The 250,740-nt window shown below is 36.8% G+C and overlaps 17 protein-coding genes and 1 non-coding gene across 58 annotated transcripts; 8 read left to right on the top strand and 10 right to left on the bottom strand.

Moving 5' to 3' along the window:
• Positions 1-2,665: 2,665 nt before the first annotated feature.
• LOC126772937 (WD40 repeat-containing protein SMU1) lies at positions 2,666-7,744 on the bottom strand. The gene is made up of 10 exons (XM_050493546.1): positions 7,538-7,744; positions 7,376-7,442; positions 6,823-7,081; positions 4,809-5,012; positions 4,323-4,443; positions 3,788-3,992; positions 3,594-3,721; positions 3,348-3,474; positions 2,960-3,277; positions 2,666-2,892 (listed from the first exon to the last, which is right to left on the bottom strand). The coding sequence occupies exons 1-10, from the start codon at positions 7,561-7,563 to the stop codon at positions 2,794-2,796; spliced, it is 1,554 nt and encodes a 517-aa protein (XP_050349503.1). The 5' UTR covers positions 7,564-7,744; the 3' UTR covers positions 2,666-2,793.
• Positions 7,745-8,920: 1,176 nt separating this feature from the next.
• LOC126772929 (cyclin-dependent kinase 2-like) lies at positions 8,921-11,629 on the bottom strand. The gene is made up of 4 exons (XM_050493531.1): positions 11,404-11,629; positions 10,900-11,095; positions 9,968-10,240; positions 8,921-9,657 (listed from the first exon to the last, which is right to left on the bottom strand). Exons 1-4 carry the CDS (start codon positions 11,517-11,519, stop codon positions 9,298-9,300), a joined length of 945 nt encoding a protein of 314 aa, XP_050349488.1. The 5' UTR covers positions 11,520-11,629; the 3' UTR covers positions 8,921-9,297.
• A 969-nt stretch (positions 11,630-12,598) lies between these two features.
• Positions 12,599-13,831, top strand: LOC126772930 (ATP synthase mitochondrial F1 complex assembly factor 1). The gene is made up of 4 exons (XM_050493532.1): positions 12,599-12,946; positions 13,039-13,360; positions 13,434-13,529; positions 13,608-13,831. Exons 1-4 carry the CDS (start codon positions 12,690-12,692, stop codon positions 13,773-13,775), a joined length of 843 nt encoding a protein of 280 aa, XP_050349489.1. The 5' UTR covers positions 12,599-12,689; the 3' UTR covers positions 13,776-13,831.
• Positions 13,832-18,941: 5,110 nt separating this feature from the next.
• On the top strand, positions 18,942-30,475 carry LOC126772988 (unconventional myosin-Ia-like). The gene is made up of 21 exons (XM_050493588.1): positions 18,942-19,038; positions 21,118-21,306; positions 21,449-21,564; positions 21,650-21,720; positions 21,790-21,947; positions 22,244-22,307; positions 22,429-22,442; positions 22,529-22,613; positions 22,681-22,917; positions 23,067-23,225; positions 23,297-23,401; positions 23,480-23,640; positions 23,708-23,941; positions 24,008-24,135; positions 25,960-26,118; positions 26,197-26,373; positions 26,456-26,690; positions 26,851-26,997; positions 27,299-27,943; positions 28,012-28,226; positions 28,289-30,475. The coding sequence occupies exons 2-21, from the start codon at positions 21,190-21,192 to the stop codon at positions 28,407-28,409; spliced, it is 3,348 nt and encodes a 1,115-aa protein (XP_050349545.1). The 5' UTR covers positions 18,942-19,038; positions 21,118-21,189; the 3' UTR covers positions 28,410-30,475.
• Positions 30,476-30,669: 194 nt separating this feature from the next.
• On the bottom strand, positions 30,670-41,754 carry LOC126772933 (uncharacterized). 4 transcript variants are annotated; one of them, XM_050493541.1, is made up of 8 exons: positions 40,194-40,642; positions 37,510-37,620; positions 36,981-37,428; positions 36,441-36,588; positions 36,297-36,373; positions 35,983-36,145; positions 35,831-35,908; positions 30,670-34,606 (listed from the first exon to the last, which is right to left on the bottom strand). In XM_050493541.1, exons 1-8 carry the CDS (start codon positions 40,391-40,393, stop codon positions 34,557-34,559), a joined length of 1,275 nt encoding a protein of 424 aa, XP_050349498.1. In that variant the 5' UTR covers positions 40,394-40,642; the 3' UTR covers positions 30,670-34,556. The 4 variants fall into 4 exon arrangements, with proteins under 4 accessions (XP_050349498.1, XP_050349499.1, XP_050349496.1 ...); XM_050493542.1 differs by lacking the exons at positions 30,670-34,606; positions 40,194-40,642 and adding an exon at positions 41,662-41,754 and having other exon boundaries at positions 34,614-35,908; XM_050493539.1 differs by lacking the exon at positions 30,670-34,606 and having other exon boundaries at positions 34,614-35,908.
• A 2,117-nt stretch (positions 41,755-43,871) lies between these two features.
• Positions 43,872-49,398, top strand: LOC126772650 (programmed cell death 6-interacting protein). Its single transcript, XM_050493051.1, has 14 exons — positions 43,872-44,131; positions 44,279-44,397; positions 44,515-44,642; positions 45,081-45,234; positions 45,339-45,463; positions 45,538-45,850; positions 45,928-46,051; positions 46,561-46,738; positions 46,809-47,003; positions 47,075-47,197; positions 47,380-47,742; positions 47,819-47,968; positions 48,046-48,163; positions 48,257-49,398. The coding sequence occupies exons 1-14, from the start codon at positions 43,932-43,934 to the stop codon at positions 48,463-48,465; spliced, it is 2,499 nt and encodes an 832-aa protein (XP_050349008.1). The 5' UTR covers positions 43,872-43,931; the 3' UTR covers positions 48,466-49,398.
• Positions 49,399-49,480: 82 nt separating this feature from the next.
• On the bottom strand, positions 49,481-52,380 carry LOC126772657 (cytochrome c oxidase subunit NDUFA4). The gene is made up of 3 exons (XM_050493065.1): positions 52,193-52,380; positions 51,664-51,810; positions 49,481-49,614 (listed from the first exon to the last, which is right to left on the bottom strand). The coding sequence occupies exons 1-3, from the start codon at positions 52,232-52,234 to the stop codon at positions 49,558-49,560; spliced, it is 246 nt and encodes an 81-aa protein (XP_050349022.1). The 5' UTR covers positions 52,235-52,380; the 3' UTR covers positions 49,481-49,557.
• Positions 52,381-52,660: 280 nt separating this feature from the next.
• Positions 52,661-56,182, top strand: LOC126772655 (MOB kinase activator-like 1). 2 transcript variants are annotated; one of them, XM_050493063.1, is made up of 5 exons: positions 52,661-52,851; positions 53,176-53,342; positions 54,376-54,603; positions 54,690-54,853; positions 55,045-56,182. In XM_050493063.1, the coding sequence occupies exons 1-5, from the start codon at positions 52,838-52,840 to the stop codon at positions 55,123-55,125; spliced, it is 654 nt and encodes a 217-aa protein (XP_050349020.1). In that variant the 5' UTR covers positions 52,661-52,837; the 3' UTR covers positions 55,126-56,182. The 2 variants fall into 2 exon arrangements, with proteins under 2 accessions (XP_050349020.1, XP_050349019.1); XM_050493062.1 differs by lacking the exon at positions 52,661-52,851 and adding an exon at positions 52,942-53,090.
• Positions 56,183-58,293: 2,111 nt separating this feature from the next.
• LOC126772651 (splicing factor 1) lies at positions 58,294-65,392 on the bottom strand. 4 transcript variants are annotated; one of them, XM_050493053.1, is made up of 16 exons: positions 65,248-65,392; positions 64,369-64,636; positions 64,158-64,262; positions 63,799-63,931; positions 63,109-63,310; positions 62,879-63,025; positions 62,340-62,415; positions 61,074-61,226; positions 60,894-61,000; positions 60,486-60,652; positions 60,257-60,415; positions 60,069-60,191; positions 59,712-59,997; positions 59,557-59,645; positions 59,416-59,482; positions 58,294-58,541 (listed from the first exon to the last, which is right to left on the bottom strand). In XM_050493053.1, the coding sequence occupies exons 2-16, from the start codon at positions 64,596-64,598 to the stop codon at positions 58,432-58,434; spliced, it is 2,154 nt and encodes a 717-aa protein (XP_050349010.1). In that variant the 5' UTR covers positions 64,599-64,636; positions 65,248-65,392; the 3' UTR covers positions 58,294-58,431. The 4 variants fall into 4 exon arrangements, with proteins under 4 accessions (XP_050349010.1, XP_050349009.1, XP_050349012.1 ...); XM_050493052.1 differs by having other exon boundaries at positions 65,237-65,381; XM_050493055.1 differs by lacking the exon at positions 65,248-65,392 and having other exon boundaries at positions 59,712-59,789; positions 59,856-59,997; positions 64,369-64,840.
• A 3,188-nt stretch (positions 65,393-68,580) lies between these two features.
• On the bottom strand, positions 68,581-70,612 carry LOC126772656 (histone H2A.V). The gene is made up of 5 exons (XM_050493064.1): positions 70,465-70,612; positions 70,244-70,321; positions 69,948-70,061; positions 69,279-69,479; positions 68,581-69,147 (listed from the first exon to the last, which is right to left on the bottom strand). The coding sequence occupies exons 1-4, from the start codon at positions 70,465-70,467 to the stop codon at positions 69,285-69,287; spliced, it is 390 nt and encodes a 129-aa protein (XP_050349021.1). The 5' UTR covers positions 70,468-70,612; the 3' UTR covers positions 68,581-69,147; positions 69,279-69,284.
• Positions 70,613-72,240: 1,628 nt separating this feature from the next.
• On the bottom strand, positions 72,241-82,551 carry LOC126772654 (SPARC). 2 transcript variants are annotated; one of them, XM_050493061.1, is made up of 9 exons: positions 82,424-82,551; positions 74,644-74,721; positions 74,223-74,384; positions 73,991-74,072; positions 73,498-73,613; positions 73,211-73,357; positions 72,935-73,137; positions 72,712-72,859; positions 72,241-72,635 (listed from the first exon to the last, which is right to left on the bottom strand). In XM_050493061.1, the coding sequence occupies exons 2-9, from the start codon at positions 74,707-74,709 to the stop codon at positions 72,588-72,590; spliced, it is 972 nt and encodes a 323-aa protein (XP_050349018.1). In that variant the 5' UTR covers positions 74,710-74,721; positions 82,424-82,551; the 3' UTR covers positions 72,241-72,587. The 2 variants fall into 2 exon arrangements, with proteins under 2 accessions (XP_050349018.1, XP_050349016.1); XM_050493059.1 differs by lacking the exon at positions 82,424-82,551 and adding an exon at positions 81,072-81,198.
• A 1,267-nt stretch (positions 82,552-83,818) lies between these two features.
• On the bottom strand, positions 83,819-95,870 carry LOC126772653 (ras GTPase-activating protein-binding protein 2). Of its 3 annotated transcripts, none has more exons than XM_050493056.1 (10): positions 95,740-95,870; positions 93,527-93,671; positions 91,416-91,557; positions 91,190-91,348; positions 89,385-89,664; positions 89,015-89,158; positions 88,192-88,359; positions 87,789-88,021; positions 87,559-87,710; positions 83,819-87,191 (listed from the first exon to the last, which is right to left on the bottom strand). In XM_050493056.1, coding segments are annotated over exons 2-10 (1,377 nt in total). In that variant the 5' UTR covers positions 93,625-93,671; positions 95,740-95,870; the 3' UTR covers positions 83,819-87,190. The 3 variants fall into 3 exon arrangements, with proteins under 3 accessions (XP_050349013.1, XP_050349014.1, XP_050349015.1); XM_050493057.1 differs by having other exon boundaries at positions 93,527-93,666; positions 95,740-95,858; XM_050493058.1 differs by lacking the exon at positions 83,819-87,191 and having other exon boundaries at positions 87,558-87,710; positions 95,740-95,851.
• Positions 95,871-96,443: 573 nt separating this feature from the next.
• LOC126772762 (RNA-binding protein squid) lies at positions 96,444-103,041 on the top strand. 22 transcript variants are annotated; one of them, XM_050493309.1, is made up of 10 exons: positions 96,483-96,704; positions 97,305-97,350; positions 97,728-97,768; positions 97,966-98,240; positions 98,434-98,565; positions 98,651-98,918; positions 100,309-100,371; positions 101,076-101,111; positions 101,944-102,059; positions 102,384-103,041. In XM_050493309.1, the coding sequence occupies exons 4-9, from the start codon at positions 98,097-98,099 to the stop codon at positions 102,012-102,014; spliced, it is 714 nt and encodes a 237-aa protein (XP_050349266.1). In that variant the 5' UTR covers positions 96,483-96,704; positions 97,305-97,350; positions 97,728-97,768; positions 97,966-98,096; the 3' UTR covers positions 102,015-102,059; positions 102,384-103,041. The 22 variants fall into 22 exon arrangements, with proteins under 22 accessions (XP_050349248.1, XP_050349247.1, XP_050349246.1 ...); XM_050493291.1 differs by lacking the exon at positions 97,305-97,350 and having other exon boundaries at positions 96,444-96,704; positions 101,082-101,111; positions 101,947-102,059; XM_050493290.1 differs by lacking the exon at positions 97,305-97,350 and having other exon boundaries at positions 96,444-96,704; positions 101,082-101,111.
• LOC126773095 (small nucleolar RNA snR61/Z1/Z11) lies at positions 97,828-97,898 on the top strand. The gene has a single exon (XR_007669716.1). It is a non-coding gene; the product is annotated as a small nucleolar RNA snR61/Z1/Z11 (small nucleolar RNA).
• Positions 103,042-103,371: 330 nt separating the features above from the next.
• Positions 103,372-119,583, bottom strand: LOC126772761 (uncharacterized). Its single transcript, XM_050493286.1, has 14 exons — positions 119,488-119,583; positions 117,657-117,780; positions 117,145-117,291; positions 116,321-116,493; positions 115,991-116,185; positions 115,681-115,896; positions 115,202-115,373; positions 114,405-114,594; positions 113,885-114,029; positions 113,569-113,694; positions 113,234-113,382; positions 112,554-112,791; positions 103,692-103,838; positions 103,372-103,510 (listed from the first exon to the last, which is right to left on the bottom strand). Exons 1-14 carry the CDS (start codon positions 119,497-119,499, stop codon positions 103,442-103,444), a joined length of 2,103 nt encoding a protein of 700 aa, XP_050349243.1. The 5' UTR covers positions 119,500-119,583; the 3' UTR covers positions 103,372-103,441.
• Positions 119,584-120,545: 962 nt separating this feature from the next.
• Positions 120,546-228,149, top strand: LOC126773000 (high-affinity choline transporter 1). Of its 2 annotated transcripts, XR_007669706.1 has the most exons (11): positions 120,546-120,940; positions 121,287-121,462; positions 122,388-122,495; positions 123,570-123,725; positions 130,863-131,161; positions 131,263-131,392; positions 131,764-131,962; positions 132,217-132,351; positions 135,011-135,283; positions 137,097-137,595; positions 228,135-228,149. XR_007669706.1 is itself a non-coding variant. In XM_050493606.1 (10 exons), the coding sequence occupies exons 2-10, from the start codon at positions 121,297-121,299 to the stop codon at positions 137,413-137,415; spliced, it is 1,785 nt and encodes a 594-aa protein (XP_050349563.1). In that variant the 5' UTR covers positions 120,546-120,940; positions 121,287-121,296; the 3' UTR covers positions 137,416-139,740. The 2 variants fall into 2 exon arrangements, 1 of the variants encoding a protein (XP_050349563.1); XM_050493606.1 differs by lacking the exon at positions 228,135-228,149 and having other exon boundaries at positions 137,097-139,740.
• Positions 140,460-152,530, bottom strand: LOC126773002 (pro-resilin). 9 transcript variants are annotated; one of them, XM_050493609.1, is made up of 8 exons: positions 152,361-152,470; positions 152,065-152,103; positions 142,849-142,915; positions 141,734-142,618; positions 141,515-141,619; positions 141,035-141,457; positions 140,912-140,995; positions 140,460-140,857 (listed from the first exon to the last, which is right to left on the bottom strand). In XM_050493609.1, exons 2-8 carry the CDS (start codon positions 152,083-152,085, stop codon positions 140,775-140,777), a joined length of 1,668 nt encoding a protein of 555 aa, XP_050349566.1. In that variant the 5' UTR covers positions 152,086-152,103; positions 152,361-152,470; the 3' UTR covers positions 140,460-140,774. The 9 variants fall into 9 exon arrangements, with proteins under 9 accessions (XP_050349566.1, XP_050349569.1, XP_050349564.1 ...); XM_050493612.1 differs by having other exon boundaries at positions 140,460-140,899; positions 140,969-140,995; XM_050493607.1 differs by having other exon boundaries at positions 140,460-140,995; positions 152,361-152,530.
• LOC126772999 (vesicular acetylcholine transporter) lies at positions 202,187-232,710 on the top strand. The gene is made up of 3 exons (XM_050493605.1): positions 202,187-202,229; positions 204,002-204,382; positions 227,563-232,710. Exon 3 carries the CDS (start codon positions 227,714-227,716, stop codon positions 229,520-229,522), a length of 1,809 nt encoding a protein of 602 aa, XP_050349562.1. The 5' UTR covers positions 202,187-202,229; positions 204,002-204,382; positions 227,563-227,713; the 3' UTR covers positions 229,523-232,710.
• Positions 232,711-250,740: the final 18,030 nt, after the last annotated feature.

The raw sequence follows: 250,740 nt of genomic DNA, 5'->3' as shown, positions 1-250,740 counted from the left end.
CCTAACCTAACCTAACCTAACCTAACCTAACCTAACCTAACCTAACCTAACCTAACCTAACCTAACCTAACCTAACCTAACCTAACCTAACCTAACCTAACCTAACCTAACCTAACCTAACCTAACCTAACCTAACTAACCTACCTAACCTAACCTAACCTAACCTAACCTAACCTAACCTAACCTAACCTAACCTAACCTAACCTAACCTAACCTAACCTAACCTAACCTAACCTAACCTAACCTAACCTAACCTAACCTAACCTAACCTAACCTAACCTAACCTAACCTAACCTAACCTAACCTAACCTAACCTAACCTAACCTAACCTAACCTAACCTAACCTAACCTAACCTAACCTAACCTAACCTAACCTAACCTAACCTAACCTAACCTAACCTAACCTAACCTAACCTACCTAACCTAACCTAACCTAACCTAACCTAACCTAACCTAACCTAACCTAACCTAACCTAACCTAACCTAACCTAACCTAACCTAACCTAACCTAACCTAACCTAACTAACCTAACCTAACCTAACCTAACCTAACCTAACCTAAACCTAACCTAACCTAACCTAACCTAACCTAACCTAACCTAACCTAACCTAACCTAACCTAACCTAACCTAACCTAACCTAACCTAACCTAACCTAACCTAACCTAACCTAACCTAACCTAACCTAACCTAACCTAACCTAACCTAACCTAACCTAACCTAACCGAACCGAACCGAACCGAACCGAACCGAACCGAACCGAACCGAACCGAACCGAACCGAACCGAACCGAACCGAACCGAACCGAACCGAACCGAACCGAACCGAACCGAACCGAACCGAACCGAACCGAACCCAACCGAACCGAACCGAACCCACCCTACCTACCTACCTACCTACCTACCTACCTACCTACCTACCTACCTACCTACCTACCTACCTACCTACCTACCTACCTACCTACCTACCTACCTACCTACCTACCTACCTACCTACCTACCTACCTACCTACCTACCTACCTACCTACCTACCTACCTACCTACCTACTTACCTACCTACCTACCTACCTACCTACCTTCCTACCCACCCACCTACCTACCTACCTACCTACCTACCTACCTACCCACCTACCTACCTACCAATATAACTTAAAATGAATTTCTGATGACTCTGTCATAAGAAATTCATTTTTAAGTTCATGTCGGTTTAAACAGTAAGATAAGGTCAGTAATTTACTTTATAAATATAACAAATAATTAATTAGTTACTAGGTTAACTTGTGTCCCGACTTCGTACGGGTAAAATAAGTATTATGCCCCGTGCAATTTTTAATCAGTGACACACACATTCGCCAATCGAACTATTCGCTTTTGTATATACAACACAGTGCTAATGGCATATAATAATCGACATAAAGCAAAGTACAACATGCCCCCCGTAATATACGGGGGGCATGTTCATTCTTTGATATGATGTATTTATTTAAATATCTCAAAATATTTTTAAAATTACTGGTTTCAATTGCAAAATATTAATGTTAACAATATTTATCAAATGAAGCGCTTAAAATTAATATGTTATTATTTTCATAAGGATTTATATTTTGTGACATTTATAACACTAAACTACAGGTGTCATTATTATTTACTTTTTTTAAAAAAAAAAAAAAAATGTAGTCGTTACAGTTATTCAGTCTATAAAGGTAATGAAAGGTACACGCATATCTTACATCATTTTTTGTAGACATTTCCACAAATCTCTTAACCCTAAAACGACAAAAATAAATAATAATTCAACCGTATTATAAACTTCTAAAATGACCTTCGCATTGTTAGCAAATACAAGTCTATATTTGTATTTTATTTATTTTATATATCAATATATGTCTTGGATCGGTTGCAACGACGTGCGATCCACATTATTGGCGACGTAAAGGTCACAAACACCCTCGAGCCTTTACAATTGCGTCGAGAGATAACAGCGCTGAGCGCTTTCTATCGACTGTATCACGGCGAGTGCCCTGAGGAATTATTCTAATTCCTGCTTCCCCCTTCCTTCTTAAAAAAAAAAAAAATGGAATTCCTTACCAGCTCACGTGTTCCCCTCCTCTTACAAACGAGGTGTGAATAGGCATCTTGCGGGCCGGCAAGGTGGGGGCGGCTAGTGCAGAACATTCTTCCCGACTGTACTAGCCGTTGTCGCGTTTGGACTCTACTACCACTTACCATCAGGTGGAGTAGAGTCATTTGCCATCCCAGAAATATTAAAAAAAAAAAAAAAGCCATTCATTATTTTATTTACCTTATTGAATCTAGATTATGAGTTACAGATTTTTTTAATAAAAAACCTTTTATATTTTGTTTTGTCGTAGCGTCCATAGCTTCGAATCGGAACCGAATCGTAAAGCATGCAGACGAAATACATTTATTAATTTATTTGTCAACACCAACAAATATATACAATAAGCCACCACCTTTCCTTGGCAGTCGGGTAAAATCAACAGAATATTTAAGTAGTTGCCTACATTTTACAAACATTACATTTTTTTTAAAACACCTGTAGTTATAAAATAACTGTTTACGGACGGATTCAGTGGAAGCGAATGAAATATTTAACTCATAATAGCATAGTTATACAAGGTTTGGGAGTCAAATGAAGGAACATGATCCGTTTTAAAGTCATTTACTTTCTTTAAACGAACACTTAACATTTAAGCTTTTTACAATATTAATGAGTCACTTACAACAGTCACCACTCGGAAACAGAGCGAGTTCCGAACCGAACGCCGCAACGTCTACGGTTTCCACAACTTGAGCAGCCCGTCCTCGCCGTAGGTGGCCAGCAGGTTCTGATGCGGGTGATGGCTCATCCCGATGACGGCCTTCTCGTGCACCTGAACAGACACGACTCGTGAACACGAGGGGGGGCGCGGGCGGGGCGCGGCCGGCGGGCGTACTCACGTTGATGGTGCGCTCCAGCTTGCCGCTGGCGGCGCAGAAGGCGTACAGCACGAGGTCCTCGCCGGCGCAGTACACCAGGCGGCCGCGCGCGCCCAGCGCCGCGCACACCAGCGCGCCGCCCTCCTCCTCGCGCCGCCCCGACGAGAACGAGCGCACGATCTGCCCCTGCATGTTCATGATGACCACGGTGTTGGTGCGGTTGCACACCACGAAGTGGTCCGGGTTCTTGGGCGTCAGTAGCAGCGAGTTGACGGGCGGCTCGCCGGAGCCCAGCGGCTTCAGCGTCGCCGAGCACTCGCCCGTGCGCACCGACCACACCTGCGACGACACTCGCGTTAGAAACCGCCCACTTTGGCCGCGGTTAGACGGTTACGGTTACCATAATGACCTTGACGGTTCCGTCGGACGAAGCGCTGAGCACGCTGTGACCGTCCGGCGTAAACACGGCCTCGTTGACAAAGGAGGTGTGCCCACGGAATTCTTTCAGAATCTTGCCCGACTTCAGACCGTGGATTCTGGACAGAAATGTTATCGAAGATGAAGGTGAAACGACTCTCGCAAGTATACGGAAAGACTCCGCTCCTCATCTAACAACACGACGAAAATCATAAGAGGATAAGACGGAGCGACCCACCTGATAGATCGATCAAAAGAAGCGGAGAGGATCTGCGTATTGTCACGAGTAAACTGCAAGCACGTGACGCCCTTGGAGTGGGCGTGATCCAGCTTGCGCTGTACCTGCCCTGTCGACACCTTCCACACCTGCGGACATGCAGCGCATCAGTAAATAGGCCAGACGAAGACGAGGCCAGGGGGGGCGAGACGGACCTTGATCTTGCCGTCGTTGGAGCCCGCCGCCAGCGTGTCGCTGTCTCGCGCGAAGGCCAGGCTGAGCACGGCCTCCTCCATGCTCATGTACTCGTCGTGCGCCTGGTAGCGCAGGTCCTTACGGATCTTACCCGTCGTGAAGTTCCACACCTCGACCAGCCCATCCACGGAGCCCGTCACCAGGTACTGGCCATCTGGGGAAAACCTAAAAACATATTTGAGCGTAGGTCTCATTACGTCACATCCTTGTAATCTCGATTTCGATCGGGTTACACTAATTGAAATAAATATTTAAAAAATCTACTCTAAAAAATCTTTCGGTGTCCTGCTTATTCCAGATGATGCCACCGCAGCAGGTCATGATTATACCATGTTTTTGTAATGTCATTAAAATCACTAGATACTTGAATCGATCGATTAAAAAACTAATATGAATAGGTCTATCCGTTAAGGAGCTACGAAGCCACAGACACGGGTAGTCACGTTATAACGTTTTTGCGTCGAGAGTTAAAAATAATAAGTTTGATACAAATACCTAGCGCATTCGACGTGCGACTTTTGACCGAACTTTATAATTTTCGATAGTTGCGTGGGGCACTGATCGTCCTCTTCGTCCCTTATAGCCGCCTTGCCTCGGAAAAGATCGATCGTAGTTCCTGTGACACATAATTTTTACGAGTTGAAAACTTTAATTGCTTCATCGGTAGATCCCAGGAGGTTTGTTACAAATGGTGGGTTGGGTCAATCAAGTTATTGATTTCTGTTTCAAGAAGAATGATTTAAGAAGTCCGCAATGTTTACATTCCCGTACCTCGTAAAGTTTTTATTATTATTAATATGATAAAGGTGAATTCTGAGCTTGTTCTATTAGATTGTCGTCCCTCTATACTAATCGTAAGAGAATGAGAAAATGGAGAGTTCCCTGTCTCCTGCTCCCTGGTATCTCCTGCACGGCTAGCACCGGATATCGGGCATCATATTATAATTTCGATCGTCCCAAAAGAACAGAAATGAGTCAGACCGGGAGGCAGAAGGCCCTGGTGCTGCTGCCACTTGAGCGCCTGCCCCAGCAGCGCCAGCAGACGCGACGACGGCACGACGGACACCTCGCCCGCCAGCGCCGCCGCCAGCGCCGCGCGCCGCCACTCCTTGCCGCCGCCCGCCGCGCCGCGCGCGCCGCCGTACGCCTCGCGCGGGTCGAAGTACGAGCGCGCCAGCATGTTCTCTGCGCCAGAACGACACTATGAGTTACAGCGTGCATACAGACATACTGAATCTATAATTAGGGAAGGATTTACGAATTCTCATTGACTATTTAAAAAAAAGGTCATACATACATCCACGGTGGTATTATAATACATTATACATAATACATTCGAAAGATTTGTCTGCACACTAGACAAATCTACAAGTACAAGTCTTATAGTGATTATAATTATAAAATTGTTATGTATTAATATAACATATTATTATAAGAGCCTAATCCTTGTATATAACAATAAAAAAATTTTAATATTTAAAAGTACTGATAAGTAAATTTTTTTTTTTATATTATATTAGGTCCTTACATATGAAATTAGCGTTTTGTCGTACTGACCACATTGATCTGAAATATCTCCTCTTTGGTTATGAATTCCAAATTCAAATTTATAAATTCATTTGAGTTTTGAAAACAGTCATTCATTTGTTTTTTGCTCATTATTTTTTTCTTTGGCGTCGCTTATTACCGCACAGTGGAAAACGTGAAATATCAATTTATTTACGAGTACGAGTTCAACAGCTCGAAGGATTAATTATGTGTACGGCGCTGGTGTCGCAAAACGGTACGTTTTTGGTTTCAACGTTTTCGTTCTGGAAATTTCGACCTTCAGAACCAACCCCGTAGACGGCCGGAGACTAAAGTGGAAAATGAAGAATTAAAGGCTATTGTGGAAGCGGATCCATTACAAAGCACTTCAGAGATAGCTGCAGGCTTCAGGGTAAGTGATAAAACTGTATAAATCCACTTGGAGCGAATCGAGAAAGTAAAAAAACTTGAACGATGGGTACCCCATGAATTGAGTGAATCTAACTTGCAAACACGCGTCGACTGCTGTGTTACTTTGCTCAACCGACACAATAATTAAAGGATTTTAAATCGAATCATTACTTGTGATAATAAGTGGATACAGTACGATAATCGGAAGCGCTCGTCGCAATGGCTGAATTCTGGAGACCCAGCCAAATCCTGCCCTAAATGAAAATTGACTTAGAAAAAGTTACTTTTGAGTGTTTGGTGGACTAGTGCCGGTGTCGTTCACTACAGCTTTCTAAAATCTGGCCTAACGATTACGGTAGATATCTATTGTCAGCAACTGTAAACCATGAAGGAAGAACTAGCTGCTAAACAACCGAGATTGTTCTCTCTCTAGGCCACTGCCGCTTCACGACAACGCAAGACCACACAATGCACAACAAACATCCACTAAGTTAGATAAGCTACAATTTGAATGTCTGCGATATCCACCATACTCCCCGGACCTTGCTCCAACAGATTACCATTTTTTCCGGAATTTGGACCACTTATTACAAGGAAAAAAATTCAACTCCGATGCGGCAGTCCAAACCGCCTTCAAAGAGTTTATTGATTCTCGCCCCCATGTTTTTTTAGTAAAGGGATCAATGAACTACCTATGAGATTACAAAAGTGCATAGATAACAACAATACATACTTTGATTAATTAAATATATATTACAAGAAAAAAATTGACTTTATATTCCTCCCGTACAAAACGCTAATTTCATATGTAAGGACCTAATATTTGCTTGCAAATATTAATAAGATATTGCATTACAATTTGAATAAGAGATGGAATTGTTACAGAAATGAAATCCTCTTCTACATGCACTATTAGCACACCTACATTATGATTATGTCAAAAACTAAAAATTATACAAATATATTTTAGTAATTTCATTTACTATTATTTGGATTATTAATAAATGGAGAGTTACCATGATCCTTTAAAAATAAAACCACTATAAGAATCACTCACCAAGATGCATATATCTGTCTGTCTCCTGTTGCTTCATGAGTAAGCAAGGATGAGTCTGTCGCAGCAGTGTCCGAGCAGCTCCCAGTTCACGCAACTCTATAAGTTCGAGTACAACTTGCTCATAGAGATCCATCAGTTTCTTGTCAGGCAGTTTAAGAGATGCTGTTGCTTTCAAAACTGTATCCCAGTGCCCATTGTTAATGTCTGCACAAAATCCATCGACACTATCAACAGTATTGAGAGAGACCCCTGTCTCTTCCTGTAAATTGTCAATTATAATATTTAGATAAGTTCTGTAATGTAGAGATAAATTTATATTTCAAACACTGACATTTATTACAATTAAATATCATGTCAGATTAATCCTTTATTTATTTTATAATGACAGTAAAAATATAAATTTTATACACAGTTATTAATATGAAATGATCATAACTTAGATACCTTAGAATCCACAATTAATATTATTTAATTATTTACACCAATAATGAAATATATGTATAGGTTACGTGCATACAGAGTTAGACTGAATAATTATTAAATAAATTATCACCTGTAGTGTCTGCAATGTTTTCGTGAGGTTAGATTCCTTTAAATATTGTTGTATAAGACGGATCACACTAGAATAAAAGTTAAAAATAACCATTAAAACGTAATTTTACAGGCCAAACAACTATATTTTACAAACTTTGAAAAAAAAATCTTTTAAACTCACTCCGCAGATTCTATTTCTATGGACATTGTTTTTTAATACTTTAATAATAAGGTTCACGCAATAAGTTGAACTCGCGGAGCATGTATTAATTTACTTTCATTTATTATCATATAATATACAGACAACGTATACTATTATTATAATTTGATTCTAATGTAATGGTTTCAACACACTCGTATCTACCCTAAAACACAAACAAACCGTATATTTTAGGTCATTTTGACAGTTTCAGTTTGACACTTGGTCGTTGTTTCAAATACTTCATTTAGGATAGGCTAGGGTCTGAGACTATACAACCGAAAGATTACCGAATAATTTTATTAATACACAATTTATTGGAATTACAATAAATTAAAGTATTATATCTAATAGTCTATAGTAATATTATAAATGTGAAAGTAACACTGTTTTATTTTGCTTACACGGCTAAAACACTAGCGATTAACAACTACATGACAATATAATAAATATTAATGAATGCCATTGAACAAAAATCTATTCTTATAAAAAAACATACTATGTTAGCTATTAAAGTCAAATGTTTATTCTATCAACATTCAATTATTTTTACTAAATGACAAATTAAAAATAATATGTCCAGCGCAGTTGGCTAGTCTCCTTCGAGTATTGGCCGCCACTGCCAAATTCGTCGAGGAGTCCTCGTCATCAAACAGCGGCCGCTACTCTTATGTTTAAATTAATTCATCATTTATATACTGCTGATGTAATAAAAAAATATTTTACGAGTAAAAATCCCGACTGTCTGCCAGAAAAATATCAGTTTGAGGTTCAGGCTCCTCTAGGTTCTTTGAACCACCGACCACAGTCGGATATCTATTAAAGTGTCACAGGCCAAGATGTCGCTACCAGCGGTATACAATCGTCGCGTTTGGCACTATAAGTCAGCAGACTAAGACGGTATGCACAATTACTATATATATAAATAATAATAATACTAAGGTGTCACTGCTTGAAAAAGAATTTGGTAAGAGACGCCTTGTAATTAGAAAGGTACGACAATAAAAGAATAGACACCGAAGGATTTGCCAACATAGTAATTGCAAACATCCGTCGATGTCCAAAAACGTGCGCTGAGTAATGCGAGTAAAATCTTGACAACGTATTAACAGTGAGCGAATGGACAGACTTGGGTAAAATGTAATCAGATTAATGACTATGATTACTATCACGATTACATAATAACGAAAGTAATCAAAAAAGTAAAATGAATGAGTGAGTCAAGTAAATACCCCAGAACATCCACATATGTCCTGTGATTGATTCTTAACCAGTTTTACCCATACGAAGGAACACAAATTTACCCGTAGGAAGTCGAGACAGGCAGCTAGTTTATAATAAAAAGGTAAATGTTAATCAACAATATCAATTAAAATTTATTTATTAAATATATTTTTAGGAATTCATTACAAGCCAATGCCTTATACATCATGTACAAACATACTTCCTATTTATATTATTAATAATAAATAGCTCTGGTGTCTTAATCAAATTTAGTATACATATCAATGGTTTTGCTAAAACACACCTGTATTAAAAATATAAAAATAGTATATTTTTGCTACATGCGCATGTAGATGATATTTTGTAGGTAAACCTGGGCAGCTGTTATCTGTGAGGACAATTAAAAAAATTGGGATAAAAATCTTAAGCTAATTTGATTCATATTTATTATAATCACTTCACACACTAAATATAAACGCATAATAAATAAGCTAAAGTGTTTTCAACACAGTTCGTCGTCACAGTTCGTCGTCGTCGACGGCGGGCGCGGAGGGCGCGGAGGACGCGGGCAGCACGGGCGGCACGAGGGGCGCGCCCGCCACGTGCGGGTGCAGCAGCGCCGCGCGCGCAGACACGCGCTCGCTGGGCTCATAGCGCAGCATGGCCTCGAACAGCGCGGCACCGGGTGCGTCGGCGCGCGCGGCGGGCGGCAGCAGCGAGCGAGCGTCGCGCGCCGGCCAGCGCGGAAAGGCGGCGCGGTAGTCGGGCAGCAAGCGCGCGCCCGGCCACAGCTCGTCACCCGGCGTGCCCAGCGCGCGGAACACGCGGAACAGCTGGTCGATCTCGCTGTCGCCCGGGAACAGTGTCGCGCCACTGGCCTACGATAATTGTGCAGTCAATGTGGGCCTCTAACTCCTTTTTTTTAATAGAAGATATGTTGTACTTTTGTCCATTACTATAAAATAAAAGTTTCACACTTAAAATTAGAGATGAAATGGATATAATCCAGTAGGTAACACAATATCTGCGCGGATGCTGGATATTTAAAATAATAGAATTTTCTTACTCGTAAAAATACTATATTGAATTGTAAATCAATCAACTTAATTAAAATATGAAAATACCATGATGTCCGCAATCCGACTAAACAATTACCCATTTGACCTCTTCTTAGTATGATAGATTTACCATTTCTGCATATATACACGCTAGACTCCAAACATCCACAGCAGTCGAGTAAAATTTGGCACCAAGTAAGATTTCTGGTGCTCGGTACCACAGTGTGACGACCTCGTGCGTGTAGGCGCGCACGGGAATTCCGAATGCACGTGCTAACCCAAAGTCAGCTAACTTTATGTGCCCCTCTGCATCTACTAGCAAATTTTGTGGTTTGAGATCTCGGTGCAACACACGGTGTGCATGACAATATGCTATGCCCTCTAACAGCTGTCGTAGATAACTCTGCAAAAACAGAAACACCTCCCTCGTAACAATATTCATTAAAAAAAAAAATATGCACTCTAGAACTAAAGAACTTATTATATCCTAAAAATTTTAATAATTACTTAGCAACTCAAAACTCCCAACATCCGGCTGAGTTCAACTCGCCCATCCCGCCCGGTGACGCTGTAGAGGCCAAGAAGGCCAACAGTATTACACATTTCGAAAAAAAAAAAAACAACTCAAAAGACTGAATATGATAACATGTGCCAACTTAAACATTAGATATACTTAAATTGGTAAACAAACTTATGGTCAGAATTTGGGATTATTATTTACAAGTTTTTTTTAAATGTTGAATTGAGACCCAAATATTGTTATTTTCAATCGGAATACCTTGTTGCTTCATACTTGTGTCCGACACCTACTATAAAACAATTCAACACTCTGAAACTCAATGCATTCCATAAATCAAACACCCTGCATTCTATTCACTTGACAAGTTGTATGCTGGCTGTTTGGCTGTTATGCTATACCCATCATTTCCTATTTTAGCTAACCTTTATGGCTAAAGCTGAACTAGAACAGTTTAGCCAGCTTTAGCCAAATTGTGGCTCAATCATTTATTAGCTGACATAGAAAAAGCATTTCGTTACATTAAATAGAACAAATTTGAATACCTTGACCAGTTCAAGTTTAAGAGGACCCTTTGTTAGATCCATAAGCCTCTTTAAGTCCATATGAAGAAACTCAAACACCAGGAACAGTTTAGTATCTGCAAGTAAGACATCAAGAAGGCGCACAACAGCTGGATGCTTTAACTCCCGCAGTACTGAGATTTCACGTAGAGCTGTCGATGGCACTCCTTCGGGCTCACTGGAAAATATTTACAACTGTTTTTAAAATATTTTAGATATGTTATCATACCATCTAGTCACTGTAATGTTCCATTACATCGGTTTCCATCTGCCTCAAACTGTGACAAACTTTGAAGTTAATTTGTATATATGTATTTAATAGGAACCAATATACAAGTTCAATGTTCGCAATAACATTTCTTCTAAATTGACTCTTTAAAATATAATCATAATTATAAATGAAAATATTATCTGTTTAATTTAATTTGCTACTTGAATTATTTTTCTAAGAATGTTAAATCTGTCAATTTTCGCGCCAAAACTTACTTTTCAAGTTTAATTTTCTTCAATGCAATTTCTTTCCCAGTTGTTCTGTCTCTAGCTTTATAAACAACACCATATGTTCCTTCACCGATCTTTTCAACCCTTGAAAAGTTTTCCATTTGTATTATTATTTTAATTAGAAATCATAACTCAATGTAATCATTTACCAAAATTTATTTATTAATCCATTTGCTTGATGTCTAGTATACCTAGCGAATTAGTAATTGTATACTCTTTGGATGTCTTGACCACAGAGTACCTACATAATCATTATTATATAAATTTACATTTTGGTCTTTGGTCTCTTGCCATAACTACATATTTATTTTTTTACAGTGTTTTATTAAATAATCATCCGGTAAATGTATGTATCTCTCTAAAAATTGGTATTTCAAATAAAACGTTGGTACTCATACTAAAACGTATGGAAATCATAGATGACCTTTTATTTTGGCTTCATAATAACGGATGGACTAAATTTTATTCAATATAAATTAGGCATATTTAGAGAGAGTACGATCTCACTAAGGAGGACGCTTTAGATCGGGCAAAGTGGAGGCATAGATGCAGGAAAGCGGACCCTGGCGTTACTAGGCCGGGAAAACGCTAGGCAGAAGAGAAGAGAGAGATAAAATGGGTATATTTTGTGTTCTGCGGGTGTTCGTTTACACTTAATTAAGCTATTTATTTATTATTCTTTCCTGGTGTAACAATTTTAATGTAATATAAATATATATATATATATATTATAGTTTTGGAGACTATAGCGGAAATGCTATGGATAAAGTTGATTTGATTATGCAGAACATAAGTATAGAAAAAATATTTGAAATATATTTTATAATAATATTTTTATAAATTATCTGCATTTAACAATAATTAAAGGTTTTAAGAAGATATTAAGAAGTTTAAAGAAGATATTAATTTAATTTTTATTTCGGATTTCCATTAATTGAACTAAACTTGATAACAGGTATCGATTTATCTTACCTGTGGAAGGGCTTTGTGTAGGTCCGTCTGATATTTTGAATATTTTGATGAATAAATTTATAATTTCGTAAATGAAAATAAAATATTTAAATCAGGCAGGTTTGAAAAATACCTATTTCGTGTTTATCGATTTTTATCACTTTTCTCGTCATACTCAACTCCGTTGTCAGTCTGAAATCTGATAAATGTCGTTTTGACAATATTAACTTATTAAGTAACAAATGAAAAGATCAAAGGTGTCAAAGGTGATCAAAGGCTCAAATTAATATTCTCTGTTAACTATTGATATTGGGCTTGTTATGGCAGTTGGTATAAAACATCTATTTTCCACTTTCAAATACCCTAAATATATATATTTTCGTAACATAATGACGACAAGTTCAAAATCTGAAAAAGCAATGGAAATTTTGCAAAATAATCCTTATTATGAAAAGTATGCAGATAGAATAGCTGAGATGCAAAAAACTTCACCTGAAGAGTTTCTAAAAAGAGTAGAAGAACAAGGCAAAAATAAAAACACTGAAAATAAGAAGAAATTTGCTTCAGTTGACACTAGGTTAGATTTTTGTACAGTTCAAATGCAATTCCTTAAAGTCAAATATTTAATTTTCTGTCTAACTTTTTTTAATATAACATTTATTTTTATAGACAATATTCATCAGTGCTTAACCCGAAACATGCACTCAATGAGGAACCGATCTTGGAGGACAAAAAATTAAATGATATATTTAAATTAGAACTCGTAGCAGACAAAGATGCTGAAGAAATACAAATCATCTGGGAGGAATATCACAAGCACAAAGAAGTTATTTCTGCAACAATACCAAAAGAAATATATGAAACAATTCAGTTTAATATGAAGCAATTTCCTACTTTTCTATTTCCACTTCCAAGATCACAAGGATATGAATTCATTATGTCTCAAATATCAGGACACACTGTACATTTTACACCACTGCTTGCATTCCAGGTATATAATTCTTTTTTTTATGATAACCTTGACTTTTATTCATAAAGTTAATTAATTTTTAACTTTGGCTCAGGTTCATAAAGAGAATGCACCGGAATGTTTAACTATTGTACATTATACAGAGCTTGTGAAGAAAGGAATTGTTTTAATGCGTGGAGAATATGACAAGGTATAGTGTGCTATTAAGTGCTGTGACTAAAAAGAAGAATATCAAAATTTAACTTGCCTGCCTTCTACTCTTTTTCAGAATGTACTGAATGGAAAAGAAGCTCAATGTTTGGCAAATCAATTCCAGTTGTACTACTACGGAAGAAATGAAAATAAGATAAAACTTTTAGAATTGTTTAATAAAACCCCTGACATATTCAAGCACATGGACTTGATAGCAGAATTAGAAAATATTGAAGTAGTGTGAAAGTCACAAATTGAAAATAGAAATCATAAAATATGTGAATAAAATAAATAACTGTTTTTTTTTTTTTAATAAACATTTTTCACTTACTGATTTAGCCTATGTGGATAATATTTGTATTCTGGAGAATCAGAAACGACCATAGACAGTGATGAACTAGAAAATCTCATATTTGAGTTAGATGTGATGCTATATAAAGGACTTGATATTGAGTCTGGTTTTGAAACCTGATGGTATGAATATTCTATATAGTCTGTTGGATTTTGAAGAATGCTTTCTTGACTTGAGTACTTGGATAAAAAACTATTCCATGAAGTTGAATAATCTTTAATATTCAAATGATCATTTTCCATATACAGATTTCTAAGAGACATTTTGCACTTATGTACAAAGTCAGCTTTTAACAACATAGGTGCTGTTCTTTTGAGATAGTTTGGTATTTTATTCATAAAATCGTTATAAAATTTGTTTTCACTGTATGAATTATTTATTGAAGATGGATCAGTTAACACATGATCAGATTGATATCTATTAAATTGAAATGTTTTTGAAATATCTGAATCGTCAGTTTGATAAGCTGGGCTAAATAAAACCATGCTACTTCGTGTTTTACAGCTTAATTCACCATTATTGCACTTTTCAGTAAAACATGGAACACCGTCTCCCTTCCGATTGTCGTAATTTGTAGTAAGTACATTAGTAACTTGTCTGTTTAGTGGTGACATCAATTTTGCAACAATATTTACGTAATCTTTTTTGTAATCTTTACTGTATATTTTATTTTTAAATTCAGATATATTTGTTCTCGACACAGTATCAGAAGTGACTGCTTTATTAAATAATGTTAAACGTTTACCTGTGATACATATGGAAGCTTTGTGTGTACAAAAAATGTTTTTATTATTTGTATTAACATTACAATCTTTATGAAAATCATTAACGATAAAATTTTGGAGGGCCTTTTTTCTTATCGCATTAAGGCGCTTTCGAGATTTTCGTTTTTTCCGTTTTTGATTGTTTATTATTAATGATTCCATTCTTTAGGATTAGTTCTAAACTGCGTTAGCATTCAAGTAACGAAATTGCTAGCAACAATAATTTTAAATACAGTTGAACCTATTAACGTTAAAAACATATAAAACAACTTTTATTTAATTTCAGATTTATCAATTATTATCATTGAAATTCAAAATATCGCGGCGGACATTAGTTAGGTATCACTTATCGCCGTTGCCAACTTGCCACAACTACAAGACCAAAGAGAATAATACAGAGTATCGTTGAATCGTAGACAGAGAAAAAAAATAGACCAAGGGGCCGTGAAACCGCGATTGAGACAGAGATAGTTTGTTAATGTTTGCGTATAATGTTGCCATAGTAACTGCATTCCCTGTTTTGGGAGATAAATAAATTTCAGGATTTCATTAAAACCAAATAAGTTTATTAAATTTTACTTTTTAAAATTTATTATACTTTTTTTTAATTAAAATATTTTTTCGTTTTCCAACTACACCCAAAAACTGTTGCATTGATTGTTTTTGTTTCCGTTATCAATAGTACTTCAGCATCTTTATATGGTACTGGATTAGCATTCTCCTCAGAAGTTGAAATCTAAAATACTCAATTAAATTATTACTAAAGAATGGTTGCCACATAGATTTCTATGTTAACCTCGGAATGTAATAATATTATAAATTCATGAAGAATGCTCAATAATATTGTCGTTAGGAAATTATAAAAATGAGAACGAATAAATAAAAATTACGTATTTACATATAACGAAGCACTTTAGGTTATTATTGGACTACATATTTATTTGTTTGCATTGTCTGCAAGTCGATATTTTTTATCGAAAATCGGGACATTTGACATCGGGACATTGACGCTGTCAGCACTTACATGCATAAATAATTTTAGATTATGAATGATAAAAACTGGAAAATCCTATTATCTTCAGGGTTTTAATGCAATATAAGGTTCCGTCATGCTATGGCATAAATAAATAAACCATTTGTAACGTCATTTTCGTTCTCTTTCTTGTGTAAGTGAAAAAGAAATTGTCATTGCGTCTATTAGTTTCTCTGTCTACGCGTTGAATCTTATCGTTAACCAAATCGTAATGTTTTTAGGATAAGGCAAAATTTAATCAAATTAATTATAATGTGTATTTATCAGAGATATGACGTATAAACTGGAACAGGTTTTACAACTAGGTATCTATCGACTTGTTCGTCTCCGTGCTAAGTCTTGTAACAGAGTATAAACGCGTATCGAGTATTTAGAAGTATCGCTAAGTCGCGACGCCAAGACTACTAATACTCATAGAAACATACTAATTTGTTGAACTCGCATGACTCATAACTTTGCAATATGTGAATTCATACGCCATAGGTAAAAATGTACTTTACTTTGTTTTTTAAACGTTATTTTTAATAAGTGGATAACTGCCTACATTTTGTTTTTAATTTTCGTTTAAAATGTTATAATAAACAATCCATTACTTAAATTAATAGTTACTACATAATTAACACTAATTTAGTTTTTTCAAAACGAAACACCTAGATTTTCAGACCAATTAGGGGGAAGAAAATAAAAAAAATGTTATTTTTTTAAAATACTTGTAATTTTTTTAAAGTACTAAAATAATCTTTAAATGATTATAATAACATGTGTGAAAAAATTATGATTATATCATGTAAACTTCTTCTTTTATAAGCAAATCAATTTGGTATAATTTTTGCTCCGATGATAATTTCGTATTTATTTTATCCCTCTTTGTGATTTGACGCCCCACATACGTTCTCTCACTTATAGTAATATTAAAACGATTATCAATATATTATTTTATGTTAAAATAAGAGTAGTATTTTCACGTTTTCTAACAAATAATCTTAAAAAAAAAAAACAATAATAATAAAGTTTCGGTAGAAGATAATATCGATATAAAATATAATATAAATTTCCTATATTTTAATTTTGCATACACAATTCGGGGTGCGATAGTTACGATATAGAGCCACGGCATATTATTGTAAATTTGCTTGTGATGAAAGTGCAAATAAAATTAACAATCTCGAATGTGAAGGATGCAAACATACTATGGCATTGGTCACATAGCGATGTGAGGAGCCTACTTATAATTAAATAAACTGTTACTGGAAGAAATCTTTTCTATGTAAAAGGGGGGCAAACAAGCAGGATGCTCACTTGATGGAAAGTGATTACCACTGTTCAAGGGCACCTGAAATACCGGAGTGCTTGCAGGTGCATTGTCGGCCTTTAAGGAATGAGTAGGCGTAATCTTTTCTTGAAAGTTTCTATGTCATAACGGTTCGGAAAAGTCGCCGGGTTATATGGTTTCATAGAGTGGTTGTGCGAAGCAGGAAATGCTTTAAAAATGGCGCTGTAGTCGTAGATTTTCAGACATCGAGATGGTATGGATGGAATTTAGAATTTAGACGTGAGGTCCGGTGGTGAAATTCAGCGCATAGGATTAATCTAAGCCGTCACTCAGAGCATTCCCCGTAAAAGATGCGATAGAAGATGCAGTGTGATAACATCTCTCCCGCCCAGAGATAAGAGCATGTGGGGCTGAAGTTTCGCCTCGTAGCCTTTTAGACGAAGAGCTGACGTGAACTACTGACTTACCTTGTTGAGCACACAAAGCTTTTAGAGGCTAATTTAGCTTCACCTTTCAATAGACCGTGGAACCTAACGTCCCGAGTCATCGCGTAAACTTGTGTCGTATTGGGGTTGAGTTGTACCATGTTTTATTGTGAAGAACTTGTGATTTCAGGCACAAGTTTATACTCATCGACATGTTCCCGGCAAATATTAGCGCGGCCGGTATGTAAGGTGTCTACAGTCTCGTACAGTGCTGTCGTCTGCCAACATTGAATGTTACTAACTTGCACATGTCATTAATATGTGGAAGAAGCAGAGTAGGTGATAACACAAAGCATTGTTGAACACCAGAATTGACGAATTTTAAGTAAGAGCATGCACCGTCGACAATGATCTTGATGGTTCGATTTGGCAAAATTGGTGATCCAGTTGCATTATTTCCAGGGAAGCCCAATCCAAGGCTTTTTTTATGTCCAGACTAACCGCTAATTTTGTTTTAGTTGAGTCCAAGAGGTGGCCTCTTAGACTCACTCACTGAGGCTCACTCACCCTTCAGACCAGAATACAACAATATCATAATATTATATTTGTACGATTATTATAATAATATATATATTAATAATAATATATTGAGTCGAACTACTGTGATTCACAGTAAGTTCACTGATGATTATTAAAAGAATAATCATCAATCTAAAATTTAAAAAAAGCCACTTAATATACTTTTTTCTAACTATATTGACATTTCATGCTTCTTACTTTAACATCACACACCACAAAACACTCATTTATTCTTTACTTATACTTAAGCGCTAAAGCTACAGCTAGTTTTATATAGATTTCCTATTTATTTTACAATGATAAAAACTTTAGTGTGTGTGTGCTTAAGCAAACAAATTAACAAACTTACTTTCGCGTTTATAATATAAGTTCGGTTAGTGACTGCCCCGTTCGTCTATTGGCTACATGTAAGGCCGTAGACCCGGAGGTCCTGGGTTCAAATCGTAGGTCATTAGAAGTTATAGTTTTTCTGTCGAAAATGCTCAGTAGCAGCCCGGAGTCTAGAAGTGTGTACGACCGGTCGTGTCGGATTGCCATCCCATCGGGATCGGATTATGAGACTTAGGTTAGGTTAGTAGAGTAGTAGAGTGTACCTGTGTTTGCGCATACACTTGTGCACTATAATACGTCCGGCGCAGTTGGCTAATCTATCTTGAGATTGGCCGCCGTGAACGAAATCAGTCTAGAGGACGTTTTTATTATAAGTTAGGTTAATTTGTAATATCAAATACGCTTTGTTTTTGTTTATCATAATTTATATTATATATGTTGTGTGAAGATAGAATAATTCATCAATATTTAAAGCACAAGTAACACAAATTATAACTTTCATGTACATTAAACTACATATTATAAATGATCATTGTTGCTAATTTTTTTTGTTGCTGCTTAGTTCATCTGGTAAAGCGTTACGTGTATGGTTAGCTTATAATATTTTTTTTGCAATCTGTAAATCTGAAACGCTCAGCTCTCAGCTCATCAGCTGTCAAATCAAAAGTGTACTTGATGTAGATCACATTGCTGGGATATTTGTTAAAAAATGATAAGAAAATACGAATTTACATCGTAATTTTATGCAAATGTAAGTACTAAATATCAATTTAATATGACCGTAAGTAACAATACTATTTTAAGTAATGTAAATACTAGCAAGAGCAAAATATTTGTAGCTAATTAAATTTTTTTAGAAAATCTTGTAGTAAATTAATAAATATTTTTGGTTCACAAAAATTGTAAGACTTGTAAATATATGTTATATGAATAAGTTTTGAATTAATAGATTCAAAGTTTGTATTGTAAATCTTTCTTCATAAAAATAATTTGTTTTTTACTATTCCACTTAAAAATATGTTATTAAAAAAAGTTGTGATAAATTAATTTAAAAACAACGATTTGGTCAAGCATAATTTACTTTATATTTTGCATATCATTCATTTAGTAATAATTCCAAAATTATTGAATTTTATGAAAAAATGTATCTATTGATAAACTTAAAAAAGCAACATGGGGTATTTTATGGCCAATTTAAAATAATTAGGCCTCTCATCTTATACATTAAAAGAGTAAGCATCTTGTTCTTATTCCTCACAACCTATACAGTATCAGCCTGTGAATGTCCCACTGCTGGGCTAAGGCCTCCTCTCCTTTTTTGAGGAGAAGGTTTGGAGCTTATTCCACCACGCTGCTCCAATGCGGGTTGGTGGAATACACATGTGGCAGAAATTTCAGTGAAATTTAACACATGCAGTCAATACTGTCTGTCACAACCTATACATCTTGCTTTTACTATCAGAAAAGCATACATTTTATCTAAAAACTATATTTTCTTTTTGTAAAGCATTTTACTAAATGCAATGATAATTATTTGTATATAACTAGTTCGTGCACCCATCATATGAGTGGAGTCAGGGCAGCCATTAGGTACTCCTGACAATGTGTATGTAAAATTTCATAATGAATAGTTGAGTAGTTAAAATGTAAGTGTAACAAATAAATAAATCACATACATTTATAATATTAGTTAGGATAGTAAAATACCTTTATGGTACTTCATTCAACAAACTTGTTTTTATACAGACTTCCTACATTTGTGTAGAATTAATCTACATATAATTGTAATAGCTGTCACAAATTTACAAATTGAAAGCTTTGGTTTCAGAGTTTAGATTGCATGTTGTTGTGCCAAAACAGAGAAGCTTAGCAATGCAGTGTGACATCAAGGACTCTTGTTTTGGTTACCCCTTAAATAATTACTAACAACCACCAACCCGCATTGGAGCAGCGTGGTGGAATAAGCTCCAAACCTTCTCCTCAAAAAGAGGAGAGGAGGCCTTTAGCCCAGCAGTGGGACATTCACAGGCTGTTACGGTACGGTTAAATAATTACAAAACCTTAAAGAGCGGTCTAAGTATTCATACATTATTTATCATAGAGGCACTCATGAAAATATGTCAAATGTTACAAAGGCAAAGTCAAATATCTTTGTTCAATATAGAAAAATTACACTTACTTATTAATGGCCTAAATCTACCACCTGTTCAGAAATAAATATTTCAGACCTGAGATGAACCGGTGAAAAAAACTCAGTGGGTTTTTTTTTCTTTGTATCTTATCTTTTTTATCATAAGCAATTTACACAATAACAAAATAATATTTTTTATTTGAAATAGCCTGGAGGAGATAGTTTAATTGCCAAGTTGTGCAATCAGCTTAAATGTCATTGGTTGTGTAATATCCTTTAGCACACAAGCATTCCTAAACAATTCCTTTAAATTTCACAATTGTATACAATTCACAAGCGTATACATTATCCCATAAAAGACTTACTAACCCTGTGTTATCGGGTAATAGTGGTTGTAAGTTTATACTTATTCCTGGTGTTAACAGTATGTACGTCACAATTTCTGGGAAAATGTTTTATGTTTTTGCATACATACATTATATTATCCAGGGCCCATTAGGGCCCAGGTTATAAATTGCACGAACAGCCCTCTTCTGCGGTACAAAAATCGTATTAATGTCGGCTGCTTTACCCCAGAGTAGAATGCCATAAGACATTATACTGTGGTTTAGGGTACTAGATATACATACATAGTGTACGGTATGTGATTTATATATGCACGCAGCAGTGTCTTTCATGTGAATATTTAACTTTGGCTAGCTCATCGCGAAAAAGGCATGGCAGTGGTCGTGCGGCGAGCTACTCGGGCGCGGTGAGGAGCGGCGCGGGGCCATGGCGGAGCCCGAGCCCGCGCCCGCCGGCCTCGCCGACGCCGTGCTGCTGGCGCCCCTCACTGAGGACTCCTTCTTACACAACTTGCACGTCCGCTACAAACGGGACATCATTTATGTCAGTGGAGTTGCTTGTAATATGTTACAAATTAAGCTAATCGATAGACATGTCTGCGACTAAATGTACTCCGCGCTCTTAATATAGATCGTGACTCCTCATCCTCGAGTTTAATTTAAACCCGTTATTGTCGTTTCCGCAGACGTACGTGGGCAACGCTTTGGTGTCGGTGAACCCGTGCCGCGCACTGCCGCTATACTCGGCGGAACTTGTGCGCACGTACCTGGCGCGCCCGCCCTACCTGCTGCCACCACATTTGTCAGTATTCGACATTATCCCATCGCAAACGTTACCCAAACACGTGTTCTTGTACCAAAATTCACCATTCGCGTTTCGTTCACAGATACGCCATAACGGCCACCGCCTACCGCTGGGTTCGTGACAGAAATGAGAACCAGTGTATCGTGATAACAGGTACGCGCAGCGCTATCCCCTCGCGACGCGAAGGTTTCCGTGTGTCTGACCGCGAGTGTGTGTGTGCAGGGGAGAGCGGCGCCGGCAAGACGGAGGCGGCGCGCGTGTGCCTGCAGTGCGCGGTGGTGGCGGGCGGCGGCGGCGGCGGCGCGCTGGCGGCGGCCGGCACGCTGCTGGAGGCCTTCGGCAACGCGGCCACGGCGCGCAACCACAACGCCAGCAGATTCGTGCGTGCTCTGTCCTACCGCGCTCTTACGCGGCTCTATCGCGTCTCTCAGGGGGAGGAAATCTAGTCCTCCATGTACTGAAATTCGAAATGATTCGAAAGAGTCAGATACTCTTCGAACGTTAGACGTATTCAAAACCAGTAATTCGGTGTAAGTCGAACCGGCTAACATCGATCCCTTGCCTTACATTATCTCGAATGGAGCTTCATATTATTAATTCATAGGTTCAAAGAACTAATGAAATATATAATTGTTAAAATTTATTTCTAAAAAAAATAATTCAAATAAATTTTCAGGGCAAACTACTCGATATAGAATTCGACTTTAAAGGGGAACCTGTCGGCGGACACATCACCCACTGTAAGTATCGAGCTCATTATTGAAGTCTCACATACACACGATATACTCGTATATGGTCAGTTAGTGACGTAAAACTGTAACGGCGACCGATTCAAAGTCTTCTTCATTTTCACGCGCACAGACCTCCTGGAAAAGGTAAACGTCCATCCTTATCTATCGCGGACCATACGATATCGCGATTCCCGCGGACGCGCACATAACGTCCGCATGCTCTGTCGCAGGAGCGCGTGTGCCGAGCGGCGGAGGGCGAGCGCAACTTCCACGTGCTGTACCAGCTGCTCGCCGGCGCCGACGCGCACCTGCTCAGTGAGTGCCCCTGCCGGCCCCGCTCGGCGCCCCGCCCGCCACTCGCTCACGGACTCGCTTTCTGCAGAGAGACTGAAGCTGCAGCGCTCGTGGGAGCAGTACCGCGTGCTGCGCGGCGGCGCGGGCTGCGCGGAGGGCGCGGGCGCGGGGGCGGGCGCGTGCGCGGACTGCGCCGAGTGCGCGGGCGCCGGGGCGGGCGCGGGCGCGGGGGGCGGCGCGTCCCCCCGCCGCGCGCCCCCGCAGCCGCCGCCCGGCCCGCGCGCGCCGCAGGCCGACCGGGACCACTTCGCGTTCACTAAGGCGAGTGCGCTTTTATTTATTACAATACATCGCCAGTACAATACGAAACATATTCGAATTTATTTTTATACGAAAAGTTCCTGTCATCAGTTAAAATGATGATAGCGCGGTACAATGAACATGTGGCGCCGCGTGTACGTTGAACCGTTTCCCATATGGCACAGGCCGCTATGGGCGCGCTGGGGTTCAGCGCGGGGCAGTGCGGTGCCGTGCTGCGTCTGCTCGCTTTCCTGCTCAAACTGGGAAACGTGCAGTTCGAGCCACAACACAACATCGACGGCTCCATCGGCACGCGTCTCCAACACGAGTACGGTGAGTGCGCCTCTCGGCGTGGCGACCCGCTGGGCCCGCGCACTAGTTCACCGCCCCCCCCTCCTGTGCAGAGCTGCGCGAGGCGTGCGCGCTGGTGGGCGTGGAGGCAGACGCGCTGGTGTCGGCGCTTGGAGCCGCCCCGCCGCTCGCCACGCACGAAGACGGCGCGCCGCACGGTACTGACACGCTTTAGTGTGTGTTGATGCGATTTTATCATTCAGAAGTATTATTTTATCAGGTACTTTTCACTACAGAAGCGGCCTGCTCGGTGGAGGAGGAGTGCAGCTCGGAAGCCGGGTCCGAGACGGAGGGCGCGGGAGCGGAGTGGGCGCGGGCGCTGCGCGATCGCTTGCTGTGTGCGCTCTACTCGCGTCTCTTCACCTGGCTCGTCAACGCCGTCAACGACGCCATTAAGGTGCGGCCCGGACACCTGCCCTCGTCCCCCCTACGGCACCACACCAACCGCCCCTCGCTGTCCACAGCCGGCCGTGGTGGGCGCACGGCGCTCGCTGGGCATCCTCGACGTATACGGGCTGGAGTCGCTGGCGCACAACGGGCTGGAGCGGCTGCTGATCAACTACGCGGCCGAGCGCGTGCAGGCGGCGGTCACGGCGGCGACGCTGCGGCGCGAGCAGGAGGAGTACGCGCGCGAGGGGCTCGCCTGGACGCCGCTGCCCTACGCCGACCACGAGCTGTACGCCGACCTGCTGGACGCGGTGCGTGCCCGACCCCGCGCCGCGACCGCCTGACGCCGACGAGCTTGACGTGTCTGCTCTGTGCAGGGTCCGGAGAGCGTGCTGGGCGCGCTGCGCGAGTGCTCGGCGCGAGGGTCCAGCGACGCCGTGTTCCTGCAGCGCTTGCAGCGGCGTCGACACCCGCGCCTCCTGGTCCTGCCGCCTGACCGCTTTCAGTGAGATGCTTACGTCGTTATTGTAAATTAGGAAGATTGTAAATTTTAAAAAATGTATTTTTTTTGTACTAAAATAATCTTTAAGTGATTATAATAACATGTGTGAAAAAATTGTGATTATATCGACTGAACTTTTTTTTTGTAAATAAATCAATTTAGGCGCTCTCGTATAATTCTTGCTCCGTCCGAGTTTTGAGTGTGACGTCACTTCGCTCTATCGTTATTGCGGGCGACTCTTTTGCGATACGCGCGTTGATAATTTGTATTTATTTTATAGAACGATTATTAATATATTATTTTATGCTAAAAAATAAGAGCAGTATTTTCACTATCATCTTATTTTTTAACTTCCGAAAGTCGATCTTATGATTGCGGATTCTTTCACAAGTCACGCAAAATTTATTAGTGAGCTTATTATTATTGTTTATTTTAATCTTTTGTTATTGCAGAGTGATCATAACTATGTGCTATGCTATGATACTAGTGCTTTCCGCTTTTGCTAGAAGATAATATCGATATCATCATCATCCCAGCCGAAAGACGTCCACTGTTGGAAAAAGGCCTCCCCCAAGGATTTCCACGTTGGCCGGTCTTGCGCTGCCCGCATCCAACGGCTTCCCGCGACTCGTTCTAAGTCATCGGTCCACCTTGTAGGGGACCTGCCCACGCTGCGTCTTCTGGTGCGTGGTCGCCACTCGAAAACCTTTCTGCCCCAGCGGCTGTCGGTTCTGCGAGCCATGTGCCCCGCCCACTGCCACTTCAATTTAGCAATTTTTCGGGCTATGTCGGTTACTTTGGTTCGCCTGCGGATTTCATCATTTCTGATTCGATCTCGCAGAGAAACTCCGAGCATAGCTCTCTCCTGCCCTTTGAGTGACCTTGAGCCTTCTTATGAGGCCCATTGTGAGCGACCACGTCTCTGATCCATGTCATCTTGTAGAATTTTCACTTTGTAGAATTTTAGGCGAGGAGCTGACGTGAAGTACTGTCTTACCTTGTTGAACAAACAAAGCTCTTAGAGTCAGGTAAATTAGAAGATTAACGGTGGTAGCTTTACATTTAATTCAATATTGTAACATGGTGATTCAAAAGTGTTCTTATAAGCCATTTTGAATAAAGAATTAATTGTTTTAATTTGTATCATACGTACCATATTGTAAAAATTTATTTCAATGGATCACAGTCATTCAATTCATCAACATTCTGAATTATGTTCGTATTAAACGAATACCCATACCTAGCCTGTAAAAATTAAATGTTATCTTGAGTAACATCTTATATATACGACAAATTTTACTACTAGGGTACTTACTTACATTAAAATGCTCATCACGAAAATATCTACTTGTTTTTGTTGATAACATATACATATATGGATAAAGTATTTTTCCTGAGTTCTATTTGTTGAATTAGTATGGTATTGTATAATAAATATATGAAAGTTTTTAACGCATAACGCGAAAATACAGACGAAATTGTATGGACGATCGAGCGACGTTTGGCGATGTGACGTCACGCGTCGTTCGGTCGCTCCAGAAAAGCATATAAGAACTCGTAACTTTATAAAATTGTAAAAAAAAATTTTTGCAGATATCGTGCAAAATATTTCGCCAGTATTTTTTATATTTTAAATATGTTTTTTGAGATCATAAAACAATAAGCTCATCTTCCTAATTGTCGCAGCGATATACTCCTTAGTTCGATCCTAAATCATTTTTCAATCAGATCTTCAAAACGTGTCGGGTGTGAGCGTGTCTCGCACGGAGGAGACGTAGTGAGTCGTGACGAGAGACGAGTATGACACCGTGTCTCCACATCCGGCAGGGTGGTGCACTTCGGCGGCGCGGTGGCGTACAGCGCGCGCGGCGTCGTGCAGAAGAACCGCGACGCGCTGTGTCGGCGCTGCGCCGCGGTGCTGGCGGCGGCGCGCGAGCCGCTGCTGGCCGCGCTCTTCGCGCCCGGCGCCACCGCCTACGCCGGCAGGTCCGAACGCCTTCCGGCACACAGCCACCGTGACGCACGGCCTCCTGAGTAATCGACCCCCCCCGCTCGTGCCCCCAGCGCGGGTTCCCCGCGGAGGCCGTGTGCTCTGGCGTGTCGGCAGCGCGCCCTCGTCGGTGCGCTCGTGCGGCGCCTCCCCCCCGCGCCCCGCCTCGTGCGCTGCCTGCGCGCCGACGCCGCGCTTCGCCCGCACCGCTTCGACGGCACGCTCCTCCGTCACCAGATCCGCACGCAGGGGTACGCGTCGACCGCGGCCGCACTGCCGAACCTCCGATCCTCCGATTATTCGGTGCCTCCGTGACTTCACGATTCGTTCCAGAATCATGGACATGGCGCTACTGCGTCGGGCGGGCTGGTGCGAGTCGATGTGCGCGCGCAGCGTGGTGGCGCGGTACGGCGTGCTGCGAGCGCGCGCCGGGGCCGCCGCGCCGGGGTCGCCCGCGGAGCGCGACGAGCCAGTGCGCGCGGCGCGGGCGCTGCTGCGCTCGTTGCCCATACCCAGCGCGGAGTTCGCCTACGGTCGCACTAAAGTTTTCATCCGCAGCCCGAGAACGGTGAACGGTCGCATATTATTCTATTCAAGTCGCCTTTCGTAAATCGAGTCGGTCTCACGTCACGGCCGAGAGGAGTGATATATTCGCGATAATAAACAATTAATCGATCACTTCGGTCGGCGGCGGGACTACCAGACGTACTGACGCGACCCGCCGGCAGGTGTGGGAGCTGGAGGCGCTGCGCGCGGCGCGCGTGGAGGCGCTGGTGCGCGCGGCGCAGCGCGCGTGGCGCCGGCACCGCGCGCGCGCCCGCCTGCGCGCCGCCGCCCGCATCGCGCGCGCCTGGCGCCGCCACCGCCGCCGCGCCGCGCCGCCCGCCGCGCCGCTCGCCGCGCCGCCCGCCGCCCCGCCCGCGGTACGGCGGCGCTTGTTTATTGCATTATATATATTGTTGGAATATGGAGAATCCAGTGCAATCGTTACCTATTAAATTTACTGCAGTTTTGAGAAATCTCATTCGGAAAAGTAACTGAAAAGTGCTCGAGTGTAACATTTAGAATATTGATAATAATAATACTCCGAAAATATTTTTTTTTGTTCTCTAATGACCCGTTTAATTTGGTGTACAATATTTAGCGGGAGTACGTAACTATACGAAATTTATGCAGCGAAAAATGAGCAGCGAGGCCGAGCCGAGCGCCATGGGTGGCGCGGCGGCCGGAGCGGCGGGCGCCACGCGTGTGATCTGGCGCGCGTGGTGCGCGCACGCGCGGCGTGCCTACCTCGCGGGGCTGTGGGCGCGGCTGCCGGCGCGACACCGCTCGCCCGCCTGCGCCGCCTGGCCGCCCTGTCCGCAGCCGCGCCTGCTCGCCCGCACGGACGCGCTGCTGCGCCGACTCCACCACCGCTGGCGATGCCATCTCTATCGTCGTGCTTTCGACCAGACGGCGAGAAATCGAATGCGCGAGAAAGTTACCGCGAGCGTGCTCTTCAAGGATCGCAAGCTCAACTACGCACGGAGTGTGGGACATCCTTTCGTCGGAGATTACGTGAGATTGCGTGCCTCGGCCGCCTGGCGTCGCGGGCTCGGCGCCGCCGCCGCCGACCGCTACGTCGTGTTCGCGGACGTGGTGGGCAAGGTGGCGCGCTCCAGCGGCCGCGTGTCGCGCTGCCTGGCCGTCGTGTCCACCGGAGCGCTGCTGCTGCTCGAGGCGCGCTCGCTGCGACTCAAGCGCCGCGTGCCCGCGCACTGCGTGTACCGCCTGTCGCTGTCGCCCTACGCCGACGACCTGCTCGTTGTGCACGTGCGCGCGGTGAGTCTCGCCCGACGCGGCCGTCACGCGCTTGGCCCCGCCCCTCTGACCCCCCGGTGCGCCCGCAGTGCGGCGCGCTCGAGAGCTCCACGGAGGAGCTATCGCAGTGCTCGTCGCGCGAGCCGCTGGACGCGCCGGGCTGCCTGTTCGGCGGCGAGGGCGCGTGGCGGCGGCGCGGCGACTTGCTCGTGCGCACGTGCCACGTGCTCGAGCTGGCCACCAAGCTGTTCCTGGTGGTGCAGAACGCCGTGGGCGCGCCACCGCACGTGAACATCGCCACCGAGTGAGTGTCCCCGACGGCCGACCCGGCGGGCGGAGCCGCACCTGACCGAGAGCGTGTTGCAGGTTCGAAGCGAACTTCGGGCAGCAGATGGTGACGGTGTCGTTCCACGCGGTGGGCGGCGCGGCGGGCGACGGCGGCGCGCGCCTGCTGCGGCGCGGCAGCCGCATGGACGTGCTGCTGTGAGCAGACTGGAGCATTTATGGAAACGTGCCTGTGTCCGTCGACGACGTTATTCGTCGTTCTGTTACTCGACGAATGTGTGCTACGACCGCGCGAAGTGTTCACATAGAGAAGCGGTCGTGGACCGTTTCGTTACATGTAGTGTTTAGTTAGACAGTAGGAGCCGGACCGGCTACCGAACGTGGAGGTGGCGACTGGCGACTGGCGACTGATGAACTATACCCATCCGCTCCATTCGTCCGTTCGTGCGTGTCACCCTGACGTGTCGTGTTTGCCGCTTCTAACGTTAACGTTGACAGTAAACACAACAGATCGCAGTTTAAGTTTATTTTTAAATGTCGCTTGTTTTTTCTATTACCGAGATTGTGTAATAAAATCATTATAGTATCCGGCCACGTTACTGGGCGTGGCTGGGCAAATCCGAATTTACAAGAAATTGCAAAAAAATGCTCAAAGATATTTCAAGACCGCGCAACGTTGTATTAAAAAAGCTATGACTGAGTGGTCAAAACGACTTTTAAAGCAATACATGTAAGGGTGACGTTTACGGCTCTAGAGGATTTTGATCCATTTTGTTTGCATTGCCTCATTTACTGATACTTGATTTTCTCTAAAAATAGTAGACTATCTGTAATAAAATATTTTAACTTCAATATGAATGCTCTCTATATACTCGGATATTGTTCAACATCCGGTAACGCCGCGTGGCTCCGATCGTTGCTTTATGTGGTCGGGGCGAGCGGGACGTAGGCTTTTCCGTTTAGTCATAAACATTGTATGATGTGATCTCTCATCTAAACTAATTTCAAATGATCGGGTTTAAAATTATCATACCGATCGTTTATTCGAAGTGTGTAAATAAAGTACTGATGCTTATTGTAGACACCTAACGGCTTCCCCACCATCTACCAATATCTTTAGTTCGAGTCGCCACTTCGTCGGTGGCGTAGCTCTCCCGCAGACCTCGTGGTGCCAAACGTATCGCAGCGCCGGACGCTCCGACGCACGGCCTAAGTTAAGATTCGCCAATTTTAAAACAATATACTGATGTGTTATAATAATTTTACAGAATATTTGTGTGTCGTTTGTTTTAACGGTTTAAATGTAAGCAGGTTGTTGAGTAGCGTGCGAACGAGCGCGAGTGCGTCCCCCCGCTGGTGTTTTTTTTTTCTTGTCTTTTAGATTGTAACTCCGCTTTCGATAAGGTCGTACTATATAAATTTGGTTATATAATGTAAATAGTGGAGCTACAGTTGAGACGTATGTACGATCAGTGTGCTATCGCCCTCTTACTCGATGCAATAAGTGTATTGTTCAGCTCAAAAGCCGATACCGAATAAGAGTTGCGACGCGTGTTTCGGGACTACACAATATTAAACTTATCGCTCAAAATCCATAATGACAGTATTGTGTTTGAACGTTGGGAATTTTATTGATTTGGAGGCAGTTTATCGGAACGGAGCGCGCTCGTGGCTCTGTTAGAGTCTATTGCTGTTGCGTTCACCAGCACCGGCCGTCGTGGGCCGAGAAGGCTGCCTGGGCCACGTGACGCAGTTAGAGTGGTCCACGTGGGCCTCGCGGCGACGAGCAGGTATTAACGTAGTCCACGTGGGCCTCGCTCGGCGACGAGCGGGTATAAACGTAGTCCACGTGGGCCTCGCTCGGCGACGAGCTGGTATAAACTTAGTCCACGTGGGCCTCGCTCGGCGACGAGCTGGTATAAACTTAGTCCACGTGGGCCTCGCTCGGCGACGTGTGCGGTCCACGTGGGCCTCGCTCGGCGACGTGTGCGGTCCACGTGGGCCTCGCTCGGCGACGTGTGCGGTCCACGTGGGCCTCCCTCGGCGACGTGTGCGGTCCACGTGGGCCTCGCTCGGCGATGTGTGCGGTCCACGTGGGCCTCGCTCGGCGATGTGTGCGGTCCACGTGGGCCGCTCCGCAGCGGCCGGTGCGCGCGGTGGACAACCGACTTCTGTTAAGACGAACTATGTAATATGCATGTTACGTTTTCAACGATTACTTATTATGAAATGTTTTATCGTTTTTAATAAAATGTAAGAAAGTTTTTACAATAATTGTTTTATTGTCGCACCTCCGTATACACCAACTCGCATTGGAGCAGCGTGGTGGAATAAGCTCCAAGCCTTCTCCTCAGAAAGAGAGGAGGCCTTTAGCCCAGCAGTGAGACGTTCACAAGCTGTGACGGTACGGTACCTCCGTATACAATACTTACGCACCTTAGGACATAAAATAAAACTTCAAATACTATCACACCAAATTTATTGAGAGCTACTCACAAAGAGAACCTTTTATTATAAATTTATAACAAATACGAGGATGTCTCTTTCCTTCGCTGTAAAGAACATTGTATTAATACTACGTGTTCCTGTTATTTATTACCAGAACCTACTTCTACCAGATACAGTCAGTTGCGATAATACCTCGACGATGACGTGACCTGCACCCGCCACGTGTCACACCTATATATCTATAAATAACGTACAACACGTAGTATAATGTAGTCTTTATTTTGTAAAAACAAGATTATCTATTTATATAACTCGAAGAAGTTTTAACAGAATAAGGCATCGGCGAAGGTGCGCGACTCGAGACGATCGGAGGCAAAGTTTGAAGAGCCCGAGCCGCGCGTCCGCCGCCGGCGTCGTTACAGTTAGTTAGTTACACAAGTCAACACTTCATTCAGTCTTCTCGTTGCACTCAGCTCATATGGAACAACTAATGGCGCGTGTCGCCATCTAATACAAATAATACTCTCAAATTTATATAAGAAACTCTTTCTACTTTGCGAGGGTCACCACCTTCTATAAAACATTTTAATGGAAACTACAGACACTCGTATCAGGTATACCATGTATTCTGAGCTTGAGCACCCGTGACGGCATAGAGACTCCTCTCCACTCTTCGGCCTGCAGTGTGACATGAGGAGTATCACTGGGGTAGCTAACCCATGCTGTTCCGAATATAATCAATTCGTTCAACGCACCCATACTATTGGCCAGACATTGAACCGCATTGTCTCGTATTTTCGCTCAAAGATAATTTTGTATTATTTCTGATATCACTATTAAATATAAATACTATTTATACTTTGTAACAACTGTCGCTATGTGTTCCTTCACGCATGAGAGATACGGCATGTCTAGTACTGAGCATACACATACGTTAGGCCCGTAACACAACAATATATGGATGGGGGTGTAACAAAAAAAAATGACCGATATATCAAATTCAAGATTTAAAGGTCTGTAAATGTTTTAATCTTATTTTATACTTACCAATACTTAATAATCACTTTAGAGCATTCTCTAAGCTTGTTTATTTCCATTTGACTTTTTTTTTATTAAAAACCTGGTTTAGTTATTTGTTTCAGAGAAGAAATATGACTGTGCCCTACGAAATTCTCGTAATTTTTAGGCATTACTGGAAAAAAAAATTACAGCCGCTGAAGCAACTCGTGAATTAAATATGAAGGCGAAAGAGTCTTTGAACAGTGCACTGCGCAGCGTTGGTTTGAAAAATTAAGCAGTGGAGATACGACGTTGGAAAGGAAGAAGGGCTCCAGGCGACCATTAATGGATAATTATGAGGTTTTCCCAAAAGCTGTTGAGTCAAATTCTTCCACAATTATTCGCGAACTTGCCAGGGAGTGTGGTGTGTCGAAAAATACTGTAAGTCGCCATCTACGCTCCATGGGGAAGGTGAAAAAAGCAGTAAACTGGTCCCGCACGAACTTATTTATTATATTATTATTATTATCAGCAATCAGCTAAGAGGTTAGCAATTTGTAAAAAAAATATTGAAAAACCCTTCCGGTATGAGATTTTACCGGAAGGGTACCTCTGATGAAAAGTGGGTTTACGGGCGAAATCCGAATACCCGTGAGCAATGGCTAGGGCGACAACTGGATAAATTGTACGCCAAATTGTCAGAGCGTTATCCAAAGCAGGATAACCAACCGAAAAGGAGTTTTATTCCAACAAGATAATGCTCGTCCTGACACTTTACGTCGAACCAAAGAAAAGTTTGAAGAACTTCATGGGTTTGAACTCCTACCTCATCCAATATATAGTCACGACCTCGCACCATCAGATTACTACTTGTTTCGATCCATAAACCATTTTTTTCAAGGGCTGATAATTTTGCGTTAGTTGAAATATCGGTCCAAGAGTTGTTTGACAGCCATCCCAAGGAATGTTATCGATTCCACAATCGAGCAATTGGCTAGCAGATGGCAAATGACGGCTGATAACAATGGACTATACTTTCAGTATTAATTGAATTTTATATCAAAGAAATAATAATACAAATATTTAGTTAAAAAACGGTCCTTTTTTGATACACCTATTACATCATTTTGATTATGTTTATATTTGATAAAACATACCACTATCATTAATTAATTATAGTGTCAATTCCCTATTCACTTGAGTGTTCCAACAACGGGAACATAAATCGATTAATTTCTACGAAATAAGTAATAAGTTTTTCCAATTATTTAATTATTCTCTGCCTTTACTGTGGTCCACACGTCATCAGCATGAGACGTCTTCCTACCGGTCCTAACGTTAACTATATATAGCTGTGTCGCTCGCTCGTGACATTTTCGGCCAAGCAAAAAAACAAGTTGCAGAATTTATTTCTGAGCTTTTATATTAATTTAATTGCATTATTTTAAGTAAAAGTAATTTTCAAAACATTATGATTCGAACGTAATTTTTTTTTTTTGTAATTTCATGGCAGTATGTATATTTGCTATGTTGCAGCAAAATCATTTATTTAAGTAAAATTATATTGTAATAACATCTAGTCTAAATTTTTATTTTATTTTTTATAATTGAGGAAAAATAAAATTCAGAAAAAGTCGTTTGTAACATGTCAGAACCGCCACAACGAGTATCTATACCTTCCGCACTACTGTCTACTCTATAATGAACCATACATCAACAAATAATAAATAGTGTAATCGATGAGTCGCAGTTCTGAGTTTTGTAATCGCCATCTGTGGGCGAGGGCTAGCTCTGCTAAGAGCTGTAATGTGTGAAAAGGAACGGATGTATGACTGCGTGTAGACAACGCGTGTCGCGTTTTTCATTGGTTTAATACAATGTATTTACAGTGCACCTATATATAATGTGCAGTAGCAGACCTGAATCATTCGATTATTGACATTGTGAAAGACCACCGAAAAATGACAATTTGTAGCGCTACAAAAACCTTGTAAAAAAGATATGCTTTATAATATGCCCATGTCTGCCTCTGGGAGAGATACTTAAATTACTCATAAAAACGAACAAAATGGATGAGACAGCCATCCAGGCCTCTGATTTTATGTATGTATTAAGTAAACAAATTTAAGTCTAAAAATTATCAATTGAACTTTTGTTTTTATTTTAGTTTTACCAAGAGCTTATTTTTTACATTTTCAAAAGTACGTTTCTCGATAACTCAGAGCCTTGGATGTATCGCACATGGTTATTTTTGTGTCCAGGATGATTTTGATCATCAGACTCAGGTAGACAAGAGCAAATAGTTAAGTACACTTTTAAAATGTTAAGCTCTATTACTCAAAAACCCAGTGACGTCGGACGTTAACTGCACAAAATCGATTTGTATTAATCTGAACTTTAATCCTTATCGAAGCATGTACAAATCATGAAATGCTCGCCAGCTCCCTACCCAGAGAAATGAATAGGCCGCCAATAGTTTTGTAAAAAAATATATATCAATATATATTAAACGATATATATAAATTATTTCATTATGCGTTCTATTGTTAAAAATATTTTTATTCATATACAATTTAATAATTTAGTTTCGATTTAACTTAGGCACTATCGATATTATGTATCAGTGTTAGAATTTGTCGGAATTTTAACTACGAAATCCTCTAACATTAAAATCATATTTAATTACATTATGGTAGTCCGATGCGGACACATATGCCTGCATCTGGTTTCTAAATTTAGCTCAAGTTTAAAACGATTCAAAGTCGAAACTGCCGAAGCGAGTTCCGAGCCCCACTTTGGGCGCCATTTGCAGTGCAATATTACATATACATAAACACAAAATCTGTAAAGAAACCATGAACGTAACACGAGTCGCAGCGATCACGTGACGGCGGTCGCGACACTACGTGCGCGCCTGCGCGTTGTCGTTCTCGTCTTCCTCGGCCGCGCCCTCTGCGGGACCACACCGTAACACACATTGTAAAATGGCCACAAGCCAACAGGTCTAGCGTCTTAGATCTCAACGGCCGCCTCGCCTAGTGTCAGTGCAACAAGTTGTTTATACTGGTTGCAGTGCCAGTGGTATATGGACGAAGGTGACCGCTTACCATTGAAGTTATCAGAAAGATTATTATTAAACAATCGGTGAGTTCATGGATAATATCACAACTTAAATATTCACCGCCTAGCTTATTCTTTGTTCATTTAAAAATTGTACACAAATACAAATCCTGACAAAAAACCACGCTGATCCATTGGCCAGACCTTCTCAAGTTAGCGTGTCTTCTTTTCTGAGCCAACATGTTTACTTTTACAATTAAAAACCAGTGAATTCCGTTAACAGTAACTCGTCGAAACGAGTCCAATATTGAACATTGACTTGGAGATCTCTAACTTCAACAAGTTTGAAGTGTCAGAGTGTTTTCCTAGTTCAAAGCATGTTTTACCTGTGCTACCTTGAGACCGACCTCATCTACATTTTGCCTATATCGTAGCGCTTACGTTGCTTGGCTCTAACACTGTGGTTCCGCTGGCTTTCATATGTGTATGATCCTCAACCAACTTTTATGTATCCATAGATACCCAATGCTGTCTTTTCCTTAAAGTCTTCCAGTTGCGTATCAATGGCTAGGCACCTTAGCTCCTTAATGCATTTTTTGCGGAGTTTCGTCTAACCGAGTATTGTATTGCCATTTGGTTAAGAAGATTATATCAGGGACGCAGTCTCTAGCTGCTATTTTTAATAGGTATTGATTTATGTAACTTCAACCAATAACTTAGCACATACGTATACAATTTTATAAATAAATAAGTGCTATATATTGATTTTGACTGTTAGAAATATGCCCGCTTAGTAACTGTCCGAGATTATCTTAGTAAGGTAACAGGCGTGCTCTCTTTGTCGAGGAGAAGATTCGGGAAAGGAATAAGATACGTAGTTCATATAGTCCTAATAACATTTGCAAAATCGAATTAATATAAGATCATATATACATATATATATATATTATGTATCATCCATAAAAGGTCGGTCAAAGAGGTACCTCTTTGTGTTTTTTACTATTTGTCGTTGTTGTTTGGTGGGCACATTGAAATAAATGATTCAATTATTTTTATACTCTATTGGTCTTGAGAGATTGAAATTTGCATCAGTGAAATTCGCGAAAGTCATCTCACCGCTGTGCGTAGGCGGCGGGTTGCCGTTGTCGTCGCGCTCCGAGCGCTCGCCGCCGCTCTCCCAGCGCCACGACGCGCCTGCACAGAGCACACGCGTCATGCGAGAGCACAGAGCACAGGGCACACGGAGCACAGGCGGAGAGACTACTAACTATCAGACGGCTCGGTGCTGTCGGACGATCGCACGACGCCCGATGCGGACGAGTCCAGATCCAGCGAAGAGCACGCCGAGCCCGAGCCCTGCTCCATCTCTTCCGCCTCCGCCTCTGCCTCCGCTTCCACCTCTGCTTCTACCTCTGCTTCCATCTTACTTCTCTGCGGCGTATAGAAACCGTACGAAGTGAATTAAACAGAAATTTCTTTTCAATTCAATCATACTTGTATTATAGTCATAAGTTGTAACAACAAAACATTGCTAAGTTTATAATAGGAGTACGATAAAAAATTGAGAATTAAAATTTCAAACCATCGTGACCTGTTTGAATCGTGCTTCAAGAGATCCGCCACAACGAGAGCCAGTATCTTCGCTCGAGCTCGTCTCGTCTGAAACGAAAATGCTTTCGTGAGATCAGCGCCCTCGCGAGGCGCCCCGCGGACCGCCCGCCCCCACCTGCGGCGCGCGAGTGCAGCGCGGTCAGCTTGTGCTGCAGAAGCGGGTAGAACCCGCGAGCGGTGCTGTTGTGCGGCTCGTACTGCAGAATCAGCTGGCAGTACTTCAGTGCCTCCGCGTACTGTCGCCGCATTATCGCCGAAAGAAACTGAAAACGCATCGATTATCTTCATACTTGGTCGATTATGTCAACATTTCTTTGAATGAAACAAGTACTCGGTGGTAGGGCTTTGTGCCCGTCTGGATATGTAAGGTACCACTAACTCTTCACATATTCTACCACCAAAAAGTAATAATACTGACTATTGCTGTGTTCCGGTATGAACGGAAAATAAGCTGGTGTTGCTACAGGAATACAGGCCTTGAATTGCATCTGAGCTTCTAAGTTTGGTGGCACGTTGACTACGTAAAGGGATGTTATTATTACCTACAGTGCTAATATCTATGTGTGGTGAAGACCATTAACCATCAAGTGGGCTATTAGCCACTCTGTTGACCGATATTTTAAATACATAATGAAGTCCCTAACTATCCAAATACCTCGGCTAAAAACTCGCTAGGTGCGGACGATGCCTCGTTTCCGTCTGAGCAGTCCGGGCTCGTGGAGTATTTGCTGGCGGCCATTACGCCGGCTTCTACCCGTGTCGGAGACCGGTCGCGCAGCGTCGCCCGCCCGGAGGAGCCCGAGCCCAGCGGGGGACTCGTGCCCGGCGCGCGCCGGCGGCTCTGGGCCGCGTCCCCGGCCGCTCGCTGCGCACGCTCTCGGCGCAAGCGACGGGCGCGCAACACGTGCAGCGCTGCGCGGGAGGCCGTGTCCAGGGCAGGCGGGGGAGGCGCAGGCCAGGCGGCACGGGGCCTCAGGGGCGCCGGGGGAGGTCGAGTGGGGGGCGGTCGGTACAGGCGTGGATTGGGAACCGACTTCAGTTTACGGCGCCGCGAGCGTTCCTCGATCGGTCGAGTTTTCGATTTTTTTTTAATGCTTGGATATCTATTCGAGTATTTAAATATTAAGCCGACGAATTTATTTTTAAATAATATATTCACATGCGTTGGCAGATGTCTGACTTACAATCGAGGATTCGGCGTTAAAAAAAAAGGCGGCCGTAACGAGTGTGCGGTGCGGGGTAGGCGCGGGGCGCCGAGGTCGATCACGTCTTCCGCTTGTTTGTTCTTTTCACGGCTAAAATGTCAACAATTATGTTTATTAAAATTGCACAATATAATTGATTACACCTAATACTACTACGGTACCAACTTTGTTTAATCTATCCCATCTATATAACTCATTTTTATATATTAATTATTATATATTTTTCCCAATCGCTGTATAGTCCAGTCAGTGAGGATTTTTACCCTGCAAAAGGTGGGGTAGTAACAATTTTGAAATATGTCGTTTAGGTTTGTACTCTGGTGAAAAATCCAAGTTTGTGGCCTTGAAGACCTGCCGCTAAGGCCGCCGTCCTGGATGCGCCAAAATCTGTTTTGTTTTCAATATATACCTCAACCGTTGATCGTACAACTTAAAACACCCAATAAAAACTTAGAGAATTAAATTTTACATATTTTTTTGTTTTGACATTTTTTTGTAAGTTCCACAAGTACTGAGTTATGATAGATGCTTAAAGATAAAAAATTTGTATACAAAATAGTCAAATTAGTTTTTTCTTAGTAAATTTCGAAAGAACAACAATACATGGTCACCTCACGTGGTGCCGCACTTTCCCCTCGCGAAAAGTGGTAGGGCGCGTCTTCGTGTATTGAATGAGAATAGGTACGCAAAATCGCTTTCAATGCACTAGTTTTTGTTTCATTCAAAAATTGAGTAGTTATAATTTTACAGACATTTAAAATATCCCTAAATATCAAGTTCGTGGTTGTCCGTCGTTGTCAAATATTCTCTGTGTCCGCAATCTCGCTCGCATTAGTCGCCAGCGGTGGCAGTTGGTATCTTACACTATTAGTGGATAATATTTTTTTTTTCATCCGTGCATTATTTAACTGTTAAATTCATAGTGCATAGTGCATAGTGCATAGTAGTGCATTCCCTTAATAAAGCACTTAACAATGGATCTACCGAAATAAATAGACTAGTAGTAGAATAGTGATGTCGTTGCCACCGAAATGCGAAGACTAAAAATGCAAAAATAAGTTAATCTTCCTGTCTGCCTAATATACATAGGCGTAGTAAGGAGAAACCCTGATCCATACAACAGCGCTGTTAAAAAAAACTAATATAAAACCGCCATTTGTGTTAGTGGACAGGAAGGTAAATTAATTAATTATTGGCGCGACTTGTGATACGTTCAACGGGTTCAATTGTGTTATTTGGATTTTTAAGAGTAATTAAATGAATAATTTACATCAATGTATATGATTTGGTGTTTAATTTTAAAAATAGATCACGAATAGATCGGACTGGTGAGTTTTAAAGTTAGATACAGTTCTAATCAAGTCTTATAACAGTCACATAGGTATATTTAAACTCGTCTTAGAAAATTTAAATAGATAAATTGATTTATTACGAATGAAGTAAGTTAGACGTACAGTGTATTGGACCTTTTTTAATGTCTCGTAAGGTATCTTGTTATAAAAAAATTGTAACATATTTGAGATCGGTATGAGACAACTATGGTGATGATGCTATTGGTTATGTGCAAGTCAAATGAGTAGATGATATTTGTACAGTCGAAATATTATGTCGAATAACACCGGAACACCGCGCACGCGATCTTCACAACAATAAACGTTACTCTTATCTCCAAATGGACCGAACCTTTTCATAGCTGTTATCCATTTCTTTCGCATTTGGACATTCATTGGAACGAAAACATTTTTGGAAAATTGACATTCATTGGAAAAAAAACTACTACTTCGGTGCATAAGTGTGTGTATTTGTAGATATAGCGATATGAGAGATAACATAACGAGGTTTTAAAAGGCAAAACAATATAAACTAGGTACCCATATTATGAATATACAATTTAACTTTTATAGCCCGAGTAAAGTAAATTGTAGATTTTATCTAATAATAAATGACGATTTTTGTTTATATATTTCTTACTAGGTACGTAGTAATATCTGAGACGCTTAGCACTCGGTGCATGAGGAGAAATAAGTCTATTCGCTTATAATATTTGCTGCTTCGAAAATCAGTAGCAGTAATCGCGTAAGGGGTGAACGCTCGTAGTGTGATCGATGCGCGCCTGGTACAGTGCCCGGAGCTCAGCCGTTCACACAAATATTCAAAATTACTACATTCACTGCTACATATAAATAATATTAAATAGATAGATAATGTGACTTTATACCGTGGACCACTCAGGTATTCCGACGACGGAATACAAGACTTGTCATATGGACGAAAGAAGACTTTCGTCCATATGACAAGACGAATCCACTCTCATCCATCAGTGATTTTACTTTCCTCCTCTCGTTGACCAATTTTGTCACGTGTTCACGTCACAAACAGGCTCCCGAAATTTTTAAACATAGTATTATATAAACTAATTATTATTAAAACTATAACTCTCGGAACTCTTCATAAATTAGCACAAGCAGCTATTCAGATCGGTCCAAGAGCTCTCCACGACACTGCAATAACTTTGCATTTAAAAAAATGCAGTCCATGTCTATGGGGAATTATATTATTAACTATTCTGAAATTATTATATTTATTGAAAGGTAATTCTATTTGATGTGCTTACGACCGAGGCCACAATGTCACGCCACGGTCAGGACGTAGCGGTTACATACCTACAATATGGAATGTAATGTAAATAGCTGTTAAGCGCATTTGGCTCCGGTACTGCGGGAAGTGCAGCTCCTACCGTCGCACCAACGGTTTCACAAACACACCAGCGGCAAGATCGACGGAAAGGGTACCGCTGGTCTTTTAGTGCATATTCCGATGTTCGGGGCGCACTCGGCGCCTTGGACACCGGCGAGCCCCACATACCCTCCTCTGTTCTCTTGGGGGAAACGCGTAAGGTGTTTATCCAGCGTTTTAAAAAAAAAGAGGAACGTGAGTTGTATCGTTATTGGTAAAAATAAACCGAACGACGTAACAATGTAAGCAACGCGAAATTTTTTCACTTTCAGCCACGATTTAAAACTAAAGCAAAAAATTATTCTTGTTTTTTTTTTCTCTCGTATTAAACTTTATAGATTAAATTTATTTTGGTGACATTGCTTGATATCGCGTGTACTCGCTAGACGAAGAAAACCGAAACTAAAGCCTGTTTTCGTGAGACGGATTGCGGGTGTCGTGTCACGTGTGTGTGGAATGGTATTAACTTGCTTTTGAACAAATCAGTACCTGCACAAATTTTATTAAATTTAAATAAACTCTTTTATTAACGACAACGGCTTTCTTCGTATTATTTTACTACAAAAACATTTTATTTGTAATATTAATTTGATATAATATAAGTTAGCGTGGGTGTGAAAAAACAACTCGTTACAAATCAAGGTCATGGCAACGTTGTGGCCGTGGTGCTCGACTGATGCATTTTGGCATTGCCTAGTAAAGGTTATGACTGCCCTCTTATTAATAAATACTACACTAAACTTAGTACCAGTTGACCGAGCGAATGTAATATTTATTTATACACGAAACACACCCATAAATTTAAAAAGGTAAGGTAAGTCCAGAGATCTAGTGTATATCTCCAGAAGGTCTTGTGAATCAAATTAACGTTGAACTGACACGACCACGAACGTAATCAAAACAAAAGCACACTTATTGTATCGATCGGATAAGCAACAGTTTTCGCCGCTAATCGAGTTGACAGCGTTTTCTTCGACTCGGACGCTTCGTACTTTGGCCACGAGGCATGACGCTGTTTAACTGTGCCGATGACTGTGGTTTTCTATATTTTAGTTTTTCACACAAGGCGTTGTTACTCACCTGTCAGCTTCACAAGGGACACGCGTATAGCATCGGCTTTTGACGCGTGGCAGCCTCGCCCTCAAGTCTCACGACGCGCGACTAATACAAAAGATATCTTGCGCGCATGCCCACCACTAATTCACTTCATTGGCTATAAGTTTTAATGTATGTCTACAAGCTATCTTGTAAATTTAACATTTTAATTTTATTTTGACGTAATAAACGCGTTCTATAAATGGTAATATTATAGTTATAATAAACTTTATACTTACTACTACTGTTCAATATTATTATATACTTAGAATATAATTATTTCGCTAACGTTATACTCACACAACTTGTGCAGCTTCATTTTTGTTTAAAACCATTTTGTTTAACTACAATTGATATTTAAATTGAAATACGAAGTACACAATTAATTTAACATATTTTTTTGGACTTTCAAAAATAATAATTTGGAATATTTTTAATAATTATGAATATAGAACTCCTAATATTTTGTTCTTTGTCACTTTTACTGTCAAATTTAAAATCTACCGCCAAAGATAAAAAATGTAATAGTCTATGGTAAAATACGATTCGATATTTGTAACACATATATAAAGTTTAAAAATCACGAAAAAAATAAAAGGAAAGGCAAAAAATAGTAGCTATTATAACTAATTTTTGCTTAGCTACAAGAGTAAGTTACCTAGTCCGTGTGCATATATGTAATTGATACATATATCAGATATATGTTACTTTGTTTTATACTCACAAATTCTGTACATATGCATTTCCAAATAAACAAATATATAAATAATACCGAAAACATGTCTTATTATTCACTAAACAAATTGTAATTACAAAAAAAGCTGTATAAGGCTAAGCGACGCGCGTTGCATAAAAAATATTAAGAGCAAAAAATGTTTACACAATATTTATTGCCAGATATTTACGGAAAAACAAATTTCACGAACTTTGACCTTGAATATCTTAAGACGTGGATACGAGATTTTATGTAACTTTTAAAACAATGTTTAGAATAGTAAAACGAAATTTACAAACAATTCTTAACTTATTACCTTAATTCCGTGAGGAAACTCCTAATATGATTGGGCTGTCAAACGGATTTAGTAAAGGTAGGTATAGGTACCTAATAAAGACGCTACGGTAGGCCGTAGACAGAGAAACTAATGAACGCAATGACGATTTTCTTCTCACTTACACAAGAAAGAGAACGTAAATTACGTTAGATATGGTTTAGACAGAGATAGAATTATCAAATCTTTTGTCCCTTATCGCGTAACCAGCTTTAGTGATTGTTTAGCTACTCAAGTAACGAAACAAACTTGACAGTTGGTGCGTTCGCTGTTTTTATTAATATTTAATTTTTGCTTATTTTTATGTTAGAAAACTATTCTAATCCAGTGAAAATACAGAGAAACAATCCTTATATCATATCGAAGGTTATACAATGGTGCATTGTCGTATTATTTCATGTAAAAGCGATAGCAAGAAAAAAATTGCCGGCTTGTGTTTACATGTGTAAGTCAGACGGTTTTGTCCCTAAATATAGTTTCTCAGTGATGTTTATTTATGCCATAGCATGACGGAACCTTATATTGCATTAAAACCCTGAAGATAATAGGATTTTCATCATTCATAACCTATAATTATTTATCATGAATTTGCTGCCAGCGTCAGCTAAAAAAAATGTACCGATTTTCGATAAAAAATATAGACTCGTCGACAATGTAAGCAAATAAATACGGAGTCCAATAATAGCCTAACGTGCTTCGTTATATATAAATATGTTATTTTAATTTGTTCGTTCTCCTATTTATAATTTCCTAATGATAAAATTATTTAACATTCTTCATGAATTTATAATATTATTAGATTCCGAGTCACGAGGTTAACATAGAAATATATGTAGCAACCATTCTTTATTCATAATTTAATTGAGTGTTTTAGATTTCAATATCTGAGGAGAATGCTAATCCAATACTATATAAAGATGCTGAAGTACTATTGAGAATGGAAACCAAAACAAACAATGCCACGGTTATGGGGTATAGTTGGATAACAAAAAAATATTTTAATTAAAAAAATGTATTATAAATATTCAAAAGTAAAATTTATAACCTCTTTTGTTTTTATTAGGAAGATGAGCTTATTTTTTTATCTCAAAAAATCATATTTAAAATATAAAAAATACTGGCGAAATATTTTTACGGTGTCCACAAAAATATTTTTTTCTACAATTTCTAGAGTTCACGAGTTCTTAAATTCTTTTCTGGAGCGACCGAACGATGCGTGACGTCACATCGCCCAACGTCGCTCGCTCGCCCGTACAATTTCATAACAATAACTTAAAAGATTATTTTCACCTGAAAATTATTTATCTCCCAAAGCAGGGAATGCAGTTACTATGGCAACATTATACGCAACATTGACAAACTATCTCTGTCTCAATCGCGACTTCACGGCCCCTTGGTCTATTAGTTTCTCTGTCTACGGTACCTACCTACTTAATCTGTACTGTCAAGTTGACAAGCAAATGAACAAGAAGTCACAAACAAAATTAGTCAAGCTCGTACTTCGTTAAGTCATTTGTAGAAATGGCTGATCTCTTGTCTGTTCCGTTTAAGAAATCTTCTGATGTAGATATAGTAAAACCGTTAAAAAACTTAATCCAGTCTACATATAATACTAGTGAAACTAATGAAGACTATAGTGACGCTATCAATGAACTTAGTCGACTTAGATCAAACGCTATATGGAAAGTCTTCGAGAAATCGTCATTAGAAGTTATTTACAGGTATTAAAGTAGTATGAGTCATTTTCATGGATTTATACTATAACCAGAAACTCAACTTACAACATCGATTTAACTATTAAAGGTTAAATTACATTTAATTTATTTTTTGAAGTGACCAGACATTATTCATTGTTTGTATTGTTTTAGCTATTATGACCAACTCGTGTCTCTGGAAAGTAAGATTCCGCCGCAGGAGGTGCAGATTCCTTTTAAGTGGAAAGATGCATTTGATAAAGGATCTATATTTTTATTTCGGATGAGCCTTAGTAAGTTTATTTATATTATCGTATTATAAATGTGAAAATAAAAATATTTGCGATAATTAAATAAGACAAATTAAAAATAAAACTATTTATTGTGAATTGATAATTATTTTTTTGTAGCTATTAGTTCTTTAGCATTTGAGAGGATGTGTATTCTATTCAATATGGCTGCTATGCAGAGTGCAATTGCAGCCCAGCAACCACTCGACTCAGAAGAATCACTTAAACTGGCAGCAAAGTTACTACAGGTATATTTACTTGATACATTATTGAATCATTTATATCTAGTGCAAATCTCATTACATAGTTATTACAACATTATATTTAGATGCATAAAAAATAGAGAAATATCGGGTAACTATTTGGTATCTGGCCTTGTATTGATTTGGGGCCAGATAAGTGGACAAAATGCTGAAAGTTATGGTGGTTAAAGTTATATGGGCAATTTTTTTTACTTCACGATCGTAAGTCTTTCAATCAAGTAATCAGCGTATCCTACCAACACAGTGTAAGAAAGTCTTTGACTCTTGTGTGTAAGTAGAATGTATCTGTGTTACATATGTTAACAGTTAATTTATTTACTAGGGCTTAATTTATTCTTAATGATTAATTGAAATGGATGATTGTAAATAATTTTCAATGAAACTTTTTAAAACAATACATAATATATTAAGATGTTCTGACAGCAATCTGCCGGAATATTTGCATATCTGAAAGGCAACATCATGATGGCAGTGCATCAGGATACCACCCCTGACCTCAACCCTGAGACTCTTAACGCACTCTCACAATTGATGCTCGCTCAGGCGCAAGAAGTTATAGTTTACAAATGCATTAAAGGTTTGTTTGTTTGCATTAAACTTTTTAAATATATGAATATATGTAAGCAATGTATGAGTACTTCTCGTATTCCTATAATCTCCTACTGATTAACATGTCCGCAGATGACATGAAGGACAGCATGGTGGCCAAGGTGTGCGCGCAGTGCGACGATCTTTACTCGGACACGCTGCGCCTGCTGCAGAAGGACTCCTTGCGGTCGCTTTGGGACCGCGACTGGATCCCCAACGTGAGTATACCTCCGTCTACACCAGCGGATGCAAAAGAGTGCGTCTCCTCACTTCGATGTTTAATTCTTTTCAGATCCAATTAAAGCAGGCGAACTTCCGCGGGCTGACTCAGTACTTCCAGGCGCAGGTGTGTCGCGCTAACAAAGCCTTCGGGGAGGAGATCGCGCGCTTGACGCTGGCCGTGGAGCTGCTGCGTGGCGCGCGCGAGGGCAGCCCCGCCGCCGAGGCCGGCCTGCGCGCCGCGCGCCAGCTGGCGGCCGCTGTGCGCGACAACGACTTCATCTACCACGAGCGCGTGCCCGACGCGCGCGCGCTCGAGCCCGTGCCGCGCGCGCGCGTGGCCGCCGCGCTGCCGCCGCAGCCGCGCTGGGCCGCCGGCCACCGCGGTGAGCGCCGCCCGCCCTTGCAGCCCCGTCGCAGCCCCGTCGCCCGCTCGCCCGCTCACCGCCTTCTCTATCCGCAGACCTGTTCGAGAAGCTGGTGCCGATGTCGGTGCACCAGGCGCTGCAGGCGAGTGCGGCGCGGCGCTCCGACCTCGTCGGCGCCGAGATCAACAAGCTGCGCGAGGCCACGCAGCTGCTCAACAGGTATCTCAACATTGTCAGCAAGAACATTTCTTATTTTGTTTATTTTACGTTTATGTATGTAATTTATTTGATTACTAGTGAGCTTCCCCCGGTGGGGGAAAACAAGCCTATGTTCCTCCTGGGCATTTAAGCTTGCTTCATACAGATGATCCCCAAATTCGTTTCAGTGGCTTACCCGAGATTTATAATATTAGTATAGACTAGCACATAGCCCGCAGATTCGCCCGCATTTAAGAAATTTTAAGAATCTAGTTAAAAGAAGTAAAAAGGCCAAAATATGGTAATTATGGCATATTTTAACTGAGATAAAGCGTAAAGTAGTAAAAAATATTCACAACACACACAACATTTCGTCATTGGCATTATGGCATTGAGTCCGCCGTTACTCCTAACTACAATAATTTGGTGAATATTTTATTAAAACAAATAAATATCTATTGCAACACAGTAGGAGGTTCTCAGCTGGGTGCGCTGCAAATAACTAAAGTAACGTTTGAACTTGACCTCAGCATCCTGGCGTCGCTGAACCTGCCGGCATGCATCGAGGCGGCGGCCGGCGCGGGGCTGCCGGACTCCATCCGCGAGAAGGCGGCCACCGTGCGCGCCGCCGGCGGGCCAGCCGCGCTGCGGCGCCTCATGGCCGACCTGCCCGACCTGCTGCAGCGCAACCGCGAGATCCTCACCGAGGTGCGTCGCGCTCCGACGTGGCCTCGCTCCGTCCGAGTTCCGTTACGCTTACTTCCGGTCTCTCTCGCAGGCGGAGCGCATGCTGCGCGAAGAGGCGGAGGCGGACGCAGCGTTGCGCGCGCAGTTTGGAGCACGTTGGACCCGCACCGAATCGGAGAAGCTCACCGAGGCCTTCCGCGCGAATGCCTCCAAGTACGCGCTGATCATCGACAACGCCGTGCGCGCCGACGCCATCGTGCAGCAGAAGTTCCGCCAGCACGAGGAGGTGAGTGGGCCGGCGCGTTCGCCCCGCCGCTCGTGTGTCTCGAACGCGCTATGACTCGTGTGTGGTTGCAGAACATCGAGCTGCTGAGCCGCAGCGACGGCGAGATCGACGCCGGCGTGCCCGACGCGCCAGCCGCGCCCGACGCGCCCTCCGACGACGACGCGCTGCAGACGCTGCGCTCGCTCATGCACACGGTGAGCGGTTGCATATACATATATATACTAATATCCGTATCCTCGTAGCGCCGTGAGCAGTAGAACTAAACATGAATGCTCGAGAGAGTTCACCATCAGTAGATTTCGAAACAATTTATGTCTGTGTTACCGCACACTCGTGTGACGTCCAAGAGGTTTCACGAGGGGCACGTCACCCGCAGGTGGAGGAGGTGAAAGCGGAGCGCGACGCGATCGAGTCCGAGCTAAAAAGCGCAACGGTGGACCTCCGCGAGAAGTTCCTGGCGGCGCTGGCGGAGGACGGCGCTGTGGACGAGCCCGCGCTGTCGGCCGGCGCGCTGGGCGCTGCGCTGGCGCCGCTACAGCGCCGCGCGCAGGAGTCGCTGGCGCGCCAGGAGGCGCTGGCCGAAGCGCTGCAGCGCGCGCATGCCGCGCTCATGGCCACGCGTGGGGGCGCCAGCGGCCGCGACGAAGCGCTCGGCAAGCTGTGCGCCGCCTACGACGCCTATCAGGACCTCACCGGCAACCTCAAGGAAGGCGTCAAGTTCTACAACGATCTCACGCAGGTGACCCCCTTCGAGCGCTCTAATAAATCGATAGCTCCGACTTTACATAACGTTTCGACTTTTGCGTCCCTTCCAGTTGCTACTAGCGTTCCAGAACAAGGTGTCCGACTTCTGCTTCGCACGCAAGACGGAGAAGGACGAGCTGCTGAAGGACCTGACGCAAGAGGCGTCCCGCGCGCCGCCTCGCGCAGCTCCAGCGCCGCCGCAGCACCACGCCGTGGACGAGGTGCCTTCGCCTTCTATGGCCTTACTTATGCTAAGTCTAAAAAATTGTAACTTACGTTATTTATTATACATTTCAAGCCCGCCGCGGTTGCGAAGAAAGACCCTCCCCCCCGGCCTCCCCCTCCAGCGGCTTCCGGCTCGCCCGCCGCTTCGGCCGCGCAGCCGGCCGTACTACCGTATCCTTCACAGCCACAGGGTATTTAAAGCACTTAATTCTTAACGTATTCTATATTTTATTTTATTTACAAACAAAAGAAAACGTAATTTGAATAAGTCGCCTCGTCCTCAGGTATGCCGCTACCGTACGGCGCAGCCGCAGCTCCCTACCCGATGTACGCGCCGATGCCTGCGTTGTACAATCCGTATGCGACGCTGCCCTACCCCCATCATTCGCGCGCCCCCCCTGCCGCACCCTACCAGCCCTACCAGTACCCGCCACCGCCCGCCGGGTACCCACAGCCGCCGCCCGCCGGATACAACCCTTACCAGCAGCAGTAGAAGCTCCTATGAGGATGTTTGCATTTACATCACTCTTATTTACAAAAATCGTCTATGCTTAACTAAAGAATATTGCATATATCTCAAGTGTTACGGAAATTGGCATTATCTTACTTTTGACGTAAATGTAGTAATTAATATAAGCAATGTATGTGTGTACGCACACAATTATAATATTATGTAGACTTTCGTTGCACTTGTAGTTGCCAAAATTCTTAGCATACTTATTCTATAAAGTAAGAGAAAATAGACAAAGAGTGAGGAGTGATAAACCTTAAATGTATAAAGATCACATGGGTATATAGGTTTGTAACTGAGGCAGGGTGCTTGTGTGCTACAGATAAATATTGTTTTATGTACAAGATAAAAGTTTTTATTATTTTGTTAATCGTAAGCTTTCGGTACTGGTAATTTATAAACAGATATTACTAACAACATGCAAGACAAATACAATTTAATTTATTTTGTTGGTCAAGTTCCGTGGCTGCACGTGATGATATTGAAGATGTGTTGATACTGTTGGAGTTTACTTATTGTTAAAGCATTCAACAAAAAGCTTCAAAAGTTATCATGAAAATTTAAAATTGTTAAGTTTATACAAATAACTATTTGATAAATCATATATTATTCTAAAATTGGACCCAAAAAAGTATATTTTGTTAACACTCGAACAAGAAGACTCGCTTTATACATCCAATGGCAACAGAAGACTGATGAAGATTTGATATAACAAGTAATGAAATTAATACAAAGCATATGGCGATGAGTCACAAGTTTCCAGAGACTTTATTATGTTTGTAATTGAGGTGCATAATCTTGTGACTGTTGTTTCCGTTGTATTTTTAATATAAAATAAATTAATAATCTCCAAAGTATGAATTAGTATGTTAATTTTAATAATAAAATATTTAGATATAAATATATTTATTAATTAATTTGTTTTATACTTCCTGTTAAAATACAACTTTTAAAAGATGAAAAGTTTAACTTGACAATAAATAAAACACATATGAAATTAAATATCACATACCACTATTTATTAAATTAAATTTTCTAATTTATAACATGGCGTTTTTGTGGAAAAAAACGAGTTTAGTATTTGGGTGCAGGTGACTCCTCCTTTGAGTAGTCTCTGATGGGCGAATAGAACTGCAAACAAAAAATCATTTAAATTTTTGATATGATTTTACGTTTCACATAAAAAAAACATCACTGGAAAAAAAGAAGAAACATGTGAACATCCCAGGGCTGGGCTATGACCGCATCTACTTTTGAAAGGCAGGTTTGGAACTTACTCCATCATGCTGCTGCAATACTATAACACGACTAATTTATATTAAATGATGAACATATATTTTAAAATTTGTTTTTGTAAATCTTCTCTTTGGGGGGGAAAATGGGGCTTCTGACGGCGAATTGGTGGGAGATAGCGATGCTGTGTGATTCAGTATCAATATTTTACGCCGGTTTGCCGTTAGAAGCTCAATTCCGAGTCACACCTCCCAGTGGTCCCTCCCGATAACTGCTGCTCACCAGCTTCTGTCTTGGTGGAAGGAGCTGGTGAGGAACAGGCCAACGTGACAGGAAGATTCGCCCAGCCGCCTGGCCAGCGTGGCGTTTTAAGGCTAAAAACCCCTCAAAATGAATAGCGCACCAATACCACGGCCCTCAGTCCCCGGCAGCCCCGCTATTCCTAGTTACGGCAGCGGCTACGGTTCCGGCGGGGTGGAGGGTGCAAAGAATCTCCGGAAGAGACCCGGCTGCCATACAATGACCCTGGCTACTTACAATACTCGGACTTTGAATGCTGACGAAAGGCTTTATGAACTCCTAGAGAAAGTTCAATGTATAAAATGGGATGTGATCGGTTTATCTGAGGTAAGAAGACAAGGAGAGGATCTTATACGCTTATCTTGTGGTCATCTGCTTTACCACAGAGGCCACGACACATTGGATTAGGGTGGGCTGCTTTTGGAAAGCTCGAAGATACGTTGACATCCAAACTCCCACAATGCCTCAAGACCAAGGTGTTTAACTAATGTGTCTTGCCTATACTCTCCTACGGTGCCGAAAGTAGTTAGTAAACGTCCACTAAGCATAACATGCACAAAATAAAAGTGGCACAAAGGGCGATGGAGCGTGCTATGCTAGGCATCTCCCTCGTTGATCGTGTACCAAACGCAAAAATCCGACGAAAGACAAAAGTCGAAGATATTGGGAAGCGTATCACGAGGTTAAAGTGGAGATGGGCTGGACACTTGGCCAGACGAGAAGACGGAAGGTGGACTAAAGTCGTCACAGAGTGGTGGCCTAGAGAAGCAAAAAGGCCAGTGGGCAGACCACCCACCCGATGGTCAGACGATTTTAGGAAGATGGCGGGTGCTCAATGGATGCGACTAGCACAGGACCAGGAGAACTGGCGCGCCTGTGAGGAGGCCTATGTCCAGCAGTGGATTCATGTGGGCTGAATATGATGATGATGAAATCTTCTCTTGCTGACTATAAGGGTAACCTTATTATTTGTGGCATATACGTAATTTCTGTGACAATCAAATAGCATATGATTATGAGGCCTTAGTGAATGGGAAAGCTTTGGAAAACCCACTTAAAGCTGGAATGAATGATTATGAGATGAGTTTAACATAAGTTAAACAAATTAACTTTATAATTTATTAGCTTAAATATGCTTGTATTGAAATATTGTACAAGTATATTATTATAACAAGCATTGAGTCAAATATAATCCTTTTCATATATAGTAATTAAAGTAGAGACAGAATATGAACCTTAACCCACAGTTATAGGAAGAATTAAAAAGGAAGAAGTTTGGTAAACAATTATGGATTATTTAAATTCATCTCTATTCTTCTATTAACTTCCTAAAATGAATAATATTTTTTATATTATAAACGCTCTTGAAAAGTTCAAATGCTCGATCTTATAAATAAATGTTATACATTGTCTTATTGAAGGTAAACAAGAATATGTATAATGGTAATAAACTTCTCAATGATATTAATCAATATAATATTACATAATAGATACATTGCCAAGGCTAGTTATTTAATTCTTATAGATCTATGCTGTTGCTGCACATTTGATGTACCGTACATTATATAGGTTGATGTCTCAACTGAAATAAAGTACGTTCTTGCAATAGTTTGTGAGTGTATCCCAACAAAACTAAGTCAGTGTTACCTTGTATTGCTTGTTTCTATACTCCTGCCAGGGTTCGGGGTTAGTACGTTTGTTCCATGAAACGTCGGGTGAGCGCAGCGCCAGGCGTGCCAAATAGAACACCGAAGCACTACACCCCAGTCCCACGCAAACGTAAAGAGGAATCAACTAAAAAAAAATCATATATTACTTAAATGTAATCTTTCGAAAAATTGTTTGTTATGACAATTTATGTTTAATTTTATAATTGGTTCGAAAAATCTGTATTTAATAAAATAAACGTATTCAATAACAATTAAGTGATAATTCAAAACATAATTATTCACAACATTACCTATGTAAGCTGTTAATACATTTCATATTTTTTACGAATGATATATTAATAATTTATAAATATATATATATATATATATGTGACATTTTTTGAAAAACACAAAAAATACTGCCTAGAGATATAATTAAAGATTGCAGGTTAATTATGTAAGCAAAGGCGTAGTAAGCAAAGGCGTAGTAATAAAAGTAAAATTCAACATGATTGTATTCTACTTACAGCTTTGTGTTTCTTTAAGCTTTGAAAACTTAGGCCCTGCATTATGATTTTTTTACTATTCTTTGATCGTATTAGTTAATACTTGACTTGTCTAGCAGTATTTGCTAAATTTAAGTACGTAATTCGACTAAGCTTATCGATTCAAAGACTATAGAAAAAAGTGTTGCTACAAAAAAAAACTTTATAATATTAAATAAAATTAATTTTGAAAAAATATACGTATTAAAAGAAAAACAGACAATTATAATTTTTAAATAAAATTCTCATGCATTTTTGAGCATTTTATATATTATGGGTCAAAGAAGAATTATAACTATGAAAGACAGCGTTTATTCGAAGTTTCCCACTTTCAAAACCTTAGAAATCATTACCTAAATATTTTTTGTTTGCGACCCGCAACACCATGACCAACACGTGTTTATAGCCCCTATAAAGTTTGGGTATCGCTGCTCTAGAACATAGCAATTAGCAATATAGCTGCTGTTGTGTCTGTACTCTGTACTATCAAGTATCATGTCATATTAAAAATTATTTGACAGGCTGAGTTACTGATTGAAATTGCTAAATAAATAACCTATTTTAATGGTTTGGTGCTATTTTTCAGGAGGCTAGTGTGTAATTTGACGAAATATAACGATAAAAAAAATGAGTTTTCTATTGTGAGTATTGACATCAATCGTATTTGAATCTATTAATAAATGATGTCTTCCATTTAATTGCTATTTTGTTTATATTGCAAAAATGTTTTCTGCCTTATCAGTGAATTATCAAAATGTTATATTAGTGTAAATGTAATCGAAAAGAAAATGAAATTATTATTACATACTACATTAACACGGTCTACAGGCGAGGCTTTGTTTGATCGTATGACTAAGTTTGACATATCAATAGTTCGTAGGTATATATATGTCTGATAATATAAATTTATTTACACAAATTAACCTTTTCAGCAAGCGTAATTTATTTTCTTGTGAATTTTTCAGTGGCAGTCGATCTAATAAAACCTTTAAGCCAAAGAAAAATATTCCCGAAGGAACACATCAGTATGACCTAATGCGACATGCAGCCGCTACTTTGGGTTCCGGAAACCTCCGCCTCGCCGTCATGCTGCCTGAAGGCGAAGACCTCAACGAATGGGTTGCAGTAAACAGTAAGTACTATAAGGGTAAACAATAAATTGTATATATATAATCAATAAATTGACCTAAATTATATGGTGACTCAGAAGTTGTATGAAATCAACAGGAAGCCTGGTCGATATGTATTTTTGTTATGAATCTTGATAATATAATTGCAAAACTGTAATTGTTTTGTTTGTAGGTATTTGTACCGAATGTGCCCTGATTTTAGTTTTTTTTTTATTTAAATAAATTACCAACAATAGTGGATGGTTTTTGCACTAAATGTTGCTGTATTGAGATCATCAAAAATGTTATTGTTTTGCCATTAGGTTTTCAATTCAATAATAATTATAATCTGTATCCAATTTCAAGCATACTTATAACACTGAAAAAAAAGTTGAACTCTAGACCTATTCTAGTGCTTTTTGTTAGTAAGGCCACCTCCACACTAAACAGAATACTATCTAATATTTCTTCGTGAATTATTTACATGTTCATTAACCCAAAACTTTTTTTAAATTAATTTTGATCGTGGATTCAAACTCGGGCAAGCACCATTGAATTTTCATGAACTTAATTTGTGATTATAATTCATCTCGTGTTTTGCGGTGAAGGAAAACACCGTGGGGAAACCTGCATGTGTCTAATTTCACTGAAATTCTGCCACATGTGTATTCCACCGCATTGGAGCAGGGTGGTGGAATAAGCTCCAAACCTTCTCTTCAAATGGGGAGATGAGGCCTTTAGCCCAGCAGTGAGACATTCACAGGCTGTCACGGTCACGGTGTCAATACCTCAGCCTTTGAATCTCAGTCCAAGAGGATAAGGATGCAAAGGTTTCACTGCTGCATTACTGTAGTATTTAATCAATGTTAAGCCATTAATAATTTTTAGATGAACTGTCTGTTAGGTTATGATGAATGATGAAAACTCTTGAAACCAAATTTTTGCTAGTTAGTTTTGTTCTTTTTAATGTATAATTTGTGAGCTTAATTCTGTAATAATAAATTATGTTAAACATTAGTTAATTGATTTAACTTAAAATTATGTTCTGATTTCTAGCGGTAGACTTCTTCAATCAGATTAACATGTTGTATGGTACAATCACTGAGTTCTGTACGGAGGAATCATGCGCGGTGATGTCGGCGGGGCCCAAGTATGAGTACCACTGGGCCGACGGTCACACTGTCAAGAAGCCTATAAAGTGTTCGGCTCCCAAGTACATTGATTATCTCATGACATGGGCGCAGGACCAGCTAGACGATGAAACACTTTTCCCCTCAAAAATAGGTAATACAAAACCTCTTGTATGGTTTGCAAACATGTGTTGTAGTTTGGAAAATAATTTATAAGCAAAAATAAACAATTATTTTCAGGGGTGCCATTTCCTAAAAACTTCTTATCAATGGCGAAAACCATATTAAAGCGACTGTTCCGCGTCTACGCACACATCTACCACCAGCACTTCCCCGAGGTGGTGCAGCTCGGAGAGGAGGCACATCTTAACACCTCTTTCAAACACTTCATATTTTTTGTTCAGGTTTCTTCTTTTACTTTTTTATACTTATGAGTGCTGGCTCTTTGAGTAACTTCACCTAAGCGCGAGTGCTAACTCTCTGAGCTGGTCACATACAATACTCATACAGCATTATTTAAAGATTTTTTTTCTTATGCATATTAACTTCTATGACTTGCTCTAAAATAATATAATCTGTAATTTATTGCACGCAGGAGTTTAATTTAATCGAGCGGCGAGAGCTGGCGCCGCTGCAGGAACTCATTGAGAAGCTGACCGCCAAGGAGGCGCGATGAGGCCGTCCTCAAAAAGCCCCGCCCCTCCTGGCTACTGTCTCTAGCGAATTCAATTATGTAACTTATGTTAATGTATTATTTTTGCAAAACACAATAAGAATTAAGAGGTGTACTTAAACGTGGACATACCTGTTAATGTAACCAGGTTCAATCTCAAGTGTGCCCTACTCTCTATTATTGAAGCGACTCTCACTCTGACTCGACCTCTATTTACTATACTAATGTTTGATATTTTTGTGAATGAATTTGTGATATGGAGTATTCAGAGAGCGGTCCAGTACATGATTCGTGTCTGTACCTGCCACTCGGTGGAGTGAGCCAACTGCTACGAGAGAATTACATTCAACGTGACGTCACACGCGGCGGTTAGCATTTAGAACGAGATTAAAGTATATTACTTTATATAGATGATTTATACCTTCTTATGTAATGAGTAAGATTAGATACAAAATACAATAGTTAGTATACATTTGTAAAAGTGATTTTATATATAACAATGTAACAAGTCATCGGCTATTTACGTTTTGTTTCGAGTAAGCGATAACTCGATATAGGCAATATTTAAGAAACTTAAATTATTATTATTATTTTTAAACGTCTATGTAACATGATTTATAAAACCATTTACGTTGTAAAAAAACTGTCATTTTGTCAGGAAATAACAGTTTTATACGAAATCTTGTAATTTCCATACAGGGTTATATTTAAAAGAAAAAGGTTATAACTCTTAGATCTGATTCTGTTAATTGTAATAAATAGTCATCGTTCAGATATCATTTAAGGGTCCGTTCACACAGACCGGCTCGGAGAGGAGAGCAGATTTTTATCACGTTGGAAACAGTGTTTTGAGTGATTGTAGTAAAGTTTATTTTTGCATTTGCACCTTTTTTGTCATTAAAAATGCCTGAACGCGCTTCGTGTGAAGTAATAAAAGGAGCCGACCGGCTCCGCTTGCGTGCTCTTTCTCGCTCGCACCCGCTTTCAGATCTCTTCCAGCCGGTCGATGTGAAATAGTTGGCGGCTCCGCTCCGGCCAATTCCAAGCGTATACGACCCGGTCTGTGTGAAAAGAAAAAAGCAGGCCGATGCTCTCCGAGCCGGTCTGTGTGAACGGACCCTAAGTCGACGTTTGTCCTGTTAGTGGATGTGACAAGACCATTGCAAAATCTCTGTTAAAGTGCGGAGTGCTTATCGAGTCTCGGTAGCTCAGCCGTCCCTTTATAACTATAATTACAAAATTCTTCGAAAAAAATATGATAATAAACGTTAACAAACATCATCGTTTGGGCGTGAAATGCATATTTTTGTATTTTTGCAAGAAAAAGTCATGCAATTAGTATTAGTTAATAGTTTTAATATTGTAAATCCATTTATTACAAAAGTGTCCCGTGTCTCATAACGCTGTACCGGAGAGCTGTTGGGCGAAATGGTACGCAATGTAATTACTTAGGTTCCTTATTTATTTGTGTTGACGTGTAAACGATCGTGGCGTGTTTACTGTAACGCTATATATATATTATGTATAATGTATTAGTTAATTAAGTTAATAGATTTATTTTGCGCATTCTTCTACATTCTTTATTGTACCAGATATCGGCAATAGATCCGTACGTGATCTACGCGCGACTGATGTTATTTTATTTATAAAACTGTAATATGAAATTAATATACAAATTATAAAAAAAAACTATTTTGAGTCATTGATTTCGCTGTTTAACGCGCTTCTCTGTCGGAAACACATTCAAAACGCGTTGCTTGGTGAGTAGTTATGTACTCGGAGTCGATTTCGATAGCAATTAAAAAGGTGACCCGTGGGTGCTTATGGCCATTTTTTTTTCTTTATGGAATAAATAAGGGGCAAACCAACAAAACTGTTCTTTATCCTCTATTTGGATTTAACATAGTAATTAAAATAAACCTGATTTGAGTGTCGGCGACGCTTTTATAAGAAAACGTTGTTTTAAGTAGTTAAGTAGTCATTTACGTGTTGGGCGAATGTGCACAAGTCGTATTTGTCATTGGCCCTGTGTGAGGGTGCGCTGCTGGCCGACCAGCCGAATATTACCGAGAATTTCGGTATGTGGTTTGCTCATGTTTAACATTTGATAACTGATATAAGCTCACTATCTAAAGACCGCTACTCCTGCCTTACGTAGCCTCTTTCGACAAAATATCAAAATTATATTTACTTCATAGTTAGTAAAAAAATCGTGAAATGATTCTAAAGTGTTTTGTGAGTAAAATACTCGCTTAAGAACATATACATGTAATTAATTATGTATAACTCACACATTCCATAAAAGAAGATACTTTGCAAGTTTTTGTCTTTGGACTTTGCCCTAGTATATTTCGTGTGATTTGTGAAAGAGGACGAATTTCGGTCGATTATTTATTTGTCCTCTTGAAACCCTGCTCAAAATTTATCAAAAAATAATATAAAAATAATCGTTCTAAAATAATTATAAGTTTTCGTGGCGTCAAGTCTCAAAACGGGATAGAATAAATACAAAATTATCAACGCGCGTATCGCAAATGTCGCCCGCAATAACGAACTGGCGATGTGACGTCACAGTCATAACTGATCCGTCAGGGACCAAAAATTATACGAGAGCGCCTAAATTGACTACATTAAAAAAATAGTTTACATTATATAAACATATTTTTTTCATATATATGTTATGCATTGACAACTAATTTCTGTTTATAATTCATCTCGTGCTTTTCGGTGAAGGAAAACATCGTGAGGAAACCTGCATGTGTCTAATTTTATCGAAATTCTGCCACATGTGTATTCCCCCAACCCGCATTGGAGTAGCGTGGTGGAATAAGCTCCAAACCTTCTCCTCAAAAAGGGAGAGGAGGCCTTAGCTCAGCAGTGGGACATTTACAGGCTGCTACTTACTTACTTTACTTTTTATTGACAACTCTAAATACAATACGCCATCGACTGTATATTTTAAATATCACGTGGGTTGTAGGTTACCTTCGCCGTAGTAAATGTTCATCGTCAGCTCAAACTCATAGTGAGCATACACACTTTACGTTTAGTAAACCTGATTTTTTGTTTAAAGAAAAGACACTTTTTTCATTATCGTTTACTTATTACAACATTTTGTGGACATTTTAAAGGACGCCACCGAAGACATTTTGTGCAAGAGCAAAATATACTTATCCGTTTTCTCTTCGTTATAAACCACAACTCGCTAAAAATAAGTATTTGAATTCGGAAAAGTAAAACGCGATCGAGGTCGAGCCTCCGTCGGCCTCGAAGGGAAACGATTACGAGTCCGGCGTCGGGCGGCGGCGGCTAGGACGACGACACGGGCGGCGGCGGCGGCGGCGGCGCCAGGAAGGCGGCGGGCGGCGCGGCCCACGGCGGCCCGAACGCGCCGCGCCACGCGCCCATGCCCAGCATGCCTGCCGCCGCGACTTCATTTTATTTTTACGGATTATATGGATTTTATTTTTACGAAAATATTACTATAAAATTGCTCTTTTCCTAATCAGTGAGATATTAATTTTAAAAATATATAATTTATTTATATTTTACTCTTACTTATATCCAGTCATTATATCCATTTGAAAATGCACGTGAACCGAGGAAACTGATTTTTGGATATGTTGTAGGGGTCTCAGAAAAGCTTAACTTCAAATTGTCGACCAATATTTCTTATTATATATAGCTTTCACAGCTCGATGAAAAGACATCCTCGAGGACAAGAACACGTAGACACACGACTTTCTTTATTAACATAATGACCGCTGGTATAGACGTATTTATTTACGTGTTTACATCTTTACAACTTAGTAACCATCAGAAACGTCTTTTTTTTCTTAGTGCTTGATTAAATTATTGATAAAAAATTTTGATAAATTGATATCTCAACAACGACCAACGGTAGGTGAAAAAATTTACCTTAAATGCGGAGCTTAAAAATGCAACAAAAATGTATATGAGTATACTGTTAGTATCGCGACCGCGAGTTATTGAAGAAAAACCAAATTTAACCCTTTTTCAACAAGGCAGCGAAAGCTCATAGGAAATCTTGTTTGACAATTTGAAGATAAGCTTTACTAAGCCCCCCTCTGCAACATATCCGAAAATCATTTATATGCCTTTTTTTCGACGTAGTGGCTGGACTATTACTTGAATGATTATTATCCGAATTATACGGTTCTTAAAACTTTAGGTTCGAACAATTTTAGAGTCTTATAGAAAATAACAAAATATAGCTTAAATATTGTAGTCGTCTGTTACTCAACCGGAGAGGTCGAATCGACAGTCACTCACCCGGCGGAGGCGGAGGCATGTGCGGGCCGCCGGGACCGTTGGACGGAGGACCCATTGGATTGTCTCCCTGTAAACATGCGCAATATGAAAACGATTAACTGGCCGTACACGAGAGTCCCAGAAGTCGGTCGGAAGCGGTACCTGGTGCGGGGGCGGCGGCGGCGGGAAGGGCGGCGCGCTGCCGGGCGGCGGGGGCTGCGCCGCGCTCACGCTGGCGCCCGCGCTCGCGCCTGCACAGACAACGCGTCAGACGCGAACTCACTCACCACCTCACGCGCGGCACTCGCGGCGCTCACCCAGCCACGGCGCGTGCTGCGGCGCGTGCGGCATCGCGTGCGGGAACGGCGCCGGCGGCAGCGACGGCGGGCCGCCTCCTGCACGAACAGTCGGTAAAGTCTCCGCCCGCGAGGCCAGTCCCGCCGGCCCGGAGGCGCACTCACCCGGCGCCGGCATGATGGCGCGCGGCGCGTGCGCGGCCGCGAAGGGCGAGTGCGCGGGGCGCCGCAGCGGGCCCGCGCCCAGCCCCGGCGGCGCCTCGCCCAGCTCCGCCATCAGCGACATGTACTCCTCGTCGATCTTGGCCTGCACGCGAGAGTCCCTCGTTAAAGCGTCACCCACGTCGGTGCGAGTTCAGGGCGCGCCCGTTCCCGTACCTTGTCGTGCGCGGCGGGCGGCGCGTGTCCCGGGCGGCGCGCGCGACAGTCCCGCGCGATGTGTCCCGCGCCGCCGCACGACGAGCACACGATGCTGTTGGTCACGTTCGGCTTGTCGGGACACTGCACAGAGGGGAGCGGTCAGGGCGGGGCGGAGCGAGCGGGCGCGGTGGGGGCGCGCGACTCACGAGCCAGGTCTTGTGGTCGGCGGCGGAGCAGTTGGCGCAGCGGGGCGCGTCGCTCTCCCGCAGCGTGCCGTTGAGCTGCGCCAGCTCCCGCAGCTGCATGCGGCGCAGGTCGTTCTGTCCCTCGGGCACCTCTACGCCCTGGCGGATCACCTCCTTTATCTGCAACGACAACTCGTATAGTTCGCGCGGTCGAGTTCCCGAGTCGGCCGGCTCGAGCGAGGCATGGTACCTTCTCGACAGCCTTCTTGACGCAGTCCGCGTTGGTGGCGGTGATGTAGGCGTGCAGCGGCTCGTCCTCGCCGGGTAGCGGCTGGCCGTCCTTGCGCCCCACTTTCCCCTCTTTCACGGAGCCCTTGCCTCGTATAATTATTTTTGCGCCCGTCTCCTTCTCCATCGCTGCGAATACACAAACAACTTTGCTAGAGGTCGCTGTTGCAAATTCCATTTCAACGATACATTATAGACGTATTTTCTTTAAAAGTATCCATGTACCATCACCAATGTCACCTTGATATTGTTATAATGGTACAGCTTATTTAACTTTTGTGTCTGCGAGCGCAGGACAGTGAGAGTATGCCGCACAACTAACAGTAATATATGTGCAAATGGCACGAGAGGTTTGTAAAGGCCAGATTACCTTTAAGCGTATTCCCTCGAGGGCCGATGAGCAGCCCCACGAAGTTTATGTCGGGGTGCTCCTCCTGCGGAATCATCACCTTGTCGTGCACGCGGATGATGGGAGGCCTGCAACAACGCGGACATGTTCATTAGGGGGCGGCTGAGGGGGAGGGGGGTGCGGGCGGTGGTGTAGTCGTACTTGTAGTCGGGCGGCGGTTTGAACTCGGGGTTGATCTGCTGCATGCGCTGCACGAGGCGGTGGCGCTCCTCCTCCAGCTTGCGGCGCGTGCGGTACTCGCGCGTGTTGAGGCGCTTGCCGTCCGTGGAGTAGATGGGCTCCGGCGACGGAGACCTGCAACACGAGGGGCTTAGCCGAGCTCACCGCACTGCGCTCCTCGAGCGCTTCCATTTTGTTACTTTCTATGTCCTTTTGAAAACTGCACTTTTCTTACTTCGAATCGAACAAAGCAGAGCGCAAGCGCACACAATCGACCGACGTGGATCGATGTGCAGCCGTGTGTGTGTTGTGTAACATTTATTATTATTTTTGATACGCTACGCCTTCAGTTCAATAAGACTTCGACTATAAAGCCACGGGCTAATATTAGACGTCAGATATTATATGTTCGTATAAATGCTCCGTTATCGTCTATCAGCACCTACGCTACGGTACGGCCTGAGAAAAAACATTTCATTATTTAAATGGTTACACCTGAAATTGCAATAACATTAATCGCTGAAAATAATTAGGTCATAATTAAACCTGCGTCGCTGAAAAGAGTTTCGTTAATAGGAAATTAAAGTCATTAATTGCAATTAGTGCGGCTGTGCGCAACCTGCAAAATAGAAAATGACGCATTAGTGACGCTTTGCACAGGGAGCGGAGCGCATAGCACTACTGACTTTAGTTACGATACAGCTCTTCGATTTCTCGAGTGCCTGTCGGGAAACTTATAGGTTAATAACTTGTAGCCGATCGATTTGCAGCCAAAACACGAGCGACCCTAACACTAACTAAGCGTGACTGTACAATGGAGACGTGACGTGGCACCCGAGTCTAAGCTTACTGGTCTAATGGACTCGCTAGACTCAGTCTTGCAGTAAGACGTGAATACGCGATCGGCCAAAATGTACTCCTCAAATTAAACGATCTTATATAAAGAACAATAACATTACCTATTACATTTTTTTAATATTATCAAAAACCTACTACCTATGTAAACTAAATAATTTGTCGATGAATAAAAAGTACTTGTGTTTAGTAATGAAATAAACAATTGCTATCCACGGCGGAATGTCTTGATATTAGAGTAGCACGGCTTCTCGCGAGACTAGTTAACACGTTCTGGTACTGTCACACGTACACGTCACTCAGCGATACGTCTCATCTCTATATATACATCTCTAGGTATACAGTGAGAGAAACTTAAGCTAGGGATACCCAGAGTACCGTCAGCCGCAGTACCTCTCGTCCACGTTGGCGGGGATGCCCAGGTCGCCGGAGCGCAGCTTGCGGCTCACCTCTTCGATCTGCAGCTGCACTGCAAGGGAAGGGGTTAGCCACGCGCGGACACGTGCTCTCATTAGAACTTGCGCCCCTCCACCGTAGCGTAGCGTGACGTAGCGCTCCGAGCTACGGCGACTCGTTACACATTATATTAAACAAGCATTTTGCAATTTAATAGAACACGTTAATAGATTAACTTAAGTAAACAGATTGTCGTAATGTAATGTAATGATTCAAATGCTTAGGGAACCGATACGACGTCGAGTATTGTAGTACTCATCCATCGACTGTGCATTGCGGACATCAGAGGTCTAAGTGTAAACACATTCTGCAGGACGGCCGTATGGACACGTATACTAACATTTGTTACTTAATTCAGTGAGTCAAATAGAATATGATTTAAATATAACTTTACACATAACGATCGAGTTCAAATCAAGGAATAGAGAGAGAGAGAGAACACGATCGAGGTGGAGACAGGCAGAGTCGACACTCACGGAGGTACTGCTCCTCCTGCTCGCGCGTGAGGGTGGACGGCAGCACGGTGGGCAGGCCGGGGATGAAGGTCTTGTCGTGCTCCGAGCCCATCCAGCGCGTGCGGCGCCGGCGCGCGCGGCGCTCGGCCGCCGTCTCGCCGGGCGGGCCTGCGCAGCGGGCGGTCAGCGGCGGTCAGGGGCACTCACCACGGCACTCACCACGCGCGCGGCGAGCGCGGCGCCGCAGCTACCTTGGCCGTCGTCCTTGTCGTCGTCGGGGTGGTGGTCGAAGGGCGGCTTGTCGCGGTAGCGCGACTCGGTGCGCGCCTGCATCATCTCCAGCTTCTGCTGCACGGAGGTGGGCGGCGGGATGGCGGTGGCGGCCGACAGCGCGGCGGCGGCGGCGGCGGCGGGCTGCACGGGCGCCGCCATGCGCCGCTGCGCCACAAACGTCTGTTACGGCGCCGCGCAAGCGGAACATCATTACTCGAGATAATGCAACCCAACCAAATCAACGATGGAAGCATAACCAAACGTAACAGCCGAGACTGAGGCGGGGTGTTCCGAGTTGGACTCATGGACTGAACACTAATAATCTCTACCGTTTCTTGGAGAAGATCTCCGTCTAATCTATATATATATATCAAATAAAATGAGAACAAATTTTATATAATTTTCGTGAACATTTACTGAAATACAAATAATAATTATAAAAACATGTGATTGAAGTATGTTTTTATAATAAATACCTGACTCTCTTCAGCTTTGTGCTGCTAATGTTTAAGAAATTTAATTCACTATAAATGAAGATCTGATTAAATTTATATTTCCTATTGCACATTCCACTGCCACAATCAGAAACTTCTTATTATTTTGAAATCAATTATAATGTTAGCATGTTCAAGTAATTAAGTATTCATAAGTACTTCATGGTCCTGTACCTGTGCTACAGCAGCGGCTGCCAATATGGCTGCTTGTGTTGCAGGGTTGATGCTAGTGGGGGCTGCCACTTGACGAGCAGTAGCTTTGGTAGTAGTCCCCACCATCTGATCCAGAAGTGCAATGGTGCCATCCCTGAATATTATAAATAAGTTTTGGCTGAATAAAGCAGTAATTTTATATTATTGCGTTAACAGGGCAGAGCAAAGGTAGCTTGTTGTAACCATCAACTCATTAGTTTTTTGGCTACTGACCATAACTGGTCTTTGTATTTCTGTATTCTGATTTAAGGACCACTTGGCACACATACTATCAAATAGCGCACTAGGCAAGAATTTCTTGATACTCCTGAGTCTTATACCTGTCCTTAGACTTTCTTCCACGACTTCGACTACGACTGCGGGAGCGACTACGCCTTTTTTCTTTGTGGCGATCGCGGCTACGGCTGCGATCACGCTCCTTATCCCTAAAATATATTATTTTACTATATTCAAGACATTGAAACAGAACCTCTATGAGGTAAACCAAAGACAGTTCAAATATTATTTTAATTGATTTGTGTATAAATTCACCTTTTAGATCGGTGTCTTTCGCGATCACGGTCGCGATCCCGGTCTCTGTCCCTGTCTCTGTCCCGGTTACGGTCACGATCTCGATCGCGATCGCGATCCCGCTCACGATCACGATCACGGTCCCGATCTCTATCTTTGTCACGATCACGATCTCGTCCCTTGTCCCTTTCCTTGTGTCGATCACGATCTCGCGACCGTGATCGACTCCTATCCCTATGACGAGAGCTCATTGTTTAGTCACTGGCGAACACTTGTTTGATGTCTTCGGCTATACGGCAAGAAATATTTTATTTTAACTCATAAAGTGACACACTTGTTGAATGCAAAACCGTTTGTATAAAAAAACAAATGCAATAAATTGTTTAAAACTATGTTTGTGCCATCTCAAATTAAATTACAACACTTAATACTTTCTGAATTCAGCAATTAGCACAGTATTATGAGTAGAAAAACAAGATGGAGAATTTTTTTGTCATTATTGTCTATGTTGAATTGACGACAGATATTTTTTTTTACTAGTAACACACATTAGATTTATTTATAACATTAAAATATAATAAAATTCATATACTAATTGTTTTTATTAGACACATTTTTTACGTTCATTATTATATATATTATTAGTACGATTTTCACAAATGTATTTCCTTTACATACAATATATGTGTGCATTTTGATATTTTGACATTTTTTCTTATGAATAAAATAATGCCAACTCATCATAATAATTAAATTAATGATTAGGATACTTTTACTCAAAAAAACCTGATTAAAAATATATGTGATTTAAAGAAATGATATTGTATGGAGGTTGTTCTTTTGGTGAACAAATTGATAAGGAGTAAAGATAAAGAAACCATAGATTTACATATTCCTTGCCATTTGCTAATAGTTCTGCGGTTTTATGCACTGCAAACTGGTCTTGATTAATTTATAAATATATTTATAAGGCGACACCGTTTTATTTAATTACTTATGACCACTTTAATTAAACTTCCACAGTTGCGATTACAACTTCGCGGAAATTCGAAACGCCATTTGATCACGAATCCATACTGAATATAATAGATTATTCGACCAATGATATCAATTACGTCAACCAATGTCAATGTTGTTTATTTGTCTTTACTTTTGTGGTTGGAATTAGCCGTGTTTTATCATTTTATCGATTACAATTTTAATGCATTTGGGTACAATTTTACTAACATAATTATACAAAATATATAATGCATTTGTATATACGTGCAATTATATTACGCATATACGTAAAGTGCGTGTGACTTGGTGGATGGAAAGAAGTGTTTGTTGGTAAATGTCATTTGCCTCGCTGATTTGCTCGTTTTTTGGATCCAAATCAAAGGGGCTATAGGCACTTCGACAAAGATATTTTATGACCCAATGACATTTAAAGCGGGGTAAAGGGAGTAGTTTTAGTTTAAGGGTTAACAATTTCATTATTTTTAGGGAATACATCAATGTTTGAATTTCAAAATCAATCGATTATTCACGATGTATTGGATGAAAATAACGATAACGTCCCTGTTTTCAAAATAACCGAATATAATAAATGTTGCTTAAAAATGTAGATAATTTAATAAATATGATATTTAATTATGTAAATTATGGTCCATATCAAGAAAACCACAAAGTATATATCAGGTTTTATTACGATAAGTTATATTGACAATGTTCAATTATTACACATGGTATCATATATCTGTTGTCAAAATTTGACACAACAAGATGTTGATATTAATTCAGATTTTGATCACGCGTCAAAATATCCTTGTATAGCTTATTTGAGAAATATGTATGTTTTTTATTTACCTAGCAATTACGTTTAGCATCTTTAAATTGCGGTATAAGTGACACTGCAAAATATATAATTCAATTTATAGGATAACAGCACTAATTTGCTATGTAGCATTTCTCTTAGGCTTAGGCTTTTTCATCGTTTGTTTCAACCCGCGAGTCTAAAAGTATTTTGACACTGATATTTTTGGGTTGTTTACTCTTCGACGATTTTATTAGGTTAGGCCACTATTTTTTGTTAAAAATTCAACAAAATATTTTCGAAACAATTCTGCTTAGCAAGATGTCAACTAAAATGTTTACTTAATCAAATAAATGATTTTATAATCCATTTGACACAAGAAACAAATATTATGCTATGTAGACTTTTACGACTTACTCGAACCTACAACAAAGCTTATTACAATTTATTTGATATATTTAAAATAAAACTAAAAAAAAAGATAATAAAATTGTAACAATTAAAACGAAGATGACGAATATGTAGCAAAACCATAATTACAATCTCATTCTATTCACACACACACGCACACAAACAAACATGTTCTACTTATATATTTAATTCGCTTTAATATTATTAATTTAATATTATATAGTTAGGAGATTCCTCGATCCATACAACAGCGTTTCTAAAAAAACAAAAAAAGGTGCGCGCTAATTTGAAACCGCTATTTTGTTGGTGGTCAGAAAGGTAAGGTAATTAATTAATTATTGGCAAGACACTTTTTTGATTAATTATTGTTATACTTATGCACATATATTGTGTAATCTGATTAGCCTTACTTTATAACTATTCATAATTGTATCAAACTAAAATGTAGTGTTTTTGTATTTATTAAATATTTTTTAAGGATTGACAAGTTTTGCTTACCGGTTAACTACCTATGGTTCACAGAATGATTACCTCAACAATAAATCCTAATTCCACCTTTTTTTATCAATGTAGTTTAATATGTATTTAATGTGCATTATTTTCAATATATATTCTATGTTAATGTATAGGTAATACATAGTAATAGTAATAATAGGAAAACATCGTGAGAAAACCTGCATGTCTAATTTCACTGAAATTCTGTCACATGTGTATTCCACCAACCCGCATTGGAGCAGCGTGGTGGAATAAGCTCCAAACCTTCTCCTCAAAATGAGGAGAGGAGGCCTTTAGCCCAGCAGTGGGACATTTACAGGCTGTTTCGGTTTTCGGAATAGGTAATATTAAAAATTATATATAAATGGTTAAATTATTAGTTCCCTTTGGAATGTCTATTTAGTACTGTCCTGCTAGACATCTATTAACGAAAATCGAGCCTTTATCGTCACATTAAGTAGTAATCGAGCTTATCTGGGTTTTGTAAGCTATGTAATCGATGATTTAGATCAGTGATTCTCAACCACTGTGCCGAGAAATTCTTTAAGTGTGCGGCCAAATTTTAGGTATGTTAATATTATTAAATAATATGATTTAAAAAGAAAAATCCTTTTAACAGGAATAGATATTTAAATTCATAAAATTTGAAAGCTTTAAACATATTATTACAATTTTCCACATCTTATTTGTGTGAATTTGGATTTTCAGCATTAACCAACATTATAACTAAAAAACGATCAAGATTGTTAAATATAAAAGTCGGTATGAGAATAGCATTGTCTTTTTTACGAAGAAATATAAATGAAATTATCAAAAAACATCAAGCTCAAATTTGTCATATTTTTTTTTTATTAACTTTTAATCAATCTCTCAATAAACGTACTGTTATTAGTTAGAATATTTTTTTCATATATTTTGACTACTCAAATTGCCCAATAATTATTCGGTTTAATTTCCGGTTTTAAGTAATGATCAACTGTGACATTTCAGAAGCGATGAACCAGAACCAAAGTCGATAAATATTATTATTATTGTATTATAATGACATAAAATGTGCTTGTATATATGATACTATGAAATGAATTCTTAATATTTATACAAAATCTTCTGCATTACCTAACTGGTTTAAATAAATTTAATACAGCACTTGGAAACTGTCCTGGTTTAAATATTTACATCTAAATTTTAATATTGATAATTTTAGTAACGATATTACTTCAATAAGACATAACAATCTTTCAGTCATTTTGATCGATGAATAATAATAGTGTAAATATATTTCTTAACTTTAGACAAAGTATCCCCAAGCGCTCCGTCTGGTATTAAGACATTAATAGTAACAAATAAATAATTAGTTAGAAAAAAACTTACTATTTGTTATTTTATTTATAGAGAATTACAAGTTTAATACAACATTATTTTTAACAGTAATAATAATCCTTACTAAATAAAGCATTCATTTCTTAATATTCCATTCTGCATGAAATGTTAATGTATTCTAAATAAATGAAACTTTGGAGAATAAACAAATATTTAGTTTCTGCAATATATTTTAAAGATCAAAATACATTTCTTACAACTTGTAACAACAGTTTAATCATACCAAATTACAAATTAGAACAATATTATACCATTGCTTAATACAATTTGTCACTTAAAAAAATACAAAATGCTGCAAATTATACTACGACAGCTTACAGCTAAAACAATTGCAGTTACAGTCAAGTTGGTAAAATTAAACCACTGCAGCCTCCTAGTGGAAGTTCTACAACACCTTTGGTGTGGTAAAGCTAACAGTGAATTAATTTTAGTAGTTGCTGAAATAAATTGAACACAATGTCTAGCGAAATAAAGATGTCCCATCATTGAACCAAGAAAATAAATCTTAATTCTAATACAATCATATTTAAATCTCCTTATTTCTAAAATATTACTATTACTTAATAGCTACAAGTTTAGTCCGGATCCACAGTTCCATGAAGTCACTCCACTGTCCACATCACTACCTATATAGAAAACTATGTTTACTGATTGGCTGATGAATTTACAGGCTGATATTGTGTCCGGTTCAAATGCAGTGAGAATGTTGATGCAATAGCCTGGAAAAAATGTACAGCTTTTATACTCTATACTCTATCGAAAATTTGTACATAAAAAGCATTCATTCTTTCAAAACAACTGTCAATTTTAATTTTATAGAAAACAAGTATTATATATTTGCAGGCCATACCTTTAATTAAACTGGTGCTCCAGGTCCACCCTTTTTACCAATAAGAGATTTGTGAATGTGTGGTATAACACCTCCTCCTGCAATGGTGGCTTTTATCAGACTGTCCAGTTCCTCATCTCCTCTGATAGCTAGTTGTAAATGTCTTGGTGTGATACGTTTGACTTTGAGATCTTTGGACGCATTACCCGCTAACTCTAAAACCTAAATTATTTTTAAAAAGGTTAATCTTATTATCAGGTCAAAAATTCTACATTGCCTACTAAAATTATCCACCGGGTTACAATTATATAAATTATCTTTACATAGGTACATAGCAACTTAAGAAATTAATAATTATTTTACCCGCCAAAAAGTGATAACATAAATACAGTAACATTTTAATTATGAAAATTGTAGTTTTGCAATGTTAACATATTCAAATTAAAATAAATAATAATATTGTATGTAATTGTTATTATTGTTTACACATTAACTACTTAATTTCCCGCCAAAAACTTTTGTACTGTTATTTTCAAAGTAAATTAATAAAAATATAGATTATATTTTTATAGCAAAGTAAAACCGAAAATAATATTAATATCATAGTAAAAACAGCAATACCCTCTAGAAATTACCAACATTTTCAGTAATTACTCAAGCTAGCCGCCATATTGACGAGGCGTCACTTACCTCGGCTGTTAGATATTCGAGAATAGCAGCGGAATATACGGCCGCTGTGGCACCAACACGGCCATGGCTAGTGGTCCTATTTTTGAGATGTCTGTGAATTCTACCGACTGGAAACTGAAAAATGAATACAATCGTATTCAACGATTCATTGATTATTTTCTAGTACAAAGCTAGTCGCCGCCATACTAGAGGTCATGCGTATTATTCAATTTTATGAAATAATTTAACAATGACTTTTCATAAATGAAATTTGTATCTAAATTCATTAAATAAATTTAAAAAGTCAATAAGCTTACCTGCAAACCTGCTCTGGCCGAACGTGAGACAGCTTTTGCCTTAGCTTTGCCCGAATCTTTGCCCGCTTTACCACCAGCCTAAAAATTGTAAAAAATCCTATTAATTTAAATCGTACGAGGCTGAAACTTTGCCAGGATACACATTACACTATTATCCATCGAAATTCACATTGATATTGTCACAGCACTAATTATTTTTGACGAAATCTTGCAAAACTCACCATTTTGAAACGTGTAACACACTATCACCACTACTGAACAACCAACACAGGAAAGGCGCCAAGCTAAATCTACGAGACAAAGATGGCAGCGCCGCGCCACTTAATGCACTGTCAGGTTGGCCAACCAACTAGCGGAAGTGTCGCAAAAACAAACAACACTCTTAAATGGCAGCTGACCAATGAGCATTGTACAAAATGGCGGTCTGCAATGTGCTGCCAAGCCATGGTGTGGATAAAATTAAAACTATCTTCTTAAAGCAAAGATAGAAAATAGTACAGCCTACTACATTTAGCGTATTCGATAATATGTATTCGATTTAAGTTGTTAGTGTTGAATTACGATGGTTTACTTTGTTGAATAAAAATATTTTTACATCCTGAAATTAAAAAAAATATTTCCACATGATTGAACATTCGAAATTAAATGTTTATGTAGGTATTAATGTAAGGACATAATTTTGTAAAAGCATTGAACAAAATATTTATTAATAGTTATTTCAGAAATAAAACTAAACCTCAAATATAAACGTTTTCAAATTTAATTTTTTACTTAAAATCAAATTCTCTCATTAAATATGGCGTTTAAATTGATTGTTAAAAGTGATTCGGAATCTTAACACTACTGTACTTTATAAGAAACTTTTATATATTTCATCTGACATTATATATCATCATTAAAATCAGAGTGTAACGCATATAATACGCATTGAATCGACTTTCGATTTTTCTTCGATTTGAATTTGAAAACTCACATCGATCGGTCATACAGGTATGGGCTAAACGGAAATTTATCCCGAATATAATTTGTTACTTATGATATTGTTTCTCAATCTATTTATGATATTGGAGCTTGAGACGCTCTTCGGGATATTTTTAAAAATGTAGGTATACTTACAGTTGTGTCACAAAATGTTTACAACAATATTATGGACATTTAAAATAACTGATCATTTTGATAGAATCGAAATGAAAAGTATAATATTTTGATTGATTTCATAATTAAGTATGTAAAAAATGGACTTAAGGTAGGTTAATAATTTCACGGTAGCATGCGCAAGAATGGCGCTCCTCATTAAAACGGAAAGGGTACCGTTGGTTTTTTAGTGGGTATTACGATGTCCGAGGCGCACTCGGCGCATTGGAGACCAGCGAGTCCCACATACCCCAATGATCCTGTGAGGGAAACGCGTACGTAGGCGTAGGTGTAGGCGTGCATTACCCCTGCAACCACTACAATAACCCTGCAAGCCCTCCGGTGTTGCAGGTTTCCATGGTAGGTGGTAGTCACTTTCCATCGAGTGAGCCTCCTGACAGTTTGCCCACTCTTACATTAAAAAGAGTCCCCCTTGAGGATGGCCACCAAGACTGTAATTAGTCACGAGTACATCATCATTTTGATTTTGAAACTGGAGGAGTGACACCCGGGTTGAACTTTGCAATTCGTAGTATAGAAATGTGGGGGAGCTGACGAGAGACTCGACTTCAGAGGTATCGGGTCGTACCTGGCACCATCTTATACTCTGTATACAGGTCGAGTGGTCCATGGTTAGATGATCTTTCACTCTCGCTCCTATTGAAGATGGCTGGGGGCGTCGAATTATCCAATGAATGCCTCATTTGCAGTGTTTGCTAGGGTGTTACGGTAAAGCGTTTTCCAATGAAAAAAAGATCTGCTAAATAAATCTTATACAAAGCAAGTAGTTAACTACGGTAAATATAAGGACTAAGAACTTTTTTTTTAATTTAATTTCTGTAAATAAAACACTATATAGGTAATTGAGTTTCAAATACTTTATTGTATAGTTTATTGTTTGTTGAAAATCACAGTACGGCTTATCTGTAAAGTAGTCTGTTAGTTACCTAAGAGGGATGCAAGTCGCTGTGAATTAAAAATGCAACATTACTTCATACTGAAGTGTTACATGCACCATTGTATATTGTTAAGTAAATAGCTCAGTAACATTAGTCGTTGACATATATTTTTAATTAAATCTTTTATCGAAGTACATTTTGTGATATTATAATAAGTACTTATACACGAATTAAAATCTAAGTCTCCACTTTCACACGAGATGTGATAGTACCGAGTTTATGCTAGTAAAGTACGATGACGTCACGCAGGTCTACGCGGTCTCGTCCGTCAGCTCGTCGCAGCGGTCCTCAAGCTCGTACTGTAAGCACAAAGACGAGTAGCTCGCAACATGTCAATATCTAAAAGCAAACGATAGCGGCGGTTCAGTTCGTTACCTCATCGAGCTCCAGGCACTTGCCCCACTCGGCGAGTGTGATGCGGTGGTCGTCGTCCTCGTCGCAGCGGTCGAGGAAGGGCGCGATGCAGTGCTCCAGCGACATCAGCGGCGCTCGGATGGGGAATAGCTCGTGGCGCGATACGAACCTATCGGAGGGGGCAGATTATGTGACGTAGAAATAAGGTAAATTGTATTCGCCTGATTAATGAAAGATGTGGCACCTGTCGTTGTCGTGCGCGTCGAGGTCGCACCACTTCCAGATGGCGGCGTTGGTCCAGCGCCGCGTGAGGTTGGCCTCGGCCTCGCGCTCCATGTGCAGGTAGTGCGGCGACAGCTCGCGACGCTCCGCCATGTCACGCATGATGTTGAACAGCCAGTCGCGCATGCGCCGCGGGAAGTCAGACATCTCGCTCTCCAAACATTCCTGCGCACCGACCCATCCCGTCAATCATCTAAACGTTAATTGTCACCTCTGAGAATGGTCGCTTAAAGGTTACCGGCATCTCCCTGCAGGCGCCGTAGTACTCGATCTGAACGTGGTGATATTGCGGGCCGCGGCACAGCTCCGAGTTGTCGAGGCACAGGCAGCGCTGGCGGTACACGTCGCAGTCCGACGGCCATGTCTCATTGTGATGAGTGCACACCTGTCGCGAAGTGGTTACGGTCGATTATCTTTCATTTCTTTGCACATGAATAATACATTTTAAGGTGTTCAAATTAAATCCGATATCATAGGAATATTCCAGCTCGTTTATCGCAGGACCGGCCGGTGTCTTATGCTTACCTTTCGGCGGGAGTCGGTCTCGTAGGGGCATTCCTTGATGCAGTTGCAGACCGCGTCGCCGTGCTCGTCGATCTCGCACACGCGCCCTGCGCTGCAGTGCACCTTCAGACACGGATCTGAGACGAAATAGTCACTAAGACCAACACTAACACGTAAAAGACGAATTTTTCGTGAAACTGCCTTTTAGGAATATGTCGAAACTATAAAAAGTATTAAATATTGTCTTATGTTCTCATCTCGATATAATTATAAGATAGTATTAACAATAAAGTCCGCCTCAAGGCTGCGTGTGAGCAAGCCTATGCCAGTTAACTCAGTGACGATTAATACGTTATTAATATATTGGTGTATATATAAAGACTAAAGACCAATCATAACAAGAATATACTGCCAAAATCGGCGCCGCAAGCAGCGCAAAAATTTAGCGAATTATTCCTTGAGTTATTCTAATTTTTAAGGTTAACATGAGAAGTCAAAAACATTAATTACTCACCTTCCATGAAAACTTCGTTGCCTCCGTTGTTTTCGTCACCGACCTCATTCATGATTTCATTAACACGAGCTCTCTCAGACTCCTATGTGATGGAAAGGTGCTTTATTCAAAGATTTCTTCTACAAAAGTGAGTTGTGACTCGTGTTTTACAAGTGTCGTACACACTTGTACTACGTACTACGTGATAGTAATATCAAAATATTTTTATAATTGAATGAGTTGACGACTGTACCTGGAACCGTTTTTCGTCGAGGCGCTCCGCCATGCCCAGCTCGAGGTGCTCAGCTTCGTCCCCGCGGTGCGTGCCGGCCGCGGGCGGGAACAGGCGCGCCGCCGCCAGCATAGACGGCTCTGTGGTCGTCGTCGTACGCAACCTGCGGTGCTTCCGACGTTTCTAAACAGATGACGTTGCGGTTGCAGTCTACTCAAATGTATATTATTCTAGTCTGGCATGGTACAAATTTTTCTGTTGTATTTTGCTTGCACCGCGGCGTAAGTCACGTCGATTAGAACAAGGTACACAAATATATAATATGTGGTGCGAAATCAACACATTATTAATCAGAAATCATTAGTTATTTATATATTACATTTTTTTTACTTATCAATTAATATTTTTAATGATTGTGCTTTTAGATATACTAAGTGATTACCAATACAGCTTCCGTGGAGCATATCGTCACGGCCAACAAGGCCAGCACCAGCAGATAACACCTCATCCTGGCTCCTATCTGTAATTACAAGCTGTTATTAAACTAGGACAAATATTAGTACGTACTTAATTTTTACACATTAGTAATAGTATTGTTTAGAATCTTCTCTAATATACTCGTCGCTTTCACTCGTCATTTATTGCCTCCGAGATGTGAATCATCGCTAATATCATTACTTGGAATTTATAATTAATTAAATAGGTAAACATGAAATGCGTCACAGGCTACTTGAAGTATTCCATACCTACCGAAGACGAGTATGTTACTCGCTCAAGTATACGTATCTAGTCTTTACTATGTTTCAGCAAAGTCGAATAATGTGTTGAGATACTATTAATTAGGAAGATGAACTTATTATTTTTTTATGATCTCAAAAAATCATATTTAAAATATAAAAAGTACTGGCGAAAGTATTTTTACGGTATCTGCAAAAATGTTTTTTTTTTTACAATTTCTTAGAGTTACGAGTTATTAAATTCTTTTCTGGAGCGACCGATCGACGTGTGACGTCACATCGCCCAACGTCGCTCGCTCGCCCATACAATTTCGCCAGTATTTTCGCGTTATTCTTGATTTTATTTATATTTCGGTTAATATAAAAAAAAACTTTTATATATTTATTATACAGTACTATAGCACACTAATTCAACAAATAGAACTCAGAAAAAATATTTTTTTCATATATATTATCAAAAAAACGAGTAGATGTTTTCGTGATAAGTATTTTAATGTAAGTACCTTAGTAATAAAATTTGTCGTATTTATAAGTCAACATTTTCCCCTCTTCCCTCCCTCTGTGGTACTCCGCTGGTGATGCAAAGCAAAATCGCCATGCTGGGGATTGACGTTCGCTGCGACCTTAGTCCAAGGGATTACATCGAGGCTGTTATAAAAACTGCTTCACGGAAACTCGGAGTTCTGAACAAGGTGCGGCGCTTTTTCACGCCACAACAACTGTGCCTGCTGTACAAAACACAGGTTCGGTCTTGCGTGGAATATTGCTCGCACCTTTGGGATGGCTCCGCTAAGTACCTACTTGAGGCCTTGGACCGGTTGCAGCGACGTGCCGTACGCATTATTGGCGATGTAAAGGTCACAAACACCCTTCAACCTTTACAATTGCGTCGTGAGATAGCAGCACTGAGCGCTTTCTATCGACTGTATCACGGCGAGTGCTCTGAGGAATTATTCTCTCTAATTCCTGCTTCCCCCTTCCTTCTTAAGTCCACGCGAGCTGGTTCTCGATGTCACCGCCTAACTGTGACATCAATTCCATCGCGAACAAAGAAATTTGGCAACTCCTTTCTTTGTCGCACTTCCAAAAAATGGAATTCCTTACCAGCTCACGTGTTCCCCTCCTCTTACAACCCGGGTTCCTTCAAACGAGGCGTGAAGAGGCATCTTGCGGGCCGGCAAGGCGAAGGCGGCTAGTGCAGAACGTTTTTCCCGTCTGTACTGGCCGTCGTCGCGTTTGGACTCTACTACCACTTACCATCAGGTGGAGTAGAGTCATTTGCCCTCCCGGCGAATATAAAAAAAAAAGAAGTTTTTAGTTTAAGGATCAAACATTTAATTTTTACAGGATAGTTATAGGTAAAAAAAAAAATAAAAAAAAAAAAAAGCCGAGATGGCCCAGTGGTTAGAACGCGTGAATCTTATCCGATGATCGTGGGTTCAAACCCGGGCAAGCACCACTGTATTTTCATGTGCTTAATTTGTGATTATAATTCATCTCGTGCTTAACGGTGAAGGAAAACATCGTGAGGAAACCTGCATGTGTCTAATTTCATTGAAATTCTGCCACATGTGTATTCTACCAACCCGCATTGGAGCAGCGTGGTGGAATAAGCTCCACAACCTTCTCAAAAGGGAGAGGAGGCCTTAGCCCAGCAGTGGGGCATTAACAGGCTGTTACTGTATAGGTATTAGTTTAATATAACATAAGTCAGAATATTCGTAATACGGCCTTGTGACGTTGATTACCGACAGTGTTGTCATAAGAGTTTGTATCGATGAAAAATGCATTTCAATTTTAATCTAAGTTTATTGTTAATCTTGAAGATTATTTGTGAAAAACCCCGTATCGCTAATGGTGTAAGTTGAAAAAAACCTTAATGACTGTGACCCATTGAAATTGATTTTTACCATATTATGTTTCTTTGAAAGTCAAATACGTAGTCTAATATAGTAAATATGATACAAATGGAATCAAATAGTTTTTCATTCAAATAGGCTTTTAAGGGCACTTTTAAATCGCCATGTTACGGTATAGAATTAAACGTAAAGCTACTACTGGCGATCTTCTAGTTTACCTGACCGATGGGCTGAAGTAGTTAAGTCCAAGAGGTGGCCTCTTGGACTCAACTACAACAAAATTAGCAGTTAGTCTGGACATAGAAAGTATAAGTTTACTAATATATTTCGCATGATTTGTGAAACAATCCGCAATCATAAGATCGACTTTCGGTAGATTATTTGTTGGTCTACGTGAAAATACTGCTCTTATTTTAGCATAAAATAATTTATTAATAATCTTTCTAATATTACTATAAGTGAGAGAACGTATGTGGGGCGTCAAATCACAAAGAGGGATAAAATAAATACGAAATTATCATCAATAACGAATGGGCGAAGTGACGACACAATTAAAACTCAGACGGAGCACAAATGATACGAGAGCGCCCAAATTGATTTGCTTATAAAAAAAAGTTTACATGATACAAACATAATTTTTTACACATGTTATTATATAATCATTTAAAGTTTTTTTTTTTATAGAATAAGAAGGCGGACGAGCATATGGGCCACCTGATGGGAAGTGGTCACCAAACGCCCTTAGACATTGGCATTGTAAGAAATGTCAACCATCGCTTATACAGCCAATGCGCCACTAACCTTGGGAACTAAGATTTTATGTCCCTTGTGCCTGTAGTTACACTGGCTCACTCACCCTTCAAACCGTAACACAACAATAACAAGTACTGCTGTTTTGCGGTAGAATATCTGATGAGTGGGTGGTACCTACCCAGACGAGCTTGCACAAAGCTCTACCACCAGTAAATTATTTTAGTACAAAAATAAATATAAAAATAATAAGATTATTTTAGTACAAAAAAAATCATTTTTTTAATTTACATCTTCCTAATTGCAATAGAGGTAGTAGGTAAGTTAATAAAGCGCTGCTAAGTGTCGGGTGAAAACTGACTAATTTTCTTTTACTTGCTTATTTAAAGGTGAATAGTTTGAGTTGTTACTTTAAATTTATTCAATTTGCATTTTATAGTATAAACACAAACGTCGTCGGTATGACCAACGTCGTGTTAGTAAGTACCGACATAATAAATAACAACATACAAAGATCATTTTGTAAAATACAACAAGTGCTTTTAGTAGATATTTATATTCATTAGGTTGCTTTGGTGCTGCTGCTAGATGCCTACTTGCCTTCCCAGTTTAATTGAATAAGATTTGATATATACACAAATATATCTTACGTATTTCAAATCGACAGTAAAACTAAGTACAATGCGCAATAGCATAATATAAAACTGACTGTAACTTCAGATAAAAAAAAAAAACCACACATGATTTCAAAACGCGACCTGCGCGGGCGTCGCGCGGAGTGCATCGCACCCTCGAGCCCCGGCGGCTGCCGAGTGGCACATCGGCGCTGCTGAGTAAGCGCTGCTGAGTAAGCGACGCTTCGTTCATATTACCCTGTCAATGAATTAGGAATGTGAGCCGTGCCTGCGCTTCGACTCCGCATCGAATTCATATCTCATATTCAATATTAAATGACTACTTTTAAAAATACAATTTTGTAATATACAATATAACTGCATAGACGTTAAAAGAGAGGTAATTTATAAATACGGGCTATTCCTTTGTTATATAAAAAATTTGTAAACTATTACAAATTCTTTCTCAGTTTCTCTCGTCGGTTCTTCAGGTCAGGGTATTTTCTTTTCCGAACGGGTCACACATTTTTTATTTGAAAACCAATAAGTTGGTAAGTAAGTAACACTATCGTATGTTATTTCGAAAACATAATGTGGCGTATTTATGAGTTGACACAATCGTAATGTTGACATAGTAAGACTGAGTTTTGAAGAAGGCACGTTCCGTAAGTGCAGGTGCAAATAACTCAAATGCACGGCCGCTTCGCTCGCGCCGGTTCATGCGAAGTCCTGGGAGGTACCTACTTATGGTAGCAACTAAAACAAACCATAGCTACATATTTCGTGCTCCGTTTGGTGAGACAATTTAACAATCAATGACTTCATACACATCTGTTTAAGATATTGTGCTGAACATGGTGTCAGACTCCATTAGGTAACACTGTTAATGTAAGTAGGTACAATTCAGTCGACATTTTTAAGAATAAATAATGTGATGATCAGCCTAGTCCGGCTAGTTAGTTTTTGTAGAAACTACTCGACATTACTTATGTCAATATACATACAACAAGTTTGTTTATTAACATAGGTAATGTTGATGTACTTTTTTGTATTCTATGAATATATCGTAAGTATGGGATAAATATAATTCAAATGAGCACCGAGAATAAACGTTTGACTATATTTATGTTTGATAATTTTGTTGACTAAATACAAATTCTATGGCGTCACCGCTTAAGGCTAATGATTCGTGTCGTGACCGGGGGCAATGCAGCCAAATTTTTTTTAATTGAAAATGACATCAAGAAATAAGATATTAATGTAACAAACTAGCGTATTCAGCGTTAGTTAAATGTGAAGATATATAACATGTCGGAAGTTTTGGGAATAGTCTAAGCTTACACGTAGGTAAATGACGCAGTGACCTAAATAGAGAGCAACTACTCGTATCTACTTAATGTCATTCAATATATATTATTGCATATTTATTTTCGTATGTTTGTATTTATGTTTGTTTGTTTATTTGTATTAAAGGGTATCAGTGAATTGTTATTCTATTAAATTCGTTTATTTTGCGTTCATACACCTACATAAAAGTTATCCTTTCTTCTTTTTTCTTCCTGCACTTCCTGCGGTTGGCTGGTAGCGTATGCTTTTAGCATAAACACCGCCTTTCTTTCGTATATTTTCTAGTGTTCAATAAAGTATATAATATATTAATGATAATTGCTTACTACTAATAAATATACTAATAATACAATAACCACAGGATTATAATATTCTAAGTTATATTTAGTGCTTGCAACATTGATACCTTTAATATAAATAGTTGTGAGTTCAACAAAGTTAAAATTATGAAGCTATAATGTTAAACACTGGTCAATCTCAACGGATGGACCGCTGGAGCTCACCTAGTCTGTTGAGATTTAATAAAAATATATTCTTACTATTAATTTCTCCTCACGAGCTCTTAGCCCTTAGCCGACGAAGTGGTGCCCGCGACCTATTTGCCTACTTCACAATCCTGCCTATTGAAGGAGTTTGAAGAAAGAAACGATCTTCGTAATTGGCGTAACGACAGTGGGATCGCATCGCATCTATTTGTTTCCATTGACCTAGATATGCCACACGTTACATCAAAATTTAATTTCAGATGGTATGGATGGATGAATGGTAGATTAGTTTATTGAAGCAGCGTTGTTAACATCAAATCGTTTAATTTGATACATTATCCAATACCAGTATGTATCAAATCTCTCAAAAAAACATAATTAAATATAAACTTAATTAAATATAAGTTGTATAAAATTTAATTATTCGTTTACTTAATATTAATTATAGGTATTTTAAAATATGCAATAGTTAGTATACTTTTAAATACCAAGAACGCGTGAATCTTAACTGAAGATTCAAACCTGGGCAAGCACCACTGGATATTCATTCTTAATTTATGTTTATAATTCATCTCGTGCTTACGTGTCGTGTAAAAATCTGCTACATGTCCATGTATCCACCAACCAGCATTGGATCACCGTGGAGGAATAGGCTCAGTCTTTTTCGAACCCACTTCAATTTACCATAAGCGAAAGTAGTTAATTTTACGACGTGGAAATATATAATTTACGTTACGTTTTGACTTATTTAAAGCGGTGACTCCAAATTCCAATTACCAAGCGACAGATTTTTTTAAATATGTTCACTAGGTAGTCACATAATTATGAGCATACATAAAATAAATATTTTTAAACATTGGACATCACAGGCGATAACCTCCGACCGGTAACCTCGTTACCGAATCTACGATCTGTGTCGTCGAGATGTTTTATTGATAATATTTGAAAAATACTACCTATACGTTATTTTGTTGTTGTGAGCTGTAAAATATTTTACCGAGCGTAAAGAAAAATTGTCAGCGACCGTTAGGATTCGATTTCAGAATTTATAAAGTTATTTATATTATTGTACACTTACCATTTGCAAACCTGGTACAGTCACAAATACAAAATTGAAGGGTACCTCAAATTAATTAACTATCTTTAGGGTATCTTAGGACTGGTTGTAAGTTCCAATTCTTAATAATATTTTGTAATATATGTAGGTCATAATGACAATGATCCCACGAATAACATAAAACAATTTTTCGCGAGCGTGGACGGAAGTCAGGCTATCTGCGTGTCCGCCGCGCGATAGCCGCGACCCCGCCGCTTCGTTCGTCAGATAAAAAATAAAAATATAACTCTGCTATTGTGTCAAACCCAGTTTATGTTAATGTAAGCTTCATAAAGTTTATCCACAGTTTTGACCTATCAATATGTATAAGCAAACCGTCCACTTGGTTTGATTAAATTGTTCATTTGGATTGAAACATTACATACATGTATTTAGTATACATCATTCACTTTTATTATTATTTTTTTAAGAAATATTAGTAATGCAATGTTCGTCGCATTTCCAGTTTACGATTAATAAAAAACATAATATTGTATTAATGATTTTTAAACTATTAAAATATTATATTAAACATTGGTCGGAGATTGAAACGGACCATACAATAGTTTAGAATAAGGATAGTTACACGTATACCTACAGATGCATGATCTTAGTTCTATTCTGGTTAAAGAAACTATGTTTCCTAGTTTATTATTTTCACGATGACCTATATGTTTGTTACTGTTGCGAATTGGTGGACACAATAAAATGCCGATGCAATGATTTTATTGGTTGAGGAGTAACGATGAGTCCAAGAATGTGTCGCCGGCCAGCGCGAATATATTGTAGTTCAGTAACAAAATATCCTGACTTTCATCATCTTATTATATTTATGGGATTCGTTTTCATTTAATGGCAAATGCTATAATTTGTCTGACAATAAAGTAATTAGAATATTATTTACAGCATAGATTTTAAAAATAAATATTTCTTTCATTAAGGTTAATATTTTCTACTTTTCACCAAAAAAGAAAAATATATTATGTTCTAATTGTCTACAAGCTTGTTTTCGACCACGGCGACGAACAAGAAAGTATGAAAGGAAAGAAAGGATACGAAACATTTTTTGTACTAACATTAGACATATTAATAGAACCAATAGAGTCACTAAGAAATATTTATTACGTATCTAACGAAAAAAATTTATTAATCAAAAATATTCTACTCTTTACTGGTCAATAATTATCAAATTAAAATAATTAAATCGATTATTCATCTTCATATTTGAGTAGTTGGGCGTTAGAATTTAATATTGTAAAATAAAAATAAATTTTAATTATATATAGACTAAAAAAAAATTATCAATAGGTTTAAAAAAAAAATCCTTTACTCACCACGTCTTTCTTGCAAAGTACTTCAAGCCGAGGCTGCGTCACCGTCGAGTGCGGGCCGCCGACTGCTCGTGCGCACGGCACCGACTGTAGAGTACGGACTACGGAGGTGCTCCGCGCGCTTACAGGCTCGCTCCCGCAGCAGTTTGTCTCATTTAGTAAATATGCATTGAACTAGATGTCCAAAAGTATTACCACTGCGTATATTTGAAAAACTTCTTATCAATTCAATGAATCTGCATTATTTGTAAGAATCGTATTCCAAACGGAGGTCCTGGATTCAATTCTCAGGTCATTAAAAAGTTTTTGGTTTTTCTGTCAGAAAAATTCTCAGTAGTAGCCCGGAGTCTGGAAGTTTGTACATTCCCGTGCCTCGGAAAGCATGTAAAGCCGTTGGTCTTGCGCCTGAACTCTTTCCGGTCGTGTCGGATTATCGTCTCATCGGATTATGAGAGTGAGGGAAGAGAGAGTGCACCTGTAATATCTCCTGCGTAGTTGGCTAATCTCTCTTGAGATTGGCCGCCGTGGCCGAAATCGGTCTGGAGGACATTGATATTATTAAAAAAAATGTATCGCAGATTGTGAGTTTTTATTACAGTTGTGTGTGAAATCATCGTAATTCATTAGCTCTAATCCCATTTATTTGTAAGTTGCCTCCACATGAATGAACTGAAGGAAGGTCTGTATTAAAATTCCCCGAGTCATCATCAGCTGTAGTAAATTTAGTAGTTCGTAGTAAATTTTAATCTTTTTTTAGGGGAAATATTTAATTTTCACGCCCTTCCAACGCCATTTCTCAAAAACTTGTCACAAGCATTTCAAAATAAATCAATCAAAACTATTTTCCCGGTCCAAACAGAGCGACGTTTACGGGCTGTTAATTTACTTGAAACAAGATATGATTTTACTATGCTTCAAAGTCCTGAGAGTTTTACATATTTGGTTGAGTAAATTAAATCATGAAAATGTAAGCAACACCCCGGTTTTTTTTTACAGTAAGTAGCTTTTTTATTAAAACGTTAAAGCTAAATATGCTAGCTTATTCTTATCAAAGTTCATTCTATTTTTTGTGTTTTTGAAATGATGATTGTCATTGCATTATTTATTGCATAGTTTTAAATATATCATATCGATAGTTACAGAATACCTGGTCGGGGAATAAGTAATAATAATAATAAATTGGCCAAACAAAGCAAATAATAAACTATTTACTTCTATAGATAGGTAACAAGATAATGTACTAAGATTGTCTCCTTTGAAACAAATTGCAAAGTTCTTTATGTCAGAGTGGTAGCGGTACAGAACGAAGCAAACAAACAAACAAACAAGGCGTCGAGTTATCCTTATATTATTATTTGTGTGATAGATATGAATAGGTTTATAAATAAAACACATTGCTTGTTACAAAAAGTATGTCTCTATTAGAGAAGGCGGTACGTCTTCTTCAGAACAGATGATACGCACACACGCGTTACCTGCGCGTGCGCATGAGATTTGAAGAAAACGTGCACTGTTTGATAATTTTACCGAGAAGAAAAGACTATACAGCACAAAACTAGACCCCAGAAAAATTACAGGAAGAAATATCAAATAACTAATTTGGTAACAAGACTTTTAAGCGACTTTACTTTCCACTGTACGTGCTTTCGGGGTCTAAACTTTGCTCACTATGTCGAGACGATAAATATTCAGGATCTGGTCGCGCGAAAACAATCTTCGGTCGATCAGCACTGATACATTCACGTCACAAACTAGTCCTAGTATTTCTATGTAAAATAAGATTAATTTTAAAGTACACGTTATATACTTTTATACAGAAATACATTTTGCATTTAAGTTTGCGGTGGACTTTATATAATTCAATCGGCATTATTATGTATGCAAAAAGTATTTCTGTAAAAAGCTGACAATAATAATTATAAAATTACATTAAAATTAATTATTAACTTTAAATATTTAATAGTATGATGACGTCTGATGTATTTCCAGAATACGATCTTGAATATACAAATACGTAGTGTTGGCAGTGATGTCAAAGGCATGGCGTTTATGATTTCGAAGGTGAGTCTGCGAGTCGGCGACGCCGAGCGGATAACTTACCGCTTGCAACCCCCCCCCCCCAATCTCTGTAAGAGCTACTAAAATGACATTGGAAAATTTGAACACGGTAGATGTTATCTAGTTGACTTGAGTTTATTTTAATTGAACAGGTAAGTACTACAACAGCTGCACATCAACTATTTAATATACAAACATTTTACAATTATATTTATCCACCGACTGCTAATAAACTAACAAATTTTATAAAAGACAAAAACCGTAATTGTTATATTTTGATTTCAGTCATAGTAGGTATTTAATAAATGTAACTTTGTAGTAATGCCACCTCGTTAGATATGAGTCAGAGAATAAGGAATACTGTTACAAGGTGCAGGCCACTAGGCACGGCGGGGGGCGGCGACTACGGACCAACCCGTCGGCCTAGTGAATCTATAAAATGGAGCAGATGGACGCATACAATTATGTTCCAATCAGGCTGGTCGATAAATTAATTTAGAAGATGCAGCTGAAGGCGCCCGAGGCGACAGTTGCGGTAGGGGCACATGAGCGGCAGCAATGTTTGTGACGCAAGCAAAGCTAAATATAAACATCATTATTCGGGTGATGGATTTATAAAAGAAATGCAATTTTTTTAATCGGATGCTCTACTAGCCTACTAGTTAACAAGTTACAGGATATGCTTTGACCGTCGTCGCGTCGGCTTGTCCTCTTGTTGGGTGAAGTAATTGTACCGCTCGTGTGCCCTTACCCTTAATAGCTTCTACATCATAACATTACTTAATGTACACGTGAGACCTCCGCGCATTGTTATCGCGCCAGTACAGACAAACAAATAATCATAGCGATACCTCAAGCTGTGCTGCATCGCGTTTGTATAACGTTTACACATAATTATACAAATCGATCAACCAATACAACCAAATTGTCTTTAATTGTACTCGTTAAAGTATAATGTTATTAAAAACATATCGTGTGCGTTCTATTTATTGCCATTTTTATTAAACTCTTATAGTTTACAACGATAATATTTTCATGAGTAAAGCGAGCCTGCGGTAAACGACGGCAGCGCCTGCCGTCTAGTTCTAGTCTGCCTGGTGAAACGGGACAAGTAGGACTCGGATGAGACACTTTTCAAAGCATGCAGTGTAAATATAACAATAATCAGTTCTTGCAAAGAGTTGTCGGGGATCACGATAGTTGCTGTTAATAAAACAAATGGTTGTTGCATTATTATGTAATTTTGGTTAAAGTATATTACTTGTTACTGTTGTTGTGGAACGATTACAAGTGGACATCAATAATGGAAACATGAAACCATTTTACATGTTCGACTGCGGACCGACGAGTGCGATCCTGAGCGCGGAGTACGTAACGATTGTTATTGCTATGAACGTGACGTAACGTGGCCGGTCTCCTCCGACGAGCCGCTTCAATAATATTGCCAACCAGTGACAAAACAGTAAACCCTAAAGTATGGCGAGCCGATAATAACCTAGTATACAATTAAAATATACAAAAAGTTGAAAAATCACAAAATTTCCATGATCAGAAAAATTATAAAATCGCCATCGACTTCGAGGAGATCTGCGTCTGCGAAATGATACGTTGACATTTTTCGCATTACTTTCTTTTGAAATCGCGATTACCGATTTGTAGCAAACGAGAAGTAGAGCGCCGGTATTACTTACGACAAGCGCTCGATGCAGGTGCGGTGATGGACGGTGGTAGCAAGTCGTATTGACCTTTCGAGTCGGCGGATACACTCCTGGTGTTACATTAAATACCAACTTTTGTAACGACATTGTTTTAAAAAAAATATTTAACATAAAAGTTATTACACTACGAGCATTTTCCGCTGTTTCAAAAAGTTTCGTACGAACGGCGAACGAGATTAACGGCGAGGCCGTCCCAACGTCTCGTCTATGGAACTTGCGTGCTCTATTTAAATAAACAATTTATTCTTTGTCAAACATTGGTATACACCAACGTTAATTCGTATTGACTCAAGTGTCTGAATATAAAAAGCACCCCTATCTCTTGTTTAACACAAGTACTGCAATCGGATAACTTGATAATGTTTTGGAATTCCTACGACACAACCCAGTATGTCACCGCTTCAATTTGTACGTGGGACAAAACGTAATACACGAGTCTGGTACGAGTCGATATGCAGCCGTATACACCGTCGCCTGCAGCTGCAATACCGCGGACTTTATCAACACGCAAGATAAGTTACAGGATATTCGTTATTATTAACAAAAAAAATTAACTGCTTAATCATAAACTTATTTTAATAATTACAAACATATAATAATTTGTTGTTGAGTGGAGACTGCGTTCGGCGTCGCAGCGGACCAGCACGGACCAGCGCGGACCAGAACGGGCGAGCGATACGGGACAGGACTATAGCGAGCGATCGATCGCTTCGATCGGAAAATTCTATTGAACACTACGAAAGTAAAGTAAGAAACAAAACAGAACATGAAGTAAAAGATCATTCTAGATTTATCACAAAAAGTCCCGCCGGGCGCGAAAGGGCCGGCTGTCGAGGGGGCCTCGATTACGAAATTAATTTACTATCTAACTACTTAACGAAAGGAAGCGATATGCGAAGCGTGGTAGTCGACTCGTGCTCGACTGGAATTTAGTAGACGCGAAGTTACATCTAAGACTTGTAGAGGTTTGTCACACGACGAGCCGCCGGCGCCACCTGCGGACCGACGACCACCGTTAGTGTCACTCGACCGTCGCGACGGTCATTTCCTTTTTGCTTTAGTTGTTTCTAAATGTTTGTGCTCTTGTAGTCAGACAGAAAATAACTTAAAACTACAAAATTTGTAACGACATCAGGCATCGGGTGGAATGAGTTTTCGGAACATATATCCTTCGGAGATCTTCATGGCGAATTAATTGAATGTCAAATGTTTTGACAGCCAGATAAGTACTTTATAACTAAATTTTTGAAACACAAACGATTTAGTCAATTTATGGGGCCGGGGTATGAATGTAAATATGAATAACACGAGTATTATAGAAGGCGGTCAGAAGTCGAGTAGGAGTGCTGGCGGGCGACGTACTAGCGGCGGTAGGGCTGGCGCGGCTGGAAGGCGGCGCGGTGCGAGGACAGCGGGCGGCGGCGCGGCGCCTCGCGCGCGCGCGTCTTCTTCTCCTCCACGTTGAGCTTGACGCCGGCGCCGGCGCCCTCGCCCTCGGCCGGGAAGAACAGCGGCTGCGAACGACACGCGCACGTCACGTCAGTCTCTGCGCGCGGGGCGGCTCGGGTGGGGCGGGGTGGTCGGACACTCACGGCGGCGTTGAGGCACTCGGCGGCGGCCTGCGCGCTCTCGTACGTGATGAACCCGTAGTTGGGGTGGCGGGGCGCGCCGGGAGCGGCCGGCTTGCTGTGCACGCGCAGCTCGGCCACGGTCCCGAAGCGCGCGAACAGCGCTCGCAGCTCCTCCTCCGTCGCCGAGTGCGGCAGGTTGCCAAGGAACAGCTGCTGCGCGTCCGAGTACCGCCGACCGCTCTCCGACGGGTTGCCTGTCGTCGAGCGAGTGGTTAGTGTCCGTCGCATTTATAGTATAGTTCATTTTCAATTAAATATTAATTATATTGAAACTCTTAATTTCTCAATACAAAACAATCGAGAGCTCTATCTGTATAAGTTTCACCGGTTGTGATAATAGTTGTGTGTCGGGTTTCCGCTGTACCTGGCTGCTGCGGCTGCGCCACGCGTGGGGGCCGCGGTCGCGGCTCGTGCGGCGCGGGTGCGGACGCGGGAGCGGGAGCGGGAACGGGCGCGGGCGCAGGGGCGGGAGCGGGCGGCGAGCCACGTGACGCGCCCGACTTCAGCAGATTGGCATATGTCTTCGGCGTCGCTGTGATACAAGAGAGGTTAGGATTTGATAGACCAATGAGCGGTATACAAATAAATAAAAAAAAACAATGAACGAGTCTCATTTAATTAATTAATCGTATATAAAAATATAAAAAAGAGCCGAGATGGCCCAGTGGTAAGAACAAAGAGCCGAGATGGCCCAGTGGTAAGAACATGTGAATCTTAACCGATGATCGTGGGTTCAAACCCGGGCAAGCACCACTGAATTTTCATGTGCTTAATTTGTGATTACAATTCATCTCGTGCTTTACGGTGAAGGAAAACATCGTGAGGAAACCTGCATGTGTCTAATTTCACTGAAATTCTGCCACATGTGTATTCCACCAACCCGCAATGGAGCAGCGTGGTGGAATAAGCTCCAAAACCTTCTCTTCAAAAAGAGGAGAGGAGGCCTTTAGCCCAGCAGTGGGACATTCACAGGCTGTTACAGTACATATAAAAATATTAATGAAAATAAAGAGATTTTTTATTATATTATAAAATTTTCGTTTAAAAACAAAATCAATAGTAATTAATAAAGTCCTGTCTCCCGAGAGGCGTATAATCTATACTAATACTCTAATGTATTATGAAAATTAGTTGTTGTTTTATAGACATTGTTTGTTATAAACAGCAAATTGAGTATTAATATTTACAAGGTTGCGGCGGCGGCGAGGGCTCCCGCTCGGGCTCGGGCTGCGGCAGCGGCTCGGGCACGGCCTCCAGCTCCCGCTCCGGCGCCGGCGCCGCGCTCACTGCAGTCGGCGTCGCCGACGGAGCCCCGCCCGGTATAGCGTTCGCTGGATAAGTGAACGACCATTAAAGACCAAAACCGAATACGTTAACAATGTTTTCACTGCAACAGTGTTTAAAGCGTCGACGTTGTTACGATAAGGAAGTCCTCCTGGCCATTGATCCCATAGGCCTACGGGACGGCAAATCCGACACGATCGGAAAGAGATCAGGCGCAGGACCAAAGGCTAGCCGTGCTAAAAAGTTGTCATTGAGCCGAGGGCGCAGTTTTACCCTGCAGCGCGGCGACGAGGTGGCGAGGGGGCTCGTCGTGCGGCGGCGGGTGGCCGTTGAGGTGCGGCGCGGGCGGCGCGGGGGGCGCGAGCGGCGCGGAGGGCGCGGGGGGCGCGGGCGGCGACAGCAGCGGCGCGTGCGGCGGCGCGGGCGGCGCGGGGAAGGGCGCGGGCGGGAAGGCGGGCGCGGGCGGGAAGTAGCCGCCCGTCGCCGCGCCCTCCTCCTCCTCGCCCTCCGACCGCCCGGAGCCCTCGCCCTCCTCGTCGGAGAACACTATGTCCTGTGATGGAGATTTTGTTTTATACTATAGCAGTTCATATTTCTTTCTAAATACACCGATAACACAAAGCGTCATGTGGTTGACGACGTTATACACTGACCACCCCCACAAAAGACCGTTCCTACCAGAATATTACTCTACGCTGTCATTAGTCGATACTTATTACACAGTATCAAAACCAGCAGCACACCCGACAGGGAATCGCCAAACAACATATGTTTGTGTGGAGTCCCTATTCAAGGAATATTCATGTGATATATTTTTTGTTTTATTGCTATTGTTTCAGAATGTTATAAGCTTATGCCACATTAAAATGGACTTTGAAACCATTAAAAACAAATGAATGGAGAATATTTGCATTTAGTTTGTTGTTCGTTAGTACATAATATGTAAAATTCTTGTATTAATAATAATAATAAAACATATATATGATAATAACTATATATATTGTACTTTTTATAAATATATCTTTGTAATATATATTGTGTAAATTTATAAATGTGTATAATGCACTAGCCCCATGTGTCCTGCAGGCTTTTCTGGAAGAGATCACTACTTCAGTTATAAGGCCGCCCCTTGCATGATATTATTTTATATTCAGTATTAAGCTTTTTTAAACTTTTTTATATATTTTCTTTGTTAGATTGTGCCATAAAGATATTTATTATTATTATATAATTATATTAAACAATGTTTCTATGTCACATAACATAAAGTAATTCTACCTTATTTTTAATATTCCACCTCCAGTGTTCACATCAGTAAGTGGTCACCACCATCACCACATTGGCACCATAAGAAATATTACATAACCAATGCACCACCAACGGCACCTTTGTGCCTGTTTGGTGGTAGCATATGTGATGAGTGGTACCTACTCAGATGGGCTTGTACAAAGCCCTGCCCACCATGCGAGTCCTTTATGCTTTGTACTAACTTATCATTTATTTAAAGAATAAAACTAATTCTAACGAAACTTAATTGTAAGCATAATTAAAGTTATTTTTAATGATTCATGTTAATATTCTTTGAACTGACACGGCACGTTTTATAAAACACTATTAAGTATTCTTATGTGTCGGCGCGACGGCGGACCTTTCGTCCGCCGTGATGGGGAACTAACTAACTTTTCTTGTGAGCAATTTAAACGCAGGCACTGCAGATTTCTGCCGCCGCTTGTCACTTACTTGTTTTGAATCTCTAGATTACTTTATGTTAGTGGTGAAAAACGTCTTTTGAAATTCTCAGTTCTAATTTAAAAGTGTTCATGGAGTTAGTTGAATATTAAAGCATGGTGGCACATACCTGTTTAATGAATAATGTTATGCTTTTTCGCTAACTAGTAATTTATATAATACTGAAACTTCCACCAGCCCATGAAGCTCGTCATCTGATCCAGTCAATAGGCCTCGTTAGAGATTTACGTTTGCCTATCGAGAAATCTTAAGTCACTATAGCTGCCTTGTTTAAAGACCTGAAAGTCCATATAATTCTCGTCTGTGATCACACACACGCGTGCCGGTACCTGGTAGCGGAAGATGTCGTTGTGCACGTAGTACTTCTTGGGCGACTGCGCGGCCAGCACGAAGGTCTGCGTGAAGCGCCGCATGGGCGCGCCGCCGTTGGACAGCTCGCCCGTGACCTGCACCACCACGCCGTTGCCCAGCGTGGCCTGCGCGTCCACCTGCGGGCAGGGCACGCCTTACTGGCCGCTCTCGGGCTACCACACGAACGGATGGGATGGGCCGAACCTGGCTGATCTTGGCATGGCAGTCGCGGAAGTTGAGCTGCTGAATGCGGTTGTGGATCTGCTTCTGGCCGACGACTGGCAGCGTCTCGCGATTAGGCGCGTCCAGGCCGCCGTGCACGAACGACGAGTAGTTGTTGTAGAATCTGAACAAGATCGATCGCGTCGAACATTCACGTTATTACTTGCAAGCTATATTCCACATACCTCCTTTCGTCCTCAAAGAGCAAATACAAATATAAAAATGACTAAAATTAAATAACATTAGCTCCAGTCGTCTGATATTAAAAAAATTTATAAAAGATCTCTAAGAAACTAGTCCACCCTTCTGGTGACCTATCTCGCTTCTAGCTGGCGCTATTTAGTCTAGCCGAGTGCAGCGGTGCGGAAAGGTATAGCGGCAGCGTCGCGGGTACAGTGCCTCAGGACATATAGCGGCAGCGTCGCGGGTACAGTGCCTCAGGACATATAGCGGCAGCGTCGCGGGTACAGTGCCTCAGGACATATAGCGGCAGCGTCGCGGGTACAGTGCCTCAGGACATATAGCGGCAGCGTCGCGGGTACAGTGCCTCAGGACATATAGCGGCAGCGTCGCGGGTACAGTGCCTCAGGACATATAGTGGCAGCGTCGCGGGTACAGTGCCTCAGGACATATAGCGGCAGCGTCGCGGGTACAGTGCCTCAGGACATATAGCGGCAGCGTCGCGGGTACAGTGCCTCAGGACATATAGCGGCAGCGTCGCGGGTACAGTGCCTCAGGACATATAGTGGCAGCGTCGCGGGTACAGTGCCTCAGGACATATAGTGGCAGCGTCGCGGGTACAGTGCCTCAGGACATATAGCGGCAGCGTCGCGGGTACAGTGCCTCAGGACATATAGCGGCAGCGTCGCGGGTACAGTGCCTCAGGACATATAGCGGCAGCGTCGCGGGTACAGTGCCTCAGGACATATAGTGGCAGCGTCGCGGGTACAGTGCCTCAGGACATATAGTGGCAGCGTCGCGGGTACAGTGCCTCAGGACATATAGCGGCAGCGTCGCGGGTACAGTGCCTCAGGACATATAGTGGCAGCGTCGCGGGTACAGTGCCTCAGGACATATAGCGGCAGCGTCGCGGGTACAGTGCCTCAGGACATATAGTGGCAGCGTCGCGGGTACAGTGCCTCAGGACAATCTTTTAGATTATATATATATATATATATATAGCCAGAATATACGAACAAAAATTGTAAATTGCAATGTAACTTAAAAAAAATGTCATAAATGACAGACATCATTTTTGCTAAACATCTGCTTTCTATAATTACAGGCACAAGGGACATAAAATCTTAGTTGGTTGGTAACAAAGGTTGGTGGCGCACTGGCGATGTAAGCGTTGGTTTACATTTCTTACAATGCCAATGTCTATGGGCGTTGGTGACCACTTATATGGACGACCGTATGCGCCACCATCAGGTGGTCCGCCTACCTATACTATAAAAAAACATCATTCAATAAATATTTGCAATGCTTAATGTTTTGCATATTTGAAATGCTAAACAAATCTTTTATAAATTGAAAACAATGTCTGTTTTGTTTCCCCAAAGTAGAGCAGTTTGTATAATAATTAACATTATTTTGTAAAGATCACAGTGGAAAGAAATATTTGAATTCTATATGTTCCAAGAGGTATAACTTGGATCAAAAAGGTTATCTTCGTTAAATGTTTTTTTAAACATGTTAGTAAATAAAAAATATTAATATTGTATTAGAAGCATAAAAGTTTACTTAAATTTTATTAAAGTTGTTGAAAAAATTGAATGAACAAAATGAAACGAAAGAGAGCAAGCTATTTGATTCAGATCGATGAGATGTTACCTAATATTTTAATAAAATAAGAGAACAAACACGCACACCTGCAGATAGTTGATGGATACACGTGACTTGTAACTAGTCAGTGGGCAGGAACATCCTACTATGTTCCTATTGTTATGATTCCTATAATACTAAATTTAGTGGATGGCGGTTTTTACAATTATGCGAAAAGCTTGATGACATGACATGAGCCTAATGCAAGAAGCATTAGGCTTATGTGATGGTTTTTGTCTCCAGTGCAATAATATATTCTAAAGATTCACCTATGCAGATGTGCCGGCGCCTTGTTGAGCAGTGTGTAGTACTGGCGGACAAACTCGCGGCCGACGCTCTGCGGGGACGGGGACGCCTCCATTACCATCGCTGTTGTTATCACTGCGCCGATACAGCCCTCCGCTATACGCTGCCCTGAAACATTGCTCTTGTCATTCATTGTCTTTGTTCAATATCCGTTAGTAATATTTAGTTAGTCATTTTTATCTAATCAGCAGGATTCAAATGTAATTTTAAGTAAAAATATTATTGTTATAGAAATTGTTTGTCGAAACGCTCAAAAAATAAAGTAACCAATATATTATAATAAATGTATTATATTTGAAGCTACCTAAACAACAATACCTCTTACTTGATTGACATACAACTATCAAAGTTATCGTACGCATAGGAACAGTCATACCATGTTCTGGTTTAATTTATTAATTTAATAACATTTTCAAACTACCAAGAACTTACTAAATACATAATATTAATAAGGCAAAGATATGGCTGAAGATATTCAGTGCAGCTCATTATTTGTATCACAATTATTATTATTTTAATTACTTTAGAATAGTGTTATTGCATTGCATTCTTAGCATCGAGTGTTTACTTTCTTGGCTGCATGCATCATATGGCTAGCCCATAGTATCAGTGCAAAAGCTTTTATTCAGAGACAAGTCAACACAACCTTGAAATCACTTGTTTATTATTTCTAGTGAAAAGCCCAAGTTTTAGTTTTCACATTTCTGTCTTGACTGAGGCCTGACTATTTTTTCTCCTATGACTAAAACTAATTAAATAATCATGTTTTCAAAAACTTTTTAATATCATAATTTGTAAGTTTTTTACTACCTTCTCGCAACAAAATTTAATTATAATTGCTTTAATGGTGTAAATCTGAATGAATAACAGATATAGAGTTAGTTTATCATTTATAGTATAATATTAGTAAGGAATTAGATTGAGGTATAAGAACATGTGACAATGCATCAGAGATGATTCATTTTGAAATTATACTCTCATTGGGATCAAAGAAGTCCGAGATCATATTAAGACATAACTAACTACAGAAATAAAAAAATCAATACAAAGTAAATATAAGAATTAGTTAGTTTTTATTTATGTATTTTTAAAGTTGAAAAGCGGAGGACCAAATAGGTCTTCTCATGGTGAGTTGCCAAACAGCCCAGACAGTGGCACTGTAAGAAACATTATGTCTTCCTGACAGCTATTAATGCACTACTATGCTTGAGAACTACTATATTGCATACATAATTGTAATTATACTGGCTCATTTATCCCTCAAATTAAAATTAAATAGTCCCTTACCACTATAAAAATATAAAAGAAAATATTATCTTACACAGATTAGTCATTGTTACTACATTTGCAGTTTTTTTTTAAATCTACATGCAATTTAAAACCACAGGTGGTTTTAATTATTTTGTAACACAGTGAAAACAGCTTGATCTATAACTTTATTAATATTATAATATTTATATTTCATGTAAATAGTAAAGAAACAATTTTATATACTTCATTAAAATCACTCAAATAGTTAATTTAAACTTATTGTCACAAATTAATGAATGTGTAACATATCAAATACATTGTTTATTTTGTTATTCTTTCTCTCTAGTACCAGTCATTATTAAACTGTTAATTCAAAATTATATTTTAAAATTAAATTATTTAAAAATATATATGTATATATTTATCTACTACCACTAATGAGTGTTATTTTTTTAGTTAATTTACCTCATTTCGATTTATTTTCCTAAGACTTAGAAAAACTAGAAAGATTTAAGAGAATATTTGTTTTCATAAATTAATATCTTGTTTGATGCATCTATTAGCAAGCATCAACAAATATTATAATTACAGTGTAAGTTTAAGACTTATCGAACGAATAATCAACTGTTTCAGTCTACTCGATACACTTGATTATCCTGGGTTTTGTCAAACCACGCATGGCGATGTCGTCTAATATTTAACATGCCCGGCTTAACGCATCTTCTACTGCACAACTTTGTCTGGTTATTTTTATATTGAAAACCTAAATCTCTTCTATATATTGCTTATACGTACACAAAATTCGTTTAGTTGATATAATATAGAAACACCAGGGCTTTAACCTATCGAACGAAATCTTTCTGCCGACAACCAAAATATTGCACTGCCAGTGTTATTTTGTAAACAATAACAATTAAAAACGTACCTTAATAAATTATAGGCATCAAAGTGGTGTAATCTGCAACGAATCGTCACGAAAATCGCGTAATTTTCAGGATAAATAAGTACTGAAAACAGAAAAAGAGCCTACCTCACCGTTCGGTGTCAATTTAGTTATGGTGTTGCAACCCGTAAAAAGCTAATTACATTTGTTAATATCCAAAATAAGCATTATTACGAATTATGAAGAGACCAATCATCTATTGGTATTTTAATAAATTTTATTAAAGTAATGGTAAATACACAATATTTACTTTTTAGAAATTATATTTTTTGTACTTAGTTACAATTTATAACCATTGTCCACTCAAATAATTATCAAGAGTTGAAATTGATAACTTAAACTAAATATACTTATTTCAATTGTAATTATTAATAGTTCATCCAACCAAGAATACTTGTTTCTTTAACATTATTAAATAATAAAAAGTCATCTAATAATTTGTTCGTATATATTTCTGGACGATATTATTCATAGCTATAGGCGGCATTTTTATCTTAAGGTTGGTAAAACTATTGATTAATTGCCAAATGTATGCTTCTCACTTATACTTGGTATTATTTGTTATTGCATCCTTGTTGATACCAGTACGTGCCATTGACCTCATAGCTACTCCTCGTTTCTTATTGGCTGCAATCGTAGAAGGGATGAAAATATCCGCAAAAAAGCGCGTCTCTCTGCTATTAGCCAACATTACGGAATAGTTCGCGCCGACTCATCATACGCCCTCTTTCATTCTTCTGCATTTGGCATTCAGCGTTGAAGGTCGTATTTAGACCTTAGATTTAGTTTATTGTTACTTTAAGTCTAAATATAGTAATAATAATGGCAAATAACGATAATTTTGCACAAGACGTTACTGAAAATCAAGTGAATGGAAATGCGGAAAACGGTGGCGGTGATGGCCAAGAACATAACAGTGCAGATGCTCCAGGACGCGATGACGACAGGTAAAACCGTTGATTTTATATTACGATATTAGTAAAGTGTAATATAGTATAATCTAAGTAAAATATTAACTATTCAAACATAAAATCGCTTTTTGCGTTGTAAATTTATGTTCACAGTAATTAATATGCTTGCCGCAATGGCGGCGTCGGTCCGGCATATTATCAATATCGGCATTGTAATCGACTTTAATCCATGAGGTTTTTTCAAAATTCAATGTTTTTATTCCTGCAGTGGATTCTTCGCGTAATCAATTAAGTCGTCAATGTCATAGTTCTTATTTCAGCTAAATTCCAGGTTACAATATTATTAAAATTCATTTTGTAGCCGCTCGTCGTAAAATGGCGTCACTCGCGCGTCACTCTTACTTCCCGCCGGCGCGGTCCCGTTATCGATTTTCGCATCAGTTTTTATTTTCACATTCGATTAGTGGATTGAATGTTACGGTCAATTATCGGGCGTGGACTAATTATTTAGCAATTTGCAAGATTTTAAATCGGTGGTAGTGCGTACGGCGTTATGGCGCCGAGGAAGGCGTCGGGTGATCGGCCCTCGGCGCCGCGGTCAGTTTGGAGCGCTACTAACGCCCTGTCTCTCTGCAGGTGTGAGCCTGCGCCGCCGCCGCAGCTGCCGCCGGAGGACGTCATGGTATATATCCGCAAGGGCTCACACTAAAGTAAAACAACGACCAAACTGACTAGATTGTCTTGGCCACTTAACTTTGGGCCTCGTTCACACTTGCCAATTTCAAATCTTGCGATATCACTGTAACATTCTTGTTTTTCATTTCTCGTTGTCTTGATAATGTTAAATTTTGCAGTTTAATTTTTGTAACTTACAGGTTTCTGAATTTGTTTTGCCGCAGTGCTTGGAGTTTGTTTGTAACAAAATGTAGCTGTAAAGTACTGTAAACAAGTACTGCATAGTGTTAATGTTAAATTGTAATTTTTAAGTCAGTTTCTAAATTGAGGCAATTTTGTCCCTTTGTGCTTTCTCATTTTGATAATTTTGTTGTGTGCTTACAGAAAGCTTTTTGTGGGAGGCCTGAGCTGGGAAACCACAGATAGTAAGTGTTCTAGTGATTGACTTCATTATAATACTATACGTTTTTTATTATTGCACAATATTAAATGATGATCAATTTCAGTTCTGCTTCTGAAATAATTTGAAGAAACTTTTACCCACAATCCTGACAAAATATCTGAAATATTATTCTCGTGAGAAATTAGCTTTAGATATCTCATTTGGTACTGTCTCTTTCAGAGGAATTACGTGATCACTTCAGTGCTTATGGAGAGATTGAAAGTATCAATGTCAAGACAGACCCAAACACTGGCAGATCACGAGGCTTCGCTTTTATCGTATTCAAGGCTCCAGATTCTATTGATAAAGTGATGGCTGCCGGGGATCACACTATTAACAATAAGAAAGTAGACCCTAAGAAGGCAAAGGCGAGGCATGGCAAAATATTCGTTGGAGGTCTCAGCAGTGAAATTTCTGATGAGGAAATTAAAAGCTTCTTCAATAACTTTGGAACAGTAAGTGTTATTTAGGATGTAAAGATTAAATTAAGAATGTAATGAGTAAAATAAATGATGAAAACTCCGGATTTGGTGAGATTAAATGATATCTAGATTGTATGTGAAGATAAAACCGGGCCCCTGATAACATTTTAGATTCTTGAAAATAATAAGTCTTAACCCGAAACATTTATATATATATTTTTTTCAGGTTATAGATGTGGAGATGCCTTTTGATAAAACAAAGAACCAAAGGAAAGGTTTCTGTTTTATCACATTTGAGTCTGAGCAGGTGGTCAATGAACTTCTGAAGACTCCCAAACAAACTATTGGAGGCAAGGAGGTTCGTTGAGTTCTTTATACAATATAATCAAGTGATGTATTTGAAATTTAAAGTCATTTAATTTAATTTTTATTTCCGTGTTTAGGTTGACGTTAAGAGGGCGACACCGAAACCAGACGGACCCGGGGGAATGGGAGGGCGTGGCGGCCGAGGCGGAAGGGGTGCTCGTGGCGGGCGTGGGGGCCGTGGTGGCTACGGTGGCCAAGGGGCCTGGGGCAACCAGGGCTATGGCGGCTATGGCTACGGCCAGGGAGGATACGGCGGCGGATACGACGGTTACGGCTATGGTGGATACGGCTACGACGGCTACGGGGGCTACGGTGGATACGATTACTCCGGATACCCCAATTACGGTAAACGCGGCAAGCAGCACTAGTGAGCCGGCTGGGCCGGCCTGCTCTCCGACACATTACCTCGACTGATGTTACCTGATCCTAGAATGTAAACGTAGAGTAAGGTGGCGGGCGAGCGGCGTGTCGCGGTTCGCCCGCCGCGCTAGGTTAGCGTAGTGGGGCCGCCCTCCGTCCTTGAGATACCTCCTCGCTGATGTATAATTCGATCGATAAGGAGATATCGAGTCGCGTGAACCTTAGGTGTATGTCTTAGTGCGTAGAAAATATTTATTTTTCTATTATAACTGCGTATTTACATTGATATTCTATCGAGATAATGTGTAGTGAATGTCGTCGGGGCGACAGTTTATTCTGATAACGATCGTAGTTAGGAAACTTGCTCCTGTGTAATCTTAAAATAAAATCATTTCATAGTTATAACATTTCGAAAGATCATTTTAATTTGCATTCTTTAGTTTATTTCCACTAATTTGCATCACTGTTGCGAGCCGCCCGCGTGTATGTCAGCGGCAGTAGCGAGTGCCCACGCAGCTATCGATCACTCTTTATCATTGTTTCACTAGGTACTATGTTTGTACATATATGTTACCGCCTTACGTTTTATAAGTGTTCATTTGTAATACCACTTTTGACATATGTAGCAATGTCGCCCGAGTTTTATTTGTTTTGGTATTTTTATTTACCTATTAACGCTCTCGCCACATGCTACATTTGGGTAATTGGGGTAATATATGGAGAGACATTGTGAAAGTGATAAAGATATGATGAAGCTTTTGAATAAAGCACTGTTACCAAAAAATCAATGTGTTTCCATATATACCCCGCCCGCTCCCGCTCCCCCCGCGCCCCGCAACTAACACGCATGCTCGCAGCTGTCCACGACACTTCCCTCGACTGTCTCGACATTCGCGGCGTGAGCATCGATTTTAGAATAATAATTATTTTTAGAATTAATCAAATAAAATAAATTAGTCAAATTAATAATATTTTATATTATTCTTTTAAATAATTTAGTGCTCTTGAAGTTAACTGATAAACTTACATTTAGTTAAGAGATAAAAAGTTATACTGGACAAGTTAATAGTGAAAAAGTAAATGTCATATTCATGTCGCAACAACTTTTACTTGAAACAATAAGTTAAACGCAAATCTCGTGGTACTCATATAATAACTTGTTTAAGTAATAGTTCATGTAATTATTAAATACGTCGTGAGTTATTTAAAGTAGTTATATATAACTCATCTCTACATTAAGATAAAACATGACTCATACGAGAAATGATTATTCGTAAATACTCTGAAAACGAATACACAAGCCCATATAGAACGAAAAGTGGTGCGTGGAGATAACGCACTCTGCTGGAGACTAATGTCTTTATGTTGCGGGCAGACTATGGCGGGTACGGAGGGTACGAGGGCGGCTACGGCGCGCGCGCGGCTCCACGCGGGAAAGGTACTGCCGTCCTCACCCAACCCTAACCCTTAGCAACCGCCGCCGGTCACACTCTCGTACCGCCGACTGTGTAGACTTAGCTTGAGAGTGTGACCCTATGTGTTCTTGTAGTGTTGTCACGATCGTTTTGGCCCCGCTGCAATTACCTATCGTATTACTAATATATTGTATAGTTTTTTGGATCGTAGTTTGTTAGTTAAATGTTACAAAACGTTTAATTTGCATCTCAGTCGTTTAATATTTTAATCGTTTACATTAATCTCAAATTAGTGTTGACATAATATTGCATGGGTGAATGTAACTGAAAAATTATTTCAGCTTATTATATATTTTTAATGAATTCTAATAGATGTAAGAATTATATGACCAAGTCCTTAAGTGATATTTGTTCATTTCAAGGCAATGTCAAAATATCCAATAAATATTGGATATTTTGACATTTCTTTTTTATATTATTATTTATTAACATTATTATTTAAAATTGATCTTATTAGTGAGATTACTAAATAATTTCTTTATGTAGATAAATTATAAATTTTTGATAAAAAAACATTAATTGTTTATATACTAAAATGTGAATAACATTTTATTTTCAATTTGAAGTGTTAATTTTTCATGTCTTTTGATATCTAACAAATCTTGTTTTTTTGTTGTCTAAATGAATAGAAATGTAATAACATTTTTTTCTTTTTTTTTTATGGAAGAAACAGAAGGCAGACAAGCGGAGGGCCGATCTGATGGTAAGTGGTCACCTCTGCCGTTAACATTGATTATGCTAGTGACCTTAAATAAATTCCTGACATTACCAATGTGCCGGCACCAGTGTGACCTAAGATGTTACATCTCTTGTGTCTATTTATTATTGCACTGCCTCTTTCACTTTGGCTTCCGATGTAGATCCAATTTCTTTCAATAGTCAAGATTTAATTTAAATATTAAAATTTATTTGCCGAATGTATTTAATGAGCGTGTTCAATAGTAATGCATTTTAATATTATGAATTTTTGTCAAAATTAAAAAGCTCCTGGGGACTAAAATCTCACCGCTTTTTGTTATAAGCTTAAAGCTAAGCTTAAAACTTTTATTATAGTGTAGTTGAATTATAATATTGTAGCCTTTATTATCTAGTATCTTTCTTTAAATTTATATTTTAGGCACTATTTGTAAAAAAGTTGCTTATTTGCTTCAACCTAACTAGAAAGGAAATTACACTCACAGTATAAATCAATTTAAAATAGTTTTTACCTAACTTATTTGAGTATGTTAATAAATTTAACATATTTTAATTGAATTATTCAATTAAATTTATTCCTGAATTTGAATAAAGCTGACAAATAAGACAATTTGAAACTTCAGTCAGCAGTTTTATACATTTGAGTCTTAACGTAGCGAATTTTTACTGAGTATAAAACACAATGCACTGTCATTGTGGTTATACCGTTACTCGTGAGTGTACCGCTATTTAATAACTGGCATGACAAACGCGCCGCCGAACCTGTTTTATTCCATCGTTAAGTTGACTTATTGGTGGTGCTATGCTTTTCGAAGTTTCCTTATCGTTACATCTTGCAGCAGGCTATCAAGGCGGCAAGCAGCGCGGGGGCGGCGGCGGTCGCGCCAACCAGAGGCACCAGCCCTACTAAACACAAACCAGTACCTGCCGATAGTCATCTCAGTCCAATAGTAAGGTGAATATGTTGCATTAATATTGTATGCGCTCATTTTTTTAAATTCGCCTCTAGTCTTTGCATGCGGGTTGACATATCAATCATTGGAAGAGTGCTAGTGACGCTACATAATAAATTCCCTCAATATTCACCCTATTCACTAGGGGTCGGCGCGGTGTTTCCTCCAGTCATATTTATTTCCAACATTCGACAGATATCAACATACTTTAAGATCTTGTTAAAATGTAAAATATGAATAAATAAATATATATAACATTTAATTTAGCTCAGTCGCGCTTCACACATGCGTTGGTCGGCGAGGGAGTAACACTTGACTTGTTTCAGATTAAGTGATCGGTCGTGCGCGTCCCCCGCGCCGCAGCCGCCGCAGCCGCCGCCGCCGCCGCGCCGGGGACGCGACATTCCATTCCACATAATTAATATTTAAGAAATCTTTTTAAGAAAATTTTTAAGGATAAAAAGTACGTCGTATGTGACGTGACCGCATCCGGAGCGGTCGTTGCATTAAATTAATATAATATAGTATGGATTAATAGATTAACTTGAGTATTATTGCTGATTAGATTCAATTTTGACATTATAGTATCGAAATCTTACCTTTTGAACTGATTCTTAGAGTAATAATTATACAGAGCTTAAAGTTAGAGTTACGGTCTCCGACGGCGCGCCGGGTCCGTGTGTGCGTGCGTGCGTGCGTGCGTGTGTGTGTGCGTGCGTGCGTGTGAGCAGCCGCCCTCCACTCAGCGATGATTGTTCTGGATCTCATTGCAGAAAATGTTGTAGATTTTTTGTAATTTTTAATTTTGGTAATCGAACAAGAAAATAGAATCATGTATTTTATACAAACTAGTTGTTTCTTCCGATGAATAGGGATGAAATTAGCGTAAGTGATCGGACATGAACAAAACTTCTGGAGATATACGAGTTGTGTATGTCTAAATAAAACAAATATGTAAATAAAATGTTGACTTTTTTGTCTGTCTTAATTGATTTCAATTTCAATACTACAGAAGTAGGCACTTATTTATTATTAAGTACTGAATCTTTTTTACATTTTCTTATTTCTGTGTTTAGACTATATTCCAATTAAAGAAGATAGTTTTAAAACTTGTAATTCTAATATAAATTGTTTTGTCCAGTGATTGTCTAGAAGAAATCTAACATAATTGTAATTGTTGTAGGTATTTGTATGACTTCTTTTGAAACTTCATAGTTGATATACCTAAGTTAACATAGAATTACAAATATCAATAAATGTGGATACAACTGTCTTGTGCAATCTTGTCTTCTAAATTGATACCAAAAACCGTAAAAGAAATCAAAATCATTAGATCTTGCTCAGCTATAATTTTGACGTCAAATAATTAGTATTCAACTGTAGTTCAGCATGGCTGTGCACTGGACGTAGCGTGCAGGACATTAAGAGCGTTGCACAGGTCTCTGTAGTTAACCTGTCCCAATAAAAAAATTATGATAATTTTTTTTGTTTTGTTCATATTGCAATATAAATGAGCAAATTAGCTATTTTTAACCAGTGAATAGATTGGCATTACAAAAGTTATTTTTAATAATAATAATTTTCAATACAAACGATACATCTGTATTTTAGTTCTGCCTCTAATAGACACATACCTCATCCGTACAACCCCGACGGTAGCCGAAGCACTTGTAGATAACGTCCCGCTCCCGAGCCGACAGGCGCTCCAGCAGTCCGCGCCGCGACAGCGCCCGCTCGAGAGCCGAGCGCGGCAGCGAGCCGCAGCGCTGCGGGTCCGCGTCCTGACAAACCACGCCATTAGGGTCCGTTCACACAGACCGGCTCGGAGAGCATCGGCCTGCTTTTTTCTTTTCACACAGACCGGGTCGTATACGCTTGGAATTGGCCGGAGCGGAGCCGCCAACTATTTCACATCGACCGGCTGGAAGAGATCTGAAAGCGGGTGCGAGCGAGAAAGAGCACGCAAGCGGAGCCGGTCGGCTCCTTTTATTACTTCACACGAAGCGCGTTCAGGCATTTTTAATGACAAAAAAGGTGCAAATGCAAAAATAAACTTTACTACAATCACTCAAAACACTGTTTCCAACGTGATAAAAATCTGCTCTCCTCTCCGAGCCGGTCTGTGTGAACGGACCCTTAGTGAACATGTTTGATGTTTAATACAGCTCTGCAGATAAATACAGTTTATTGTCAGTGCCCGGTGCAATTTTCTTTGTCCAAAAAATATAATACTTTAATTTGGAACACCCACAAATACATTGAAAATCTGAAATTTCTATAAGGTTTTCACGTTATTGAATAGACTCAAACTAAATTACACAAGGCAAGGAAGGTCGCGAATCCGATAGATTGCAAATGCAATGCAAAAGACCGGAAACCTCGCGGTCGTATCACAGGACTAAACAGTTACAATACCTATGAACTAAATCTATCAATTGTATATAGTATGTACATATAATTATATATACAAATATTTTAAGAAATAATACATGCGAAGAAAACACTTATTCTTGTATCACAATGGCGTCAAATGTTTTCACTCTTATAGAGCAGCATACACTTTCCGAAAAAGCTTTCTTATTCCACATTTGCTAATATATAATTTAGGAAGAAATAATATAATAAAAAATAATATAATAGCTGAGGAATCCCGATGATCGTAGGTTTGAACCCGAGCAAGCCCCAGTGAATTTTCTTGTGCATAATTTGTGTTTGTAATTCATCTCGTGCTTGACGGTGAAGCTTTTCCATCGTGAGGAAACCTGCATGTGTGCAAATTTCATTGAAATTATATATCAATTACCGTAAAACGGGGTGGATAGAAATTGCACGGTGAATAGAACAAAATTCAAGAAAGTTTTCAAGGTTAACATTTGACTATTTTTCGATAAAGGATTTTGGTAGAATTTTAAATTATTACACATTAACATGTTTACTTTGCGTTGGCAACATATTTTAAGTGTTTGAAAAATTGACATTTATTCTTCAAAATGTACTTCAAAGACTAACCTTTGTTAACGCGCTTAATTTAACTGTCGCAACTCTTGATTTTAGGTGTGAAAAATTAGTGAGTAGTGCTGTTTTGTGTGTTTATCTCATTATATGTGTGATAAATTATAAAAATTCAGTGAAGGTAAGCGACAATCTGTTAATAAACTTTAACAATTGGTTAAAATCACAGTATGTGGGAATTTATTGTATAAAAGGGGTTAATAGAATCTATTGAAGTATAGAATAGTAGTATGGGTCTAATAGAAACTTCGAAAGAGTGCGCCAAGTTCTTCTTCGGATGACGCGATTAGAGTGATATCACCTGCATAACGAAGGTTGCTAATCTTCGTCCCGCCAATCGAGATGTCACCCTGCCAGTCATCTAAAGCTGTTCTCATGATGAACTCCCCGTAGATGTTGAAAAGAATGCACTCTTGCCGTACCCCTTTCTCCGTCATTATCATATCGCGTCATTGACTCTCACAACAGTTTCAGCATCTTTGTACAGGTTAGCAATTAATACTTGCCAGGTGCTCAAGAACTCCCATCTTTTGTAAGACTTTCCAGAGACAGTCCCAGCGTACGCAGTCAAAAGCCTTGGAGTAGTCAATGAAACACATCAGTGTTGGCTTGCAAAATTCGCGGCTTTTCTCTATTAGTTGCCTAACGTTGACGATTTGCTCCCTGGTACCTCGACCTCTTACAAAACTAGCCTGTTCCTGAGGTATTTGCCACTGTAGGAATGCCTAATCTCTCGTTAATGACGTAGAGCATTATCTTGCTGGCGTGAGATGTGTCACTGTGCGGTAGTTGCTGTACGAACGAGTACAGCAACTCGTCCCTTTTTGTGGAGAGGGATAAGCATTGACTCTTTCCAGTCATTTGGCCATTGACCTGTTCTCCATACCTGATTACACAGGTCTAGTAGTATGTTAATACCTTTATACCCAATTTGCTTTAGTTCTTCGGCGTAAACTTTGTCTTTACCGGCTGATTTATTGTTCTTTAGTTTAGTTAATAGATTGCCCGCACCGTCTTCTACAGCCCATGTTTTCGGCTTTAATTCCCGGCTAATATTCTTGACTTTCAGGAACAGATCGCTTGTGTGCAGTGTTTTTGAGTGCCATTCTATGTACTCACATATGTTGTTAAGGTAACCATTGTAGTCCCTGCGGCAGAGATATTGTATTCTCGCTGATAGTCTTCTGTATTGCGTACGGTCAGTATCAGTGTTGCTTTTAAGTAGGTCTTTCCTCTGCTTTATTTCCTTCCAAGTTTCCTCGGTAATCCATTCCTTATTCGGCTTATCTGCTTTATCCCTTTTTTTTTTTTTTATAGAATAGGAAGGCGGACGAGCATATGGGCCACCTGATGGTAAGTGGTCACCAACGCTCTTAGACATTAGCATTGTAAGAAATGTCAACCATCGCTTACATATCCAATGCGCCACCAACCTTGGGAACTAAGATTTTATGTCCCTTGTGCCTGTAATTACACTGGCTCACTCACCCTTCAAACCGGAACACAACAATACCAAGTATTGCTGTTTTGCGGTAGAATATCTGATGAGTGGGTGGTACCTACCCAGACGAGCTTGCACAAAGCCCTACCACCAGTAAACCTTACCCTTGTACGGATTTCATCTCTAGTTGTTAAAAGAAGGTTCTTCACAATAGTCCAGCTGGTGTTAATATCTGCATTAGTGTCTACAGTGAAGTCTAATATATTGATGTTCAAACATGTTCTGAAAGCAGATTGTCTGTTGATTGTGGTTTGTATAAAGTTCTCAGACACTTCTTCAGTTTTATCCTCATTATTGCCACAAGTAGTCTGTGGTCACTTCCACAATCTGCTCCAGGGTAGGTCTTCACACTTCTTATGGAGGATCTCCATCTTTTCGAGATAGCTATGTAGTCTATTTCGTTTCTCGCCCGATCTCCTGGCATAACCCATGTATAGAGCCTTCTCGGATGTTGTTGGAAGCATGTATTAGTTTTCGTGAGGGAGTTCTCAGTACAAAATTTTAGCCACATTTCACCGCGCTCATTCCGCTCCCCCAGACTATACCTTCCAACTATTTCTCTTAGATGGTCGTCATTTTCTGTTGATCCTATCGTAGCATTGTTCTCCTAGGAGTCACCTAGCAGTACCATACTCCGTTGGGTACTAGTTTTATCGTGTCCTCAAGCAATCTGTAAAACGCCTCTTTATTCGCCTCTGACGACGATGTTGGTGCATATACAATTAGATGTATACGGCATGGCTTGGTGTTAAGCTTCACTGTCATTATTCCTGTCGCTCAATGGGTTGTATCCTATGACTGCCTTATTTACTTTATCGGAAAAGTTTCCGACAATATAAGTATATTGTATGACCACAAGTTGTTTCGTAAAACCCGGATCCCCTCAGATGTGTCCGTAAGTGCCATAATGTCTAGTCCGTTGTTCTTGGTCTATTATATCCTTTTTGCCCTTCGTAATCATGCCTCGGACGTTCCATGTGCCCAGTTTTATATTATTGTAGACTTTGAGATGGTAGTTTAGCTGGTGATTGGTGGCATTAATAAATAGTAAGTCCATAATATATGTGGTTTTCTTTTTATTGAGTTGGTAGGTGGACGATCAAATGGACCACCTGATGGTAAGTGCTCACCAACGCTTATAGACATTGGCATTGCAAGAAATGTTAACCATCGCTTACATCGCCAATGTACCGCCAACCTTCAAACCGGAATACAACAATACCAAGTACTGATGTTTTGCGGTAGAATATCTGATGAGTGGGTACCTATCCAGACGAGCTTGCACAAAGCCCTACCACCAGTAAGGTATCTGAGAGCAGAAGAGTTAATGATTGAAAAAATAGAAAAAGACAATTACAATAATGATAATAATAAAGAACAGGAAAAATTCGATAACAACGCAGGACAAGAAAAATGCGGAAATACAAGAAAAGAAAATTACGATAACGTTACGGCTTACGAAAATTATGATATTAATATGCGACAGCAAAATTGCATCAGTAACATAGGACAGGAAAACTACGATAATAGCATTGAAGAATTACATACTGATATAAACATTGAAACTCTGCCCATTTTTTTTGGATAGCTTATGTGAAGAGGTTACGATCAGTACTGAAAAAACTGCTGATGATAATAATATCATAGAGAATAAAATAAAAATAGTATCCAATGAAATAGTTAATGATGGTCATTATAATAAAATATACAAATAACCTATTTATAAAAAAGCAAGAATGTAGTGGTACAAAATGTGATTAAATTGCTAAGGACAAACCAAATAAATATTTACTACAATAATAGTGACGAAATATTAAAAGTTCTAGAAGAGGATGATGTGAACTAGAAGATCCAGATAATTATGTTTATGTAATCTTTAAACATGTTGATTATTTTTACATAGTAGTACTGTTTCTATAGCGTAGGCTGAAGTTAATTACCTGTGAGAACTTTGTTATGTTAATTGTTTAATTCAGAAGTTTTATAATTGTTTTTTTTTGCATTGTAGGTGTCGTCATATGCGGGTTTTAATTCAAAACATTATTTATTTTGTTTTATTTCATTCGAATAAAAGTACTGATAAACTGTTACCTAACATTGTGTTTTATTGAATCTTGTTTGATTTATTGAATAGAGATCATTAACATTCCGTAAAAACGAAATTACAAGATTTTAATCTCAATAAGCATTTACAAACCTAAAAAATTAAACACGTAACCTTACATTTTTCATGTTGGATAAAAGTAATTTCTGGCAGCCCTAACAGTTTTTCCATTCACCCCTTAACGCGTTTCTATTGGCCCCATTCGTTGGGTAAATAGAAATTGTAAATATTTTATAAATTTTCTGAAAAACCTATCCTTATAGTAAAAAAATATTGTTATAGCTCTTTCTATATGGCACCGGACATTATATAAAATCACCTGAGGTAAAAAAACAGTCGAAAATCATTGCTATTCACCCCATTTTACGGTATTTATTACCTACAAGGTTTATTATTTGCTACAAAAAAGTCCCTGAAACACTTGCAATTAGTTTATATTTAGGTCATGTGTTCTTGATATTTTGATCCCAAAAAATAGAATGAATGGTTTACTACCACAAGATCAGTCAGATCCCAATATTTGCTTATTGACAGATTTTACAATGTAAAAAACAACAATTATTTAGTTATTGTGCAAACGAGATTAAAATGCAAAGAAAAAAATTGCATTGAAAGTTGTTACAGCATTAGCTTGAGAAGAATTTAGTGAAGACGGACGCTGGTTGGTGTTTAAAAATTGTACAAATGTACAGTTTTTAAATAACGATAGGTTGTGAAATGTATGCCTTGCCGATAGTTTTAGCTACTGTAAACACAAAATGTGTGCCTGTTGGCCTTGCACTCGGCATAAAGGGCGCCTTCAAGTGCTACGCGGAGGCAGTGCTTTCGGTGTGAGTTGTTTCACGGTGGACTCTATCAAAGATGCACTGCAATTGGTGTTATTTAAAATGTTATTTTTTAATTTATAGTACTTGTCGGATCATGAATACCATATGACTAGATGACACTCAGCCTCATCAATTAATTCTTCAAGTTGAGATTAATTCATATTTGAACTTTCGATCGATGAATTGATGCGTGATCGCAGCGTGGGTTGTCAAGCTACAGTCGCGTTGTTTTTATTTATGTGTATACAATTTTGGAAGATCTCTCTCCTCGTTTTTTATTATACGGAATTGAAGTAAATGAACATTCTCTCAATCTTTGTCTGTCAGCCACTCCGCTCACTAGTAGTTATCATAGCAATAACATTAGAAAAGCGATTGCCAATTATTTTGCTAGTAACGACTAAAAACATTACATCACAATTATATTATAAATACCTACAATAATAGTTCTGTCAGTTTCTTACCTCGTCCGGATTAAAGAGCTGATCTGACGGTAATGAAATTAGACACAAGTAGTACTTATGTAGGTATTCTTGCAAAAAGATAATATTTAATTTTATATCAGAAATGTATTAAGGTTGCTTCAACAAAGGATACACTAACAAGCTTATTACATCGTGGAATAATGTTTTAAGATATGAGTGTTCCTTCCACCACACAGAAATACCACAGCACAGAAATAGAGTTTGCTGCTGCTGAAAAAACTGCTGAATTTCCTGCGTAGGAATCTAAATATATTTTAAATCAGTGTTAGCTAGGATTAGCTTGGAGATCTATTTGGGAATCATACATCCGTTTTTCTGACAGACGTTGCCGTTACCGTTATAAACAATTACAGGTTAGATAAAAATTATTATAATATAAAGATTGTTTTTCATTTATTAAAAATAAAATTTAGTGCAAAATATTGTAAGCTGACATAACGATAATACATAATACAGCTTATTCCAAAGGAGTAAACCCAAATAAAACAACTCTGACAACGAATTGACGTGATATCATTGGTCGAGATCTTGAATAATCTATATATACAACATGGATTGGCAAAAAAAAATGGCGTTGTTCGCGAAGTTGTAATCGGTACTTGGAAAGTTGAATGAATGTGCTTATAACTAATAAAATGGAATAGTGTTGTAGTATAAATAAAGGTAAATTAATCAAGAACTATTTGTAGTGCCTACAGTAGAACAAACAGCAAATCGCATGCAATTTGTAAATCTAAGGTTTGTTTACCTTTACTCCTCTCCGAATGGAATAGGGTATAGTTTTAGCTCCTATTACTTGTTTGCAGGGCTAATGACGAACACTAATAATATTTTATCGCAATTTCTTCGGTACTTCATTCTTATATCGTCTTTGCGCATTATTATAGCGGCCGCACATAAATCGGGCACTATCAATATTAGACAAGTTTTTCGGATACTCGGATTTTTTTCCTCTGTTTACGGTGTGTATCTACGTTATTTGAGCATCGGATGTTATTGATTATTTCAAGCTCCTAATATATATAATTTGAGTTGGGACTAACATTTTTGTTATACACGACGGCATATTTACTAGCAACCCGCTTTGGTTTCGCACGGGTGCCGGTGTACTTATTTTATACCCGGAGAAAATAATAAGTAGGTATACCTACGATTAGTAAAATATTAAGTGCTATATAATCTTTTATTTAATAACGTTTATTTATGTATTCGTTTAAATTATGATATCATGAACGAGATATATGAATAGTATAAAAATTGTTTAGAAATTACTTTTATTGTGAAACAAAGATAAACTTTGGCCACGGGGTATAGGTAATATTAACTGTCAATTTCACTGGTGATATCTTCTAAATTAGGTTCGTATCATAAACAGAGAAACTAATAGACCAAGGGACCGTGAAGCCGCAATTGAGACCGAGATAGTTTATCAATATGTGAGTATAATGTTGCCATAGTAACTGCATTCCCTGTTTTAGGAGATAAATAATTTTTGGGATTTCATTATAACAGAATGAGGTTATTAAATTTAATTTTTTAATACTTTTTATACATTTTTTTATAAAAATATTTTTTTTTGTTTTCTAAGTACCAAAAACTGTTGCATTGTTTGTTTTTGTTTCCGTTATCAATAGTACTTCAGCATCTTTATATGGTACTGGATTAGCATTCTCCTCAGATATTGAAATCTCAAACACTCAATTCAATTATTAATAAATAATGGTTGCCACATATTTTTCTATGTTAACATCTTGACTCGGAATATAATAATATTATAAATTCATAAAGAATGTTAAATGTTAATGTTGTCATTAGAAAATTATAAATATGAGAACGAATAAATTAAATAACATATTTATATAAAACTAAGCACGTTAGGCTATTATTGGACTCCGTATTTATTTGTGTACATTGTAGACGAGTCGATATTTTTTATAGAAAATCGGGACATTTTTACAGCTAACGCTGGCAGCACTTACATGATAAATATAGGTTATGAATGATAAAAATTCTATTATCTTCAGGATTTTAATGCAATATAAGGTTCCGTCGAGCTATGGCATAAATAAACATCACTGAGAAACTATATTTATTGACAAAACCGTCGTACTTACGCGTTAAAACACAAGCCGGCATTTTTCTTCTTGCTATCGTTTTAACATGAAATAATACGACAATGCACCATTGTATAACCTTCGATATGATATAAGGATTGTTTCTCTGTATTTTCACTGGATTAGAATAGTTTTCTAACATAAAAATAAGCAAAAATTAAATATTAATAAAAACAACGAACGCACCAACTGTCAAGTTTGTTTCGCTACTTGAGTAGCGAAACAATCACTAAAGCTGGTTACGCGATAAGAGACAAAAGATTTGATAATTCTATCTCTGTCTAAACCATTTGTAACGCAATTTTCGTTCTCTTTCTTATGTAATTGAGAAGGAAATCGTCTATTAGTTTCTCTGTCTTCGGTTCGTATTTATTCGAATGATTTAGTGTAAAAGATAATTTTTATTGTTACGTACTTTTATTTCAAAAACGTAGGTTACATATTGAAACTCACCTTGAAAACCTCGAGTATATTAGAAAGCTGATCGGGAAACTTGGCAAGCTTAGTGAGCGCGCCGGCGACGAGAGCGCGCTGCTCGTAGTCGAGATGGCAAAGCGGCGCTTCTGGCGGCGCGTGCGGCGTGGGCGTTAACAGCGGCGCGCGCTCCAGCCCGCTCGCCGCCAGCGCCTCGCCCACCGTCTCGCAGAACCGCTCGTACTCCACGTAGCGCCGTCGGCCTGGTGCGCTGAACCTGAGTGATAAGCGTGATTTCTGTGTGATTTGCTCGTGTGGCAGACATTACTAATAGTCATTACTACCACGCCGATGCAATTAGAACCATGCGAAAATGATTAATTAGTGATGCTTTATTGTACGACTACGGCTTGTGATATGTAATAATGCATCGCACTGGATTCTAAAATCTATGCTTAAAGAGTTTTCGAAGTTTCAGGATGTGCGACTACGAATGTATTTGACAATGGGCCCAGAGGCATATATGTATGAGCTAACGATTTCTGTACCTATATTCTGTACCTGCTTTTTGATTTTTTGTAAAATTGTTTGAAAATTCGTGCAATTGTATGAACTTTGTTTTGGTAATCGTCATACGTTCATACAATTGCACGAATTAGCTAAGTCATTGCGAATATCGTAATGACTTTAGCTAATCGATATATAAAGCTGCGTCTCACACGTCCATGAGGGTCTCCACCTCGGCGGGCGCGAGTGCGAGGCCGGCGCCGGCGAGGCCGCGGTAGAAGTCGGCGCGCGGCACCACGCGCTCGCGTCGCGCGTCGAACTGCTGCAGGAACTCGCGCGGCCGCACGCCTTCGCGCGACACCTGCACGGGGCACGGCCTAGTTACTTTAAGTTTACTATGGGAGTGCAGGCACAGGAAACATAAGCTGTAGGAATATTTTGTGAGCTTGCAAGTAACAAATTTGGTATCGAGGTTTTTTGTATGTCAGAGTACTAAAATTTTCGTCAACAACAACAAGTCTCTGTCTGCGTTCGCAGCTTATCGCACCTTTCCCTTTATCTTAGCGAGGATTTGCACGATGTCCGTGAGTCGCGGGTCGGGCCCATGCGCCACCTCCGTTCGTACCGGCATCGCGCGCGCCACCGTCGAACTCTCCACTGGTTTCTCTTCCAACTGTAAGAGTAAATTATATTATTTAGTTTGGTGGTGTACCTTTCTTACAAGGTACTTTTAATTATTAAATGCATTTTATTAATTTATTTACTAATTTTCACGAGTTTAAAAGATCAGATTACACACATACATAAAACATAGTTCCAAAGAGTAGATGGATCTTCACATTAAATGTTAGCAAGTAGTTTACCTCGTCTAGCAGCGCGAAGTAATTGAACCCGCAATCGTCGAGGTAGCGCTGTTCGAGCGCGCCAAGCTGTTCCGGCGCCGTGAGCACGGCCGCTCGCGCCAGCACGCGACGGAGCTGCGCACGAGACACGTGCCCGTTGTTGTGCCTGCGGAGTGTCATATAGCCGTCACTAGATGGCCGCGTGCGTAAACGACGTTACGGTTATTTCTCGATGGATTTAATTCAGAAGTATTTCTATACATTTTTATGATTTCAATATGATGTCATATTATTGTAAAGTTATTAAATATATAACCAAAAGCGACTCGACGAAGCGACTTGTGTACCTGCGAGCATAAGTAATGGAATTAGATGTTTGTAGCTCACTGACGAAGAGCTGGAATTTAACCCTGGTAGAGGATCGCAGTGATGTTCAAATGTGTTAAGTTTTTTGTTTTAATCAAATTTATCTTTTATTTATTAATAGTGTCACTATTTACATCAGTAATAAGTCATTCAATTTGATGGCAGCGGTACTCACTCGTCGTGCTCTCCGAACATAGGTCTCAGGTCAATGGCGCGTTCCTTACAAGCGGCTCGCAGTCGCAGCAGTCCTGTCTGCGCCAGCTCCGGCGCGTCCATGTCACGAACCGCCGCCGCCGCGCGCGCTTCTGCCGTCGACTCCAACACCGACACCGTGGGGTGCTTCTCTAACTCTTTTATCGTGAATACTGTGGAGGACCGTGTGTTAGTCAAGACTCGACCTTTCGATTTTAGCATTAATTTAGTTTTAAGGATAAGGAGACACATCACGTTAAGCAGTGAATCAAAATAAATACGATGAAGGTGATATTCAATTCTTCATTGGCAGATGGCCAATGAAGAATTGAATATCACCGTACGTACTCGTAGGTAACGTTGTATTATTATATTTCTCTTATTGAACATCTAAGAAATTACTAACTGCAAAAACAACCCTAACATGTTCTACGAGCCATTTAGGAATTACAATCGTTTTTTAATATTTTACACAGGAGTGGTTGTGCTCCTATTACTATTATTATTAGGGAGAACGATAATACACTAAAGAAATGTATTTAATTTATAAAGAATTAAAGATAAACAGCTACATTCAGCAAATAATTCGAGGCCTCCACTTATATGCTATACAAGTTCGCGTATAAGCCGCACGGCAGATAGCTTTTACAATTTGAAATACCTAAAGCGACTAGTATTTGCATCGTGAGAGCTCGGACTCCGGACACAGTACTATCGAGAGTGAAATATTATGTCTTAAATGCGATGTGTGGTAGTGCTGTCTGCCCATCGCAATTTCACCTTGGTCGCAGTCATCCTCGAAAGTGCGCCAACAGACAAGGTCCCCGTGCGTGTAATGGCACGCAATGAGGTGCGCCTCGCGATCCGACACCACGGCCGCCAGCCCCATGGCGTCCAGTGCGCGGCGAAACTGCTGCGGGGACACTCGGCCGCTGTGTAGTGGGTCGTAATCCTAACGGGGACAGACTATGTGAGTGAATCGAATCGATAAGTGATGGTTACGAACGCTCCTTTTTAGAAGTCGTCTGTCACTAATATTTTGCCCTTATAAAAAGCACTTCAACACTATGAATGACGCTCTCAGCAGGTTCAAATTGTTTTAGTAATTAGCAATTCTGATATATTTCTTGATTAGAATGTTACATTCGTCGTGTACAAACAAGGAATTTATATTTACACTTACTATGTGTGTAAATATAAATTGTTTAGTACTTATAGACGAAAATCCCAATTTGTAAATAATCCAGAAAATAATTTACCCTAAAAAATTCAGAGACTCTGATCCGACGTTGCAACACAAACTGTTGAACGGTCATCATTACATCGACAAGTTGCCGAGAAGGTTTCGATGGTTCAAGAGCTGGATGAAATATTTCGGAACTACCGAGGACAGATGGAGACAATCCAGCTTCGATTTCTGGTCGCGAGAGCTTGGGCAATGTAGTGTCGATAACCGCTTTGGGATGATTGAACGCCTAAAAAGTAATGATCACTTTAGAAAACGTTATGTTCTGACGTTTATATATTATTTAACATTTTATAAATGTAAATCTGACAACACGTACATACCGGCCCAAGTCCTCGAATGCCTTCTTTTTTGACAGCTTCGAGTGCTTTCAGAAACTCAACGTAGTCGATAGTATACGAATCCTTAATGAATCGTCTTACAAGAAGGTTGAAGTCCTCAGGCGAAACTATTATGCCGATGAAGTCCAGGACACGTGCAAAATGTGCGAATGTTATTCGCCCATCGTTCTTAGCAACCTGTAAATAATGTTACATAAATTAATTGTTTAGTATTTGAGTTATTGCAAAAGTACAATTTCAAAATTCTGGTATGGAAATAACATTAGGTAATTATGATACGTCACGCTGACCGATTGAAATATAACAGTGTACCAGTTCGTAGTCCTGGAAGTACGGTTTAAGTGGAATCTCGCGCTGTGCTATGGTTGCTAGCAAGCAACAAAGGCGACGCATCTGCCATTGATCCAGTTTGTGGCACTCGGGCTCAGGGGGCGGGGGACATGTCTCCAGCAGACAATCAGATGATGTTTTTTCTCGTCCCAGATCTAGTAAATGTTAAGTGTGTAAATAATTTTATTATATAATACAAAATTAATCTTATACACTGAATGGTAGATTAAAATATAAAGTACATTCCTATCCTTTTGTCTCTAGGTGACTGCAATTGCGTTGGATCTAAGAATTAGTTTATAAGATCCTAAGTCCTGATTCCGAGAGTTTTCTGTCAAGATATATTCAGCAGCAGCCCCTAGTCAGTGCTTACCTTTCCGTTGGATTATGAGAGTAAAGGAATAGAGTGTGGATCTGTATTTCCGCTCACATCTCTAAGACTTGGCCGTTGAGGCAGAATAGCTGTTAGGATATAATATATGAGGATATTATTATCTGTTTGTTATTTTATAATTATACGTAAATATTATGCCTTACCAACCCTCCCATGTTGCATAAAGCGATTCACTAATGCAGAATTAATGACAACAACAACAAAAAAAAAAACAAATAAAATCATAAATATAACCATGACACTCGTGCAATAAGTAGAATTGTAATTTTTTATATAATCTATGTCGTCTAATAAATCAGTGCGAAACGATTAGTGCTGAGCAGACCTGTGACACTTCTCCATAAACACAGAGCAGCGTGTTAGATCTGCGCATTATTCGAGTAAATATTTGTTAAAATTAATTATTATCTACCTTCCCCGTGTATGACCTGACAGAGTTGGTCGTAGAGTATGCGGCCGTCCTGGGCGCGGAAGTAATCGGCGAGTTGGGCGATCTCTGCGTCGGACAGACCTACTACCGATCGTAGCGGGCCCGCCAACACTGACACGAACTTGGACTCTGAAAGAAATATAATAGTTATTAAAAAACAACATATATCTATAGGTAGCTTTTCGTTCGTTTGTTTTATTAAGTTTTTAATCAAAAGTAAATACGATAGTTTAGCGGTCATTTTAGTAACTACACGTCACACAACGCTAAGTCTTATTTTTTCATATTTTTCACAGGTGAACGAATGTTAGTTTTGTTGAAATATATGTGTGGAAATTATTCTGTCTTGTATATTTTATCATTATGCTATGTCGATGCTACAGATACATAATACATGCCACAAACACAATTACTATTGAGAATGTTACTGTTCTCAATACATTTTGGCGCTTGTTCGTCGAAAAAACATGAATGCACATGTAGACGAGAGTTACCAGAGATGAGGGTGTTCCTTTCAGGGTCGAGAGGCCGGTACCACTGCCACAGGTCGAGGCCCACGCGGAACACGGCCGCGCGGATCTTGTTGCATGTTTTCCACACATCCGCCAGCCGTATTATCTGCGTTCGTACGTTGTATTTCCAGAAGCTTTCGGCCTTACTTATAAACGTTGTTTAGCGTGTTTTAAATTAAATAATGCCGCGTCTTCTTCTTGCGAATGTCAAATTAATAATGAAGAAATTCAGAACTCATTGTTTATCTAAACAGTCGTTAAGCAAAGTTTATAAATAAAGCCTTAGTACATATATAAATATAAATATATATATATATATATATATATATATATATAATAGGTAGGCGGACGAGCATATCGGCTACCTGATGGGAAGTGGTCACCAACGCCCATAGACATTGTGAGCAATTTTAACCATCGCTTACATCGCCAATGCGCCACCAACCTTGAGAATTTTACACTAGACTTGCTTTTTGTATCACACGTGTCGAATTCCAGAATTCGAAATGATGATAGCTTGTTTATTATTGAATAAAGGTAGACCAGCAAATGGAACTCTTAATGGGACGTGATCATGAACTCAAAATCCAAGTGCATTACTAACGCCATATTAAGCAGTAGATCGCTACGAAGCCAACAATAGGAAATAAATCTTACATCCGAGAATTCCGCAAATATATCCGTTTATATAAACGTCCGGACCGTTTCACACGTGACATGTTTTTGACGCGTCCGCTCCGCATGGTCGGGGAGAACCGGGGTCTTCCCGAAACATGTCGAGCATTCCTCGAACGTTAGGTACGTTAGTATAACCGGATCATTTATATAATAAAAATATTATGATCAAATATGCCTATTATATAATATATTACATATAATTATAATATTTGTCTGTATGGTTAAACATTTTTTTTTAAATTTAATTTAATTTATAACATACAAGGCGTATTATTCAATACAAAATACGAAAATGTCAAATAATGCTCGATGAATTTGTTATATTCGCTGATTTCTATAATGGATATGTGAATAATTGATTCATTTCGGATCCGTATAAAAACCCAATTGCTGGTTCTCCTCTGTTACAACGCGACCTCACTCAACACTGACCACTTACTCGTCGTGGGCTGATGGGCGCTCGCCGGCAACCACCGAAGGGCTCGACCTCGCTGAGCGACGGGAAAAGACGACACGGACCCACCACTCCGCCACAGACCGCTGATCGCCGAGGCTTGATCGCGCTACGGTTTGAACCCCCCGAATTAAACACCATGGACAATGATCCTACCCAGTGACCCGTCTGTAGTTGCAGACGGCGTTGCCACCACTGCAGGGGGCCATCGCCCCGAACAGTTACCTCAAGAACCGCAAGGGCCTGAGTGGACATTTTCGATCATCCTCTGTAGTATTTACCAAATCGCTACCGATACCGAACTAATTACAGGTTTTCGAAACTATAACCGATTCATAAGTGTTTGTAAGAGCCAACTTGATTGTTGATATTTTAAGCTTGCAATCAAACGTGTCTATATTCGAATATTACGCGTAGAAAACATAGTTCTTCTACAAATATTCCCCGGTATATTCTTTATGAGATCCATCAACACCCGCACAGTAGTTTTACGGTAAAGACGAGAAAAATATATTGTTGGTCTTTTTATCAACAATAATTTAAACAAACGACATGACGAGTTATGTGACTGGTCAGAAAGCGATATATAGTAATAAATGTTTTTTTTTCGTGATATAACATATATATAATAATTTTAAGTAAATAATTTTACTTGTAAATTTTTTTTTAATTCTAATTTACCGTGTCGTGCATCTTGAAATTTCTTTAAACAGTAATAGCGCAATGCCGCAATAATCCCTGAAAATTCTGACATAAATGTGTATGTAACGATGTTATATTATTGCACTTTTTGAACCTGAAATACGTAAAAAATTTTTTCGAGAAATTAAAACAATAATATAAATATTTTAAAAATGCAGATAATAAATGTCATGCAAAGACCCAATTCAATATATGTCAATTATGAATATTTTTTTGTTTACTGCCATCATTTTTTAAGTATTTATATACATATATTAAGAGTATACCTAATATCTTTAATTTTTTTTTATAGAATAGGAAGGCGGACGAGCATATGGACCATCTGATGGTAAGTGGTCACCAACGCCCTTAGACATTGGCATTGTAAGAAATGTCAACCATCGCTTACATATCCAATGCGCCACCAACCCTGGGAACTAAGATTTTATGTCCCTTGTGCCTGTAATTACGCTGGCTCACTCACCCTTCAAACCGGAACACAACAATACCAAGTACTGCTGTTTTGCGGTAGAATATCTGATGAGTAGGTGGTACCCACCCAGACGAGCTTGCACAAAGCCCTACCACCAGTAATAAAATTGTCTTCAAATACTGATATCAAAATCCAATAAAATTATGAATTGCATATATTTATGTGTTATGGCCATTTTTACCTAAGCCGATCTACATATATCGGTATACATTTACACCTAAAAACACTATAAAAATCTTTGGTCCCTGATTCTATTTTTGTCCGAGAGGTAGCCGTTAGGTTTTCGTTAATCAATTTGTCAATGGAGACTCGAGATGGTACGATTCTGTTACGATTCCAACACCCTTATTTTATGTAGCCAAAGCTACCATATCTATGCAACATGTACATGAAATATAAAGTTCGAAAGCTACGAGGAACTTAAAGCTTAAAAGCAGAAATGTAGCGTGTATCGCGTGGGTGTTTCGTGTTACGGTAGCAAGCGAGTGGGAGGTTCGAAGCATGCGCGGTGGCGTGGGATAGCGACCAATGACGTCAGGGGATCGATCGAGAGTACAGCGCGCGGCGCACCTCGGTCGACAGCGATCTCCTCGCGACCTGTCACATCTGGCACGTGAGCTAGGATGTCGACACGACGGGTTATGTAACGCGGCACAGGACACCGTGGTTCATGTTTGGGGCAGGGGATACGCGCGCTCATGTGCGGATTAAGTTTTAAGACCAGAAATAGCCCTTCGCAGAAGACCTCCCTCCGATGGGGCGACAGCTGCACCAGGCCTAACATTTACGCCTCGCTAGGGACGTCCATATAAGTTATACCGGAACGCGAGTGACATAACGATAGTGTATTTAGATTATATATTTTATGATGGATTGTTATAACACATTTTAATTCGGACTCTACTCGCTAAACAAAGGTGCGCGAAGGCGAGGTGAAGTTTGAAGGGCTTTTCGTATCAAGTGAGTTGCATTTTTTAGATATGATATTAGACATGCACAAATTTGTAGACTTCAGTCTACGACGTAGCCTTCTCCGTGCGAAATCCTTTATAAATAAACGATGGATAGCAAAATACATATAAATGTACTTGTATTTCTATCTACTATTTAAAGCTCTGTAAACCATCATGTGGACCTTATTATTATAACAAGTAATCAATAGACAGCTTATTCGCTGTATATATAGCGCTCGATTACTAAATAGCACCAAGTTTCGTAGTAGAATTATTTTATTAGTTAATTTTAATATTTTTTGTTAATTTATTTGCTTGTAATGTCAATACATGAGCTGTATGATGTCCTGCAGGACAACGAAAATGATTAATATAGCGGGCGTGATCTCCATCATCATATTCTACGTGCTCATCTTAGCCGTAGGGATATGGGCGGGACGTAAGAAACCAGCGGGCAACGACTCCGAAGAGGAGGTCATGCTGGCTGGAAGATCCATTGGACTCTTCGTGGGTATTTTCACTATGACAGGTAAGATATTAGTCGTTTCATTAGATTGCCTATTTAGAAGCCGTTTCCGTTTTTACCGTTTTATTTGCGGTTTTCCAGTGGAGTAGAATTGGTGTTGGAGGCGATTAAGGAAGTATTATGTTTTAAGCACTACCATACTTTTAGCGCCTCTGCAACGGTGGCGGGAAACCATTACAACAGCAAAATCATTTCCATGAAGCGTGAGCCCATGATGGTGATGTATGCCAGATGCAAGTTGCATTCATATTTTTGCAATCCTGATAAAATTGCTTTAATAAACACTGGAATAAACGGAAACTAAACACAAAGGAACGTACGAGAACGAGAAGATATTAGTAATCACCAGATTATTTCTTCCGTTATATCTTTGAGTGAAAAAAGTTCCTTGTTAATAAGTGTTCAAGTAAGATAATCTTGCATAAAATATGCATAAGTATATTAAAAACCTAACAGTTCTGATCTATTTGACCAATATCGCCTCTCTTATTAAGGAGTAGGTTTGATGCTTCTGTGTTACACGTAGTGGTAGGTGGTGGTAGAGTTGAGCAAGTCCGTCTGGGTAGGTGGCACCCACTCATCACATGTCAACGCTAAACACCAATACTTTTTTCCTTGTTCCGGATTGAAGGAAGAGTGACTCAATAATCTACTCGGGCAGCTAAATTTAAACAAAAGGGTATTTCATTAAGTGCCAATGATTACCAAAACTGCTCGAGCAGTCGCTATCAGATGTTATAAATGATCAGTTTAATTGACTAGTCAACTCGACTGAGGCGGAATATCGGACCGATTATGGCCCTTCTGGCATTATTCGGCATCCTTTGGTATCGGTGTGGTGTTATGTCAAGAAATAAATTAACAGTTGAGAATTAAATGATTAACTTTTAAATGGAATCTGACACTCTTATGAATCTCTTCGGTACAGCGACGTGGGTGGGCGGTGGCTACATCAATGGCACCGCGGAGGCGATCTACACCTCCGGCTTGGTCTGGTGCCAGGCACCCTTCGGGTATGCTCTCTCGCTAGTGTTTGGTAAGCATATTTCATTAATAAGTAATCAATTATGATTTAAGCGGCCTGGGCTGAATATTTGGGATAGAATTATCATTTGAAGATATGATGATAGTAGATTTCATATAATACCTCCCTCTTCCACTGCATTAAAAACGTCAATACCTGACGCTTGACAAGTCACTAAATCTTTAATATGTGAAATTATAAACGTATATTATAATTGTGTAATTGTATTTCATTAATATTATTAACAACTAATGCAAAAAGAGGGCTGTTATAGCCTTTCGCTTGTCTGCCTGTCATATCAAAGCATGTGTATCCATATTTGTTTTACAATCACTTAAAAATAAAGTATATTATTCCCATAGAATTATAGTAATGACATATATGGGGTGGAGTTACATTTCTTGGTTTTACTATACAAAATTACACTTCCATATTAGAGTCGCACCCGCGCGTGCCGATGTGGAGAGCCCCTCGACACAAATTTATGCTTAACGAGGCCTCCTTAACATACACTCAAGAACTGTTACAGCGCATGTTCTGCGTTGTATGATTACGAACTGCTTGGACAAAAACTATAAACTTTGTGTGAACAAACATAAGTCGTTAGCTCACCAGCTCACATTCGACGACAGTTACTATTTTATTGTTTTTTTTTTGTTTACAAATGTACGAGTATGTATCGAGTGGATATAATTGATAAGAAATTAAAATGAATATCACGTGACTTTTGTTTTTGTCCTACTTCTTTACTACGTAACCTTATATTATAATATACAGAAACTGCTTTTGTGCAATTTTTTGCAATTAAGAAAAAGGTTAAAAAAGGAAGTCACAACATTAAAACATACATTTGTAAATTATATTTATTCATACCGTCCGACTAGAATAGAATATAATTTCCTAAAATCCCTATGGAAATGTTTTTTATTTTATTTAATAATAATTTCTAAATAATAATATTAAAGAATTGCTTTCAATGTGTAATTTTAATAAATATTTTCGTTCAATGTGACATTTTTGAAACGCCATGTAAAATACAATAAATGTTATAGATGCGACGAGTGATGTTTGGGTATTTGCCAACAGGCGGTATATTCTTCGCCAATCCGATGCGCAAGCAGGGCTACGTGACCATGCTGGATCCGCTGCAGGACTCCTTCGGTAGCCGCATGGGAGGTCTGCTGTTCCTGCCCGCGCTCTGCGGTGAAGTGTTTTGGGCGGCTGGCATCCTGGCGGCACTGGGTGACTACACATTCTGTTCATTTCAATAAATATTTAATGTCTCTCTCTGATTATTTTTCTAATAAAATAAATTTATTTTGTATTCTCTCGAACAAGTGAAGATGAATTCAAAACGGCGGATATTTTCCAATATTGAGTAAAATATTTAAGTAGGCAATGACAAAACAGTTCAGTTCCGCTCAAATTGAGACGAAATTAAGGAGTTCAGCGCGTGTAAGAGTATATCTCGGAACCGAATCGTATGATTGGCGTTACTTTCGAAGTCAAAGTGAAGCATAAAATACGAGAACTTCAAATAAATCTGGCGACACACGTCGTTCAAGAACTTATTTATTTTCTAGTTGAATGCATTCGAAATAATGACAAAATATATTTGCTATGCCAAAAATATATTTTTAAATTAGCATGTTTGCTTCTTTTTCAGAAATATTGAGGATATCTAACTATTTAAAATATTGTAAATATGTATAATATGAGTACACCTATATGACACAAAAAGAGTATCGAATAAAACAATTTGACTTTATGAACAAAATGACAAATAAAATAATACACAAAACATACACCTTTATAATATCGAAAACAACGGATACGAAATAGTTAACTATACTAAGCGCATTCGCTTTTTTATTGTATACTTTCATTAAAGTAACAGCCCTTAAATCTCCCATTGATAGCCCAGGCTAAGACTTCCTCTCCTGTCGAACACACTGTTACGATACGTATCGGAACAGCATCGGAGGCACATGGCGTACACATGGCACATTTTTATTTGATACTCGTGGGATTTTCATGATATTGCCCTTCAACACCGAGCGAGCACAAGATGAATTATATTATGTAAATACATAAAAACCAGATGTAATGGCCCGCGCTTAGTGTAATAACAACTGAACCGTAGTATCATTACGTGCGTACCGGTGAGAGATAACCGTCGCGGAAACCTGTATGTATCGAATGAAACGTGGTGGATGAAGCTCCAAATATTCGTTCCTTAGTAAGACAGCCTCCGTCTAGAAGTGGGACATTTACAGATTTTACTTTAAAATTTGTATTTAACGTAATAGTGAAAACAGGCTGTTATAGAATATTGTTAAAGTAACAAAAATATCAAAGCAACACATCAGTCTACAATTTAAATTCCTTAACCGCGAATGCTGCCGAGCTATTACGAGCTAATCGTTACTAGAATCTCAGAGAGTCTCTTTCCACTTAAATACAAATGTTTAACTAATGATAAACTTTAATTAATGATAAACTTGTAACCTATGACGACTGGTCTATACAAGATAATATCAAAGAATAAATCGATTAAAGTGAAGAACTTGTTTCTAAAGAAGTGGCATATACACAAGTATATGTTAATGCATATGGCTTGTGTATAGAGATAATAATTGAATTACCTAATACTTTCAGCATCTGAGCTTAGTTACATAACAAAACCTTTGGAGCGGACGACAGCGTATTCAATATTCAGTATCTGCAAGCAATAGTCCAGGAGAAGCAATTTTGAAATCTTCAGCTATATATTGCTATATATATAACTAAATTGCATTCTCCTGTTCTCCGTCGTGTTAACGTTCCAAAAATATCTTTCAGTCAACTTTGACTCAGCTATGGATTTGAAATTTATAACTAGTATAATTTTATACTATGGATCAGCTTTATTTTTGTTGTATTTATATAATAAACTACTCGAGTAACTATACTATTAATTTCGGGTTAGCAAGCATTCATCTATCATTTATACAAACGTCACAAGGTTATTTTAACATTAATATTATTCATTATCAATAGTTAATAGTATAATAATATTAATTTGTACCACTTATGTACTTCATGAGGCTAATAAATAATATAATTATAATCCGTAACAGCCTGTGAATGTCCCACTGCTGGGCTAAAGGCCTCCTCTCCTCTTTTTGAGGAGAAGGTTTGGAGCTTATTCCACCACGCTGCTCCAATGCGGGTTGGTAGAATTCACGTGGCAGAATTTCAGTGAAATTAGATGCATGCAGGTTTCCTCACGATGTTTTCCTTTACCGTAAAGCACGAGATGAATTATAATCACAAATTAAGCACATGAAAATTCAGTGGTGCTTGCCCGGGTTTGAATCCACGATCATCGGTTAAGATTCACGCGTTCTTACCACAGGGCCACAAATATATTACGAACAGATATCATCTTGAATGTAACTTCACTCATATCCAGGAATATTATTAATCAGTCGGTTTTATGAAAACTGGTTTTATGAACTGTGAATGAGTGATTATACATCCATTTGGTTCCTATTCATAGCTCTAGTTTTCTTTTTAATTTATTAATTGTTCGTGTTGTAAAAAAAGCTGTCAATAAAGTTTTTAAATATATAAGTTTAAAAAAGGAGAATTATCAAAAGCATAGTACATAGCATAGCACTATCATTCTATCCATTGGAAATTTAGGATGTGCTCTAAACTTTATAACCCATAAAATATACTCAAAAATGTCAACGTCTTTTTTAACTTTTGGTATTTCTAGCACTAACTTTATTTGATCCTTTAGCAACATTTCATCCTCATACAGTTGGCATGAAAGTTTAGTAGAAATCTGTAAGTAAACATCATTCAAAGTACCTTCAAACTTCATGTTTTGACTACTTTAAATAAAAAAAATAATACAATAGTGGCCATAAAAATGTTTCTTTATTTATTTCTAGTGCGAACAAAGAAAGTAAGCCTTTTAAATTTATAATATCATTTATAATTAAAACATGACGCATAAAATATAAAACTTGGCACTTTATAACAGTAAAACTATTTTCAACCAGAATGGGTTTAAAGCACGATCAGAAGGTGTGGAATAAGTATATAATTAAAAAAAATCTTTAAACAATTTCTAGATTTGCTCTCGAAGCTGCTTAACAGTGGTATTGATGCCGACCCCTTTTCATTCATGACCAATGTCATCACCATGTTATCACTGACAAAAATCGCATGAAAGAGGATCATTTGGTAATAAAACTGTAGTTATGTAATACTAACTGTAGGGCTTTGTGCAAGCCCGTCTGGGTAGGTACCACCCACTCATCAGATATTCTACCGCAAAACAGCAATACTTGATATTGTTGTGTTCCGGTTTGAAGGGTGAGTGAGCCAGTGTAATTACAGGCACAAGGGACATAAAATCTTAGTTCCCAAGGTTGGTGGCGCATTGGCTATAAGCGATGGTTGACATTTCTTACAATGCCAATGTCTAAGGGCGTTTGGTGATCACTTACCATCAGGTGGCCCAAATGCTCGTCCACCTTCCTATTCTATAAAAAAAAAAAAAAAAAACTACTTAATAGCTACTGGACAAAGAAAAGGAAGGGCCGCTGTACTATTTATTATTTTCCGCTCAGATCGAGAAACTCAGATGCGTTACTTTCTGATTTTGCATGCGTGCAAGCTGATACCCAATATTTTTTTTTTAATTAAAAAACTAACCACCTGCAGCTGGTATAAGCTCTCAATTCCAAATTTTATTATTAATATTATTATTTATTAAGTTATAGGGCCAATAATTATTATTTATTAAGTTATTGGGTTTTTCTGTCGAAAATTCTTAGTAGCAGACCGGAGTCTGAAAGTTGGAAGTGTGTTCACTTCCGTGCCTCGGAAAGCACGTAAAGCCGTTGGTTCTGTGCCTGAATACTTCCCGTCGTATCAGATTGTCGTCCCATCGGTTATGAGAGCTAAGGAGTAGAGGGTGCACCTGTGTTTGCGCACATACTTGTTCACTATAATACGTTCTGCGCAGTTGGCTAATCTCTCTTGAGATTGGCCGCCGTGGCCGAAATCGGTTCGGAGAACATTATTATTATTATTATTATTATTACAATTAACTTTGCATTGTTAATTGTATGTCTTGCGACATGTATTGTATGAAATACTAATTTATTTAGTTGGCATAGTATTATCAAAATTAAAGTTAGTTGTTTAACGTTAAGCAGTCAAATATTGAAAACAGAGTAGTCTATTAGAGTGACGCACTAAAATAAATTCAAACGAAATATAATTATAATTGTTATTTTAAGATTTACAAAAAGTTAGGTTTTAGTTATCAATAATACTATGTATACTTTTTTAAAATACTTTTGATTGTATAAGTGAACTGTAAGATTCTTTATGAGTAATAAAGTTCTCTTTAACCTGATAATAAGTAAAGTCAAAGTTAGTAAATGGTTCATAGCTGGATTTATGCCTCCACTCCTGGAGATGGTTTGGAGCTTATTTCAAACAGGCTTTTCCAATGCCAGGTAATAGATTAACGTGTAGCAAATTATCGTCAGCAACGTTCAGTTTTTCAACGTTTTTCCTTTTTCGCGATGACGAGATGAATAATATATAATTATAAACTAAGTGCATGATAATTCAGAAGTTCTTGTCCGGATATGAACCTGGAACCTTTTGTTAAGATTCATGAATTCAAGACCATCTTGGCTCAATATTAAGGCAGCTATAGATAATAATAATAATATCCTGGGACATTTTTCACACACGGCCATCTGATCCAAAATTAAGCTTGTACAAAGCTTGTACTACGGAAACCAGAAAACTGATATACTACATACACTACTTTTCTTTTGTAAATACATACTTATATAGATAATTACACCCAGACTCAAGACAACCAGACATGTTCATGCACACAAATGTGTGTCCTGGGTGGGAATCGAACCCACAACCTTCGGCGTGAATAGGCAAGTATCTACCAACCACGCCAACCGGTTCGTCAACTAGAATTTTGTACCTGGCAAGCTTGTAAACATATATTTTTTGGGTGGGTCGGACTCTTCTAGTTTCTGGCCACCCTTTTGTTCGTTATTTACAAGTTTATTGTTTAAAAACACTTGACATTAAGATTTATCAGAATTTATGTGTCCTTTTAAATTTGCGTGTCTTCAATTACTCTATAATGTACCATTATTACTTTAATGAGAATTAAATTTGAACCACGGATATTTTGATTTGAGAAAGTTCGTATTATAATTATTCAACTTACCTCGAAAACTGTGAATTTCTACCCCATGCGAATGTAAGTTGGTATGGAGAATGACGAGGGTCAAAATTGTTACAATAGCATGATCTCGAGGCAGAAACGTTCGACCCGAACCCCTACTACAAGAACACGAATTTCTCGCTGTCGCAACTTATTTGTAGTTGAAGTATTTCTTATGACACTCTAGTACACTTAAACTTTACTACTGGAATATTTGTATTTCATGTAGAAATTACAATAAGTATATAAGTTTTAAAATAAAAAATATAAGTATATAAGGTTTAAAATTCACGACTTTTTACAGATTTCATGATTAGTGCCCATAAATAATTACCGTTAGAATTGTTTTAGGACTGGACAGGAGGATCTGAAGACTTCTTTTAAATTCAATGTCTAAACGATACTTTTATTGGGTCTCAAAAATGAGGTACAATACACTTATACACAATATTATTTTATACGTAAAGCTATAACGATATCAAACCGAATAACAATGAACAAAGGTATCGCAAGCTTTCTACATGCTCACTGCTTAATAAGACAATTACATCTCTAAATCAAATTAAGCACTCGGTAGTTTGAAAAAAAAATGGTAAATAGGACCTTGCTTTTATTGTTAACTTAGTCTTAAGTATGTAAATTCTCATTAGAAGTAACTAACTCATTGTCTACATTAGCATACAGTAATAAAAAAAATATTATGTTAGAACTGGTCACTGATATGACAATACCGATACAGACGGGTTATTGTGATAGGGTAGAACTAAAATAGTAAAATTTACATTTTCTTCTTCGAATTCATTCAGTACGGGTTTCGATTTATAGAAGGGTCGAGTCGACCGACGGCCGCAGTCACGAGTCAATACTTCCAGCTGTTGCGGTTCTGCGGCTTTCGTGTTTTAGCCTCAGAACTATTTGGGAAATTTCAATCCGGCGTGACTTATACCAGAAATGACAGATTTTCGAAATAAAAGCATTTCTTGCTAATTTACTTGCTATTTCAAGGCCTTTGTCGATATTCCACAAATATTACATTAGGAACTATCTCGATTATTTTTAAATATATCCAAAGTATATCAGAATTTTTGGAATTTCCATTTGACTATGGACTAACACACTAATAACATTCCTACCCTCAGTGTTAAGATTACTTCTTATTCAATTCATAAACAAGTTTTTTTATAAGCAAAATACCCGGAATACCTATTTCTATATTTCTAACTTTGCAAATGACATATTTCAAAACAAAATTTCACAAAATTCCTTAGCAAAGTTTCACCGCCCATTTAGGTTGTGCGTTTGCTGACTGTCAGTCAGTCAGTTGTATTCAGTAGATTATTATGATTATAAATAGGATGTAATAAATACTGAAATTAATATTATGTAATGTGCTACATGCCCAATAATGACTGATCGGTGATCACCATCGATCTACATAGATAAGTAGGTATATCACTAACTCTCCGATTTATTGTCGCTGTAAATCATTAAATTTTCGATAATACATAATATATATTATGGAATATCTTTCGCTTATCGTTTCGTGGACTTTGCGCGATATAATGAAAATTTATTTATGAATATATGTTATTATTCGGATCACGTAAACGTTTTCCTCTCCTTAAACTTCTTCGTAATACTTTTCATGATTTGAAACGTTATAGAAATAAACCTATGTAAGCAATATATACATATGTAAGAGACTTGTAGGTATAGGTCAAATTAGTCATGACAAGTTGTTCCGCAAAAGGTTATATTATTGGTATATTATTCAATGAAGTTCAAAAGCTTATCGTTAGTCATGTTTTATTAAAATCTTATATTAAACTAGTTTACGCCACGCCGTTGCGCTTTTTTTTAACGTAAATAGAATTTTAGTATTCCTATTTACAATATTTTTCCTTTGTTCACAATAGTAATAGACATAATTGTGTTAAAATATTATACATATGTCTAATAGACCCTCTATAGTACAAAGGTTTACAGTTCGCCACAGTTCGACACAGTAAAGTTAGACTAAACAGTCGTTGACACTCATATCATCATATTATACTCAATTATTGTGGTTACAAAATGTCTTATATGGTTTTAATAAAAAATTTAAATTGGTGCAGGAGCTACTCTGGCCGTGATTATCGACATGGATCACCGTACCTCCGTGATCTTCAGCGCGTGCGTCGCCGTTTTCTACACACTATTCGGTGGTTTATACTCTGTGGCCTACACGGACGTCATCCAGCTGTTCTGCATCTTCATCGGTCTCTGGATGTGCATTCCCTTCGCCTGGGCCAACGAGCACGTCAAACCACTCAGTTCCATGGAAGTGGATTGGATCGGGAAGATCGACCCAGAGTACTACTGGTTTTACGTCGATTACGGTCTTCTGTTAATTTTCGGAGGGATTCCGTGGCAGGTCAGGGTCACTTAAGCCTGTGACAGTTGGAGTTTAATAATTGTTCGTTTTTATTATGCTTCTATGTTACTTAATAATTGAGATGGTCGGTATTGGTGCAGGTGTACTTCCAACGCGTGCTGAGTAGCAAGACCGCGGGTCGCGCGCAAGTGCTGTCGTACGTCGCAGCCATCGGCTGCATCTTTATGGCCATTCCGCCTGTGCTCATCGGAGCCATCGCCAAGGGCACCGGTGGGACAATACACCTTTTTTGGAAGCATTACATATTAATATAATACAATCGATAGCCAGATGTATGTATATATGCAAATTGAAAATATGCCCAGTGTATATGATTGCCTAGTAGCCAAAACGCGTGAATTTTAATGAAAGATTGTAGTTTTTAATGTGCTTTATTTAATAATTCATCTCGCGCTCGATGCTGAAGAAAAACATCGTGAGGAAACAATTGGTATACACATGTGTATTAAGTTCCAAACCTGCTCGTCATAAGAGAAGCAGTCTTCGGTCCAACAGTGGGACATTTCTAGGCTGTTACTTTTTAATGACTGTTTTGTATATAACCTTTTGTTGAAATATCTGTAAGACGATATTGTTGACAGCTTGGAACGAGACGGACTACCGCGGTGCTTTGACTCCGGAAGGTGAACTGACCTCTGAACAGACCTCCATGATTCTACCGCTGGTACTGCAGCATCTCACTCCAGACTTCGTCTCGTTCTTTGGGCTGGGGGCTGTGTCCGCCGCTGTCATGTCGTCGGCTGATTCCAGCGTACTGAGCGCTTCGTCGATGTTCGCCAGGTCCCATTAAATTGCTAGATTATTTTTGTCAATTTTGAAGTGTGGTATAGTTTTAACATTTAATTTATGTTTTTATTTAATATCATACATTCGTGCGACTTGACGAAAATTTCAATGTTTTCAGGTCATGAGGTGTATATAGATAATAATATATTTTTCATTATTCAATCAATCAATGATTTTAATAATTTCAAAGAAATATGTAATAATAATGAAGATAAATAATGTTAATATTATTTTCTTATTCAAAACAGGAACGTATACAAGCTAATCTTTCGTCAAAACGCATCGGAAATGGAAATCATTTGGGTGATGCGCGTGGCCATTCTGGTGGTGGGCGTACTATCCACCATCATGGCGCTCACCATACCCTCCATATACGGACTGTGGTAAGTGTTATATTGCATTATATTCAGTCTTTTATATGAATTCGTTCATGTGTATAAATTTCAATAATGGTTTCTTAGTATATATCTTAATTCTGTGGATACACTATAAACTTAATTTAAAGTACCGCAATCACAGATCAGTTTACTTCAAAATGGCCAAATAAGGTTACGCCTTTTAGGTATTTATATACAAACAAGAACTACTTTCCGGATTCCAGTTCCATTAATAGACAAATTGTTCCACGAGGAAGGCTTTAAATATAATAATATATATACAAATATAATCATCAATATTGATTGATTATATACGCTATACGTCTGTGTACTTAGTGGCACAAGCTCGAAACCGGAGCGGGTCTCTGGTTAGTAATAAAAATGCATGAACGACTTAATTCTAAGTGACAAGCAATATTAGTTATATATGCGAGTGGGATGTGGTAACAGTCGTGGCTCGATTATACTCTCGCAAAAACGTTTTATGGTCCATTGTGTGCGCGAGTCGATATCAACAACGTTACGTAACTATATTGGAATACGATGGATAGCTAAAATCAACGGTTTCTTATACAAATCAGAAGTTAACTATATCGAAACGTTGGCAACCGTCGGAGATGCGGTGATCTGAGTAGTTACACTAAAATAACAGAGAATTCGTCTTTACTCGTAGTTGTTCGAAATGAGGGGATCGTAGCTCTGTTGTAATCAACAATGACTCGCACCTGACTCGCACGTTCACGGTCGTATGCTCGTACCGCACTCGGTACGGTACAAGTTCTAATTTACACCGACGTTCATCGATTACATCTTCGTTACGGTATCATTTCTATGAATGTTTAATATACGAGTATATTAAAATTAAATGTTATAATATATAAAATCTATTTTATAATATTAAGATAAAGTTGTAACAGATCAATTTTTGTACATTAAAGATATTGGAAAAAAACGAATATGGGGGGTCGTTATTAAAGCAACAAAAGTTCCATTCGTATGTACCATGTTCATCACATATTCCATAGCCAAACACCAATGTTTAGTTTTGTTGTGTTCTGGTTTCAAAGAACACAACAATACTAAGTATTAAGAGATTAATAAAGAGTGCAGGCGCAGGAACAATTTCGTGCTTTCCGAGACACGGGAGTGTACACCCTTCCAAATTCCAAATTCCGGGCCTCTACTGAGAATTTTCGACCGAAACACCCAATGACTTTATTGGCCTGACCTGGGATTTGAACCCGGGACCTCGGTGTCTGCAGCCTTATATCTAGCCACTAAACCAACGAGGCAGTTACTTAGCACTTTACTGTATGGGTAGCGAATAGATCGATTATAAATTATTGAATAAGAAATGCACGGGATAAAGTCCTTATTTTAGCCGAACGAAGTCGGGGCGGATATCTAAAGTTATATAAAATACATTACAATTAAATATATAAATAGCAATGGAATTGGTTTAATAATTGTACACTACAGAGATTAATATTATTTAAAGTTTGTACACATTTGTGTAATTAAAAATTGTAATTAATTGCAAGTACATAATGTGTGTAAAAGAGGATTTTGAATTAATTAAGTAATTAAAAAGGGATAAAGCGCAGGGCATTAATACTTGCGTTGGAATTACTTTTCAAATATATTTCGAATTGAAATTGATTGAAACATTTAACGTAAAATGAAAAAACGAATTTTTAGTATTTTATAACGTAAACTAAAATTGAAAACCTATTTGTTTTTGAGTCGTTGATAATAATTACATATTTATTGAATAATTTACCAAAGGCAAGGTTTGTATGTCGCATTATTGAAAATAATTTGTATTTTGATAAATTTGTGTTACGACTTGTGATGCAAAATTATCTGACATATTGTAACAATTATTCATTTGTATAGTTCAACTCGAACAAGAAATCTTAATTTAGTTCACCTGTTAGTGTACGAGTGAAATCTTGCAACTGAATTTTAAAAGTTTCTCACCCAACAGTAAGAACTGAAATCGCCTCCACACATTATAGCTGGTGAAAACAGTCCGGTATACTAAATTGTCACCTTTAGAAAGATCTTTAGATGTGAAAAGCCGAGATGGCCTAGTGGGTAGAGCGCGTGAATCTTAACCGATGATCGTGGGTTCAAATTCGGGCAAGCACCACTGAATTTTCATGTGCTTAATTTGTGTTTATAATAATCTCGTGCTTGACGGTGAAGGAAAACATCGTGAGGAAACCTGCATGTGTCGAATTTCATTGAAATTATGTCACATGTGTATTCTACCCACCCACATTGGAGGAGCGTGGTGGAATAAGCTCCAAACTTCAAAAGGGAGAGGAGGCCTTAGCCCAGCAGTGGGACATTAACAGGCTGCTACTGTTACTGTTAAGTTATTAAATTGTAGTTGTTTTAGCATTTGGATTAAAAAAGTTTAAGCGTTTGTAAAATGATAAAACAATAATACATTAGAGTTTTAATATAAGGTTTATTTATTTATTTGAGATTCACTCATTATAATAATACGTTTATTGAAGCAAAAAAATTAAAGGCAATACTATTAAAAAGGAAATGGGAATATCGATCATAATAGAGAGATCGGTGTTCCGGCGTTAGTGTCGTAGATCTCTTTGGTATTTCATAAAACGTACGATGTTGTAAAAGGAATAACCCTTAGGTCGATGTGCTCCGACCTGGTGTACGTGATCCTGTTCCCACAACTCCTGATGGTGGTGCACTTCAAGAAGTACTGCAACACGTACGGGTCGCTGGCTGCCTATATCATGGCGTTACTGGTGCGATTGTCTGGTGGGGAGAAGTTGCTGGGTTTGCCGGCCCTCATCCACTACCCTGGCTGGGATGACGAGAATGAGGTGCAGCTATTTCCCTTCAGAACCCTGGCGATGACGCTGTCACTGTTCACGCTGGCTTTTATATCTTGGCTGTCAGTGTAAGTATACTGATGTGGTAAAGTATATTTAATTAAAGCTCTTTTGAAAAGAATTGTTTGTTTTTGAGAAAATACTACTTTAAGCTTGCACACGACTAATTTGCTTTAACTTTGATAAATGTAGCTCAAAGAAACGGGAATTACATTGTATCGGTGAGTCCAAGGTCTCACTGGCTCTTTGATACCGCGAGTGGCTCTTGTGTTAGGCGAGCAGACTGGCTCGATGTCAGTATATAGTATTATAAGATGTGTGAGGTGGTTTGCGGTGGTATTCACTCATAATAAGCATTTTATGTATAGTAAATTCCAACGATATGGGGAGTAATAAATAGTAATATTTCACAAATCCATAATGAGTACTACAGATTATTTACATCTCGACTAATGAACTTAATAAAATAATTAATGAAAACCACGGCCAATGAATAACAATTATTAATGTACAAAACACTTTTCTTCAATAAAATCTGAGTTGTACTCACACAGTGAATCCACTCCTTGCCTCGACGATGGTTGTCCAAAAAGTAAATCCTCGAATTCCAGTTCACCACTTTAGCAGTCATCGCCTGCGGCGCTCAGCGACGGCTATCCTCTCAAGATGGCCGTCACTCAGTTAATACTGAGTGTATCTTTTAAATAATGAAATTAAAGTTAACAGTTTTATCGCAATATCATTTTAAGTTATTAAATTATAAAAGAATTTTTAAGAATTATTTAAATACTGCTTAGAGTTTTATGATATAAAACTAATAGTAAAAAACATTTTAAAATTGCAAACAAAGTTTGCCAGCTGAGAGTAAAAATGAAAACTATTTCTTTTGATGTTATAGAAATTCATAAACAAAAATAACCATTGAACGCGACGTCGACAATTTGAAGACCAAGTTTTATTTAAGTGCTTTTCCACCTAACTGTGTAATTCTTTTCGATTTCTCGAATTATCATTCTTCTTTTAAATTGGCTCGTTAAGAAAACCCCTCTTAGAAAACGCCGTCTAGTATTAGAAGTGAATTTTATAAACAAATGAATGTATTGTATTAATTTCTTTTAATGTTTATCAAAATTACAAATAATAGTATGAAGGCAATATGAAAGTAGCGAACTACCGACGCCGTATGTCGGCGTGGTAGTTGTAATGTAATAAATTAGGTCATCGAGGACTCAAGGCTTCTTTATTCATCGCCGTATCGAGGAAAAATAAAATAATTTACTTTTTAATTTCTTGTAGAAAGTAGCACTATTATATAGCTATTTCACGATTTTTTATTTGTATACTTTATTACATTTATTTATAGTAATAAAATCAAAAATAAAGTGTTATCCGAACCGCTGAAATGTTAACATATATATCAAATAAAGGTCAAAGCTTTTGATACATTTTTGATGCTAAATATAAATAAAATGTAAACATAATTTCGTACCAATGAAAATATGAAGTAGCAAAAGTTATTTATAGCAGAACAGAACAGAACCAAGGAGGGAGTAAATCAAACATCATAAATGTATTTGAATTTATTTACTCAAAGATAATAAAGATTATTGTTTTCAGTTTGACTTGTTCCTGTTACGGAATACATAGCTTTTATATTTTGACAGATTACGTTGAGATCTCCTAACAAAACAGAATTAAGAAAATACTTTATTCCAATTCGACATGTAATTGAAGGAATATTTAAATACTTGAGTGGCCTTTGTGAGGATTCTTGTAAAATACGTCTTCAAAAAGGTTTCTCTCGTTACTTGCATTAATATAAACAACTTTCATCTACATTCGGAAGAAGGCGCAAAGATCATAACGTGTACTCCTTCGCAGGTTCTTATTCAACTCGGGCTACCTGAGTCCAGAATCAGACTACTTCAACTGCGTCGTCAACATTCCCGAAGACATTCGTCGTGTGGACGAGCCCTCGGAAGCGGGCGAGCAGATGTCGGTTCTGGGAGGCGTCCCCGGTCGACTGTACGGCGCTGCCTCCACGCTCGTGGGGCCAGACGAGAAGTCGGGCAGGATCAACCCAGCGCTGGAGACTGACGACGATGACCTGGACGACCCCAACGACGGCCCCACCCCGCTCTTCGGAAATAGCAGCGCGCCGCCGCCAATGCAACCCTTCGGGAAACAGACGGCTTTCTGAGACGATTTATACTTTTATTAGTTCGAACGTTTCAGTTTCTTCCACCCCGACACATCGAAATCCTGAACTTGTGCTTCGACGACGACACAACATCGAAGCCGATCGGGTACAGTATTACTGAGCTCAAACTATACATATCAAATATATGGACCGCACGGCACCTCCCCGGTGCACACTTTTGTAACGACATACTCCTAGCACTAACGTTGTTTCATTTGAGTATAGCGCGTGGGGATACGAAGGAATTATGGAATAGAATTAGTTCTGTATTATAAAATTAAGAGAACTTATTTTGTAGTCGATGATTATCTATATACATACACACATATATATATATATATATATATATTATAATGAAACTCATACATATCAAAAAGTTTATAACTTATTAACACTTATTGTTAGGAAAGATATATGACATTATTTACATTAAAGAGATTCCTTATTTAAGTCAATTAATGTAGGACGACGAGCACAAATGTGTAAACGTGCAAGCTTCTAGAACATACGAGTGTGTGTGAGGCGTTTGCGAAGTCGGAGCACGCGACAAGTTCAAGCGCGAGGAAACGGAGTAGCGATGAGAACACTGCTCGAGAGGTACAGCGTTGAAAAAAATGAGATAATACTAGTAAGAAATTGTCGAAATCTTTTATGGTATCTTAAAGGGGGCTTTGAAATCTCTTTGGTTCAAATAGTTATAATATTTAAAATGAATATAAGCTACAGTTCTATTAAGTTCAATGTACAATTTAGTTGCTGTTGTCGGTTTTACACGAGCGGAGTTGTTTTTATAGTTTATTGAAATTAATTATGACTTGTTGTAATTACGCGCTGTTTAGACCAAATATTTATAGGTTTAGCGCGCTGGCACTTTTAGTGAACTAAAATATTTGAGGTTGCTTCATAAAATCAGCTATTATTGACCTTATTTCGGTTCCAGTAAATAATTATAAAGCAAAGATTATAAATAATGTATAAAAAATATATTTTTGATCGAAAATATAAAAAAAAATCTCAATGTATTAAATATTAAAATATTCTGTCTATACGTGTTTTTAATCTTGTCTTCTCAGACGTATCGCTGATGTTATGAGCAAACCTTTACACAAGTATGTAGGTTTAATGTATTGGTGTTCAAAAATACGATGTATTGATGTTTCCCGTCGAGCCGACGTCTGTGTGTTGTTACCTGGCTTTTGATCTACAGCTGTTAGTGATGTTACGAATATTTACATTTGAGTAATTATATTTTATATTATATATACGAGCAAGTTTGATGTTCTTAGAATTTAAATTATTGAAATTATATAAATGATATTTGCGACTGTCAGCTGATTTAATTAAAGTCATATTTGTTGCTAAATAAGACGATACATTATTATTACTATTAGTGAGTCCCTGGGACATACAAGTATGCATTAAATCATACCTAAAGGTATAAGGTAGCAATTCATATATGAAAAAAAATGTTTTGTTTTATATAAGCAGATATAAATATGTTATATTTTTTTTGCATAGTATGCCAACAGTGTTTTATATGGATTCAATTAAATTGGCTAGAGCAAGATCGCCTCGTGACATCACTGAAAAGTTTTTATCGTGTTTAAACTTCTCTATGTATTGAGGATCGGAGCTTTTAATAAAAATTTATATAACGCATTTCTTATTTAGATTGAGATACATGTATAGATGTACGTATACCTATCTATTGTGATATAGTCACCTGCCTGTTAATACTTCGCGAAGACTCAACCAAAACATATCATTACGTGACTTATTGTATTGTGTAAGTGTGAAGTATATCGCGTATGTTAGTGATCTCGTAACTGATACATATCAATATACTTAAGGTAGATTTTAGAATATCGTTGTTGTTCTTCAACGTCGCGTGCTAATGTCATTGCATACACACGTATCAACAATTATACGATACTGGCTGGTCGTTTGACGAGTACTTTCATTTGTAATAAAAAATCTAATTTTTGAACTTTAACTCTATCTAAATTATTGACTAAAAGATAAGAGGTCGTAATATATATTAACTTGGCGTTTGCTCTACTGTACGCCTTCATATTGCATCTGGCATGAGATCTGGCATGAGACCTGGGATGTGTCAAGTATTTTATTTTATTATATTTCTGAAAATGAACGAACAAATCCATGTCTGTCTGCGATGACGTTAGGAGGGGCGGGTCCACTGTTAGCCGGTAGTTATACCTACTATTGACTTAATCCTAGTTCTTGTTGAATATTGAATGTAAACGTGTAATGTTGTGACTCCGCAGCTATCTCTGCGTAAATAAAACGTATAGTATGTTGATTGGCTTCGTTTGTTTTAATACCCCGATCCCTGCTATATGTTACAAGTGATTGGTGTAGGATGTGTTCATAAATCTATCAACAGCATCATATAATTTTATTTATATTATAAAAAGTACTTTCATCTGCGCGTTGAGTGGAACCCTATGTCCTTTTCTGTAAGCCTCACAACGTGTACCTATGTAAAATTTCATGATGATTGGTTGAGCAGTTAAGCCGTAATGAAAGCGTATCAAATAAATGAACAAACTCATTTTCAAATTTATAAAGTAATACTAATTACTAGTACTATTGATAAATAATGTTTTTAAGTAATCGAAGTGCTGTGTGTTTAATGTTCGATCTACGAATACTAAGATGTTTGTTTGAAACCTTCGATCTCATGGTACCGTTTGGTTTTCCGTTTACTATAGTATACTATAGATTTCAACTAAACAATGTGTAATCAATAATAAGAATAGTTTAAAGCGTGTGCCAATTTAACCAAGTGTGTGTTTGCCTGGTATTAAATAAAGTCAGATAGTTAAATCAGAGTCAGGCTAATGCGAAGTTATTTTGATGGTTATCAAAAAGTATATTTTTAATAGTTTTGTTTTTTTTTTTAGTTTGTTTATATTTCAACATTTTAAGTTAAAGTATTAAAGAAAACCAAACATTCATTATTTACATATTTTATTATATATAAAATGATTTAACTTAAACACTAAAGGTTTAATTAATTTGTACATTTCTTTGTTACACATTAAATACAACTTAAAAATACTTTCCAATCGGCGATGGACAAAATAATAGAATTTGTCATGGAGTGAATATAAAATGTACCTCAGCTTGATGCAGACGAGGCTTTTACCAAACGGCGTGGATAATATATTAAAAATTCTCACAAACAATTGTTTTAGCTTTAGAATTCACACCTAATTTTTTTAACCTGGTAACTGCTTAATACTGATCATGCTTCCGCGATGCCATCGTGGATCGGTGACTGACAGTTGACTAATATTATCGATCGCTATCCACAGCTGAACAGAGTTGACGAATGCTTAATACACATAGCCGCCGCTTGAATCGTAGCCTTGGCTGATAGTGGCTGGTACTCCGCTGGAATAGCCACTGGAGCTGTGACCTCCTGAGGAGTAGCCACCTGAACCACCTGAAGAATAGCCACCTGAACTGTGACCGCCTGAGGAGTAGCCACCTGAACCGTGACCACCTGAACCGCCGGATGAGTAGCCACCTGATCCACCACCTGATGAATATCCACCTGAGCCGTGACCACCTGAACTTCCAGAGGAATAACTACCCGATCCGCCACCAGATGAGTAGCCACCTGATCCGCTTCCAGAATAGCCTCCAGAACTGTATCCACCAGAACTTCCAGAATATCCACCAGATCCGCCAAAACTACTACCAGAGCCATGACCGCCAGAGGAATAGCCACCAGAACTATGACCTCCCGAAGAACCTCCTGAGCTATAGCCACCTCCGCCAGGAGCCCCATATGAGCTAGATGGTGCTCCATAACTGGTTGATGGACCACTACTGCCAAATCCGCTGCTTTCAAAACCACTGCTGCCAAATCCGGAACTACCAAAGCCAGAACTGCCACCATGACCAAAGCCTTGACCGCTTGATGGAGCGCCGTAGGATGACAAAGGAACAGGGGCTCCGTATGAATCTGAGGGTGCTGGTGCACCATAAGAGGAAGAAATGCCACCACTTGATCCTCCGTGGGAACCTCCAGACGGTACGCCATATGAGGAGGAAATTCCACCTCCAGAACCTCCGTGGGATCCACCAGATGGTACACCGTAAGACGAAGAAATGCCGCCGCCTGATCCACCATGTGAGCCTCCGGACGGTACACCATATGAGGAGGAAATTCCACCTCCAGAACTTCCGTGGGATCCACCAGATGGTACACCGTAAGACGAAGAAATGCCGCCGCCTGATCCACCATGTGAGCCTCCGGACGGTACACCATATGAGGAAGAAATCCCACCTCCCGAACCCCCGTGGGAGCCACCAGATGGTACACCGTAAGACGAAGAAATGCCGCCGCCTGATCCACCATGTGAGCCTCCGGATGGTACTCCATATGAGGAAGAAATTCCACCTCCCGAACCTCCGTGGGAGCCACCAGATGGTACACCGTAAGATGAAGAAATGCCGCCGCCTGATCCACCATGTGAGCCTCCGGACGGTACACCATAAGAGGAAGAAATGCTACTTCCTGAACCTCCATGAGAGCCACCAGATGGTACACCGTAGGAAGAGGATATGCCACCACCAGAACCTCCGTGTGATCCTCCGTGTGAGCCTCCAGATGGTACACCATAAGAGGAAGAAATGCCACCTCCAGAACCTCCGTGTGAGCTTCCAGATGGTACACCGTAGGAAGAGGATATGCCACCACCTGATCCTCCGTGTGAGCCTCCAGATGGTACGCCATAGGAAGAGGAAATACCACCACCTGAACTATAGGAACCACCTCCTGAGATAAAGGAACCTGAGCCAAATGAGCCACCTGAAGATGGAGCACCATAAGAGCTGGATGGAACACCGTATGAGCTGGATGGCTTAGAACCACCGAATGATCCGGAGCCACCGAAAGAGCTTGATCCACCAAACGAGCCGGAACCTTTAGGTGCTCCATAGGAACTGGAGGGACCAGTTGGAACACCGTAGCTAGTTGACGGTGGTCTAGGAACACCATAGCTTGATGAGGGTGGTCCATACGATTTGGACGGTGCACCGTAGCTGCTCGATGGTCTTGACGGTGGTCGAGGTCGAGGCGCACCATAGTTCGAAGAAGGTCTGTAGCTGCCACCGCCGCCGCCTCCACCACCACCACTGGAGGGTGGCCCATAAGAAGAGCTTAGCGGAGCTGCAAATAAAGGAATAGATGCTTAAATTGATTTTCGTTTTATGTTCTCAGTTTATACCATTACACTTAGATGATGACGGTGTTTATAAAATCAAATCACATTTATTCAAATAGGGTTTTAGAAGTCTGTTTGTCAGGTACACGAGGGTGACTGCACAGGGCAGAGCCTCTACGTCATCTCAATTATTACGTAACAGTTCTTGGTTGATAAGTAAGTATTTTACGCTTACCTTCTCGCTTGTCGTGCTTGCGCGGTGTGCCTGCCGCCAACGTTACCGCCATCATGACTCCCAGCAGCTGAAAAAGTGACCATACATGTTAGAATTTAGAAGACGAAGGCATTATAAAAATGATATATTAAAAATATAATCATATCCATTATCACCAATACGGCAATCAATAATAATAATAATAATATCCTGGGACTTTATTCACACACGGCCATCTGATCCCAAATTAAGCAGAGCTTGTGCCATGGAAACCAGACAACTGATATACTACATATACTACTTTTCTTTTGTAAATACATACTTATATAGATAATTACACCCAGACTCAGGACAAACAGACATGTTCATGCACACAAATGTCTGTCCTGGGTGGGAATCGAACCCACAACCTTCGGCGTGAAAGGCAGGTACCTACCAACCACGCCAAACGGCTCGTCAAATCTATTCTCTTCAAGTGTGAAATATATTTATTAAATGGGTACGTTCAAACAGCCTTTACAATCACTGGTCCTGATCATAAAGTTTATTTTCGTTCACAATTTTTTACCCACGCCTATGTTTATTAATATTAGCGTTTTTCAAAAAAATAAGGGTAATATGATTTTTAATAGGACGACATCCTTACTAATATTATAAAAGTAAGCTTGCCTGTATATTAATTTGTTTTTTTACACTTTCGCGTCTAAGCTACGCAATCAATCATCATGAAATATATAGGGTACCTAACAACTGTCCCTCTCTAACGAGCGGGTGGTAATCGATATAATTTAAAAATATTCAACCAGTCAACATTTTATAAAAAAGGTTTTCAGGATTGTTTGTTTGTTTGTTGATTGATGTTTAAGTGGTATATAAATACGGCGGACTAGACTTATTTCTTACCCGAATACTGCAACATTCTTAGTTACGTAACCGCGTTTCGAAGCAACCTAATTGAGGTTCTAATCACTGATTTAAATATAGAAACTGCTTATTTACATCAGTTTAATAATGTCGAGTCATAGTTTATAATTTCCTTAATAAGTAAGGTTTTTGGAAAAAAACAAAAGCTATTGGAATGTTTTACTAAATTGCATAATAAAGCAGTACTTAATTATAATAAAATGCTTTAAATTCTACATTGAGTATTAGCAACGAGCACAAAGGCCAATCAATTTTTTGAAGGAATTTTACTTATAGTATATTTACAAACTGCTTAAGAACATCGTTTGTTTTAAATAACGTATAAAAAATAAATTTGGATTCAAACTGCCGTAAGCGGAGATAAATAAGAGAAGAGATTGGTGAAATGGGTGATTTACTTCAAAATCATCTATTTCTCCTTATTAAATGTACTTTGTAGTCATCTGACGTAAGGCTCGTGAGGAGACGCCGCTTTCTCGCATCCAATAGATGGTTTCGAATAAAACAACGTGTATAGTTGTTTTTCATACATTATTTATGAAAGTAAGGCTGCATTAATTGTATTAAAAGTAATTTATCGAGTTGTAGTTTAATAAGGCTTGTATCCAACCTGCGATGAAGTGTCGTAGTACATATATTAGTCTCATGACGGAGGGTTTGTTTTCAAGATTAATATTATCACCGCAAACAGTATACACGCGGCTAATGGTGCACAATTGAATTTCGATCGTTTGTTAGATAAGCTAAGTTGTTAAGATATAACCAAGAATAAAAAGATTCAAGTGAAACCACGGATTGTAGTTAGCTAGCAAAATATAAGCATTGTGTATTTGTAAATTGCTAGGCGTCTTTCTCTTTTTATACATAAAATACAAGTCTAAATGTTTTCATCTGAATTGAATGAACATTAATAATCTGAGCTCATTTTATGCTTTGCGTTTAAACAAAAGACATTCACAGTTAGTGTTTTTTTTAAAGTAAAACAACGCAAGTTCAGCTCGTTCTGGATACATTAGAGCTTTCATTATAAAACGATTAAATTCGTATCAGTGGCTAAGCTCATAACCCTTTTTTGCATACTTGCATAATGTAGGGGCAAAAACATATAGTTGATTAATTCTTACTCATGGTTACTGTATTTACTAAGAAAATATGACATTTATAGTTGTAATTACGTCAAAACAAATGAAATCAACACATATTCTTTAGGTTCATAAGTTCTACAAGGCAATTTTAAATTTTTCGGCGATAAATGAAAAGTCAAGCTACCACAGGAGAAGATTAAGCAAAAATATCAGTAGATTATTTTTATAGATTATATTTATTGAAATCAAATACTAACTCCAAGCTTAATCACCTATATGATCTTGTACATGAGTAAAAATCAACAAAAAGCAAATACCAAACCAAAATTTTGTTTATGAAATAATAAACATAAGGAATATACCATGTTTGGGAGGTTATACCACGACACAAAAGTAAAGATGTCAAAACAGACTGTGGTTACAGGACTTTGTTAAAACAAAGCGCTGTCATTATAGAATGCAAATTTAAATAGCCGGTCGCGTCTCGACAATTCTCGATGGTGTTGCTTTTGGCTACATTACTGACACTATCTTAAGCATGACGCTATTAGTATGGCACTGGAATACTAAACTTTGTATCTACTTTGAAAGGGTAAGTTTTTCATAAAATTGAATTTATACTGACTGATTCGTATACTGGGCGCTATCGAAGTATACGATTGTATTTGTTCGAAATAATGTATGGAAACTATGTCTATATTATTAAATGTTTGTCGTCAACGAGATTGTCCAACAGTCCTCGGTAACTTACTGGCGACTGTCAGTGTCGGGTCTCTTATTTGATGACGATGTATAGTTCACGCGAGCACCATTACTTATGTAACAAGCCACAGCTTAGTACATTACGGTTCGAGTACATTATGTTCGTTGCTAGTCATCGACCGCACTCTCAGACCTCATAATTAGTATGGTATTTAAGGTAGCTACCTCATTTTTATTTAACCGAGCAGTTTTAATTTTGATGCAATAACAACAAGTTCACATTTATACTTACTATTTCAGAGTAAATTTAATAATATCAATAAGTTTCCGATTTCAAAACTTCCAATTTCTAAAAGTTACAATTCCAAAATTCACTTAGTTATTCAAATGAGTAGGCGTAACTGTTGTTGTCCGATGGACATCCCGAAATTAATCAAGGGCGTTTTCTTAAACAGAGATGTTATGCAAATTAGATGAGAGATAAGCACATCAAAGAGCCATTTAGTCTCACGGGAACTTGGGAGGCACATGCAAGACGCGGTATTGTTCCAAATTGTGCAAATCGAATTCGCAACACCGCTTTATTTATTTACGAACAAGACATCTCTGGAAGCGGAACGAAGCGATAACATTGTTGCTTTTAAACGTGTAATCAACTGCTATTCAAATTATACTATTACTTTAACTGTTAGAATTAGTTCTATACTGTTTTGCCGTTATTGAAAACATTGTAGTTTGCAATAAGAATTGTTTAAGAGCATAAACAGTAGTCTTTGGTGAATGTTTAATATGTAATTTAACAAAAGCGGGAAATATTTATTTGTCGTAAGTCGTTTGTTGTGTTCCGGTTTGAAGGGTGAGTGAGCCAGTGTAATTACAGGCACACCGGATATAAAAATATTAAATCTCATGGTTGGCGGAACATAGATGGTGTAAGGGCGGGTTTATATTTCTCGAGATGCCAGTGATTAAAGGCGAAGGTAGCCATTTACAATAAAGTAAAATAAATTTAAGAAAAGGGATGCGAAAATACGTTTCTAAAACTTTAGTTGCCACAAAATAATTCAGAAATTACAGACACCGAGGCAGAAATGCAAGAATTGATTAGTGAATGTGATTAATGTGAAAGTAAGGTTTACACAAAATGTTTCTCTTTTTTATCCGCTTACGCAGACGTTAGACGCAAAACTATTATCCCTGGTGAGAATCGTTTATAATCTATAATTAAAGGTAATGCGAAAACAAAGACGAAGTTAATGATCAATTTTAGTATTTTTATTAGTTTCTCACGATCAACGAATTCGACGTACAAAGGCGTATTAACGGAAGCGACGTCGAATGTGTCGCGGAACCCGCACAATGCACCCTGACACTTTCCAATATCAAAGATGAATGGAAAGGTGAACGATTTCCCGTTTCCTCGCGTTACGTCAGAACTAGCTCAGAAATCTGTCTCAAAGGTTGCTTAAGTCGACATCAGAATTCTATTGTAGAGACTGTATTGAGTAAATAATTGCTTTTTTATATAAGAACATGTACATTAGCACGAATATCATTACGAAATCTATATAGTCATATAGAGAAAGAGAATAATTTCTACATGTGACAGAAGATAAGTCAGTTTGGGTTGGAAATGTTTACGTGCGTTTATATTAAGTCTCATCACTTCCAATTCATTTATATATGTAATATTAATCGTAATTGTATTTTATTTTAGTTTTTTTTTACAAATGTACTACATTTGTTTAAAAAAACTAAAATAGAAAATTTATGTCACAATAACAGTAACATCTGTAACTTTATTATGTCTTTTATCATATACGTCTTGGAAAAGGCCATAATACAAATATTTGATGTGACATAACGGACATAGCGTGAGTGCGCGCAGTCGGACAGCGGAAGTAAAAGTGGCGCTAGCAAGACTATGCCGTTTGTAATTTGGACGCTATGCATTTGTTGGTTTTTTATTCATTATCATTAAAAGCCAATGGCAAACCAGCAATGTAGCTAGTATATTTTTTTGAATGTTGACTTGTATAATGAATTAAGAGTGTGAACTATGACCGACTCTGCAGATTTCCTTCACGAGTTATTGTATACGAAGAATCACGTCGCTTGATGATCGTCACAAGCTTAAGGAACTTTCGCGCACGAGATTAAGTGGAGGTAAAAAGTATTGCGTAAAAGGTAATATTTGAATACACATTTTACATTTGAAATATAATAATATATAAGCATGCTAGAGCCTAATGTTGTGTAATGTGATTTTATGAACAAATTATAACAGATTCTAATTTAATTATAATATTTTATTTAAGTGAATAAGTATTTAAAGGGATTGGAATTTAGATAATAACAGGAGTTGATTTAAACAATTTAAAACGTCTCGTCCAATTTATAATTGTATTTAGTGACGCTTGTTTATTTCATATTTTATTTGCGAGTATGTATGATTTTACTTGTTATATTATTTTTACTCATTTCATAATAATTTAAAATGATTTATGAGCTCTGGCTGATCTATATATGATATCCATGCATTTCGCTCGTTTGCCTTCAACGACGCTTTATCGGCCGCAAAACCTAAACGTTCTCACTTGCTAATCATAGTACTATTAGTGAAGCGATTTCACTGCTTTAGAGAGCACATCGAGGTAGCAGCGAGTACAATGCCGGCACACGATGACAGTATAGACAGATTGATAGTAATCGTTGTTTTATTGAATCACGACGCTGTCACATTTTTTAAACTCTGAATACTGGGAAAACTCGCCTTCGTAATGAATGAGCTAGTACTTAAAACAAAAGAATGTAAACATTGTATATTCTCTTACTAATTTAATTTGAGTTGTAGATATTAATCGGTTCACAAAACAAACAGCTATTGTTGTCGCGCGAGTAAATTATTTCAAATTTCAAAGCGTTTGATTCCAAATCTTATACAAGTTTTCAAATCACCGAATTATATTTGACGGCTTACACTGTTGATTGAATTATTAACAGTGGGACAAAGTGTATTGTTATGTTAGTTGCAGATACGAGATGAACAACCCTGATACCATTCCTACAAACAGAACGGGCATTGACAATCCGGTCACGAGTGTATTGGACACGGCTGCGCCGCGGTCTGAATCAGAATCCAGCAAAGACTTTAATTTAGTCGATATTTGGCCACAGTTCAAGTTTAGTTTGATGGAATTTGGATTAAAACGTTAAACGAACTGATCAAGTATGCAGTATATAAGTTTTAAAAGAAACTGAGTTTGTGATTATCGTATTATTATAATAATAATCAAATTCGTTTCCAAATGAACACTTATGAGCTGTCTGGTCATTTACTACAACTATAAAAACCTAGTCAAATTATAGTTATTTGGCCCATTGCTGTTGCTTGTTGTTCACGTCAAATTTCCACGGTATCTAGACGCGTGCGAGATGCGCACGGTGGTTGCGTCACAGCGCGGAAGTATATCGGCCTTGACCTTCTTCGCACTTTCTACTCGCTATTCTAATGGTTTTGGCATACTTGAATTTGTATAAATTTACGTGTGGAAATACTGGAATAGTTATCGTAATATTGTTGTTTATCTTTACTTTTTTTATTACCTTTTCGAAAAGCTCTTCGCAAAAAGCATAATATAGTATATTTATTATATGGATAATTTTAGCCCGTAAAAATGTATTTTTAATTTCATATTTTTATCATATAAAGGCAAGTTCATGGCCAGACGAAAATTAATTTCAAGTTTCCATCTAAACGTCACCGTTACGAACAACCGTACGGTCCGTCAAAAGAGTCTCCAATCAAACGAATGGCTTTTAATTAACGAGAGTGTAAAACTACATTTATGTTACGGACGAGTGGACCGCTGAAATGGGAAACCAAATCTTATTTGTATCGTAAAACAATTAAAAATATAAAATTAATGAGAAAATAAACAATACTATCAAATTTATTAACAACTTATGTTTATCTATAATTATGTTTAACTTATATTATTTCTACCAACCCGCATTGGAGCAGCGTGGTGGAATAAGCTCCAAACCTTCTCCTCAAAAAGAGGAGAGGAGGCCTTTAGCCCAGCAGTGGGACATTCACAGGCTGTTACGGTACGGTTACGGTTTATATATTTAATCATTATGCAATGTTAGGTCAGGTCAGAGACCCTGGTAATGTGGTATAGATATTAATCGATTACCTGATTCATTTGTATATACTGACACATAGGACTAGATTACAACGTCTTTGTCGGTATGTTTTCTCGAAAAGTTAAAGGTTCTTAGGGTCAGTCAAAGAGTTATTCTAATTTCCAAGTCCACGCGAACCTAACCGACCTAAAAGTCTCCTAAAAATAAATTATATCCGAAGTAAAAGTTGAAAAGGTGCTTCTTTAGTACTACGATCGTCACTTGAGCATCCATATCGCATCGTGTGACGTAACGCTGCGGTATCTGACGCAACACTTATGGCGTGTGTTGACGGCCTTTGACGGTCTTCGATACTATGTCAAAGAAAACCGAATTGTGGTATCTAGCCGATCTAGGAGTTCATCTGTTTACTAGGCGAAAGCGTTTTAATAAGACAGCCATAGACGGGTCACAGTCGAAGAATCGTGAACTCGGAATCTCGACACCGTCGGTAATATTCTTGACCGAGGGTAATTCATACATTGCATCTGAGCCTCGCGAGCGACGAATTTTGTCGTTTTTTTATTAATAATTTCCAATGACAATTGCTTTTACATTGATGCAATTTTTTACGTTACCTTAAAAACATTTTTGTCTATGCTTCGTCGGGAATATATATTTTATTCTAACACAAGGAACAGACGCCATTTTTATAAAGATAAAACTGGCGTCAATATTTAACGCAACATTCTGTGCTCACTACGGCGTCACCGTTCTTCACCTTTAGCAAACATTATTACTACTCGTTAAAAATGACGTTTTGATTGATATTGTCACTTCTGATGATATCAAAAATATATTACTCATTTCGTATAAGTCTACTGAATGAAAAACTTTAGCGTCTGTAATCGTTCGACCGACTGACCTAATAAGCCCAGTTTTACAAACATATTCGCTACATTATACAAATGTAAGTACGAACTAAGCGTTATGTAACAATGAAATCGCGCTGTTTTCGTTTTTCCCGTGTAACAGTATGCCTTCATACATTCACACACATTGCGCGCCGCCGCATTGTTCTCAGCAGAACTGGGATAACCGAGAAACACGGCCAATGTCGAAATGACAGATATTCGAAGATACTTTCGATCGCGATATTTTTATTAGGTGTTTTATGAATTATATAAATAAAGGTCAAATTTATCAAAATATTCAATTAATAGATACTAAATATACCGGACATGTGTTTACGTTTTACTCAATGTAAACTTAAATGATAATAATTCTATTCTCTGAGCGGGAAGCTTTATGTTGTTAAACGACAATACTACATTATATTCACATATATTTTATTTTACAACTGCGTGACTTGGTTTATTTATTTTATAAATTATACCAGCCGGATTTTATATGGCAGAATTGCATGTACCGCACATTTTTTATTTGAAAAGTGTATAAGTAGAGTGAATAATCTGCCCGTATGAAATAATTTAGGATAAGTCTCATGAACATATTCAAACATGGAAACTTCTTTTGTACATTTATACTAATATTATAAAAGCGAAAGGAACTCTGTACGTGTATTACACCTTTACGGATATACCACTGTATCAATTTTAATGAAACTTGGTATGAAGATGAAGATATGAGAAACCCTAAGAAAGGACAAAGGCTGTTCTTTTTACCTGACCTCCTTCCCCTAAACAAAACTAAAGACTAGTAATTTTATAATTATGATATATTTGACAATGAGAAGTTTACTTTGATATTTTTGTATTTTTTAAACAGTTCCCTTTAAATATTCGATTTAAATTATTCCGATTCAAATGTATTTGCAGTATCATTATCAGTTGTGGCACTTTTAACGTCAGTGTGAAATAGGTGGCGCGCGAGTCGTATAGCGATTTTTTTAAATTTGTATTACTAAAATTAAAACAATGTAAGTTATATTGAATGAAATTTATATTTTTATATTAAATGATAACGACGTTCAAAATTAACTACTGTCAAACTGTGTCTAGATCATGCGGCCACTACTTGGTAACTTAAATTTATTGGACAGGAGATCTCTCGGATCCCGGAGAGATAAGATACTTTTCATCCCGAGATATGAAAGGGTTGCACGGTTTCATCAAATACTGTATGTCTCCTAGTTTTATTGCAAACATCACATCAACTGATAAACAAATAACAGTTTTAATAAATACCAGTGTCGAGAACGAAAAAAAAAGCGCTTATATTGCGTACATCATTGAAACGATTTTTCTTTTATAAGAGTACTACATTATTCTCTTAAATGAGTTATTTAAATTTCTAATTAATTATTAAAAATGCTAAAAAATGTGCGATGATGTTGATGTTCGTGTTAATATATATATATAATTAAATTCAGACGTACCATTACTCGGAGGGATACCATCTTGGTGGCGGCTCACTTCTGCAACAAGAGGGCGTGATGTGATATTATTCACGTTCAGATTCAACATTTTGTTTTCAAATTTATATAAGAACAATAATTACGATTACTCTGTGGTCAGAATGCTGATTAGAAAATAATGTTTCCCCTTAATTATATCACGACTGCAAAATTACGACCGACTAACTTTCAATTAAAAAATATATTTAAATGAAACGAATCGCCATTGAATATTGTAATAGATAAATATAAAATAAAATGTGATTATCAAAACTCACCAAAAGCTTAAAGAATCCGAAACACACTAATTCGTTGCTCTATTCACGGAACTTTTTACCGAGTTTATATGATTTCGTTCGAAAACGTAAAAGTACCGCGAATGCGCGGCAAAGCACTGTTGATAGTTCGTCTGCGCATCTTCTCTATATATGCGAGTCCCCTCTTCGCGGCGGGCTTCTTAATTGTATTAGCTTTAGATAAAGTGAATATGGGATACTATTGAATTTAACAAAATTCAATCGTAATTATAATTCACCGATTTATTCATTGCTTAATTGTTCAATATATATGTTACTGTATGGTGAAAATGTATTATTTTTTATTTTCTCACGGTATTACCATTCTAATTTTGAATACACAGCTTAGTGATTTATTTATATAATGTGTTTCTGTAATCATGAAATAAGCTTTTAAAACAACGCAAACTATCAAATCAATACAAAGTATTTTAAAATTTTTATTATTTACTATAATTATTTTTACTTTTTAAAATTTAAAATATTGTAAAGCGTCCTCATTTGATTACATAGCGATCATTATTGTAGGAAAAATTATTATTTTATAAAAAGTGAAAAAAAGATTTTCTTTTTTCCGTAAATTTATGTAGCCGAGATGGCCTAGTGGTTAGAACGCGTGAATCTGAACTGATGATCGTGGGTTCAAACCCGGGCAAGCACCACTGAATTTTCATGTGCTTAATTTGTGTTTATAATTCATCTCGTGCTTGACGGTGAATGAAAACATCGTGAGGATGCATGTGCATGTGCCTGCATGTCTCTAATTTCACTGAAATTCTGCCACATGAATATTCTGCCAAACCTCATTGGAGCGGCGTGGTGGAATAAGCTCCAAGCCTTCTCCTCAAAAGTGACAGGAGGCCTTAGCCCAGCAGTGGGACATTAACAGGTTGCTACTGTCTGTCAATTTATATTTTAAATCAATATAGCACATCTACTACAATGTATTTATTTCCTAAAAAAAAAAACAATGTCCACTTAAACTTAAGAAATAACATTAAATATAAAGTACTACCATAACTTATAGGTCTAAATTTTGTGCCAGTAATTAATCTTTTTTTGAATATATTAATTGAATTCGCATTTATAACGTCTTGTGGTAATGAATTGTAAAGCTCCTTCAAATAATATGTGGACATGTGGATTTCAGCGGCACCGCCCCAAATTTCAATAGGGTATTCTAAAATTGGTTTTACAATAGTATTGTAGATAGAATAGGTCGTAATATTTATATTTTGTTATTAATAAAAAATCTGAAAAATAATTTGTAGAAATACAAATATGCTTTAACACTACTATGCTTAATTAAATGTATTTTATTACAATATATGTTTTTATATTATATAATATTTTTTTGTTTAACTATTTTGATAATTCTTTCAGCTGATTATCAGATATATTTTTTATTTTATATGCGTATTAAAGATAATATATATCTAATTAATCTGTGAAGTATCTTTAAAAATTAAGTTTTGTATTCGTAACAGTTTTGTACAAACATCCCACACAAGTGTAATACTATCGTTAGAATTATGATATTACACATTTCGACTTAAAGCTCATTTCTTAAATTTGTGTCTCCATCAATATGTAACCTATTTGCGCTTTTATATAAAGTGGAATTATTTATTTCGAATATCATAATGTAATATAACATACTATTAACTTTTCTTGTTAATGTTTTCATTTAATTAGATGTTTTCAAAATTAAATAATTACTTAGTGTAAACATTATTTTTTTTATGAAAACAAGTATATATTTATTAATATATTCTAGAAGTAAAACTAGAAGTAATATTACTTAGATTTTTTAATAAAAATAATTTTAGCATACATTTTGTCTCTCCCTCATGGCTCAAATAATGTAAACTGCACTATATATTTATTAGTGACTAATTAGTAAGTAATTATTGTGATTAGAAATTTTTTTAGAACAGTATTATAAATAGATTATAGAAGATATAAAACATATATTTATTCTATTCGTTCTGTTAATTTTTATTTATACGGATTTTATTTATATAATAATATAATTGCCTCTATAACCTTAACTTTGTCAATTAATGAATTTAAATTTTATGTTAAAATAAAATAACACATATTACATAATACAAGATTATATAAATGCTAAATAAACACGGGGTCAGATTTCGTTGATTCTCATGCAGAATATATTATTCCAGGTCTGTTGCCTGTCCTTCTCGGTAGAGACTACTTTTTCAACTGCTGGTTTCAGTAGACTGCTGTTTTGTGGTAGAATATCTGATGAGTGGGTGGTACCTACCCAGACGAGCTTGCACAAAGCCCTACCACCACTTAAGTATATTTAACTTTTTTTATCTTAAATTATCTTTAACTTAAATTATTATGACATTATAGCGGTTAATTACAATATTTTTATTATAATGAATAGAAGCGAAATGAAAACGTGTTTCTTGTTTTTAATTTTGTCGATATAATTGTCGATGTAGTTTGCAGGTTTGTTACGCGAGGGTTCGTTGAAATTTTGATAATTTAATACAATAGCAACAAATCCGTCTCGATCGGATATAGTATAGGTGCGGGCGGCAGGAAAAATGGCGTTACCTGCTTTTCCGAGGCATGGGACTGGGAGTGAAAGCACTGCCCATTTGCAGCTTCAGAGTTTTTGCCCAGCACCAAGATCTTCGCTAAAAGATCAACGAGGTACACAATATCGGTATACATACCTTCAATGATCTCACTTAATTGTATGACTTACCTAAATAAAATAAAATGGCATATTAGTGATTGTGTAATAATTATTAGTGAAACTTAGGTAATGTTTGTACTACTTACTGTTTCTTGTTATGTTATAAACTCATTGTATGTTTCCTTAATAGATACGTTTTTTTAGAACAAAGTAGTAACTTAATTTTTTTTTCTTCATTTATTATTACATTACGAGACGGGCGGTTCCTGCAATCTATAATTAAGATGTACTATCGATATATTATTGCTGTAATTTTATTTCTGATTAAAGTATATCCAGAATGATCTGAAATTGAAACGGGTTCGAAATAATTATATTGCCTTAACAAGGGTTTTGTCTTCACACGCACTAACGGGTGACTACACGCTGCAGGGTTTCAGTATTGTATTAGATAAAAGGAAATATATATGGGTTAAATATTCAATTTTTTTTCATCCGTAACTAGCCGAGATGACCCAGTAGAACAAATGAAATTTAATCGAAGATTAAGTGAAGTGAAGGAACACTTTATGAGGAGACCAGTATGTGTCGGGCGAAATTCTCCCACGTGTGTGTCCGCCAACCGGCGCTTGAGCTGTGTAAAGAAATAAGCTCCAAAGCTTCTCCCCAAGAGGAGAGGTGACCTTTGCCCGGCAGTGAGATTTTAACGGAATTAAACAATTTATGCTTCAGTATATTCAATAATATAAAATAGATTTTAGGAAGATGGCGGGTGCTCAATGGATGCGAATAGCACAGGACCGGGAGAACTGGCGCGCCTGTGAGGAGGCCTATGTCCAGCAGTGGATTAATGTGGGCTGAATATGATGATATTCAATAATCAATAAATATTACTTATTTATATTTAATATACTTTGCGGATTCGATCATTACTGTGGTCTCTGTTTATCTGTATATAAAATCAAAATTTTCCGTATTCATGAAGGCTTTTATGAGTTATTTTGAATTGTTGTATAATATATAGAATTTACATATGATTAAATGAAACGTAAAGTAAGGTTCGGAATGTAAACTCTATCGATAAGAACAAGCACGAACTCAGCTGTTTTCCATCAATTAAATAACACATCTATGCTATTTAATGTTGTATGTAATAAAATATAACTTGTATGAATCCAACCTTACATATATTTAATATAATACCGCCTTATAGTTAATTTGTATATTTATATATGTATATACAATGTACCTGGATATTATTCACGTATGAATAAAAAGTAAGTAACTAAGATAAAGGATACTTGAACTATATTGATCCATTTTAAATTTAGTTAAATGTTATCAACAACAAAATGGTGGTCACCGTCAGTGTATCAGAAGTTATCATATATTATTGTCGACAAGCGCGCATCTCATGATCGCTGCGAGGTTGCTTCTGCGTAAGTTTAGTGTTTTACGTCCAAAAATTGATCCATCTTAAAGGAGGTCAAGAAGAATAAAGAAATAATATCATTTCTACCCTCGCTTCCTTTTGAAATTCAATTCGAATCTGATCTAAAGTTTGATGAATAGGATATTATGTTATGAGTTCTTGTATTCAATTATTCTCATGTAATTTGAAACGTGTACCGAATCATAATATTTATTTCTTGCTCTCGTGGGTGGTAAATAAGTTGTATTTTCTGGTAAATAATTTTATGAAACAAAAACAACGATCCTTGTTTACTTGTCTCTTAATAATAAATACTGTAGTATATTGTAATTAATAAATGTCCGCTCAGCATCTGGCGGGGCGAGTGGCGGGTAGCATACGCTTCCCGGACAGTCGAGAGGTGGTGCGCCAGAGCGAGTAGTCACACTATAACGAGTTTTATTTGTGATCCACAAAGTAACTATAATACAAATACAATAAAAAAATAACATTTTAGCAATACTTTCACTTTTTAGTTGTTTTGAATCGTAACCATTTCTTTAAGTCTATAGAATAGGTAGGCGGACGAGCATATGGGCCACCTAATGCTAAGTGCTCACCAACGCCCATAGATATTGGCATTGTAAGAAATGTTAACTATCGCTTACATCACCAATGCGCTACCAGCCTTGGTAACTAAGATGTTATGTCCCTTGCGCCTGTAATTACATTGACTCACTCACCATTCAAACCGGAACACAACAATACCAAGTACTGCTGTTTTGCGGTAGAATATCTAATTAGTTGGTGGTACCTACCCAGTCGAGCTTGCACAAAGCCCTACCACCAGTAAAATTATGTTTTCATTAAGATTGTGCGTTATTATGAGAGAAGCGAAAAGTAACTCGGTCGTTACACCTTCTTAAATTAAAGCGTACTCATTTGTATACAATTGTATGTAATACTTCAAATAAATGAATACAGATACAATATATAATATTAAAGTAAAATGCCTGATAATGTCCCACAGCTGGACTAATGCCTCCTGTCCTTTTGACAACAAAACATTATTGTATTTACATTTTGAACAAAAAAGGATTATTTTAGCGACATCTAGTTGTGTTCGAGTTTATAGTTGTGTCTAGTTTGTTTCGAATGTTCTTTCTATAAAGTTGGCAGCCCTGGGCTAGATAATGAGGAGCTCGTTGTAGTGTAGTGTAGATAAATATCTACTGAGATATTTCAGGCATTTTCTCTCAAGAGATTGTTCACTTATTTATTGACTAATGTTTTTATTGTACGTTACGTAATGAGTTTCTCATTAACAGAACGTAATGTTTCAACTGCTACTTAATAAAAATGCTCTACTATAGTTAGTTTAAAATAACGGAAATTTGATCACGTTTGTTTATGTTAATTAATAAAAAAATCGGTAAAATTTTAAGATTGTTATACATATAATTCTATGTCCTGTTTTAATGTAACACAAAAATACATGTTTAGCCTACTTATGTACCTAGCGCCGCTCGTAGAGGCAGCGGCGTAGAAGTCTGAGGTTTATTCTAATAATATTATAATTCTAGTAACAGTATAAATGTGAATGTTTATTTGTCTGGATGTTTGTAACTCAATCACGTGGAAACGGCTGGACGGATTTAGATGAAATTTGGAATAAAGACAGCGTATACTTTGATTTAACACAAGGGCTGCCTAGCACTCGTTCCTCCAGCCTCACTCTCTACACTTTTTTACTAATGTCGTGTACCTTCCGCCCGCGGCTTCGTTCGTGTGTGGGGAAGAAGGAACAAGCTCTCTACACTTTTTACTGAGGCAGACTACAACATTAGTAAATAGTATAGAAATAATAAAACGCACTAAAATAATTATTAAGTAATTATCTGCGTATACTATATTGTATGTTTAAGGTCATATTGAATTAAAATAAAAAAAAAATATGTTATATTTCGACATGTGTCGACATATTCTGTCACTGACAACCGTATTATTGTTTCTAGCAACACCTTGCGCAACTACTTCGTAGATAATAATCTATCGTTATATTCATTTACATTATCATATAACAAATAGTAGTACTTTAATTCGTAAACAGATTATAAATTATTATATTAAATATAAATAAATATTAGTGTACTGAAGAACAATTAAATTAATGATTAAAGCTAAACAACATAGCGATGTTACTGTGTCGTGTCGGTTTGAGTCTCGATAGCGACTTATCACACTTCTTGTTTTGATTTTATAACAATCTAAATAATTCGTATTTAATTTAGTTTAAATTTATAGAAAGTAAGTGCATTTAAGCCTGAAAGTTTAAAGCACTAGTCTGAAAGTGGATTCACAGAATTCGATTAATCCGGCTATACATAGGTTTTGAGTGCAAAGTTCATAATTCCACCCAAACGAGGTCACAGGCGATGTTCGATACTGTAATACAAATAAAGAATGCCAATTCGAGCTTTTGTTGGCACTTTCCACTGCTGCCATGTTTTGTGTCTAAGCATACTGTGTCCGAGTTTCGCTGACGGTTCGTGATTTACTGTTTCTTAAACAATGAAAGATTATTACTGTAAACATAAGACAATTATGACATCTAAAAAAAAGTATGTATATAAAAAAGTGGTGAGCTCATTTTGTCAATGGGTAATAATATATAACGTATGTCCTTGTGTATGTGTATTTATCCACACACATACATAGACCGTTTTCGTTTATCCCTTGAGGACAGTTTCCAAGATAACAAGTGTCCAATATGTAACAGAGGATAAATCATTCTGACCCTTTTCTGACCGCTTTTATACGCATGATATCTGTACAACTCAAAATTTCGTAAAATCACCTTTAATAAATAAAGATAAAACGTATTGGTTCTTCATCAGTTTTGGTGCTAACGGTCACTTATTTATTTCAAATCTATTTTTATGATACAAAATTTTATTGTAGCACGTGAATTGACCCACGTCGAACATTAATTCAATATATTACGTAAAAGAAATTGTTATCTTTACAAGTTGGTAAATGTTCTCGGGGCATAATTCTGCGTCTTATAAATCACTCACTTAAGTCTTGAGGTAACCACGTCTACTTCTCTGTTAGACGGTTCGTTACATTGTAAATGAAAAAAATCTCAAGACGATGGTAATTAAACGCTAAAATTTGTTTCTATGCAGATATATTTTGTAATTTGTATGTTTGTAGTTAGCATTATTTTCTATCTTTAGTTGGTCTAATGGCTTGTACGGCTGGATCATAAGACCTGGAATCAAAATAGTTAATGGGTTTTTCTGTTATGGAATTCTCAAGTCAGAATGTAGGAAACCGTCCCATCGGATTATGAGAGTGATCTTATTACAAGTATTACCGACGACCTGCCGAAACAAATTCATAATATTAATATTAAGCTATCACCTAGTCGAGTTTTTAGTTTATTATATTATACTTAATCTTCTTCAATTCTGTAAAAGCCTTGCGCGTGATCCGAAAATTGTTGATATTTGTTAATTTGAATCATTTATTCAACACACACACACACACAATTATTATTTTTCATCAGTATGTCTTGTTTAGATGTCACTTTAATAGTTTGAAGGATAAAATTGAAAGTAAGAAAATAAGTACAATAAGTTGATATATCTATTCATAAGCTTATATAACAGATATATGTATTGGGAACGGTATAATATTTATTATTTACTTTTACTAGAAGAGCATCTGTTGCAATTAAATTAAAAAAAACATTGTAAGCAATTTTATGATAAGACTTGCGCTCTGCTTATTCTACCTTGGTGGCATTATAATATTCCGCAAGTGCGAACAACAAGTGTACAAAGTTTCAGCTCAATCGGATGAACGATGTGTATACTAAATACAATTAAGCAGGTCATGAATGATAAAACATCTTGGGAAGTTCATTGCGTTGATTATCAATGAGTAAGTGTCCATTTGTTTGTTGTTTGCTCAGTATATTCGTTATAGTCCAGTGGTTAGAAAACGAGAATCTTAGCCAATAATTCCGTGTTGAAGTCCGGGCAAGCGCTCCTGAATTTTGATGGGCCTAACTAATTAATTTTGTTTACAATTCATCTGGTGCTCGACTGCGAAAGAAAATATTGTGAGAAACCTGCACGCGTCGGATATAAATCTGCCACGTGTATCCACCAGGTATTGAAGCAGCGTGGTAAAGTATGCCCCAAGCCTTCTCCTCATAGAGTAGAGGAGGTCTTAGCCCAGCTCTGAGATATTTACAGGTTATTATTTACTGTTAAATGAACAGGCAGGACCTGTTCCCATAAAAGTAGTAGTAGTAGTATTAGTAGTATCCGTATAGGAAATAAAAAATGAATTTTTAATTAAATTCTGAGCATGCATTAATATTACAAATAAAACTAAGAATTGGTATCAATACCATGTTCCAGAATAAATGATAAATGAGAAATAATGCCTTGATTACGCGAGGTTGAATTACTCTCCTCCGTCGTGGAGCATTCGTACCAGTAGACCGAGTAATGCTTTATCGCTCAGAATGTAATATTTGGTCCATACATATGAAATTAGCGTTTTATCGTACTGACCACTTTGATCTGAAATATCTCCTCATTGGTTAAGAATTCTAAATTCAAATTTATAAATTCATTTAGCTGCTGCATTTGAAAACAGTCATTCATTTGTTTTTTCCTCATTATTTTTTTCTTTGGCGTCGCTTATTACTGCACAATGGAAAACATGAAAGATCGGTATATTTACGAGTACGAGTTCTAATGTGGAACCAGTGCTGCAGAAACAGCTCGAAGGATTAATGACGTGTACGGCGCTGGTGTCGCAAAAGAAAGAACGGTACCTTTTTTGGCTTCAACGTTTTCGTTCTGGAAATTTTGACCTTTAGAACCAACCCCGTGGACGGCCGGAGACCAAAGTGGAAAATGAAGAATTAAAGTGGATACTGTATGATAATCGGAAGCGCTCGTTGCAATGGCTGAACCCAGGAGACCCAGCCAAATCCTGCCCTAAACGAAAATTGACTCAGAAAAAGTTACTTGTGAGTGTTTGGTGGACTAGCGCCATTGTTGTTCACTACAGCTTTCTAAAATCTGGCCAAACGATTACGGCAGATATCTATTGTCAGCAACTGCAAACCATGAAGGAAGAACTGGCTGTTAAACAACCGAGATTGGTCAATCGCTCTAATCTGCTTGACGACAATGCAAGACCAAACACTGCACAACAAACAACCACTAAGTTAGATGAGCTACAATTGGAATGTCTGTGACATCCAGCGTACTCCCCGGACCTTGCTCCAATAGATTATCATTTTTTCCGGAATTTGGACAACTTCTTACAAGGAAAAAAATTCAACTCCGACGCGGCAGACCAAAACGCAAAAGAGTTTATTGATTCTCGCCCCCATGGTTTTTTTAGTAAAGGGATCAATGAACTATCTATGAGATGGCAAAAGTGCATAGATAACAACGATGCATACTTTGATTAATTAAACGACAATTTCATATATAAGGACCTAATATATGGGTGATCATCACCTATAGCAGTGGCTTGCAGCTGTTGCAAATACCGCGGGGTCCTCTCCGTCTGTACAAGTGAAAAGCGTTAATTATTATATATATTGACATTAGTTCTCTGTGCTTGCTTTTACAAAGTAAACAACGACATTTATTATTTCGATATACGTTACAATGTATTAAAGAGAATTCTTTGCGCTTTACTATTATTAAGTATTTAAACAAATACACGATTTCAAGTATTTTGATGATACATTACGAAAATCGTAATCGCTCCTATGATGGCAGGCTCTAGGTGTTGGGCAAGTGCGCACGCGCACGCAATGTAATGAGAAACGTGGAATGAACAGGTCGTATGGTAATTAAGATAATCGATATATAATGTAGTAATGCGATACAGACGGCTTTTTGTTTCCTATGAGGGCTAATAATTTTATTGACTAATAGATATGCCGTTGTTCAAAGGTGTGTACACACACATACAATAGTGCAACTGTAATCTACATATGTCCTGTCATTTGAGTAAATGGTTTTGTTATAAGTACATAGTAAAGCACTAAACGAGTTATTTAATACGAATATTATAATTCGAGTTGTACTTTTTGTGTGTAAAGGTTCGTTTCCACTGAAACAGTTGTCTGTTTGTGTGTATGCAACGATTTGCAATTCTTTAAAAAGTCAACCACTTTTGTTTCTATTTTGTCGTTGTACGTACCTCGTCCACCTTATATAGACGGAACAAGCGTAGAACCGTAGAGCTGTAAATTACTCTGATGTTTAACGCCTTATCTGAAATTGTAATGTTTTTTCGTGCTGATCAATTTTATTATATATACTTCTTTTAATAACGCTCATCGGTTTAATGTTTCGTTAAAGTTCGTTAAAGCCAAGAAAAATAAAATTCCTGCGGCAACACGTTGTCAACATGCTCACAAAAGTTTTTGTAGATGTCTTATATTAATAAATAATATAGTCAAGAAATAATAATAATAATGTGCATATAGCTAGTGACACTTTGAAGCATTGTAAGTAGTTACAACCAACAATATTACTAACATTTCGGTGGAAACGAGCCTTAAAACTCGATCATAGAGATACAAAATAATGGACCCCACAGCTCAGTCCGCCTGTGACGGTGACAAAGTCAATGTCGTCGTCGTCGTCGTCTCGTGCACCTAAAATAGAATATCTCTAATTGTTATCGCTTACTTTACATCATATCTTTCACAATTATTTGAGGAAGCTAATAAATCAAAGTATGAATGATTGTTATATTAATTTTAATAGCAATAGTTTTGATAATTTCCATGTATTGTCATTTAAATCAACGATGAAATCTCATATAGCAGTCGTAAGAAAACACATATTTCTAAACGAATGAGCAGATGAGTAATAAAATACTATGATATAATCGCGTAGCGCAGTGCATACATTCTCGCGAACCGAAACAATGCGGCGAGAGTGCGTAAAATCAATTATTAGAAGTGCATTCGTATAGTCTGTGATGTAACGACAAATGGCGGGAAACGAGAATGTGTGTCACTCCGTTAGAGGCGTGGTCGATCAATGTTTGTTTGTACTATTTACAACATTGTATGTAATTACTTATGCAGTCACAAATAATAAATACACAACATATAGTATATTTATTGCTCAAAAAAGGACAAAAGGTCATTTTCAAACATTGCTAGCTTATTAACTCTAATGAACCGTATAATTTTACTTTAATTCAATGAAAGTCAATAAATAATAATAACATAAGCTATTTTTAATTTTAAAACAAATCATATATTAAAGACTTATTTTAAGCTTTAATTTATAATCAACAAATCATAATGAACCACTGGACATAGGTCTCTTACAAGGTTCGTCAAAGCCCTCGGTCGCCTTCCGCATCCAGTTCGGACAAACTTTAATTATTACAATCCATTAAAATCACTTTGTTCGATTATTATTTATAAAAATTACATTAAACTTAATAAGTAATTACATATTTGGGCATTAAATATAAGTAACTCAACACAGCTATATGTCAAAACTTACTATATTAATAAAAGTTAGACGATTCGTTTTTTAGGATTTTGTAATTTTTCTTAACTTAATAACATAATATAAGGTAATAAAATAATTTATTAGTTTTGTCGTTTTTATACAATTGGACATTGTCGACAGTCGACACGTAGCTCTAACGATTAGCATTAAGTTAGTTAATTAACCTTAATTAAAAATGTAAATTAAGCTCATTAATAGTAACAAATAATACAATTTGACTTGGTGGTAAGGCTTTGTGTAAGTCCGTCTGGTTAAATACTAACCACGCATCATATATTCAACCCCCAAATAGCAATAATTAGTATTGTGTTCCGGTTTGAAGGGTGAGTGAGCTAGTATAATTACAGTAACAAGGGACAGAACATCTTAGTTCCCAAGGTAAGCGACCGTAAACATTACTCACAATGCCAATGTCTATGGGCGTTGATGACCATTTACCCATGTGGTGTATTCTATAAAAATAATAATAATAACAATACAATACCAAGTACTGCTATTTTGTGGTAGAATATCTGATGTGTGGGTGGTACCTACCCAGACGAGCTTGCACAAATCTCTACCACCAGTAATTAGTTAGGATTATCAGCCCTACTTAGGAATGCTTAGCGTCTGATTAGTTAAACATTGATTTCTCCCTTTCTTTCATTCATCATTTCATTTCAAGAAGAAGACATCTCACCTGCTAAACGACGTTTATAAATAAGGCCGAATATGAATATCAATTTAATTAATTGGTTATTAATATAATTATTTTCCTTTCTTTACACGACAGACCCTGTAAGATATAAAGCATATTTTAAACTATCAATGCGCCGCAAACAGGGTCTAACATGTTATGGTTTATGAAGCTGTAATTACAGTGGTTCACTTACCATGTGAACTAACATACAGCAATACAAATTATAGTTCTTCGCTGGTAGAATAAATAGTGCATGGAGGGTGTCCCTTCAGACTGGCCTGCATAAAGCCCTACCACCGAAAGATCCTAAAGAGGTAAGTTTGGTTTTACGCAAAACTTACTAATTTGATTTAGCCTTTAAAGTATCTTTGGTGTCGTATGACGTCATCATCTATGGCATAAGTTGTTCCATAATAAAGAAAACCTTTCGAACATGTCACATTTCATGTGATATTTTTTCATACACTTCATCAAGTCAGGTATCGTTTGAAACACTTCTTGAAAGACACTTGACCTGGTTTCTTTGACATTTATCTGCTTTGAAAACAAACATTACAGCAAAATTTTTGGATTGTATTTTATTCTGTACATTATTAATTCAATCTTTGTTTATACTTATTTAATAAGAATTTTAATTATTGAATATAACAATCAGACAACATATCCATTTAGTATACAACAACTTGGTGATTAGTTAAACGATGCTATGTTTTCTTCTTTCGAGTGTTCAATAATACAGGAAGGGAGAAATCAGTGTTTAACTAAAAAGCAGCTAAGCAACATTTACAAGTATATATGTGTAGTTTATGTATTTAATAACTAAAAGAGATTTAGTCCTCTACCTTAGTTTACTCATAAAAGGACTAACCTTATCGTATATTATGCGAGAGTGTTATTTATATAATACTATTTACAAGTCTATTTTATATTCAGTAACAGAATGTGAATGCCCCATTGCTGGGCTAAGGCCTCCTTTCCCTTTTTGAGGAGAATGTATAAAGCTTATTCCATCACGCTGCTCCAATGCGGGTTGGTGGAATACACATGTGGCAGAATTTCAATGAAATCAGACACATGCAGGTTTCCTCGCGATATTTTCTTTGACCGTCAATCACGAGGTTTTTTTTTTTATAGAATAGGAAGGCGGACGAGCATATGGGCCACCTGATGGGAAGTGGTCAAAAAACGCCCTTAGACATTGGCATTGTAAGAAATGTCAGCCATCGCTTATACAGCCAATGCGCCACCAACCTTGGGAACTAAGATTTTATGTCCCTTGTGCCTGTAATTACACTGGCTTACTCACCCTTCAAACCGCAACACAACAATAACAAGTACTGCTGTTTTGCGGTAGAATATCTGATGAGTGGGTGGTACCTACCCAGACGAGCTTGCACAAAGCTCTACCACCAGTAAATGAGGTGAATTATAAAAACAAATTTTAAGCACATGAAAATTCAGTGGTGCTTGCCTGGATTTGAACTCACGATCATCGGTTAAGATTCACGCCTTCTAACCACTAGGCCGTCTCGGCTATATTTTATAATTATAATATTCTTTTCCGTCGAATGTGAAATTACTGATGACTGAAAAGGACTTGTCGGTGTGCTACTATACTACCCGCTTAACAACAGTTATTAGTAGAAACGTTACTGTGTAGACTTAAATTGTCTTTATACAGAATTACAATGTGCAGTAACTATAAGTAGCCAGCCAGTAGTAGTATTGCGTTCTTAGGGTTTATTTATCAACAAAATGATCTTCAGTAAGCAGCTTGGGGAAGATAGTGCAACAACAAATACATCTATGGCGCAATTTTTGATGACATTCTCTTATTTATATATTTATTGATCAAATAGGAAATATAATTATAAATAAATAAAAAGTAAAAGGACCCGCTGGCGTTTTGAAAGTTTTGTTTCAACTAGCACCAGTGGTTCGTGAAGAGAGGAGTTTAAGAGGGGAAAGGCGAATCGTATTAGGCTATAATCAATAATGATTATAATGTGTTTTTGTAGGCGTGACTACCTCGTTGGTGTAATGGCCAACATATATGGCTTATATTTTTCGAAGATGCTGGGTTCATATCACATCGGGCCAATAATGGTTGTTGGTTGTTTTCTGTCAATGAATCTCAGTAGCTTTCAGGAGTTAGTGCGGTGGCGGTGTGGTATTTGCCTTAAATGGGAAAGCATGAAATAATAAAGTTTTTGCTTGCGCCTTATTTCTCCTTGGTTATGACGGATCGGAAATTCCGACGAAATGTGAGGGTGAGGTATACCTTTAATTTATGATTTCGCATATAGGTTTGTGGAGTGTAATATATTTAGCGCAGTTTGCTATTCCTTGAGATTGGCCGTCGTGGCCAAACTTCGGCTAGGATGATATAATCACTTGCATTCGATAAAGTTGTATAACAGGTGCGTGACTTTTTTAAAACGAAATCTCGGGATAATGATTGACGTAGTTGTACGATAACATTCTCGCGCAACATCCACACTTCAAACTCTAATGGTTATGATTTATTTTGCAATATAATGACTTTAAACTCATATTTTTGTAAAACGAAAGTATAATTGTAATATCTAGTTATAAAACATATTAATGTAATGTTTATTCAAATTCAATTAAACGCCATCAGTTCGTAAAAGTATTTTTTAAATTCACATTATGTTTTATGTAATGTTTCGTCTGTGGGTGAGTGCGGTCGTGGCTTCGTGTGTTTATTTTATATGAGGAAAAAATACAATAAGACATCGAGTCGGTGGAATGTATTTTTGATTTACAAAGGTCACGTGTTCAATTAAATTAAGCAATTATTATTTCGTTTTCAGCGACATTTTTAGAATTTTTTTAAATGGCAATATGTGGAGTCGTGTCTGTACATAACGAAGACACTCGTGTACCCAGGAAGAAATTCTGATATGTTCATGCGAGAATGCAATATTCCATATACTTATCTCCAAGAATATATTTTAATGATAATTAATTTTAAAGGGTCTAAGTTGTTTAAGGTCTATGTATTCTTCGTTTTTTTTTCAATAAGAATAATAATAGAAATAAACACGAATGGTATGATTTTATCAAGTGAAGATTTAGTAGGTAATATTTCTTGTTTATATAATCACCATCGCAGATAGTAAGTCGGCAGTAACAGGACTGTAGTAGAGGACTCAACTTCCGTAGAAAGTACTTTTGTAGCCAATTATTGTCTCAAATCTTTTGTGAAGTAATAAAATTCGTGTTCTCGTAATATCACTCTTATGTCATGTAGATGAGATAAAGTGATAGGTCACGATGGAAATTTGATGATTGCTGTGTCAAATTGTTGATTGATACAGCTTTATGTTGAGTTCATTATGTAAGGTCTAAGTTACATATATAGCAAAGATCAGCACAAAAAGTCTAAGATTTATTTTCCTCAAGTCAAAATTTTTACAGTACGCATCGTGTTCGGCAAAAAATGTGGATAATGGCTTTAGCGTAATCGAACGTGGACGTTCGGGTTTTTTCTCATCGTACATACTCGTATTAAGTCGTACATAATGTTTCTTGCAGTATTTTTAAGTGAAAGTTTGTACGAAGATCAAATGACTTTCTTGGTTTGCCATTAAAATACTACGAATAGTATGCATGCTGAATATACAATAATAACTAACGTTTTAATGGTAAGTGTAGGTGTATTCTATCACCGTGATTTTAAGGTAAAATCTCAAGGTTTAACGTTTTGGCATTGACCTAGTTCCTTCCCACCAAGGTCGAGAGATTTCAAGCGAAGAATCGTTCGCATTAAAATAGATGTCACTCATTATAGCGATATGACTTTAATCCGTGAGGATCCTACACGGAAAACCATAAAAATATAATTTAAGGAAAATAGAAAAATAATTTTATTTTTGAAATCGGATGTTATGTTTGACTTCTTAAATCAAATAATTGCCTTAAAACATAATTATACAAATATATATTTAAAATAATATTATATAAATAGATTTTTCAAGTAACATTGAATCCTCAAGTGTTATCAATCAATTAAGGTAGCATTAGTAACGTGTCACACACGTGTCACATTAGTAAGAGTCACACACCAATCACCTGGACATGCAACTGAAGAAACTACAAACGAGACTTACTCTTCGAACCCATTGCTAGGTTACTGCTGTTTTAGGTATTCGTTTACTTGTATTATTTCTACGTGTCACGTTTGGTTTGAAACAGATGTTTGTAAATGCTTAAAATCTATTTTACTTGACACGAGACAAAGATCGTGATGTCAAGATAATGTCAGCTTCGGATTCTTCTGAACCGGTCATAGCGTTTTGTACATTCATACTTACAATAATTTGCTGTATAGACGGGAATAAGGCACACGACTATGTAAACTCTTCCAAACCGATATGACATAGAAACCTTCAAGAAAAGACCGTACTCATTCCTTGAAAGTCAGCAACGCACCTGAAAGCCCTCAGAGGTATTGCAGATGTCCATGGGCGGTGGTAGTCACTTTCTATCAGGTGAGGCTCCTGCTCGTTTGCCCCCTCTTACACAAAGAAATGTAGACCTCGCGGTTGACGGGTCGATTATGTAATTTATCTTTAATACTTTCAAATCATATCATGCAGATTGTTCTTGTATAATACCTGTTCTGTCTTTAGCTTAAGACGATAGAGTTTTTTGTTTTTTATCCTAATCAAGAGTTACAGATGAACATGGAACATTCAATTGTTAAATAGTTAATTTTTATTTATAAAAAAAATATTCTAATTACAAAATGTAGTCATACGTTGTCCAGTGTTGGTAAGAAACATTGAGAAGGTATGTACACCTATACGTATGTATACGTATGGTTGGTATCTTAATTTTTAGTTTAAAAAGCGCAATGATTTATTATAAGAGGCGTAACACATGTTATTTCATGTTTTTTAAACCTCAGTAATGCTTTAGTTCTAGTAAATTTACTAAAGTTAACGATAGGATCGTAGTTTTGTTGAGATACTGTTACGAGAACCATTTCTATCCTTGCAGGCGGAAAACCTGGTAAGGAATCCTGCCTGTGCCACCATTTGCAGTGAGGATCCAGCTTCTATTGCATTCTGCGCCCTAAATAACACCAACTATTTGTAGTCTCGATATATTCTTGAGTTCAGACAAAAGGAGTCTTAGGGGAGTCGTTCAGGATTCGAACAAAAACTTGTTTGTTTCTTAGATGGGACGATAGTGCTTAAGAGTACAATTTAGCGCGTATGACTTTAGTGGTATATTATACGTTATCAACAGCGCGGCTCCGTCTTAACGTCTTGACGCTGGTGAAGTTGATATAAAGATGAACAGAAGTTTTATGCTGTTTTAAGCAAATTTTAAAATGTGCATATAAGTATCAGCAATAAATATTAACTTTGAATATTAAAATTAAAAAAAAAACAATTGCATAAAATGATATCATTTTCTTTTTTTTTAATTTTTATATTGCTGTATGAAACTGTTAGGTCTCATATAAATATTGTTTGCTAACTCACATTTCATACAACGACATTCATTAAGGAACAAAAAAAATGATATTTAGATAATCAATTCACCAGTTATTTGCTACAATTGTCTTAGCTATGGAGGCTTATCTTGAAAAGGATTTATCGTTTTAGGTCATTTAAGATACAAACATATAGATTTATTTCATTTACATCACACTATATCTAATGTTTCACAACATTATCCTGAATTACCTTAAAATCGATAGAATGCCATAAAACAGATCTCGTATAGCGGCATTCGTGACGCGTCATAATCGCCGGCACTGATGGCGGGTAAACGACCGTCGTTCCGATGACACGTCGTTAACGGCTAACGCACACTGTTTGTTTATTATGACCTGACAGTTTTAGGGGCATTATTACAACGTTCATTTACCATATTTTTAATAGTAACAACCTGCAAATTCCCAAATGCTAACAAACTAATCCTATACTCTTGAAGAGAAGGTTCCTACTCATACAAGGTTGCTTAAAATGTCTCCCCTTATCGCCAAGCACCAGATTCATTTGAAGTCGAATTAAGCATTTGTTAAACTCAGTGTTGGCCCGAGTTTGAACCAGCAATCTTCCGTTAAGATTCTAGGGTGTGTTGATGATTCTAGAGTGTTCTCGCCGCTGAATCATCTCAACTTCTAGTGTTTGTAGTATTTCTTTGTCTAACATATATTTATCTCCTGCGCTAAAGAGATCAGTTGAAAAACACGGTTGCATCAATTACTTTTTGTTTTATATCCACGACATGCGTAATAAAACTTTTTGTTATATTTATTAGGCCATTTAGGCTTTGTTAAGGCCTACTTTTATTTAAGGGACAGGTTTATGTAATATAGAGATTTATGTTTATTTTTTGTTTGTAAAAAAAACATATTGGTTGTATCGGTTATAAGTTATTACGTTGCAAAGCTTCATCTACGCTTATAAAATGGTATCTCCAATATGTGTGTTTGTGTACAACTAATTAATACGACAACACACGTTAATGACTTTAATATTTAAATAGTTATAAGTAGGTTGATAAAAATCAACATTGTGCGGTTTTGTGCAGTTTTGGTAATGTTCAAATGATTGGTATTAAGCAAAGATGAACGCGATACGATCGGGTAATTGCCGACGCTTAACTAGTCCCTGGTCTCGACCACACTTTATCATCGTTACGATATTTGATGTTATTATAGATAGTTATTTATAGAATAGATTACACGCGAACACAATTGCATTATGTTCTTAATCGAATTCATTTAATCAAGCCGATACAGATCCTCTAAATTATACAATTACATACAAAGATAATAATAGTTCGTGAAATAACCACCGCGGATGGTGTTTTAGAAGGTGCAAGCTGTGTTTAATTATAGTTTAAATATGATAATAAAATCTATTACGATTATTTAACATCATGGACTCCTTTTACTATCATAGGTGCTGCAGGCAGCCGTTGTTGGCTATAGTTTATTTCGATGACATTCTGACATTATAAATGCGTTGATGGATCAAGCGACGCTTCTCTTGGCGGACCATGCCGGACGGGCTTTGTGCAAGCCTGTCTGGGTAGTTCGGGTCAACCACAAGCTCATTCCATGACCTACTAATGAAATTACTGGTACAAGGGGCATAATATCTTAGTCCTCCCGTTGGCGGCGCATTAGCGATATAAGGTTGCTAACAATGCCAATATCTATTGGCCGCGGTGGCCAATCACCATCAGGAATCCCATTTGCCATTCTGCTATATTTTTTAAATAATAAAAAGAAATATTAATGATTGAACCGAATGACATTTTAATGTCATTTTAATTTGTTCAATAACAATACCTACACGTATAGAGGAAGAAGACAGCGTTTTAATTCTCGCTTTTGTTTTACATAACAATTGCATAAGTTGATCAAATAAGACAAAATGTCATCGTACTAAGATAAACAATTACATCTAATCTTTCACATCTTTCAGAAATGATTTGATTGCATCGACAGAACACTTTAGATTACTCAAACGAAAGTTGCTAATGTACAAACGGACAGCAACACATGTGTCGTGATATTTAAACAAAAATCACATAACGAGCTGATCGCACACACAACGTGCGTAATGCTCTCCGGGCAGTTCAAGTGCAACTTCGCATTTAGACGATTGGTACATTAAACATGTTTCAATAATCTGAATATAATTTATTCAAGTACTTTCGAATAGTCATTTTACAGGATTATTTTAAATGTAAAGGTAGCACCGGTTCGAAATGTAGATGCTACCGAGAAGAACCGGTAAAAACGCCGTAGTTATTCTTTTCCACCAATTAAGCTACAAATGTTATGGTAATGAAAGACAATTAAATTGATATATGTTATCCCGCCGAGCTGAGATGACATAGTGGTTAGAACGTGTGAATCTTAACCGACGATCGTATGTTCAAACCCGGGCAAGCACCACTGAATTTTCATATGCTTAATTTGTGATTATAATTCATCTCGTGCTTGACGGTGAAGGAAAACATCGTGAGGAAACCTGCATGTGTGTGTGTGTCAAATTATGCCACATGTGTATTTTACCAACCCGCATTGGAGCGTAGTAGAATAAGCTCCAAACCTTCTCCTCAAAAAGGGAGAGGAGTCCTTAACCCATCAGTGGGATATTAACAGGCTGTTACTGTACTGTACTGTATGTTATCCTACCTGAAAATCAAAATATAACTATAACTTATATTTCTAGTAGACATTCTAAGACATCACTTAGAATATAATAAAAATATAGCTATCGTATCGGTACGACAAGTAGCCGTTAACAGACTTAAAAAAGGAGTTTAAGTTATAAGTTGGACGCATATGCTTCGTTTTTTATGAACAATCACCGATGAGTGAGACACAACTAGACCAATTTACTTAATGTCTGTCAAGAGGTACATCCGGGTCCGATATATATTTTATTTTAAGTATAATTTATAGATTTAGGGAAAATTATATTTAACCTTTTTCTGCAATAAAAATGTTTTTACTTTAGTAAAACCACACATTAAAGTAATATATTTTAATAAAAAAATCCTATTGTTTTTTTATAGTTTAATACATTAGCTGTTTTTCAAGTCACTTGTTTACTTAGAATATAATTTATAATTTGTATTCCTTTACTTATAATGAAAAATCTAATGATAATGAATAATGATAGTAGTTTTGCCTTGTATTATTACATTGGTACTGTAACAATATATAAGCTGTTCGTTAATACATATTGAAAACGTAATGACGCTCCGGCATGTAATACATTATTATGTTTTGCTTTAATATAACCATGATGGTTGGTATGTAGTCACACGAGCTTGCACAATATTACTAATAAATCTAAGATTTTTTGAGAAGTTATATTTATTTACTTAATATTATATATATTTATATACAAAGTAACATTTTTATTGATCTATTTATTATATATGTCTCTAGTTAAATTTGTAAATGAAACAAACTTGGTTTTTTTCTCTTTAACATAAATATTTTAAAAGTAAACCTCGAAACTACGATTGACCAAAAATAGTGAGTACGTTTCACGCATGCTAACTGCGAGTTTAGCTTGGGATATTTATAAGATAGTAAAGTGATGTGGAAACAGTCTCCAGCTTCGTTAAGTATTCATTACAGCGCTTTGTTAACTATTATCCATCTGTGTCTTAAGTTAGGCCGATAACAAAAGTAAGACAATTTCACTCGTTTGTTAAAGTCATCTACAACTCGGCCTCGAAACAATAAGTTGTGTAAAGTTACATTTAATAACTTGGCGATGTAACTGACTACATCATCTCATTTGGAAAAATAAGTAAATACTAAGTTTCTCGACAGTTATTGTCGGTAGAATCAGCGTTCTGATCTGGTGATTTACATTCAATTTACTCTTGTATCATGATGATTACAAAGGACTCATTCTTATGCTATTGCATACTTATAAAAAAGTATATTTTGACTACTTATTTAGAAGTAAGATCTGCTGTGAATCAAAGTATCAATTAGTGTAACTTATATAATTCTGACAGATCTAATGTTCACATGAAATAACAGTGTTTTATATAAGAGTGAGTAAGTCAGTATGGGAAAAATAACATCTGAGATCCTATAATAAGTATTGCAAGTGTAAGGCATAGTTAGATTTATTTCAATGAATATGTGTAGATGTGATACTATAATCTTAGACTATTTATTAGCTTGGCTGTCTTCATTTTATAAATATAAATAAAAAAAGAAATAGTAATAGCCTGTGAATGTCCCACTGCTGGGAGGAGAAGATTTGGAGCTTATTCCACCATGCTGCTCCAATGCGATTTGTAGAAATACACATCAGTAGAATTTCAGTGAAATTAGACACATGCAGGTTTCCTCACGACGGTTTTCTTCACCATCAAGTACGAGATGAATTATAAACACAAATTAAGCACATGACAATTCTGTTGCTTGCCCGGGCTTGAACCCATGATTCACACGTTCTAACTATTAGGCCATCTCGGCAAAAAAAAGAAATGTGAGAAAATATTTCAATAATCAGTTTTGTTATATCGCTCAAACATTTGAGTCGTTGGGATTCTTGCCTAGTCTGTGATCGGCTTAAACGATAGAATTAGGAAACTTGCAATGGGCTGCATCTGTCATTTATGACGTGATCCTACGTGATGCTACGTGTGCTATGGATAATGCGCAAGGACAAACATACCATGAGCACAGCGGCTATTAATAGATTACGATGGAAAATCAGCTGTATAGTTACATGACCCTCTTGACGACATATACCGGTTACTTTCCACCGTGGCCGTTATATTTTATCATTTAACTTTACATGAAAACTAGTGTAATAGTAATCTTAATTTGTGTCGTTTCAGCTTTTTTTTCTAACTAATTAATATTATAATTTTTCATCATGACTAATCTTGTGTGGCCTCATAATATTTTTTTCTATTATTAAGTCGATCTCGTACATATATTTATTTATTTAAAAGTGAAGATATATAAAAAGAAACATTAAACCATTAAGCAATGGCACATATGTAAATGGGCTTGTTCTGCGGTGAGTTACCTGTTTGTTAGTACAGAAAAGTTCAACAGTACATTGATGGCACTTTAATTGATTATTTACGATGTTGTATATTTGATTGAATTGATTATAACGGTGTACGTTATTATATACATAATATACCTGGTTATGATCTGATTTTGGTTTGAGCTTACAGCCGATTGTCCGATAAATAATTGAAGTTACTATTAACGTAACGAGTGACAGAAGCGCATTATTGTCACAGTACAGTAACAGCCTGTTCATGTCCCACTGCTGGGCTAAGGCCTCCTCTACCTTTTGAGGAGAAGGTTTGGAGCTTATTCCACCACACTGCTCCAATGCGGGTTGGCAGAATACACATGTGGCAGGATTTCAATGAAATTAGACACATGCAGGTTTCCTCACGATGTTTTCCTTCACCGTCAGCCACGAGATGAATTATAAACACAAATTAAGCCCATGAAAATTCAGTGGTGCTTGCCCGGGCTTGAACCCACGATCATCGGTTAAGATTCACGCGTTCGAACCATTGGGCCATCTCGGCATTTTTGTAACACAATGCATATTATGTATAGTAATATATATAATGTTTTTAATTGATGTTTATTCTTAACTAGTTTTCGCCGCGCCTTCACCCGCGGGAGAGGGGCAGGAGTTGGGTACTGTATGTCCTTTTGTGTACCTCTGGCAAAGTGTACCAATGCAAAATTTCATGATGATCCGGTTGAGTAGTTAAAGTGTAAATACGTCACGAACAAACAAACAAACAGAGTTTCGCGTTTATAATATCAGTAAGGATAATATCACATCCTCCTATACCTGTAGCAGTGCTAAAAGTATAACATTAACTTCTAATTGTTTTCATTATCGGTGTCTGTCTCAGCGTCGTCACCGAGATCCTTGTCCTCGGTCATTTATAAATTAAAAAAAAAAAACAGATTAACTTCAAAGTTTATTAAACTATACCTTAAACAAACCAATCGTTACAAGAATGTAATTTGAAATAGATCAATAATTAGACATTTTTTTAATATAAATCCAGACGGGCAAATAGCCCATCAGGTAAGTGGTCACGGCCGTCCATACACATTGAAAGCGTAAGAAATATTCGGTGGTACCAATCCAGATGGGATCACGCGAAGCCCCGCCACCACCAATATATTAGAGATAACAAAAAATATACATGTGCTATTTAATATGAGTGTATTGTTATGTTAAACGGCGACCGGTGAAGTTTAATTTAAAACAATAAGTTGCATAACGCGGTAACGGACAGCGGTTACGAGACTCACAGTGTACATTAAATATGTTTTATGCTTATTAATGTGATCATTTAAAAGATAAAAATCTTTCTCGTGTTCATAGTTATCAATTTTGGCTTCACACCTGACGAGCGGACTACGTCACAGCGATGGATAAAGACAATATCAAATTTGTTTTGTTTTCTTGTAAATAAAATTTTTTTTTAAAACAGTGTCATTACTAGCAAAATTGCGTATGGGTGGGCATGTCGTTTGTCGGTACAATAGCTGATTACTAGGTAGTATCCATCCAGAGGAGCTTGTTAAAGTTATATCACCTTAGGGGATGTTTGTATATCCAGCACCATGATTTTTTTTTTCACAAAAACTATCAGTGAAAAAATACTGTACCAATTATTTTCTAATGTACTTGTTGTGAAAACTTACTTATACAAACCTACTAACTGTTTTTATTCAATATAATATTTTTTAAATAAATTTTTACTGTGGTAATTTATAATAAAAGAGAATAGTTAAGGCACGTTTAACGGTATGGCAATATCATTCCAGACTAGCTCAGCAAGCCGAAAATAGCATTCGAAACACCCAACAACAACAGCATTATGAAACTACATACGCGAATTAATCAAATATAAACTTAATGTATGTTTGTTTGTATAACTATGTATGAAGCGGCTAATCACTAAATTTACGGCGTTTGTTCATATGATAATATATCGCGAAGGCTTAGATGTATTCGTATGTATATATCTGTTGAATGTTCGATTGATATATAATTTCCAATATAAATGCTATGCTATAGTATTCAGCTGTTGTTAGGGCGATCAACGTGTTTTTACACTGTGTTATTGCAGCTCTTATAAATAATAGTTGCTTAATAATAATAGTGGAAAAATATATTATGTTATATAAATAAATATAATTGATTTTTTTTGTTAAGAAAATTTCATTTTTGCAAGATTGCAATTTTCATATTATTTAGAGGAAAATTAAAATAGAATTAATACTGGGATTTGAAACCGGCACCTCGAGATCTGGAGCCGTATATGTTAGGTACTAAGCCAACGGGACAGTCAAATATGAACTATTACATCATTAGAAAGAATAATAACTGCGGCTTTAGAAAGGAACAGGCCTTAAACTCTCTTATTTATCTTTCGCATTGTCGAGATCAGTTGAGACATTTAGGCTCAAATGTTCGAGCAGATAAATGAACGAGTCAAATGATGACCCTCCCTATCATTTTTTTTTATAGAATAGTAAGGCGGACGAGCATATGGGCCACCTGAAGGTAAGTGGTCACCAATGCCAATATACATTAGCATTGTAAGAAATGTTTACCATTGCTTACATCACCAATGCGCCACCAACCTTGGGAACTAAGATGTTATGTCCCTTGTGCCTGTAATTACACTGGCTCACTCACCCTTCAAACCGGAACACAACAATACCAAGTACTGCTGTTTTGCGGTAGAATATCTGATGATTGGGTGGTACCTACCCAGTTTACTTACATAAAAATATGCACCATATTGTGCCAAAAAAATGGTACATATTTTGTAGGTCTTTATTGTACACAGATCACACAAGCAGTAAACTAACTTAACTAGAAAATATAGTGTACAAAGACGGATTTATCCTAATAAGAGAACTCTTTCTCGTGGAGTTTGCTCCACCACGCTTCTCCAATGCGGATTGGTACACATGTGCCAGATTTTAATCCAACATATTCGCATTTATTTCCTGCCGAGCATGTGACGAATTATAAACACAGGTTAAGCTCATAAGCCAGGATTTCTTGCCCGTATTTGAAGCCAAAATCTTCAGTTAAGATTCAGCAACACAGAGCCTTAATGTGTGATGGTATTCCCCATAAAGCGCATGCGCACAGGCCTACCGGCGCGTTTGCTTTCAATGACGTAATATATGTCATATTTTTTTATATTTCAAATGGCAATATAATTTTGACCTTTGTGATTAATTAACAGTACTCAAGTGCCGACCGAAGCGGTGACCGACTGACCTTATAGTAGTGGACGCCTTTCCTTTTTTATTATCTAATAAAAAACTTCCATTCTCATGGTGTTCAATGTGCTTTGTGACCGCGGTTTGTGTAATCGCGAATTTTGTTAAGTAAAAAATAATTAGTACGAATATATATTGATGATGTATATACTAAATATTTATACTATTATATAAGACGTTATAATAAATTCTAACGAAACTAAGGGATATGTTTTATAATTTTATATCAGCGTTATTAAAGAAATTTCGTAATGATGTGCAAGACCATATTTTAATGAATCAAATGCTGCCTATAAACGCCGATGTACTTATCAAGGCTTGTATTGATATTGTCTAGGATATGACTGTTCTTCTATAATAGATCGTATATTCATCATTTATTTAATAATTAAGCGTTACGAACCGGTGTAAGGATCAGAATATCGTATTTTATATATAGTTGGCGATGCATTATCGGTGAATGAAATTTTACACTTTATATTTCTTACACTGCCAATTCGTACGGTCGGTGGTGACCAGTTACCATCAGGTGGCGCATTTTACTGTCTGCTTTGTTTTATAAATGAACCGTTGTTTTTCTATGTGAAAACGAACATATTCGTAGGTACAAATAAATATCAAGTCTATAACGGATTTGAAATTTCCTAAAAAGAAATATCTTGTACATGTTGATCTGTGATGGTAAATAACAGTTGCAGGGAATTGAGTAAACTGTGGAACGTTTGCTGCGGACGTCAGCGCCGGAGGCATTAGTGAAGCTTTACTGACACCGCCGCTGTGAACTGTGTTTTGTTTTTATTTCAAATTTCTGAGCATAAAATGAATTTTTAACACTGACAAACTAGTCATGTTCTATAAAAATATTTCGGTGTAGTGCTTGTCTTTTAAGGCAAGCAAATCCCGAGGTTCTAGGTTAAAATTTCGGTATGGGCCAATGGCAATGTAACAGAGTTTTGTTAAAAAAAATCGGCCCAGAAATTCTAAGTTAGCAGTCATTACACTATATTGCCTCGGAAAGCGCGTAAAGCTGTTCATCCTGAATTGAACTCTTTCTGGTTCTGACGGATTTCTGATATCTGGCCAATATCGTTCAGGATTACACCACATCATGCGATCATGCAACAGTCGTGATTAGATTGTCAGATGATTTTATAATGTATTTAATGTATGGGTATAATCAGCATGGTCTTGAATATCTTTTAATTCTCAAATGAAGCCGGGATAGATAGCTCGTACGGACTGAACTGAAAGACAAAGGAAAATATTTGTTGTACAATTTATTTTGTGATTAAAACACTTTAACCTTTATACATGTGTGAGTTGAAAGTTATGAAAGCGAGAGATGAAGAAGTAATAACAGCTCATTTGTGAGTCAGGAAATTATTAACAACGGTTGTGAGCATAAAAAAGTTTACAGTCAAAAGGCAAACAGACGTTAATAAAAACAGTTTTGGTTAAACATAACACAATAAGCAAAAGTTTTATTGTTACGCTATTGATACGTTGCGGAAGAGGAATTTCGTCACTGTATTTCAATGTTTGATAATTCGTATAGCGCGCATAGACAGGTATACTGAGGGAGATACGGAGAGGCATTGATAATAAATAATAATTTCCGTGAAATACCCGCGCATTAAAGTGTTATAATAATAATCCGATAATGCAATTGCAATATCTGAAACGTTAATTTAATTTGAATTTTGTTAAAATCGGTTGTCTTTTAAATTTAATTTTACATTTATCGTACGTACTGCATACAATTTTATTACCTAACATTATCAAGTATTTGTTGCTTATAATATTTTTTCGTTCATAGGAGTTGGTCATTGGTTATAACTGTTGAATTAAAATGAAGATTGCGGGTTTAAGTTCTGGCAAGTACCACTGAATTTTCATGTGCTTAATTTGTGTTTATAATCGATCTCGTGTTTACTATTAAATTTTGCCACATGGGTATATACCAATCAGAATTAGAGCATCGTGGTGGAATAAGCTTCAAACCTTCTCCTCGAGCGGACAGGAGGCCTCTGCTCAGCAGACGGGCTTATACAGATTTATATTCTTCTTTCGTGTTTTTTTATTTAAACAGCCATGTAACATATGTTACAGAAAATCAGTATAGTTATAACAAGAGACAGAGCACTACTACCGGAAGAGTCACTTTACCAGTCTGCCTTTCTGTCTTTCTTAAACAAATATTATATATTAAAAGATTATAAAGTCGTAGCGTTTCTATTTATAAAGATCAAAATGTAAAAAGGGTAAATCTTCACGTCACTTATATATAGAGTATATGTAACCTGAGTCACACAACACTCGTAATTATCACGCTAAAAACATTACCTTTCTTAATCGACGTCACGTGTTATGACAGAGTTATAATTTAATATTTTTCTAATCTGTGAAATATATTTTCAATACTTACATTGTGTTCACCATACAAGTGTCAACCGATCGAAAGTGTACCGGTGCCTCGCGGCGTCTTTACACGCGAGATTCAGATTAGATTTTATCAACTTCTACGAATCGAGCCGAGAATTTTTTCTATTCCGCGTAACACGCGGTAGCTGTCAAAAAGTTTACCATTCCGGGAAAATTATGAGTTCATTCACCTACTAGTTCGCCTTACACCACATGAAGGTAACTACGCTCTCCTTCCAGTAGCAATAAGTAATAAATGTCAAAATGATAGATACCCAGGCGTTATCACTAAGCATAAGGATTCGTCTAATCAGTTCATTAACTTTCCAGTTAAGTAACAAATGATATTATTAATGAAATAAGATCGTTTTTGTTCGAATTATAATATTTTTTATAAAATAAGTCGAATACTTTTTTTGAGAGGGATCGAGTATTTATATTATATTATACGAATATGAAAATCATATTATTATCATAGTATTACGTCGTAAAGCTAAAGATTTTGAAACTGTTTTTTCATTCTATAAACAAAGAGTTGCGCAGGCTTCAGGATATTTTTTTTACAAAGAAGGCATTCTTACGATAGAAAAACACATAAGTATTGCATAAACCACAAAGAAAAATTTATAACACTGAATTTCAAATCTGCCAGCTTCTTTAGCCCATAATAAGATGCTTACAATTGTCACGAGCGTTACAATATTATTATTTTATATAACGTAATTATTCATAATGTATATACTCTAAAATAAACGAAAATATCTTGTAAAATTAGTATGTTTTGATTTCCAGGATATACTTAAAAATATTTCATTTATATATAATACTAACTTAGGAAGTTATTTGAGGTTACTCTTCGAAGAATTTATATAACGTTTAACTAATCTTGTAAGACGACAGAGTGGAGGAGTGGTATATGTATATATAAATGAGTGAGAGACTACTTGGATAAAGTGGTACGATTTGTAATAAGGCCGTACTTACCAAATATTAGGTATTGGACGAAGTAATTTATATATAAATATTAAATTAATAATGCCGCTACAAGCTTTTTACTAACACATATTAAAATTAGATAAAAAAATTTTGGCCATAATGGTCTGACGGATATGTTCGCAACACATGTGCATTCTCTATTCTCATACTCTCATAATATCATAGTTCGATTTAAGGGCAAACTCATACGACCTAAGAGACCGCATGCGTTGGGATCACTTGCTCGTTTCCGAGCGGCTATTGAGAAAATTTTAACAGAAAAAGATTTTATTTTATATAGTGTTTAATTGCATATGTTACAACTCGGTAGCAATAGATGGCGCTGATTCAATGATCACATTCCTGAATCGCATTGGCTAGATATTCGCTACTGGATACATAATTATATATAGCGTGAAACAATATTTATAAAATAAGTAAATAAAAAATTTCATTTAAAATAAAAGATATAAGAACGGTGGAAGCATTTCCACGACTATACCCGTTAATATTTCGGTGTAAAAAATAAACATGATTCATGTGGACACTCTAACGGAGCGTCGCTTGCAAAAAAGCTGTATTTCAAGTTAAAAAAATGTCAGATTAGCATCTAGTAATCTCGGTATTCAATTAATATGAGTTTTATTATTGAGGATGAGGACGGTCTAAAAGTGAACGTAGTGTTACGCAATTAATCATTTTGGAATGTAAATGATCACACGGAATTGTTGTAAAAGAAAAGTTCTGTTAACATCATTTGCATTTACTGTGTAAAGAGTAAAACGAAGAAATATTCCTTTTCATAAAAACGTACAACATAGGTATAACGTATAAAATTTCATAGAGGTTCTACGTAGGCTACGTAATGGTAAGTGGCCACCACTACCAATAGACGCACGTTGGTGGTGCATTGGCGCAGTAAGAAATATAAATTTACTGATATTGCCAATGCGCCACCGACCTTAGAAATTAAATGTCATATCGTTTGTGTGTGTAATTACGCTGGATTACTCGCCCTTTAAAGAGGAACACGACAATACTAATCGTAAGTAGCGCTGTGGAGCTATAACTGTACGTACGTATGTGTGTATGTACGTATGTATGTATGTATGTCTTCAGAAATACACTACCTAAGAACATTAAGTACACATATATATGTGGATCGACGAGCATGTCGATTGATTATTTTTATTAATGTTTTTATGATTTAAGTTAAATTAGATTTGATAAAATATATTATTTTTTAGTTTTTTTACAGTAGTACAGTAACAGCCTGTAAATGACCCACTGCTGGGCTAAGGCTTCCTCTCTTCTATTTAAGGAGAAGGTTATGGAGCTTATTCCACCACGCTGCTTCAATGCGGGTTGGAGGAATACACATGTGGTAGAATTTCAGTGAAATTTGACACATGCAGGTTTCACGATGTTTTCCTTCACCGTCAAGTACAAGATGAATTATAATCACAAATTAAGCACATGAAAATTCAGAGGTGCTTGCCCGGGTTTAAAACCCACGATCATAGGTTAAAATTCAAGCGTTCTTACCACTGGACCATATCGGCTTAGTTTTTTTACACAAATTTAATTTTAAATTCATTACGCATATATATTTTTAATTCATACGCATCTTTCTGTTCTAATAATTTCAATAATTGGAGAAAGTTTTGAAGTCAAACAGTGTGAAGTTTGAGTATAATGAGACGTTACTATGTCTATAATTTAATTATCTATTTATTATACGGAGATATTGTGTAAAAACAAACTCTCAGAAGTCGACCTTGATGTGTCAGAAAGCGATACGTGACATTGATTACAATAGTTATACTATTTAAACACATAAAATTGGTGTATCAACGTAAGTCGTCTTACAACACGTACCTACTCGTAGTATTTGTTTATATTACCAAAAATGCGCTCTGAGCCCGCAGTACAATTTGGCGTTAAACTACACCGCCTACTAACGATCCATACATTTTTGTTATGTCAAAATTGATACAGTGTTCTCAGTGTTTAAAGCGCTTGGGCCGAATATTTCCTGTCTCCATTCATAAAATAAGCATTCATTATAATACTTTTTACAGAAGGTTTTTCAGATATTTGCTTTGTACCTAATTGAAATTTTAAATTAAAATCTAATAACACGATTAAAATAACGAAAATTTACGACTGGGTGAAGTCAGGCGAATTTATTGCTCGTAAACTTTCTGCAGGCGAATTTTACGTTCAAAATTAGCTTTAGGTACCTACTAGCTAATCGTCCCGGCTTCGCACGGGTACATAAGAAGAATAAGATATTTTGGATGGGATTTGTGTAAAATCCGTTCTTAGTGAGCGTCTACGGCGTATTTACAAGTCAATCAGGCGCATAGCTTAGGAGATCTCGTGATGAGTGGTATTAGCGCTTATGTATTACCTAATTATTTTATACATACCACCATATACCACCAATGATCGTCCAACACAACAGGACGAGCTTAATGTCAACAAACGTTATTTTTTGCTATTTACAATTTAAAGGCGCTTAAGGAAACCTACTTTTTCATATTTAGTAAGTGCAATGATCATATATTATTTTATTTTATGTTATTTTACAGATTATTTCCTAAAGCTAATATTTTAAATAATGATTTACGAAATATTCTGATTCAAATACTTTGTTGATTTTGGTTTTTCTTTTTATAAAATAGGTGAGCTGACGGACTTTACTAATCACAACTAAAACTTTGAATTATTTTACGTAATCTGTGGATGTATTATAATTGTTTGTATGTAAGAATGACCGCTGTAAAAATCAAGACAAAAGTGATTGTTGCTGCTTATTAGTGCAATATCTGATAAGTGGATGTTACTTACCCAGACTATCTTGCACAAAACCATGCCACTACAAGATATAAAGTAATTACCACTCCGTACACCTATATACACGTCATTATTCACAAATTTTAACAGTGTAAAACAATACGAATGTTTGGCGATGGATGGTGACAACCCAATGTCGCCGGCACAAAACCATATCACTCGGTTAAATGCTACTCGTAATATCATATTGTATAAGTACTTAGTGCAGTGTGCGATAGGGTTTAAAGTGCTTAAATTATGTAACATTTATGTGTTAAAGTTTTGACCATTTATTATAACAGTTATGACTCAAGGTCTTAAGTTAACAAAGATTATCGTTTATTTTATTTTTATTAGTATTACACAGTTGCATGTTTAATATAATGTAAGTAATTTTATTTAATTAATATTTTTAAAGTGTAATATCGGTGCAATATAGATAATTACTTTTATAACATTACTAAATAGCCTAACCACATCATTTCGGGGATATTGATAAGATATGCATGTATATTTCCAAGGACTTCGAGTTACATAAAGTAGCGTTGTGCATGTTTCAAATCGATTGTTAGTTTCAGATAATCTAGCTTTAAGGTACTCGTATCTAATGGTGTATCAGACGCTCATCATTAGTGTTTTCGATGCCTAATGAATAATAGTAATTAGTGAACCAATCAAGTTATATAATTTAATTTGAATGGAATATCCTATTGCTTTACTAAATTTTTAATTGTGTGTCAGTGATGTGTTAATGCAAGTGGTTAGTTATAGAGTAACTGTCAAATTATTTTAAAATTATTGAATTATATTCTCTGTTAAGCATTTTTCTCCTATTGCTTTTTGGAAAAAATTTACGATAGCTTACTTAACTACTTTAATACACATTACAGGTCTTTAATATATTACTATTATAGTCATTAATAATAGTCAAAGAAGAATATGTATAGATGTTCGTTTGAATACAAAAATATGGGAGCTCGGGAGCTGAAAGGGTTTCAGCTTTGCCAATTAATATTTTTAAATCTCATGTAAATGAAAATTATATAACGCGTATTACGAAATACAAAATTGCATTCGTGAATGATGAAAAAGTTTGGAGTTGGTAATTGTTCATTTTAAGGCACAATGTAGACATATAATTGTATTTTATTAAAATGCCTAAGTTCGTAATTGATGGAGAGAATATTAAGATTCTTGTCTGTTCTTTTCGATACATCTACATTCCGAACGGCTTGTAGCTTTCAGTGTTTCTAAGAGCCTCCCTACTTGAATAAAGTATATTTCGTTTTAATTTCATATAAGAAAATTGCAATGCTTCAATGTGAGTTTATATAGGAATACAAATTTATACTTTAGATATGTTCAGTGAATATGAGATGCTACTCATATTGATACCTGATCAATTATTGAAGTACTCACAACCACACATAGCTCTGTGTTTAAATAGAATTCATGATAAGAAAATAAAATCGACCGAATTATGCTAACAGTTAATTCTCTAACCAAACTCCAGTTTCAAATCAGACGTGGTTAATTTGATTACTCGTACTGGCACATTCTGGCGTGACCGTCGCGAGGGGGAAAGGGGACGCGAGAGGTGGGCGTGGCTCGGTCGATACCAAGATGATATGAAAAACCTTCCGATCGAGTGGCAATTGGACTGCCCAGTGCTATTTATAGACTCCAGTGTGTGGTCTCCGACCATTGGTAGGCTATCTGATATTTTATTCAATGTCTGTTAGGTGTGATTTATAAATTTGTAGTTTCGTATAGGTAATTGTTTTTTTTTTAAATTGTTAGTCGAATTGGTTTTTAAGCGAAGGTTGCAGATAGAAATTCAGACAAGCGACGTTGAGTTTTCACGAGTTGATTAGTGTTTATAATTTATTTAGCGGTGAAGAAGACACCGCTAAATCAGTTGCATTTCTGGATGACAACAGTGGGGCATAAATATAAATTGTTCAAAATTTAATAAAGGTTTGGTATTAAAAGTAACTTAACCAATCTACTTTTATATCTAGTAATCTTCTTTATACTGCTTATAATTATCGTTAGAATGTTGTTAGTTTTAATAAGGGTTTTACGAGAATTGTATAATTAGGCAGTTAAAGTAGTAAAAGTAGTAGAGCTTTATGTGCATATATATATGTATATATATTTTTAATAGTAGCATTTGGTTGATTACGTATTTTTAATTATATAACTAAACTAAATAACTCTTACTTATATAGCTACAGATAATTAGTTAAAATCCCAGAACCAATAAAATGTATAGAGTTTACCTGTGTTTGCGCACACACTTGTGTACTATATCTTCTGGGCAAGTGATAAGTCTCCGTTGAGCTGGCCGCCGCAGCTGGAATCGGTGAGAAGAACAAGATATCGTACCTCAAATATAATAAACGCAAAAGTTTAAATTACTCTCACTCAATAAAGAGAAGAAGCTAGTTCGTTAGAGGTATCCACCACATCCTATGGTGCACAAAGATTAACCACCACAGCATATTATAAAAAAAACTTTTAAATATTTTTGAGAACTACAAATAAACACACACTTCAAATAAATCATTTACTAATTTATGTCAAGAAAATGAAATTCGCATTTTTCACAATAATCTTATTTTAAAAGCGGGCAAAACTGCGAAGCATAGCCACTTATACATATAATAATAATATATACTAAAACTGCTCCGACTCGTGTTGATGTTAAAATATTTATGTAAATTTGTGCTATTATTATTTTTTGTTAGGAACTACACAAAAAAAAGTGTCCTAATATTTAAAGTATAGAAAAATATATGGTAAGTTATAGTTAAATACTTTCAATAACAGCATAATTTAATTACTTAATTCCTTAAGTAGGACTAGTATGACGAAATGTGCAATTGTTGTCGTTCCAGAAACGATCGTGTTTTCCCTTTCGTGACAAGTTAATTTACTTGATAAACAATGCATACTGATGTGTTTTTTTCTATTGCATTTATTGCATTTGTTTGGCAGACTGGCCAGTAAGCCTAATGGTAAGTATTCACCACTATCTATAAATATTGGTATTGTCACGTCATCGTGCCAACGATGAGTATGTTATTGTGAATATTCTTCTGCTGGGCTGCTGGATTTTCTCTCATGAAGGTGATTGGTTGGATTGGAGGTGGTTTTGCAATTTGCAATTTTGATCAAAACTTTTTTCGATACAAGCTTCAATAGGTTTTCCTTTAACACGAAGTAAAAGTTTCATAATACAAACCAAATAAGAAAATTAAAGCTCAGTAGTGCTTGTCCAGATTTGAACTTGTAACCTTAGCATAAGAGCCGACTGATCCATTGGAACTCTGGATGTTTGATTCAAGTACAAAATATCGCCCTTTCTTTCAAAATGGATTCTAGGAAAAAATACTTACAACTATACTTTATATACACATAATAGTGGGTTTTTAATTTTTACCGTTCAGACTTCATTAGGGCTGTACCATCAATTTCAATGACATTCATTAGAGAGCTTCGTCGCTGCGATGGCGACATACATTCAGCGGCACAAAGGAGCTATTTCGAAAGACGAATCATCTTTCATTAAAACATTAATTTAACATTTATTACAGCTACCTTTGATTTAGTTCAAAATATATAATTCTGAGATACCTTTTTTATGTAGACATTAACTTTTAACAAATCTAAATATATATTATATAAAATGCCTACGAATAATTTAGTATCTTTATAATATCTTTGGAAATATGTATATGTATATGTATATGTATATGTATATGTATATGTATATGTATATGTATATGTATATGTATATGTATATGTATATGTATATGTATATGTATATGTATATGTATATGTATATGTATATGTATATGTATATGTATATGTATATGTATATGTATATGTATATGTATATGTATATGTATATGTATATGATATGTATCTTTGGAACGAAGTGCGCAAACAACTCGAATGTAGGACCGCAGGCTGTGCTGTATATCCTCAATCTTACACAGGAACATTTCTATATAATGATCTGTATCTAACATGTCTTAAACAAATGAGCGTCCCGGCTTAAGCTGAGAGGGCAATAAAAGGAGAAATTTAAAACTTGCATTGCTGCTTCATGGATACTGGCATGCTCATTTCACCTATAAGCAACAAGAAGAAAAAATGACATAAAAATCCTTACTAACCTACAGTGAAGAGTCTTGGGCCGTTGAAATGATTGGCAAATGGAGATGAAAAACCAAGTTATACGAATACGACTTTTACTACTTTTTAGAAGTAACTTTTACTTCTTAAAATTCTGTCTCTTCTTTCAATTCAATTGTAATTCAATTCAAACAATTTCTCTAGCTATAGTGATGCTGCTTATATGATGCTCCTCGCAAGGAACGACTTCCTTCATATTGCATATAAAAATGGATGTTAGCACAACATCTGTTGTAGATAAATAAACTTAGACACCGTTTGACCTATCATCATGAAAATTGGCTCTCCGCATTGTTGAAGCTCGCCAGCTCGCTCGCTAGATGGCGTTGCAGCACTTAAACTTTAATACTCTTAAATCGATATATATTTAATCGATCTCCATGATAATTTACAAATGTTATATATACATAGGCATGGAGGACAAACTCAACATTCATAATGTTGTATGCATGCAAGGCTTTTTAAAACTATGTACATGAAATAATGTAAATGGACAGGCTATGTACTTCTTTCTTATATTTTTCTCCTTTATCTTTATTGTAAATCAAATCATAAAAAGTTTGATATCGAAAAGGTAAACGTCAATTCTGATCATTTGACAGTCGTATCACGACACTTCGGATCTAACTCAGCCCCTTGATGTATTTGCTTGGCATGTATGATATAATTTACATAAATAGAAACAGGGGCTCGGAAATGATTTCTTTTTTAGCATTGGGTACGTAACGACATCAAAATCTGTTATTATGATACATGAATAAATATTATATACAATATAAATATGTGAGCAATATTAATACAATATGATTATTAATTGTTAAATGATTGTAATTGAGGTCTAGGTTCGTCTAGGCATGTCTAGGTCCGTCTAGGCGGATATATGCGTCCTACTGATCACTTATTCTATCGCTAAAGAGCACTACTTAATATTGTTGTGTCCCGGTTTGAAGAGTTCCCGAGGTTTATGGTGTATTGGCGATATAAGGAATGGTTAATATTTATCATATGTGGTGGTGACCACTTACTGGTGGTAGGGCTTTGTGCAAGCTCGTCTGGGTAGCACCCACTCATTAGATATTCTACTGCAAAACAGCCAATACTTGGTTTTGGTGTGTTCCGATTTGAAGGGTAAGTGAGCCAGTGTAATTACAGGCACATGGGACATAACATCTTAGTTCTCAAGGTTGGTGGCGCATTGGCGATGTAAGTGATGGTTAATTATGGCGTTGGTGACCATTCATTCATGGTGGGCCATTCAATTGTCCGCCTACCTATTCTATATAAAAAAAACCATCGTGTGACCATAGGCTAGTCCATCTGACTATTATACATAAAAAAAGTTTTATAAAAGATTCGCATATGTTTTACATAGCAAATATATTGAATGTTTCAGCTTAATTTTTAATTTATTTTACGTCATAAACTAAACTATTCTAATCAATATACTTATTAAATCAATTTGTCAAATAACTATAGTGTTTTTTTTTTACTTTTTTGGCGTGTATCTACACTATTTGAGCGCAAGTATTCTGCCAATGTCACGTATAAAAGAGATGAGTTTCTATAAAGATGAAAATATGATTCATAATTTCGCCGATAGTTGTTTGTAAAATGAAAATAGATATTTCCCCCATTTTCATAAGTCCCATCCTGGATTTTTATTCTACAAATAACGAAAACACAAATGGTAGAAGTTCCTTGTATATCTTGCAAAAGGCAGAGGCAAAATAAATTAATAAATTTATCTTTTCCTTTTTACTTTCTTTCACGTAGAAAGAAACACGGTATTTTTATTTTATATTCAATTTGGATCCAGCTTGTAATCTTAAATTTTACTATGAAGATAACGACCACAAAAACCTAGAAATTGGATTTTCTAGACAATTTTAAATATCAATCAATTTCAAACCCTATTATAACAACGTTAGAAATCATTTTTCTGGTTACAACATTCGTTGATAATGGTTTCTGATTTCAGTTTAAAATGTCATAAGTATAAAAAGGTATGCCAGTTATGAATTAAGCCTTATTACTATAGAGATAGAGTTATAGTTTAAAGAAGGTTCTTTATAGTGATGAATGAATGTGATTCCCGGGCGAAGGAGAAAGGATTAAGACGAGTATTGAATTTTTTAACATTATTATTAATAGAAGCTTACGAAGTTTCTCTTTGTAAGTGAATGCTTTTAACATATTCTTAGAAATAACAAAGATGGAATGAATAAATAAATAGTATCTTTGTCATTCTAAGGATTACGAAAACCTATTACGTTTGAGAAACATTTCAATAAAAAAATAAAAAACAAAATCGTATTCTTTAGGGTTCGAGTGTATATAAAGAAATTAATGTAACTTAATTGCTGCTATATATAAAAAAGGAATGTATAGATGGACTGACTACCACCGCACAGATTAAACTATAAGACTTAGTTTTGACATTTGAAGGAGACCTTTGTTTCGTTACTTACAAGCATCTTGATCGTCCGCTGGTTGCTGGCAATGTGACGTCACACCAAATTTAATATAGTGCAGTCTGGAGGACAAGGTTCTATAATTAAAAAATATATTAATGTAAGGTGTCGTGGTGGGCACCAAACAAGAAGGGTTAATCTGTACTATTTACTATTTCGGAAATAAATACGTTAATAACTAAGCCGAGATGGCCCAGTGGTAAGAACGATTTCTTAACCGATGATCATGGGTTCAAACCCGGGCAAGCACCACGGAATTTTCATGTGTTTAATTTGTGATTATAATTTATCTCGTGCTTTACGGTGAAGCTAAACATCGTGAGGAAACCTGCATGTGTCTAATTTCACTGAAATTCTGCTACATGTGTATTCTACCTACCCGCACTGGAGCAATGGAGCGTGGTGGAATATAGCTTATATTGTTAAGAATGTCTTCCGACGGGGCGTGGCCTAGCGGTGCGACTTGATCACGTGATGATCATCATGTGGGGTCTGGCCTTGCCGAGCTCATAGGCCGGCCAGGCTGGCTTTACACACTTCTGCTTGGACTCTCGGTTGTGGCGGATATCTCACAAATAATATTTCAATTGCTCAGTTTTGATTCCTTTGTTCTATTTGTGTGTAAATTGTACGTGTCGGTCTACGTTTACTTTATTGTTGTATAGTTATTGATTTATCTCTTTTAAAAAACCTATTTCTATCTTGATTTCTAATAATATATTATTTTTATTCGTATAATTTATATCATTATATCAGCGAATTAAAAAAAATCAAAATAGTGGATAACCGTATAAAACTTTAGTACATCTTTTTCTTTTTTTTAAACTAGAAAAACGCTTTACGCTTTCCCTTTCGCATACGTGGGACTCGCCGGTGTCCAAGGCACCGACTGCACCCCAGATATCGGAATGCCCACTACAAAACCAGCCGTACCCTTTCGGTCTTAACGAGGAGCGCCATGGAACACTTGCACATGCTACCGGGACGCTCTGACAATGCAATACACTAGCATTAACTTTTTGTACGGTTTTATAGGTTAAACACATATGCATAAAACTTATTGGATTTGAATGACAAATTGAAAAGGTTTCCGACGGTGCATATGACCACGGACAGCCTCGCACCGCACCAAGGATATTTCAACGCTTCGTGCGCATAATCATGCACCGTGGGAAGTGACCTTTAACAATAAATAAATAGAGCCAAGGTGGCACAGGACCACGGCTATTCTGTGAATATCACTTTATCAAAAATAGTGCCTGTCGCTGGTATACTGATTAGCTTATCTAATATATAATACGTATATGTAAGCCTAATAATATTTTGACAAACGAATTTCGTCCTTATGTATATTGTAAGCTATTTAGAGACAGACGTTACGCAATTGGAGTTCAAAGGTCTACATTTGAATGCATTTAAATTACTTATTAGCATAATATAATACAAAGTTATATGTTGGTGACTATCGTATAACGCTGTCCCTGGCGCCGCATCGCGCATGCGCGTCTGCATCGACCGCCGCCATATTTATATGCCCCATACCACTCGTTGGTGGACTAAAGTTTGCGGGCGAATTTTACGAAACTTCAACATTTACTGATGCGACCTGAACCGTTTTGAGCCGGCTGCAAGGCTGGCTCGTATAAAACGGATAACAAAGTTTTTTGAAATCCCTAACACGAATCGAAATGTGGAGCGAGGCTCGAGTTTGGATTGGAGTTTGTACACTTTTTAGGGGACTTTCGGGTAAACTATAAGTTATGTGTGTCTCATGGGAAAGATTTTTGTGACTTTTCAAGTGGCGCCATTAATTACTGCATTTACTCGTAAAAGAATCCCGATAACTGTATATATTTAGATACCTAATGATATATCTCAACTAACTCAATATCAAAGTTATATAATCTGCAAATCTTATCTTATAAATAGAATAATACGGCAGTACATCTTGTGAATTAAATTCGTGAAATAATATTTAAAGTTAATTTATATTATTTTGCTACTATTTTCGGATAAGTAATAAGATAAGGCGTTCTTTCTTACTGACTATCATTATACACACCATGCCACTTAAATAATAATAATTTATACCAAATTTTAAACTTTGATTTATGGTAGGGTTTTGTGTAGGCCTATAAACCATCACCAAACTGTAATACATATTCGTTCCAGCGTAAGTTTCATTAACTAGCTGCTAGTGCAATTACAAGCCTTTTCAATTTAGTTTTGTATAATTATTTAATTCCTCAATGTAAATATTATTGTACTTATACATATTTTTTTATAATATCCGGGAAGGCAAATGACTCCACTCAACTTGATGGTAAGTGGTAGTAGAGTTCAAAAGCAACAACGGCCAGTACAGACCGAATGCTTAGTGTGCTGTCATATAAGAGCAAAAATTGTAATTAATTTTAATAAGAAATAACAGTATTTTTGAATCAAATTATTCTAATCATTCTAGTGCTTATTTACATAATCGGGTTGTAACCAAAAACTAGAAAGGATGACAGTTCAGGCTTTATTTACGAGTTAATATTTGTTTTGGTCCAATTAATTTTATTTCAAGACAGCAACGCACCATGCATGGTCACTTTACACATTTGACATTCGCTCACCCCTCTAAGAGTGCACGGCTCTGTTTGTTGTCTCATATATTATGATACACACAAAACAAAGCCCTTGCGTTTGTTATGTGAGCGCTGAATTGTCACCGCGTGGTGTTATAATTATTTATTTTTTTTTGGTTTAAAGTTCCTTATTTTTTCCATAAAAATACACAACGTCACTAACATAGAAAAAATAAATGACCGTAATCTATTACAAGTTATTTAATTTTTATGTACCCAGTATTTTCCCATGTACTACCCACTTCTAAGGCGGGTAGTTTCGAATAATATGATCCGATAGATTAGTCTTAAATACATTCAATGAGTTCACACGTTTTAAAGCAGACGGCAATTTATAATAAAGCTGTGCCTCTTAGGTAAACATTTTTTCCGAGCTGCACTTGCACGTCCTGGCGCATTATACGTTTAGTCGTTTGCTTCAACATCTTTAATGATATTATAGTGAGGAATGAGCTGTTTAAATTTTTCTTACTAGAATGCATGTACTGTAAATATGTAATTGCTTTAGAGTCTGTATACATTTGTGAGGTTGGTGTTAAAAAATTAATTTTGTAGTATTTGGAGATCGGCTAGTTTGGTTTCGGTAGCGCTGTTCCATACTTCTATTATATAAAGTAGGTGCGGTTTGACTAACGAATTATAAATGGTATAGCGTATCTTATTTTCCTGGTGGTAGAGCTTTGTGCAAGCTCGTCTCGGTAGGTACCGCCCACTCATCAGATCTTCTACCGCAAAACAGCAGACCTTGGTATTGTTGTGTTCCGGTTTAAAGGGTGAGTGAGCCAATGTTATTACAGGCACAAGGGACATAACATCTTAGTTCCCAAGGTGGCGCATTTCTTCCTATTCTATAAAAAAAAATTGACCGGATAATTCTCGAAAGTAAGACATGACATTTTTTTCACATGTGTTCAATATGGGTATTCCACGTCAGGCAACTATCCCATCTAACACCTAGATATTTTTCACAAGTTTTCTCCTGATTAATTATATTATTAATTTGGATTTTGAGGAGGGATGTTCTTGTTTTTGGATTTAAAGATGACGTAACGCGTTTTTGATATATATTTGTAAAAATTAACTACCGAGTGAGACTAAGACCGGTGCGGCGATAGCTTTAAATTAATTTTATACTTTTAAAATGTCGATTCAAATGTATTCGCAAAAGCCTCCTTTAGTAAAGTATATTTTGATATCTTTTGAAGTAGAATTCGTATCGCCTCCAATAATATGATTGTAATGCGAAATCATTCGTCATAAACATCGCGCATGCTTTTCAGAAATAATCGGAAAATAAAATTCTTATATAATATATTAAACACTGCATAATTACATAACCTCTGCAACTGAATCTGTTATTATAATATGCGTTATACAAATTTATGTAAGCTATTACCTCGCGTGTGTTCGAGAACCGATTATTTCTAATTTGGACGAAATTTTACCAATTTTAGTTATTTGTTATTAGTTTCAAATCCCTCACTTCTACGATAACAAATAAATCAGCCTGTATGTTCAAATAATTTGACTAAGCAATTGGAAGAAATTATTTCATCCTTGCAACAAAGATAAAATATAAATGAACCGATGTCGGCTTCTACCATTGCGACAATTTAAGATAAATAAAGATACGTTATATTTGTATGCGAATCAATACGATTATTGTGACATCGTATAAAACATTTTTATATCATGTGAGTCAGCGAGTTACACTTCGAAAAAATTTTTAGTCTGTGTGCTTTTTTTGAGAACGGTGGCAGAGTCGTAACTTTATTTGCGCCAGTTTTTTAAACCCTATATAGCTTATATGTCTATATCCTTATTCAGGCTCAGGTTAAATCGAAGTCAATTTTAATTATGAGTTAACAAACAGATGGACAGAGTTTTTTATGTATACTCTAGTAGTATTAACAATATAACTAAAACAAAACACTTGTTAATATAAGAAATATTAAACTTTAAAGAAAAATCCACTACAACTTTATATATTGTTTTATCTTGAATTGATCGACGCTTATAAATATTGAGAAATATGACGCTTATAAATTATTTTAGATTGAACGATCGACGCTTATAAATATTGAGAAATTATGTAGCTGATGTGTATGTTTTTTGCTAAAATAATGACGTATATACATATCTTGTAAGATATTACAAGATAGGATATAAAAAATATCTACGAATCGAAAAGACCGCTTGGTGCGATACTAATACTATAATTATTTTACACTATATTTTTGTAGACGGGCAGCACTAAGGGCAGACTCAACTCAACTTAAAATAACCTTTATTCGTCAGAACATCTCAGCAGCTATTGACAAATGTTCGACTTTTCGTAGGGAACAGTCTACTTGCTCATTGTTACTTAATAAAAAATAAACAAGTAAAGACTAAATCGATCAAACAATTTCCATGTTTCTAACTTCAAACATAACACTTCCCAGAGAAACTTTCGTCTCTTATTTCACCCTCAAAGGATATGGATTGCTAAAAACACTGAGATAAGTAATTTTTATTTATATGAATATTTTTATATTAAAAAATGACTAACTTTGTGCGTTGTCAGTCAGAGATTAATTAATTAGATGCGCATTTTTTTTAATCCTAATTTTAAAATATTATTTTAATATAAAGATTTCACCAAGAAGTGACGAGAAACTCACGATCAATTATTACGTAATACCTGTGTTCGCCTAACAGATCAGGAATACTAATAATTAAGGAAACGCGAAATTCAAATACACTTATTTGTAAAGCTTAATTAAATAAAAACCCGCATCATTTAAATTTTATTTCACATATTTTTATAATTCTCTTTTTGATTTAGCATTCGTATAATAAAATCTACAAAATAATTTTATATAAAAGTTAGCTGGCCCTTCCCACCTCTAAAAAAATTAGCGTGCCGCTGGCAGACATGTGTATTCCACCAACCCGCATTGGAGCAGCGTGGTGGAATAAGCTCCAAAACCTTCTCCTCAAAAAGAGGTGCGGAGGCCTTTAGCCCAGCAGTGGGACATTCACAGGCTGTTACTGTACGGTACGGTGGCAGACTTACCGGCTTAAAGCGATATTTTTTTGAATGATAAAGCTGAATATGCAAAAACATGCGCACAGAAAATCAATGTTCTGCCAACAGCTGTAGAAGTCGTGTTTGTGTTAACGTTTGCGTGTTGCGATGTAGGGCTCGGGCCAAGTTCGTAGCGCAATGAAGGTATCGTTCAAACATATATTAATAATGAAATGTACGCGGTTTGATTGTTTGAAAAAGTTGTTATTAATTATTGTGTGTACAATTATTTGTTAATTTATGTTTTAAAAAAAGTAAAAAAGTAACTTTTCTATATAATCTATTTTGTGAAAAGGTTTATCTTTGCGTGAATTTTTATTTTTTGTAAATTGAGACCCTGGGTCCGACTCCTGGGTCAGGCTAATAAAACAATTATTGGATTCTCAGTAGCAGCTCGGAAATATGCAGCTAGAAATATTATTCTTGTCCTCCTCAGAAAAAACGTGTCATCTGTCCTGCGTCTGAAATATTTTCGGTTATTTCGCAATTCCGTCACACGGGACTATGTGAGTTAAGACGCAGAAGGTGCACGTGCGTTTGCTTACTCACCCTTCTATAATATGGCTTACGGAGACAGGCCTTTTACCTTTTCTTATTAAGTTAGGAATAACGACGCTTTGTCAAAGTTACACTTACAGCAGTTACAGTAGTCAAGATGCGACTGACTCCGAAAAAATAAAGAAAACACAATCCCTGTATGTAACACGTGCGTCAGCCACGCGAACAAAGTCTCTGTATAAACATATAAACAATACATAAGGTAGAAGTCCGATTGTCAATGTGACATGATTTATTATATTTAAAGTTGACGGTTGTTTATGTCGTGATAAAATACGTTCGTATAAGAACAGCATTTTGCTAAATTACCAATTTATTACGAGTTAACAAGTTGACGAATAAACAATATTTACTTTTGTGTGTCACGCAAACCATGAGTAATACCACTTTCATTACGAGTTAACCGCATCATCTCGTTATAGTCAAAATACGAATTATGATTGTGTATACATATTTTATATAAATATATAACATAATATATTTGACATACAGTGCCATGAGATACAGCCATTACAAACAAACGAACTAAAAAAGAAATTTTTTTTTTTTATAATATTAGAATATAACGATCACTGACTTTAAAATCTCTGATGACTTTTCTCCTTTTACATTAACAGAGAACTAGTAATCACAATATTTCTAATTAACATTTTATCCACTTCCGGTATTGCAATCAATATTGCCAATATAAAGTATTAAAGTACAATATTTACAAACCCAAATCAATTCAAAATAAAAACTTCTTTGCCTAGCAGGCATTTGCAGGCTTTTACATTGCATTATTTTACATACATAATATGTACATAGTAGTTGATATAACGCATGCAACGCTATGGTCCGATTTGATACTTACCTACATACATTTAATCAATGAACTATCAGACATGTGATATCTGTTCAAACGGCTACTGACAGTCAAATTGAAGTGATGATTATCACTAATTTGACTGTCACACACACACGCGTGTCACACACATACAATTTATTATATTGAAATTCGAACAACCCTACTTTACTTTATATTTTATTGTACACCACAAAGATTAAAAAAATTACACAACATGGATACAACCTAATTATGAATAGCATACAACTTTGGCGAACTTATCGCTACCTGGCAATCTCTTATTAATTATTTTCATTGTCAGAACTTTCAGCAGATTCTATTTACAAGAACAAGTAGATTGCTCTTAGATGGGGTCACTTGGTGCTATAGGTTAACTTTTAGATCTCGTACGTATACAATAATAATTGTCGCTAATTTTATCAGGATTTAAATAATTAACTTAAAATACCCAAAACGCTGAACTTCGAAGTTATATATTATAAGCATATTATATATCTAAATATCCCTCCCCCCGAGACTACCCAGGACGGATTAAAACTTCGTAGCGTAGAGGTGCGAAGCACATTGTAGCGTATCATTACGTTTACTTGCGTTTAGTAATGAATATATTATATAGATTGGTTAACGGTAAAACATAATTATAAAATGATAGTAATATTTCTTCCAAGTGGTAATGTTACCAATCCAGTCGTGGTCATAAATGACAGCAGTGCTGTTATTTAAAACCTCCTTCGTATTACAGACCATTTAGCAATTAACAATACATGTTTTGAGTTGTCGCTCGATTTTTATATAACATGAAATAAATTAAAAACAATAATTATAACAAACGTTGCATGTATTTTAATAACTGTTTTAATTCATGGTATATGCGAGAATAGATTTTAAATTGGGTCATAATTTAAAGAAGCGAGCCAGGAAGCAATTTATGATTTGGCCTCTTTAACAGAACAATTATTTACGTAGCAGGCACAGACTACTTGAATGTTTATATTAATGCCTGTTTCTGTTAAATGTTATATTTTTAATTTCGCACTTCTCTTACATTTTATGTTTTGTATTATACGGTGAGCTTCTAATTTGTTCTGACAGAATAAAATTTATGTGATAAATTTCAGGTCAATTAGTTGGGTGGAACATATTGTGATTTTTCTTTGCAGGTATATATAACTTTTATACTTTATACAAAAATTTGTTAGCAATTAAATATATTAAGGAAGAAAAATAAATCAATATAATAATAATAAGTTTCGCACATTAATATGATGATAATAATAATATTGAAGACAATGAACTAGGTGACTTAGAAAACAAAGAAATTATCATATGCTGTATTAAACATATATATATATATCGCAGAGAAGAAACATTAAACTAGAAGACCTATAATTAAAAATTAATATAAATTTATAGTTAATAAAAATCTTATAAAATAAAATGTAAATGCACAAAAGAAAGAAGTTATTATTTTAAGTTTCTAAATAATAGAATAATAAATTTCGATATTGAGCTTGATATGTATCGGATGGGGCGAAGTAAATATGTACCTCGGGTAACATTTATTCATTTATTTGTATTAGGAATGATGGTAAGTGATCAGCCACGTCTATAGATATTTGCGTTGCAAGAAATACAATCCACTTACATCGCCGATGCAACCCTAAAACTAGGATCTAAAATGTTGCCGACGTCCCTCATAATGTTGCCTGCCTGGCTCATAACAATACCACGTAAAACAATACAACGTAAGGGATCTTTGGCGATAAACCACTTTTAACTATAATTATAGAAAAAAAAAATTAGAAACATAATAAAAAAATGGTTGAAAAGTTTGAAATAACTTACAATTTAAATTATCTTCTTAAAACCGGATCGAGGTTATCTCTTAGCTGTCGCAGTTAAAGTAATTTATTTAAAACTAAAGTTTTCTCTCCCACTTAGCAGGATTTCCCGGCGCCCCAATCACTTTGTGAAATTTAAAAGTTCGAACCTACGATCAATTTGCTACCGTTTGCAATTCAAATCCACTTTATAATGTACTTGAAGATTATGAAACGACAAAAATATAATGTTTATCAGAAATCCGTTACATTAATAACGTACATAGTATATACACGTATACAGAATACACGTATGAACGTATATAGTATATATGTATGTACGTGTGCAAAATGCAAAATAAAAGGAAAATCAAAATGATTCAATAAATTCACCGGTAAGATTCAGAACAAACTAGGGGAAGACCTATACCTAAACACAATTATAATTTTAAAAAAGTTAAGCTAAATATTGCTCAGGGAAATCAGGGCCATTGTAACATTATTATTTTTTATTTTATAATTAAAGATTTAAAGCTTAAATATATACGAGTATGTATCATTATAATTAGCCCGCGTTCACTACTCCACTCACTCATAGATTTAGGTCTTTCTTAGGGCACGCCACTGAGCCCAAGCTGTTTTATTTTTAATCGGTAGGAAGTAAATGAATCACCTGATGGTGAGTGGTCATCACCGCTCATAGGCATTGGCATTACAAAAAATATTAACCGTTCCTCACACCGCCAATATAAAACTATGTATTGCTGTTTGAGGGTAGAATATACTCACTAATGAAAAAAAATATATTAATTTTCTACCCACAAGCTTACAATAGACTGTTTTTAGTGACCAGTACGGAAACGAACAGCGTCCTTGTCAAATTAAATTATATTTTTTTCCTCAAAATAATATTTGATTTCTATAACATAAAATAAAACAACTTGAGTTCTGAAAGTCTTAACATGGTCTTACTTAATTAGATTAAAGTTTTTAATGGTGATTTCAAAAGTCGAATTCTCGAGTAGAAATGTGTGATGAAGTGGTGTTGGAATGCACCCAAATGGAGCGGTCTCGAGGAGGCGACAGGTCAAATATGTAGATTATGTTATATAATTTCATTATATAACATAATTTAGATACGGTATGATGAGTAAAAGTAATAATTTTATTATTATTACAAACGAAATCAAAGTTACATTTATTTAATACAAAATATTTTGTTTAAAAATGTTTACCGATTCGTTCTGCAAATACAAACAAACATTATTTAAAAACGATATGTACATTTGAATAAATTTTGTATATTATAAATAAAAATTATACTACTAAAGTCATATAATAATTACTTCTGTTGTTTTAAAGTTAATTTTAAAACGTTAGAAGTATACATACGAAATCACATAATCTCAATTTGCAGTCTTTAAAAGGAAAGTCTTATTCCTTCAACCATTTTAATATACAAAAAATATATATACATATTATATATGTTCGGTGTAAAAGCTGATTTCTAATCTGTTTCAGAAGTCACTGACGCATAAGTAACTGATTTACAAAATTCGAGCAATTTCAGACGAAAATTTTCGATACGTGATGGCGTATCGACCATAGCCATCGCCCAAGCCTATTTTTAGCCATCGACCCATTTGCCTCCTATACCTACATGAAATTCAGGAGCACGCGATTGGATGGTGGAACATGACGTCACAATGGGACCTCAGCCAATAAGAAACGAAGGCTCTGCGCATGACTACGAAGCCTCTTTGGCCGTTAGACCGACCAAAGTCAGTCTGGGCTCGCGAAACTCAGGTGTGCCAAGCTCGCGCTCAAACAACACAAGGTTAATATTTATCCTATATTATTCGGCCATTTTGTTTTCTTATAACCGTTAAGTTTGAATTTCGAGTTCTTGAATTTGGTAATTTTATCTATGTGTGGTTTTTTCGTGGTTTACATAAATAATGAATTTGTGTGAAGGTTATATAATCGTGAGATGTAGATGTTGCGTAATGTATATACGAGTGAGCGGGAGCGTGGTAAGGGGTGCGGGGGAAAGAGATGGCTAGAGATAGTGATTTTTTAACGGAGGTCGCTATTACAAATATGATATTAAATATATTATGTAATATAATGCCTAAAAATAGTATGTAGGAAAAACTTAGCTTCGTTATAGATAACGGTACGGCATTGCGGTGTTTTCACGCCCGCCTTATATTGAAGACGTTCGCTTACCAATACATAACCAGTACAAGACTACCAGTATATAAGGTTTATATAAAATTAACAAGAAAGTACGCTGCATTTTCTGAGTAACATTAGAAGGAACATGAAATTACTGGAATTCTTAGTAAAATTTTAGTGAATTAATTTTTCATTTTCGGAAAATTAATAAATCGTAATGGCTATTTTTGGGCGTGACTCTAAACCATTGTATCCGGTAGATACACTAAATACCTTAAATTCTCATACGACGAAGATGAAAAATAATATTGTTCATTCTGTTACCTATCATCTAAATCTATGTTTGATTTTGTAATTCTGTTAAATTGCAAAATATTAGTTTCTATAAGCTTTCACACAATCTGCTTCTTTATATTAACGAGTAATAACGTCGATATTTTAATATAATAATATTTTGATTGTGTGTTTGTAAATTTAAATTGGTTTTTACACATCAATGATTGCTACATGTTACTAAATTTAATATTGCTTTCTTACAAAAGAAAGACTTCATTTGCAAATTTCTACAACTTCATTTATAGAGTAAATTTTTTTTTTCTTTTGAATCCAAAATTATTTTAATAAATATTTGATAACGATTTGAAATCCATAGAAATTAAAAACAACATTTTAATAAATCGTTTATGTGAATAGCAGAATAATGCTGACATTAGGTTAAAGCTGTAGTAAGATATAACTATTTACCGTTATATTTATACAAAAGTTTTGCAAAAATTACGTCTCAAGTTGAGAGATTTCGGATGTATGCCGCCGGAACTCGCTCCTCCGACCACTTCCGGTCGCCATCTTGTGAACGGAAACTCTCTGTTTATGACTTCCCTTTCTTTGCGTACAAAAATATAAAGCCTTGTGAATAATATTGTACGACTCCAAGTTGTTATACAAGACTGAATAATAGCAGGTGCGGATAATGAAAAATCTGAAATGTACTTTTACACAATCATACATTTCGATTTTCTAAATAGTATATAGTAGTAGTAAAAAAGTCGAGATGGCCCAGTGGTAAGAACGCGTGAACCTTAACCGATGAACGTGGGTTCAAACCCGGGCAAGCACCTCTGAATTTTCACGTGCTTAATTTCTGTTTATAATTCATCTCGTGCTTTTCGGTGAAGGAAAACATCGTGAGGAAACCTACATGTGTCTAATTTCATCAAAATTATGCCACATGTGTATTCCACCAACCCGCATTGGAGCAGCGTGGTGGGATAAGCTCCAAACCTTCTCCTCAAAAAAGGGAGAGGAGGCCTTAGCCCAGCAGTGGGACATTTACAGGCTGTTACTTTACTTTTTTTTTACTTTATATAGTAGCGTTTTATGTATTAAATGCAAAATCCATATACCTAGTTAAAATATAAATTATTGTTTCAGGATAACCTTCGGCGCACCATGAGCGAGCAATAAGCCCACTGAATTACAATCAAACCATACATATCAAAATTGCACTGATAGCGTAAAACCGTAGAGTTAATTAAGTATAATAATAGATTCAATTGTAATTTAAATTAAGAATATCACAAGAAAGACTGGCACAAGATATACAAAAATTTAAAAAGTAGTGTTCTTATTATCGCGCGCGTGGGGCAGTCGCCCCTTGGGACTTTAAGGTGGAGGACGAGGGGGGAGCGCTGCTAGGGCGGATGCAGAGCGCGCTGCGAGGCGGCGCCGCAGCCGCTTCGCCCTCGCGTGTCGCCAGCTCCATCAAGGGCTACCTCACTAACAAGGTCGGCTCGCTTCAACTGAAAGACACAGGTAAGGGTAGATGTATGTAGTAAACAATATGTTTCATGATCGGTTCCTATATTTAACGAATCGTTATCGTTACCTCTGCAACCGATTGTTTATGAGTTACGAGTAACGAGCCTGTAAATTCGTTCTTATAAGTTTTTACGAGCTTTTTCGAAGCTTATGAAAAGTTATTTATTGAGACACTTTTGTCATACCTCCTTTAACAAACAACCTACGTAACCAAACTGATTCGTTACTGGAATATAGTAAACGGACAATGACGTATCGACTCATTATCGATCATTTAAAAATATAATTATGTAAAGTTATATTACGGCTTACATACAAGTCAATGACTTCAGCACACATTAAACTGGATCGTTAAAATATATCGTCGTTGCCCAACATATAAAGTTATAATAAGTAAAATAACTAATCACGATAAGGTACTTAAATAAAATAGGAAAGAGGCTCATGCAAAAATTATCAACAGAAGCGCATCATCTTTAAAACAAAATATAAATATTACTTGATTAAATAAAACAACACGTCAAGAAAAAAAACATTGCACCCTAAAAACATAAAAATACAACTAAATACGACCTTCACTAACTTCGACATAAGACACACAGCAATAGCAGCTAGTGTTTGTACAGAACTAACGATTTGCAAATATTTGTTCATTTATTGAATAGGGGTGATGATGTCATAATAGTGTAAATATACAAGTAGCGTGACGGAACTAAAGTGTCATTTTGGACTCTAAACACAGTCTCAAAAGGGCCATTATAAAGAAACAGGGCATCAATATTTCCAAAATAAATTTCACAAAGTTACTTTAGCTTATTTTTCAAGTTTTAAGAACTTCCTACAAATCATGAATTCGATCAGAAAACAGAAATGGTTTCAAGTCAATATACATTTATAGTAACAGAGTAATTATTTTGTTCATAACTCTTCTATTGTTATGAGGTTAATTAAATGAGATCACAACGAGATAACCTTGTGATGAGGTTGTCTAATAATCGGAAGCGTCGGATCAAAGGAACGCAATTTTCACCCTATTACTTGCAGACACACCTCAGTTTCATTTAGTTTGCGATTTACGTAGGAAGTATTTGTATATAAAGACCGGTGTACCGGTATAAGTACCGGTGGTAAGGATGTTCGCCGCCAGGCCAGGTGGGAGATACCACCAATTTACCAGTTATTCTAGCCCGAAATAGCTTTACTTTCTATTGATATCCTCCTACATTTCGAATGGAATGGCCATGATAGTTGTAGTTGGCTGCGCATTGTTGATATTATATATAAATACCGTTTATATTTATAGCAGAATAAATGTTAAATATATTAATAAGCCGAGATGGCCTAGTGGTAAGAACGCGTGAATCTTAACCGATGATCGTGGGTTCAAACCCAGGCAAGCACCACTGAATTTTCATGTGCTTAATTTGTGATTATAATTCATCTCGTGCTTGACGGTGAAGGAAAACATCGTGAGGAAACCTGCATGTGTCTAATTTCACTGAAATTCTGCCACATGTGTATTCCACCAACCAGCATTGGAGCAGCGTGGTGGAATAAGCTCCAAACCTTCTCCTCAAAAAGAGGTGCGGAGGCCTTTAGCCCAGCAGTGGGACATTCACATGCTGTTACGGTATATTAATAAGAAAATATTTAAAATCTAATTATGTTACTGTTTATATTATACATTAAAACAAATAAGCAACCAAAATAGCCAAAGGAATATCATTAATTGAGAAGATTTGCTTATAATTTGTAGTATAAATAGTTTAAAACTTTTAAAGTAGTCGCAGGGAAGTAAAGTTGTGTTAGATAAAGTAATTCTCATCTAGTAAGAGATACAATTAAAATCACTTCATCTAAAATATCTCATCTTTGTAGGGAAACTATTATTATGAAATAAACGGTTAAAATGCGGTGTCTGTAACCACACTATATTGTTACACAGTTACCCTACACACATCAAGTTCGCGGTGTAGTCTCATGCTGCAATTATAATATGGCATTCTAGGAAAAATTTTATGGAGGCGGTTGACGGATTGGAACTGGGCCCTTCGCCACCTTGTATTCTACGGTAAAACTATGATGACGTTATCTAGACAAGGGAGGTTAGACTATTACAGCGTACAAATGTGCACTTTCTATAATCTCACTCTCTTAGTACGATTGACTGCCACTGAGGTTTAGATGTGTGATGTTTGTGACAGAAAAACTAAATTAGTTCTTAGGCCCGACCCGGGAATTGTACCCTGGATCATGGAATTCACACCCTTTTAAGCTTAAATATAATACCAGAAATAATATTATTTACAAAAATAATTATATTAAAATAATAAAATATGTAATACGATTGTATTATGTATAATCTATTAAAGTTTAACGCAAACCGCTTAACAGTTCCCAAAGGTCTCGGATAATTCGCTAAATTCAGCTCCTCCATCTCCCACTAATTGCATCAATTAAGCTGCGCCAGCATTACCAACTTAGCTTGTACTGAGATGACATAAATCCGGCAGTTTTATGTAACTCCCAGTCCATTGCTCGTTATATTAAAATATCTGCGATAATCATGTTATTACTTTGTTTTTTAACGTCATTTATGTTTATATATTTAATTATTTACCATTGTTAGTTTTCCTTTCGGTAATTACTACACTTACCATTTCGAAGATATCAGGTCAAAATATTACCGATCCGATTTTAGGTAGTCAAAATATAGCATTTAAAGTCCTGTAAGTTTGAATCGGTGTATTTTAAAAGGATATATCTGTGTATCTCGGCGTCCAAACAGATTAAAACTAGCCCAATTGCTTTATGGTGTTACGAGTGTGAGGCTGCCTAGTATCGAGCAGTTCGCTACGCTCGGCTTACGTTTGATGCTGCTCAGCCGCTGCCGACCCCCTCGTGTGTGAGTCAACGCGTTCGCGGCGATCCGCTTATTGATATTTTGTACGCCGCGTAACGCACTCTGCGTACATATGACAACTAATGTATTTTTTTTTTGTATTCATTAATTTTTTTAAATAAAGAAAACTAAGAGTTCTTGGATTTGAAGCACTTATATGATAATCTCAATAATTACATTGTAAATAACTAAGTAGAGTAAGTAGAAGTAACTTTTGAGTTTAAGCTAACACAAAACCAAGGTTTATTTTTACAATAAGTAATAATTATGCGAGGAACTGATGCCGTAACAAAGTCACGTTTAATTAAATAATTCTAATTATAGAATGTGTTTTCTGAAACAAAATGAATAAAATAAAAACTTGGATATATACGCGCCGATGATATTTTTTAGTTTTGTTCTACACAGGAAAAGGGAAGTAAAAATTATAATTTAGCGTTTACAAAAAGTTCCTTCCACTTCGCACTTTAATCCTAAATTCACTACAATGTCGTTCAATACAAAGTTCTAATTTTAGTTATAAATTAGACTATCTAGTAATAAATGAGTAAGTACAGCGCTACTCGTAACACACGACGAAGCTAGCAGGGGAGAGTGGGGTGGAACGCACTCTGTGAATATTTGATATTACTGCCGGGGGCACAAGCCTAAACTCGTGTATCATGCAAATTTATATACATCGCACCATATTTCAATATCCACCTCTTCTTGATAAGCAAAACTACATGAAGATGTCAAGGGAAAGTTATACTTTAAAGAATATTATCGCGTACTCTGTACTTGATTGTCATTATTTATTTAGGTGCTCATGAAATATTGATCATCATTCTTAGTAAGTGTAAATTTCTATAGAACTGAAAATCAATATGAATGTGCGTTGTCACTTTTGTTTGTACAGTTTGAAGTTTATTTGTCAGCCATTGGCCTTCAATATCGAACACTGTATTGTATGTATTACTCATAGCGATATTAGAATAACATTTATTTTCGATAATCTGAAACAGAATAGCGAAGTTTCTCGGGCTGAATTCTGGGCACTATTGCGTTTTTACGTGATTTTTTGTTTTTAATATTCATTTCATGCTCGAAAGTGAAGAAAACCATCGTATGAGTCAGGAGCTAATTCTGCCATGTGTCCATCTCTGAAGCCCTTCACTTAACGCTATAATTCGAACTGCAGCAGAGGTGAGACATTTACAGGCTAATTGTCATTTTTTCAGTGAATTCTTATTAACCACCTACATCACGTCCCATGAGTTATTCCTTACTCCGTTGGTTGCCTGGAAGAGATCGCTATGTAGCGATAACGTCGCACAAAGTCGTGTGCTACTATTATTTAGACTGTATTCATGTTTTGTATTTTTTTTTCTCTTTGTGGTGTACAATAAAGTATAAGGTATAAGTAACCACCGTGACTAGTACGAGCTAGGTTATTTAATTTCGTTGTGAAATAAACATGACGCAGGGCGCTTGTATAAGTTATTTACAAAGGTAAATTGGATAATGTCTCGTCCCCAGGCGCTGTTTGTGATGGGTCGACGTATTAATTTCGATTCTTAGTACCTTTTGCTTTGATGTTCCTTCTTAGTTGAGACTAAAATTGCTTATTTCAAAACTGGCAAACGATTCTTGCAGATTGCAAGAATTAATATTGATACAGATTTTATAATAGACCATAACAATAATAATTTTCGATTAAACAAAATCACTTCATATTGAGAAAACAATTGAAGTTATAATAAGTTAATATAAAGATATTTTTTTGCTTAATTAGTTGAGTCGACAACAATGAGTCAATTTGAATAAATTGAACTTCTTCCATAAAGCAATTCTCTGGAATGAAAAAAACGAAGCTCTTTCATAAAGTTCGTAGCTCTTGAATAAAAGAGAAATAATGAACAAAAAACAAATCTATTATTAGCGTGAGTGGCGTTCGAATTTTATTAACCAATTATGAAAGGATGTAGTCATTAAAATCCGATTAGAAATAGTAATAGCACTCGAATAACAATCGCGATTGTCGTCGATTGTCGCGTGGCCCTCCTTGCTTTGACGTCGCGTGACAAATGGATTTTCCGGGGCGACCCGCAGAAGGTATGTTATGTGGCAGAAATATAAATGGGGTGCGGATATGGGACGACCTATATTATAGTTGAAAACAAACTTGGCTTGTCATACTCGTTAACCACAGCAGAAAAGTTATAACATAATTATGTAACAGTAGCTGGGAAGCCGTCTCCGACTCGAGAATTTTCGAAGACCTCGTTGGCTTGAATGTCTTGAAATTGGCTTGAAAACTGAAAACTTGTACTTTACAAAATAATGTAATTTTCAAGAAGTTTCAATATAATGTTTTTTACCATTATTTTGGGTAAAATAACATATTTATATACATATGTTTATTTCAACTCATTACCTTTCATCTCAAATAGCCAATGAAGCGATCGCGTCCCCGTTAAAGAATCGTACAAAATTACAACGGTACAAATTCCGATCACGCAGTAGTCGTTCAGGCAATCAGCGCCCTCTGCCCCGCGGGCGATTTATCTGCGTAACTAACTAATCCCGCACCCTCCGCACGGATCTCCCCTCGCTGAGTTTCCTGCCCAGTGGAAAACAGGTGATCAAAGAATTTCAGAAATTGGTGTAAGTTTTCGTTTAACGGGAACAACGTATATCGATGGATTCATTTATTTAATCTATAACTATAAATATATGCAATTTTGAAATACTTACGGTGGGAGATATATGTACATATAAGTGTTGAGAATACATCTTAAATCATTTAATGGGTTTCAATAAAATCGTCCTCAATAAACCGTGAGTGTGACAACACATGTTTTACAACAGGATATAAGAATTTTGTCGTTCATAAAATTGTATGTTTTTGTCTAATCAAATAAAATCGTGCATAGTTTGTATTGCAAACTAACAATTATAAATGCTGTAATAATGTTTGATATATAATATATTTAGGTACTATTCTTATATATCCACTTATAAATATAATAATTGTGTATATATTTATCACATCATGATATATCAGCTATATATAATAATAATAATATCCTGGTACATTTTTCACACACGGCCATCTGATCCCAAATTAAGCTTGTACAAAGCTTGTACTATGGAAACCAGACAACTGATATACTACATATACTACTTTTCTTTTGTAAATACATACTTATATAAATAATTACACCCAGACTCGGGACAAACAGTCATGTTCATGCACACAAATGTCTGTCCGGGGTGGGAATCGAACCCACAACCTTCGGCATGAAAGGCAAGTATTTACCAACACGCCAACCGGCTCGCCAAAAATCTACATGAATATTTACTTAATCACTTATTCTTAAGCTACAGTATTAACTGAAACAGTTGTTTTAGACTCTTTTTAAAAAACTCGACCCGATGAACAGTAAACAGTAACAGCCTGTTAATGTCCCACTGCTGGGCTAAGGCCTCCTCTCCTTTGAGGAGAAGTTTTGGAGCTTATTCCACTACGCTGCTCCAATGCGGGTTGGTAGAGTACACATGTGGCAGAATTTCAATGAAATTAGACACATGCACGTTTCCTCACAATGTTTTCCTTCACCGTCAAGCACGAGATGAATTATAATCACAATTTAGCACATGAAAATTCAGTGGTGCTTGCCCGGGTTACAACTCATGATCATCGGTTAAGATTCACGCGTTCTAACCACTGGGCCGTCTCGGCTTTGTATGATACGGCGATGAACAAAATAACAGAAAAATGAAGATAATAATCCATCTGAATCACAATTGAACATTTCACAAAGCGAGCGGACGCTAAATTACATTAACATGAAATTTTCATTTGAGATAAATTGTTTCTATTACGGATTGAACAATAGGACCGTCCAATAAAAACACCAGACACGCTTCCAGGTTCAGCTCATGTTCCACTGAATACCCATTGCTGTTCTGTGCTATATAAAGCTTTTTTCTACTGATAAGTTCAAAAAGGTAGTAATTTTACATATATGAAGCAGACGGGCAAATGGAAGAGTTTGTGGTAAACGGTCTCCACCAACTGTAGAAAATGGCGATCGAAAAATATACTAATAATTCCATCCACCTCTCATGAGCTGTGAAATGTGTGATGTTAGATGTTATGTCGCCTGTGGTTATAATTACACTGGCTCACTCAAAAATTAAAACCAGAACACAGTGCAAATTATTGCTGTTTGGCAATATTATTGGTGACTGGACACTTACTATGGACGGACCTATACAACACCCTGTATTTTAGATATAATGTTTTGTGTTAAAACGTCTTGTCGAATAAGAGTTGCAATTAAGTGTAAAATCGATTTACTAAAATTCAATTATTTTTAACATTGTTTGTATCTATCGCCTTAAACGGTTATCAAATAATTGCAACATGGTATTATTACAGATATCATTGAAATCTTACTTGCAATAATATTTACATTCGAAGGCATTCGCTCGGTATAGCGCTATTTATTCGGTAGGAAACGTCTTAACCCAGTGCCCCGCTAACAATATCTGCACCCTCCATCCTCCATTTTAGCTCGTATTGTTGCGGTTCGGATATAACTAAGCCGTGGTGAGGGACACTAACAAAGGGAATGCCGTGTTTATTAAAAGAGGGATTAAGTTTGTTCCGCGCTAACTTGTTAGACCTGCGAGTGACTACGTGCTGTAAGAGACTGTACCTGCGAGTTCACAATAAAGAATCATTTTTATGTAGCAATATAATGTGAACAGAGGGTAATAAGGTCGTATGACTTTATTACCATTTTTTAATTACCTTAATTTTTTACTTGGTGTACTTGTGCAAGCACTTCTGGGTATGTACCACCCACTCATCAGATATTTTGCTGCCACAGCAGTACCTAGTATTGTTGCGTTTCGGTTTTAAGAATGAGTGGCACATGGGACATAACATCTTTATTTCTAAGGCGGTGTATTAGAGATGTCTATGGGTGGTGGTTACCACTTATCAGATGACCTATTTGCTAGTCTGCTAATATTTTAATAAAAAAAGTCAAACGTTAGGACCATTCTCATCAAGCATATATATATCATCATATATCTGTGTCTCATAAAGTCCCCAAACGGTCAGTAAGTTTATGATTTGGATAATATTTTAACATATATATATATATATATATATTTGTGGCACGATACGAGACGTAAATTTCGTGGCAACTGTGATGTAATGCTTTTGACCTGGGAAGAACTGCCTAAAGAAAGACATAATATAAATAAAATATATCTAAAGTTTTATTAATTACATAAACAATTTTAAATGTGATAAATACACATACGGTCCATCCCAATTATGTCTCCATTTCAGAAGGGCTATGAAATACAAGTAAAATAATAACGTGTCACGCTCCTCTATAACTAATGATACGTGAAACGGAACGTATAAATATATTGTCGAAGGAAGTGGAACCGGGGAGACCGGGCACGTTACGACACAATAATATTTGCGCCAGGTCACCCATACGTTGTCACCGCATAAGTTATTTGCGATATTATAAAAGTGAAAACTTTTGATAAATTAATTTATTCTTCATATAAAGGACTTTTACGAAAACGACAACGATACATTACTCATTTTTCATTTCATTTCTGTTTAATTTTGCATTTATTTATTAGGACCACAAGTACTCACTACTCGAACATGCTTCAGAAATAAATGTATTTTAATTTAACACAATTAAGTGCAACTATTTAAGATAGCTACTATTATAACTATTATAAATAAAATATTTAGTTTAACTTTTAAATTTTAAAATTATTTTGTACAAATAATTTACAAAAAAGACCACGATGTTAATCGAACTAAATTTTTCATTTTTTTTTTTTTTATCAAACGCCCTTTTTTGTAATGCAATACGTTTTGTTATCATCGTCTAAATAAATCGCAAGTCTGTCTGTCCTAACCAGTACACATGTTCCTTTGTGCTCTCGTTAAATTAGCCGTCAGTAACGCGGAAGGGGGAGATGATTTGTGGCGATCGAGATAAGGCTCGCTAATACTCGGAACACGTTCGGGAGGAAAATTGACCGAGATTCTCATCTCGGGGGCCTGAATAATGATGATGGTGCGACCAGCATCCGGTATTAGGGTGATCGTATCGATATACGCTTTAAACATTTGTCACATCTGTTGTAGAAGTACCAATGGAAAAAACAGTCAGACCAGATAGCATTTTTTTATTTTATTACAAAGTCGATGGTATAATGAAATGATTTAATTATTATTTATTTATTTATATTATATATTTTTATATAATTAAATATTCATTCTTAAATACGTAACAGAATCTCCATTGTGATATTTACATTTATGTAAAAAGTAAACTTTGTATTATTAAATCTTTCGTAACCAAAGCTACTAAAACGAGTAAAAGTTTTCCGAGGAATATATGAGAGTAAAAATCTAAAAAGTTTAGGGGACATCAGCACGTAATGGAACATGGCCGCTCTCTGGTGGGGATAAAAGCTTTTGGCTGTGTAAGCACAAAGATAGAATAAATGGCTAATATAGAGAACAAAGTGCCCATTGCGTTTACTGTCCGAACGAAATGGATGTCCGTGGGCTGTTCGACCACTACATAATACATGACATAAAGTCCACTAAGAGGAAAAAGACAAACTTACATAAGGCATTAGAAATGATGATACTGTAGTTTCATATAAATAACATTCTAAAGTTAATTTATTTTTTTATCTTTTTTCTCTTTTGTTAATTATCTATAATAATAATTTATCATTTTAGGTTGTTTTTATATTAAGTAATTACTAATTTCCTTCTTTTTGAGTGTAGATTGTGACAATTTGTTTCACCGCACGTGTAATAATTTATTAAAGTCGGACATTGCAAAGTAAATAATTACAATGGCTTTGTACAGCGTACGTAAGAAGATCACTTTCAAATAAAACATTGTTTTTGATATAACCAATAAATATTTCTAAGCCTTCTCATCCTGTATTGTTTAAATTGCGAACCCTATTATTATACTTCCCCTCTCCACTTGGCATTTCAATCCGACTTCAAAACAAACATCAAAGAATCCGTGACATTTTCGCATGCCTTTTGGAAGCGGAGGCGGGAACACGAGCTCAGGACATTTTAATATTTGCTATAAAAAACATATTATTATATGAGATAAATGCTTTACAAAAACTTAGTAGGTTTATAGAAGTTTGTAAAAGATGAAATATTATATAGTAGTAGTATCATGTTCTTCTTCCGTTCTTTTTTTCTGTCTTGAGGTTGTATAGAAGAAAAAGGAAGTAATTTGTAACAAAACACTTCGCAGACAAAGTAAACTAATACAGCAAGTGTAACAGGATAAATTAAATCATTATTAAATAATTTACTTAAGCTATTACTCAACATAATATATTAAAAAGACAAAAGGAATAATCAAAACTTTAAACGAACATAAAAGCCCAGAACCTTCTACTCCCTAAAAGAAGAGATCTTAGTCCAGTAGTAGGATTTACAAGGTGCTGCTATTTTGAATAAACGGGCATTAACCAATTTAATTTAACGTGTGAAAAGGTAGCGTGTCCCAAATATATAAGCTGCTCGATAAAACTCAAGTATGTGATACCCAACACTGACTTTCAGGGATATACCATTGTTTCCGCAATATAACCGACTCTCGTTCACCTTCCTTCTTCTCTGTGTTCGTTAGTTTCATTATTATAAAATAATTACAATTTATATTGTGTTGTTAAATGTTAATATATTAAATATAATATTAGGGTGTCTCTTCTAACTACCCTATTTATATGAGTTACTGTTATAACTTATGTTACAATAATAATATCATATAGGATCTATTTACAATATTTTGTTGAACATATTATCCAGCAACACTCCACTGTTCTGATCATTATTTATTGCAAACTACACGCATTCGGAAACATTATCCTTTATCTTAAACGCTTATACAAATATGGAACTTATCCTATTATGATAAGGTTGAAAATGACAAGAAAGTCAAGGTTCATGTCGTTCTCAAGAGGAATGACTTCATCCGCCCCATTCCCCTGCGTTCCGTTTTACGCAGCGCAATTATTCCACGTCTATCCTGCGGCCCGTGCAAATTTAATGGTTGTAGTGGCGCTTTCCAATTAGTGCCGTATTGTGAGTAACAATTTAACAATTTATAAAGTTGAATCATAAATGAATTATTTATTGTTTAACTTTAATAATATGCAGGTTTTCTTATCAGGAATAACACATTTTTAGGTTACGAAATAAAAAACACACAAAATATATTATATTTAATTAAACCTAACTTAACATGGATTATATCAATAATTATTATTCATTGTTTATGTAACACTCAATCATCAGATGATGTTCTTACAGAAGATGATGATGTTCTTTTTTATTACATATTTTACAGGTACTTTTATCTATGGCAGCTCTCTAAATCATGGCTTAAGGAGCAGTTAAAATCTATCGCACTAAATTAAAGATTCGTAACGAGTTTTAGTAGGGCTCAAATGAACTGGATAAAAGTCTAGCCTACTTTAATAGCCATGCAGTGAACGTTTAATAAAAACACTCAGTAGTAGTATTTATGATATACAGACAGAGAAATCGATCGGCATGTCATCTATTGGGAGATTTATATAAGCTTATTTTGTTTCTTATTACGTACAATGAAATTAGTTGATATAATTAAACTTAATTAAAAAATACTCTTTAAATATGTTCAACCTTTAGATCTTTTGTGCCTTATGTGAATATTACTAACCGTAGGTATAATTATACAACAAACACACTACGTTTAATCAGGCTCCGAGCTAGAATATTAATTTTATTCAAAAATTAGATTAATTTAAACAAACGTTTCTTTACTTCATATAAAATGTATAAAGTAAGTACCAGGAAAAAAGAAAATACTTAAGTAAATAGCAGTAAAATCTAGGTCTGTTTATATTAAAGCTAAAAGCAAAGTAGATTAAATATTCTCTAAAGAGATGGAGGGCGAGGGGGAGGGGTGCGGAGGGTGTTGGCGACGGACTAATGTTAGCTTGTTATACTTAGTTGCTGAGTTAGTGAATGCTCGAGTGAAAATATTGTGTCGGTTATGTTTGGTGTTTATTTTTAGTTTAGAGTTCACGTGGATGCTTAATTATGTTAAGTTATTAGTTGAAGCGTGAATTTACTACTTACAATTAGCTCGTTGTTCTAGTGACTCGGTTAGAAGGTTCAGAAAGGATCACGAGGTTTTGTATATAGGTTTTCTTTATTAAATTTAGGCGCGCTTGGTGATAGAAATGCCTAGGGGATGAGTGTTCTATATTCGTTACCTACGAATAGATTTGAAAGACAAGGATGTTAAGAATGCCGCCGTTAAAGGCGTTGGCGATCAGTGGTAGAAAGATTAAGGCGGAACTAGTTTGTGCAGTTTCTGACCGCACTTATTAAAAGTTGTCTACAACTTTTAGGGATTTCTCTAGTTTTTACTCATCAACATCTCAAACTATTTGTGGCAAATGAAAGTTGAAATATGTTTTCACAAACGTTGTGCCACATACTAAAATGGTACCTTTGTACCTAAGTATTAGAAATGAGAAATTTCAACTGGGTACTATATATTTTCACATTTGACCTTTACTTATGTCGAGCGATTTAAATTATATAAGAAAGCAAACATCATAATACCTAAGCGTACATTATTATTATTAAATAACTTTATTGCAAGAAAAAAAAGCTTAAGACATAATGCTTGCTATATAAACATAATTACGAACTAGATTATATATTTTTTTAAAGACTGTAAGCTACGTTCATATGAAATATTAACATCTTATTTTTCCACGGAGCCACTTATATATTAATCAACAGCGTAAAGCGCTTTGGCAAGAAATTCACTTGATATTTGAAACAATATCATAATAAACATATAGACCTAAAGGCTTTGTATATCTGTAAATTCTAACAATAAGACATCTAAAATAAAAGCAAAGATAGAAAGCCAAGCGAGATACAAGCTAACATAAGGATAAAGTCGCAACTCGTTCCGCGCGCCACACTAACCTAAACCCGTCAAACGGGATTACCGTTGACTTCGCCAACTTTTCCCTCCTACATCTTTCCCCTGCTCCCCTGGGACCCTGGCGATATAATCCAGTTTTACCCATTCTCCCCTTGAAAATGGCTGAAAAAAAAGCAATTTATTCTCTCGTTTACATTTTCGTTTCCGCTGTTTGGTCTGTATTGAAAATAATCTTTTTACGTTCTGTTTTTGTTACAACTTATTCGATTTCAAAGCGCCATCAGTTATATGTATTTTAATAGCGGTTTCGAAGTTTCTTTGCGCAAAATGTTTTCTACGCCAATATTCTTATACCGTTATAAGCATATTTTTTGATAAAAAAGTGTGCAGTCTATATACGTTATTTTTTGAACGCATAGATTAAAATACATATTTTCATGTATTTTAAGTAGTTTAAGAGAGTAACTTCTGATTTCTTAGTTAGTTCTTCGCGGGATAATCTACAAATGTCCGGCAGTAACACAAAATTTTGTAAATTTATCTTTTAAAACTTCTTCTACGACTACTTGAATAAAATATTTTTGGATATTTTCCTTTTCTTGTGGTTTCGATTTATTTCCATATACAAATATTGATAGGGGATGGGAGTGTTGTGTTTTCAGAAATATATAACATACATAAGGCTATAAATTTTTCATGCATTGATAACAAATGTCGCAGTTAAAACAAAAAAGTGAAATACAAAGTACGAAGTGTACATGCTAAACAAAGCTCCGGGGCTTGCGGAATGAAAGCACTCGAAATACAAAGGGCTTGAAGCGCCCCAGCGAGACAAAGGTCAAGTGTGTTCGTGCCCTATCGCCGGTGGACCTCGTTACGAGGACGTGGACGAGCAATAATGATTCTAAAAGATTCTTATCAAGTAAAGTATGCATGATGCTTAGAGATTTACTTACGTAACGCCTTAACGACTCGCCAAATTGTGAACAACGAAAAGGTTTGCGTTTGACCTTGTTTTACTATTTAAAGAAAAGGTCATCGATAATATCTACGATGATTTGCGCAAGCGCGTGTTTGAGTCCCCGGCGGTAGCTTCGTGTTGGCCTGTTTGGGAGGTACCACCCACTCACTGGTATTCTACCGCCAAACCACAATCGTTCACATACATATTCTGTTGTAGCCCATTTTCTTTCTTTTTTTCATCTGAGCTAAACATATAACACATTTCGAATTAATTACATAATTTCAACTATATAATACATATATTTTAACATTGTAGGTAGTATGAGTACGCTTGTAAGGCGGCTCCGTAGGTGGCGAGGGAAGCTGTCAACAGCAGGTCGAGAGGTGAAAGAACAATCGAGACCCCCTTCGGTTAACATCGTGTCAAAATCTCTCAAACTGTTTGGAGTATCCGTGCCAGAGATTAATATCACGTTTATATTCAGTTTGTTTCATACGAAAATTATTTTGATAATTATTTACCAAAATGTTCAACTTTTTAATACTCATTTTTGGAAGGCGAGTAAATGAGATATCTGTTTAAGAGGTGGTCTCACCTTCGCTCTTAGAAACTGGCGCCGCAAGAAGTATAAGCCTTTTCCTATATCGTCAATGTCAAAAATGACAAATCACTATCATCAATAGGGTTAAAGATACTTATACCTTGTGTAACTGCACTCGCTGTGACACTTGTGAGACCAGAAATCATCAATAAGGACTTTGATTTTTGGCGCTATATTACTGTTAGATTAATACGCGACATACGTCACCCACGCCTACGCATCACGTAACGCTTCTGTTTTATTATTGGCTTTTGATCTCAAATCCAAGACATTATTATGACTTCGTTTATGGTCGTCGTCGTTGTGAGTTGTTTCCGAACACTTTTCCTAAAACATGGTCACTGCTTACTCTACTAGAACCGAGTCGTGTATTACCGTTGCTTATTCAATTGTTAAATTTAATTGAAAAGCTCAAATTTTGAACCAATGATGTTTTGTAGAATCGTAGTATTGTGTTGTGCATAAAAATACCCATAAATTGCGAGTAGCTATTATGCCAGCACAATAAAGCTTAACGAATAAAAAAAATTAACTTCACTAATTATTAACGGGAACTCGACAGAAAAAGCCTTTTAAAAAATTCACGACGTATTCTCTGCAAAATTCTGTCTGCAATTCTGTGTTATAACGTATTTATTCGAGAGTTGACCCTTACCTTTGTGTAAATAAGATTGAAAATCGCGTAAAATTGTTAGTTAAATTTAAACCTTATCTTGATCGGAATAGAGTCGAAATAGTGGTAAAGTGTTGTTGCGTGTTTGAAGGTCACTCCCCTCCTGCGGGACAGTACACCCTCGTGAATTACCTCGCCCTAGCTTACCTGCCCTTTGAAGACGCCGACTGTACACCCGCAGGGCACCGAAACGTAGAGAACCAAAAACAGTAATTAATAATACAACGTAGTTAAATGTATTCTTTCGAGGATGTGATTTTCGCCTAACATAAAACTACGAGTATAGTTGGTTATGTATTTGCATCGTTTACATTGTGGCTGTTGACATGTCTATTGAAGAGTCCCATGATTCTTTGTCGATTACGTTGTCAAGACAATAATAATATTTCTATTTTTTTCTGTAATTTACCGTATCAGGCATTAAGATGAAAACAGTTTTATGAGAATTACTGGTAGTAGTATTACTGGTGGTAGAGCTTTTTGAAAGCTCGTCTGGGTAGGTACCACCCACTCATCATATATTCTACAGCAAAACAGCAGTACTCGGTATTGTTGTGTTCCGGTTTGAAGGGTCAGTGAGTCAGTGTAATTACAGGCACAAGGGACATAACATCTTATAGTTCCCAAGGTTGGTGGCGCATTGGTGATGTAAGCGATGGTTAACATTTCTTACAATGCCAATGTTTATGGGCGTAGGACCACTTACCATCAGGTGGCCTATATGCTCGTCCACCTTCCTATTCTATAAAAAAAATAGATGTACTGGAGAGTTTTGAATTACGTTTGTTGGAGTTATGTTCGTTAAGTAAAAACAATATTATAACGAGCTAAGCGATCTGTCCCCCCTTTTATATTTCTAAAACTGATTTAAATAGCAAAATGTAAACGGTAATATGAAATAATGTAATATCATACAATGTGTAACGTATAAATATGCTGTATATCTTATATGTCGGCTTTGAAACTATAACCGATCATAATATTATTCTAGTGGTAGTAACAGCTTGTTAATGTCCCACTGCTAGGCTAAGGCCTCCTCTCCCTTTTGAGGAGAAGGTTTGGAGCTTATTCCACCACGCTGCTCCAATGCGGGTTGGTAGAATACACATGTGGCATAATTTCAATGAAATTAGAAACATGCAGGTTTCCTTACAATGTTTTCCTTCACCGTCAAGCACGAGATGAATTATAATCACAAATTAAGCACATGAAAATTCAGTGGTGCTTGCCCGTACTTGAACCCAAGATCGTCGGTTAAGATTCACGTGTTCTAACCACTAGGCCATCTCGGCATAATATTATGAGAGACCTATATCAAACAAGACAAAGGATTTAAAAAAACTGACCTCTTTAAATAATTGTATCATATGAAGTAGCGCCTTTAGTAACCTGCGTCTGTACTCAGCAGGGTGTGTTGTAGAAATTGCAATTTCATTCGATTTTAATACGTCTGTTTACCTCCGATATAATCCCGTTAGCGAGGGAGGCGCGCTCTAGGGGGCGACGGCGAGTGTAATTATTTATATTCACATCACGCACCGCAGTGTTTTAGAGTTTTGACGGCAATGAGATGATCGCGTTTGATAATGTTTTTACAAAGAGGTATTCATATTTTGCTGTTTCGTAGTAGTAAAATAAAACGAAAGTGTGAACTAAATCATTTGTAAACATAAATAATTATGCAGTTTTTATCTCATTACGAGTATGAATCAGAACAACGGAAACATTAAAGGACATTCAAGGAAAAAAAATGTGCTTTTACTTTTTTGATTAGATACAACATTTGAAAATATATTCTATTTTTAACTTTGAACTGAATTTACTAACAAAATGAAATAAAAGGTCAGCAATTTTGCTTTATACCTCTTTTAAGATGATCGCCTTGCGAATGAAACAATTCCCTTTAAAAATTGAAAGTTAACAAATGATTGACAACAAAATAAACGAAGTTCTTTTACCTATTTTTTTTAGGTTACGAATTTATTTTTTTCGAACCGTTAATACACGAATAAAGTTTATATAAATTTATAAATTGAATACTTAAAAAAAGCAACGTTTTTTAAATCTAAGCTTTTATTCTTATCGAATTTTTTATTTATTTGTATAATTATTCCATATAAATGTTTTGTTATATAATTAGAGTTAAAGTTCGAGCGTTTGAGTATCATTCCTCAGCAAACGGGCTTCCATCCCTTTGTAATCCGAACCGTGAATTGTAATTACAAGTGTACTCCTGCCGAGTGTGTAGTCTAAACGTTACGCGAGAAGTTTCGTGTGTATCAGAATTTCGAGAGTATTTATTATTGATTTGAACGCTCGAATAGAACGTACTTAAAGGAATGAGACGGAACGTATCCTTAATTATTCATACGCAAAGACGCGATGGATATGTATGAACTTTATTCGAGAAGTTCTTTCAACTTTTGAATTGTCATTTTACAGTATTATATTAAATGTAAAGTCACCACCCGGATCGGAATGTTTTTACCTACGAATACTCAATGGACTTAGTGGTTCTTTTTTTCCACCATTTAATGACATGTTATATACGTGTTATTAAAATACAACTATGTCTGAAAATCAACAATATACATGGTGTGTTATGTAAAATTAATTATTCGATAAACCGATGATCGTGGGTTCAAACCGGGCAAGCACCACTGAATTTTCATGTGCTTAATTTGTGTTTATAATTCATCTCGGTGCTCGGCGGTGGAGGAAAACATCGTGAGGAAACCTGCATGTGTCTAATTTCATTGAAATTATGCCACATGTGTATTCTACCAACCTGCATTGGAGCAGCGAAGTGTAATAAGCTCCAAACCTTCTCCTCTAAAGGGAGATGAGGCCTTAGCCCAGTAGTGGGACATTAACAGGCTGTTACTGTATATTTCTATATGTTCGAGTAAATAAATGTCATGACCATGATTCAAACACGCCACACTTGCCCTTACAATACGACGTCTAATTTTCTCTAACCCCGGCAACATCGATCGTCACGCGATATTCCAGTATTTTCGATGTAACCTTTGTTTTACTGCGCTAGTTTTAATTTATAGTCTACGTTTGCTATAAATTGGTAACTCAAGTTTCAAATACGAATATATATAGCCTTAATGAATATGGATTGGTTTATATGAACAGTGGATAATTTAATCAATCAGATATCATTAAATCCAACCGTTAATATTATATTGGATTCATTAGTTTTTTTTTTTTCTAGTTAACAAATTCTTCAATCTCGACTTATGTCACTGCGATGTCCAAGTTACCACAAAGCATAGAATGAAGAAGATGGTGACACTCACCAACAGTTTGTTTGCTCGATACTTTTGCCCTTTCGCAACAATTATATTTTTAATAATAATATTTTATACGTTAAAATCTTTCGGAGTAAATTATTTGAATTATATTGAAAGTCGCATCAAAATCGATGCTATAATTTAGAAGAGGTAAACAAACGAACACACGAAGAGCGACGTGATATAAATATTGTTTTTCATATAATCGCATATTTTAATTATAATTAGAAACTTAATAATAAAACATTATTATTATGATTTTAACGTTAAAGTTTAAAAGGACTTTGATTAGGGACTTAATTTGCAAAAATAATTAATTCGTGTTGTTTAAATTTAAGCTTCAAAGATGTTTTGAGTGTTATCCATTTTATATATATATACAATAAAATATGAAAGATATAATAATGTCCTCCAGACCGATTTCGGCCTCGGCGGCCAATCTCAAGAGAGATTAGCTAACTACGTAGGAGATATTATAGTGCACAAGTGTGTGCGCAAACACAAATGCACTCTCTATTCTCTAACTCTCATAATCTGATGAGATGGCAATCTGACACGACCGGAATGAGTTCAAGTGTAGGACCAACGGCTTTACGTGCTTTCCGAGGCACGGGAGTGTACACTTTCAATTACCAGACTTCGGGCTGCTACTGAGAATTTTCTGACAGAAAAACCCAATAACTTTTTATTGGCCCGACCTGGGAATTGAACCCAGGACCTCCGGGTCTGCGGCCTTACCAAACATTAAATTACATTACATTACACTAGACCAACGAGGCAGTCAAGATATATAACGTGAAAGATATATAATAAATGAATATATATAACAATGTACATAGGTGGGTTTTAACCGAGATCATATGTGGATATATATAATTCAATACAGATATTTTCATAGAGAACATTTTTATACTATCACTCTGTTGTAACTCCATGCAACATTTATTGGTATATACACAGACAGGATACTTTGGTCAGGTTATGTTAGTAAAGTATAATATAAGTATTTTGTATTATTATTTTATATTATATTCAGTAGGTCCAGTTTAGATTTCCATAAGGTTGATATTTCGCGTAATATATTGTTCGCTGACTCGCCGCCGGCTACGAGCGCCCTCCAGTCGACGACACTTGACCTGTTCCGCTGTCTTTGAATGTGGCAGATGCTCAGAAATATATTCTGTATATTTCAACCTTATTTATAATAATATGTAAAATATATTTAACTTCTTGCTATATTTGTATTACACTATTTGATAATAATATATTTAATACTTAGTAAAATCAATGCAATAGCTAGTAACTATTTATTCTTGCTGGATGTTTAAAAACTTACGCAAAATGTCTGTCTAATTTAAATATCTCACTACAGACTAAAGTCTTGAGGTGAAGGCTTATTTCACCACGTTCCTCCATAACCATGATCTTCTTAGCTTTTATATAGTTCTTCAGGCCTCAAAAGCTTGGTTGGTGGATATACAGAGTCAGCTCAACAATTACTTCAATCTCATGCAGTTTCAATTACGACATTTACTTTTAAAAAAGGGAGTATAGACCAAACAGTACGTGGAAAATGATACACGGCTTGTAATCTGCTTGCTACCTTCAGTTAGAATATCCGCGTTGTTTACACAACGAACTAACTATAAGTAAAGAAGTATTTACAAGAGTCGATTTGCTTACAAAATATTACTCGTATAATAATTTCGTTGTTCGAAGTTCTCTTCCAATAAAAAAACTAGTTTATATTAGTTATTTTGCTACAAAAGCTATATTTTTATATAATTCCAACGTTATAATTATTTTTAGCCATGACCCGCTTACTTGAAGCAGCGATCGCGTGACGTGTTCAAAGATTCGATTTTAGATAGTCAAAACGAACCTAACTCGATTTCGACTCATTCTAATTTCACTTGTATATTTCTGATACTAACAATATATTAATGGTAAGGGTAAACAAAGTGGTTCTTAAATTATGAATAGTAACGTATATTTTATTTTAATATAATAAATATTTGATTATACCACAGATTTTGTTTATTAAATAAATCAATCTCCCCAGTATATCTTCCCAGTAGTAGAGGCCTCCGAATTCACTCTTTCCGCTCCTTCCGTGGTTTTGCCGTCCCATCAGACCATGAAGTGGTATTAGGTACTTGTGTTTGTATATATGTATCTCTTGTAACTGCTTAGTTCTTGAAATTACTCGCCACAGTCGAAACTCGGTCAAGAGAACTTGTTGCATATTCATATCATATGAAAATTAACGAATGAATTTCAATACGAGCCGATGGTTTTATATTAAATCCACCTTGTAAAATAACGAATCAAAAGTGCTTGAATAAAGTATATTTTCATGTGATTTGTAATACGCCTTAATGTTCTTGTAAGTATACTAACATTCATATTCGAGTAATAACAAATAATTATATTTCCCCTCGAACTAAGCGTTAATATTGTGTTCAGAGTGGGAACGATAATCGAATGAGCGTGTGATTCTCACATACCAGGCGTCTGACATTGAGTAGATGAAAAAATGTTTATTTTGTTTTATTTATTTGGATCTCCAACAGTTGTACATAACACGCTTTACATTAAATTAAAACTAACTATGCACAACCGATTACAGGGGAACACATCATTCCCAAATACAATTACAAAAAGAGGTAAAAAAATAAACAAATAAAAATAAAATAAAAACAGAAATAAGAAATATTTAAATAAAAAACAAAAACAGCAACAAAAGGTAGTAACTAATTAAATTTTAAAACAAATTTTCCTAATAAAGAAAACCTCAGCTTTATTAAGCCCCAGAACCTATATATATACTAGCCCGAAACACTTCAGCCGTTCATGATATATGTGATTAACATTTCTTAGATATTTCGGTGTTTGACGATGTTTCAAAAAACGCATATAATAGACTACTCTGTTCAAAAGCGTTTAAATTTGCATCAGTTTTTTTTTAAATAAATCGCAAATCGTGCGAATTTTTCGTAAAGCGCAATTTATTCTTACGATGTCGACAACATCAATAGTCCCGTAAGTTTCATTGAGCGTGAAAAACCTGCGCTCCCTTCCTTGTTAACATTTTTCTTCATTGAAATTCTTTGTCCGTACGCTTTGGGATTCTATCCTCTTTAGGGATGTTCCTTTTCGAGAGGCAGGATACTTCACTGTAAGGCTTCATAAAATTGATGTCAGGATAAACTATTATTGGCAAAGTATGGTTTCTATTCACAAGGGGAACACATAATTATGAAAATAAATAAAATGCATAACTCTATGTAGTTATTAATATGCACTATATTTTTAATGACGAACATACAATAGTGAAAGGAAGCGTACAAATCGTACATTATTTATTTATTGTTGACTTATTTATCATTTCTTGTTTAGTAGAGATTTATAAAATTATATTATTTAATTATAAGTTTAAACAGGTTTAAATGAGAGTAGGTAAATTTGTAAAAATAATCTAATGATCTTAAGATGATCAAACGAAATATTGAAACGATTTTATAAAAAAGTGATTTGTCAATGAAACGAAAAAGATCCGTTGCCGTGAATAGGAAACGAGGCAAGCGCCCTTTGTACTTATAACGAGGTTGCCTGACTCCGACGGTTGACGACGTAAATTGGATTTTGGCGAAACAAGTCGTTACCATCGTTCCAGACACTGTTTGTGGGGAATTTTTTGCAAATAAGTCATCAAAGTGTTGTCTAACTAAATTGTTAAATATATTTAATTCTATTAATATATTTAATTCTATTAGTAAACCTGTAATATGACAGTTGCAGGACAAACTTCTCAAAAAATTTGCATCTTACTTTATTTATTTAAGGATACACGCTTCGCCGAATTTATATAAATAAAATATTATTTTTTTCATTTGCTTTTCATCACCTTATTATATTTACCAAAAATGATATAAATGTACAATTATGTCAAAATAAAACTCACAATAAGTAAAAAACGCATGAAATATTATTCGACATCATGGAGTAAAAATATCTAATATATATCTAATAGATCTTCAAGGTATAATTGAAATAACCTAACGTTTTGCTAGAGAATTTAGTCAAAAATGTTTTTTATATAAAATTTCAAATACATCTTTAAAAATTAACAGCCTTACTCAAATAAATAATAATAAAAAACGTTGTTTAGCGGGTATTTACTTAAATACCAATCTCTCTCTTTATCTTATTATTGATTCGAAAGAAGGTCTTCATGTACTAAATAGCACGTAAAATTTAATAAAAGCTTGTTAAATATAAGAAACCCTTAAGAAAAACATGTTTAGTCGAAGTACCAAAATAAAAAAAATCCACAACCACATTCAATTGCAAAATTTGACCCTTACATACAAAAAAGTAACGTCAAATTATTCTAACGAAGAAAGGAACGGCGTAGCAAAAAATCTTTGGATATATTAAAATATATTAAAGCGTATTCAATTAATATTGCTTACTTATTTTAAGTCTTCATACTCGTAGTATTGTATTCAAAAGGACTCTGAATCGTCTTTGCCAGTTGCAGATTATTTAATATAATACACATCTGGGATAGAGGAACCATGTCAACCAACAGAAACAAAGATCGATCAAATTCCTTTTGAAAGCAAACGCCCTTCTCCGGGCATTCTATTACCGTGACGAGGAAATGAAACTTAAATGATCATTTCTGTCTGTTGTCAGGTTCCGAAGTCCCAATCGAGGGTTGCGGCGAAATCCATCAAATTTCAAATGATCAGTAAGCGGGAAGACATCAGAAGATAAACGGAGCGATGGTCGTAGCTTCTCAAGGCATATATATTGCTTAAGACACACTCGTTGAAAAGAAATCAAGATGGCGGAGGGTCCCCAAACGATATGGCAGAAAATCGACAGTTCCACGATCCCCGTTGTGAACCTCGAGGTTCGGGAGGTCCGCGAGATACTATGGGAGAAGATAAAGGAACCTACCTCTCAGAGAAAGATCATTTTAGTCATAGTGTCCATAGCCCTTCTACTAGACAACATGCTGTATATGGTTATCGTGCCGATTATACCAGATTACTTACGTTACATCGGTGCGTGGGGCGAGGCCGGATATGACCATGTTGTAACTCTGCCGCCCTACAAGGAAGGTAACAGAACCATAATACCGACTAAAATCATCCCAGCCTCTCATGAAGGGCAGGATTCCGCGACAGGAGTTCTCTTCGCTTCAAAGGCGATAGTGCAACTGATGATAAATCCATTTTCCGGTGCCTTAATCGATCGCATAGGATATGACATACCCATGATGATTGGGCTTATAATAATGTTTCTGTCTACATCGATATTCGCCTGCGGACGGAGTTATAGCATGTTGTTCTTTGCGAGAAGTCTTCAAGGAGTTGGATCTGCTTTTGCTGACACTTCTGGATTGGCAATGATAGCTGACAGATTCACTGAGGAAAACGAACGTTCGAAAGCGCTCGGTATCGCTTTAGCGTTTATCAGTTTTGGATGTCTCGTCGCACCGCCTTTTGGTGGAGCATTATATCAATTCGCAGGAAAAGAAGTACCTTTCCTTATTCTTGCGTTAATATCACTTATGGACGGATTTATGCTACTACTTGTAATGAAACCGTTAAAAACTCAAATGAAAGAAGCCTCTGAGCCGAAACCTGCTAGCACACCTATTTGGAGACTCCTTATGGATCCATACATCGCTGTGTGTGCTGGGGCTCTAATGATGTCTAACGTCGCATTAGCGTTTTTAGAACCGACTATCTCGCTCTGGATGGAGGACAATCTAACAAAGGATAATTGGAAGATAGGTATGATTTGGTTACCTGCGTTCTTCCCTCACGTTCTCGGCGTCGTGATAACGGTGAAAATGGCGAAGAAATACCCACAGCAACAATGGTTGATGGCAGCTGGAGGTTTAGCGTTGGAAGGGTTGTGCTGCTTCATTATTCCATTCGCAAATTCGTACAAGATGTTGATGATACCAATATGCGGTATATGCTTCGGCATAGCCCTTATTGACACGGCCTTACTACCGACTCTTGGCTATCTCGTAGATGTTCGATACTCGTCTGTTTATGGAAGCATCTATGCCATTGCTGATATATCATATTCCTTTGCCTACGCTGTTGGACCGATCATAGCTGGAGAAGTTGTCGAAGCAATAGGATTCACCGCACTGAATCTTTTCATAGCATTCAGTAATCTACTTTATGCTCCTGTTTTGATGTATCTCAGGCATATTTATGACTTCAAGCCATTTGAAAATGAAGCGAATATTCTGATGGCTGACCCACCTGACAAGGAATATCAAACTTACAGCATGCAAGATCAAAGACCGGTAAACGGTGAATTCAAAAATCACTTGGAGTATACCAGCGTGCCGGGCGATGGTGACTCGGTGCAAGAGTCCAACGTCGACCAGTCGAGGTATGACTATCAAGAAGGGTATCAAAATTATTCCCAGGGCTATGATCAGCAAGGCTTTCAACAAGAAGCATACAGCCAGCCACGTCAGTTGCCAGCGCAACCACAGCCAGCACCGAGCAATCCGTTCAGGGCTCCAGGAGCTGCATCTGCACCAGCTCCAGCTCCAGCACCAACGCCGGCACCTGCCCCAACACCAAATCCAATCAGGAACCCCTTCCGACAAGGCTTCTAGATCTATTTAGTAATGTTGTCTATATTTTTGAACCTACTTGTTGTGTATTTATAAATGTCTCATATAGTTGATAACTTCGATCACTGAGCCGCGCCCAACTGGCGGCAATGTTTAACCTTTGATTAGATGTCTATAACCTTACTGTGCTCGTAATTATCTCTACTGTAGTGTGTCTGCGCTGCCCACGAGATGACGTCATCGTGTCTTAGATACTTTTAATTACATGTTTTACTTACGTAAAATGTGTACGGAAAATATGAAGTAATTTTGTCGGCAGCCAGAGTTCTTGTTGATCTTGAATTGTTCAAAAGTAATTGTTGCATCTTATAATATTTAGTACTAAAGAGCCAATGAGGTTCCACTTTATAATCTTTCCTTATTTTTTAAAGATTAAGATATACTGAAGGATGAAGTGACTGCAGCGCAGCTAAACGTATTTAAATAAACTATTGATGTGGTATTGTATACACGTTATATCAGATTATTAAAAGCTATTCAAATGCATATTCTCGAAGCAATTTAAGACAAATTTAGAAGTATTTATATGTAGCTTAGATCATAGAATTAAAGATTAAAAATCATGCAAGAACGTTAATCGTTTAGAAATAGATGTAAAGAGGTCTAACTATTTGTAAATTTTAAATGACACTTGCATCTATTAGTGATTATAATTTAAGATATATATAAGACATTATTTGGACACGTATGTTTTTGTTGTACACAGAGATTGTTCATGCTTTCTTTGAGAGACTGAGAGATTGTAAAATTCGTTTTTTGTCGTTTTTTTAAGGAAAGCAAGAATTATTTGTAGTTTAATTTAATAGAATTGTTTTTTTTTACGAATTTAATTATGCATTTAAAGATTGAAGTCAAATCGTGACATTGCATAATAATAAGATAATTAACAGAATCGAATTGTCAGATTTCATTTCTATAGTGTCAAAATATATATAGAAAACTACATCGTTTGACAAGTATAATAAATACTTCGAGATTGACTTTAATTGAATTCGTAAAAATAACGTTTCAACGAAGATATAACGTTATAACTTTAAATATTAGTCATATACTTGAATGTCTACTGTCTAGTGCTTGTAGCAATGTCGGTGTTATACATATATATATCGCTATCAATTCGTATTTAACATAATCAATTATAATATCAATTAGAGGTTTAAGATCAACTTGTGATAAAGTTGCAACCAAGGTAACGAAACATATCAGAATCTTTTGATTCACCTAGACTAAGTCGTAGTATTGTAAGTATTTGTCTCTTATTGTACTGTAGATGTGTGCTGGTTTTAGGCGCGTAATATATCGGTGTATTGTTTAGCTGTAGCGTGTCAACTTTGAAGAGCATTGAGGTCATTCGGTGGGTCAAAGAGTTCCTATGTGCAAATTAAGAGACGAGTGCTATGGTGTATTATTACTGTACGAAAATTTGTGCGTTAACGTGTCTGATCAAGGTCGTAAATATATAAGTACGTGAAAATATAAAAAAAAAACTCTCTTGGAAAGTAAAAAAATGCAATAATTATGCAATTTAATCAGATATTCATATATATAAATATAAGACATAAATATAAGACTGTTCTCAAACATATCATCTTATTATCGAAATCAAATAACAATATAGATTAATGAAAATTGTAGAACTCCCACCGCAATGACCTGACAAAAATATACACAACTCTGTTATAAATGATACAAAATAAAAAAAAATTACTATTTAATTGTACAAGAAAATGTGACGAGCCCGACATGTCAATTGAAAGTGTGTAAAGTAAAGAGATTGGAGATGTGAAGGTATTTATTTAAATTAAAGACTTACAATGCTTTTGACAACTTTATCAATTGTGAAATAATAGGAAGTGCAATTTCATGAACAACTAGCTCGTTGTGCGTTGCAATGCCTCGCGAAAAGACTTGCGAGAGTTTCAGTAACGATTGCACAAAAATTTCAATTCAATTGAATGATTCATGTGTAAACACATTAAATACGAACCCAAACGGGCGACATTTTTTATTTATGAGGTTTCTAAACGAATAAGTAAATAAGAATGAAAGTTTTAGAGATGCCATCCGGTCAGTGACAGAACTATCGATCTGACGTTATGTAAGCAAGCTTTTAGACATGATATCGTAACGAACATGCAAGAGTTGGCGAGGTATATGGATACATTCCAAATTTTTTAATTCACAATTGAAAAAGTAGTCGATTTTTATTTTGCGATTTAATTTTATGGCAAGCGAAGATGTGTCTGCCTCGTGGAGGTATCGGTAGCCTGCAAAGTACAGTAGTGTTCGTGGGGACGGTTCAGAGCACATTCTTTTAATACGCACGAATGTGTCGCTCCCGACCTTTGTGTAATATACAGTTGCAATTTTTGCATCAAACGCCATTACACAATTTATATATTTTTGAACTTATGCAGCGCCATACAGACGTTATATTTATTATTTAAAATTATATATTTTATTAATAAGGTCATACTGTAAAGTAAAATTTGGTCTAAGCACAAACGGTGGTATAATCATATACATACTTTATGATTCCAAAAAAGTTCGATGGCTGGTGCAATTATTTATATGGTTTGTGAAAATGTACATTTCCGTCGGGGGCTTATTATATTGTAAGGTGTTTTTGCTAATTATAAAGTTTAAGGGATAAATTATCGATATGATCACATTTCCGATCAGATATGGTTTAATCGTAAATTAAGTCAATTTCGTGTTAAATTCTCCCGAAATTCAATTACTTAGTAGAGTATCAGCGCTGTGTGGGGCTTGCTGTTAGATGCTCGTGGTATCGTGGGTTTTTATTACACAATAGTGAAAAAAAAATCATTCGAAAATTATTCAGTCTAATTTTCATATATCATTTTAAATTATATTTAATAAATTAATTTAAATCCACGATGTTACGATTTTATCGTGTTGCGCTATTAAAATTTAACTCAATGAAGTATTTTAAATTATCTCTAACGGTAGAGGTTATATCAAAGAGGAGTAACATCGCATACATATCACTAGGGTAAGATTATACATTATCTGTGCATTTTATATGTGTGTATTTATACGTGTGTACTTATATATATTTGGATTGTATATTTAAATGACTTATTCCTATAACGCACACGTAGATAAGCTATTAATGCAAATAAGAACAGAGGAATTCGTTATGTTATTATTTTTAGAGTATATATTTTAAATGAATTCTAATATTTAATTAGGTGTTCGTTATTTGCGCACTTATATTATTTAAACACAAATTTATTTGAAGTCCATATAAATACATATCTAAAAAAAAATTTAAAATAAAAAATGTTATATTATATATAAAACTTACACATCTGTGAATTTGTCAAGCAAGTAATTTATTTATATTTTTCATTTTTTGTCTTTTATTATCTATACATTATATCTTTTATCTACTACGTACGTAGATATTTTACCATTTATATTTTATAGTTTGTATGTATGTATGTATGTATGTATGTATGTATGTATGTGTGTATATATATGCATGTGTGTGTGTGTGTGTGTGATAAGATATATGCTTGTATGAATCAGATTTGTAATTCCATTGAAATGTAACTGCAAATATTCAATAACAATTTGGTTAGTGGATGTATTATCAAATTCGTATATAAAATGCTTAAATATTTTATTTTCTTCTCAAGATAACAACAATTATTTATAAAAACTTATTGTTTTCTAAACTGTTGGAAAGATAAGTAAAATATAGTATGTCTTCTGGAATGTATCCATGTACTGTTTGTATGTATGTATGTGCTTGCAGTTACTATTTCGACCTAGATCGACACCCGTCCGCTAGCTCTATGTCTTTCTTACTAAAGCTACGTTTCATCTTTCTCCTAAATCCATTCTAAAAATTATCTAGTCTAATCTAATCACTAGGCGTAGATTATACGTCACCTACTTTTAGTCAAAACTCTCTTGTCTTCTCTACTTTCGATCCCGTATCATTAATATCGTGAATTTTAATATTAATTTTAGTTTTAAATTAAAATTCTTCAATGCATGTACGACCAACTAAATATTGTTTTGAAATGAACGATTGGTTGACCGTACCTTTCTGTATTTCCCGTGTGTGTGAATCCTGAGTGCGATAAAATGCAAACGAGGTGTGTTTGCGTTTACGTCGTTGGGGACTTTTAAAACTTTAATCTTCGTATGAATGTGTTGATATAGGAAATAAAACTATTCGTTATTTAATTAGTCACATTTTAAATTTCGATATAATGAATTTGTGATAGAATATGCGAATATATAGTTTTTAAAGGAGGCCATGCAAATAATAAATCATTCAAGTTATTATATGTATTGCGTAAATTTACTATGTAATCGTTTTAAAACATCACCCGAATGTACTATTATAATGTTGTTCTGTTTATAAATAACTAATAAATAAGTATAAAATAATTTATTTTCGTTTAAAAAAATATTAAATGTCTGGTATTGTCTAAATTTAAATGATTCTTTGTCGAAATATATGTTGAATTAAACTATGTTATGTTTAAAAATTAACTGCTTATATATAAATGTTGTTTAGCGGGCCATTAGTTAAACAATGCTGTGTCTTCTTCTTTCTATTGTTGAATCAGTGAAGATAGAGAGAGCAACAAGTACACGCTAAACAAGATTTATAAGTGAGATTGTCCTTGTGATTTCTTATCCTTAGCGTGATTTGAAATTAATATATTAACTTTTTTAGTAATAAGTACGTCAATCGTTTAAAATTACTGTATATATTTAGCGTAGCTTCGGTAGCTTTAGTAAAATATTATAAATTACAATTACAGTCGCTTACAAAGTTAGATGCGTTAAATATAAATATGCACTTAAACGATGTTTAAACTTAGTTTAATTTCGATTAAGGGAACAGTGAGTAAGTTATGTCTATATTACCAAGGGTTTGTTTCGTTGATCCGTGACAAGCTTTCTTAGATTTGTTAGTCACATACAAAATTTTTATTACTTAGATGTCACTTAAATTGTGAATTAAAATATTGCAAGATTATCACTCGAGAAACCTTTGAATCACGATAAGTATCTTAGTGAATCTGCAACTAAGTAATACAGTCATAACTATAGTAATATAAACGCTAATCGTAACCTTCAATATCTTAATTACTTAATGTATAATTACATATAATCATGCATATTAGACACGTCTGTTATGTGATTAGAAGTCTCTAGCCGATTGCTGTATAAATAATTTAGCATCTTAACTATATTATGTATATCTTAATATATATGTACTAGTAGCAATAAACATGTAAACGTATTAATTATACACGCCATTTCAGTCGATACTTAGTATTTGGACTGGAAATCACGTGTATAATTAGAATTTATTGAAATTGCCTGTCTAATATATTCTTGAAATTAGATTTTTAAAATTATATAAATAGGAGGCTTCATTGACAAGCACATGTTACTGGCAAAGGCTTGAAATATCAAAAACTATTGGAAAACAAATGTTACGAAATTGTTAAGCTAATCTCGCTCGTTATTCTGTAGGAATAGAGCATAATCTAGTATGTTTGATTCGTGTTTGTCAATGCAAGCAGCCGGTAGTGTAATTCGTTAGTTTAACCAGTTAATACACTAATCGGATATTCTATCTAGTTGTATGTAACGTGATCAAAAATTATTCAGTGATCGAATATACTTGTTACATCAAATTTTGCTCGTTTTAATTGTCAACGTCACCTCTATAATTACTATTATTTTAACAAATCAAAGCAAAACAAATCTAAATATACTCGGTATGTAGATTCTGCAATAATATTAATTGATTGGTAAAGTTAAAACAGACCTGCGGAGTTTTTAGTTGTAGAACAATCTGCAAATGCATATAAAATATAAAAATAAAATTAATCAGTTGATATTACTTCTTGAATACACTACATACAATTTTGTTCTATTCGATATTTTTTATTTTTTTTTTATTTTTAATAGTATAGGAAGGCTGACGAACATATGGGCCACCTGATGGTAAGTGGTCATATTGGCATTGTAAGAAATGTTAACCATCGCTTACATCACCAATGCGCCACTAACCTTGGGAACTAAGATGTTATGTCCCTTGTGCCTGTAATTACACTGGCTCACTCACCCTTCAAACCGGAACACAACAATACCTAGTACTCCTGTTTTGCGGTAGAATATCTAATGAGTGGGTGGTACCTACCCAGACGAGCTTACACAAAGCTCTACCACCAGTTATTATTTGACATATGTTATTATTTGACATAATTATGTTTATAGAAATCCTTTTACGGGTATAAATGTGCAAGCAAAGGACTTTGTCGTCGTAAATCTCATTCACTTATTATGTATAAACGTAACTCACGTCTATGGAAATGAGTTTTTTTAATTATTATTATTTATTATGAAATAACTACAGACTAAGCTCCCGTATTAAACTTAATTGTTATTTTTTATTTGCTCGCGATACAAAATAATAACAAAGCTATTGTTTCTAGGAGATTAATGTTTATAAGAATTATATTCAATTAATATTAGGTCCTTACATATGAAATTGGCGTTTTGTACGGAAGGAATAAAAAGTCATTTTTTTTTTGTAAAATATATTTAATTAATCAAAGTATGCACCGTTGTTATCTATGTACTTTTGCCATCTCATAGGTAGTTCATGATCAATGAACCTTTACTAAAAAAATCATGGGGGAAAAAATGGGAATCTGTTGGAGCAAGGTCCGGGGAGTACGGTGGATTTCGCAGACATTCCAATTGTAGCTCACCTAACTTAGTGGTTGTTTGTTGTGCAGTGTTTGGTCTTGCGTTGTCGTGAAGCAGATTAGAGCAATTGACCGATCTCGGTTGCTTAGCAGCTAGTTCTTCCTTTATGATTTGCAGTTGCTGACAATAGATATCTGCCGTAATCGTTTGGTCAGATTTTAGAAAGCTGTAGTGAACGACAATGGCGCTGGTCAACCAAACACTCACAAGTAACTTTTTCTGAGTAAATTTTCGTTTAGGGCAGGATTTGGCTGGGTCTCCAGGGTTCAGCCATTGCGACGAGCGCTTCCGATTATCGTACAGTATCCACTTTTCATCACAAGTAATGATTAGATTAAAAATCCCTTCATTATTGTGTCGGTTGAGCAAAGTAACACAGCAGTCGACGCGTGTTTGCAAGTTCGATTAACTCAATTCATGAGGTACCCATCGTTCAAGTTTTTTTACTTTCCCGATTTGCTTCAAGTGGATTAATACAGATTTATCACTTACCCCGAAGCCTGCAGGTATCTCTGAAGTGCTTTGTGATGGATCCGCTTCCACAATAGCCTTTAATTCTTCATTTTCCACTTTGGTCTCCGGCCGTCCACGGGTTTGGTTCTGACGGTCGAAATTTCCAGAACGAAAACGTTGAAACCAAAAACGTACCGTACTTTCTTTTGCGACACCAGCGCCGTACACATCATTGATACTTCGAGCTGTTTCTGCAGCACTGGTGCCACGGTAGAACTCGTACTCGTAAATATACCGATATTTCATGTTTTCCATTGTGCGGTAATAAGTGACGCCAAAGAAAAAAATAATGCGAAAAAACAAATGAATGACTGTCTTCAAAACTCAAATGTACCAGCTAAATGAATTTATAAATTTAAATTTGGAACTCTTAGAGGAGATATTTCAGATCAAAGTGTATGTACCAGTACGACAAAACGCTAATTTCATATGTAAGGACCTAATAGTATGAACTCTTGAGTATTACAAAATTATCCAAAATGCGACCATGACCAGTCCGGAGTGTGGTAGTTGGCCGTGATACACTCGGGACTGACCTCGTAAAGCGACCTCGTTAGACGATGGTCTTGTCCCTATGATCTAATCTCTTCCATGTATTGGAACGTGATCATCAACTATGTGATTGAGAAAATATAGAGTACATATGTGTTTGCGCTTACAATTATTTATTGATCTAGATCGAGAGTCGCGCTTCATTTGAAACTAAAGAAACAGAAGTTTATTCAAGTGGTGATCGTCGTTTGTTATTTCCTATGTCAAAGCGCAAATATTGATTTAAATCAGCCAAATTGTAACTTTGTTTGGCGGGAGATTAGTTAAACAATGCTGAGTCTTCTTCTTTCGAATGTAAAATCAATAATGAAAGAAAGAGATAAATAGAGTGTTTAACTGAACAGCCACTAAGCAACGCTTAAAAGTAAGGCTGTTAGTAATCAAAGGCTTGTGCATTCATTAGTGTTACAATATTGCCTGCACCGATTGGCCGCCGATTTCCATTGCTTAATTTTGACAGGTCGATACAAACCTATTTGAAATTATTCATAGTTCTTAACACCAAATTAAATATCCTTCGCAATCGATGCAAATTAACCTATTAGGTACATCGATTTTATTCGTTTTTAGGGAAACTTCAACTCTATGTTGATTTTCTTAGGGTATAATTTGTATAAATGTAAAAGCTCTTTTAACTGAAAACCTCTTTTAGAAAATTGAACATTAAATTGTATACCTTTAAGAACAGTTTTCTTTGACTAATGTTTTAATTAGAGGGAATATAATTGAATTTGAGCTCTATAGTATTGGTTTAAGGCTTAAATTTGATTAAGACGATTTGATATTTGAAGATCGGACAGGATAGGGTGCGGTGATGTTTTTGATAGTAATTAGTCTAATTGGAGGGCGCTACGTGTTATTCTGTGGGTAACATTCTTTAGTTAATATTGTTATTTGATAAAATAATTTGTCGGAGAAATATCATATGTTGCTTTGTAACAATTTATTGGAACTTTTTTCTTTATGTCTCGTTGGAAGAAGTATCAGGAAGAAATACGATTACGGCTAGATTTTTGAGTTCCTTATATTATTAATAGAACATAAATCTCTCAAAGAGCAATGACAGTCTCTAGTGTTAGAGTTGTAAGAAATACCGTTTGAAATTTAGTCCACCACGCTCAGCCCCTCGAGTCAATGTTCTGACATCTGATATTAGGCAAATAAAATTTCAGTGGTGTTCCCCTGGATTCGAAGCCACATTCTTTTTTTTTTTTTTTTATAGAAAAGGAAGGCGGACGAGCATATGGGCCACCTGATGGTAAGTGGTCACCAACGCTCTTAGACATTGGCATTGTAAGAAATGTCAACCATCGCTTACATATCCAATGCGCCACCAACCTTGGGAACTAAGATTTTATGTCCCTTGTGCCTGTAATTACACTGGCTCACTCACCCTTAAAACCGGAACACAACAATATCAAGTATTGCTGTTTTGCGGTAGAATATCTGATGAGTGGGATATTCGGTATAAGATAAAATAAAGGGTGAATAAAGCATTTTAAAAAACATGATCGACGCGGTAACAACAGCGGGACAGATGTAAACCATAGAAATTGATGTTTATTGAATGCGCCAATAGCACAATGCGCCAATTTCACATGAACAATGCGTAAATAATTTCCAGCAGCTATAACTAATGGCTTGATTTGTAATTCAAAACAGTATCTCAATAGACAATATAACGCTTACATCGCTATTCAAGCGATAATTACATCGTTTTGAAATCTTTAGAAAAACTTTTATGAATTGAAATAAATTTCGTACATTTTTTAAGGTAATTGAAGTTAAACAAACACTAAACTCCCCTGCGCTCCGTCCTTAGCAAATAGAATCCTTTGAGGGCGCCATCGATCCCTCTTGACTGCTTGCTTTTATATTAATTGAAATGTACCGATATATGCTGAAGAGTTCAAGTACCAATTGGTTAGATAATTGGGAACAGAACGAAAATAAACCACGGAATTGTAATTTTATACGAGCGACATATTAATTTCGTTTTTCTTTCTATATATTATATGATCACTTCTATCATTTATCGCCAATTACGTGAAGTTTCCACTGAGATGAACCGACTAGAAACCAAAGTTCGTGACTGAAGCGCCATCTAACACCGATCCAAAACAAAGTGCATTGTATAAGAACCTTCATATGATAAATATGTATCAACTTTCACAGTAATCGGTCAAATGGTAGCAAATTAATCTATATATTTGACTGCCTCGTTGGTCTAGTAGCTTGCTGTAAGAACGCAGCCCCGGAGGTTCTGGGTTCAATTCCCAGGTCAGGCCAATAAAAAAAGTTATTTTGTTTTTCTGTCAGAAAATTGTCAGTAGTAGCCTGGAGTCTGGAAGTGTGTATACTCCCGTGCCTCGGAAAGCACATAAAGTCGTTGGTCCTGCGCTTGAACACTTTCCGGTCGGGTCGGATTGCCGTCCCATCGGATTATGAGAGCTAGGGAGCACAGAGTGCACCTGTGTTAGCGCACACACTTGTTCATTATAATATGTCCTGCGCAGTTGGCCAATCTCTCTTGAGATTGGCCGCCGTGGCCGAAATCGGTCTAGAGGACCTTAAATATATTTGATACGAACATCACTATTTCTATATAATCAATAATTAATTCCAGAGCTTTAATATCATGTACATACTCTACTATCAATTAATTTAAATATAAATGGTAAAAATATATTTACTCAAAACGGTTATTCGTTTAAATAAGGCATTCTTAAATTCGAATATAATGAGAGGTGGGCTTCGGAGGACCATGAAAATTTAACAAGCATCCACCCCGAGCTGTGAGCCATAAAATATTTAAACCTCCATAAAAGCGTAATAGCCGTCGGGGGCAAAGGGCCGCGTCGTCGATCGACGAAATTTGTACCTTTTGTTTTGAAACTAAAATAGACTATCCTCAACATACATAACATTGTCTGAGATTGTTTAGCAAACGAAGTCACGGGATAAAGGGCTAAAGGGCTGCCTGATTGTTTGTTTGTTTGTTCCGTTGCTAGCCTGGAGATCACAGGTTTTTTTAGATAACCCCCAAGGATTAAGATCAATTACAAACACAAATTAAGCGCACAAAATTCACTGGTTCTAGCTCGAGTTTGAACTTAGCAACTTCGGTTAACATTCACATGTTTTAACCACTATATTTTAGTTAATTATCTATTAAAAATTAACACATTTATATACCTATCATAATTACATTTCTATGTTTGTGGTTAGTCGTAGCGCGCGTAGCTATAACTACGTCGTAGCTCGTTTGTTGTGTATTACACTCAGATGGGATGCCAGCAAAGTTATACAAAACAAATAAAAATGCCCAGACAATCATTTAATTTCATATTTTATAAATATTTGTTATAAGTGGGATAACGTATCAGTAATAAAAAAAGAGATTCTACATCTGAGTTTATTTACACAATTTAGTAGTAAATACATACATTTCATTTCAAAACAGCTTACAGTAGCTTGTAAACCTAAAATATATTTTTAGTAAAAAATAAAGTTGTTTGTAATCTGAGCAGGTTCCGTAGTTAGCGGTCCCTCGTTAGGGCGACGTCACGTGCGACGCTTCTAATTACCCACTAACTTAGTTTTGCACTTATTAGCGCGGCTCCGCTTTCAACGAGATAAATTCATACACTAGAACCAGGAGAAACGAATAGCTTTTTAACTAATAATATTCTCATATTACCATTTAAATAACGTATCAGTAGAGCTAATCTTTAAAACGTAGAAACGTAATGTTTATGCTACAAAGGCGAATTGCAACATGTTCCTCGCAATATTCTAAGTTAATTATAGATACATAGTATTCGGTCATGAATGTAAAGCTTATACACCCAAGTGGGCGTCAAGAGGGCTTAAATAAAAAAAAGATAATATTAAATTGCTATAATTAATGAATACTAAAAAAAACAACTTATTTCATATATCAAAGATTCTGAGAAAACCGGAAGTTGGTTTCTTTACAAAACATTCTATTAAGCTTAGTTATATAAGTAATGTATGTTAAGCAATATATATATATATATATATATAAATCAAATCAATCAATCATCAGCTTTTCGTAATCCACTGCTGGACATAGGCCTCTCCCAAGGTGCGCCAAAGCTCCCGATCCTCCGCCTTCCGCATCCAGTCGGGTCCTGCCACCTTCTTAAGGTCATCGGCAGATTGTGCAGAAGACCGAAGAGTACAATCAGCCGCTGTGTATGGCTTTTGTGGATTACGAGAAAGCCTTTGACTCCATCGAAACCTGGGCAGAAATATATATAAATAAATAAGTATTATTAGTACAAACTGTGTCGAAATATAACGGTTTGTCTATAGCATTAAATGCAATAAAGATTGAGGTATATGTGTCGACGACACACCTGCTCGATCGATCCGCGCACCTGCGTCGTCATAGCGACGACCCGCCCGAGAACGCAACTACACTACAAGCGGAAGCGATAGCGTTTCGCACGAATTGAAATGAGAAAATATAGTTTGACATTTCTAATGTATTTTAAATAAATATTATATAAACACCTACATCTCTCTTTCAGTCGTCATTGATTTGACATTCGAAAGAAAAAGACAGCGTTGTTTAACTAATCAGCGCTTAAACAAAGTTTATAGGATAAAACAAACCAATTATTACATTTCAATTATTTCCGTAAAATCATACTTATGTATTCATAATTTTAAGTAAAGTTATTGATTCCTGCTTACTATAATTCATATCATAATTCGTTTTACTTGCGGATAGTAGAAGGAATAATTAAAGTAAATAATAATTAAAGTTTAAATTTTTATTAAAACGCTCGTATTCGTTATCCCCATATCGTACATATAGCGTCCTATCCGTATCCGTCGTTCGTCTTCTGATCCTCAAATAACAAGCCGAGCATTCATTATTTCTTAAATATTGAATGCTGAATACACTTACAATACACTAATTGCTCTAGTATTTTATAATGTTGTTACTATTACTCTTGTTAAACGATACGAACGCTTAAACCATTCGTCGTCATTATTGATTGCCGTCGATGGTGTAAACATTCCCATAGAAATGTGTTCTGTGTTGTGTGTGAATAAAATATGCTTCATTCAACCGAAGGCGATCACCGGAGGAAATTATCTCGACACAAAAAAATAAAACACGCTATTTGTATCATCCGTAAACACAAACACCATGACATATACTATTCCTACTGTTGACAGTACGCTATGTCGCCGTTATTTGAAGATATTCAATAGCAATATATCGATATTATAAATACGCAATGTTTTTAAGAGTTAAAGCAGCACAAAATATTATTTTGTGTCCCGAGTACAGTGCCACAGAATAATACGGTATATTTTTTCTATATATATGTATATTTCAATTTTAATAGCAATACCCGTATTTTAAGTAAATACTAATATACTGGTGGTAGGGCTTTGTGCAAGCTCGTCTGGGTAGGTACCACCCACTCATCAGATTTTATTTATTTATTTATTAGGGTTTACCAACAGTGATTTACACTGAATATAACACATAATACATTATATATATACTAATTATAGGTAAACACTGCTTGTAATTATACATAAAAAGAAAAAAGTAGCGACAGCATTTAACACTAAATATAGATAAAATAAAACTAAATTACAATATACACAAAAAAATAATAATAACAAGAATATGTATATCTGAAAGTGTCTTAGTAGTTACTTTACTAATCGAAATAAGTTTTTTTTTTTCTTATATTCGCCGGGAGGGCAAATGGCTCTACTCCACCTGATGGTAAGTGGTAGTAGAGTCTAAACGCGACGACGGCCAGTACAGACGGGAAAAACGTTCTGCACTAGCCGCCTTCGCCTTGCCGGCCCGCAAGATGCCTCTTCACGCCTCGTTTGAAGGAACCCGGGTTGTAAGAGGAGGGGAACACGTGAGCTGGTAAGGAATTCCATTTTTTGGAAGTGCGACAAAGAAAGGAGTTGCCAAATTTCTTTGTTCGCGATGGAATTTATGTCACAGTTAGGCGGTGACATCGAGAACCAGCTCGCGTGGACTTAAGAAGGAAGGGGGAAGCAGGAATTAGAGAGAATAATTCCTCAGAGCACTCGCCGTGATAAAGTCGATAGAAAGCGCTCAGCGCTGCTATCTCTCGACGCAATTGTAAAGGTTCGAGGGTGTTTGTGACCTTTACGTCGCCAATAATGCGGACCGCACGTCGATAAGCAGTACAAGTTGATTTCAACTTAGTGATTGAATCATAATGTCGATCGCCAGATTTTCTACCTATTTTATATAAAAAAATAAAAAATATATACCTATTTAACCCTGCAATTAAGCGTACATCTTGGATTAGGAGCGGGGACGACAATATCTTAGAAGGTCAGGATCGAATCTGTGAGCTTTACATCGCAGCCCGTCAATCATTGCGCTATTGACGCTTCATTCCAATTCGCGTATGAGTCTGAAACGATTTTAAGGATATAAAACTTAAATTGAATGTACATTTGTCGTTGAACGTTTCAAGCAGTTCTTATAAATAGCTAAATTATTTAAAACAATACTGAATTTATACTCTAATAAAACATTTAAACTACTTGTAAGAACTTACTAAATTGAATATGAATCTCATTTTTGAAGTTCTATAATTTATCATTAAAAGTTTATCTTAGTAGTAAGCTGTGCTCATCTCTGCGATGCAATAAATAATGAATCCGCTCCGCTCGTCGTTGCCGTCGCGTCGCTGCACTGACTGGGGTTGCGTAATTAAATAACCAGGAGTCCGGTCGATGTTTTCTTTTTGGACTCACATATCATGCATCCAACTGAAAGCTTTTAGGGACTTTTTAAAAGCTTTCATGTATGCACAGACTATATAAAGTAACTTAATTAAATTTCAAAAAATATAAATTTATAAAAATATTATATATATCAATTATAAGAAATGTCCAGTAAAAACGGAACAGTCTGTTATAAAGGTACAGCTGCTAGTTTAAGGAATCGTATCCTTTTTCTTCCTTGTTATCAAATAATTGGTGGGCGTTTTTTTAAAAGGAATAAGTAAGAAATAAATTGTTCCTTACTTTTCTGGGTGACTGATACTGATACTGGCTTACTAACCCTACTTCATAAATCGAACGCAGCAAAGTTTAATTTAATTTCTTCTACGACTTTCATTCATCAACTTCAAATAAAAAAAGTTAATTTAAAAGATTTAAAACAAGAAGATTGTTTTCTATACAAAAGCTGTTTTTATGTTTCTATTGTGTTCGTCTGTGTGGGCGCGTTGTTTCACAAATCGTCTCCGCGACATAAATTCCTTTTAAAATATACGAGTAACAGGATCACGTCAAAGTATGATATGAAATGCCATTCTAAAATATTTAATGTGTCTCCGAGCTGTGAACGAGAACCGAAGCGATCCCCGTGGGAAGCGACACCTGGTGGGGCGGGGAGAGGAGGACGCTATACACGGCGTCTGATGTAAATTTATACAACGTCTATTATTATAAATGTTTTTAAAAGAAATAGGGGGATTAATGAAAATTGATGTTTAGATTTCTTATTATTCTTAGAATTTTTACTTTTTGGTTGTTGTTGGATATTATGTGTGTGTGTGTGCGTGTTTATTAAAAATGTATTTGATAAACTCATACATGTAATAATAGTCACAAAATACAAGCAACGTTTCATTAAACATGCTTGTGTTGCTTGAGTTAATTTGCATTTGAATCTCCTAAAAGATAGTCTAAATCTTTATTTATCTAATATAGACACAACAGCTAGAAATAACTGAATTAAATCAAATTTGAATTTTATAACCGATATGAATAATATAGCTAAATGGCTTGGAAGCGATCTTTTCAGTTTCAAGCAAACAAAATATTAAAGACAACTATTAAAAAAACTGGAAAAAGTCATGTTGTATAATACTATAAATATACTCACTATCTGTATTCAGGTAATAGACGTAACCGGGTCATATTCGTATCTTGTATAATGGTATAATAATTTTACGTATGTAATGTATGTAAATAATAGTATGTATGTCACAATATCTAGAAATTTCCTGATAGTTGTGTTGGTGTCTTCAAATCCAGAGTAAACAGGTTTCTTATAGGCAAGCGTGCTACATTCTAGACCGTGCCGATGCTTAACATCAGGCAAGACAATGGTCAAACGCTGGCCTATTAATTGTAAAAAAAAAATCTAGATAATTTTGACGTCGAAATAGAACAGTCGATATTTTAATCCTTTTATAATTTACATCTTAATGCACATATTTTTACCTGACGGAAACAATGGTTGTACTTTGAACATTTTTAAATCCATTTGTAAAATGCTGGCACATAAACCACGTTTGAATTCCTAAAAAGTTATTTGTATGTAGGTATACACCGTTCGACAGTCTCAATTCACGTCGTAAAAAGATTTCAATGTTCGATGTTCCGTCGCATTACATTGTTTGTTCAACGTTTGCTAATTGGTTTAGTACTATATACTTTCATTGTCATTATTTTATAAATATTATAAAATTATATTGATATAATACATTTCGGTAGCGATAGATGGGGCTGATTGATTATGTCACATTCATGTCATAAAAATAATTCCTAATTTGAATAATAAGTACATACTTTGATGTCTACATCATTTTAATATTCTACCGAAGTGAAGTAGCAATACCTACTATTGCTTTGTTCCGGTTTGTAGGGTGAGTGAAATAGTGCAACTACAGGCACAAGGGACGTCTTAGTTGCCAATGTTCGTGGCGCCTGGTGATGTAAATAATAGTTAATACTTCTTACGGCGCCAATGTTTATGGGGGATAGTGACTACTTATCAAGTGGCCCATCGACCCCTCTAGCTACCCATCCCGCAGCAGTCCCGCAGCTGGGCAAAACCGCCATACCTTGTAAGGTGAACAGTTGGAGCAAAATCCACCACGGTATCTGTATTGGAATACAGAAATATGCGGTAGAATATCATATTTCTTCAACACCAGTTTCGAGTGCGTTTATACAGCGAGTAGAATAAAAACGGTAAGTCAGTATATAAAATATAGAATTCAGTAGTTTCAGACAATACGCGTACATAAATTCTGCTGCAGCTGAAATTGAGTCTGAATTCAATTTTAAACAGCGCCGTACCTTTTATTGAGTTCGCTTTTACCGCTCTATTTTATTCTTTCAAATATTCACCTCGTACGAGTACGTGTGCACTTGTCGGAGAACTAACGAAACGTACTTTCGTTTGTAAATTTGGAGCGTATTAGAAGCGAAAACATAAAAATAAAACTCGACCGAATGGTGCCACGGTCTTAGCGAAGCAATTAGATGCAAGTATAAAACACCCGGGAATATTTCACCTCCGCGGCGGTTGCCCCAATTTGAACTCGTGGTAACTTTAGTTAAGATAAAGGTACGATATCAAACGAACAAGAAATTAATGATAAAAAGAAATAAAGCAGTACAACATGAAAACTCGGAGGGGCTTACCCGGGTTGACTATCACCGATTCCATCAAAGTTATTTATATTATTATTATTATTTAATTTCGTAATTATTTATATCTCGGTAAAATACCCTGTCTTCGGGTTATAAGTGGACTAGGCAGATCAGGAAAATGAAGAATCAAATTACCGAAATATACTTATCGAGCGCTGTTCATATTATGCAAAACTAGTGCTGTAATTTAGTTACAACTTTACTATGGAATTCATATTTATTATGGAAACTATTACTATATAAACTATATTATGTTATATATTATTACTATTATATATATTATTTGACTGCCTCGTTGGTCGCTTGATGTAAGGCCGCTGACCCCGAGGTCCTGGGTTCAATTCCCAAGTCGGGCCATTAAAAAGTTATTGGGTTTTCTGTCAGCATTCTCAGTAGCAGCCCGGAGTCTGGAAGTTGGAAGTGTGTTCACTCCCGTGCCTCGGAAAGCACATAAATCCGTTGGTCCTGCGTCTGAACTTTTTTCGGTCGTGTCAGATTGCCGTCCCATCGAATTATGAGAGTTAGGGAAGAGAGAGTGCACTTGTGTTTGCGCGCAGTTGGCTAATTGAAAATAAAGATTGGCCGCCGTGACCGAATTCGGTCGTGAGGACACTATTATTTACTATGGACAATTCGGCGATATATGGATATGTTCAGTACGTAATAAAATTTCGTCCGTCCAGACTCCCGGGGGAGCGATCGCATGATCGTTCACTGTCAGCCCGAGAGACGCGACGCTACATACAGTTTGCTATCACACTATATTTAGATAAATAAAACATTATATTATATATTATACGTATTTGCATTGCATTACATTTTACATTCAATTAGTTTATATTTCTCCTCAATAGTTAGAGGTACATGAAGTATTTTGAAATGTTAGTCATAAATCATAAATATAGATATAAAACATATATATATATATATATAAATAAATAATAGTTATATAATAGTAAAAATTAATTGATGACAATCAATGTCAATGCAAAGTCAAAAAAAAATAGCACAAACCAAAATAGTCTAAACTATTACTTATATATATATACTTTATCAGATATGTAGCCGAGATGGCCTAGTGGTTAGAACGTGTGAATCTTAACCGATGATCGTGGGTTCAAACCGGGCAAGCACAACTGAATTTCCATGTGCTTAATTTGTGTTTATAATTCATCTCGTGCTTGACGGTGAACGAAAACATCGTGAGGAAACCTGCATGTGTCTAATTTCATTGTATTCTGCCACATGTGTATTCTACCAACCCGCATTGGAGCAGTGTGGTAAGCTCCAAACCTTCTCCTCAAAAGGGAGTGGAGGCCTTAGCCCAGCAGTGAGACATTAACAGGCTGTTACTGTCTATCAAATATTTTATTTAAATTGTTTTTGATTCTATTTATTTTAATATAAATTCAATTCAATACTACCATTCGTTCCAAATGCGGATTTTAAAGAGAAAAAAAAACAGAAAATATTATATTTCATAAGCATGGTAAAATAAAAAGGGCCATAATAAATATTACTCTACACCCTACTTACATATTACTAACGATAAGCAGAAATAAAAAATATTGCTGTGTTCCGGTTTGAAGGGTGAGTGAAACTTTTTACTCATTTTCTAAATGAAGTTAACAAATAATAATAATAATATTTGTATTATTCTATCTATTATTTTATCCGTGAATTACAGTAAATAAAGTTTTTCTATTCTAACAAAGCATAATTTCAATTAATTCTGAAATAGCATCAAAATAAAAGCGCAGCGACGAAAACCGACGCTCTGGTAATTCGCAAACAGGACTTGTTCGCAAACAATTCGCCAGATCCGCAAATAGATCGACAAACGAATCTCTAAACAGAGCCGACGTTATTTCCCAACGGATATTGCCACTACGTTTTAACGTCTCCCTAATCCCACGTGTGACGTGGGAGTCTATTTACTGAGATGCAGGTTCATTGGAATTTTATATTTCTTTCTTGAAATGGGTTCGGAATAGTAAATTTATTCAAACATTACTTAACTAAACTTTACCGGCTTTATTTATACATTACTAGCGTGTGATAATTTAAACAATGTTGTGTCTTTTTCTTTCGATTGTCAAATCAATGGTGGCAAAATGAGAGAGAACAGTAGCAACATTTATAAGTATGGCCATACATGTCTTGTTCGTGTACGTTGATTCCAGAGCTTATTGTGTTGTCATGTTTAGTGCAAATTGGACTAGCTTTTTGTATGTGCTAAAAATAAAAAAGTAAGTAACTAATTCTTAAACGTACCATAAGGTTCACTGAGTACTTTATCTCAGTAAGTGAAAATATGTAAAGAAATTTTGTTAGTTTAAATTCGGTCACGTGTCTAGCGGTGGTACTTCTACTTTACTTTTCATATTATAAGAGTTGACAGGTCAGCCTATCGAATATATATTTATTTATTTATAAAGGTACATTAAAATATAAATATTTTACACTAATAACAAACTTCGTGGGTAACTGACATATACATATATAGCAAATGTATATAGTATTCACACATTGTACCATATAAATATAATTGTAAAGTATCTTATAAATAAATAATATAGGAAAAAATACATGCAAATACATTTGCAAAGAATATAGCTAAATTACAATACCTTTTCCGCGTTAATTTATATTTTATTTCGAATGGAAATAAAATTTTAATAGGTGGTAGGTTTGTTGGTGGTTTTGCGCAAGCCCGTCTGGATAAGTATCACCTTACCATTTCGCCTATTTACCCATACATATGTTATAGTCGTATATCAATCAATTTAATATTCGATCTGTCTGTATTGTTTTAGGATGGGGAGAGTCGCTGCTGTCACTGCCAAAGAAATGGCTCAGCACCCAGGTCTACGGCGCCGACGACGAGGAAACCCAGGTTTGTGCTATTTTTTTTTGACTTTGCATTGACATTGATTGTCATCAATTAATTTTTAATTTTAAAATACTTTTTTTCTGAATCTTTTAGTTTATTTAAAATATAATAAAATAAATGTCGTTATCAGTTTGCCCAGGTTGCCAAGCTCCCTGTGCCGGAGCTGCAAGCCACGCTGGACTCCTACCTGGACTTTGCGTCGGTGATTGTGAACCAGCAACAGATGGACAAAACCCAGGAAATCGTAAAGAAGTTCGCAGAGGATCTGGGGCCGAGGATGCAAAATGTCCTCGTCGAGAGGCAAAAAGAGATGATTAACTGGGTGAATAATAAACTTATTTCGCTTGAATTAGTAACACATCTTCTCATTATTCTTTCTACAATAATAATATGCTGTTTTATTATAAATGGATACAATTATATCCAAAATGGCCGGCCAACATTTTTTTTTTTAGAACTAACTGCACCAGTAATAACTTTAATTGATTAACTATATAATATTTTATTATCATTTGCTTATTTTCAAGTATATTTTGTTGATCAAAAATCTTATTCAATAACATTTGTAAGTCTAAGCTTTAGAATGTAAGGCGACATTTTGTCATATCTAATCGGAATTGTTCTACGAATTTCATAACAAATAACAATCTTATTGCAAAAACGACGTCGTTTCTCAATTGTACTCTGAAAATCAAACAAACATGGAGCTACAATTTGAGTTGTTAAAGACTTTGCAATGAACTTAGAAATTAAAACATTATACGTTTTGTTATATTTTCTAATTCAAGTTACTCAAATTAATGGCTTAGTTAATTTAAATGCAAATAACCATAATCCTTACTTATTCAAAATATTACAGTCGCTAGACACCGCGACTAGTAGTAGAAAGTTATTTGAAGTAACGTTAAAATTAATAGAAAGTGTTTGTGTGTGTATGCAAGAGGTATTAAGGAAAAGACATAAATCTACG

The sequence above is a fragment of the Nymphalis io genome, chromosome 13 (genome assembly GCF_905147045.1).
Source record: "Nymphalis io chromosome 13, ilAglIoxx1.1, whole genome shotgun sequence".
NCBI classification, from domain to species: Eukaryota; Metazoa; Arthropoda; class Insecta; order Lepidoptera; family Nymphalidae; genus Nymphalis; species Nymphalis io.
This window is presented reverse-complemented; position numbering and strand designations above follow the sequence as displayed.

What these genes read in the sequence shown, in the direction of transcription:
- LOC126772937 (XM_050493546.1), bottom strand. Translation starts at nt 7,563, where the DNA reads ATGTCCATAGAAATAGAATCTGCGGA. An exon ending in CGTCCGACGGAACCGTCAAG is followed by an intron (nt 3,278 to 3,347) that starts GTCATTATGGTA and finishes GTGTCGTCGCAG; the next exon opens with GTGTGGTCGGTGCGCACGGG. An exon ending in AGCTGGAGCGCACCATCAAC is followed by an intron (nt 2,893 to 2,959) that starts GTGAGTACGCCC and finishes GTGTCTGTTCAG; the next exon opens with GTGCACGAGAAGGCCGTCAT.
- LOC126772929 (XM_050493531.1), bottom strand. Translation starts at nt 11,519, where the DNA reads ATGGAAAACTTTTCAAGGGTTGAAAAGATCGGTGAAGGAACATATGGT. An exon ending in TTAAACTTGAACTGGTCAAG is followed by an intron (nt 10,241 to 10,899) that starts GTATTCAAATTT and finishes CTGTTTTTGCAG; the next exon opens with AGTTATCTACGACAGCTGTT. An exon ending in CGTGTATATATGCAGAAATG is followed by an intron (nt 9,658 to 9,967) that starts GTAAATCTATCA and finishes CAATTATCGTAG; the next exon opens with GCCAGTGGCGCGACACTGTT.
- LOC126772930 (XM_050493532.1), top strand. Translation starts at nt 12,690, where the DNA reads ATGGCAGTTGGTATAAAACATCTATTTTCCACTTTCAAATACCCTAAA. An exon ending in TTTGCTTCAGTTGACACTAG is followed by an intron (nt 12,947 to 13,038) that starts GTTAGATTTTTG and finishes TTATTTTTATAG; the next exon opens with ACAATATTCATCAGTGCTTA. An exon ending in CACCACTGCTTGCATTCCAG is followed by an intron (nt 13,361 to 13,433) that starts GTATATAATTCT and finishes ACTTTGGCTCAG; the next exon opens with GTTCATAAAGAGAATGCACC.
- LOC126772988 (XM_050493588.1), top strand. Translation starts at nt 21,190, where the DNA reads ATGGCGGAGCCCGAGCCCGCGCCCGCCGGCCTCGCCGACGCCGTGCTG. An exon ending in CCGTCAACGACGCCATTAAG is followed by an intron (nt 23,641 to 23,707) that starts GTGCGGCCCGGA and finishes CGCTGTCCACAG; the next exon opens with CCGGCCGTGGTGGGCGCACG. An exon ending in TCGTTGTGCACGTGCGCGCG is followed by an intron (nt 27,944 to 28,011) that starts GTGAGTCTCGCC and finishes GTGCGCCCGCAG; the next exon opens with TGCGGCGCGCTCGAGAGCTC.
- LOC126772933 (XM_050493539.1), bottom strand. Translation starts at nt 40,393, where the DNA reads ATGTGGGGCTCGCCGGTGTCCAAGGCGCCGAGTGCGCCCCGAACATCG. An exon ending in CATTACATTCCATATTGTAG is followed by an intron (nt 37,621 to 40,193) that starts GTATGTAACCGC and finishes TTGACATTTTAG; the next exon opens with CCGTGAAAAGAACAAACAAG. An exon ending in CTAGCGAGTTTTTAGCCGAG is followed by an intron (nt 36,589 to 36,980) that starts GTATTTGGATAG and finishes ATGCGTTTTCAG; the next exon opens with TTTCTTTCGGCGATAATGCG.
- LOC126772650 (XM_050493051.1), top strand. Translation starts at nt 43,932, where the DNA reads ATGGCTGATCTCTTGTCTGTTCCGTTTAAGAAATCTTCTGATGTAGAT. An exon ending in CTGGGCCGCCGGCCACCGCG is followed by an intron (nt 45,851 to 45,927) that starts GTGAGCGCCGCC and finishes CTCTATCCGCAG; the next exon opens with ACCTGTTCGAGAAGCTGGTG. An exon ending in GCCACGCAGCTGCTCAACAG is followed by an intron (nt 46,052 to 46,560) that starts GTATCTCAACAT and finishes ACTTGACCTCAG; the next exon opens with CATCCTGGCGTCGCTGAACC.
- LOC126772657 (XM_050493065.1), bottom strand. Translation starts at nt 52,234, where the DNA reads ATGCAGGGCCTAAGTTTTCAAAGCTTAAAGAAACACAAAGCT. An exon ending in GCTTAAAGAAACACAAAGCT is followed by an intron (nt 51,811 to 52,192) that starts GTAAGTAGAATA and finishes ATTTTTTTTTAG; the next exon opens with TTGATTCCTCTTTACGTTTG. An exon ending in ATAGAAACAAGCAATACAAG is followed by an intron (nt 49,615 to 51,663) that starts GTAACACTGACT and finishes TTTTGTTTGCAG; the next exon opens with TTCTATTCGCCCATCAGAGA.
- LOC126772655 (XM_050493062.1), top strand. Translation starts at nt 52,999, where the DNA reads ATGAAATTATTATTACATACTACATTAACACGGTCTACAGGCGAGGCT. An exon ending in CGAATGGGTTGCAGTAAACA is followed by an intron (nt 53,343 to 54,375) that starts GTAAGTACTATA and finishes TCTGATTTCTAG; the next exon opens with CGGTAGACTTCTTCAATCAG. An exon ending in ACTTTTCCCCTCAAAAATAG is followed by an intron (nt 54,604 to 54,689) that starts GTAATACAAAAC and finishes AATTATTTTCAG; the next exon opens with GGGTGCCATTTCCTAAAAAC.
- LOC126772651 (XM_050493053.1), bottom strand. Translation starts at nt 64,598, where the DNA reads ATGAGCTCTCGTCATAGGGATAGGAGTCGATCACGGTCGCGAGATCGT. An exon ending in GCAGGAGGAGCAGTACCTCC is followed by an intron (nt 62,416 to 62,878) that starts GTGAGTGTCGAC and finishes CTTCCCTTGCAG; the next exon opens with TGCAGCTGCAGATCGAAGAG. An exon ending in CGCCGCCGCCCCCGCACCAG is followed by an intron (nt 59,483 to 59,556) that starts GTACCGCTTCCG and finishes GCATGTTTACAG; the next exon opens with GGAGACAATCCAATGGGTCC.
- LOC126772656 (XM_050493064.1), bottom strand. An exon ending in CGGCCAGAGCAGGTTTGCAG is followed by an intron (nt 70,062 to 70,243) that starts GTAAGCTTATTG and finishes TTCATTTTTCAG; the next exon opens with TTTCCAGTCGGTAGAATTCA. An exon ending in TCGAATATCTAACAGCCGAG is followed by an intron (nt 69,480 to 69,947) that starts GTAAGTGACGCC and finishes AAAATAATTTAG; the next exon opens with GTTTTAGAGTTAGCGGGTAA.
- LOC126772654 (XM_050493059.1), bottom strand. An exon ending in CAACGAAGTTTTCATGGAAG is followed by an intron (nt 73,614 to 73,990) that starts GTGAGTAATTAA and finishes ATTTCGTCTCAG; the next exon opens with ATCCGTGTCTGAAGGTGCAC. An exon ending in GACGCGCACGACAACGACAG is followed by an intron (nt 72,860 to 72,934) that starts GTGCCACATCTT and finishes CCCCTCCGATAG; the next exon opens with GTTCGTATCGCGCCACGAGC.
- LOC126772653 (XM_050493056.1), bottom strand. Translation starts at nt 93,624, where the DNA reads ATGGTAATGGAGGCGTCCCCGTCCCCGCAGAGCGTCGGCCGCGAGTTT. An exon ending in ACGACATCTTCCGCTACCAG is followed by an intron (nt 89,665 to 91,189) that starts GTACCGGCACGC and finishes TCTCCATCACAG; the next exon opens with GACATAGTGTTCTCCGACGA. An exon ending in CCTCGTCGCCGCGCTGCAGG is followed by an intron (nt 89,159 to 89,384) that starts GTAAAACTGCGC and finishes TCACTTATCCAG; the next exon opens with CGAACGCTATACCGGGCGGG.
- LOC126772762 (XM_050493288.1), top strand. Translation starts at nt 96,580, where the DNA reads ATGGCAAATAACGATAATTTTGCACAAGACGTTACTGAAAATCAAGTG. An exon ending in GAGCTGGGAAACCACAGATA is followed by an intron (nt 97,769 to 97,965) that starts GTAAGTGTTCTA and finishes TGTCTCTTTCAG; the next exon opens with AGGAATTACGTGATCACTTC. An exon ending in CTCCGGATACCCCAATTACG is followed by an intron (nt 98,919 to 100,308) that starts GTAAACGCGGCA and finishes TGTTGCGGGCAG; the next exon opens with ACTATGGCGGGTACGGAGGG.
- LOC126772761 (XM_050493286.1), bottom strand. An exon ending in TCAGGTCATACACGGGGAAG is followed by an intron (nt 116,494 to 117,144) that starts GTAGATAATAAT and finishes AACATTTACTAG; the next exon opens with ATCTGGGACGAGAAAAAACA. An exon ending in TCGCTAAGATAAAGGGAAAG is followed by an intron (nt 113,383 to 113,568) that starts GTGCGATAAGCT and finishes TGCCCCGTGCAG; the next exon opens with GTGTCGCGCGAAGGCGTGCG.
- LOC126773000 (XM_050493606.1), top strand. Translation starts at nt 121,297, where the DNA reads ATGATTAATATAGCGGGCGTGATCTCCATCATCATATTCTACGTGCTC. An exon ending in GGGTATTTTCACTATGACAG is followed by an intron (nt 121,463 to 122,387) that starts GTAAGATATTAG and finishes TCTTCGGTACAG; the next exon opens with CGACGTGGGTGGGCGGTGGC. An exon ending in GCTTCGTCGATGTTCGCCAG is followed by an intron (nt 131,963 to 132,216) that starts GTCCCATTAAAT and finishes TATTCAAAACAG; the next exon opens with GAACGTATACAAGCTAATCT.
- LOC126773002 (XM_050493607.1), bottom strand. Translation starts at nt 152,085, where the DNA reads ATGGTATCCCTCCGAGTAATG. An exon ending in ATCTGGTGGATCCCACGGAG is followed by an intron (nt 141,458 to 141,514) that starts GTTCTGGAGGTG and finishes GTTCCCACGGAG; the next exon opens with GATCAAGTGGTGGCATTTCT. An exon ending in CTCATCTGGTGGCGGATCGG is followed by an intron (nt 140,996 to 141,034) that starts GTAGTTATTCCT and finishes GTCACGGCTCAG; the next exon opens with GTGGATATTCATCAGGTGGT.
- LOC126772999 (XM_050493605.1), top strand. Translation starts at nt 227,714, where the DNA reads ATGGCGGAGGGTCCCCAAACGATATGGCAGAAAATCGACAGTTCCACG.